The sequence below is a fragment of the Pangasianodon hypophthalmus genome, chromosome 8 (genome assembly GCF_027358585.1).
Source record: "Pangasianodon hypophthalmus isolate fPanHyp1 chromosome 8, fPanHyp1.pri, whole genome shotgun sequence".
NCBI classification, from domain to species: domain Eukaryota; kingdom Metazoa; phylum Chordata; class Actinopteri; order Siluriformes; family Pangasiidae; genus Pangasianodon; species Pangasianodon hypophthalmus.
In genome coordinates this window covers 4,667,442-4,953,427 of record NC_069717.1, presented here as the reverse complement: position 1 = coordinate 4,953,427, position 285,986 = coordinate 4,667,442, and the positions used below count along the sequence as shown (strand labels likewise).

Genomic DNA, 285,986 nt, shown 5'->3' with positions numbered 1-285,986 from the left:
TTGTTGTGTTCTGTCCCCTTGTTTACGTGATTTATGTACCTTCTGTGGACTCACTGTAGGCATTTATGTCATTTGAAATGTAGTCTGGCTTGTGTTGGTTTTTTATATGTTTTTGGTTTCTGTCGTTGTTCATATAAAAAATTAATAAAAATAATATTGCAGAAAAAAGAATACACGTGAGAAATCAGAGAGGTGTGTGTGTGTGAGAGAGAGAGAGAGAGAGAGAGTTGCCTGATTATTTCATCTCAGTGCAGCTTTCGACCCTATAAATCCAAAATTCGTCTAGATTGAGATTCCTACATCTATAGATCTGGTGTACGTGCTGCAGTTCAGGACCTGGGCATGCTGTGATTTTATGTTCTGAGAACAGAAAAGCGTTCACACTATTGTTGGGAGATTGCGAGGATGAATCCAGATGATGCTACAGACATCCATGGCCGGGAGCCAAGGGAGCAAAATTGGTCATGGTCTCTGTGTGGGAGGAGCATACTGTCTCTTCTCTGTCAATCACAGTGACACTAGCCAATCATGGGCATCTCTTAGCTCATGTATGTGGAAGAGGGTAGATAGTGCTTTCCTCTGAGTGTCTTACATTGCCTTGTTTATAGCAGTTATAACATACGTAAGTGATAACATGTACTAACTTTTATTTCATGGACAATCGATGACATAAATGTAATTAAAAATAAAAATGTAAAAAATAAATGTAATTTTCAATAAAGGTAATGATAAATGCATGAAAATGCAGCATGTCATTTTTTTGGGGATGACAAATTGATATGGTATAAGGCGAATAAAACACTTGGCAACTCCACTAAACGTTGAATAGGGTTTCTTATTTTATTTTTAAAATAATATTTTATTTTATTATTAAGTATGTACATGATGAAATGTTAACTGTTGAAAAAATCTCTAGTTTACAGCATGGTCAAAGAATGTAGACGTCCAATATATTATTATATTATTTTATATTATTAATAATTATAAAAATGCAGTACATAGATATGACCACTAGAGGGCATCAATGTTTAACATTAATCCTACACTACTACTGAAACCCATTCAAATGAGAGCAAGTAAATACACTATATTACCAAAAGTATTCGGTCACCCATCCAAATGATCAGAATCAGGTGTCCTAATCACTTGGCCTGGCCACAGGTGTATAAAATCAAGCACTTAGGCATGCAGACTGTTTTTACAAACATTTGTGAAAGAATGGGCCGCTCTCAGGAGCTCAGTGAATTCCAGCGTGGAACTGTCATAGGATGCCACCTGTGCAACAAATCCAGTCGTGAAACAGTTTGGAGCGGGCCCCTTCCTCTTCCAACATGACTGTGCACCAGTGCACAAAGCAAGGTCCATAAAGACATGGATGACAGAGTCTGGTGTGGATGAACTTGACTGGCCTGCACAGAGTCCTGACCTGAACCCGATAGAACACCTTTGGGATGAATTAGAGCGGAGACTGAGAGCCAGGCCTTCTCGACCAACATCAGTGTGTGACCTCACCAATGCGCTTTTGGAAGAATGGTCAAAAATTCCTATAAACACACTCCTCAACCTTGTGGACAGCCTTCCCAGAAGAGTTGAAGCTGTAATAGCTGCAAAAGGTGGACCGACATCATATTGAACCCTATGGGTTAGGGATGGGATGGCACTTAAGTTCATATGTGAGTCAAGGCAGGTGACCAAATACTTTTGGTAATATAGTGTAAATGTTATCTCTAAGCATGGCATATGTAACAAAAAAAAATTTTTTTTTAATTTAAAAAAATACAGAGGCTTTAGTAGCAAAATCTTGTCCAAATGACCAGTGTTTGCAGAATAAGCTGAACATTATAAAACATTTACTGAAGATGCAAGAATTAATATACAGTATTTCTATTAATATTAAATGTGGACATATTATTAAAGTATTTTATAGTGCTATAAAATAAAGAGCTGATGGAGAAATTTCTTGAAATATCAAGTTCAATAAAGAGCTTTAATTCTGATATAAGGGAAGAATCATAGAGAATGAACTGAGTAAATAACAGCTTATGTGTTTTTGCACATAACCTGACCTGACAATGGAAGTGTCTTCCAAAAAAAAGTGTCCTCGAAATGTGAAGAGAGGAAAAAATCAATTCAGAACTTCAGTTCGGGCTTTTAACACCAAATAGGAATGCATTTTAGATTACAGTAACTATGAAATTACTCAGTAAATAAATGAAGCATTCAGTTGGAAGATTCTGCACAATAGAAACTCCACATATTGTACACCACAAATATCACCACTAGAGGGCATCAATGTTTAACATAAACCCTCCACCAGTGCTCAAACACACAATTGAGAGCAAAAAAAACCTCTAGTCACAATCTGAATCTGGACCCAAATATGCAAAACTATGCTCTGAATGACAGCTGAGCTTTCTCCTCACACCACTGGCATGTTCTGGACTGCTGAGTTGAGCAATTACTGTCTTAAAGTTGTCCCTGCTGTCTAGTGTCCCTGACCTTTAGCACAGAAAGCATGACAGCAAGCGAACAGGCCTGCAGTGGCATGCGATACAGCTCTAGATTAGAGAAAGGGTTCTTGTCCTCATTCACCATTAAAACAAGGTTGCTTCAGTGGTTCTAGGGGTTCTGGAGTGCTATAATGTAGCACTTCAACTTCAGTAAAAGTTTCAGCATATTTTTGTGCTTGTTTTCTTGATTTCTCTTGTTCCCACTGAGTCAGAGTCTCACTGATGTCGAGGAACTAGTGGATGCAGATGGACGGAGAAATTTGTCCATTTTTATTGCTGAACTCCTACGCTAGTGCAGGATATCAGGATAGTGAAAAAAATACTGAAATAGTGGCTTACTTGACTGTGACTCAAAGCTGCATTTCAAAATAGTAGCACAAAAAATCCGCCTTCATAGTTAGAGTAACATTAATTCAAAATAAAAGAGGAGATTCTGAGTTTCTCTCACAACTCCATTTCTAAATCAAGGCACCCCACAGCCCCTGGTTTGGAAACCCCTGGGTTACTTAGTTTTCTGATTACTGGACGTTTCATGACTCTGGGCTCCAGAAAAAGATCAAATGGACCGTGATGCCACCTAACACTTCCTGCTCTGAGGTCCATCCCTAAAGAGCAGAATCAGCTGTCAATGCCACATGCAGTCACTGCAAACTTTAAGGCAGGGCGCTTTAAGTCTCACTTTAGAATGAGAGATGTATGAGAGATATGAGTTATCTTAGAGCAGGGTAAGCACTGTAGGACTGTGGTTCTCTAATTTGTGGTTTGTGATTGATCCAGGGTGGCCTGCAATTTTACAACTTTTTTTAATGACATAAGAGATCTTAATACTGACGTAGTTATTATAGTTTTTGTGGTTTTGTGCTTGACAGGTCACTTGAACCGAGTAGGCTGAGTGTGTGTTTCTTATAGGCGGTTGTAAATTTTCCTCCTAAATCTTTCATCAAAAGCGCAAAAAACTAAAAACAAGCAAAAAATAATGTAATAATTATTTGCAATTTTAACAAAACTAAGAAAATGCTATAAATATATGTTTTGATATTTTGAATTTTTTAATATGTGTAAGGGTTTTGTTTTTTTTTTTGTGGGAGAAAAGTTACAAATAGAAAGCTCGAATATCTCCAGTAATTAAATTTAACATGCCTAATATTTGAATAGTTGAATATATTCATAGAATTCATATGCGATGCACTTATAAGGTGATCTTTTGCATAAATCTCACTTTGAGGCATGAGGTTTTTGGAAAATAATTCATTTGTGCTTTATTCCTATTTTATATACTGGTATTTTGTGAAAAGGAATTTGTAAATTAAGCTCAGCTGTGTACTAGATTTTTTTTTTTTTAACAATAATAAGAACTTTCTATTAATACCCTCACAGCCAAAGATGAGACATTATAAAACATAACCACAAATTAGTCCAGTCTCTAAAAGAGAAAATTATGCAAGTTTAGAATTTAATTTACAAATACGTTTGATTGAAGAATTCATGAAAATATTTTACAAAAATTCATACATAAATATTGGCTGAGATTAACAGCTGCCCATAGAAGTCCATTATCAGTGGATTTTTAGCAAACAGATTTTCTTATCTTTTTGCTTTTACAACACTACAGATGCAGTACATAAGAATTAGGATGAAAAATGTTGGAGTGCTCCCTTACGCATTAGAGATACATTCATACATTTCTATTGACTACTGATAGATTTCTAGTAAAATAAATAAACTAGGGAGTTCAGTGAATATTCGCACACCTGACTAATGTAATTTACAGTCCAGCACCAAATACCAAAGAGAGTCTTACTATTCGGCTGATTAAAGAAGTTTAAACTCTCAGGATGAAGAACAGCCAGAATTAGGTTAAGCACATTATTTGTGAGCTTAACATGAGTGAAATCTTTTCCTACAGCTTAATCCTATATTCATCTCCCTGTGAGCGAAGTCTAGTTAATGTTACACTTTTTAAGAAATCGTCATGGGTTTGGATAGTGGCACAGTATATGCTAAGTCTTTTCAGCTAGTGGTCTAATCAGATTTTGACTGTGGTATTGTCGTGGGCGTCTGATGGACTGGATTGAGTATTTCAGAAACTGATGATCTCTTGGGATTTTTCATGCACAGCGGTCTCTAGGGTTAACATAGAATGGTACAAAAAACAAAAACATCCTGTGAGCAGCGGGTCTGCAAGTGGAAACATCACGTTGATAAGAGAAGTCAGAGGAGAATGACCAGGTTGGTTCGAGCTGACAGGAAGGCTACAGTAACTCAAATAACCACTCTTTACAACCGTAGTGAACAGAAAAGCATCTCAGAGTGCACATGTCAAACCCTGAGGTGGGTGGGCTACAATAGAAGAAGACTGGCTTCCACTTCCACTCGTGCCAGCCAAGAACAGGAAACTGAGGCTACAGTGGGCACTGGATCACCTAAACTGGACAGCTGAAGAATACCAGATGATGTTTTTCCAATCTTCAACTGTCCATTTTTGTTGACCCTGTACCCACTTTATCCTCAGATTCTTGTTCTTGGCTGATAAGAGTGGCATCCGATGTGTTCTTCTGCTGTTGCAGCTCATCTGCATCAAGATTCGACATGTTGCGTGTTCTGAGATGCTTTCCTGCTCACCATGTTTGTAAAGAGTAGTTGTTTGAGTTACTGTAGCTTTCCTCTAAGATCAAACTGATCTGGTTCGTTCTCCTCTGACTTTTCTCATTAGTAGTGTATTTCCACCTGCAGACCTGCCTCTCACTGGATGATTTATTTTTTATTTTTTTATTTTTTTTTGCACCATTCTGTGTAAAGTCTCGAGACTGCTGTGTGTGAAAATCCCAGACCAGCAGTTTCTGAAATACTCAACCCAGCCTGTCTGGTACCAATAACATGCCCAGGTCAAAGTCACTCAGATCACATTTTTCCCCATTGTGATGTTTGAACATTGACCTGTATCTGCATGATTTTATGCATTGCACTGCTGCCACATGACTGGCTGACTGGATAACCGCATAAATGTTCAGCTGTACAGGCATTAACTAATAAATTTAATGGTAATTGTAGTTGGATAATATTTTATATTACATTTACTGTTAAAAAAAAAAAAAAGTAAATCACAACCCTGTATAACCTTTGACCACAGCACTGCCAAATGCAGACACGGCCACACAACTGCTAACTGACCACTGCTGAAATAGAAAGTCATTTACATTATTTATGATGACATCTGCACCATGCAGACGTTATGTCTGTCGAACCAGCATAGATAATTTGATAAAGTGACGTCATAACTTGCACCTGAGCTGCAGAACAATGCCTGGTATTGTTTACCTAGTGCAGATATAATGTTACCTTTGCTCACCAATAAAATCGTCCTGCATTTTGCTGCCTTGCTTGGCAGGTCACGGAGAAGGACAACAGCCTGCATGTCATGTGACCTGCAACCAATTTTGTGTAAATGCCTGTCTGGCAATAAGCACAGCACTACATAATGCTCCTATGAAATCTCCTTGTATCTTAAGAGCTCCTTTGTAATTGCATCAATGTGCACTTTGAGAGAACGGGACTAGCTATTTCAGAAGTGCTAAAAAAAAGATAGCTAACCTTAGCGAGGCAGCTGCAATGTCACGAGGACTACTCAGGCCTAAACTTGGAGTCCAAAACGTGGAAGCACAAGCATAGGAGGCTCTCTGCTTGTATAAGGGCAAAGTGGCAGATTACATCAGGACTAGCATTCCAGACATGTAGCAGTGTAGCACGTGGCCTTCTAGGTGGCAAGTGGATTTTTAATGGAGTCACCCATAAGAGTGTAATACAGCTCCCTCACACTGACCAAGCTTGATCTGTGTCTGAGAAACACGTTGGAGTAGAATATGGCCTGCCCTGTGACCCTGTGAGTTTAAAAAATTAGCTTTTCAGGTTATTTAAGGTTGTTAGTTTAACCCTTATATCAAAAAGTCACTGATAAAACCTGGAGTAATAAATGTTTTAGCAAACAAAGCTGCTCGTTTCTATGTTTGAATTAGATTCTGCCTCACTTGTACGTTGCTTATTAGCGTATACGCCACTATAAAGCATCAATATAGCTAACTGTTAATTAAAACTAGTTGGGGACCAAATGAAATTATGTCATTTATAGCTGCTACAACAGGAACTAACTTGTTTCATGGACATTCAGTAATATTTAACGTAACTGTAAGTGGATAAAAAAGTGTATCTTTCATTCATAAACAACAAATTGCAATCGTTGGCCAATTGCTGTGGCATATGAGGAGCACGTCCCACTTTAAGATGTGCTGGAATAGCAAAATAATCAGTTAATCATTAGTGGTATAGGGTTTGCAAGGAAGAACTTCTAGCCAACTGTAGGTGGAGTTTGTCAGAATATGCGTGTGGAAACAAAAAGAGCTCTTATATGGTTGTAGTTCTTCAAAACCCATCAGGAAAAGGTTTCTCCACTATTTAAATGTTTGTAGAAAAAGTTCGCTCTAGAGATTAGTGCTTCACCACTGAAGAGTCGACTAGACATGTTTACACCAGATGTTTCTATAGTTGCATTTTTTATATATATATTTATTCATTTTGGACCTTATTTACAGAAAGATCACTGAGAGGTTTTTTTTTTTTTTGACGTACTGAGATAAAGTGTAGGGAAGATGGTGGAAGTGATCTTATAGTTCAGCAGCAGCAGAAAAAAAACAATGTATTATTTATAATTATGGCAGTAGCAGTAGAAAGAGAAGAGATATTAGATCCTAGTTTCCATGCTTCACTGGAAATTTATCTTAAAGGACTCAAAGCTGAACAGATTCCCAAACATCACTGTTTCATCATCATTAGCTTTGGAGCTTTAATTGTGCAAATCAACCCTCAACCCCTGGATACACATAATTCAGAAATCAGATCACTTCACACCTTCAAAGTGACATATGGAAGAATGAGTCAAGGCTCAGAGGTCAAACATGGACACATGCATTAGTTTTATTTTTTATCATAACCCGTAAATAAATACATCAAGTATGTTTCATCTAAGAAAAAAATCAGCAAGCACAAAAATGTGCTGATTTACCATTTTTGAGTTGATCAAATGAATATGATATTCATAGAAAGGACAGACTCAGTTTAGTTTAATAATAAGTTCTTTTTGGTATGTGAACACATTAGTATTTTTAATGATAGCTATGTTTTGGACTAGCTTGTTCCACGGTCGGGAATATTAAAGGTTTTTTGCTGACAGAAGCTATGGGAACCTTTTTCACCCAACCTCACACTTGCAAATTTGTAACCATTTGTACAATTCAATTCATACAAAAAGTTACAAAGGGTAAATTTGTACACATTTTTCCACAGATCAGGTTCTTTTTCTCTTCTCAAACCTTTATTTTGGGTTTTTGCGTGATATGTTGTCAAAGGCCAAGACACTCCAGTCATACATATTATGTTCTGTGATTACAGCTATCATGAAAAGACCCCTTTTCAACCCCCTTTTCCATATTCTGGACTCTGTAATAGCACCTGGTGCATTAGTCATTAGTGACAAGTTTTTTCCATTAAATTTTCTGGTAAGGCCAATATGTGAGGTTTCTGGTACTGAGACTCTGTGAGTTCATTACACTGCAAAATTGAAAAGATATGTTGAATAAAGGAAAGGTTATCTAATATTTCCCATTATGAGATTATAACAAATATAAGACCATTAATCCTGTTTCAATACATATGTACTCATTTTATTTGCTTCTTTTTAGAAATATACACTTGAAATAAGCATTCTGCCCATTGAATAAGCAAATTGTAAGCTTTAAAAAAAGCATTATATCTAGAAATAGGCTTAATAATCTTATATTTGGTTAAAAACAATTTAATATAGAGAAATATTAGTTGAATTTGCTTATATTCAAGATATTTTTATTTACTAACCTATCTTTTTTGCAGTGTATATGTTTAACAGTCTCCACTTTTCTTTACTTGGTTAAGTGAGAGCAGTGTTTTGGAGAACAAAATTGCATTACTTGAATAAAGATTTTTATACCTGAACTAATATTGTGTTAAAGTACACCTACTCAGAGTCACCATATGTTTAAGGTCATTGCATGTGTTATTCTGTATTTTATACTGTGTACAGTGTCTACTTTTGCTTATTTTCATGTGTTAGAGACAATTAAGAGAGATTAAGAAAGGGGAATCAATTGCTTGAGACCATCATTGTGATTGACAGCTTGTGTGTGTGTGTGTGTGTGTATGTAAGCTTTGTACAGAGAGATAAGATTTCAGTCTCTTGCTAACAATTTCTATCAATCATACTCTAGACTTCTTAACCTACTCATACACTTGTTCTTTATCACAGAATACCTACACATTTAGATTTGCTCTCTGCTGGAATATCTGTAGTTTTTTTCATATCTGTAGTTTTTCTTGGCCCGTACTGTATGGGTCCATTATGTATGAGTACATTTAGAGTGCAGTACGGCCAAATATATTTACTTTTTAAATTGAGGGTGCATTTAATTGAATATGGTTTTCATTACGCTATCTCACTGACCAGCTGTTGTGGTTCTCGCCATTAGAGACCTTATAAATCAGTGGCATGGTTACGTGTGATTCATGGTATTGCTTCATCGTGTCATTCATTTTTAGTGGCTTCAAATTTCGAATCCCGTCCAACTTCTGGGAACCCGTGGCTTTCCTTTTGAAATTCAATTCTAGATAAACAGAGCCAGTCATTTGAAAGTAATCCTAACTGGTTTAGGATTCATTTCTTTATTCCGTAAATTAAAGTCAATATAAAAATAGACAGGGCTGTGTTTGTTGTTATAGTTATACCAACTTTTATAAATGTCGTGTTTTTTTAATTAAGCATTATTCAATACTATGTGTACTACGTAAAATAAAGAAAAATATAGAAAGTTCAATCCAACATCATTGAAATGGCAAATGTCCAACACTGATTTAGAATTAAAATAGCATTTTTTTAAATTTTATATGCATCTCAGTCAATTTTAAGTCTTTAAACTCCCTGACCAAAGGAGTAAAAATTACCTTGTATGGTAAAAATATATAAATAAATAGAGTACAGTTACAGAAGTTGACAAGAAGGTCTTTTTATAGACTACAGTGATGCACTGCGTTGGAGTCAGTGATATGGGCCAAGTCGAACATGTACTTAGTGACTGTGTTGCACATGACCTGTGAGTCAGAGGCACACTAAAATGAATATTTATGGCTGACTGTGGCTCAGCGTGTCTGCAGGTCTGGTAACACAGTCACAGGATGCAAAGCATTTACTTAGTGTTAAGACTAATTAGTAGCGGTGGTACAGATCCGATACCTAGGATCCGTATCAGGCTGATATCAGCAATGAAATGGTGGATCGGATATAGAATTTTCAAATTTTTTTCTATTTTCTATAAAACTATTTTTGTTTTTTGGAACTGCAAATGTTTAATCTAAAGACACTCAAATGTATTTTTTAGGATTGATTTTTTTTATTATTATTATATTTGCAATATAAGTGATTTTTGTGTGAAAACTGTGGTTTTGTGTAAGTCATGTTACTAAACTATGTATTTTCCCCATATTTTTTTAAGTGCTTCAATAAAAAGAATCATTTTAAAGCTTAGTAGTTTTTCAAGAAAAGATATTGGATAGCTATCAATATCGGCTGATACTCAAGATTTCAGTATCAAAAAAGAGAAAGTGGTATAGTGATGGTTCTGCTAATTAGTGAGTTTTGACAGAAAAGTAATCCAGTAGTATACTAATTGCACGGCAGGTCAACACCCTGGTTTATTGACTGGTTGATTCTGTTATGCAGTGGTTCTCAACATGGGGTCCATGGACATGATTCATAACCAGAGTGTCCATGTTTTTGTTTTTGTTTGTTTTTTTTTTATTAATTTTGAAACAGTGGTGGAAATCATAACCTACCATTATCATTGAGCTTTTAGATTTATTAGTCTGTTGTACTAGTCATTTGAATTTAACGGGTTTAATCTACACTTCAATAACTCAAAAACAAGTAACCTGTAAATAATGTCAACTTGAATCTAATGTGTTCTTTTTGTGGAAATTTCATTGATAAAAGCTCTATAGCTCAAATAAATATCCAGAATATTATGGCATACATTTAAAAAAAGGGGGGGGGGGGGGGGGGGGGGGGGGGGGGGCACTTATATTTGAATAGTTAGAATGTGTTCATAAAATAAATCTGAAAGGGCCGGTGGAGTTTTCCACTGATGGATAGGATACATGGAAGATAGCACTCAACATACTGTATACATAAGAACAGAGTTTATTTAACATTTTTGGAAGGAGTCTCCGGTGCCAGTGCTTTGTAACAGTCAGGGGTAAAGCTGTAACTTTATTTTGAGACATGGGAAAGTCTTCAGGACAGAGGATTTTGCATTTTGTAGTGAGGGAACGACTGTTTATACAGTAGCTGCTATAATGTAAATGATAGCAGGAACTTACTTCCACAGCATTAAATGTACAGTAACTGTGTTTTTTTTTAAATTAATAAAAAAAAAGTAATCACAGGCAGATAGCTGTGGTGTAAGAGAGTACTGTTGTTTGAAAATGATCAACTTTGGGGTGATAACAGTAACTCTGCTTCACAGCACACCACCCCATCATTGATTACTTTACTAAAACAGCATGCCCCTTCATGTTTAATTCATTAACACTAGTTTGATGAACAGTGCCATACAGTGACTTAGAAAAAAATTTGCAAACCGCATAGCTTTAATCACATAATACTGCAAAATAAACAAAAAGACAACCTCAAATCAATATTTCATTTGCAAACCTAACCGGTTATGTCCTGTTTGTGTGTACGTGATTTCATCCACGTGATGAACAATGTGTAGTCATTGTGGAATGTGCTTTGGATTTCTTGCTACATGCCTTCCTTTTGTCCTTCCAGTTGCTGATACACAGTGAAATTTGGAAAAAGTATAATTTTCTTGGATTGTGTGTGCTAGAGAAAGTGAAAAAGACAGAATCCTTATTCTCAATCTTCAGTCTTCTCATCTGTTCATTTTCTAATGCTGATCAGATTTAGAGATCTAAAAGCAACACAACATATATACAAAATTGGAATAAAACGGTCAACACTACAGGTGTCATTCATTTTACGTGTTCAGATTAAGTCTTATAACAGTCAGATGAGATTGGATAAGACAGTGTACAATAGTGGAAAATACGACTGGTTGAGTTCTAACTGCTGAAGAGTATAGAAGTGAAAATCACATTGGATTAATGAAATTTATCACATTTTAATTAAGGTGTGTGTCATTGTGTATGGTCAATGTGTATGTGGTCACAGTGGCAGTGCATGTGTATAATAATCAGTATATAATAAAGGTCAGTATAAATTTCTGCACTTAATATTTACTTGTATGAAAAGACAGTGAATGACCTGCAAACCTGAGGTACCTGATATGTGTTATTTAAAACTTTTAAGAACTGAACTACAGCTCACTGGATATTTTTTTGTTTTTCTGACCATTCTGTGTAAACTCTAGAGACTGCTCTGTGTGAAAATCTCAGGAGATCAGCAGTTTATGAAATACTCAAACCATGATGTGGTCAAATTATTGTATTGGCTATGCCCAATGCTTGCTCTGATCGGTTTTCCCTTTTTTTCTCAGCTTCAAAATGGCTTGCTTTTCTCCCATAGACAGCTCTCTTTGATCTTCATATTGGTTTATCCTTTTTAACAACAATTGCAGTCTTCACAGATGAAACCCAGGCCTCAAATCAAGAGTAAACATTCAGAGCTATTCATTTTTTATACAGTCAATCTATCAGGGCAACAAGAAACACCTGTCAGTGAAATGTTCCAGTATTTTTGATCATTTGAAAAACGGGTGGGTTTAAACAAAAGGTGCCGTGTTCTAAGTTGTTTAATATTAAAAATATTAAATATCAGAAAATGAAAACTGAATCTCTGGTCTATCGTCTCATATTCATCTTTTGAGCTCAAAACCAGAAAGAACCCCTTGCTGTTCCAATACCTTTGGAGGGGAGTGTATATTTTTAACAATAAGTTTGTTTTTTGTGTACTTGGCACGGTGATTTTGTATAGTTGGCATAGTGACAGACAATACGTCTAGTCCTCAAAAGACTGTACTTGTAGTTTTCCACAAGGAACTCCCAAGTGTTGTTCATAGATCATTGTGTCATTGTATTGGAAAGAGCAGTGCATTAGTTTATGATTAACTGATCTTATGATGCTGTGTCCAGGATATGCATAAAGCCAAATAATTTGCAGTTTAACGCAGATTCTGTTGCACATGTATGCAAAATATATTAACTTTTAAATTAACAGCCTGAAGATTTGAATGAAAGACTATTAAATTAGTTGGAATCCATTAGATATGTTGTTAATCATATTATATAGTCAAGACACTTGAAAAACATGCCATTAGCTAGGTGTATGATTAACTCCTTAAGGAATAAAACATTTCTGAGCATGCTGTTATAGGAATATAGTGTTTTATTCCTCATATACCACAAAAATTTGCCAGTGAATACAATATTTCATTTATTACTGAACAACATGTTATACATTTTTATCCATTTATATTTACATTTACTGTTGTGGAACCTCGGTAAGAGGTTAGTTCCTGTTATCGCTAAGGGTTATATTTATTTGTAAAGTGTTGTAACCTGTTGATGTTTGTTTGTATCTGTTAATTATTGTTGTTGATCACTGAAGAGTTGCCACAGATACAAAAAGAATTTCCGAAAGGATAATAAACTAAACTAACTAATGTTATAGCAGCTATAAAGAGTTGTTCCCTCACCATCATCTCTTTTTTCTCTCTCGTGAAGTTACTGAGCAACCGGAAAGCATAAAGTCTTCTGTCCTGAAGACTTCTCTTTGTTGGAAAACTTATTGTTACAAACCTGAACCTCCTTCCATATATGTTAAATATCATACCATATCAATGATTAAATGGTTTTCTTTAATACATAGTACATTTTTTAAATCTGTTTGTTATTAGCCTGAAATGATGTAGCTCATCCAGCATACAGTTCCCTGTGAATGGACTGTTGCTATAGAAACAAATGAGTGCATTAATATAAACCTGTGGTTTGAATTAGTGGTACTGTCAGAGCTGCTGTTATAGAAAATTAATCAATTATGATCAGTTAGAATTAAGAATTGAAGAGCACTGTGATATAACCTTGTTTTATTGAATGATGCAGTGGTTACCTTGTTAACACTGATTCAATCACTCCAGCCCCAACATTAACAGAAAGATAACAGAAGACTGTGAAATGTTAACACCCTTCATGTTAGGCTGTGTTCAAGGGTGAAGAACGTGGGGGTCGGGGTTCCTTTAACTGCAACTGCAGCGCCATCTGCTAAAATAATAATAACAAAATGGTGAGTTTTGAGTTTATATGTCAGAGATAGTCTTTTTATATTTAATGTTTTATGTATGAGAGTCAAATGAAAACTTTATTTTTTTACTTCGCATTTTTTTATTGCAAATGGTGTCACAAATGCATATCACTATTTCATTTTTAATTAGCTTGTATGCCACCTTTGGCCTTTGTCACTCTGGAAAGTTTTTATCCTCTTAACAGGTTTTTGGATGCTCTCAATTATACATGTTCAAAGTTTTTATTTGACTCACCCTTTTATATTTTTTTCATATCGACATTTACCTATCACATTTGATGCTGGGATTTGTGGTTTATATGCAGTCACACAATGTTAAAGTCAACTAGTACAGTATCTGTGACTTGTCTAAACAAATCACAGTTTTGCAAGAGAGAATATCAGATGTTTTTTTTCCAAGAATCAAACTGAACTAAAATTACCAAAGTGATTCAGGTTCCACCAGTTCAGGCCAGGACTCACGTGCTGCTGGTACTGAACATGTACGCTCAAATACAGAGTGCCTGAAAGGGCCTTAAAGAATAAATATAAATAAATGAAAAAGAAAAAAAATTACATATTAAAAAGATTTTTGTCAAAAGGGAAAATTATCTTGTGCACATGCAATACTTTTCTGTTTTAACAAATAAATTGTAGCATGTGTGGGGTTTTTTTGGCAAAAGTTCACGTTGTTTTTTTTCTGAAAGAAAAGGACATGGCGTAATGTAAGTGCATGTGTACTATTTACTTTGTCGTTTTCTTTAAGAAAAAAAATCTCATGAAAAGGAAATTATTGCATGCGCATGAGATAATTTTGTTTTCTAGAATTTGTTTTTTGAAAGAAAAGGACATTGGGTAAAGTTTTGTGTAAAGTGTAAAGTTTTGTGTAAAGTATTGTGTAAAGTTTTTGGTAATTGTCACATACACATCGCTTATTGTCTCATGCATACCACTTACCATCTTGTGCACATCGCTTATTATCTCATGCATACCACTTACTATCTTGTTTTCTTTAAGATCTCTTGAAAACAGAAAATGATCACATGTGCGTGTTTCATTTTCATGCGATTTTTTTTTAAACGAGAAAGTAATTAAGATTTTTTTGTATCTGGTTGTTTTTGTTTGTTTATTTTCTAATTTTTTTTTGTTTGTTTGGTTGGTTGGGTTTTTTTTTTTGTTTGTTTGTTTGTTTGTTTTTTCAAAGATGCCTTTAGGGGCTCCGTAAGCATAAAGTAAAGTGTAAGGTTTTGTGTGAAGTATTGTGTAAAGTTTTTGGAAATTGTCACATACACACCACTTACTATCTCATGCACACCACTTACTATCTCATGCATACCACTTACTGTCTTGTTTTGTTTAAGGAAAAAATCTATTGAAAACAGAAAATGATCACGTGCGCCTTTCATGTGATTTTTTTTTCATGCAAGTAATTGAGATTTTTTTGTATCTATAGTTTTTTGTTTGTTTGTTTGTTTATTTGTTTGTTTGTTTGTTTGTTTGCTTGCAAAGCTCCGTACTCAAGTATAAGTTGCCGACATGAAAATCAAAATTCCAGCCCCCCAATGTAAGACGCTTTCCCGGGTGTTTGGCATCAATGCTGCAAAACTCGCGGTGTTTGTGCTCCATTTGGCCTTCCACAGTGATGTCTGCGTCCTCACGCGGGGAGGAGGAGGGAGGAGGAGGAGGGGGGATGCGGTGAAGGGGGGTGAACTCACAGTGACGTGCGCTACGACAGCAAACCCACTTAAAGCTGCGCGCGCCTGCGGACACGGCCAGAGACAGCAGGAGACAGAGCGAGGAGATCCAGCACCGCCTCTAGACACACACACAGCACCGTTACACCTGTTATTTCTGCAGTCGGACAGAATCTCAGAGGGGACGATGGTGTAGGCGAAGGCAGGTTTTTGTCCGCGTGCATTGCTGAATGTAATTCCTTTACACTGGCCGGTTGGTGAGCGCGCGAGCGGCGCCCGGTTTTTTCCGTCCCGACAGCCGCCTCCTCTTCGAGAGATACGTGCCGATGCGATTCTTCAGACTCACCTTCAAGTGTTTCGTGGATTGTTTTTGAAGGTGCCCTTTCAATTCGGTGATATTTTTTTCTTTCATTTTTCGCGCGATCCTCTTCCACATCTTATTTACGCTTATTTCTGCGGACGAATTTTTTGACAAACACCTCCCTAAGAAGCCTGACTGAGAAAAAAAAACGATTCAAAACAAGAAATATGGCTCTGTTTTAAATAATAACAATCCTGACTTGATATAAAAGCCAGCCTTTAGACAGAGAAAAGGCAGAGGAGCAGATCCTGTTAACCCTTTAACAGGTTTTAGCAGAGAGAAGAAGAACACAAGGACATTGTGGTGTCAATAAAGCAAACTGACTCGAGCCACTAATAAAAAGGAACAAAGAGATTTGGGATTATTTCCAATCCCAGAGGCACTGACTCATTTTATTATTATTTTTTTTTTCGGATTTTCCTTTTTTTTTTTTTTTGTCCCCGTCTCGTTAGGGCTCTGTGAGTGTGTGAGAGAGTGAGTGTGTGTGCGTGTGTGTTTAGGATGGAGAAGAGTGAGAAGAGCGCGCTCGGCGCGGACTGCTGTGTGGAGGACCTGGGGACGGACTGCTGCGGGGTGGCGATGGCGGAGGAGAAGAAAGGCCACCTCATTCCCAACGGGAACCACCAGGCCGCCAACGGCGCTCTGATCAGCGCCAGCGGCGAGAAGAAGCGCGTGCAGCCGGAGAGAGAGACATGGACCCGGCAGATGGACTTCATCATGTCCTGCGTGGGCTTCGCCGTCGGTCTGGGGAACGTGTGGCGCTTCCCTTACCTCTGCTACAAAAATGGTGGAGGTGAGTATTAAAAAAAAAAAAAAAAAAAAAATCAATACATTTCACTGAAGCGTAATATCCCAGCCTACGTCACGTCCTGTCAGGGGAATCCTCTTACGTGAGGTTCATTCATGCCTGAAGACAGTTTAGGACATGTGGTGTCTCCTCAGTCCTGCACCTTCAGTCCTTCTGTGCTTCTGTGCATTTCCAGTTTTAACCTCATGAAGGCCTGATGACTTGAGTCAGGTGTTTAGAGCAGAGAGATCTCCAGCTGCCCTTTTACTTCCACTTCACTTTCCAGCTGTCATTTAATCTGCTGTGCAAAACAGGTGTAAAGCCAACGTTTATGCAGAAAACCCAAGTCCAAGATTAAGCTGCTGGTGTTAGTGTTAGCTAGTGCGAGCATTCGTTTATCGTATCAGTTGATCTAAACCACACACAGCAACTTTCTAAGTAAAGGATGCATACCAAATGTGCGAGTGCACCAGCCCAGTGACGAGACATGATACAATACAGGGCTTCCCTTTCACAAAATCTAGACACATGACACATCCAAAGATGCCTTGAGAAAGCCGTTTCATTAACTGTGTAGATGAACAGTTCCCAATCGTGGTCCTGGACTACACCTTGGGCTTCACATGTTCCCTTCTCTAACACACCTGATCCAACTCCAGGGACCAGGGTAGAGCCTGTCACACCCTTTAGACTCCCAGAAAAAAAGGTACTAATGCCTAAAATGAGCCATTCCTTGTCACTGGGGTGGCATCTACAAGGGTGCACCTTTTGCACATGTATCTTTTACTTGGAAAGGTGTGTATAGATGTGTAAAGCTTTACTCGAAAAGTAATCACGGTCCAATTATGTACCTTCAGTCTTTTTTAAAGGTACGGTATATACCTGTTTCCAGATGAAATACACATATCATAGGTACAGATAAGGGTACCACAGCATCAAGGAAAGGTATCAATTAGTACCTTTTTTCACCATAGCCACATTCAGGTATAATATTTTGGCATAGTATTTCATACACTCCTAGAATAGGCTTTCTTTAAAGGTGGTGTGCATAGTTAAAAGATCTTACCTTCCTACTTGGGACCCACTTTGATAGGGAAACTCTGTGGTAAGAATTTACATACAGTACAACCTAGGTTTCCTAGAACGGCAAAACCTTAAGGGTTCTAGGCTTAACCTTTTATTTATTTGGACATGGTGCCAAAATTGGCCCAGTTCCAATTTGATCTAAAACACAATCAACAATTAAAAAAAAAAAAAAATATATATATATATATATATATATATATATATATATATATATATATCAGCCTAAAAATCTTCTCTTGACGTGTCATCTACTATAATTTATTACTATACTATACTATACTATACTATACATCTACGATAATTCAGTGCATAGTAACTGCATTGAAAAGTGAAACATCATCACAGAAATGTTGTATAATTACTAGAGTGAGGAATGTGAGTCAGGGCCTGCTGATGAGTTTAAGGTGTTAATGGCTGATCAGTAATTACATCAAAAAAAAATTGGCCAATCAGTTATTACATCAAGGCTGCTGATGTGTTTAAGGAGTTAATGACTAATCAATAATGCCATCAAGGCTTCACATTATGGATGAAATGATAACAAAAACATATTTGTGCGTAGTCTGTTGGGAATCAACAGTGCTAATCCTGTTATTCATGTAAGTCTGTTAGTTCGTAGCTAGATAAGCAGTATAAACATCGGCCTGTTAGGGGTTACAATAAAGGACATTATAGAAGCCAAAGGTTTTGTATGGAAATTTTTCACACAAAGCAGAGTTTTTAAAAGCACATCTAAAGATAATTTACTGTTTTAGACTTTCCTGAAAGACGCATCTATAAACCTGAACCTGAATAATAGACTTAATATATAAAGTTTCAAACGTATCAAATGTTTATTGGATAAAATTAGATTTTTTTGATATCTTATATTCATTGATTTTTTTTTTCCCCTCTGTGTAAAAATGGCATCCATATCATGTTCCTCATTGCCCGGTTTACTTTTACTTAATCAGTAGAGTTTTGTTTCGCTGTGTACATCCTAAAGGAGAGATGCGCATTAGCTACATCAGTTTATGCCACAATCCTGTCGAATTCTCAAATCTGATTTATTAGTTTCAAATGATAGGTTTATATTAATGCGCTCCTTCTAATTTGTTATTGTTTCTATAGTAACTCATTTACAGGGACTTGTATGGCAGATGCTCAACATAATCTATGGCTAATAATAAATGAATAAAAAACTTGTTATTTAACAAAAAAAAAAGACAACATATAATCGTTGATTCAGTGAAACCTTCTGTAAGTTGATGTTTATTTGATATTTATGGAAGGAGTCTCCAGTGTCAGCGTTTTGTAAGTTTTCTGCTACGGGAAAATCTTCAGGATGGGGGAGTTGACACGTTGCAGCTTCTCAGTAACATGACAAGCTGTGTTTCTGTTTTTGTCTTATTAACTTCAAGAGAGAGAAAAGAAAAAGTCTAGCGACTGTTTATAGCTGCTGTAACGTAAGTGATAACAGGAACTAACTTCGCTTTTTAATGTCATATAACAGTAAATGTAACTATAAGTGCTTAGAAAGAATGTGTCACTAAGTAATCTCATTCATTGAACGAATAAAAGATTTCAAGACATGCTGTAACAGGAAATACATGCTGTATTCAGCTTCAGGGTTGTAATAGTAACTCCTCATTGCTTATAGCCATATCACACAACCGTCGTGGCTGCTTTTCCTCTAACAGCATGCCCTTTCATGTTTTACTCCATACGCCTTACTCCTTTCAGATTTCGTACATAGGTTGTATGTTGACAGAGCCATTATGCTAATACTACACTATATTTCATTATAAATCTACTTTTCTTTAACTTAACAGGTGTTATCAGAGAGTATAGACTTGAAATATCAGATTAATGATAACAGCATTCTCCTCATGTGACCCAAATCCTTATCTATGAGTCACCGTCAAGAGAAAAAGGCTGAGTGAAAAGTCTTTAGGCAAACATTTCATCACGCACCTCCAGCAAAAACAACCTGTGTTCACTAGTTACCTGGAATGATGCCAGATCTCGCTAACCGCACAAATAGAATAGATTTTTATTGTCATTGTTTTGAACAACGAAAGACTGTTTAGCAGCTCACAAGGTTTTGGCATGACAGACAAATACAAATTTAAAAAAAAGAAAAATAGACAAGAAGAGAGGTATTCCAAAAGGTAATATATACAATGGTTAGGGCAAAATATTGTAGTGTACACTGGAGCAAATTAAACAAGAACAGCAGTGCAGAATACAGTATACATAGTGTTGTTGTATACTCTATGAATGTATATCAGGATATATGAATAATAAGCATAAGTGTAACAGTATAAGATTTGTTACACTTATAAAACATATGAGAGGTGTTTACACCTCTCTTATGAACCTACATAAGCCAATGCATCCATATATGAGATTTTGCGCTTAGCAAATAATAAATTTAGCATTAAAAGGATTTCAGTTTATATGTTTATATGAGATGCAAAAACCAAAGAATTGGCCTTGCTTTTCCAATACTTTCAGAGGAGATTCTACATTAGGAAATGTGTTTTAAACTTTTTCAAAAAAATCAGATGTTTTCTTTTACTGTTTAGTGAGCGATTAGCTTGTAGCTTTTTTCCCCTCACCATGGAATTAGATTATACTCCAGTCCTGGAGGGCCATAGCATTACAAAATTGAGCAGTCTCATTTGATTGAATTTATTAGCTAATTTGGTCTGTTAGAATAGGGAATTTGGTGTATCAGAAAAGGCAGACACAAATCTCTGTATCTCTGAGTCACTGTCACTGCAATTTCATCCTTTTAAAGCTAACAAAGATTCAAATGAGCATTAATGTGCGGCATGGCTTTAGTTAATCCTGTCATAATTTCAAGTTAAATGGCAAACAGTCTACCTGAAACATTTCTAATCCTGCTCATTTTGTTTGTCTCCCCTAACACACGCAGTCTAACCTCAGGAAATGCTTCTTAATTAGCTGTTGAGTTAAATCAGGCGTGTAAACAAGGAAAATATTAAAATGTACACTGCAGACGACCAGAATTGGGAATAGACCTTAACTAGAAGATGATGATGATAATGCCAAACTAAAGCCATGTGGTCACTGCTCTGATTTTCCTACACCACATTATTAGCCTGGGATATGATTTTCCTACTCACATATGTTTCTTTTGACTACCAAATTCATTCTGAGTGAAGGGACTTCGACGTCCATTATTAAAAGCTCAGCTCCAGTAACATGACTGACAGGAGTCAAAATATTGTTTTCCTGTATTTAATTTGTAACATTAATTCTAACTGCTCATAGTTTTGCTCCCTGATTTGATTATACTTCTTTACATAGACAACCTTGAAAAATGATAGCTTGACCCACTGGACATTTTTATAGCAAATGTCACAGTATCCTGTGCCGGCCTACTTATTAGACCTCTGTATACTCTGTTGGCGCTGTCCTGCGGCGAATGAAAGGTCAAGGCACCGAATGTTGTCCTAGTACTCAGGTTTCCATTCCTTTTAGCATGGAATGGGATGATTTGCTTTCGTTGCCTTCTGGCGCTTTGGATAGATGGGAAGTTATCTGACTTGGTTTGCCCCCTACAGTGGGCACAAAGGGCACAGAGAGCAAGCCGGTGGGAAAATAGCATGGAGAGCATCAATTCTCCCAAAACAATAAGTGATTCAACAGGGACCTGCCAGATAGAGAAAAGAGAGATGCTTGATAACGTGTACTGAGAATTGTCCGATTCGCTGAAATGTCTCTCCACAAATACTTGCTTTACCCCCAACGAGGAGTTCTAAGGTTACCACCGTGTGTTTGTACTGATTCACTTTGCCAAATTTGGTGCAGCTGTTTTTCAGGACACGTACATTCTGGACAGGCTTTTCAAAAGGTCTTGCCATCCCAAATGAAGTCTCCCATGTAGCCTCCTTAAAAGATTTTATTTCCATTTGTCCCTCTGCATGAACTCTTAAAGTTTCTCTGAATACTATAATAAAATAGACAGGGTTCTAAGTAGGCCCCCTATAGGCATCTACACTTTTAGAAAAAGAGGTTAAATGTTAAGAAAGCTTTTGGGTTCATGGTTTGATTTTATTTGGGTCCTTTGGTGTCCCTCTAAGGAAATCTGTAAAAGTTCTCCATAGTTCTATATAGTGTTCTCTATCAAAAAAGATACCAAACAGAACCCTTTAGGAAGCCATGCTTTAAAAAGGGTTAAATTTAGAACACAAAATTTAAAGAAGTTTTTTTTTTTGTTTGTTTCTCTGACATCTTTAAGTTTCTAGGTTAGACTCTAGATCAGAGAGTAACCGTATCAGACAGGGTTCTGAGTTGGTCCCTTTTAGGGATCTACACTTTTAAGGGGAAAAAAGGTTTACACTTTAAAAACCAGTAGAGGTTGTCAGGTTTGTACCCTTTGGGGAAACCCTTAAAGCAGGGGTATGCAAACTGATCCACAGAGGGCCAGTGTGGGTGCAGGTTTTCAGTGCAATCAAGCAGGAGCGTTAAAACTAGAACTCTCATAGCTTCAACGTAGAACCCTGCAACAGATTGTTTCCCTTTCACAAAAAGTACCAAATAAAACCTCTACTGAGAGCCCCTGAGCAACTTTTTTATAGAGTGTATCAATGCAAACAAAGCAAGGTAGAAATAACCTAAACACTGATCAGACTGTTCTGAGATCTGTGTGGGTGAGGTCTAATATTCTAATGAGCATACTAGATTGACAGCTTTCTGGCTAAGACTGCCAGGCTGCTTTGCCACTATGAGGAACAGAAAAAAGGGGCTTTTGTCATTTTTACAGATATGTATTAATGGTAGCTTTTTATTTATTTTTTTATTTTATTTATTGATTCACACATAGATATAGCGAGATACAGCTGCTGCTTTAAAATATTAAAATCCATTACATTACCTGGCCATAATCTTATATTCAGCAGGTATGTTCGTACCCTTATATACGCTATGGGGTCAGCACCGCTTCCTGCCCTCTGTAGGAGATCAAGCAGCCCAGGATGGATGTTAGGCCACATGCTGTTGGAGATGTTACTCTTCCATATAATCTGAAACCTAATATGTGCATCTAATTAATAAAAAGTACATTAGGGTCAGGAGAAGGGCCTGAAAATGCTGCCTTCTTCACCGCAAAGACATTAGAGTGCCTTGTCCAGCCAGCATCCTTATCATTACTTTGAAAACCAGACTTTATATCCGATATGCTTTAGTCATAAGTTTCATTACACATCAACCTGTCCCTATTCTGCGCTTACATAACACACCCATAAATCTCACAAACCTGCTGTTGAAAGTTCCATCTAGCTGCGAGGTCAGCTGTGAAATGCAGTCACCATCTCTCTACCCTTTAGCCTTGAGGAAGACTGTGTGCTCTTCATCCTGCGCATCAGTAAATTTACAATCTCTGCAGAGAAAACCATCTGACTGTCCCTAGATTAGCCGCATTTTGTTCAATACACACATACAGGGCTTACAGTCCACAACACACTAACTCCAGGCAGCTTGGAGCTTGTTTATTTTTATTTTTTATTTCTGTTTTGCAAACATGATAATGGATTATATTAATCTTTCCAGTACGTTGCTGTTGCTAGAGTAACAACTCGTTCACAGGAACTTGAATATGATAAACAGATTTTAAAAAAACATATTAGGAAATATACTGTATCGTTGATGTGAAATTTTCTGTGAGGAGATGTTTATATAGCATTTTTGGAAGGAGTCTCCAGTGTCAGCACTCTGTAACAGTCCGCAGTAAAGACGTAAGTTTACGTTTTCTGTTAACAATTGAGGCATTTCGGCTTTATGCTCCCTCCATAACCAGCTGCATTATGTATGTCTCATTAACTTGAAGGGAAAAGTGAGGGAACAGTGTTTTATAGCTGCTGTAGTATTTTATTACTATCTTATTTTATTACTATTTGATTCCTTACTTATGTAATGGCCAGTATCATGCTGTGTGATATTAGCATAAACAGTTTATCTGTAATTGTCAGTAATAGGCGTTAAGTCAACAGTTAAACTTCATCATGATTTGTCGTTTGCAGACAATAAAAACTCTTATGTAAGACTACTAATTTGCGATATTGTTTGTAGATACCGCTTTTTTCCTCATCATCAGTGATAAGATACGAAGCGACATGTTATTTAGGGAAAAGTTTACTCACATCAAGCTGAGAGATCAACACTTGTGTCACCTATTAACATGGTCAAAAGAGAGTTATTAAAAAAATTATTTACAGTACTAGCCTATATATAGTTAATAATAATATAGCTTAATTCTGCTTGAAAATTTAGTTGATTTAGTTGACTTCAGTGCAAATGGAAACTATCTTAGACATATTAAATACTGACTGGTAATATATAATAATTTTATCCAGATTTATGTTTCCAAATCCTGCTTATTGTTACAGCCCAGTGAGTTGCAGTGCTGATCAGATGGTCGTGGGTTCGAATCCCAGCACCACCAAACTGCCACTGCTGAGATTTGCCTTGAGCAAGGCCCTTACCCTCAACTGTTCCATTGTATAAATGAGAGGAATGTAAGTCAGCCTGGATAAGGGCGTCTGCCAAATGCTGTAAATGAGTAATATGTCCAGAGTACCTGAAATACACACTACCTTGTCAAACTTGTTTTCAATTTGATCCAGCACTACAAAAAATATGGGTTGCCAAAAAAATCCAAAATATGGACCTGCTGCATTTAAAGATAACGTACACTAGTTACACAGAGATGATTTTAGAGAAAACATTGCTGTGTCCTGTGCTATGGCCTAGCTATGTGTAGGACACTGTGAGCCACAGTGAGGTTAACTCAGGCACATTACCCCAAATGCCATCAGTTAGAATAGCATCTGTTAATCTTTTAATCCCTTTTCTGACTGGAGCTTGACTCAGGATGATTTAGGCATCAGGAAGGGAAGGGACTCAATTTTTGTAACCATTTATCTGTATACTACACTCTCAAACCTTAAAAAACTGTTAAAAACGTTTTCATTTTTAGCATGTGGGTCCAGTTAAACCCTGAAAACTTCCACGACTCAACAGCGGGTCCAGACTTAATTCCTCATGGATTAATAGAAATCTCTGTACTATTAGTGTCACTGTAGTTACTGAATCATTTATAGCCATTACTGAATAATATTTGAACTATAATATAAGCTTGAATTTTTTGAGGGCTTCAGGACAGCAAATTTTGTGTTACATTTTGTTTAAAGTAATTACACAATACGTATCTGGTATGTTTATTTGGCCTAAAGGGACACTGCATCCAAAATGTAAAATTCAACCATTGATACAGCTGTTGTAAACATAGTCGCACGTTCAGCGATGACACTTCAGGCACTGTAGTGAGAGATCCTGGTTTGAATACTGGGGAAACCTGCTCCTGATGACATATCTTGGATGTTTATACAAACTAATTCGTTTTACAAATACAACATTCAGGACGTTGTTCCACTGAAAGCCGAGGTGCTGCTCAAAGAGATGCTAAGCTGAACAAAGTCAGATCGCTAAATGCCCATTACGGGCAACTCTTCAGTTAGAACGTGATTGGTGTAGAGCTAATAGGTTTGTTAAAGAAATATAAATTAGGCATGTTAGTTAACTAGCAAGCTAACCCAGTTAAATTATTAGTTACCACACTGAATTTAGCTATCTGAGAAAAAATATTGGCTGGAAAGACAGAACAACTCAGAGCAGAATTATCCTTACAAAAGGATATCCCTATCCTTATCTTGTGAAAAAACAACCATCTTGTGTTTGCTTCTCCAGTTTGATAATACGCACAAAGTGACGTTTTAGAAAACAAATTCTCATTTGCATTTTAAAATCACTAAAGTTCTGCTCTGGGTTTTTTTCGGTGTTTTTCTTCCTGGAATGGCGCGTCACAGGGAGACGTCAGAGTCACGTGTCTCACTCAGAGGTCATGATCGATCGATCGCAGGAGGGATTCCCTATGCTTGAATTACGTATTAGTGTATTGCATTCTGGGTATTGTAGAGTTCAGGTGAAAACAGGAAAACAACATAAAATCATGAATTCTGCTAAAATATGGACAGTAAGCAAGACAGTCTCGTGCAACAGAATACTACGAACCATGACAAATAATATATTAAATTTTAGTTGTATGCCAGAATTTCCCTATAAATGTGCCTTAACAAGCTTTAAAAACCTAAATAAGTGAGTATCCTGGAATTATATAGAGCCTATCGAACTATTTTTACACAGAACCTGCTTTACTTAGTGTTAACTAGTGCTTGGCATATTGGTTGCTGGTATATTATTTGTTTCCATAATGAGATCATTGGTTTTTTTTGCCAGAATAGTGTACATATAATGTAGTTTTCTGATTTGCTATGAAACTATCAGGCATCTGTTATTAACTTTTGTAGCCTGCTTGATAACTAACAGTAGCTTTACATTTATTTACGTGCTGATTTTTACTTCCTTTATTCCTTTACTTCATTCCTTCAAAATGATTTCACACAATATACTGAGAGCGTACCTGTGACCAAGTGTTCATTTTAACTGTTGCTATTATTTTGGTTCAGTTACCCAGGAGTTACTGTCTTTATTTATCTACATGTTATTAAGGGCTATAAATTTCCTTACTGAGCAGATCAGGGACACACCTTTCTCAGGAATGCACTTTCCAGTGATCTTTGCCCCATATGCTATAGTTATATTTGTATGTGATACGTGCACAAAGGCACGCTTCTTTCAGTTGACACACCTTTCATGTGCACTAAACCACATGACTCTTGGGATCTTGTGCCAGCAACATGTTGACTTATCTCAATATAAAGACTAAAGACACTGATCTGAGGCTGCAAACTCCACCGCTTGTGGATGAGCGTAGTAGGGCATGCACATTAAATCGCATTGAAATTGTGCTTACATTTTGTCTTCCAGCAATATTTAGATTGCATCGACAGCAGTATTATTGATCTTACAGAAAAGTCCCATGTGGATGATCACAAGATTCACAAGGGATGTTGTAGACACAGTTCTCACATGTAGTGCATGTTTTTGGGTAAATGTATGTGTTTTTAGATTCACTGATGAAAACATGAATTTGAAAGAGTAGTTTTAAGAGTTACAAGGGCTAAATCACACTACAATGATGAAATCACTGTTTAGTTTATAGTGTGTGGTTGAAACTGTGCTGGAATTAATTAACTAAAAGCAGTTCCTGCTAAACTGTCTTTGAATAATCCGCTTGAATGATAATCCCACGAGAGATTTTTTCGATTCATTCTTTAGCCTCTAGACCGTCCAGAGAGGACCAGCTGTTGCGATCTGCAGCATGTATCCAAGCCAATAGATCACATATTTTGCCAAGGGACGAGTAATTACAAATCCCACCAGGACTCCCTGGACTGAACGTGTTGATTGAGTGCCAGTTTGCATGTGCTATAGGAGTGGGGATGGAGCCACAGTGGGTATTTATAGCCTCCTCTCGTCACCACAGTGCCTGCTGAGAATGGAGTCAGACTGCGTTTTCGCACCTGTTTCACAGCTTGTTCTCAGTCCTTGTGATTATCGGACCGGACACGGTTGATCTGGACTCGACGCTCTAGAAAAGCCTAAGCTGAGCACGGGCTCATCAGTTTTTTGGGTTTTTTCTTCTTTTTTTTGTGCTGATGCTATTTGTGTCATATATTACCTGAACGGCAGTTGCCACTTTAATTATAGACAAAGCTTAACGACACACAAGGAGTGCACCCTCCATGGGAAAGGTCACTCAGACGACACAGGTGACATCATGTAAAATTCATGGACTGCTTGTATCGCTCAGCGAGTCCCTCTCACTGAGGACACGATCATGTTCCTGCATACACTGCATGTCACAAAAAGCTATTAGCTAGTTCCTTAAAAATGCGAATATTATTTACAGATGGCTTCCTGCATGCGAGTTTGTCTCGTCTCCTTCTGTGTCATAAATGCATAAACGCTTAGCTTTAATGCCTTCGGTAAAATGACTGCGACAGAAGACGCCATTAGCAGCCAGATGGTCAGTGCTGTGGATCACCTTGGCGAGAGAGAGAGAGAGAGAGAGAGAGAGAACAGTTCACACACTTCTGTCCTCAATTTAGAATTTAGGGCTGAGAATCACTAGGGACCTTGTGAGTCGATTTAATTTTGATTCCAGATGCCGTGATCTTTACTGATTATTTATGCACCTGAACACATCGAGTTTTTAAAGTCTTGGACCTAAATTATGATTTTTTTTAGTCATTATTCATTTTCCATCCTTTTTTTTTTACACATTAAAAAGAGAATATTATATTTGCTACATTACATTTCAATTTTATTATTAATTCAATTAAAAAGTATATCATTTATTTTATTATGAACAAATTATAGTGTTTATTTTTCATGACAAATCTTTGGCCCTGTTGACATTTTTCAATAAAAAGAAACCCTTCAGCTTATTTAAAAGTGCACTGGTGCAGAATTGTTCATGAATCGATTATTTTTCCCCTCATTTTCGAATCCTGTCATTTTCCGAGCAGTCACGACGCAGCCTCCGCAGTGTGCAGACGTGTAAGTGAGAGAGAGAGAGAGAGAGAGAGAGAGACTCTGTGTGTGTGTCTTTTAGGTGTGTTAGCATAGGCCGGCAGTCACGTTTTCATACATCATCCACCGGCAGTTGTTTCATTGACAAGCTCTTTGTTTGGAAATCAGCCTCTCTCTCTCTCTCTCTCTCTCTCTCTCTGTCTGTCTCTCTCTCTCTCTCTCTCTCTCTCTCTCTCTGTCTCTCTTTGTGTGTGTGTGTGTCTCTCTCTCTCTCTGAGCCCACGGCTGCATATTTGCCTAGCTGCCTTTGCTCAGTGCAGCAGTCCTAACGTCACACACAGGGGTTCCCGACGTCACACTCTGTCATTATTATGACTGCGCAGCACGTTCACTGCTCTCAGCCTCCGTCTCGGCTGCTTATCAAAAGGGCTCTGTCCCAAACAAAAGCACTCGCTTTTCTGAAAGGCAAAGCCGCCTGCTCATTCACAACCTTCCCTGTTCTCGATAGTGCACATTATATTTGTTCCAGGCAGCCTTGATTCTGACTTTGTATTTAGCAAATATGCTGATGCTAATTCGCTGTAGTGCTCTGAGCACTGCACCAGCCATTTTGAAAAAGAAATGCATGTCTTTATGCAATAGGGAGCAATTTGCAGTTCTCATGAGTCTGCAGAGCCTGACTATGTTACACAAGGATTCCACTTGGCACAGTCCACTCTCTCTCTCTCTCTCTCTCTCTCTCTCTCTCTCTTGTTTTTTTCTCGTCTCAGCTCGTCTCAGCAAGACCTTCATTCAGTCCAGCTTATCATTTGTTCATCCGCTTCTATCACTGCAGCTGATTGGCCCATGACTGAAGCCCATCCCTTTTTCTCCCCATCTCATCCCTCTTTACCTCCCCTTGAATAAACAAATAAATAAATAAATAAATAAACAGGCTCAGCTTCAGCTGCTGCTGTCATTCTTGGCTGGAGGCGGTTTTTGCTGCTGCCTCGTCGCCTGGTTGTGATCTAGGAGACATTTAAGTTCCTGTTATCTTTTAAATTATATTGTTTCCCGACACTGGAGGCTCCTTCAGTAAATGTTAAATAAATGTCTCCGTACAAAAAGCATCCCCAGTTCAGTAATGTTTTTCTTTGTTAAATTACAACACGTTTTTAATCTGTTTGTTATACATCTTAGATTATGTGCCGCATCTGCCACACAAGTCCCTATGTAAGCTGTTACTATAGAAATGATAATGTATTAGAACCAGTGCATTAATATAAACATTGCAGCCAGAACTATTGTCCGAGATGCTGCTATAGGAAACTAATCAACACCTTCTGACCAATCAGATTCCAGCATTCAACAGTACAGTGGTATAATGTGATTTATTAAGAGTCTGTCAACTGAAATTATTCAAATCCTTCTATTTCTCTCTCTTTTTTCTCTCTTATCTGCACAGGAGTCTTTCTCATTCCCTACATGTTGTTTATATTCTTTGGTGGAATTCCTATCTTCTTCCTGGAAATTGCTCTGGGCCAGTTTATGAAGGCTGGAAGCATTGCTGTGTGGAACATCGCTCCACTCTTTAAAGGTAAGACCTCCATCTTAGCTTGCAGAACAAGGGGCCATCTCCTGAGATGATCAGAGGCCCAATTCTATCTGAACAGTTATCCAGTTTATGATTGAAAGTGATTGAAAACAAGATGATTTAAAGATGTTTGAAGTTATACATGATACTTAATATTTAACCTTTACATTTATATTTAATGTTGACCAGAGATCAGGTTCCCCTTTTAAGTCTTGTTTCTCTTGGTTTCTTGGTCTTTTTATATGTCACCCTCAAAAGCCATGCCTCTTTCATTAGAGCTAAAAACACAGGCCATGCCTCCTTCATCAGCCCTGAAAACACAGTCATGCCGCATACATTAGGATTAAAAACACAGGCAACACTTCCTTCATTAGAACTAAAAACACAGACAGTGCCTCCCTCATTAGTACTAAAAACACAGACCATGCCTCTTTCATTAGTACTAAAAACACAGACCATGCCTCTTTCATTAGTACTAAAAACACAGACCATGCCTCTTTCATTAGTACTAAAATCACAGGCCAGGCCACATACATTAGGATTAAAAACACAGGCAACACTTCCTTCATTATAACTAAAAACAAAGGTAACAGCTCCTTCATTAGTACTAAAACACAGACCACGTCGTATACATTAGGATTAAAAACACAGGCAACACCTCCTTCATTAGTCCTAAAAAAATACAGGCCATGCCTCCATTAGTACTAAAAACACAGGCTATGTTTCCTTCATTAGTGCTAAAAACAGAGGCCACATCTCCTTTATTAGTCCTAAAATCAAAGTCCACGCCTCCTTCATTAGGACTAAAAACACAGGCCACGCCTCCTTCATTAGTACTAAAATCAAAGTCCATGCCTCCTTCATTAGTGCTAAAAACACAGGCCACGTCTCCATTAGGATGGAAAATACAGGTCACGCCTTCCTCACTGGGAAAGACAGTCACAACACCACGACTCACACAAACCTGTAGTTGACTGGACATTAAAACCTATTTTTCCCAAGTACTTAATTTCTCCTTCTTGCGCTTTGTTAGCAAAGCTATCAGGATACATATTGTGTATTGCAAAAATATCTAGTATCATGATGTCATTTTTTTTTTTTTTTGCTGTATCACCCAGTCATACTAATATCTTTACAATACAGAGATGAGTGTCAGTTCAGTACAGTGTGACTTGCTATTTTGAATCATTGTGGCCATATTGTAAATGTCAAGACACATGCAGTCTGTCAAAACCTGATAGTAAAACGCCTCGCTGTTCTCTTTTTATACTGTGTGTCTTAGGACTCGGCTATGCTTCCACGGTTATAGTGTTCTTCTGCAACACCTACTACATCATGGTCCTGGCATGGGGTTTCTATTACCTCATTAAATCCTTCAACACCACACTGCCCTGGTCCACTTGCACAAACTACTGGAACACAGAGAGCTGCATCGAGACCTTCCGTCATGACGCCTGCAAGAACAGCACCAACAGCAACTACACCTTCATGAACAAGACCTGCGAGGAGTTAGAGAACGCCACCTCTCCTATCATTGAGTTTTGGGAGTAAGTTTATTCCTTTCAGTTTGTATTTTATGTCATGTTTGTAATGCATCAATGAAGATAGTCAGTGGTTTTATTTAAATGCACTGTGAGTCTTCCTCAGCCCCTTGCATGCTGCATCATGGCCTTGGGTGTATGTTGCAGACAAAATACATAAACTCATACATAAACTAACCAGACTGTGATTCAGCGTAATGGCGCTGCTAAATTCTAGAAAATACACCAAGTTTACGCAGCCGATTGATTATGGAGATGTTCCACCCTGACAAACTAGGACTCAGTTGTTAGCTCAATATCTCTATTTTCACAGGAAATAAACTCTTTTCCACTCAAATAACTGAAAAGTAATATACATGTGAAAGAGTGCTTGTGTGTTTCGGTTTGTCCCTCTGCATGAAAATGTCTATATAGAACCTAGTTTCCCTATCAGACAGGGTTCTAAGTACATCCCCTTGATGGAGCTACACTTCAGGGAGAAAAAAGAGATTAAATGTAGAACCTTTCATGGTTTTGTGGTTTGACCTTCTGAGAAAATCCATAAATGTTCTACATAGAACTCTACAAAAGAGAGTTTTCCTGTGAGAAAGGGTTCCATGGAGGTCCCCGTTAGGAAGCTACTCCTTAAAGGATACAGTTTAAAACCAGTAAGGATTCCTGGGTGGGAAAGCTACATTTAGGAAAGCTACACTTTCCAAAAAAAAAAAAAACAAAGAGGTTAAATCTAGAACTCTTATGAGTTCTGTGGTTTGTCCCTCTGAGTAAAGGTTCTATGAAGAACTCTACAACAGAGAGTTTTCCTGCCAGAGACAGTTCCAAGTAGGTCCCTTTTAGGAAGCTACACATTAAAAAGGGGATAAATTTAGAACCTTCAAATGTTTTTTTTAGATTTGTCCCTCTCAGCTAATCCTTTATAACTCAATACAGTTATCAGTTAGGATTCTGAGTAAATTCCCTTTAGAAAGCTATGATTAAAAAAAGGTTAAATCTAGAACCCTAAAACTCCTGTGTTAGAACCTACATCAGTTTCTCTTTCAAAACAGTTGCCAAGTAAAACCTCTACAGAGAGCAACATCCAGGTTTCATGATGTTGATGAGAATCAGTGTATTTCAGACACAAAGTTGGTCTCTGTACGTGTGAGCACGAAGCAGTGGTTGTTTTTAAAGGTGCAAGTGTTTGGCTTCTTAAAATAGCCAAAGACGAGTCACTGAACTGAAGACGAGTTTCTAAAATCAAGTTTCCTGGCAAATGTGTGAAAATGTTCCTCAAACAGAATAAACTAACAGCAAGAGCAACAGTGTAATAACACTTCTGTGTCTTCTGGATGGATGCCACCCAACGAGTTGGTTTAAAGAAAACGACTGCCTCCGTTTGTTTATGCCGTGATGATGAGTAGAAATTCCACAGCCAAATTAAGTAAGGGCAAATCAAATGAATCATGACAACTGCTTCCTTTTCCTGCAAAATGGATTTAGATGAACTAGATCAATTAGAAAGCTAACGTATGCAGTACTGTGGGTTCTAAGGAACCGGATATGAAAACTATTTTATGTTCTGTTCCAGAAGTGGGAAAAAAACACCCAGATACTGACACAAAGATATTTTTACTTGATTAAAACTTTGTGTGAAGGTTTTGGTAGGGCTAGGTAATATAACATCACAATACTCGTCACGATCACTGGTATCATAAGCACTTTTATAACCTGGACCGAAATCTAAACATGTAAAAATCTGAATGTTTTAAAATCTGAATGTTTAACTATCCCTCCTTTTCTATATTATATTTTATAGACATTAAAATCAAGTATCTTGAAATTTGTCAAATATGGCACTATTTTTTTTATTGGCTCCCTGCAGGTGAACATAAATATTGTAATGCATCAGTTTTTCCTCACCACTGTCGCCTCTGACTTACACATTAAGGATCTAAATCTTAAATCTACATTTCTGTACAGCGGCTGTCTGACATTCTCGGTTGTTAAAAGCGCTATACAAATAAAATTTATATGGAATTCAAGCCGCCCTGTGACGTAGCACGAGCTAAACTTGGAAAAGATGCAGTGGCTTCATGTGTCTGAGAGGAAGCATGTGTTAGCTCTTACACTCAGAAAAAAAGGCTACCATTCCTTGTCGCTGGGGTGGTACCATCAAGTGTACACATTTTGGATCTTTAATATGTATCTTTTACCTAGAAAGGTGGACACAGTACCTTTAAAGCATTGGGGTCCAATTATTTACCTTTGACCTTTAATTTCCAGGTGAAAGATACATATTGATGATATTAAAGATACATTTTTCTGAGAGTGCAGCAGCCGTGTTATAGGGGAATTGGGAACAGATGGTTTAAAAAAGTGTTTTGGCACTGATTTATGTCTTATATTTTCCCAGAAAGGGACTACACATGTGTGGACACTCCTTAACTTTTTATTTAGGATGTGTGAGTGTGTGAGTCTTGCATTGTTTCAGGCAGTGTTCTCCTTCCCTCACTCACTGCAGGAATAAGGTGCTGCGGATCTCCGAAGGCCTCGACAGTCCGGGCCAGATCAACTGGGAGATGACTCTGTGTCTGATGACTGTCTGGGTGTTGGTTTATTTCTGCGTATGGAAGGGAGTAAAGTCGACAGGAAAGGTACAGACCTCTATAAAGTCTGTCTCTCTCTCTCACACAGACACACACACAGACACACACACACACAGACACACACATGGCCTAGCAGGGCTGCTGATCCCTGCTGTAGTTATGACTCCAGGTAAAAGCCGAGCAGTCACGTGGAGACAGTGACAAGCTGATTAAAAGCAGCACTCACTGTGTCCTGCTCTCTCTTTCTCTCTTGAGCTCTCTCGCTTTCTTTTCTTTTCTTTGTCTATTTGCATTGTGCTGCAGGCACAGATCTGCATCTCAGACGATTCTGAACATATGACGTGAAAATCCTTCAACAGAAATGCAGAATAATGATCAAACCTCACTGAAACCATTATTTTTCCCACTCCACGGTATTACATTTAATAACGCACAGAATAAACGCGTTAATAAATCGTATAGCCTTTCACACACATCCCCAAACCAGAGCTCAATGTGACTTTCTCCTTTAGCCTTGATTTGCATAGCCCCTCCCACTGCTGGTTCTCCACATCATCACACTAGTGAGGCAGAGAGGTCGTTATGGCAACGTCTGCCAAAGGGGGAGTGGTTTTGCTCATATCAAGGCGTCCTGTCAGAGATCTGCAGCGTGGTTGGTCGGTTAGGGGAAGATTTTCTGCAGTGGGACGTGACCAGTCTCTCGTGCGCCTGGCCACAAGCCAGCATCTCTCTTCTGAGTGTGGGGGGTGAGATCACATGAATCCTCACCGTCAGAATGACTGGAGTTTATTTCTGGTGTCTCATGCAGCCACGCTCCCTCCCCCCCACGCATTTTACAACCACTTGCTTATGTTTCACATACCACCAGCTTAAAATCAGCCTCAACAAAGAAAACAGACAGAAAAAATTTCCAGTTAAGGAATGGAAATTGCCATTTAAAATCTTTCTAAAATAGGTGCCAACCTCCTTTTTTCTCCAATTTGTCATTTTAAATGAAGTAGTCTGAGCTCACAGAGCTCACTGGGCCTGTATTCCCATGCCATAAGCTAGTGTCCCAGTGAGCTAATTGGCTTTTTCCAGAATCTGATTAAATAATATGAGGGGCTGAACAAAGCAGCAGATTAGCCTACATCTCACAGATCAGGCGGGACAGTAAGTAGGGTTTATTTACTGTTTACCAAAGTTCTGAGGAGTATTTTTCATTCTTGTCACCCTGAAAGTATACTATATGGCCAAAAGTATGTGGACACCTGACCTTCACACCCATATGTGTTTCTTCCTCAAATGGCTGCCACAAAGTTGGAAGCACACAGTTGTATAGAATATCTTTGTATGCTGTAGCATTACAGTTTCCCTTCATGACAATGCCCCTGTGCACAAAGCAAGCTCCATGAAAACATGGTGTGTGAAGGTTGGAGTGGAAGAACTCGAGTGTCCTGCACAGAGCCCTAACCTCAAACCCACTGAACTCCTTTGGGATGAACTGGAACTCCGACTGCACCCCAGACCTCCTCACCCAACATCAGTGCCTGATCTCACTAATGCTCTTGTGGATGAATGAACACAAATCCCCACAGCCTCGCTCCAAAATCTAGTTGGAAAGCCTTCCCAGAAGAGTGGAGCTTATTATAACAGCAAAGTGGGACTAACTCTGGAATGGGAATGGGTGTGATGATCAGGTGTCCACAAACCTTTGGAAATATATTGTAAGAGGCATTATTTAGTTTTTGTGTATTTTGTGTCTTTTGTCATTAACTCAAACCCCAGTGTTGAGGCCTATGGTACTGCAGTGAACAAGAGTTATAATGCAGTAATGATTCCTAGGAATCCATTAACACAATGGGATGGGGCCATGAACAAAAGCTTCCCGCTTCCTGTCCAAATCTATTTACCCGCAGTTACAGGTCAGACATAGAGCAACCCAAATGAAGCCAACCTTATTCAAAGTAGAGAGGATGAGAATAAACTTTGTGAGGCGACATTAAAATGCGTGAAAGGGGAGAAAATTGCATTTAAAGATCCTGAGCATTTAGAACTTCAAATATGTTTAATAATAATAATACATATTTTTTATAAAAAATGGGAAAGTAACTTTTAAGAATCATAGAAATTGCTACATTCACATCATAGACTGTTTTAAGAGCCTGTTGTCTATTTTAAGAGCCTGTTGTCTGTTGTCATCGCTATGTGGTCTCAAGTAAGAATTATCTTAATGTCATTTAATATTACACCAACTTGACAAACGTTTATTTAAAATAAACTGACTCTTTATTTCCCCAACTTGCTGTTTGCTAGAATTCAGAGGAGCGACATCCGATGGGTTTTCCCAGACCGACAAATTCAAAGAAAATTAGGATTGGTCCTAATTGTGCATTTGAGCTGCTGTAATCAAAGTGTTTAATATGTAAAGCCTAGTTAAAGATGGTGGATTTTTATGCGGATCTCTGGTTGTGTAAGAACTGTAAAATCAAGCTATATCAGTGATAACTGTGGGTGAATAACTAAAAACGAATCTGAAACAGTAAAGCCTTCTTTTCCTTGCTTATGAACGACATCATTTTCACCTTCTGATACAAATACTGTATTTTCTGTTCAGTCTTTATTTGATTTTTTTTGTTCTGGTGAGCCTTTTTGAAGTTCTCTGTCTGATAGAAGAGACACATAATCACATCTCTGTTGATTCATTGTTCCACCTCTACACCAAGTGTCAGAATTCATTAGAAGGCAGCACGGCTCAAAGCCAGTCTCTGTACTATGATCACATGAAAAAGCAAGAACACAGGGCCGATATTACACAGGGACTTATTCACAGAAGGTGAGAGGGGACCTGGTGGGTTCAGTGTGTGAAGTGTCTGTCCTGAATAGCGTCCCTGTCTCCGGGCTACATTGTGCCATTATAGTTGAGTTCATCATCCCCGAGGGTCACTGAGAAATGCTCAACCCAGCCTGATCTTTCCGTGTCCAAGGACAGACACAGGGTGTGTGAATCATTTCACCATGGCCATGTGACGCCACATACCGAGATGTGTATTTGGAGCGAGAGCAGGAGGCAGTGAGGGGGCCGTTGCCTGGTGAGTTCATAAACAGAGTCGCCACAGCAGAACGTATTAGAGGAAGAAAAAAGAAAACATCATTCAGAATTTTGCCTGATGCATTGTATTGAAGGAATACAAGGCTCCTCCTCTATACTTTGTCTCAAAAGATGTTATGTCCTCGCGATGTGTGAGTGACCCGGTCATTACAGAAAAAGTAAAACGAACATGGATGTTTCACGGCCAAAGTATACCAATTCAACAGTATTGCCAGCTCTTTTCAGGGTAAATTCGTTGTCAGAAAGTCCCTAGAAGTCACCAGATGATGTCAGAAACTAATTTGCATATCAACACATCTTACATGAAGCAGGAAGATTTTCTAAAGACACTTTAGTATAGAATAGCATAAATTATAACTTATATCTTAAAGAAAGAAGTTCTTAGTCATAGCACCACAAACTAACTATTTACAAAATGGAGTCAAACCAACTATTTACTCACAAAATACTACAATCTTCTACAAAGAATGCAGACAAAATGAAGCAGTAGTGAGTGGTTGAGAAATAGACATGAAGGAAATGGTTACAGATAAAATAACTCACTTATTATACAGTATATAGTAAATATAGTATACATAGTAAATATCGTCAGAAGGTTTAAAACGAAGAAGAAAAGAATTACGCGGGTGGGACAAATGATGATCAGTGATTGGTCATTGGGAACACAGGCTCATACAAGGTGGTGAGTCGACTGAACCTGCTCTCAACTTGTATAATCAGCAGCTGGGAACTGGCAGTCGCTAATGTCTGCTCAGGAAGTCTCTAGATTTGTCACTTTTTAAATAATAGAGTCACTAAAGGGGTCTTAAAGGTCGCCACATCTAGCAACAAAGTCACTAAGCTGACAATACTGCTTATTAAATGCATTGCTAGCATATATTCATCTACAAAATTGCAGATAGTGATCTATATTTCTGAATTGCTATGTCTAGCCATAAGCCAAAGATTGCCATTGGCTTTTCATGAATGACTGGCCGGCGGATCAGAAACTGGAGTTTCTAAAACAGGTTCCATGTTGTTGTTATTGCTGTTCTTTTGGCTGCTCCCTTTGGGGGTCACCACAGTGGATCATTGGTCCGCATGTTTGATTTGGCACAAGTTTTACGCCGCATGCCCTAACTCACACAACCTCCCATTTTATCCGGGTTTGCTACCGGCACTGAGAGTACACTCCCAGTGGCTGAGTTGGTTCCCTACCCGGGAAACATACCCAGGCCGTGGTGCATAGTGAGGGCGCAGGATCCTTAGCCACTAGACCACCATGGACCCTAAAACATGTTCCATGTACTTGAAAAAAAAAGGACTAATATTCAGCATATCCCCTGCTTATAATATTCATAACTGTCACTTATGTGTGTTGCAGATTGTGTATTTCACTGCCATGTTCCCCTATGTTGTCCTGGTCATTCTCTTGGTGAGAGGTGTGACCCTTCCTGGGGCCTACGATGGTATCATGTACTATCTCAAGCCTGACTGGTCAAAGCTTAATGAAGCACAGGTGAGCACAGAAGGAATGGGTCTGTAAAAAATCTGCTTAGAAAGTCACTAATTTATCAAATCTAATCTATGCAATTTTTCAGTTTTTCCCAAATGTAGTCACTGCTATCCTGAAAAGATTTCTGAGAGGACTAAATGTTCATCTTCACTGCAAGAGCTTAGATACCCTGACAGAATTACTAATAGGATCTTTAAGTATTTATAAATGTTCATAATCTTCCCAGCTGTAGCTAGTCAGCTAGATAGCATGAGCTAACCTGACAGGATTACTAAGAGGATCAATGTGTTTATAAATGGTCATAGTCCTCACTGCTAATGATATGCATGTAGATAACAGTAGCTAACCTGACAGGATTACTAAGAGGATCAATGTGTTTATAAATGGTCATAGTCCTCACTGCTAATGATATGCATGTAGATAACAGTAGCTAACCTGACAGGATTACTAAGAGGATCAATGTGTTTATAAATGGTCATAGTCCTCACTGCTAATGATATGCATGTAGATAACAGTAGCTAACCTGACAGGATTACTAAGAGGATCAATGTGTTTATAAATGGTCATAGTCCTCACTGCTAATGATATTCATGTAGATAACAGTAGCTAACCTGACAGGATTACTAAGAGGATCAATGTGTTTATAAATGGTCATAGTCCTCACTGCTAATGATATTCATGTAGATAACAGTAGCTAACCTGACAGGATTACTAAGAGGATCAATAAGTGTTTATAAATGGTCATAGTCCTCACTGCTAATGAGATTCATGTAGATAACAGTAGCTAACCTGACAGGATTACTAAGAGGATCAATAAGTGTTTATAAATGGTCATAGTCCTCACTGCTAATGAGATTCATGTAGATAACAGTAGCTAACCTGACAGGATTACTAAGAGGATCTTTAAGTGTTTATAAATGTTCATAATCTTCACTGTACATAATCTATCTATATAACAAGCTAACCTGACAGGATTACTAATGATCATTAACAATGTTCGTAATTTTCACTGCTAAAGCTAGCTAGCCAGATAACATGAGCTAACCTGACAGGATTACTAAGAGGATCTTTAAGTATTTTATAAATGGCTGCTAATGCTAGCCAGCTAACAGCTGACAGGATATTTCAGAAAACAATGAGTAATGGAAGTCTGCGCCTACTCAGCAATGTTTGAAGGGAAATAGTGTTCATTTCTTAGTTTTGTTTTTTTTTTAAGTATGCCTTTAAATCAATTTCTAGGGTTACTCTAATTACCCTCAAAGAATAATACGCCTTAAAATGAACACTGCTTCCATATGAAGAGTGTGTTATTTGTAAAGCTGGGAATGTTCCAAGACCTAAACTGCGCCCCATTTAGCTTTCAGGTCTGTTGTGATTGGATTGATTTCAGTAAACTGAAATCTGGTAGGATTTTTACCATTGCTCTCATTAATTCTCATTACTTCTTCTCTTTCTCTCTCTCGTTCTCCCTCATTCTGTCCATCATTCAGGTCTGGATCGATGCCGGCACTCAAGTGTTCTTTTCTTACGCCATCGGACTCGGAGCCCTGACTGCTCTTGGCAGTTATAACCGATTCAACAACAACTGCTACCGGTAAATTTCCTCTTTTATTAGGACACTGCATTTTTTTCTCTTTCTATTTTTGTTGGGTCTGTGGCTGCCCAGTCTCTACTTATTTACTGCATGACTCCATTATCAGAATTTGGGTTTTAACAAACTACAAGCTTTAACAAACTGAAGGACTGTCAAGTAATGGTCATGAAGGTTAAAAAAATAGACATAATTTCGGAGAAGCTCAGTAAGTGTCACTCAATCACTCAATCACTTATTGCATATTAAACTGTTGCCTAAATTACTTCTAAATGTCATCATTTTAGACCTTAAAAATAGTGTAGACTAATTAATTGTGTAATATGTTCTTTTATAATGCCCAAGAAACTACTAATAATGGCGCATCTTGACCCCTTTGCTTTCATTATAAAAGTGACAAGATACATGTATTATGAGTAAAATTGGAAACACCACCTTGGCCTCTTGCCAAAATCATAATATTAGCCAACTGAGCCAGTCGGCTAGTTAACTGCTAGTTAATGTCACATTTGCCACAGGTAGACACAAGTGAGATTTCAGTATCTGGGTCTCAGATAACATTTTCATTTTCTCAACAATTTATACATGCCATTACAGCCAGTTTTTTAATGACTAGCATTAGGTAAATTAGCTATCTCACACATTAACTGCTAACAAACTAGCTCACATTTATCACAGGTAGACATGATTAAGTCTGGATTTATATTTTCATTGATTTATTTAACAGTAGCCAAAAAAACTATAATAACCAACATTTTTTCAGTATGACATTTGCGAAGTCAGCTAGCTAGCCTCGCATGCAGATTACATGGCTAACCTTTCAGATACAGTGTCATCCTGTGGTAATTTGCAAATTAGACAGGATTGAATCAACTTATTAATGAAATCGCAAATAATCAGAAACATCCATCCAAAAGGACGTAAATAATTAGAAATCATGTTTTTTGACTTTTGTTTGTCCCGTCGTCCTCAGGGATACGTTCGTGTTGGCACTGATAAACAGCGGCACCAGTTTCTTCGCTGGTTTTGTGGTTTTCTCCATTCTGGGCTTCATGGCTGCTGAGCAGGGTGTGGACATCTCAAAAGTGGCAGAGTCAGGTAAGACTCCAGCAACTGTTAGTGTTTTCAACGCATGCTTTTTAAGTGTGTATAGGCTTTACTCTGGAGTTTCTGGCTGCACTGTACAGTTTAATCCTGATCTGAATTAAGAATGAAACTGTTTAGAAGAATTTACTGGAATTGAGAACTGTTCGTGTATTGTATCAGGGAAAAGTTTATGGTAGTGTCCCTTCTGATGCATATGTGTAAAATTGTTAACTCATTTAGCTGAAGGAAAATCTGAGGCTGTGATTATTTGCACTGTGTTACCTATAAAAGTTATTTTCACCCTTCAGAAGGATAAAGTCAACTCTCTGGACATAGAAATATCTGAGTAATGATTTATAAGACCTGAGGTTGATAATGATATTCTTCGTGACACATTTACAGTTAAATATGTGATTATTCTTTAATTTTATTCAGAAAGTTCATTGTATTTGTGTGTAATGTGTTAAATGATTGACAGAATTATTGTACTGAGAGATCTGTGTACGTGTGTGTGTCTGAGTCTGTGCCTACGTGTGTTAATAAGTGAATGTGGATGAATCTGACTGAATCTGAGTTGTTTTAACCTATTTGAAAATGGAATATATTGCAAATCCAAAAATTTATTGAAATAATTGACCATTTTTGGGAAGATTTCACTTTCTAATACGTCAGTGGTGCGTGATATGGAATTTTATCATTTTGTTTTTTGAATGTATTATGTGTGTTTGTGTCTGAAAGTGACATTAGAAGTTTTCTGTGTGAATATATGAGAGAATCTAAATGTGTAAGGTGAATATGAAATTGTGTGTGTGTGTGTATGTGTGTGTGTGTATGTGTGTGTGTGTGTGTATGTGTGTGTTTGTGCTGTCTCATATGCGTAAGTGGAACTTTGTTTGTCTTTATGCAGTCAGGTCAGAGTATTTAGGAAATCCTGCACTCTGCACACATCCTAAACTGCATCCTGATTATAACCAGGAGTGTGTATTCGTCATCCATTTTAGGTGCCAGTATTCAGATACTCGTATGTATGCCCTTTATCCACATAACTTCAGTGAGAAAATAAAAATAGAAAAGCCACGTCTGGCAATGTTTGAATGCAGAGAACAGCACTGTCATGGTGTGCAAGTTAACGTGCATCTGGACTGAAAAAATGTCTCGTGGGCGGGTGGTTTTTATTCTCATGGGTAGGAGAGGACCATCAGATCCAAAACTCGTGGGACAAAAGAGCGATAACATCCTGTACTCCATTAAATGTATATAACTCTATTAAATGTCGTAAACTACAATGGACAATCAGGTTTGCAGAATTAAGCCTATTTTACACCAGAAGCATTTTTTTTCTCTTATAAACAAAGTTATAGCTGCTATAATCTAAGTGTTAACAGGAACTAACTTTTTCGAACTGATAAAAAAGTATAATGTCTTTCTTTAGTTGATAAAATTTTGGAATTGCTGCAGTATATGAGAGGAACGAAACACTTTGGGATGTGCCGTTTTTGGAAATTATTCAGCTTTGCAGTGGCAGTGCATCACACCACCATGTCACTGATTATTTTCCTACAACAGCTCACCCCCTTGTGTCCCTTACATAAACTAATTACAAAATGTAGGCTTTGGTGGAAGTGATCTTAAAATGTTCACTCACAATAGTAGAGTATAGTATAGAAATATGAAACCCTGCAATACATCCTATCATATATAATCTAGCTTTAGCAGGCTGTGTGCATGCTTAGGCATATTTACATTTTAGATGAAAAAATAAAATACCTGAGACACATATGACCTTCCATTTGCAAGGAGACTGTTTGAGGAGATCAACTCTGTTGGTTATGAACAAAAATACTGATATACAGTATAGCAATAGCAATAACGATTTGCCAAGTATTGCAATTGTCTTGCGTATCTCACCTTATTGCATTTTATTATTTCCGATTTTGTACTAAGTGAGTTTAATTTGTTTTAGGTCCTGTTTCATCATGATAATACTATATGATTACTCTATGAAATGATAGGAATTCACACCCCATGAATCTTTTACTTTGCTCTTTCAGTGCATGAAACACTTTAAGTGATAACAGGTTCCAAAGCCTCCATCTCGTCATTCATCAGAACAGACTAGAATAGCATTATAACATGTGGGAAAAGTAAAACCAGATGTTCACACCGAGTCCACGCTGGCACAGGATGGCACACGTGGTAACCTTTAAGCTCTACAGTGGATAAGAAGCTTTAGCTGAAGAGACTGAATCATACTGAGTTTTAGCGAGAAAGTCACTGATGCATTCATCTACATGGAAATGCCTCTTATCTGGCCCTTGATCACCAGTCTAGCAATTTTTTGCTAATCAAATCAGATGTGGCATGAGCTGATTTTAATTTGCCAATCAAATTGACTTGAACCAACGACATTAGAAACTGTCGTCTATTATCAATATATACTATTTTGCAGTAGATCCAGATCTTTTACGTACACATTCTGGGAAAAAAGATACAGTATGTGCAAAGTCAGAGAGCACCATTTGTTTTCAATCTAATGGCTTTTCTGTACTCACTGTGGATTATCTGATGGCAAAAGATTATGATGGGAAAATGTACAGTACATTAATTCCATTTTCAGTTAAACAGCCATTTATGCAGGTCAGTATTAAAGTTCAGTATTGCAAATAAAATATTTACAGATTTACAGTTTTTTCTGTTGAAGAACTTTGTGTGTGGTTTATGAACAATAACAGTAATGAACAATAATGATTGGAAAATGTACTTAGCAAAAAATCACACAGGTAATGATTATGATAATGATGCATTTTCCTGTCACTATTGTTTGCCACCAAATAATTACTGAATAAGTACTGAATGGCCATTTGACTGAAAGCAAAAACTGAAAGACTGAAAAAAAAGTGATCCCTGACTTTTTCATAGTGCTTAGATGTTGTGTGATTCTGCTCTGTGCTTAGATTGTACTCTGCCTCATGAGCTTTGGATAAAAGTGTTTGGAGAACGATTCAAATATAACTCCCTTATATTCCTGTTAGATCTTGAGCAAACATTTGGTGTGTTTCGGCGCTTTCAGTCCATCCTCCCTGCATGGTGTAAGAGCACTGAGTGTTCCAGATCGAGGTTCACGTCGCAGAGTGTTGAACAGTTCACGTGAATTTGTTGCGTCTAAGCAAAGGACAGCATGTTCTACATTCAATGCAGAGAGAGACAGAAAGATAGAGGAGGTTGTCTTGGTGTACGTGTCTGCTTGTACATGCCTACCGCTGCATGAAATCCAAGTCAATGTCATAGAATTGCCATTATTCGGCATTTCTTTGACATTGACTTGGATTTCATGAAGCTTTTGTCTGATTGGCTAAATGCAACACCAGAGCTCAGCTTTGAAATGAATAGCATGTATTGTGGCAAAGTAGCAAGTAAACACATACCATTAGAGAATAAGGGGATTAATATCCGAGTAAGCTTCATTTTTAAAGCACATTTAAAACAAGTCAAGTTGACCATAGTGCTGTACATCGATTAAAATGGTACAAGAAATAAAATAGCATAAACGACAAATAACACATAAAACAGTCAGACAAACAAATAGCCCCCCAAAAATGTACGTATCTATCTATCGACCTTGATCGAATGCCAGCATGCACAGGTTTGAAGATGAAATTTCGATTCCAAAATGGAGGCGTCTTGTCTGATAGCTGGGGGTAAGCCTTCGAGTCGAGGAGCATTTTGAATTTTAACCATGACGTTTTTCGGAGGAAGACCTCACAAAATGATCTTTCCACAATTGAAGGTAATAGTAAAAAAACTACTGATGGGCCAAAACGTTAAGAGATTTGAGGGATGTATCATTTGACACGTTATAATGTCACCATCATTCTAATGTTAGTCTCAGTGACACCCTGTGGAAAGCTGTGTGCTGTTGCAGTGCATTGTTATAACCAGACTGATTTTAGTGCATTATTTTGATTATTTATTCAGTGTGAGTGTATGTGTGTGCGTGTGTGTGTGTGTGTGTGTGTGTGTGTGTGTGTGTGTGTGAGACAGAGAACGTGTGGTGAGTTTGTGAAGCACTTCTGGGTGTGTGTGTAAGACCTTGTCTGTCCTTGTGGTGACTAACCTGAGTGTGACTGCAAGTCCTATATTAACATCCTGTGGAGCTGTTCTGTGTGAATGTGCTCGAGAGAGGAAAAATGTCATCATTGTGTAGACCTAAACGCATCCTACCTAAACGACAGGAGCTTTTTTTTTATTATTTTTCAAACAGACTTCTTCCAGATCTTTCCATTATACCTTTGATTCTTTAACCAAGTTATCCTTGATTGTCTTCAGGCCCGTTCTCTTTCTTGTTATTCATATCTATTCATTTTATATTATCTATATTTTGGCTTTAAGTATTAATTTAAGGATTATTTAACCAGGAGCTTTGCCTCTTGAGATGTGCACATCTCGATTTCAAGAGGGGTCCTGGAGCTGACTGCCGATGCAGGTAAACCTCTGATATCTAATGTCAGCATTTACACCTATTAATGTGTTAGGCCTAGCTACTGCTGTGGGGTGCACATTGGCCTAGCACAGCCAGCCACAGCCTTGGCATTAGCTTTAGCGTTAGAATAGCTTAGCCTAGCATAGCTAAATGCCAGCAGTAGAGCTGTCCTCTGATATAGGTCGTGGAAATCCAAACAAGAACACAAGTAGATAAAATTCCCAATGTAAGCATGCTAACTACTGTGTACTGGCAAGCTAGTCTAACCTCTCTAAACCCAAACACCATTTAAATAACAACACCTTAATGATATCTATTGCTAACCACTGAGCGAAACCCAGAAAGGAGGCATGTTGAGTTTCGATGTAAATAATGGTGATGTTTAATATTTTTAGGCTATAAATTTGTTCTAATATTGTGCCATTTGTAAATGTAGATCTTTTCTGTTAAGATTTGTCATCGAGTGAACCAAGTCAGAACAACAATATCTGAAAGAAATACATCAGAGGTTTTTAATGTAATCTCTATTTAATGCATCTGTAGGATATGTGTGATTACCATGGACAAGTATTTCAGTGTCTACTCTTTAGCCGTAGCATTATTATTTTTAAGACTCTGAGAGATAACTGAAAACTACAATTTTCTGCTTTTCAAATAAACCAGCAGTCAGATCAAAATTCGCCAATTGGAAATGCAAATTCACTGAAGGGGAAAGGACACGGGAAATGTGAAAAATGCACATTTGCTTCTTGTAACTTTATCGAGGTGAACTTGTGAATTTGTAAAACTCCATTTTGAAAACCAACAGAAAGAAAGAGGACGAGGCCGTGGTCTCTGGTTGGTAAAAGCACAAGGCAGAATGTGTAATTTATCATTTATGCTGTTGACATGGGGCTATCGTGTGCACCAACATATGAACTAGGGTTTTTATGGTAAAATTCTTTTTTTTCTGCCTGCTAGGATTTTCTTTTCCAACACTTGTGCAAAGCTTAAAGATTCAGTCCTTACAGGTTCTTTGTTTTTAGTCACTGCACCTTCAGCTGTGTGCATGTTTTGTAAGTCACTCTGGATAAGAGCGTCTGATGAAGGACTAAATGAGACAAATGTGAAAGAATGTTTTACCAAAGCTATTCTTATCTTATCCAACTCTAAAAGACTGGAACAATACAGTAAAATAAGTTCCAGTTACATACACTTTTCCTTAGGATTTGCTCTAACCATGTGTGGTTAGACCCAGAGAAGTACGTATGTTGGTAGCACCACAAATTATTCCCTCCAAAAAAAGAAGGAAAGGACGAATAACACAGAATTAGAGCCTCGGTCACAAATACACTATATGGCCAAAAGTATGTGGACACCTAACCATCACACCCATATATCCTTGAACATCCCATTCCAGATTATTCTCCCTTTTATAATAAGCTCCACTCTTCTGGGAAGGCTTTCCCCTGGATTTTGGAGCGAGGCTGTGGGGATTTGTGTTCATTCAGCCAGAAGAGTATTAGTGAGATCAGGCACTGATGTTGGGTGAGGAGGCCTGGCATGTAGTTGCTGTTCCAGTTCATCCCAAAGGTGATCAGTGGGGTTGAGGTCAGGGCTGAAGCGAAATTGTAACGCTACAGCATACAAAGACATTCTATACAATTGTGTGTTTCGAACTTTGCGCCAACAGTTTGGGGAAGAACCACATATGGGTGTGACGGTCAGGTGTCCACATACTATTGACCATATAGTGTATATTGACTAAAGAATTCATGAAAGCTCTTTGCGCAAACATTCATTTTCAAACAAATGCCCTCAACAAATGCCCTTAGACTTCCATTATAAGCGAGTTTCGAGTAAAAAAGTTGTCTGTTCTTTTCTCTGTGTAGGAAAATGTGCCGAAACTATTGTTCATGTTCATCACATATTCACTACAGATGTTGAAGATAGAGATTAGGTTGAAAAAAACAAAAATGCTCAAGTTTTGCTTTAACAAAATCTTCAGGAAAGCCATTTCTTTAGACTAATAACCACTGAATTTTAGTACAACTAAATAAAGATCGAGATCCTGTGCCATGAAATTGGTGAACAAGCATAGAAAAACCCATTTGTGTTCTACAAATTTAAACAAGTTGTATAAACTAAAAGTAACTGTGGACTTGGAGTAATCACTGGTAACTAACTAGTACAGTTATTCAGTTTTAATTGGCTCTGCTAAATTAAACCTATTTATACCACAGCACTGTTTTGGTCAGGTGTTGATTAATTTTCAGCTAGAATGTAAATCACGAGTTTATATTAATGCTATTATTTAAATATACAGTATTTTCATTTCCATAGTTACAGCAAATACACAGGCACTTGTATGGAGGACGCGTCACTCAATCTAAAACTAATAATAAACAGATTTAAAATCTGCAAGGAGACATTTATTTAACATTTATGGAAGGAGTCTCCAGTGTCAGTGCTTTGTAACGGTCAGTAAAGTATTCAGAACAGAGTACTTCATGATTTCTGCTTCTATGCAACAAGATAAGATGAATTTTTTTGTCTTATCTTCAAGAGCATGAAGAAAAATGAGAGGGAGTGGCTGTTTGTAGCTGCTATAATGTCAGTGATAACAGAAGCTAACTGCAAAAGTTGTACTTCATTAAACGTAACTAAAAACAGATAAAAAATATGACACTGTTTTGTTAATTAGTGAAAAAAGATTGAATTGTCAGCAAATTGCTGTGGTATAAGAGGAATAAAACACTTTGGGACGTGCTGTTTTTAGAAAATAATCAACTCCGAGGTAGTAACAGAGAAACCGCTTTGCATCATGCAACAAAACACCAACCTGTCGTTGATTATTTTCCTGTAACTGCACACACTGAAGTGTTTCGTTGCTTTCTAAAAGAGTTATGCTAAATTAAACACTGTTTAATACCCATGTGCTAACTCAAACGCATGTCAGCACCGTCCCTTTGCCAAAATCTAAACAAATCTATAGTAAAAACACTGTTGTGACTAATCTGTCTGAATGTGAATGTGAACACTGCTGTCGCTAGAGAAAACCAACTCAACCCAGAAAATTACACAAGAAGAATTCTTTCACACACACTTTCATCCAGATGCACCTTCATCTCTCTCTTCCTCTCAGTCTCTCTCCCTCTTGCTCTCTCTGTCTCTGTGAAGTTGGTGTTGTGTGTAAGTGTGCTGGTGTGTGTCGTGGCCTGCCCCTGGCCCATTGTGATGAATGTGTCTTATGCTGCTCTCCTGCTTGCAGGGCCGGGCCTGGCGTTCATCGCGTACCCCAAAGCCGTGTCGATGATGCCCGTGGCACCAGTCTGGGCCGCACTCTTCTTCTTCATGCTGCTGATGCTGGGGCTGGACAGTCAGGTCAGTCGTTCAGGGTCACATGGTGGGATTTAACCTAAAACTGGCACTTCATTAGCACCCTGGTGTTCTGTTCACAGTTTCACAGTTTGCCAGTCTTTTAGCAATCTTCAGGCTTAATAATATAACTGATGAGTTTAATCAGTGCGAGACAGTTCAGGGAAACTGCCAAACCACAGGCTACCAAACTTGGTCCTGGATTAACCCCTATCCTGCACAATTTAGTGCACGGGCTCCCAACCCTGGTCCCAGAGAACTACCTGCCCTTACATTTTAATGCACAGGTTCCCATATACCATATATTTTTTACCATAGACACAAACACTCACTGTCCATTTTAATACACCTGGACACTTGCTCAATCAGCCAATCATGTGGCAGCTAATAAGTGTTCCTAATAACATGGTTGGTCAGTGCATATACACTGTATATAGTAAAAGTTAGTCCATGGCTAAGGATAGTAAATAAGACATGAAAGGAATGAGACAGTGACTAAAATCTTTTTTTTTCTCTCTCTCTTATTTACAAAATTAGACTTTATATCATTTTAATAGTATCTGTACATGTGTCATTAATGGAAGTAAACCAGTTCCATAATGTTTGTTTCACTTTAAATAAAGACCATTACAAGACCATTAAGGGTTCATGCAGTACACCAGATTCACAGCGCTGGAATTTTTCAGCTGCGTTTAGGTTTGAATCTGTGGTTTTGTGTGTTTGATTTGCTTCAATTATGAACCCAATCATGCATCAAGTGCTTACATTTGCTCAATGAGCCAGTGATAGCACCAGCAGTCAGTCTGAATAGTGTGTAATTTAATGTGTTGTTTCTCCTCGTGCAGTTTGTTGGAGTGGAAGGCTTTATAACTGGCATCCTGGATCTGCTCCCTTCAAAGTTTAACAAGCGAGAAATCGCTGTGGCGATCTGCTGCATATTGTGCTTTGTTATAGATCTCTCCATGGTTACACAGGTAAGTGTGTTAACTGAAGCCAGTATTTGGGCCAACATTCATATTTAGCATGTAATGAACACTGGTATTGAGCTAGGAATCATTGTAGATCATCTTAGCGCAAATTATTACAATCATTTATGGAGCTTTTCAGTGTGCATTTCTTTACAGGGATAAAGCTGTGCAAGAGTTAGTCACAATTTTTGCAGAAGTTTTTTTTTTTAATTTTATTGCAGGCTGTTACAGTAGACCTCACTTTTTCATTTGTGTGTGTGTGTGTGTGTGTGTGTGTGTGTGTAGGGAGGGATGTACGTCTTCCAGCTTTTTGACTATTATTCAGCCAGTGGAATGACCCTGTTGTGGCAGGCATTCTGGGAATGCGTGGTTGTCGCCTGGGTTTATGGTAAGACTCACGAACACCACATAAACTATAACAACAGTTATACCACAGCACTGTTTAACACTCAACTCTTTTCACTCAATAATTTTTCTATAACAGTAGCTCTGACAGTAGTTCTGGCTGCTAAATTAAGATTTAAATTAAGCATTCGTTCCAATACGTTAACGTTTCTATAGTAACAGCTTAGACAGGGGCTCGTATGGCAGACGCTCCACATAAAGATGTTTAAAAACGTATTAAATTGTTGATATGGTGGGGTTTTCTTTGTGTAGATGTAACATTTTTGGAAGGGGTCTTTAGTGATGGAGGTAAGTTTTCAGGACAGAGAGCTTTGTTTCTTGGTAACATGACAAGCTGCATTTTTTGTCTTATTAAAATCAAGAGAGAGAAAAAGAGACTGTAATGAGGGATCGACTAACAGTTCTGTACAATATAACTGTAAATGGATAAAAAGTACAACCTATCATTTTTTACTTAATAAAAAAATCATAGTCAGTGGTAAGTTGCTGTGGTGTAAGAGGGATAAAAACACTTCAGGGTAGAAAATAATCCACTTCAGGGTGGGAGGAGTACTCTTCTTCACATCAGGCTGGCATCATGTTGATTATTTTCCTATAACAGCACACCTGTTTTATCTGTTACATAATTATCATGATCATAATAGCTGCCATCATACAATGTTAACAACAATTTGGATACTAAAGTAAAGGCTATATATGTTCATCTGAAGCCTGTGTATTAAAGTGTGTACGCTCTGTATGCGCAGGTGCTGATAAGTTTATGGATGACATTGCCCGTATGATCGGTTACCGGCCTTTCCCTTGGATGAAGTGGTGCTGGTCGTTTCTTACTCCATGTGTTTGCATGGTAAGAGAATCTGTTGTCTGCCTCTAAACCTACATAAATATTGCAGAATAGCTAGAAAACGTATTTTTCTTTTTAATAATTATGTAAATTATGTAAATTTTGAATAATAATTTTTTCATAATTACGCAATGCCGTAATTTTCCATAGTGCAGTTATTGTCTTGGATGCGCAATCCTCAGATTGTCTCGTGTATATTGTACACTGTAAAATTCATTCAGCAGCATAGGAGTTAATTCTGAAGATTATTCTGATCTATTCTCTTCTCATAAAGCTCGATTAAAAAATAAAGACTATGAAAATGTTTTGTTAGAACAGATTGTATGTGCTCCAGCAATTTTAAAGTATTTTTTTAAAGACTGGAATTCTAGTAATAACTCCAACTGTACATGAATTTAAGAATTTAGGACAGAGTCTCTTGTGTTTAGGCCAGTCCGGAGCCAAAACTCTTAGCCCGGACTGTTAGCACACCTGACCCTGCGTTAACACACCTGAACCTGCTCCTCGGGCTTGATCATTAGCAGAGGAGTTCAATCAGGTGTGTAAAGGACAGGGATAACACCCATAATGCTGTCTTGTTCAATTATTAATGCATGCTCATGTACAGAGTGTGCACAAAGATCACATCTTTCAGTCATTAATAGGCCATACACACACACGCACACACACACACACACACACACACACAAACACACACACAAACACACACACACATGGTACTGGTCCATGTGATGACTGAAACTGACTGGTGTTTGTATTCTCTCGCTCTCTCTCCACGTCTCAGGGAATATTCGTGTTCCACCTGGTGAACTACAAGCCTCTTACCTACAACAATGTGTACGTGTACCCGTGGTGGGGGGAGATGATCGGATGGTGGATGGCTCTCTCCTCCATGCTCTGCATCCCTCTTAGCGTTGTGTACAAGCTCATCATGGCCAAAGGATCCTTCAGACAGGTACGGCCCACGCAAAAGTTCTGCTTTTCGTGTACACAGCATTCTCTTTTTGATTAGAGCTAAATAAACTCTTACAGTACAGTAGACTCTAATGAACACGTCCAGATTTCCTTAAGTAGTTAAACGAGTACTTCACCAGTTTTCAGGCTAATCTTAATATATTGCATTTGTGCCATATTTATGATTATCATGGACAAGAATTTCAGCACCTATCCATGTTTTGTGAAAAGAACAGAAAACTTATCAACTCAGAACTTACTATAATGAAAGCCTAATGGCAGTCGTTGAGCTAAATGTTCAGTTATTATATAACTTAAATTCAAAACCACAACACTTAGAGGTCTTTATGCATCATCTGACCAACACAACCACTTGGTAACATATGACCAGTTTCATTTACAAAGACTTTTATATATATAGATGCAGTGAACAGAGATTAGGTTGAAACGTCACTGGAGTATTCCTTTAAGACTTTACAGTATGCATAATGCTATCGGAGCTGTAGTGCAGGCTACAAGTGAATGGACTTAAACATACAAGTCACATTACAAACCACTTTTCTTAGGTATTGTGTGATTCCACTGTTACACTCAGTAATGGAACAGCTGATAAAGCAAAAAAGAATAATAAAGCAATCCACAATGCGCCATGTGTTCCAGTGATTTTATGATGGCTAAGGGTGTTCTTAGGCACAGCGTGAAGCTATGACTATGATCACATCCTGTGTTCATTTAATTTCTTATTAATAACATTTGTCATAAATAGTTCTTCCCCCACGCAATCTAATCTGTTACCAGTAAGTTTTGGTTGCTAAGCAACGTAACAGACAAGAAGTAGGGCAGTCCTTGGACAGAACAGTGGCTTGAGTGTAATAGATTTATTGGCTTGAAATCTGGCTTTTTAAAGCAGAATTCAATTGTTGTAAAAATGTCATCATGTATCATGATAAAGATATATTTAGTCAAAGTCAAACCCTCGAACCAACAAATCCAAATTTACACTAATCCTCACTGACCCACCACTTTAACTGAGCCATTTGGATGAATTTTGCATTTGGGTCAGCAGTTTCCTACTGACTCAGTGCCATAAGAAGGAAAGTAGCGTGTTTAATTCTGATAAGTGGGCTAATGGCTTTCCATTGATTTGCACTGGAAATAGAACAGAATGGCATTTCAGGCCAGACACACAGAGTGATGCACAGGAAAGCATGTCAGGTAAATACTCTTAGTGAAAGCCGACTAGACAAGGTTTCCGAGTGGTGCAGCAGTCTAAAGTTTCTCCTTTTACATTCAGAGCAGTCAGCACCGTTAGCTCGCCTCAGGCGTGACAAGCTGGAGGTTACACGAGCAGCAGTTTGAAAAGATGGAGGAAGGAGGAATCTTTCATTAGCTCTGATCCTTCCAGATAAGGAATAGGAAAGAGCTAGGCTGAGGCCAGGAATTTGAATTGTGTACTGTAGGAGAAAATGGAGTACAAATTAAAAAAAACAAAACAACCTTTTTTTGACATTTTAAGTGTAAAGAATTCAAAAAGAGAGAACATCAGGCTGATTCTTTCCTAGACAGACTTGAGTACAGTGAGCTCCTGCTTGTTCTCTGTTCATTCCTGGTTTATTTATTGAGCATTGCCTGGAGATAAAGTAGAATTTATAGCTGAATAATAGCTTTTCCAGGAAAAATGCGCAGTGGGGAGGATAATAATTCAGGTACAGTTCTCAGAGTAACTAATCTCCATTTGTCAGCTCTGAAAAGTCATTTTAAACACCACCCCCAGACTCCCTGTTGTTAAATTTGAGACAAAACAGCAGAAATTACACCTAGGCAGCATCTCAGAGAGATTTCTGCCTTCTACGCGATGAAATATTCACAGATCTGAGACATGCAGTAAACTGTATGATGTATATTAGAGGTGTGCATTGGGGCTGGGACGCAGAACAAAAAAGTTGTGTGAGTTTTTTTACTTTCACACAGGCGAGAGAGCGAGTGGTCAGATATGAAGCTTGGGGGACAAATAAAGATGGCATTCATTAACATAAACGATGCATTTACACTACAGCATCCTTAGTAACTGCCTGGTCAAGGTTGCAATGGTTTAATTAGGCTATTAGTTTGTTTATATTTTGGGAAATAGCACCAAATAATTTGTAAGAAAATATTGCAGGCGTTTTTTCTTTGGTGACAGTGCTGGCATTTCTACTTCAGGGATTGTTAAAAAAAAAGCCACACCCACTTCTGGTTTAAATTCGAATACAAATATTTGGAGCACTAAACAGTTACCGAGACAGGGTGTACATACAAGTCAAGCGTCTGAGTTGTGTTTTTTCTTCTTGATCCGCAGCGCTGGGAGAATCTGACCAAACCCGTGTGGGCTGCGCATCATTTGGAGTACATGCCACCCGACGCAGACATCAGAAGCCTGTCGTCACTGTCCCCAGGCACCGAAGACAACAAGGTCATCATCTTCGAGAGCGGCATGTAGCCGTGAAGTCGGAGGATCCGAGCGGAAACCGAAGACAAGCTGATAATGATGCTGCCTATATTCCAATTCAGTTTTACACTTGTCCGAATGAAATGGTGTACTTTTATAAGAAGTACGTTTACAAGAAGTCGATGACTCGACAGAACTTCCGGGTTGAAATTGCTGCTCTTTCTATTTCACTCCTGCAGTTCTGTACATTTTAGCAGCACACTATTAGCTTGTCCTTGGTTCAGAAGGAGATGTGCAGCATGAGAGGGAGTCTAGCTTGGTGTAGCTCTTTCTTACCATCACCTCCTCAGGGCAGAATTCCCACAATCCTCCTCATTCAGCCTGGCACGGATAAAAGTTATGTTTGTGTTTGATATGGGGAGGATACGTACAGATATGTGTCAACTGGTCCATTTGAATCTACGCTCATTAACGCCCGTTTAGACGTAGACACAGCAATTGGGTCCACTGTATTTAAAACTAAGGGCCAAAATAGATGATCTATGATAACATTCTCCCTTCTTTAGTCTGTCATTATATAGTATTACTTATAATACAGTGTATTTGTGTATATTTAGGTCAGACCAATATAATACGAGAATAAGTGTTAGGTTAAATGTTAAAAAAGAAAAGAAATAGTTGTTCTTTTGTCTTTTTTATTTACTGACCACTGAGGTACGGAGTAACCAGATCGTATGTCGAACATTTCCTTTTATTGCACAGTCTACAGAGTTCGTTTTTTTTTTTAATTGAATGAGTGTCTGCAAAATGTCAGCACCTTTTTTTTTGTAAAACACAGCTCACTTTGTGTGCCAAACAGTATGCTTCCTTCATGTCTCTCAGACAGGAAGGACTCTTTGCCATAAAAAATCCAGATTTCATCTGCCTAGTTAAGTTGGATTTGTACTCGTTTTGTGCTTGAAGTAATGACTAATATTTGGTAAAGCAGATATGTGGTGATGACAAACTAAAAGCATCACTTCTATATTTTGCACATTTTTTTTTAAATATCAGATGTTTGTATATATAAGATTTTTGAACACTAAATTCAGAATTGGCTTCATTTTAAAGCAGAGACAATGAGAGTGTAATATAGCGATGCTGTAATGTTGAATGAACGCTATATTGTGCTCAGAGAATAAGTGATAACAGTGAGGATGAGGATTTAAAGGAGTACTTCAGCCTTTTCTTAACCTGAGCTTTTTGTACCATATCTGTAGTGTATGTGCTGTTACCATGGAGAAGAATTTCGACATATTTCCCTGTGCCGAGAAAACCCGATTAATCAAAATTCACTTACAGTTTACGTCTAAGGGCAGCTGTTGGGGCAGTCAGTAAAAGTTTAAAACACATATCTATATAGAACAAATTACTGTCAGGACACTCCAACAAGGATGAGAAGGACATGAAAGTTATTTAGTTGTGGAGTTTTATTCAATTTTGCCAAATTGAATAAAAGTTTTTGGTTTTTATTGTGTCTCTCTAAGAAAAGTGCAAATTTTACATAATTAAATCTTAATTAATAAATACCCTTGACTGCAAGTTCATGAAAGCACTCTATTAAAATACTAAAATGTTTTGCCCTTAGACTTCCATTATACAGCTTGTCTGTTTTTTCTCAGCAGAAAACGCAAAAAAAAGCAAAAGAAAAAAAGCAAAAAAATCTTATTCATGGTAATGACACGTAGAATACAGATGTGGTGGATTGGGACTGGATTGAAAAACGCTGGAGTATTCCTTAAATATCATAACCAAAATGCTTAAATCATAATATAAAGCTTTATACAGCATCACTGATTGGTTGGTATGGAGATATTTTTATATCTTGATCAATTGTTTGGGTTTAAGGGTGAATGAAGGGGCTTTTTGCCAACGTCGGGTAGGATAGGAGTGATAGAACACTCCTGTCATGTAATAGTAGCGAATAATGGATTGTTAGCATAAGGCCTGTGCGGAAGTGATGTACAGCCTGAGTTGACGGGTAACAGTTGCCAAACTTTGCCTTTTATTGTGTGTTTCAGCGTAAGAGCCCATTAATATCTAAGTGTATATCGCGTCAAACTGCACTGTGGGAATTCTGCCCTTCTTTCCTTACTCTAGTGTACCTTACTCTAAGCCTTTCTAACACCGTCGAAATCTAGAAACCATTAGAATGTAAAAAGTAGATGTTCAATTTTAATCTTAACTTTTGTTTTACATAATGTGAAAGAGTTCAGAGATTTATTTTGTGAAGGCTTTTATTTTGCTGATATACTTATATACATCTATATATATGTATATATATATATATATATATATAGAAGTATAAATATACATACTGAATATCTGTGAGGTATATTTTAAAAGTTTGCTGCAGGATGAATTTTTGATAAGATATGACTGTGGAAAGGGAGTTATTAATGATACGATTCAGTGGCGTTATAGAAAGAAACATTAAGACAGCACATTGTGTTGTCTATTATAAGTATCAAGCTCGTGTGTGTGCGTGCGTGCGTGTGTGTGTGTGTTATGTGTTAGATTTCAGTATTTTCGGCTGACCACCCAGGGACCAAACTCAACGGATATTAATCTGATTTCTAAGATTACCTTATAGAGACACAGGAGATACAGCTGAGTGCAAAAGTTTGTACACCCTTAGAACAAAATGAAGACTATAAGACAATGTTATTTATATGTTAGGTTTCATAGGTATTCCTTCATTACAAAAGTAACAAAAATATTCAAATAGTGTATGTTAAGATATTAATAAGGGCCAAAACCCCAAACCAATCCATTGAAATGTTTGTGAATGTAATATTCCTTGGTGAATTGTGTAACTGCCCTCAGCCTCCTTTTCCCCTATTTTTTCTGTTTACAGCATTTTGTCAAGTAGAGATACATTTTCCTTTTTCACTCAGAATTCACAGGGGATGTAAACTTTTGCACTTAACTGTACTACTTTGAGCAATGCATGCACTGCAATTAATCTGATCTAAGAGTCTGTCAGAGTGTCTCACACTCAGCTTCTGTGGCTTTTGTGCTCATTTCCCAAGACCTTTTAATCAAACTGAAACCAGCGAAGCTAATCACAGATCACAAGTGCAGCTCATTACGACACATTCAGAGCTAAGAGCCTGTCCACTTTTAAGCCAATATGTGAAAATAATGTATTTTAATGTATAAGACACCAGTGACCTTGGAATAATCGAATTAATCTGATTAATTCCTTGAAGCAGACAGCATGTGAAAGCACCTTCAAGGCAGTATTTTCCCAAGGACTTTTAACTTAGTGAGACCAAAACCAGCGAAACTGCCTGTATCGATCACAGCTCCAAAGTGCTCTGGGTCACATGTTTAAGGTATTAACCAGGTTGAAAAGTTTTTTCCCCCCATTTTTATTTACTGTACATACACTGAAGGACCACTTTATTAGGAACGGGAGTGGAACCCAATGTGGTTGTGCGTTCTGAGATGCTTTTCTGCTCACCGTGGCTGTAAAGAGGGGTTACAACTCTACAGACTGTTGTGCGTGAAAATCAGAGGAGATTAGCACTTTCTGAAATACTCAAACCAGCTCATCTACAACCTCTGTGCAACGGTCAAAGTCCCCATCACATATTTGCTCCATTCTGATGTTTGATGTGAACATTAACTGAACCTCTTGACCTGTAGCTACATGATTTTATGCATTGTGCTGCTGCCACATGATTGGCTGATTGGGTGAATGCGCAGGTGCTCCTAATAAAGTGGACAGCGAGTGTAGAGTCCTTTTATTCCAAATAGAAATTAATGAGATACTAGAAAAAAGCAACTTCTGGTAACTCTGAGTTGAGGATCTGATTCTTATTTCTCAAATTAAAACCAAAACTAGCGAAACTGCCTGTGATGATCACCGATCACAGGCGAAGCATCTGAAGAGTTTCCCTTTTCTGAGTTTCATGAATTCCTCTTCATCCAACAGCACCCTGGGATGGTCAGCTGATAAAATGTTGTTTAGTCATTGTATGTAGAAAAGTAAAGAAGAAACATGAACATTACCAAAAAAATAAATAAATAAAAAAGTTGTTCTTGACAGTAGCTTTGTCCCAAAGACTTGCTCACTGCAGATGAACTGGAGTTTGGTCTAGTTAATGTAGTACTGTTCATTAGAAAAGGGAAGATTTTAGAAAATATAGAAAAGTACATAAAGAGATGTTTTCTTTAATCAGCAAATTTTTTACATTAATGAATGAACTGATTAATAAATTAATTGATTAAAAAAAGAAACGTATCAATGAATTAATCTATATTTCTAAATGAACTTAAATAACTAACTTTTACTCTTCTATAAATTGAAAACTGTTAAATGTAAATCTATGATTAAAATCTATCAATCCAACATATGATCTGTATGTTTTACGAGTTAAATTAACCAGCAGTAACCAGGTTTTTTTTTTTTTTTAAATAAAAAAAACTTCCTAATGGAACAGAAATTTTTTTTTTTTTCAAATTGTGAACTCGTTTCATAGTGTATGATGAATTTTTGGCTAAAATGTTTTAAATCAAATCTAAATCAAGAATCATTAGTGAAAAGTTAATTTCTTGACTTAAAAGCGTATTAGAGCACATTATATTAGTGGTAGACAGAAACTCTACAGCTTTGGGTCAGGTTACTGTCTCGAAGGTTCTCTTATTAACATAGTTAACTTAGTGATTAACTCTTTCATCGTTGTGCTTCGTGACATGCTGTGAGCTGTAACCACAGTCTTCCATTCGTAAGCTGAAGTAGTAATAACATAACGACTCGTGCTGTAAAAGTCATTGCTCATGCAGGAGTTGATCACTGATCATTGATGATGTTGATGTATGAAGGGCTTCATGCTTTATACCACTGTGACTGTGTGCTGAAGATCCACTCACCCATATCAGAGCAACAACCGGCAATAAACGAACTAACTCCATGGCAACACACTCGCGTCCTGTCTTTCCTCCTGGCTCATCTGTGTATTAGTGAAGAACGTAGAAGGTAGCAACAGCACTACAGAGCTCTCTCATTCAATAATATTCAATTCAATAATAATCCCTCAGTACAGATTGAGTTTATAAACATAATCCAACTAGATACATATTAGGCTCGTTATTTAACTGCGTATTATAATAGTTTGACTATTTAATGATGCCATAGAGCTTTTTGTTCTGGAACTTTCCACTCCAAAACACATTTCTATCCATATCCATTATTTTCAAGTTGACATTATTTATAGCTCACTTTGTTTTTAAGACATTGAGGTTTAGATTACGCCAGTTTAAGTGATCAGTCAAAGAGGCTAATATGTTCCTTACACAGTATGTGCTTAATATTTGGAAAATTTTAATGTGAGTGATTACATTTATTAAATAAATGTGTGTTTGGATCATGAGACATTTTTTTTTTTTTTGTACACTGGAAAGTGTCCCAGGCTGTAAAACATTTAAAACCCCCTGTAAAAAATATCTACACTGACAGAAAAATATTCAAGCAAATTCAAAATAATTTTAGTACTTTTTTGAACCATAACTTTTGCTTGTATTTTTTTTTTAAATCTTTTATCTTTTTTTGTCTCTGTGTAGAACAGAACAACAGAAGGTTGTTCAGGAGAACCCCTTTAGGAAGCTAAGAACCCTCTACAAACGATGTCATAATATAAATGAAGTTCTACATCCTGTATATACAAAAAAGAATACACACCCCTGTTAAAATTTAAAAGGTTAAAGGTTAAAAGGTTTTTCTGAAAAACAAATAGAAATGTTTTAGGAAAGAAAAAAAAAGAAAAGCATTAGATGTACCATGGAACACCATGAAGGCCATCATCAACAAGTGGAGGAAATGGAGCACCACGGTGACATTTCCATGAACAGGATATTCCTCCAACGTTGATGAAAGGACAAGATAAAACCCTATCACGGAGGCTGCCAAGAGACCTACAGCAATGTTAAAGGAGCTGCAGGAATATCTGGCAAATACGGTCACTCCCTGCAAGTGACAACAATCTTCACTTGTATTCTTCACTTGTCTGGGCTGTGGGCTACGGTGGCTAGACGAAAACCCTTTCTCATGGAAAAAAAATCCAAGCCCACCTAAATTTTGCCAAAACCATGTGGCAAAATGTGTGTGTGATGGTCTGATGAGTCCAAGGTAGAACTTTTAGGGCATAATTATAAAAGACACTGTATATTTGGTGCTTATCACACAAAGAACACCATACTCAGGGTGAAGCATGGTGGTGGCAGCATCATGCTACGGGGCTGCTTCTCTCCAGCTGGGACTGGGGCTCTAGTCAAGATAGAGAGAATCATGAATAGCTCCAAATACCATTCTATTTTAGCACAAAACCTGCAGGCCTCTGTTAGACAGCTGAAGATGAAGAAAAAATTCACCTTCCAGCACGACAACACCTGAAAACAAAAATCCACACTTATGCAACCAGGTTCTTGCACTTTTTTTCCCCTTAAAATGTTTTTGCTTGACTTTTGTTGGTTGTTATATCACATTAAAGGTGGAAAAAGATCTGATATGATTTATCATGGTTTCATTTTTTACATCACAATAACCCGCAATTTTAACAGGGGTGTGTAAACTTTTTATATCCTTAGTAAAAGGCAGATTCTTGTTCCTCTATTTCTCAGTGTGTTTAAATGATTGAGGAGGCTTCGACTGGAGAACTGAGAAGAACTCTAGTATAAGCAGCCATGACAAATGTTTCATAAACACAGACACACATGCACACATACTCACACATACAAGAATGCTGAATTAATTTCCTTCACCACACAGATGTGTCTGGTGGTTGTGCATTGTACTCAGCCTGATGCAGTTTAAACTGGTTCTCCTGATAAAGGCTGTTTGTAAGAGGAAGGCAGCTGCCATATTAAGCTCAGGCAGTGGCCCCACTGTCACACAGTCTGTAAAGGCTATGTTTAGCTTTCTCACTCTGCTCTATTTCTGGACCACAGTGGATCTCTGGACAAACAGCTGAAACCCTGAGCTGATGTCGACTCCACCATCTCCACCATTCGAACAACACACTGTACGTGCTGTATGGTGCATACACACATTCACTGGCCATCTTGAGGATTTCTCCGAGTGCCAGATAGCAGAGACATCCAAGACAAATATGGCTGAGTGTAAGCACATAATGGCGTGTTGTGGCACTGTTAAGTGTATTGTGGGCCAAAAGTGTTTTGTCAGCTACTTTTATAAACTTTTTGAGCAGAAATTAGAATCTGGGCTAAAAATGTATAGCATATTCATTTTAAAACACGCAGTCCCATCCAGGCTGAGTGGCTGCGCTCTGGCACACGATCTGGCTGAGTTCCTCTCCAGCATTCCACAGCGATGTGTAAGCCAGATGAAGCGGGTAGGTGTGGGCCTTTACTTATTTGCTATCAGAGACGCACTGTGAAATCAATCATGGAGAGCAATGAGAGCTGAAAGAGAGAAGGCCACACATTTGTGGTGTGATTGTGCCAAAATATTTGCTGGCATTCGGTTTCATCACCAATGTGGCAGCTGTAGAGAGGGTTAGGTCTTCAGTACAGCAAGTGTTGAAAAACAATTAGAAGCTCAATTATGAGTGGTGGACTTTTAAAAAAAAATTGTTCAAGGGTTCTGCGGACAGTTCCTGGTTCTTGGCTTCTGGATCAATCAGTGAAATCAGTTTCAGTGAAAGGGAAACAATGTTATAAAGTCCTAAACAGATCTTCCCCTAGAGCAGGGATCCCCAAATCCGGCTCTGGACCAGATGTGGAGCCGTGCAATTTACAAAAACAAAAAACTCCTCTTTTGTTTTATTCATTTATTATTTATTATACATAAATGCAACTTCAAACAAACACATTTAAATCGTGCGCTATTCTGCTTAGCTTTTTCAGTACCATTACACAATGCACTAGCAGCAATAAAAATCTACAAATTTCTCAAAAATCTACCTCCGATAGTTCCTCGAAAACATAGAGTGACTCTGACTCAGTGGAACAACAGAAATCAAGAAAATGAACACGAAAATATGGTGAAATATTTACTGAATATGGATTTACAAGCGTGACAGTAAATAAAGAGAATCCAGACTGTCTAGGCTTGGGGGTTGCAGAAAATTTATAATGTACATTTGGCCAAATGCTTTGGGAACCGCTGTCTTAAAGGAACTAACCAAATATTTTTAGGGTTCTAGATTTAACCTTGTTAGAGCCAAAACGTCTCTGAACTTAATTGCTTGGCAGTGTGACAGTCCAGTCCAGTGAACACTGTTGGGAAAGTAAATGTCAGAGGGCAATCTTTAAAGCCTCTCTAAAAATACTCATAGAACCATCATGCTTGATGTATTTACTCTCTATATCACAGTAATATTACATTGTTAACATGAAGACGAGGGACACTCCTTGCCAATAAGGTGGATAGGAAGAGTTGAGTCAACCAGTCCTGCTTTGATTTCCAGTTACTGTGTGGTGGTCTGGGGATATCACGGTGGCTGAATAAGCCAAATAAGATGAAAAATATTAGGTTTCACCAAAATAATGTCTTCTGGAAGTATCATGTTAGGTAAGGAGACAGTCTAACAAAAGTGGTGGTGAAAACAGTCAGTCTGCATTAATGTGTTGATTTCCTCACCCAGTGAATGTCACTCTTTGATCAAGCTGATGGACAGGTGTGTGTCGTGAAATGGACACAAGCCAAATCAATTCAGTTTACACACTCGCACTACATAGGACATAACACAATGGCTACTCTACCCTATCCACTGCACAACATGACCAACAGGAAGTCATTTAGGATTCTTCCTGTGGCTCGGCTCGGCTCTGTTCCCTCAACTTTAGCTAATCTGGCTTTTAACTTTCCCCCCAGTACACTTCACAAATATTCATTTCAGTCAGGGTCTATGCTCAAGTGAAAGATGGATTAGTGAAGTATTAGCCAGAGTGCTGCCTTTAAATAGTCTATATTACAGAATCATATTAGGAGCTCATATTTAGCTGATCTGTTATTATAGATAAATCCATGTAGCTAATCTACAGTAAACCGAATCTCTTCTGTATCATCCTTATCATATTTTTCTCCTTACACCTTAACCAACATGGCTATTTTTATAATACAGCTGCCATGCAGTGCTCTACACACTGGCCTTGTCATATTTTAAGCAGAGGTCTGTCTCCGACTCAACTCATGCAAGCTAGAGACCCTTTACTGTATCACTACAGATGATGAAAATAAGCTACTAGAAACAGCCTTATGCTCAGTGAACAATATAGAATGTGTTTTAGGGTCCAACAGGTCAACAAATAAATACACTATGGCACGTTCTTTGTTGAAAGCTGACTCATGTTTGGACAGTTTATCGTTCCGTAGGGAAAAATTAATTTTCCATTTTAGACAGCATAAAGATCAGTGGCTTGGCTGAGGAATGGTCAGCACTTTGGGATGGTCCCTTCTTTCCTTCACTAGTGGAATAAAATCCAGCAAGGAAATTAATTCTCTTGAGCCTTTTATTTCATTTGCTCAACTAGCTGATCCAAAGTAACATACAATTGGGGGTTAAGACATCTTGCCCAAGGAGCCAAACGTGACAGCTTAGTGAAGCTGGGGTTTGAACTTATGATCTTACAACCAGGAGGCCAGTGCCTTAACCACTGAGCCATCACACATATGCAAGAGGACATGAACCAGGGCTTCCAAGTGGAACAACTGTCCAATGTTGTGCCCTATACCTGGGCTAACCAGGGCCAGGAGTGTAATTCAATTGACCCTGCTCTCTGGTTGACAAAATGGCATTTCTTCCTCAATCTCTATGTCGATTAGTAGGTTGGTAGCCAATCACTGGCACACTTTACCTCAGTAAAGGCTCTCCTCCAAAATCTGCTTGATGATGTTGATAAAACATCAAAATCATATGATGTTGTACAAGCAGTACTTCCTTAAATACATGTGGTTTTTTGAAGTACATATTATTTTCACCTTCCCTGATGGTATGTACGATAAGTGGAAACCTAGTTAAAGGAGTGAAAGAAACAATTTTTTAAAAAGTGTTCGAGAACCACGCTGAGAACCCAAGTTTAAGGCTTGAGATTAAATATCGCTTAAAAATTCACAATGTGGGATTTTTAAATGAGTAAACAATCCAGAATGCACAAACTACATGAAATAACCAGCAATAAAGAAACAACTTCTCCACAGTAGTCGAGAAATAGATGGCAAAATTATTATCCCGGGGATATTTACCAGCCCAAATATGGTCGTAAACTTTCAGCACATAAGAGTTGTTGCACTTTAGAGCACAGCAAGCACCAAGAATTCATTCTTCATAAAATCAACTGAACAAAGTTCTAATTTAGAGCAGCAAGGCATGCCGTGTTTTCAGCGCCGAATGCAATCAGAGTTTGGCTCGTTGTGTTGAGCAGATTGTTTCTTGGCTTCACTTGATAGTCTATTACACTTGGGGCAACACTAGTGGCACTGTCACCATTATAACCTCCTTTCTCACATAAGCACTGTGTTTGTATAAAGCTCTTTTTCATTCGAGTCCTTCGTCATTGCTTTTGGTCTTCCTGAGTTGGAAGCTGTGTCTCCCTGCTTACCGCTGTGACCTATGATGTCATCTTTTGAAATAATGGAGCCCTGAGCTCAGAGCAGGAAGATAAATCACAGATCAGATTTTGTGAAAAGTTCAGCTCAATCCAGGAACAATCTCCCCTTAGAGGAAGCCCTGCCACCATTTTAAGAGTTATTTCAATCATTCATAAGCTCAAGGCAAATCAATATGACTAGACCTGAGGGATTGGATTCTCAAACTAATTTGGACCACCATACTGACTCAGCATCTGTCTGTTCAAGTTATTAATACATTTAGAAAGAACAGTGTTGCTTCTTTCCTGTCTGTGGGTGTGACTGTAGAAGACTTTATAACTAGTAGTCCAAAGATTTGCCAAACAGAATATGTTTCTCAGCTACAGCAGTCACAGGTCTTAATTAGTAGTTTGACCAGCTTAGCATTACTGTTGAACATTTTTTAATGAAAAATAACATGCATAATAACATAACCACAGCAATTTGCCAACGATTACTTTTTTATTAATGTAAGACTGGCATATTGTACTTTTACCCATTTATAGTTGCATTTAATGTTGTGGAAGGTCCAGAAGATAAGTTATAGCTATATGTTTATAGCAGCTATGAACAGTCGCTCTCTCACCAGTCTCTTTTTCCCTCTCTCTTGAAGTTAATAAGAAAAAAAGACACAGCTTGTCATGTTACTGAGAAACCACTATCCTGAATACTTTCCTGTGCTGGAAAACAAAGTTAGAGCTTTACCTCAGTCTGTTACAAACCACTGACACTGGAGACTCATTCCATTAAACAGCCCTTACATTTCACCCTAAATGTAGCTGATTAGCCAGAACTTAGGGATACACACTGTAGTGTGCTAAATGCGTTTGCCTTCTTCAGACCATAAACTGGTGGGGTTTGTATTTCAACAATTCCCAAGTGGTGCAGATGCCACAAGGAATCCAAGAGAGTTTGACTGACATGCAGTTTGTATGAAGCTATTCACAGCTATAAGCTTTCCTCACATATTATCAATATTATCATCACAGCACTAAAACAAATCTAAGGAAAAATGCGCCTTAACTCCATTTTGGGGTAAGACATAAATCATGTAAATTTCATTTTTGGCCAAAACAATTTTTTGAGAAAATCTGTAACAGACAGGCAGTTCCAGTCCATTATACAAGTTTATTGCTTTGCCCTCACTCCTCTGATTCAAATTAGGAGCTTGATGATTCGCAGAGTTGGTTTAGTTAGCCACAATGTACGCGTGCACACAGACAAAAACACACACAGACACGCTAGCGCTGCCCATTCGTGACTCTGATACACGATGAATCTCAAATGAGATCAATTGCAGCACTGCCATTTGCGTAGTTTCGACGTAATCAAGCCTCACATTTGCACGATATTGAAACAGGACAAAAAGAGCGATTATTCTTAATGAAGACTTTAATAGATGCACTTTTTCAACTTTGGTGGAAGCACAGTGCCAAACATGTAAATTGGCGATACAGACGAAATGCGGCATGCTGGGAAATCAGAAGACAATCTAACCGCGTGCTACTAAATCAGCCAGAGTATTTTGTATGATTTCAAAAAAATAGCTAACATGTCCTAGTGCTACATTTTGAAAATGCAGAAACAAAAACAGAAAACAAAGCACTAGAATTAAACTGGTTTAAGTTGGAAACCCATGTATTCATTAACTAGTTTACAGACATCAGCGAGAAGTCATTCAATCAAATGGACACACACAACTAAAACCCAAAATGTCACCATAGAAACCTACTACCCCAAGAGTGACAAGTGACCATAACCAGCCACAAATATAGCCTCAAGTCTTTAAACATACAGGGACATTAAGTGCCTGGCACGGTGAGGTTAATGTTTCACCCGCAGCCATTCTTAGAAGAACCTGAACTGTGGTCTGGTGGTCATGGAGAAGATTAAATTCCTCGTACACTTCATGGAGTTAAACAGTCCATGAGGACAGAGCAATGAACTATTTAACCTTTACATATATACATCCCATAATCCTTGTGATCCCCTCAGCTCCACTTAAAGAGTAGCATCACTTTGCTATGATCTTATGAGACTAATGGAGCTAATGCAAAGGATTTCTTAACCCAAGAGAGGCATATTTTGGGTGAGAAAGACTTTCTAAGCCTCGACCCCTCTGACTGCCATTCCAAGTGCAAGTTCTCGTACATGCTTTTATATTTACAACGCCCGCCAGGGTGACGCAGCCGAGCATTGCTTTCGCCATCATTTAGAGTCATCCAGGCCAAACAACGGCTATTGATCTGCGACTCTAAATTGAAAGTAGGCAGTGGGAAAGTAAAACTGGGTGCCATTAAGAGGACGACGCTAAATGCTCTGTCTCTCCTACATCACAAACCTCTAGCAGTTAACGCTCTTGAAAAACCTCGACAGACGCGGCGATGTTTGGAAATGTGATCTGAGCCGCCTCTGTTGCTGCGATCGCAGCTCTGCCTGCTTCACAGACAGCAAGTGAAACCAGCATAGACTGGAATAAACTAGTCCACTGTGCATTTCTATTACTTCTCTGGAGGAGAGAGAGCCATCACTTCAGAGAGTACAATGGAGGTGATTATTTTCCTGCAGTGAAGGCTTGAGGAGGGTGAAAGAGAAACAAGAAAGAGGGGAAAAAATACAATGGTGGAATAAGTGAAAGTAAACAGATAAAGTCTTTAGTGCTTAGTGAAAGTGTATAATGTAACCACACCTAAACCAAACACCAAAATCCACAAACTCGCAACCGTTTAGTTACAACACAAGCACTCATTCAATTGTCTCCTTTTAAGGCAAAAATAACTAAAAGAGAAAACCTTGAAACAATTTCACATAACTGGAAAATATTTCTCGCCAAACAATCACAATTATATCATTTTACCATCTGAACAGGATTATCCACATAATAATCCACAAGAATTTCTTAGTCCATCTAATAAAATATTAAACATTATGAGAACCAGTTCGACCCCACCCTCCTGCTTTCCCATCAAACCACACACTCACTCAAAAATATGAAGATTTAACAAAGACAAAAAAAAAAAAAAAAAGGTTACATTCAGGAGAGAAAACCATCTGTAACTGTTTTACATACAAAAAAAAAAAAAAAAAAAAAAAATCAGAGAAAAAAAAAATACAGAATAAAAAGACAACGTGATGCATGACACACTGAACGCAGTGTTATTAGACAGAAAGCATACAGGATGGGATTGCTCCTAAATCCTCTACGGTACAATCCAGCAACAGGAAGTGATGCGTGGACCTGGCTTCAGGGAGGAAGAGGTGAGGCAGACAGGTGCGTGGGGTAAACTCCATCAGTCCGACTTCTTATCATGCTGCGAGTCAAACGTTGCCTGGAAATTACACACAACACACACACACAAAACAAGGAAAAGAGTGTGAAAGATGGCCGCTGGTCTCCAAAAATATTGAAAAATAATAATACATTTCAATAGTGAAAAGCCCTATGAGGAAAATTCACCTGAACAGCTCCTGAATTACGTAGCATCACAACTTCCCTTTCCAAGACATGAACATTATATAGAAGGACAAACACCCAATGGACTCGATTAGGAAAGCATTGTCAGAAGCATTGTGGATGACCACACGCACCCCTCACGCAAACTCTTCACCCTCCTGCCGTCTGGCAAAAGGTACCGAAGCATTCGGGCCCTCACGACCAGACTGTGTAAAAGTTTCCTTCCCCAAGCCATCAGACTCCTCAATACTCAGAGAATTGACTTGTGCTCATACTCAACTGAACACCACTCCACTCCCTTTGCAATTTTTGCACATTTCTTTCTTAAATTGCTGCTAAAACAATGTCAATGTACACAAAATGTACACAATACACTGTATTGACCACTTGCTCTCTTGCTGCCAACACTGTATTTATCATTAGTATACACATAGTGTCATAGTCTTTACATTTACTGCATTTTAGTATTGTATTATATCTTTTTTGCACGACTTGTTACATATGGCACTCTGTCCACTTTATCCACACTACAAGTGTGTACTAGTCGCCACTGCACTGTCTTTTACTGTGCCTATTGTCCTGTTTTGGGAAATTTGTACTTGACTTGCACTGTTTGCACTCATGCATTTATATAGTCTTGTGTAGGTGTATGTGGTCTCATGTAGTTTTGGGTTGTTTTATGTAGCGCCATGGTCCTGGAGGAACGTCGTTTCGTTTCACTGGGTAGTGTATCAGCTGTATATGCTTGAAATGACAATAAAAAGGCACTTGACTTGACTTGAGAAACACACTGATAATGTTTGTTTTGTCTATTCCTGCTGATGGTAAAAGCTTTACTGATATTGTGTGTGGTGTATGAGTGTGAAATAACACCCTACTCACTATTCTCTATGGCCAAGCGAGCACTGTTAACTGTACAGGAGCAATATGTCACAGACTATGCGAGTTCAGTTTTCAATAATTCAACAGATTTTCCTCGCTGATTCACTCTGGGTTAAAAAAAGCACTGTGGCGAATTGGGAAGGCCACAGCTGCACACTATTTGAGAAGGCAGGATTCAACAACACGGCTAGAGAAACATATATTACTACATAACAGCAGAATGGAAAAGTGGGGAAAAAAAAAAAAAAAAAAGCATGGAGCTTCAGTAAAATGAAAGTAAAATGTTTAATTAGCCATGTTTAATTTTTGTTTCATTTTCTACACACAGTTTTTGTTTCATTATATGCTGTTCATGCTGCAATTGAATTAACTCGGAAGCGGGAAGACGGAACTCATAACTCATTACGCACTTTCTGAGCTTGATGCGTTCAAGCTACAAAGTGGGGAAAAAACTTGCTAACTGATGAGTTATGTATATTTATTTCCTCAAAACAGCAAACTGTATAGTCGGTGATATAGATTCAACAAACTAACTTGTCTATGTTCATTAAAGCAAATAGTAGTATATGCAGCATATATATCATATAAATGAAAAAAGTGCTATTTTGTTTGTTGATTTTGTGGGGGCCATTTTGATTTGATGTCTTTGGCTGAATTCAGGGTTGAGGAGAGCACTCAGGATTTTCAAGTAGGAATTATGATTTTTCTTTCTGTGTGCATCATTACATCCCTAACAAATGGAACATTTTGAAGCATAAAAGCTGCTGGTCAGTTTGCTGGTCAGACTCTGAGGTCTGCTTTTCATGCACATCTATGCAAAACACAATAGTGCCACTCCTATTTTCCAGGATAGCAACTGTAGGGTCAAATCTGTGTGTGACTTCTTCAACAAGCATGAACACTGAGACACTTTCTTGGCCTGAAAATCACCCTATCTCAATCCCACAGAAAACTTTGGAACAGCAGGTGAAACACTGAAACAAACCCCATGAACTCTAGCTGAATTGCAACCAAGTCAGTGTGAGAGTGACTAAAACTGACGGGAAACTACCACAAGACACTGGTGAAATCTTCGCCAGACCAGACTGGAGCCGAGGCGGAACTAAGTATTAGGAAAGAAATGACACATACGACTATTTAAAAAAAAATGTATTTTTTTTTTATCCAACAAGCTTAGGTTTCTACAGGACATTCCTCTGACTATATGTGGAAAAATTTCATGATCTGCAAAAAGCAAATGCAAATACTGTTAAATAATGACAGGAATTTGTCAGGTTAAGTTACAAGTGAGTGACAGCTTAAGGGCAACGTTTTGTGTGTGCCATTATGTAAGTTAAAAAGTATACAAGACCTTTAGTGAATTTCCCCACTGTGGGATCAATAAAGTTTATCTTATCTTATCTTAAGAACTGGAAGTTTCTCCCCCCAAACACTGTAATGTTCTGTCCGTTATTTCTACAGACATTCAGCAACTATAATGCTCAATTAAGGGTCACTATGAAAGATTTAATAACGTCACAATGTACAAGGGAAAAAAAGTGATCCTCCCTCACAAATGCACTTTCATTTGCTTCCTTACTTACACACATCCTTTAGAAATGTGTAGCAAAACAGAAAAAAGTACTGTGTACCAGAAAGTCAGTCAATAGCATGTGGGCAGGTGGACCGAGTTCAAGGAAAAGCCATGTAATAAAAGGAAAGTTTACAGCAAGCTCTTGTCCACGTGGTTTGATATATGAAGCGCTTGTCATTACTCGCTAGTCAGGGATCATGGCCAGTTGGTACAACAATAGTGGCCTTCATAAAACAGCTCCAAACCAATGGCACTGACTAATAGCTGTAAACAAACGTACATTTTCCATGAAAAATATTTACACTCCTGCTTGCGTTTTAAAGAAATAATGAATTGGAAAGTCTTATTTACACAATATTCCACTTACTGCAAATGTACATGTATGTTTGTATCTCAAGTTTGCTTCTATAATTTTAGCACATGAGCAGGGAGACAAATTTAGCCAACGAGTAACAGGAGTCTATCTCCCCAAAATGTTTTCTCAAATCATATCCAGTTCTTCAGTGATGTTACACACACTTGCTGATGTGGTTTACGACAAAGTGTGACTTGCTCAAATTTATGAACATGAAACTTCATGTAGCATATGTGGTGATTTTTTTATTTTTTTAAAAAACGTATATATCTTTTCCATGATGTGAACTGTGTCTGTTCAAATGTTGGTTTATGCTCGCATGAGAAGCACCAGTTCCTAAGGACGTTTGTGCCTGGCACGAGACTTTCTTTATACTCTATCACATAGCAGACACATGAGCAATAGAGGAATCTTAATTAGCAACCCTTGCAGATTTGAACTCCCTTTTTCCCAGTGGATAGGTAAGAGAGAAAAATAACTATTATGGGATGTGGAAGACTATTTTTGGAAGACTATAATGATGAAGAATAACCTGTATCATATGATAAATAAGTCCACGTATGGTAAAGGGAAGAAGGAGGATTTATGTTAATCAAGTCTGTTTGTAACCATTCATGTATTTTACTCTGTTCTCTATATGATGAATAATTCATGTTTGTTTCCATGTATGTTCATGCAAAACTCAAGAACCTTTTGTAGCACTCTGAGGTGGACCCTCAGGTGCACATTTAAGTGTTGGTAGTGATAGTTCTTGAGGAGGTGAATTTCCACCACACTGAATACTGGAACTTTATGGTGGGGCGGCCATCTTGGATGATCAGACTTTTTTCTCCACTGGAAGTGTATAGCAGGACATCACACGAGAGATAAGAGAATGCAAGTTTATTTATATGTACTGTCTGCTATTTTGCAAAATTGTTTATGTAAAAATTACATACATTGGAACTTGTTGAGTAAAGCAAGGATTTTGGGGGATAGTGACTTCCAGTACTTGTTCGCTACATGAGTTTGTAGCAACACTGCAAAATTAATGCAAAAGCCGGTTCAGTAAACAGGTCTTGGCTGATGTAACTGTATTTGGGGCGAACAAATTGTGTAATTTAATACCCCCACCCCATCCAAACCATTACTTTAATGCACGCATGTTCGCATAATTTTGTTCGCCTCCGGCAGAAAAAAACCTCAGCCCCAACTGCTTCAAGCACAAAGGATCAAACGGTCTGCGTGATACTTGTGCTCTAACTCTCCATGTAATTTAGAATAATCATCTCCGGTCCCGGCACGGCCAGCGTACTTCATGTCACGATTACTGATCTGTGAAACTCAGCAGCTCCCTTCTTTTATACAGCACTCTTGGCACTGTGCCTCAGAGGAGTACAAGTCGCATCCGGAGAAAAATAATTGACGTGTGGTTTAACCTTCAAGAAATACAGTCGTGTATTTACAAGCACTATTACATGTCATGCTAGTCCTGTTACACAGGTCTGGTTTGAGGACGCCTCAGGCTGGCTTTTCTTCTCTTTCAGCTCGACATATTCAAGAGGCTGGTGACTAGCATGGCGTTTAGTGAGAGCTACACTGAGAACGATGCTAACTCCTGGAAAGACCAAGATATCGCTGTGCTCTTTCCATTGGCCCTCTGTAGTTGACTGCATCCAATTTAACACACTGTTTGTCTAAAAAGCCAAAAATGCAACACCTGAAGACCCTTATCAAACTGCAACACATTCCCACAGAGCTTCTAGCATGGATCTATGCATCAAAATACAAGGAAGACATGCATTAAGGCTCTTCTCGGTCCTAGCACTTAGGCGATGGCATGAACTTCCTCTGCCTGTTGGAACAGCTGAATCACTGGCCTAAATGACTTGCATATGAACATTCATAATTAATGTGAGTTAGAGAGGTTTCCAAGATATATTTTGTAATGAAATTCTGAGTTGACATTTTTGGTTTAAACTTCTGCTATTAACATTCTGACCTATTTTCACTTTGGTTAACGGTTTACCCACATTACCCACAATGCTGTTTGACTACCTGCTGATAGTGGTGGGGGATTTAGCCTTCGTTTCATCTCTGCCTGAGAGATTTGTTTCAGGGTGAGGTTTTCCTGTAAGTGACTCAGCTGAGTATTCTAACTCGTGCTACATTCTTGAGTCACACTGTTTTCTGTACTACCTCCCATACTAACTCCTCTCTAACAGGGTTAAGCTTTATGGTATTCCTAGATCATGGACTACTGGTACTAATACAAGGATGTTTCAGTACAAGTAGTCCATGATCTAGGAATATCATAAAGTAGACTGTCTGCTAAATGCCATGAATGTAAATAAAGCTGTAATAAGTATTATATGAAGCTGTTCAAGTGACGTGTCTTTTGCCAGGTGAAACAGAAGGCTTTTCTGAGTCCATACGTGGAACTGAAAGCAGCTCTAAGCAGACATGCCTTTAACGCTATGGATGGTTATGTGGGTGTGTCTTTGAGACGGAAGTATATATGGAGGTCTTGAATAAGAAAAATAAATTCATAGGTATTTATCAGTGCAAATATTTTGTTAGCCAGCTTTCTAATGTTACCAAACCTGACACGACTTAAGTCATGTACCTAAATGTTCATCATTATCACTGGTAAAGTTACCAAGACAGTTAATATACGCAAGATTTTGAGAGGATTTTCGTAAATAAAAATGTAAAGAAGAAATGTGAGTTGCGAGTTTCAGTAATGACAGAAAACATGTCTACCAGTACCACTCGAAACCATACCCAAGGGTGCACCGTCTGTAGACGGACCCTTCTTTATGAGTCTGGCTAGTTCATGTCAGAATTTTTGTTTTTACATTTTTCTGGCCTTGAAATTATTTCTACCTCCAGCTGGAACAGACCTATTCAATTCATTAAAGACAAACTCTGAGGCTTGTCTAGGGGGAAGCCAAAGGCTGATCAAAGTTTTTCCATGCAGGAACGATGACACTAAAAACAAACTGCTCCTTTAAAATCTACTCCTATGGATTTACAGAGAGCAAGACCGACTTATCTTATCACACAGCAAGACCATATTATCTTATCATAAAAATCATCTTCAGCTACATGGCTCTTCTTGGAACAATTGTGGATGATTAGAACATCTAAATAAATAAAAGGAAGATCGCAGGCTTTCATTTATGAGATTTATCTTTTGTTTATCGCAAAAGTGTGAGCAAGATAAAATGTAGCTCTGACTGACACCATGTATGCGTGTGTGTTCTCCCTGGTTTTATTGTACGTCACAAGGCCTCAGGGTCCTTTGGTGTTTGCACCACTAATAATTTTTTTCCTCTGATCACAGTGGAGTCTAATTTACTCTGAGCTGCAACTCATCACTGGATGCATGGATTTGCATGAAATTGAAAGGTGACAAGATTCTGAGGACGGCTGCAAATTCTGAAGTGTGGTCATCGATAGGGGTGGAGTTATGTTCAAATAGCTGTTTCTCAGGCTCTTTGTGTCCAGTTGAGCTCAAATGTGGTGTACCGTATTATTGTGCTAATCTGTAAGTGAAGTTTTTGTTCTGTGTAACTTGTCAAGAAATGGCCACTGGAGGCAATATTTGCAAAGAGTGCTTGCAGTTAACACACTAATGTTTCCAGTAATTAATGTAATTAATTTTTGTTCTAAAATCCACATTCCTCTATAAATGTTAATAACAGTTCTTCTCTTTTTTTCAATCAGGCTTTGGCAATACAATAACTGCATAGCATAATGCCAGTAAAGGTTATTGAAACGAAATGAATTGAGTCTGTTTGTGTGTGCGTGTGCGCGCGCGCGTGTGTGTGTGTGTGTGAACCTGTAATTTGGCGTGCTCCTCCAGCAGACGATCATATTCCACTGTCAGATTCTCCGCTTGCTTTTTCATCGCCTTCACATCACCATCTGACTTCTGAAGAGCTGCACAGGAACAAACACAGAAAAACAAACAAGTCAAAAAGAGAAGCTGTGTATTTATATCAAATTACAACACACAACCACCTCCACACACACACACGCACAGTGAGGCAGTGTGTCTATGTAACAGCACCTATCTTAAGAACAGGTAGTCCTCAATTTTCTGCCCTGTTCCAGTTCTGAACACACTGGAAACAGATCATAAACACCAGCAGGGACGTCTGAAAGGACTGGACTTGGTGTTCTAGTCTAGATTTAAACACTTAATGAAGAAATTAGGTTAGCTGATATGTAAAAACAACTACTTAAGATGGACCAATTACAAACCTGCGACAAGTTACGGCCCACAGGACATTACAGGCCACCTCTTTTTTTTTTATTTTTGTTTTTTATTTTCTTATTGGCCTTGAATTTGAAATTCACTGGAACTGGCAGGACTCCCAAGGGCGGGGGCAAATTTTGTAGCCAGGACGTCAAGAAAAACATGGCAGTGAACAAGGCGATCAGTCAGTGGCACTAGGAGTTCTAATGTTCGTGTGGGAGATGCAGTAGAGACAGACTTCAAAACTTAATCTATATATACATACTGCTTCTGCTAGACTGTACGCTGCTAGAATGTGTTTGCTCACGCGACAGGGTCACAGTGACTGGGCCTAAAAGCTATAGGCCTCAGTTATGAGGTGTCTCAGGTTTACTCCAACATCCCAACAGAGCTTGTGAAATAATTACAAGCAGGAGCTACATCCTGATGCCACCATAGTGGTGTTTACTTGAATAAGTTGTGCAACAGTCTTATTAAATTATGAAAACTGAGACTAAGTTCTAGGAACAGACTGAAAGTCCATAATATTCTATATCACATCTTTAGAATGGTACAAATGGTAATTCCTTTATCTGGCTGAACGGTCATGAGATAGTTAACTAAAATAATATTTATGTGATATATATTTAAAACGCATTTTATATTATTTTATATTCATCAGCACAAAGTATTGAGTATGCAGTTACAAGTGACCACATCAAGGACATAAGCAAGATTATCTTCAGCAAAGATTAAAAAAAACAAAAACCTGCAAACAGGACACAGCACAATGCGTTATTGTTAGAAACCAGACGCTGATTTTCTGTGTAAGAGTTACATTCAAAATATTCCCATAATGCACTCGCTCTTTTTGTGCCATTTTCCACACTAAACTAGAACTCAAGACAAGGGAAAAACAAAAAGTTCAAATCTAGCATTTTTGTGTATTATTTCTGTTTATAATGACTATAATAGCTCTGCTTGTTATCTTTAATCACGCTAGTACTCAATAGCCAGATCTGAATAAGCTTCAGGTCTTCATTTGTGCTCATCATAATCACGGTGTACTTCCACAAGAAACCAACACAAAAATCATGAAGAATGTGCCTTTTTTTTTTTTTTTTTTTTTTTTTAAAGGAATCTTTCCTTTATTATAGAAAAAAAGTACCTAGTTTTTGTGCATTTATAATACAGAAGTTTTTTAAAAATTCCAGTCAGTATTGAATATGCAACAAAGTGTTATTGTGTCATAAAACATAAGAGCCAATCAGGTCGCAATATACAAATGAAGACAGGCCATGCAGCAGTTTGGGGGCGTTTCTAATTTGCATATTTACAGACTCCTTTTCCTCATCTCTTTTTCTGTTAATTCATATCTTTTTTTTTTTTAATGGAACTGGCACGTTTATTATTCATTACAGATTGTCCGAACAATTGCAAATTATTAATCAATTAAAAAAATTATAACAATTTTGACAATGGTAGCTTAATGGTATAATCAGTAGTTTTGGTGAATGTTAGATTAAGATAGCAATTTTTTAACAAATACAGCACAGCCACTGCCTGTCTTTGCTGAGTGTATACCACCTTCCTTCATTAAATACATCTGCATCACACCTCTCATTACTGTGTGTGTGTGTGTGTGTGTGTGTTTCGTCATTCTTTCCTTTCAGCCCTGGGTGTAGATGTGCTTCAGCAAGCTGACTCATACCTTTCTTGGTGGCTTCGAGCTCATCCTTCAGCCTCCTGACCTCCTCCTTCAGGGCCTTGCTCTCCTCCTCTGCACTGCTCTTAGCCTTGCCTCCCGCCTCCGGGATCTCCACTCCCGCATCCCTCAGTTTCTGCGCACGCACACACACGCACACACACACATACAGACACAAAGACACAAAGAAACACACAGCTCAGTAGAGTCCGCTTCATACATGCTATTCCCAAATTAAAGCTTCTGCTTCATAATTAGCAATATGAGCATAACACAGTGACTGTTTTCCAGGACCTAGTGAATAAAATAAAACGAACCTGAAGGACACTGTGGCTTGGCATACCCTGCACACTAAAAGCTAAAACCCTCTGGACATGGAGAACAGAGCACTGTTTTAATCACTTCAAACAGAACAAGGCTGCTCTGTGTTGTGCTCTCAGGGAAGACTGGGAGTGTTGTATCAAATAAGTTTTGATGCTTTGAGAAGATAAGAGTCCATACACAGCCCAAATCCAGGCAACAAAAAGAAAAAAGAAGACACAGATTAATCAATGCTGAGAGTTATTGCGTGCCACTGCTGCTAACCATGATTCAGCAGCGTTTGGCATAACCCAGACGAGCTGCCCACAGTAATCTCAGGCACGATCCATTTCTGCCATTTACGACCAAATATGTAAAGCTTTTCAGAATTCTTGGTAGAAATAACTTTGCCATGAGGAGGCAATTGAGTTTTATTGCACAAACCTTGTACAAGAATGCACGGTCACGGAAGTTCATCGAGGGAAAGCAGTTATCTTATTCTTTCCTTATCAAAAGGACCTTCACTGAAGCGTCGGGCTTATGATTGTACTTGCTACTCTTCCAAAATGTTATACCTTCCTTCCATTAAAAAAAAAAAAAACATCGTTTTTAACATTATAATGTGAAATATTTCATAAGTATTTATTTATGGAACAGATGTAATCATTAGAAGAATGATTAGAACCTCATACTGGGATTGATCATATTAACTAATTGTACTAAGTGTGCAATATCGCCCTCTAGAGTGTGTAACTAGCACAACACACACCAGAGGAAAACGTCAGCATTTCAAGAGCATATTATATTAGACCTGGGAGATACATTTCACCCACACCATTTTATATATATTACCCCCGGTTTTTTCTTACAAATTCTCATAGGTTGTTCTGCCATAGCATTTTTTCAAGCTTCTGCTCATGCAATGTCACACAGCAGCATTAACTGCTGTCTTCTGTATAAGTGAGCTCACAGACATCGAAGAATGTCTAGGGTTGTGCTAGTCCATTGGGAAGAAAGTAATAATGCATTCATATTGCACTGGTGCAAAATGCTTTGCATCCGGCCCTCGCATTTATTTTCTACGGAGACAGGGGAAAATCCTGTGCAGAAAACTCTAGCAGCACTAAGCAGGCGAGGAGAGAAGATTACAGAGATTGACATCCCTCTGGTCCAAACCATCAGCGCCATGTTCAGCATCGTCCACCGTCTTAGATCCTTATATATTAACATTAAACAGAAGGTATTTTATACCAGTGTAGAATGTTAAGTGAGTTAAGTGACTCTTTGTGCTAATTTGTGGATGACTGTTGTAATGTTAACGTTTCCTTTTCCTTTTAGAAGTAGGAGTGACTGATCGGATAAGCCACTTAGATAACATGTGGCAGATGGTTATCTTAATTCAGCTGCAGGAAGACATTACAGCAAGTACAGAAAAAGAGATTGATTGTAAAGATTTTTCCAAATCCCTGCCTTTGTGTCTATGAATTGATAATACTGGAACCTCTTTTAAGCATGGATATTTTATCCCTTTAAGAAACTGATATCCTTCTCATAGTGAAAATGCTGAAGCCAGGCTTCACGTCACTTCTCTCTTTCATTTCTCAGTTTTTTTGTTTAACAAATCACAGTCACGGTCTGTTGCAGTGCAAGCAGGTGATGCTTGTTATCTGTATTTCTGTGGGTTTGTGATAAAGGTAGAAACATTTCAGGCATGGATATTTTGTTCTTAAGATGATAAAGACTCTGTTCAAAGTCGGCCTACACAACCTTACACACATCAAGAGTCCCTGAGCCGATGCACACTCAAGTACATCAGTATCCCTTGATGAAGGATGGTGAAACAGCGGCCGTGGTGGCAATTATACTAACCTACAAATTTACCTTCATAAAAAAGTGTAACTTCATAATGCAGAAGTGTTGATTACACTGCTCTGAATACGGTCTCCTTTCATTGCTATTGTGGCACATAGTACTACTCTTACTAAACTAATCATAACATTTTTAAACTGTTTAGATATCTCTAATGGGTTCTAGCACTCCTATTGCAGCTGAAGATCAACACTGATTTGCTTGTCAGTACAATCTGGACTCGGCTGCCTCATGGTTACTGTATTCTCTCACTATTTTTAGTAAATGCCTAGCGCTAATTGCAGAGGTAGTTAAATCTTATTCCCCTTCCATCATCCTGCAGTATGCAGATGACATTTTGATTGGATCAGCCACAAAAGGGCATCATTTTAAAGCACTGTGAATGCGCTTTGCTGAGCTATTCAATAGGGTGGTTTTCTAGTCAATGCTTGGAAAGCTCAAAATTGTTTCTCTGAAGTTGTTTTCAAAAAAGAGGGTCAGTGTTTGAGTGTGGAGCATTTCTGCTCTGTAACAATACTCAGAATAATAACGGGCTTGCTAAATGTTAACGGCATCTTCATCTCAACCTCAATATAAATATCTCAATGCCCATTTATCAAGTGCACTAGGTATAAGTTAGAAACTAAGTAAGCTTAGTAGATACGAAGATAATCCCAGAGCTGTGTCCTCTGCTTTGAAAGTGACTGTGAGCACATTACGGATTGTATAAATTAAGTAAGAACTCAACAAGCGGTATGTCATGTACAAGCTCTTACCAAGCTCACATCCACATATAGCATTTCAGGAATACAATGAACAGGTTAGTTTCATTGTAAAAGATTTCTGTTCCTGTGGAGCTGTTACGGGCTTTTACTCAGTGTGATTTACTCGGGAGCCAACTGCTGCATTTCTCATTCACACAGATCCACTTGAGAATCCTGAATGGTGTGTGCTGATTTCAGAGCCCAGAGAGGTGACAAGTCAGCAGTTAATCTATAATTAGCCAGCACTAATGGCTGGTGGTGTACAGGAATTTGAATTTGCTTGCAAACCAGATGCAAACGAATGGAAAAAGGATGGACGTAGGTCATGACCGGCTGCGTCAGGTCAGCATGATGGCCTCCAAACCTTCATCACTTTGTGGTAAATAAACTGTGCATATACGGCACATATCCAGGCCTCTTCCAATTGATTTATAAGTTAGACTGATAATGAAGACTTTTGGTCAGGAAAAAACACACACAAAAAAAAGATTACGAATAAAAAAATGAATCACAGACATTTACAATGCAGACGCTTCTACTTCCAGCTATTTAGTATGAGCACTTATGTGGGAATAGTGACAGTCATTTTGAGCAATGTTGTAATAGAGTACTTGCACTGGAAAACTGGTATTGGAAAATGAAATGAGTCAATGATTACCAAATATTTAAAGCTTGTGAAATTATTTTGCTAACTTAACAAATCCAGTTTAATTACAAAAACATAACATTTGGCCTTTTTTGGCAAACCCTAGGCAAATGACTGAATAAATTAAATAACCAGGCTTAAAGAATTAATTAATAATAATTTAAGCACGTCCAGCATGCCAGAGTGCACCTTCTATAAAATAAATACAAATACTCGCAGGTAATATAACAGACAAACAGACATATAACCTGTCCAAACAGACATACTGGATTTCATTAAATCCTGTAGGAAATGAGGTTTTCCGCTTTTTCTTCAATACGGAGACACCCCAGGAAACGCACGCTTTCATGTGACCTACTAGTGATCAAATACCAACTGTGCATCAATTTGTACAGCCCATGCCCTACAACATGCAGTTACAGTAAAGGTCAAATCAGATTGTATTAAGGTGTCTGTAGTACACATGGAAATTTAGTGTGGCTACCATGAGTGCATCGTGAAGACACTCCCATTTAAACATGGATCGCTTATCTCATGCGAACCCATCATAATTACTGCAGACGTCCTCTGGCAACATCAGTTAACAAACATGTCTGGAAATCTTATTCCATCCGAGTTTATTATAACATTATAAACATTAAGAGAGTCCTATTAGGCACCAAGCCGTAGATTTGCATCGTAAATGGCATCAATTTACAGATTCATGGCATCGATTTACAGACTTTAAACAGTAATTTAATTATTTAGATAATAATAATAATAATAATAATTCGATTAGTCAACTACTTGTGTTCACTGCTAGCTGAGAAGTTGTGTGTACAGGTCAGTGTGTGTATTCTTACCTCCTGAAGCTTCTCGTTCTCCTCCATGTACTTCCGGGCGGCGTCGCTCGCGCTCTCTGCTTGTTTCTGGAAGGCCAGGTTGGAGGCCATGAGTGTGGCCTGCTGGGAAAGAAGGCTGACCAAGCGTCGCAGCAACCTGAGATATAACGAAAATAAAACAGACAGACATGCTTACAAACTGAGATGTGTATGTACATCCCATGTATGTATACTAAAACTATATGAAAAAGGTAAATTTTTCCTCCAAATATGATCATGGCCACGTATTAAACTGATTTATTTCAGGATGGATGAAAAAGGGTAATAACGATTTAAAAGCAGAAAATAAAATGAAATGAGTGTCCACTAAATGCTGTAGATGTAAACATAACATGAGCAGTGTGCGAGTTCTACTTTCGCTTTTCATCAGGTCATCTTTGTGATTTAATAATATTTGTGACGTGCATGCACTGAAACATGAAACAGTTCCGCACTTGATACTCAGGCAGGCGGTAAACATGTGCACTGAACCCCTGTAATGTCACATGTCAGTGTGTATTTACATGCAAATTGAGAAAGAGGAGTAATACACCTAAAATTAGTCGTTAAGCAGTTTATAAAAGATGAGTGATGAGATAGGGGTTCAGGGTGAAGCTGAGGTTAGATTGCAGCATGCTTCGAGAACCAATCACGTCTCCGTGAACTTAAAATACACCCAACTTCCCATGGAGAGAAAGCCACTGTACTCAATAAACAACAGCGGAATATACAGCTGCAGCCTGGAAACAGAATGACTTTTGTTTAGCTACAACTTACTTAACCCTACTATGACCTTTGTCCCATCTAAACTAGGTCATTACACTCTTCCACGTACACTGTTCAAAGGGCAAACGTTCACTGCAGTCATGCATGACACACATGACACAGAATCAATGATCTTTGCATCTGGTAAAAACACGCCTCCAAAAAAAAAAAAAAAAAAAAAAAAAAAAAGATGTGCCGCAATCACCTGGGGAGAAACCACACTTAGCATATGCATTAACGCTGACCGCGCCACTCCCTAATGAATCAGAACTTGCATACGTGACGAACGTGAGTGCGGCGCTGCTCGACTCTCAGCTGCGCATGAGGTCATCAGCACAGGACCACGTGTGCATTCACTGCATTCATTCTGAGCGTCGCTCTCAGGTTGCAGTAGGTAATTTCCTAAAACACAAGGGACTCCACGTTGGGTGTCATGCTTCCAGCTGGCCCTGAACAGTGCACCATGGGCCAGGTTTACTTTAGTCTTTCAGCTCTACAGATCGCACAAACAGTTTACATTAATGCACTGTAAGTGCACATAGCTCAAGCTAAACTTGAACGCTGCAACACGAGCCAGGTTTCTGGAAACCCTTTTGCATTTACAGTTTGCGCAAACCTATTAACCTAACAGAAGCACATTCTCAAGGTGCAGCACGGTGCCCTCTTAAGTGAGCGCTCTCTCTAAAATCAGTTCTCGAATGTCAAAGTGCCTGAGCAGCTGTGCGCTCGGTTTCTGAGACGCCGAGCTTCCCTTTGCAACATGAGCACTGAGTTAGAGGTCACTGCGTTCATGCCAAATACACCAGCTAAATATAATACTCATCACCTGTTGTTTAATCACATGCTCTGTCCGAATAATCACACCGAATCTGACAGGCAGGAAAAGTAGTAGCACTAGTAGCTCTAGTAGCCAGATATTTATATCTTGTCATTCAGAGAAATATAGGATGGTGCCTGTAAGGAGAAAGCATGCACACTGGCATGTAGTTGTGTTCGGGGGGGGGGGGGGGTCGTTTGTGAACGGAAACTATCCGGGATCCCCCGTTCATCATGGCGTTCTTTCCACCATTCCTTTAAAATTAATATAGAGCCTACAAAAATACACACCATTCACACCACGTGACCTGTTACATAAACCCAACCCAGCCGGAATCAACACCACGCACTAGATTAGCATGAGGAATAAAAGTCACGTGGTAAAGATTCCCTGTAGTCCTTTCTGATTAAGAATGCCCGGAATGTTTGATCTGATTAACAGGCGGAGTAACTGAGGTCTCGGGGAAAAGCACAGATCATCACAGGGGCTGTGTGAAAGTCTGACACTGGCACAACAAACACAGTGTCTGAAATTATTATTATATTCATTCATCTCATACCACAACAATTTTCTGGGGAAAATCAGTCATTTTTCTGTGGGTGTGTGTGTGTAAAACTGACAGTGACACAGCGATAGAAATTGGAGACCAAGAGGAAGTACAAGTGAGGAGTACAGGGGAGAGACAGCGAGAGACAGAGGGACTGACAAAGATGACAAAGACACAGAGGGAGAGACACAGAGAGAAAAAAAGAGAGAAAGACAAAGTGAGAGAGAGACAAAGAGAAAGATTCAGACAGAAAGAAAGAGAGAGAGAGAGAGAAAGAGTGAGAGAAAGACAAGGAGACAGAGACAGAGACAGAAAAAACAAGACAGAGATGAAGTGAGAGAGATGAAGTGAAAGACAGAAAGAAAAAAAAGAAAGAGAAAGGAAAAGCAAGAAAGAGACAGAGATAAAAAGAGACAACGAGAGAGAGAGAGAGAGAGAGAGAGAGAGAGACGGAGAATCAGAGAGAGAGAGGTGGAGACACAGCAAGACAGACAGAGAGAGACACTCACAGGCAGAGAAGCAGGGCGAAGCCAGCGATGTACTCGTTCCTCTGCGCTCTGAACAGCTTCATGTGGATGTGCTCGATTGCCACGGGGTTGTTCGAGAGATCCAGCTTGTCGGTCACACTGTACTTCCGTACTTCTCTGAACGCATCTGTGAAACACACACAAAACACACACACACGCACAAAACACACACGCACAAAACACAATTTGATATGATGAGTGTACTACTCAGGAGATTCATTTAGCAGCTTTAATTAAAGAAAATCCTGTCTTTTTAAACGAGTCTATGGAGGTAGTGAGGAGTGAAATTAAGGCAGAGCCAATATACGGCTAGTGGCTGATTAAACACAGAAACACGTGTGTGAGATACAGTGTGTGTGAGGAGCTGCAATCTTGAACCTGATGTGAATTTTGTAGCACCACCAAACACTGGTTGAGCACAAACCGTTACATTCTTCACTATATAAAAGAGATCAGCCTATAGTGGTGAGATTGTTAACTTGAGTGTCAGTATCTGGCGATGACTATCACTCCTGCTCTAATATTAATTCATGATGAATATTCATACTCACCAACCAGAAGGAAGACGAGGATGCAGATGATCACAATGAAGGCTGTGTTCCCGTACGTCGTAATGGCGACCACCAGGCGAGATTTGAATATTTTGTGCCATCTAGAAAAGACAACACAATGCTGTTGAACTCAATAAATCAAGCTCACAATGACAATACAGTGACGAGACTCTACGGCGTATGTGCTCGTTCTAGAAAAAAACTGCCCACTATACTGAATAAATACAGAATGACATTTTAAAAAAATTAAGACACCCGCATTCATGTTGAATTGTGCTGGTGTGTACCATGGACATTATCTGTGCCAGTTTTGTTTTTGGGATATTAAAGCATTATGTAGGAGAGAGTGGATCGTGTGTCAAAAAAAAATATCAAACAGATTTCTATCTTTTTTGTCCAGCATAAATCAGTATAAATGAGCAACACTAACTTGGTGTGAATTTTGGTTTAGTTTAGAACTGAATGGGGTTTAGTTCTCCTGGATTTTAATACTTTAATAATAAAAAATGGATGTTAATTATCTGTGTTTAAAATATGATTTCAGATTCAGGCATAAACGAGGTTAAAGTCTCAAAGATTCACTTAGAAAACGCAACAGAACAAAATCCAACAATCTGATTAGAAAATCCTCAATCGGTTGCTCCATCGCAGGCATGACAGCCATGACAACAGGGTGAAAGGGGAGAGATTTCACAAGGCTGGACTGCGTTTCATTCCTGGTTATTACAACTTCCCCTCATGACTCAAAAGCCCACATGATCCAAGTGACAAGAGCGGCCACTTGCAGGACAGGGGAGGAAAGCAGGGTTAGAAATGAATCAATACACTCTCACGGCTTACGGGAAGCATGATGAGGAAATTTACACGATTTCTTTCTTTACAGAAACTCACTGATGTAGCGTATATTGTACTCAAGGCACTATTTTAACAAATAAACAAAGAACAACATTGATCCGAGATCTCGTTTATGGAAGGAGTCTCCAGTGTCAGCTCTCTCTGGAACAGTCAGACAGACAGGTTTTCAATAACGTGACAAGCGGTGTTTTTAGTAAATAAAAAAAAAAAAAAAGAAAACGAAAAGGAATGTAAGCAATAACAGAAACTGACTTTAAATGTAACTATAAACAGATAAAAAGTGTGACATGTTGTTTGCTAATAAACTAAAAATTTGTAATCGTTGTGCTATAAAATAACTGCTGTGGTATTAAAGGAATAACGTTCCACGATGGAGCAGCATGATGCGAACATGAAGTGGTTTATTGCACACCTGACTGTAGTTGCCATGGTTACTCAACAGATTTTACTGTTAGGATGTTTCTGCAAGTGGTTCACTATGAAATGGATCTTAAGGCTGGTTCATGTTTCGTCACAAGATTGTCAGAGATTCCCAAAATAGATTTCGGAACACCGGGAACGTTTAGGGTTTTTCAGAATTGTTGTAGGAGGTTCTTAGATATTTGCGATCTGTGAATCAATGCTGTAGACAGGAAATAGGAACAAGGGAAAGAAATGAGGAAGTGTGTGCGCCGGAGACAAAATGACAAAAACTGAGAGCAAACCACACAGACGTACCACTCCCATGCTGACGGGGCTGATACTGACCTGAAATACCAGATGATACTGGATTTGAAACACTGTCTAACCCGAACCATGCAGTGAATGTGTAACCATGGCAACAGTGAGGATACTGGATTAGTACTGACTATAAGCCAATACTCTGATATATCAGTACCATATTGTATTTTACAGGACTGAAACATGAGCTGGATTTCTCATTACCTTTTCTTTTTTTCTAATCATGATCTCTTATCTTTAGACTTTCATCAGAAAGGTCTGATCTTTGGCTTACATTATCTAAAAACCTCAAAGCACAAGAGCCTGAAGCAGGAGGCTGTATCTCACCGTTTGGGGGAGATGAATGGCACGCAGAGCAGCAAGACGAAGAACACCTCGGCGTACAGGAAAGACGCCACCGCCGTCCACTGCAGACTCATACTGCAGACCTAAAAAACAACCTGCTGGCACAAAATAATAATAAAAATCTTTCAGATTCAGGCCTGTGGGAAAACATTCAACCGTGAATTCTATTCAAATATATTAGTGTGGCAGCTTTAAACAATAGAAACATTGCCACAAAGCAGGTTTAGAGGAATCTGGATGTAGATTTAGATCGAGCCAGATGATGAGATGATACGAGGAAGAAATCTGGAAGAGCAGGAGACGAACCAGGCTCCAAATCAAAATCAGTGACACTGGATAGTAGATCCAGAGGACACAGATGTAGTGCTAAGTGTGTTTAAAGGGTGTTGACAGTGTGATCATCCTGGGATGAGCACAGCAGAGTGTTTGTGATTACAGCAGCAGGGAGAAATGTACAGCATCCAGGAGACATGGAGCAATGGAATTAGAGTAGAGAACATAAGCAGAGGGAATAAACATTAATCTGAGGCAAGACCTGTCCTGCAGGAACTCTAGTTTTGTCCACTATTACAGTTACAGTGTTGTCCACTATTCACATTTGTAGGTTATTTATTTATTTTGGCAAAGGCAACAACGCCACCTCGTGTCTGAGAGAAGAAACCCCTTTATAAATATAATAACGTGACGTCTTTCTTAAGACCTAACGTCAGCTCTCAGAGGCATGACTGGTGATTTAAAATGAAAGCATTTCATAAAGACAAACTGAAAGTGTAGCGTTATAGGCGAGAGATTATTCTAGAAAGTTCCAGTTACTACTGTATTTTGCCTGACTGACTGACTAATATGAGCTTATTCTTAGCTAAACTATGACTTTACAGCTGTAATGAAGAAGGAGTTATTCCTGTTAGGTGTTTTAGCTAAAATACAAGGGGAAATGTTTAATATTTTAACAAAAACACGCCCATAATTCATCTCAAATCTCTAAACAAGACGCCGAGAAGGCGCGAGCTAACGCTAACCTGTTAAAACTGAGTTATTAGCTGACTAGCCAGCTAATGTTACAGCACCACGCCTACTTTCTCCTCTCACACAAACACTTCGTGCTTTAGCGCCATTTTTCGACACTCAGCATGCACAATACTAACAAAGGAATACTCACGGACAATTTCCAAAAGAAACAAAAAAAACTGAGCCACAGAGGGAGATATGCGTGTACCAAAACTTCTGCTGTTTTCTGCGTTTCACTTCCGGTATGCGTGTCCAACTCCTTAGCGCCAACATACAACTTCCAGTCGAATGGAATTGTGGGAAAAAAATTTCCCCATAATACGATGAAGAGCTAAAAAACAAAAACAAAAAACAACCTCAGTATTTTAAATATTAAACAAATGTTGTCAGGACTAATTCAATCAATTAAGAGTTAAATGTATTGTTTTTGACACGACTAGAGAACACGACTCTAATCTTATTTCAATATTTTTAATTTTAAAATAAACCTTTATTTTGATACATTGCTTCCAAAAAACGGACACATTTGAATCACCTGGTAAACTTAAAACAAGTAGTGTTTCCCGCCTGTTACATAATTTATTATTTTTAAAATAATACTAATTCAAAAAGAAGTATCAGCATATTGCTAATAATAATAATAATAATAATAATAATAATAATAACAACAACAGCGATTTACTTCCGGTTTCCGGTTTAGCGCCCTAAACTAAGACACCATTTCGGGTGACACGCAATTGAAAACATTTCGGTATAAAGTATAAAGAATAGCAAAAAAAAATGTAAAACAAAGTACACATTAAATAAAAGTGTGCACGATTTATTTACTATATATATAAAATAACTTTTTCCTCAAAATATTTTTTAAAATTTTTACACATAATGAGGTCTCACTGCTTCCGGAAACCGCACAACAAATTTAAAGTCCCTGTGCTTAGACTATATGACCAATTTATTAGTATAATATTTATATGTTAAATTCTGGGAAAAATTTATATACACAAATCAAAGTACTTGAACGTGAAACCTAAGTTTTGTGTATTTCATAATGAGTTTCTTCCTTATACAAAAGCCCTTAATGTGATGAAAAATAAAAATGCAATAAAACTTTTTTTTTTTTAGCATAATAGAAAAACGATTTACAGAAAAGCCCTAGTCCCTTAAATGAATTCATTCATTTATTAATTCTTTTTTCTTTCGCTCTTGTCTGTTTTGATTTGTTCTTTTCTGCACCTGATCCTATTGTTCCAATATAAAGAATGTATTGTTGTTGCCATGTTGTTTGTACGTTGACAAATTGTTCAATAAAAAACTGAATTAAAAAAAAAAACTTTTACATATTTAAATCAATGTATAAAAAAAAACTCCAACAAAAATGATTTAACAAGTCTTAAGATTTCCTAAAAGTAACAGTGTATTACGGATGTTCTTTACCCTCCATGGCAGGCTTTCTTTCTTTTTTTTTTTTTTTTTTTAAACAGAGACCCTTTTAACTGACCCCCTCAGATTTCTTTTACAAACCACAAACCAACTTTTTTTTTTTAATTAGGCAGATTATTTACTAATGTAGTAATAGCTTGCCTTTGTACTGGAGCCAGAGTTTAATTTCTGCACTCAGATGCATGTTTGCACGAGTTTTAACTCAGCCTCTGTATGTTAGTACACACACAAATCAACGTCAGGCTCGGTGTATTACACACCGCAGGGTGAAATTCTCAGCTCCAGATCTTTATTAATCATGCATGCATGCATCCGAAGCTTTTTCTTCACATAAAAAAAGGTTTTAGAGCCATCTACTGGATAATCACAGAAAGGGATCTGAAAAAACTAATATTGAAGTGTATCATTTAATCTTTTCATGTAAATGAACACTATATATATTCAGACATCATGTAAGGCAGCTTAGTGTTATAAACATTAAGAACATCTTTAAATGATGGTTACAAAAACAAAAGCAAACAACATTAAAAAGATACAGTAAAAAGCTTGAAATGTGCTTCCCGAGATGAATATAAATAAAGTTGATGCATATCTCATGAATTCAGCTCCATAAAAAAAATAAAATAAAATACACATCTTCCCTTTTCCTCTGCTGATAACAATCCTAAAAGATCGTATTCATGTACTTTAAAACATTTCGTCCCACTCTGTACCTAATTCCACATTATTTTCACAGTCTTATGTCTTCACTATTAATATTAAAAGTGTATTTAAAAAGAGTAGAATTAAAGCTTCCATGATCAGGAGCTGAAACATCTGTGTAGAAGCAGAGAGGAAAAAAAAAAACCTCTGCTTTTTACATAGACGTCATTATAACATTAAAAATTAATACTTTTTTTAATTACACAAATTTTTCTTTAGACAGAAACGAGCATGAGAGAAAATGAAATGTTAAAAAGAAAAGGCAGCAATTTTGTTTTTCCCCCTCGGGGCAGAATTCAGACATAATGAAACTTTTTTTTTTTTTTATGAATTTCTGGGTTGTATCTTCTAACATCTAAAAAAAAAAAAATAGAGATATCTCCAATAAAAGTGTACAATGCCTTGCATAAGTATTCACACCTTTTCTCTTGAACTTTTCCACAGTCTGTAGTGTTACAATACACAATATTTTGTGTAGATTTGTGATACATAATCAAACTGGAAAAGGGGGGTGAATACTTATGCAAGTCACTGCCTGCATATATATATATATATATAAAAACGGCACAGTGGAATTTTAAAATAGCAAAAATACATTAAATGTTAGAGAACAATCATCCAGTACATTCTGTAGTGTTCCAGGAAGAACTAACTTCGTTATATTAAAAAAAATGTAAGAAATATTATCTGAAGTAGCACCCTAAGACTCATCAGGTTCATCAGGTTCCCATCCTCTTCTTTCTCCATGTTTTAGCTTCCTTTCTCCTTTTCTAGGCTCCTGGAGTAAAGAGGAACAAAGACAGATCACATCAACAAACAACGCTAAAACCCGATCACAGCAAATATTAATTCCATTATTAAGTATCAATTCCACACGAGAGCATCGGCGCCACGTCCGAAACGCTTCATCACTCTTCAGTAAAACTTACCATCTCTCCGAAAGTTGCACAAACCCAAAGTGTGCTTTCGCTTTAACGTATTTACATACCTGTGTCCAATCTGCTTCTTGTGAAACTCCTCAGCTGGCCCTCTTCAGCACGAATAACGAGTTCGACTAGACTTGTGTTACTTAATGGTTTAGTTTAGAATGTGGTTAAATAAACAGATCTGGCAACACCCAGATGACTAAACCCACCCCGGAGGATCTCGTTTCAGGGATTTAAACTCACAACCTGTCGGGAATCAGAGGCTTTTACTATTTAGCTGAATCCAGGATTCAATAAACACAAATATTGTGTTGTAATTTAAACTCAGTTTCCATGTTCCTTGCAAATGTGCTTCAATTTCACAACCAACTACAAGAATTAAGGGCTGGTACAAGATCAGGATCTGAAGTTTCGAACACATTTAAAGGTGTGGCATTAAATTAACACACAAAGGCGTGAGTATTTTGTAGCATTTATGAGATGATCTTTGAACCAGGCAGGCTCGTCCAGTCATTCTTCACACTTTACTGGATTAATGAGTGTGTTTTCATTTCTTTTCTTTTACACTAACAATGGAGACGCTCATGTTTAAGGCTCAGATCAGAAACCAGGATATGATCACGATCTGTTTATTATCAGCCTCAAGAAAGAGGCCACTAAAAGAAATAAAAGCCAACAAGGGGCTGTTTATCTTTACAGAGTATTTACAAAATGCCAGATACATGGTAGAGGAATTAAAAAAAAAAACAAAAAAAAAAACACAAAGTTGAACAGTTGTGTGTGAATCGTTTTCCACATAATCACAACCTCACTGGATGTAAAAAAGAAATCTGTACTTAGACATGCGGTTAATCCCACAGTTAATTCGAACACAAACCTCCAGCCGGATGCTACACTGATGAGGGAGCGAGACATTTTCAGCTCACTTCTGAAGAGGAAGCTAAAAAAATGTCTCACTTTTACAACCCCAGTGTTGAGAATACAGCACATGTGATCATGTTGGGACATGATAACACACAAAGCCCACACGTCTTCCTCGCAAACCTTCATAACCATCTTCCAGTGAGGCTAAGGAAAGATTTGTATGACGGTGAGAAGTGAAGACGTGCACACAGGGCCAGATTCACTAAGGCACACAGCGTTTTAGTAAAACATCTTCACCCTGTATATGGATCAAAGACGAGACGTCTTATAGCTGATTATTAATATGCATTAATTCATTCACGCGATATAATTTACTGTGGCTTCATTAAAGTGTTCAAAAATCTGAAAAAAAAAAATCTGAAGCAAAATTTATTGTCATTTAAGGGTAATGGATAACATTACAATTTTAATATTAAATATTAAAACAAAACAAAACAAACATTTTTAAGTACAAATTAATCTCTGTGGCATTTTATTCATTTGAGATTTTTTTTATTCATTGCCGTTTCCTCTTTGACTCATATACATTAAGGTCCAAAAAAATTGAGTTCTCAACTTTTTTTAATTTCATCTATTAGGAGAAATACAAACTTTTTATTTGTATGAAACTTCATACTCAAAAATCACTGAACTCTGAGACAAATCAGTTTATCACAAATCCTTCTAAGAAGTTGAAATATATCCATTTATCCATTTATTTATCCAATATCCATTTTTTTTGTTCAAACAGCAGGACGTGTGTTAAATTGTTGTTTACCTTATGCTCTATTATTCTGCTGTCCTCTTTATCCAGCTAAGAGCAAAAGTTTGTGCACTCCATGACTTTCAAAAAGCTGTACTTCACAAAACTAGAACTCCAACATATTTATTTAAAAAAAAAAAAAAAAAAGAATAAAGAGTGTATCCTGAAACAAAATGACAAAAATAAGGCAAAAAAAAAAAAAAGTTGTTTTGATCTCCAGACCTAATCTGAAGGTGGGAAGCTAGAAGAATATAACATCTGAGATGATCCAAAAGCTACTCCGAGGATTCGAAAGGCAGTTATAAAGGCAAACTTTGTAACTTATAACTATAATATAAATTTCGACGTATGTCTAAGTTAATCGGAAATATCAGAAAGGGGGGGCGCAAACTTTTAAACTGATATCACATAATATACAGGAACATCTGTGAAACCCAAACACACGGAATGCTTCGTTGGTACAAATCAAATTTCTGTACGATATTGTCTCAAGGGTGCGCAAACTTTTGCCCTCAACTGTACACTACAGCACTGTTGAATTCTCCAATCTGATTGGTCAGAAGGTGTTGATTCATTTTGTAAAACAGGAGCTGGTGAAGTTTTCTCTTAGTTAGGTGTTTAATTAACATTTATGGAAGGAGTCTCCAGTGTCAGCTTTGCACTGACAGCTGCATCGCACCACCACGTCCAAACTGCTGATTAATTTCCTAACTAACTAATCAATAAATACACACATTTTGGAATATTTATAGAAACTGTATTTGTTTTTCCTAAATGATGAAATTAACGAGTTGTTGATGTCAGACTCGATATTTCGGACCACGTCGTAATCACACAGTGGCTAATGGCCTCAGTAAAGCAGACCCTCACAGTCAGAGTATGGCTTTAGTGAATCCTCTCTTCCCTGAAAATCCACACTCTCTCTCTCTCTCTCTCTCTCTCTCTCTCTCTCTCTCTCTCACACACACACACTTTAGCTGCCTGAGGTTGCTGACTCTTTTTTTTTTTTTTTTTTTTTTTATTTAAATGTTGCTGTTGTTGGTCTAAGACCCCAAACGGATACAATGACTGATTTAAAAACAAACTCAGACCTGTTTAATTCCAGTGAATTTACCTCGACAATCAATGAACTGATATAAACTGATCCGTGGCTGTTAGGTACAGCTTTAACAGCCTCAGAGAAAAAGAAAGAATAAAATAAATCATTTCACAACAAGGAAATTAGCATTCTTAAATAAAAAATAGGGAAAAAATTTCAGATGTATAAAAAGCAGCTTCATGTCCCAGATAAGTCTCTATAATATAATATAAGTCTAGATATATTACTATGCTGTAAACCCCAACAAAAAGGCAATAAATCCTTTTAAATCATAACCAAACCACACACACATTTTGTCCAACACCCAAACCCTTCACCATTACGTCACTAAAACGTGTGCTTATGTGCTCAAAAAAAGAAAATAAAAAAAACAGAAAAAAAAAAAACATTCATCTGTTAAACCTGCTCAAACGTCTTGTTTTGTTCTGAAAGAACGTGAGAACAGATTTGGCATGTTTGTATCAAATATTTGCACAAAAAACCCTTTTTTTTTTTTTACATTATGTAACATCACGGAAACATCGACTCATTTTTTTCTGAGCAGGAAAGAAAGAAAAATAAGGAGAATAAAGTCATTATATTATTTACACGTGTCAGCGTTTTGACATTGGTAGTTACTGTACAGTCACAAGTGCATTGAGAAAGGCACAGCATTAGCCATTTGTTAGCACTGGTGAAGCAAATATGAACACACACACTCACAGGCTCACACACTCTCACAGAGGATTGGTGTGGTTTTCTGAGATAGGACCCACTGAGTTCATCAATGCTTATTAAAAGAGATTTACTTTTCGTGAAAAGCTGATAAAAAGATTCTTCGCTTTTGACAGTCAAAAATTTTGGAACCCTTTGTGTCTCAAGTTTTATGAAATTGTAATCACTTTTAGTACCAGGGACAAATGCTGCATTTGACTAAAGCTTGTAATTCCGACCTGGTAAAAAAAACAAAACAAAACAAAACAAAAAAAAACCCTCAACTCGTAACCTCAGGACGGTTCTCCTCAACCCCGAGTTCAGCAAGTGACTTCAAATCAGCATGGCCGCTCACAGCACGAACAGTACACAAAGTAGCACTTCGTTACTTTAAATAAACTGTGTTGCATATACAAATATTCACTTTAGATCAAATCAATATACAGACATATACAATTTGCTGTTTTGAGGAGGTAAATCTAAATCACTCATCACAGTTAGCTGGCTAGATAACAAAAGGTGAACTTGGAGGCGTTCATGCTTTTTCCCATCTTGTAGCTCAAAAACGAAGTAATTCTGAGTTCCCACTTCCGAGTTAAGTCGAATGCAGCACAAGCAAAGAGGTACAGGATGGCAATTATGTTAAGAAAAAAAGAAAAAAAAAAAAAAAAACACTATTGTTTCCATAGTAACAGCTCATTCACAATGGACTTGTCTGGCAGATGCTCCCAATTTACGCCTTACGATAAGCAGATTAAAAACAAGTGCTGTTATTGAACAAAAAAGTTGATATGGCGAAGCTTTCTGTACGCGTTTATTTAACATTAACGAAAGAAGGCTTCAGTCAGGCAAGCTTTCTGGCAGAGCAGTTTGTGGTTTTCCTTAGCAGCTTTTTTTCTTCTCTTCATAACTTCATGAGACGGGGGAAAAAAGTGAGACCAGTGAGGAAACGACTGTTTATAGCTGCTATAACGTAAGCGATAACTGGGATCACAGACATTAAATTAAACACAACTATAAATGAATAATTGTAATTTATGGAATCATAAGTGTTGGAAATTTGCTGAGGTGTAAGAGGAATAAAACACTTTAGGATGTGCTGTCACTGGAAAGTAATCAATATCACATCGTTCCGGCGTGGTTTATTGGCTTACACATCATCTGCCTCGAACGAAGTCTATATAGAAAAGACTCGAAGAGCTTGTATTAATTGTGAGAAGAGACTCCTCGTGACTTCACTTAGATGTAGATGCAGTTTATTCAATTCACTTCTATTGCCTACTTTTTAAATAACGTCATCACTCGATCATGAGGAAATAAGAGTTCAAAAACTCTTGACTGTCAGTCTATCAGTTAGTCTGTCGAAACCTTGATGTTGTGATGTGGAACAGATTGCAGTTACAAGAATGTGCTGTTTAAAAAAAAAAAAAAATTATACCGTAAAAGCTGCTGTGAGGTTCATGAGTAGATTGTACTGTCTCATGTGCATTCTACAGTTATTACAGATTCAACTGATTCCCGGCATTCCCAGCATTCCAGTGCAACAGCAAGTTTGATACTAGTGATTAGTATTATAGTGAAGCGTACTGTAGGTGCACAGGCTGAGCGTCTGGAGATTACAGTGAAACATCACACTACTCTGATCTCCATCCTAGTTTCATCTGCTTTCAGTCAACTCCCACAGTGTTACGCTAATAATATTTCTTCGTGCGGTTCACGTTACTGAGAGCTTTGCAGAGTTTAATGCTTCCGGATCATTCTCGAGCCCTTAATACGCAGAACCGGGTGTGTTAACATGAAAGACGACAATACGCACTTTGTTCAGACCAGCAGCTCAAATCTGAGGAGAGCGAGGAAGATTTTCTGCAGTGTGAAGGCCAAAATATTTTTTATTACTCCTGAAATTTGAAATTTTGAAGTGAAATTTTGAATTTTGAAGTGAAAATAACAAGAGGTAAGAGAGAAGTGCAAATGTATATATATTTGCATTTTCATGTATGTATGCAGACTTAAAAACTACATTTGGATGTTTGTGCACTGTCTGTGTCGTTACTATGACAACCAGTGGATATGTGAGTGCATTTGTCTATAATTCAAATAGAAAAGTCAGATTTGGTCTCCTGAGAGGCGCAACAGAAAAGCGCTCTCACTATCAATGGGAAACTGTGAGTTCGAATCCTGACGATGGCCAGGTGACAAAGAAGCAAAACTGGCTGTGCTTCGTGGGTGGGAAGGAGGGATGGCAATCAGGGGGTTACTAGCCATTCATAAGCATCTGCGAGCTCAGGAGAAGAGGGCAGATAGCGCTTTCCTTACGCTGCCCTGTGACACAGCAGTCTGAAAAGATGCGGCTAGCTGGCTTCACGTGTCTTGAAGGAAACATTTGTTAGCCTTCACCTTTATAGGTTGGAAGCTGACCAAATTGGGAGAAAAATCCAAAAATATTTGCTGCTGTCTGAACACAGCTACAATACATGGCCAAAGGTTTGTGGACACCTGACCAATCACACCCGTATGTGCTTGTTGAACATCTCATTCCAGATTATAATAAGCTCCACTCTTCTGGGAAGCTTTCCACTAGATTTTGGAGCATGGCTTTGGGGATGTGTGCTCATTCAGCAACAAGAGCATTAGTGAGATCAGGTACTGATGGTGGGTGAGGAGGTCTGGGGTGCAGTCGGTGTTCCAGTTCATCCCAAAGGTGTTCAGTGGGGTTGAGGTCAGGGCTCTGTGCAGGACACACCATGTCTTCATGGAGCTCGCTTTGTGCACAGGGGCTATTGTCATGCTGGAACAGGTTTGAGCCTCTTAGCCCCAGTGAAGAGAAACTGTAATACTACAGCATACAAAGACATTCTATACAATTGTGTGTTTCCAACTTTGTGGCAACAGTTTGGGGAAGAACCACATATGGGTGTGACAGTCAGGTGTCCACAAACATTTGGCCATATAGTGTATTTCTGTTCGGTAGTGCTCTGGGATTAAATATGAAATAAACATCATTAGCCCATAATTTAACTTTTTAAGGCAAACTAACATCGTCTTATGTATGTATGAAGTAGGGGTTCCACTGATATACTGTTTGGACGATAAAATCAGTCAATATTACGGTTCTACAAATCAGTATCAGTGGCTATCCTGCTGACAGAGCACTGACAATGTCTCTCTGAATGTTACAGAAAGCTGAATTAATGTACGAAATGCTGTAGGAAACTAATCACTGGCAGGAAGTTGTGCGTCTCTGCGCATACAGTTCATACGTAGACTGTGTTTATGCTCCATCAGTGGATTGCTCAGCCAGGATTTAAACTTTTCGGCAGCTGAATCACCTGGGAGACAACTTGTTAAAACGCTATATAGAGAGATATTATCATTTATCACAATTTATAATACCAGCATTGGGCTGTGTTCACAAGGAATTTCTGTATTCATGAACAAATGCATTCACTTCACATTTTTCACGAGCAACTATTTGTACTGAATAGTTATTTTTTCCTAAACTATAATTTCTTTCTTTAACTATTTCATTATTACTATTTTATCTATGTTAACTATGTTTTTACTTTTTATTTTAATGGTTATTATTTATTTTTAGAATTTCTATTACATTATTTTTCCCATTTCCTCCTTCTTCTTGTATGCTGGTGTTTTGCCTTTTTATCGTCATGACGTATATAAAACGCATGTATGAAATGTATGAAACGTCATAAATAAATGATTATTACGCTCATTATATGCATTGCTGGTACGCAGTAGGTGTGTTTGTCGGTGCAGATGGATATTAAGTGAAACCTGTGCTACCTGCACACAAACATGGACAGCTTGAAGAGCCGAGACTCGCCATTAGCTGCCCTTCGAGATGTTTAACGCTGGATCACAGAGCTTGGAATGTGAGCTGACAAGCCGGAATTAGTTTCTGCTTCATCTTCCTCAAAACTGACATGAAAGGCTGAAGCCTGGCCAAGACCGGCTCGTCTCCTATTGGCTGATGTGCGTATAAGTCAGCGTATATTCTGTCAAAAATTCAGAAGTACATTGGTGAACTTTTTTTAAACAGACGACGGATAATAATTCCTAAATCATGCTGTGGTGAGAATTATCCTTCAATGCGTCATTCACATTTTTTTTTTTCTTCAGATACAAAAAAATACTTTCGTATCAGTCAGGCTTCCATATAGATTAGAATAACTTCATTAGAGTAATACCGTGTTTCAGGGTATTACAGCATAGAAATGTTAATAAATGTAAACTTCCCAGGAAGTGTGTAAACTAATGACATTCTCTGTAATGCTACTACAAACGGCACATAGTGGAACTGCTACATCTGCACTGAAAATCGCTCACCGTGTTAATGAACATGCACTTAGTTTTACTAAAAACTTCAATGTTAAATGTAAGCAACATGCACATTTATGTATGTATGTATGTATGTATGTATTTATTTTGTGAAGACTCTCGGCCAAAAGAACTCCAAATCAGCGTCCTTGGACTATTTAATACGTGTTGCATGTGTGTTTACCACAGGAAAGAATTTTGTCATTTGTGCGTGTACTGAGAAGAAAGAGAGCTCATTAACTTCAAACTCATTTATGATAGCAGTTGGGCAGTTGATGAATTCTACCAATTAACGATAAACATATGCGACTATGTAACGCGAGATAGAAAGAGTCCCCAAAGCTGTTCTTCTGGAGTTTTCCTACAGTTTTGTGTCTGTCAGATCCGCCCAACACCACTGGCAACATATAAACAACTCTGACTCTGTAAAAGTGCAACCTCTGAGTTTAATTTACAAATACTGCTGAGCGAAAAGTTCATGAAAGCGTCTTACAAAAATACGTTTCCTGTAAAATGCGTACTAATGGATTTCAGGAACCGAACCAATCACTAGTAAAATACTGTAGCAGAACCAAATAATGCTGCTGCTCAGTGACTTTATGTAAATTATTTAGCTGAAGGCAGCTCATTGGACCAGCGTATAGCTACAGGGAGAGAAGTCAAGGAGAAGTTTAATGACAAATGAACAGAGAACCACATTTTTAACGCGCAAAATGGATGTGTATCAGTAGGAGCGGTGAAGCAGGTGGGACAAACGAAAGTAATGTGAAGCGCCACTGCAAAACAAAACATAACCACTTCAGATGGTCTTATTTATAGCCATAAACTAGAAGGTAACTTGTCATTGTTGTCAAAAGTAAGGAATTCTATACAGCTGGATCTTTACAACTTTTACTTGTGATGAATTTCAACAACTGCCCTTAGACTTCAATTATAAGTTAGTTTCGAGTAAACAGATTTTCTGTTCTTTTCTCACTACAAGAAAATGTTGAAAAACATGTTGAGTTAAGTGTAGAATGGTGTTTAAGGCATACAGGGGAAACAGCAAACCTGGACGTAATAATACACCACCTCTAGGTTTTGTGCTTTACACGGATAATCTGACAATTACAAGTAGCATAAAAAATTTAGCCCAGAGTGTCAAAACCCAGCCCTGATGTGGCCGAGCCTTTTCTTGGCTCCTGACGCTACTGCGGTGTTTTATTGCAAACACACCTGATCTTGTTAATCACGATTTTTGTGAGGATTTGCAAATTATAGCCTGTTGTGTATGATCAGATTTCATAGATTAGATTTAATGGAGTATGAGTCAGCAAATACTAAAGCGCTCGCACTATGACTGTGCACACACAGACGCCCCAGTGCAACACGTGAGAAAGAGAGAGCAGATGCTACCAAAAGAAGAAAGAAAGAAAATCAACCCCAAAGCAGCAGAAAGAAGAAAGAAGAGGATTAGATGTCCGAGTTAAAGAGGGATTACTGGAAAAGAAAGTCATGAAGGGTGAGGGAGAGAAAATGTTGCCAGCAAAGGTTCATTTCACCAGCACTGACTTTGGAAGGAACCCGTCCGTCTGCGAGGAAGAGGAGGAGGAAGAGGAAGGGAAGGAGCCGGCGCCGGAGGGCGGAGCCGCAGGTTTGGGTAGACTGTACATGTAGACGGCGCCGATGACGAGGCCAGCGCCGAGCGTGAACAGAATGTCCACGTGGAAGCCGAAGAGGTAGACAGACGTGACCGTGGACACCACGATGGAGAAGGAGGTGGCGAAGCCCTTGAGGATGTTATCGGCGTATTTGACCACCACGGCCACCAGCAGGCCGCCGAACGCCTGGTTAAAAATCACGCCCCATACCATGGGCGTGTAGCCGAACAGGAAGCCGTTCTCGGCGATCTGCGCGCCGTCGTTCCACCACAGGCCGAGCAGGCCCAGGAGCGTCCCGAAGAGCCCCAGCTGCACGTTGCGAAGCCACAGTGAGGCGCTGCTGCCCTTCAAGATCTTCTCAAAGTAAACACCTGCGAAGCCCGACGACAGACACGACACCACCACAGCCAGCAGGCCTTTCACATAGCTCTGAGAGGCGGCCGAGACGATGGTCTCCTTCTTCTTGCTGCCGTCTTGCTCCACCTGGACGATGGCCACACCGGTGAACAAGAGGAGCAGAGAGATCCACTGGACGCGCGACAGACTCTTCCTCAGCATGAGCACAGAGAAGAGCGCTGTCGTTAAAATCTTCAGCTGATATGTTACCTACAGACAGAGAGAGAGAGAGAGAGAGAGAGAGAAAGAGAGAGAGAAAGAGAGAGAGAACACGAGTGGAGAGGGGTAAAGCACAAACGAGAACAACTTTGTCGGTTTTCTTTGGTTTGTATCACAATGTAGCTTGGAAAAAATTTAATAATTCTAACATTTAAATTATCATCATCATTATTATTATTATAAAAATGTGGAAATGTGGACTGATGCATATATCCATAGCCATGAAACACCCTGATTATTGCTGGTGCATGCAGGGCTGTAAGGAATAATACACTGGGGGGGGTGTGCTGTTATCAAAAAAAACAAAACAAAGATCAAAGATGCAGTGGTGTGATGTGGCTCGATCCGAAGTGCAGTTACTGTTAGCACTCCGAAGTTGATTATTTTCCTCTAACAGTACATCCCGAAGTGTTTTATTTCTACAACAAAATGACACAGATGGTTTTACCCATTTATAGTGGAATGTCTGCTAAACAAGTTAATTCCTGATAACACTTACATTACATAAAAGCTGCTATAAACAGTTGCTTCCTCACTTCCTCTTTTTTTCTCCATTTTGAAGTTAATAAGAAAAAAAAAAAAAAAACACAGCTTGCCATGTTAGCAAGACAAAGAAAAAAAAAAAGCTATCCTGAAGACCTTTGTGACTGTTACAAAGTGCAGACACTGAAGACTCCTTCCAAAAATGCTAACATCTCCTCCCAGAAAAATACACCATATCAGCAATTACTGTGTTTAACAACGCGTTCGTTTAGCATTTTTGAAAGGATTTTCAACACATTGTTACAGCCAGAGGTAAAAATAAATAAATACATACATAAATAAATAAATAAAAGAGAGATTAGTAAAGAAACAACTGTTGACAGCTGTTATAACGTTCCATAATGTTTTAATGTAACTTCTGTAACCGGTAACAGCAAAATCACACCACCTCTTCACTGATTAATTTCTTATAACAGCATGTCCTCTCATGTTTTTTAATGACATATTCAGCTTTGCACGTACTATATGATGAGATCTGTGAAGAATGGTAACTGACTATTAAATATAATTTAAAAACACAATGCACCATGAAATAAGAATGTCAGTTCTAAAGTGTGACACTCCTAACAGACTCAGAAAGAGAGAGAAGGTGAAGCAGAAAGCCAGTGGCTGCTTACCTGGAACGTAGCGGCTGGTAAATTAGAGATGGCCACATACTGCAGGTTGTTCTGTAGTGTGTAGATAAGTGACGGAACCGCCAGCTTCAGCGTGTCCCAATACTGCACCACGATAGAGTCATACAGCAAGGCCACAAAGTCCCTGATATTTCCTGCACAGAAAGAGACGGAGGATTCAGCACCAAATCCAAAACTGAATCCACAGTTTCACCCTGTTACATCAGTTTAGAGAATTTCAGCCAGGGGCACGCAGGAGGCACTGAAAATCCGCCACGGCCCTTTCAAAGGCAGGCAAGCGTCATTTAAGGTTAAAAAGTTATCAACGTTCGTGTGAGGATCTGCTGGTAAAATAAGAGGGCAGCAGGTGTGACTGGAAGATTTCTGCCCCACTTTTTTAAGAGCGAGGCTTACTTCGACCTCAACCTGGTGCTTCGCCATTCATTCCTTCATAACTGCGCATACCATAAACAGCGTAAAACCAGCTTCAGTCTAGCTCAGTGATAATGAAGAGAGAGGTGCTTGAGATATTCTGTAGAGTTCTTCCGCCTGCCTAATGCACAACGATCCCATCGAGGGCTGAAGTCCAGACCGCCACTGGCAAATCCAAAACCAGGACTAGCCATGATCACGTCAAGATCAAGACCGAGGTCTATTAAAATACGTGGTGGAAAAAAAAGACCAAGGTTTTATTTCAATTTCATATATGCAAGACAAAATTTTCTTGAGAATGAACGAGGAATCCTGCAGAATAGTTCTAGACAACAGAATTAGACATTACACTATATGAGCTTGTTGGACATCCTATTCCAAAACCATTAGATATTAATATGGGGTTGCTCTCCCTTTGAGGTAATAACAGCATCTATTCTTCTGGGAAGGCTTTCTACAAGATTTTGGAGTGTGTCTGTGGGAATTTTTGCCCATTCAATCAAAAGAGCATTTGTGAGGTCAGGCACTGATGTTGGATGAGAAAACCTGGCTCGCAGACGACTTTCCTTGCTTTGTGTACAGGGCTACAGTCATGCTGGAACAGGAAAAGGGCCTTTCCCAAACTGCTGTCACAATGCTGGATGTCTAAAATATCTTTGTATGCTGTAGCATTAACAATAACCTTAACAGTTACCCTTCACTGGAACTAAGAGGCACAAACCCTGAAAAACAGCTCCAGACCATTATTCCTCCTCCATCAAATGCTGCTCCTGTGCATTCTGGTCGGTAGAGTTCTCCTGGAATCCTCCAAACCCAGTTTCGTCCATCAAACTGACAGACAGTGAGGCATGATTCATCACTCCAGAGAACACGTTTCCACTGCGGCGTACTACACCCCTCCAGCTGACGCTTGGCATTGCACATAGTGATATCAGGCTTGTGAGCAGCTGATCAGCCACAGAAACCATTTCATGAAGCTCCTGACGCACAGTTCTAGTGCTCGTGCTGCTTCCAGAGGCAGTTTGGTGCTCTGTAGTGACTGATGCAACAAACGACTTTTACATGCTACGCACTTTGTGTCATCTACAGCTTCGTTGCTGAGCTGTTGTTACTCCTAGATACTTTACACAGTTGTACTTACTAGCATTTACTACAAAACAAAAAAGCGTTGTGTCTCACCAAGCCATTGTTAAATAAGTTCTTAAATAATTAGTTGAACCAATCATGCTAGTCTACTAGTTGGCTTCATTTGTGCATTGCTCCAATGATTAGGCTGTCTTTTCCAGAAAAAGAACTTACTTCTTGTCAAACATTGTGCTTGTGAAAATAAAAGAAACACAAACTATATTTTTACAAACTCTGAGTCGAGACCAAGACCATATTTAGCGAGATCAATGCCCAAGTACAAGTACAAGTCCAAATCAACACAGAAAAGGTCACTAGACCAGACTAGACTCCTATAATCCTATTTCCGACCTTTTCAAGATTTTTTTTTAATTACTAAACTTTTCAGAATGTCTATTTTTTTTTTGTCTATGATGGTCTTCAACTGGCAAAACATGAAACGTGGTGTGCATTGGTGCACTGGATAACATTAACTCAGTTATTTTATGTTGGGGGGGGGGGGGGGGGGGGGGGGACCTTTCCTCCTCCATTACAGCAGTAACTTCCTAGTTTAGCTAATAATCAGCTCAAACAGCCAAAATGAACCAAATTGCAAAAGCACATTGCAGAAGTAACTGGAACTATCTACAACAATCTCGGGTTACAAGGATGACATTACACTTAAAGTGCGTCCAGACTGCACTTTATAAAATGTTTTTAAAGAAAACTTAAACTCATGAGTCATGACTGTGACAGCTGACATTAAGTCAATGTGTCACATTTTTATTTACTACACATTGTCCTATTTATTTTGTATTTATCATTGCCATATTTTCGGTACGCACTATATTCACTCTTATGCTTTCATTAGTTTTCAGTAAGCGTTTTATCCTGGTCAGGGCTGTGGTGGACCTGGAGCCAATCCCAGGGACACTGGGCATGAGGAGGGAATATATCCTGGATGGGAAGCCAATCCATTAGGGAACAACACACACTCATACACACATTCACACACATACACACACAGGGGCAATTCAGCACAGCCAGCATAGTCCACCTACTGGCATGTTTTTTGGAAAACTAAAGAAAAGAGAATGCCGAAAAACAATAGATTAAGATTATTAATATCAGTATGCCAACAAATATCCCTACTTTCCCCAGAACACGTCTGGACTTTTCCAGCGATCCACAAGAACTACGATGAGGACGTACCTCTCTTCTGGAACAGGATGATGATGAGGCAGGTGAAGACCTTCAGGACCTCTGCCATGACCACGGCGGACGTGGCGAAGAAGCGGTCTCCTGGCAACGTCCGCACGTAACGGATGCTGAGGATGAGCGAGGCATTCTGGATCACTAAAACGGTCAAACTGATGTACTTCAACTTCCTGTTAACTGCAGAGGGACAAACATAACAGGTGATAAGAATGACTGAACTGTAACTGATCAAATTTAAGGATATCACAACCTGGATCGTAACTTCATAACAACTAAACTGAAGTCTAAACACACACACACACACACACACACACAGATAGACATGGTGTAAGTGTTGATGGAGCACTGTGGCCACAACACTATAGATTAAACCTCCAAGCAACCGAAGCCTAAACACATAAGAATAAGACTTTTGGGACAATCAGAACACAAATAAAGACAGCACAATAAAGTACTATGACTTTGGTACCTGGATTAAGTAAGCAATAAAACACTTGGGACGGTGCTCTTATAGAAATTCCCCCACTGCGGGACAAATAAAGGAATATCTTACTCTTACTCTTACTCTTAAAAATAATCAACGATGGAGTGGTGTGATGTGACGAAGCAGAGTTACTTGTACCACCCCAAAAGTCGATTTTGTTCCTGTAACAGCAAATCCTGAAGCGTTTTATTTCTTTTAGACAACAGCAATTTGCCAATATTAAAAATTTTTAAGAATGACATGTCTAATCTTTCTCCGTTTTCAGTTACATTCAACGCTGTGGAACATTACTTATCACTTACATTTATAACTCACATTTACCTCTGACTGTTACAATGCGCTGACACTGAAGACTCCTTCCAAAGTTAAATAAACATCTCCTTACAGAAACCTTCATCATACCAATGATTATATGTTTTTTGGTGCTAAATTCTTAAGTAAAAAAAAATTAGACATGGCAGATCATGTGGTTATATGGAAATAATCCAATCCCTGGATTATTCCCACAACACGAAGCAGAGTGACATTACCACTCAGAAGTGGAATATTTTTGTATAAAAGCACAGTCTGGAGTGTGTTATACCACTCTCAACGATTACGATGTTAAATTTAATAATGAACAAAACCTGGCGCATTTTCATGGCTTATAGTTGATTCAACGTTGGGGAACACCTGAGAGACGAGCTAGTTCCTGTTATCACTGACGTTACAGCCACAATAAACAGTCATTCTCTCATCAGCCCCTCTCTCTCAAAAAAAAAAAAAAAAACACAGCTTGTCATTTTACAGAGAAAGATTAAAGTCCTCTGCCATGAAGACTTTCTTGTGAAAATACGCACTAATATAAACCTGTGAGTTACCTTGTAGGCGGAACTTTAAAAAAAAAAAAAAAAAAAGAATCAACATCTTGATTGGAGTATTAAACTGTGTTGTGATATTATACAAATATCACTACGCCAAGTTCAAAGTCTTTAAAAAAAATATATATATATATTTACATAACACCTAACAACAGTCTCAATGAAAGCGTCAATCCCTAGCCGTTGAATAATCCTAACTCGGCTGGAATAAAGAGCAGTGCATCACCGAAAAGGATGTTTGCTCACTCCACCCTGGCAAAACACACACCCACACACACACACACACGCACGCCAACAATCAGTGCCTTTATACACTCTGAGCAGTCAAGCACTCCACCCAGCGCATTCACACACAGTTCCTTGTCCTCTGCAAAAGCAACTGTACGGTGGAGAAATACAGCAAAAAATAACACCATGATGCTTCAGGATATTTTTATGATATGTAGTTTTGCTATAAAACCTACTGCCTGACTGTAGCGATGCATTAACCAGCCTGATGAAAAGCCACGATTACAATAATATTAGTTTACATTTATAACAAATTCATTAGATTACAGGGAAAAGGAGAAAATGTGAGTAACCGTAAACTAGAGAAGAGTAAATGTAGACAGTGCTCTCGAAAAAGCAAAAGCAAATTATAATGATATGAACGATAAATCAGATAACTACCCAAGCTTAGTTTATTACTGTTTCATTGTTACAAACCTGCACCCACATTTCTTAAGGGAGGAGTAAAGAACACAAAAAGGAATATAATTTCCAGTTATAGTGCATCAGGACTATAAAAAAAAAAAAAAAAAAATCGCAGGAGAAGGCGTTTTTACTTTTTTATAGACAGATATGAAGCTTGTGGAAAACTATATCACAGGGTGGCGTAACACACTTGGAGGAAAGCGAGACCCGTCCTCTTCCTCATATGCAAACTCACAGACGCCCCACGATTGCCTAGTGTCGCTGTGATTGACAGCTGGAGAGAGATTAATGCCATCCAGAGAGCACAGCTGATTTTTCTCTTTTTTGATTCCTGACCACGGATGGCTGTGGCATCATCAGGATTGGAACTAGGACACTTCTATCCTGAACTCGTCACCTACGAATCAAAAATCGTTTGCTTTGTGTTTAATAACTGGAAACATTATTTATTACACTAACAGCATTACAGTTTCCAGGTTCTAGTAAAACTGCACCTGACATTATGTATAGTTAAGTATACTAGCGTAAGAGTATCAATCGATACTGATCAGAATCGACGTCTCTCACACCATGGTTGTGTGTTATCTGATTGGTGAAGCCAGTGTTACACTGTGTGTGATTACAGCAGTCTTTTAACATTATTACTTCTCACACTGTACAAAATGTTTCAAATTAAATTCTCTAACAGGCTGTGCCATAACTGTGACACTCCATGATGAAGATCCTCAAACGAAAAGCCGGCGATTAAAGAAAATCACTACGTTCTGTTTACGTCATCAATCAGCGTGGACGGGGCTCGAGTAGCAAACATGAAATATTCCTCAAACCGAGCTTACTGTCCATTAGAATGTTTTGTTGAGATACCTGTGTCTGTCCCGTGAGTCTGGCATCATCCTAAGTGGCATTGTTCTCCTGTTGGTTGCATGCAAGGAATTCTTTTAGGATGTGCAACATTTGAGAGCAAAATCAGGCCAAAAAGCTGAATTTATTGTGAAGATTTTAACTAATTTTCAGATACCAGGTATGGACTGTACAATTCCCACTGGAACTAACAGCACACACTGAACACATGAAACTTTCAAAAGTCTACAGGAAGTGTCCAGGACAAGTCAAGATATACTAACTATGCTGTCATCATCTCTCTCTCACACTCTCTCACTCACTCACACACACACACACACACACACACACACACCTGGTCCCTACAGGTAACCTGATCCTCAAGGTGCACTAATTAACAGCAAGAGTTTATTATCTTTCACATTATACTATGTATTTCAAACAAACAATAAGTGCTTCTTATTTCAGGAGAAGAAGGTGCTTGAATCACCCTGTCGTTAACACTGTCAAGGGAAAGTGAACTAGCATTAAAGGCAGTCTGACCTGCTTTACTTGATTCTTCTCGAAAGCCACAGGATGTCTATGGTGTGAAAAATCCGCATTTATAACGTAATAAATCTGTATTTTATTTGAATTCATAAGTGAGGTTTTGTGGTTGAGTTGGATCAAACGAAAACTGAAATGTGTTCCATGGCATGAATTTGCATTTCTACATTTTCAGAGCATGTTGCATTCCCTCATTTTAAAATTAAGAAATATATATATATATATATATATATATATATATACATAGAGAGAGAGAGAGTCATTTTTTTTATTATTTCTTACTAGTATTTATTTATTTAAAAAAAAAACACAAAGGTTTAAGTCAGCACAAGAGTATTACATGGCTGAGAAATCCGGTTGGTCTCTTGAGCCTGTTTGTGTTTAGACGTGCCTCTTGTCAGTCATTTTATACACAATTCCCTTCTCAGTTTGAAATCAGCAAGAGCCCAGCACAGCCAGTTAATTCCCCTCTAAGCCAAAAAAAAAATCACTCTGCACTTTGGAAGAAAAAAAAAAATTTATATAATAAAACCAGAAAAAAAAACACTTGCTCAATTCTGACAAATCTTGCCTAATGCACCTTTAATGCACCTTTAAAATATAAATGAATGAATGAATGAATGAATGAAGTACAGTGTGCTTCTCCAGAATGCTTGTTTTTTTTTCCCTCCATCATTTCATTAAGACTAATATTAGCACTGAACCTGTATGACACGGATGTGTACCAGGAATTCTTGGGCAGATTAAAGATACGGATCTCTTTACAAACAGAAATAAAGTGACGGCAAAAGAGGACGACGTGGTGCTCGGGGAAAGAAAAAAAAAATGGCAGGATTTTTTTTCAGGAGCAATTTAAGAATATTTTTAATTAGTTTCTGCACATGTTGATGGTATTTTTAACCATATCTTTCACATTTACAAACATCACGCGAATGCTTGATTTCTAGACTTTGGGTTATGGAACAAGTACAAGGAATAAAACAGAAGTTAATATTTTAAAAGTAACCTACAGAAAAGAAAGACAAACCCCAAAACAAAGAGATGTTTCCTTGGGTGTTTTGGAAATGCAGTGTTTTGACCATTTTGTATCTGAATGGAAAGAAATTCATTTGAAATCTTCTGTCACCAAATCTGAGTTTTCTACACTTGATTAGTTTAAAGTTGAACCTGAACCCTTGCACACACACACATTTCAAGCCCTGGGACACAACTACAGATGCAGTTTAGCTCCAAAACTTCACTTACTCACAGAAAAGCTTTAAATGTACTATTTATAAATGTTACATTCAGGCTGTAGTGCCATTTCTCATGCTTTAGGAAAGTAACAAGGCTGGATGAGAAACACAGACACTGAGCTGCTAATAACTGAAGGTCAGTAGTTGTATTTTCAGCAGGAAATAAGCCATTACCGTCAGTCTGTCTGCGGGAAGGCGTCTTGTCTTCACCTGCCGAGTCTGGACCCTTGTTACCTGCTGCCATGTTGGCACTGACGTCTAAATCCCCGGACTGACACTGACACAGCTACCAGCTACCAGCTAACAGCGCCTAATGGGGCTTTCTCCAGGCTAACCGTTAGCCACAAGCTAACTAAATTAATCCCGACAGTTTCATTTCATAATGAAAAGTTCTCCAAATGCTAAATACTCCGTGACATTTCCCAAAAAAACACGCATACACATACACACACGATCTAAGACGTAAAGTAAAGTAGCCCACTGGCGCTTCAGGCGAAAGCGTCGACGTCTACAGGAACGTCTTTCTTCTTCGTTGGTGTTTATTAGAGGAAGGTTTGGCCAAACAACTTTATGATGCATTACCGCCACCAAGCGGCCTGGAGGAAAACACGGCTACAGAGGTTTCTTTCTTCTTCGTTGGCGATTATTACATAGAGATTTGGCGAAACAACTTTAGGATGCATTACCGCCACCAAGCGGAATGGAGGGAGAACACGTCATTAAACCTGCAGTATATGGCACATTATGAGGGGGGAAAAAAGGAAAGGGGTACTAAGGAGGTACTAAACTGTACTTGGGGTACCTGGGGTGGTACATCTTTTGTACTTTTAATGTGTATCTTTTACCTATAAAATGCATATAGTGTAGCTTACAAGCTTTACAAACTAATTACAGCACATTTAAAGAGAGAGAGAGAGAGAGAGAGAGAAAGAGATTAGAGAGTTTTTATTGTCATTCTAGCCATATACAAGTACACAGTAGAACAAAATAGCATTCTCCAAGGCCTCGGGGACAGCAGCGTACACAATCGACAACATGTAGTGCAAAAAATTGCGGGAGACAAAGTGCACAATAGATAACACAACAAATAACACAATAAATACAATAAAGTGGACAGAACAATAAATACACGTAATGGGACAATAACACAGTGCCTTAAATACAACACACACAGCAAAATGGTGGAGTGGGTGGTGTGTGGTTAGTAGGGCATAATCACCGCTAGCATCATAAAAGTCCCTGAGTTTTAAAATAAAGTGACAGTGATGTAACTGGTAAGAAATATTCGTTCCTTTGCAGTAATGAGAGGAAACAAGATAAGGAGACGGGATGGTTAATGATGACTAGTGTGTGATGGCGTTGTGGCTGTTAATTCTGAGGTAAGTGAGAAGCAGTTACGTACCTTCAATCGGCTTAGAGATAAGAGCCTTTATTTATCTCATGTACATTACAGTGAATTTATTTTCTTCACATGTACCAGCTTGTTAGAAATTTGAGGTCAGAGCACAGGGTACAGCACGCCTGGAGCAGATAGGGTTAAGGGCCTTGCTCAAGGGCCCAACAGGGGCAGATTGGGGGTGCTGGGGCATGAACCTCCAACCTTCTGATCAGTAACCCAGAGTCTTAACCACTGGAGCACTATATCTACCTTTCCCGGTGAAAGATATAAGAATACAAAAGCTGTACCCTTGAGGGTATCACCCCAGTGACAAGGAAGGGTACAGTTCATTCATTCATTCATTCTTTCATTCATTCATCTTTAGTAAGTGCTTTATCCTGGTCAAGGTCACAGTGGATCTGGAGTCTATTGCAGGAACACAAAGCGGTATGATGCAGTACATCACGGGGCTTAGTTTAGTCTAGCCAATCCACTTACTAGTATCTTTTCTGGAGGTTGGAGGAAACCAGGGAACATGGAAGAAACCCACACTGATACGGTGAGAAGAGTAACTTAAGCTCAGGATGGAATCTCATCTACTGATCAATTTAGTGAAGTAATAAGGAAGCTGGCAAAGATGATCTTCCTGATTGCTGACCGTAGCCTGGGTTTCGGCTCTGCTAGCTGGTCAGACTCAGCTGGGTTCTTCAGATTGGAATTTTGCTATCCACTTTGACCGAAATGTAATGGGTTGGTTCATTCGATTCACAGAGATTTCTAGGGTTTCAGTGCATACAGTAGTAGTGTATATTGGGCTGGATGTGAAAAATAATTATTCTTAAGCTGGACTACAGGCTCAGTATAAAGTAACACAGAATACAAACATGGCAACTGAACCAACTGGTGAACGAATCATTTAAGTGAACCGACTCAAATGACTCGACACTGAATAGACTCAGAATTGCATCTCTTGCTTAATGAACACTAGGTGGAAGCAGTGCTCATCATTTGGATGGTGTCTCTCAATTCATGTTTTGATAGATTTGAAGATAATCCATCATTCACTAGAGTGAATATTTATAGCAGTCTGTGATTAGACACAAAACAATGTGATCAGATATGTGTGTGAGGAAGTGCATTAGTGTTTTGGCACTGATCACAGTCTCACTCCAATGTGTTTGAAATTAACTGCAATTCCCAAAACCACTGTGGCATAAAGATCATTGTTTATCATTGTTAAATGATTGGACTCTAAAATGAAATGATTGGACTCTAAAATGAAATGATTGGACACTAAACTGAAATGACTGGACACTGAAATGATTGGACTCTAAACTGAAATGATTGGATGCTAAACTGAAATAATTGGACTCTGAAAAAGAAATGATTGGATGCTAAACTGGAATGATTGGACTCCGAAATGAAATGATTGGATGCTAAACTGGAATGATTGGACTCCGAAATGAAATGATTGGATGCTAAACTGGAATGACTGGATGCTAAACTTAAATAATTGGACTCTGAACTGGAACGATTGGACTCTAAACTGAAATGTTTAGACTCTAAACTGTAATGATTGGACTCTAAACTGAAATGATTGGACTCTAAAGCGAGCATCACACTGAACACTCTCTCTACAGGTTATGATTTTGTTATTATTATTATTATTATTATTAGTTTATTAGTCAGGGACTGGGACAGTACCTGCTGCTAAACATTATCAGCAAAGCTGTAAATGAACCAGGGTTAGTCCAAAGGGCTTATTTTCACAGGCTGCCCCAGGCCAGATGTTAAAATGCCCCCTGGTGTCTAACAAAATAACACACACTATAAAGACACACATCTAACAAGGCACATCAGTAACAAAACAGTAACACAAGACAGCATGTGTGGCTGTTACGACGTTAATAACATGGTAATAGAGATGAACCAAGAAAGCACAAAGCGCTTATAAAGCATTTAACAAAATAAAAATGATAGCTGCAAGCTGCTAGGACGGAGGTGATGAAGGTAAAACAACATGCCCAGGTTTTCTTGAAGGTTTTAAGTGTAAAATATTCCACTGATCCCTCAGTACTGATTTATTTTATGAATATGTTATCATTTGTATAGTAACAGCTCATTCACAGGGATGTGTAGGACAGATGCTGCATGTAAATCTAAAGCTAATAATGAACAGAGAAACAAACAAAAAAGTATAATGGTTGATATGGTGAAGCTTCTGCAGGGAGATGTTTATTTAACATTTATGGAAGGAGTCTCCAGTGTCAGTAAGTTTTCCACCACAGGAAAGTCTTTTGGACAGGAGTCTGATGTTTCTTTTTTATTTGTCTTAATACTCTTGACGCACATTTCATTTCATATATTAACTTTAAGTGAAAAAAGAGAGAGGAGTATGAGGGAACGACTGTTTATAGCTGCTATAACGTGAGTGATGAAAGGAACGGACTTGTCTGGTGGTCATTCCACTTTAAAAGTAACTATAAACAGATAAGCACGATGTGTCACTCTTTAATCAATTAAAACTTGTACTTGTTGGCAAATTGCTGTGGTGTAAGAGAATAAAACACTTTAGGCTGCACTTCATCGTGGACTATTTTCCTATAACAGCGTAACCCCTATGTGTTTTATTCCTTGCATATTTCTCCTTGTTTCATTTCTGGATCAAACAAGACACAGACAGACATGAATTATTAGAGTGTGTTTTTTAATTTAACTTAAATATAGTCTTGTGACTGCTGCCACAAAATAACAAAGTTCAATACACAAGTATTTACAGAAAAGTTGCTGTGCAAACCCAAGCAAACTAGCAAGGATTTCATTTTCAATGTTTAAAACACAAGTTTTCTCTTTATAAAAAACAAAACAAACAAAAAAGCCAAATTCAAATTAAATAGTACAACTAATACATTCATTTTTTTGCACTAGATAAGGTCCCATTTTAACATTCAAATCTGACATTTGGTCCTGTAGGTTAAACAAGGATACAATTAGTCATTTAAAAAAAAAAAAAACAAACAAAACAAAAACCTAGTGCTATTTAGATCTCTTTGGCTTTAACAGAAATGACCTTTTTTTCTTTCTAAGTAAACAGACACACTGTTTTTGAGTCAGAAAAACATTCATGCTCTGTTTTCTGACCAAGTGTTTAATCACATGACCAGTTCAGCACCTCTAGTTTGACTGCTTACATTCTTGAATGTTGTTATGACTTTAGAGCACTTTACAAAACAGAGATACCGAAAGTAAAAGGCACATGGGTTAAAAAAAAAAAAAAATTCCCAGAAGGACATTTAGTGAACGTTGTTGTTGTTGTTGTTCTTTTTAAATGCAAACAGGAATCACAGGAATGTTTCCTGGATTAAAACACATTCACGTCACCGATAGTCGCTGTTGTATCTGCACTCCCAGCAGGACATGACACAAAAACCTCCTCTTAAAACGAGGGAACAATAATATATACAAAGAGCCTGTAGAACCAGGCAGGAACATGTTCTCAGTCAACGATGGCTGTAAGTCCTTTAGCGTGAACGGGAACAGAGCTGATTCTGAAACTTCATTGCTTGAGTCCAGAATATAAATACCTATAACATGTCCGAGTTAATAAATAGGTAAATAAATAAACCAAGCAGAGCACCGGATGTGTGTAGAAGTGTAGATTTGAGATGCACACATGGGCTGGATTTGCAGCAGAACAGGGCACAGGGCACGGGACAGCGGTCATGGGATGAGACAATGCCGGAGAACTTTTCCGTAAAAGAAAAATAACGTGATAAATAAAGTTGTGTTGAGAAGCCAGTGTAAAAGTGTGATGTAATCCAGTGTATGATCAAACAGCAGGTGTGAAGTTTCAACAGCCATCAGCCATCAGTTAGTCCGTGGTTAAAATTAAAGGCTCGGCGCGATGTTGCTGTCGTCCTGCAGGTCTCCGATGTCTTCCGAGCTCTCCATCATCCAGGGATGTAGCAAAATCTGCTCTAAGCTTGGACGCTCTTCAGGGCGGTATGCGAGGCACCAGCGAATGAGAGACTGGCATTCTGCAACAGAATGAAAAAGAAAAAATGAGCAATTGTTTTATTTTACAAACCAGAATGAGTCATTTCTCATTTAGAAACGTTCATCCTGTTATCAGATGTTTGAAAGGCGAAACACTTTCTATAGTCGTACGGCTGTTACTCTACTAGAAATTCAGGACACACAGGAACTCACCTTTAGAGACACGCTTAGTGAAACTGGGTGTAGCCTGGGCAATGTCTCTGTCTCTCTCAAAGGGAATGTCTCCACACACCATGTCAAACAGCAGGACTCCCAGAGACCAGACGGTGAGAGGAAGTGCTTCGTAACGCTGATGCAGGATCCACTCAGGTGGGCTGTAAACTCTGGTTCCTGACAGGAAATAAAGACGTGGGCGATTAGGAAAACATCCTAACATACAACGGTGAATATGAGCAGTCTGTTCGATTAATTATTGCTGTGAGCTTTGGCCCAGGAGCTCTGTTCCTGATTTCTATGTTATCTGTAGCGGTTAATCCAGTTCTCCACTTGTCTTACCTTCGAAGTCTGTGTAGGCCGCGTCCTTCAGCAGAGCGCCAGATCCAAAGTCGATGATCTTGACATCTCCGGTACGAGTGTCCACTAGAATGTTCTCGTCCTTGATGTCTCGATGGACGATTCCCCTCGAGTGGCAAAACTGAACCGCTTCAACCACCTGCTTCAAAAACCTGGCAAAGAGACGCAATTTCTTCAGTTTTACAGATTTCAATTTAATGAGAAGTTAATCTCGTCGAATGGTGAGTTATAGTTTTTTGGCTGTACCTTCGTGCGATTGGTTCATCTATAGCACCACGCTCGGTGATGAAGTCGAATAGATCCTGGCACGGCTGCGGTCTCTCGAACACGATAAAGAACCCCTGACCAGGCACCTCAAACCAGTCGAGCATGCGGATGATGCCAGAGTGGCCTGAACCTCCGAGCCGCATCAGGAGCGCCACCTCCATGGGGACCGGGCTTGATTCACCAGGCTAAAACACACACAAGACAGGAGGATAAGCTTATAGTCTGAATGCTGGTTATAAACTCAAAGTATGAAAGTATGAATTTGTCTTAGTTACATGACCAAGATGAAGACATTAATAACTAATAGTAACAGGTGCTCTGAGTTTGTGGAGTTCATCTGACACATCACTAAATTCTGGCCATGTGACAAAAAAAAAAAATCCAAATATTAAGAATACAATGTTCCAGTTTAATCAAGTTCTTCCTGTTAAACATCATGTCGTGGTTTTTTTTTAAAGCAGGGGAAATACTTTCGCTTCCGGTTCCTGTATGGACTGTTTTGAAAAATCCATGAACGTCACTAGGCACTACGTCATCACGTAGCAACCAGTAGAGGGCGCACGGATACCTGTACGTTTAAATTCTGATCCCTATTTACTTCTAACTACAACTAAAAAAACAAACATGGTGTTTGTAAACAATATATATATATATATATATATATATATATATATATATATATATATATATAGTTTAAAAACATGTTTTTTTAATATATAAAAATGTACACACACACACACATATATATGTGTGTGTATATGTGCGTGTGTGTATATATATCTATATATAAAATTTATTTTTGAATAAATGTGCAGTTAATTAAAAGCTATGGAGTTATTATGGACTTGTTATGATTTGTTATGACTAATGAGTTATGAGTTGTTTGGACTCACCAGTCCTGCCCACTGCTGCACTCTGTCATGGCACACTTGTTTGATAGCGACCTGAAATATAATACAAATATAATTTGTCATAACACAGATACATTAAAATATCCTTTAAACACAATTCAGATCTCCTTCTGTAACACTGGCATCATGAAGAGGAAGCCATGTAGCCTCGGGTTCAGCGCGTGCACACACACACACACACACACACAGCACCGCGATTAAACAGGAATAAATCCACTTTACTGATGTGAGCCAGCTCTCTGCTTCTCATTTAATCCTCTACATTTACTCTGAGGCACTTCAGTCGCCTTTTTAGATGCCTTTTTCTTTAAAAAACTGTAAAAAAGTTCAGAAATTACCTGTAAACCATCAGAGATTCGCTGTCCTGCAAAGACCGAGCCGAACCCGCCGCTTCCCAGCAGAGCTCCTAACCGGTACTGCTTCTCCAAACCCTCCCGAGCTCCAGCTGCACCAAACCGGCAGAGAAATGACACATGAATGACACATTTTACTCCCACAACTACTACTAACTACTACTTTTATTACTACTACTATTATTACTATTATTATTATTATTGTTTAAAGCACCATAATACATAATTAGTAGCAAATTAGCTAACTGACAAATGACCCTCCGACGAATAAAACTTGCTATTTACAATCAGTTTTTAATTAAAAAATTAAATGAACAATAAATTACCAACTCGTGTCATGTTACTTTACTCATTTTTTGTCTTCTTTATTAAAGAAATACGTCTAAAATATGACTAAAGCTCATATTCTTACCGGATTTTCCTCTCACATCTTCTGTTTGGTCGCGACGCGAATCAACTACGCGTTTGTCCAACATCTTTTCACCAAATAAAAAAATGTCAAATATCCACAAAATGAGCGAAGAGTTAGACAGCAAAGCAGATGAATCCGCTATAAAGCCCTCAGCACTGCATATCCATGTTTTAAATAAGTTTAAGCTTCTTGTTGTTGCTGTTGTTGCTGTTATACGCTACTTACTCAGCACAGCTGCTGTGCTTGTGTGTCTCTACTCAGGCTTTGTTGATGTTTTAAGTTTGTGTTTACGTTTAGGGCCACGCCCACTCCACACGCTCTGACCAATGACGTCCAACTGTCGTCCAGTGTTTTGACTTGAACACCAATCACGCGCAGGCATTTTTTTTAAACATTTGAATATTAATGAGGACTTGGTTTTTCTCAGAAAACGGTGGAAGAATCGCGCGCGCGCGCTCCAGCAACGTTTCAAGTAGATTTTTCGCGCGAGGAGAGTGAAAGACACGTACTACCGTACTACGTAGTGTGCGAGAATAGTGCGCTCCGTTAGCGCCATGGCAACCCGTGCGTTCTATTTGTCCATACTTCGTAGTTCGGTAGTAGGCATGGCTTTGGACGTAGCCGCGGTCTGTGTGGGGTTTAATTCCCGCGCAAAAGACTTCCGTTGAGCATCTAGGCTACTTAAAAAGGGTAGAAGTGAGTTTGAGGAGTTTGAGCAAGGGCGTGTGTCTCATTTTAAAGTTCAAAAACTGATCTGTTGGGATTATAACGGATTATAACGTCTGTAAAGGTTAACACTGCAGTGTTACTGGGTGCTGAGGTATTCAGTGTTCAAAAGTATATGCACACATTGCATGTTTACTGATGAAGAGCTTCCCTTTTTGGTTTAATTCATGAACACTGGCTTCACAGGGCACAGCAGGACACAAAGTGTACTTCCAATTCCTCATCACCACTTTCCTCTTCCCTGTAGTCCACCTTGTACCTGCTCTTTTGCACACTGAGATCTTCTTTTCTACTGTTATTATGTTATTCAAGTCCATTTACTCATTTATGTCCTGCGAAAAAGAGCACTTTCAGTTAATGGCTGCATTTTTGCACCACAGCTCCTCCAACACCCTAAAATTCAAAATTAAAAGCCACTTAACCATCTGAAGAACCCCTGAGAAGCATTTTCTACTAGTGTACACTCGAAGCTTTTTGAAATGATCAGCTTTACTTCTTCTGTAGGAGGAAAAAAAAGCCCACAGAAAGCTGCTGAACACTCCTGCTTTCATATAGTAGATGCTTTATACATGATAAAAGTATGACCTGAGCCTGTGACTGCTTTGTTTTATTTGCTGCAGACATCCCTGTTGTGCATGCCTACCTGCTAAACCTGTGCCCAATGACCTAATGCATGCATTGACAACATGCAACTGGTATTCATTCTACAAATGTATTTACAGATGTAATATAAGTGCATGTATTGTGAGAAAGTTTTTCCCCACATGCAGAGAGAGAGAGAGAGAGAGAGAGAGAGAGAGAGAGAGAGAGAGAGAAGCCACACCACAAAGATAAGGCCATTTTTCTTCAGAAACTTCTCCTTTTTTATTCCAAGAAAAAAAAGAGCTTTTTTTTCCCATTCCAAACAAGAAAATAAAATACAACAAGCTTATATTAATCAGGTATTAAGATGATAGTGTGACATTTTTATAGATTTTTTTTTTTCCTCATGTTTTTTTTCTATGAGATCAGTTATGTTGGTTTAAACATGCACCTAATAAAGAAGTCCAATCTTGGCATTAGTGGCAAAAGAAAGTAAGGTAATGGTGAGGGGAAGTCTTACAGTGACGGTCATTATTACTGATAGATGATAGTGATCAGGACATGAGGGGAGAGTGAGAGGGAAATGGGATTTCTATGATGATGGACAAGATGACGTTTGATTGATCCCCGGGTTTGTGCCTTCTCCTGTACTGCGAGAGGGCTTCGGAGCGCCTTCGTCCCTTTATCAACTGCTGTCTGGAGACGGTTCCCTATGCATGGCGTTCTTCTTCATGCTGTCGAGGTACTCCTGTTGTGATACGGCCAGGACCGAGGCCAAAATCTCGTCATCCTCCCAATCTGTCAGACCTTTCACAAAAGAAAAAAAGACAAAAACAAATTAACAATAATGAAGAACTGATGGCAGCAACAAAAAATTTGACACATCTTGCGGGTTTACAGCCATCCCACACAAAACCATTATTTCCGTTATTAGCTAGCTTCTTGTGTAGTTTCCTGCTAAGATCCAGAGCTGGGTGAAGTCACAAAACAAGTTCATATGAGGTAAATCTGTTATCATTAATCATTTTCCTTTTCACACCACTTCGCTTTTTCCACCCACATACACCCACCTGCACCTAAAAATCACACTCAACATTGAAAACAATTATTTCATCCTTTCAGTGAAGTTCATTTGAGTTCTCAGGCTGGTCAAACTGTGAAAACTGTTTGATACCGAGTTCTAACGTAGGACAGACAAGGATTACTGTATCATAAAATTTAAGATCCAATCAGGTTCCAGTATGCAAATGACGTCCATGGGACAGACACTGGACGAAAAGGGAAAAGCGAGAATGTATATTAGAATTGGTGTCATTCGCATATTCATAAAATGTGTACAAATTTAAGAGCTTCTGTGCCTTTTCGTGAGTTTTGCCACATCAAACAATTAATTATGCAATTTAGAATAAGTTTTGGTGACTATCGGGAAGAACGTGAGCCATGAACCTCACCCAAGTAATAAAACGAATCCAACCCAATTGACCCCATCAGCATTATGGAAATTTGATCCTGCTAACTGATCCCTATTTATTGATTAGCTGGAACAGCATTTGTGAATGAAGCGTAGTATTAATCCCCCAGTCCCTGCCCTTCATGCTTGGTTATTTGTTTTTACCAAAAGCCGTTGGCGACATGTCCTGCATGATGGCACGGTAGCCCAGCGCGGGGTACAGAGACACCAGAGACGATGAGGTGGGTCTGTCTGCTCCAACACAGGCTTGGTTACTGGGCCCTGCACAATACAACATGAACACCACATCACACACATACACACACACCTGATTAGGCTTCCTTCATCATGCATTTCCTGGTCACATTTTACATCTGTGACCTCAGAGGGCCTTGTTTGTTACCTTTGCAGGTAAATAAGGTGTGCTAAAGCACTGGAAAACACTGGGGATATACAGCGGGACTGGGAAACCCTACTCAAGCATTTACGTGCCATTTACATCTGTTTTGCACAACAAATAACTAGTTCTTCACTCGCTGTACTTGTGGGTCCACCTTCACACAGTTTACTTAATGCGTCAAGAGCCAAAACATGTCACCGTGTTTCAGAAAGAAAAACATTAACGTGAAATTGCCTGAGTACATGGAGTGAAGAACACACAGAGCAGTGTACAAGCTGATCCACAGGGGCAGCAGCAGAACTGGATGTGTGTGATGGTGGTGAAATGGAGCGTGGCATACCAGGAGCGCAAGGCGAGGGAGGTTTGGACAGCGCGAGAGCCGCTCCAGCCGGGGAGGGAGGCTTGGGCGCTGGGTCCGAGTGGGCCGGGTCTGGGTTCTCGGGGGAGGGGGCGGAGCTCCGGTGCCGTGGGGACCGTGCGCTCCACTCCTCCAGTCCGCTGGAGGCTGCAGCAGTGGCAGAGCTACATGTGGCGCTGGCCTTACGCGGCTGAGGCAGAGACAGAAAGGAAGAGAGAATTTTATACAGTGCTTTACAGAAATCGAGACACTGATTTAAATACGACATTGATGAGGGCATTTCAGACTCAACATGGAAACTATCATGAGTATGAGTATGATAAGTACGAGCATAATCAGAGTCCTGGGATAATCACAGGCCAGTCTTTATGATTACAGCAACCGAATCTACATCTTTATTACCTTGAAAACAATCTTTCATTATAGATCAGTGTTTAAATTCCTGCCCCAAATTTTTTTAGTTAACACCACTTCTTAAACAGATGTTTGTACTTTCGCTTTCAAGCCATTTATATGAAGACATAGCGTTTCTCTGAAGCCAGACACCTCATCGGCGGCCAAAGTGAGAAAAGATAGACGTAAAACCACCTTGTGATGTCTGCACGAACCCTGCAATGAACTCTGCACCCATTATTGAAAACTCAGGCTTTATGTGAAATGGCATGTAGTATTACGAAAGGCAGAAAACAAAATACAGGCAACTGAGTGTTTTGCACCGATCACATTAACGAGCTCACTTTACAAAGCATTATCCAAAACCTCAAGGAAAAACTGAATCATTTCCAAAGTGATTATAACTGACTAGAATGTGGCCGGAAGGGCAGCCAGAGGCTTGTTGCATGACTTGTCCTGATTCTTCATTCTCAAGAGGTTTTGGCTGACAGGAATGTGTTTTTTAGGATGGCCCGAGGCTCACTCTTTGTTTCTGCCTCCCCTGCTCACCTGCCGTGCCTGTTTCTCCTGATCCCGGAGCCACTGCAGGTACGACTCGCGGGCCACCTGCTCCTCGATTGCCTCATTGGTAGCCTCCCAATCAGTGGCCCTCTTTTTATCCTCCAGCATCTGCTGCTCGATCCACGACTCCTCCGATGTCTTGATAGCGTTCTTCATCAGAGACTGGTCCGCGTACTGTCCAGAGGGAGACCGAGAGTGAACAAACTGAGTAAACTATGAAAGTACTGTTAGTATTTTCTTAAAGCACCTCTGAAACAGAGCTGGGTGATGTGATAATATAATATCGATAGAGTGATAAACTACATCATGATACACTTTTTTTTGAGATATCGCAAGTATTGTGATATCTTTTTTAATAAATCTTTTTAAAATAAAAAAATATTGTTTTAAAATCACAACCTCTCGTGATGCATATTGTGTATCATAGAAAAGTCTGGAAATATTGCGATATGATATTTTGGTCGTATCGCCCATCCCTACTCTAAACTTAAATATGGGATTTTGAAATAGTTAACGTCTCGTGAAAGTCTGATTCCAGTCACGCAGATTGGTATTTGGGTCATTTTTGTTAATACAGCATTAAAGTCACACTTTTCCATTTAAAATAAAGACGTATTCAGCCAACGTGGGGTAATGTGGCCTATCGTGAAGTTTAGATACTGTTAAAAATACTACAAAGTTGACTTCTTATAACAGCAGTCTCTGAAGTACTTTATTCCTCTTATACCACAACATTGTGTCAACAATGCCATTTTTTTATTTATTAAGAATGATTATTCATACTGTTTATCTGCTTGTAGTTACATTTAAACCAGTTAGCTCCTGTCATCAGTTACATTACAACAGCTACATATTCAGTTGCTCCATTTCCAACCTCTGCTTTCTCTTTCTTGAAGTTCATAAAACAAAACACGCCACTGAGAAAGCGCAAAGTGCAAAGTCCTCCGGCCTGATCTTGTAAAACTTGAAGGAACAGCTTTACCTTTGACTGTTACAAAGCGCTGACACTGGTGACTCCTTCTAAAAATACTACATAAAACATTTCCTCATAGAAACGTCAGCATGTCAATGATTTCACAGGTTTCTTAATCTGTTTATGTGGAGCATCTGCCATACAATCCCTGGGAATTAGCTGGTGTTACTAGTTAATACTATACTGCGGTTTGTAATCGAGCTGGAACTACTGTCAGAGCTGCTGTTATAGAAAATCAATTAGCACCTTCTGACCAATCAGATTTGAGAATTTAGCTGCACTGCGGTGGTAGAATTATTTTTAATGGTTCAAAATGATGTTATAGGATACTTTAACAGTTACATCAATAAAGCTTTTTTTGAATTAAACTGATTTTTAAATAAGAAAAGCACAAGATGGTCATATGTATGCACATGACTGATAAAAAAAACAGAATGCACATGACTTTGAGTAATAATGAGGAATATGAATAATTTGTCTCAAGAGCACTAAGAAGAACACTGTGCAGGTCGCAGTTAAAATGCATCATATAGTTAAGGCCGTTGTAACAGACATACACAGAGTTCGATATAATGTTTACTACTCAAACTTTCCTTAAGACATCAGTGACAACATCAAGAGCACGGGTTTGATCCTGCGCCCTGATTACAGCAATGCACTTTCGGTCACTCTTCCTTGTCTGGGAGAGCGTCTCGAATGCTAGACAGCATGTGGTTAGCTCCTGTGCAGAGCGACTGCGCGTTCTGTCCGCACGCCAACTGTGCCGTGGCATGTCCACACGCCATTCTGTCTCCAAGCAGCCAAGCCAGCTGTTATACAAAACCTGGCTGACCCTGACAGAGCCATACACACACGCTCGCACACACACACAGCCGTGGCTGAACTCGCTGCTACTGAAAGCCTAACACAAGCACATGTAAATAATCACTCTTACTACAGGTAATGTTTCTTAGCATGTATAATACCGCCTGGATCAAATGACACAGCAGACAAAAGATCACAAGCTGTACACGTGATGTAAATGTGATTAGTCACTGGGTCACAGTGCGTCTTCCTGTTTAACATTAAAAGACAAACGACAAAAAAAAAACTGTATTTAAGCTAAGCCAAGTGTCTAAATGTATCTGAACACTCGGCTCTCTGATCTGTTCTTGCTTATGAGCAAAGAAGTGAGTAATTCAGAAATCAAGTCATTGCCTTCATTTCCTTATATTTACATAACCACATTACAAGAAGGCCTTTTTGGGATAAATGACGTGCGTTTCACTGAGATACTGTTGATCTTCTTAGAAGCTTTAAAACATGGATTACGCATTTACTTACAAGTAATTTCTTTTTGTGCACATTAAATACAAAAAAAGATCATTTAAAAAACACCACCACCACACCCCTAAAGAATATTATACCACAAAGCTATTGGATTTTCATTTCTGTTTCATCTTTAACTAACGACAGCTCGGACAATAGTTCATGCTGCAAGACAAACCATAGGTTTATAATAACGTGCACATTCTAACACTTTATTGATTCTATACAACCTTATACTGTGTTCGACTAAAGCTCGTAACTTGTCATTTCCAACCTCGAAAGAAAACGCCCCCTCAACTTGGAATTCCTACTTGGGAATTCGAGATGGTCTCCTTACCCACGAGCTCAGCAAGTGACGTCAAATTCAAATGGCTGTTCACAGCAACAGCAGTAAACAAAGTAGCACTTCTTACCTTTAAATAAATTTCATTTTAAATCATACACAAGTAAAATTCCCTTAATTGACTATTTGCAGTCAGCAAATCAGCATAAAACTTGATTCTTTTATTATTATAACTATAACTTAGTCATGTGATTGTAAACGTTATGCGTATTAGAGTCGTCTCCTAAATGCATCTCCGAAATGTAAATAACTATAAAAACCAAAAAGCAGGACTGAAAGGGTGCTACACGTCTTTAAGATGACAGCCTGAGGGGAATTCTGCTGTTATCATTAGGCACTTGGTGCACAAATAAAACAGTACGCTGCTAATAACGATCCCTGAGTAAGCCACGGACGTGTGGAATGTCCCCCAACACCCACTCACACTGCGGTGGGTGTTGTGGAAGTGAAGCTCTGTGGGACGCAGTCCTGAGCAGGCTCTGATAAGCTCAGACTATCACCTACTTCTGACTTCTCTGCCAGAGAGCGCAGGTCGACTCCGGCTCCGACCTGCTCGGGGGCCAACGCAGTGACCTGATTTAACACAGTGGAACATAGTCTCTGAGCTCAGTCTCAAATAACTTAAGCAGATAACATCATCTTTCTTTCAAAAATGTAGTATTTATTAATTCATTTTTAGATTTTAAGACTTTCTTGAATAGAGCTAAAAATAAATAAATAAATAAATAAATAAATAATTTATAAATTTTACATATACACATACTATTCAAATTTTCACAGATTAAATGTGGCCCAAAAAAAAAAAAAAAAAAAAAATCTACATTTAATTGTTTAAGATTTAATGTATTACTTTTTGACGTAACACAACTGCACACTGAAACGCTCAAAACATGTTTTTGCTAAAAAATTTCTTGTTTAAAATCAAGCCTTACTAAAAAAAAAAAAAAAAAAAAAAAAAGGTTCTGAATAAACACTTGATCTAGAGCACAATCTTGCTTTTTTAACTCAAAATTTTGAATTAAAATTTCCTTTTTTAAATTCCAAATTAAATAAAATAAGTGAACAGAACGAGTCCTAAACATGATACTACATGCTCATATTGGATTCACTCTTTCTTTCTGCGAATAAATTTCATCTGTTGATTAAGTAAGTGTAAATGTAAAACTGAGCGAGAAGAAAACACTAGTGTGTAAACGAATAAAAACTTAAAATTTACAATAAAATTCTGTATATTATGAGATTATGAGATAAGATAACGTTGCGTGTAGCACTACAGCTAACGTTCACTCTGTCAATATTAGTATAAAGATCAGACGCTACTATTCAGATACTAAATATGGTACGTAATTAAAAATCCGAATGCGACTATAAAATATTTGCATCCATTTTTGACTGCAGTGTTTTGAACTTTAGCATCTAGCTTGTTATAAAAATTCAACGTACCAAATCGTTTTGCTTTTTTCGTGCTAATTTATGAAAATTTGAACCTGTAAAACCATACACCGCGGTGTCACGCCGTCTCAAGCAGCAGGACAGCTATAAGGTGCACCGTATCCCATGATGCATGGATCCCATAACACACATTGTGCACGTAGGAACCGTGTCTCACAGAAGTAGAATAAGAGATCAGAGAGCGTGCACGAGTACACGTAGTCCAGGGTGGGTTTAAATCAATTATTTAGATAGGACATGCTTGGGTCCGATTCGTTGCTTTCTCCAATTGAGTATCAAAGTACTAGAGTGTGAAGTTTAGTTTAAAACACTGATCACGTGTGATTCCTGATTACATAATAAGGTCTTTGGACTTTTTTTGCACTTTTTCCTTTAAATAATTCACGAAATACACTAAAGAACCAAGTACAACATGAGCAAAGCTCAGATTTCAAGAATAAAAGGAAAAAAATCTAATAAATGATCCCAAAAAATATGTCCAGAATTCAGATTATGATGCCGTTTGTCTCTCTGTTGCACAAGATTCGATCTCAACCAGAGAGACTGTTGTGGTGAAATTAAACTAACACTCTGATTTAGGTAGATCTGATTCTGCTCTGATCTCTGTGGATTAACATCTCTTCCATAACCTTAAGATTTCCACGACATTTTCCATCGTCTCATTCCCGGTTAGTCTATAAACTCCCGGGTTTTTCAGGATGCATGGGTTAACCTGTTTGGTTTTACATAAAATCAAGACCAAAAACACGTTGTATAACCTGCTAAGGAGATTATTTTATTGATCTCTGAGATGAACCGAGATTAAATCACGAGGAAGTGAGTGGGTCGGCTTTTCGTTCGCCCACAGCTGTGAGAAACAGATCTGCATCTCCGCTGCTTAGTTCAAAACAACCAAAACAAGAAGCTTGCCCTCGGCCCAAAATCCTGTTTTCAGTCATATGTACAGTGAGTGAGTGAAAGTGAAGCATCAGTGGCATCTAGCCATACTGTTTAACCTACATCTCATGAGTAAAAAGATTGAAGGTGGGTTGTTAATAGGGTTAGGATTTATTTATTTGACTAAACATTTGTATCATTTTAACATCATGGTTTCTAAATTCATTAAAATTGAGCTAGGCTTCAAGTTTATATTTATTCATGTCTTGGAGTTATTAGCCAGCTATTTAAGGTTAGAATTGTAATTAATTAAAAATGTAACTTTAAATCAGTGTAATGTCATGTTCAAAAAAAAAAAAAATAAAAAATCTGATCCCCCGACTTCACGCCTGCATATGCATCACATGCCTGCAAGGCCAGTGTGATGTGTTTGGTCTGCTGTTATCTTTGTTCCTCATTCACCTACAGAATGATTTGTCAATTGTCTGACGTGTTTATATTTCATCAAGTGAGCTGGAATCCAACCCTTATATAGCTTATAAGTTAAAGGTTAAAGCCTGAGATATACTTCTGTCCAAACAGGACTCGGAGTGCTGGAAAGGCAGATTAAAGCCCAGATGAAATCTTCTCCAAATTTGGTCTTTTGCCAATTTCCACCCACTAGCCTGTGCTACCCATAACATGACGGCTACCAACCAGTGAGAGTGAAGTCCATGTGCTTCTACTGAAACATGTGAATCTGCTGCTCATGCTGCATCACAGGGCAGTGGAACACAAACACTGGAAAGAGCTATCTGCCTTCTTCCTCATACATGAGCTCAGAGACGCTTACAATTTCCTAGTGTCACTGTGATTGACAGGTGAGGCAGTAATGCCATCCCTCCTACCCAGAGAGCACGGCCAATTATGCTCTCTGGATTCCTGAGCACCAACTGCCTCTTGTTAAACAGGTCAATCTGTAACCTAATTGCTTGCGGTAAGTTCTTTTAAACTGTAATATCAAGACAAGTCTGAGATGAGTCATACAAACATATGACGAAGATCTAAAAATTGATTCTGTATGCTCTTTTTCTGTATGATGGAGCTGCTGCAAAGAGGGCAAAATCCTCAGACATCTCGGTTGAAGCACGGCCATTTAGTTTGATTAAAACTGAGATCCCTGCTGTATTCATCTAACTCGGAATTTCCAACTCCGACTTGGAAAAAAACAAAGAAATGTCCCCTTAAGTTGGAATTCCTAATTATAAACTCAGGAAGGTGTCTCTGTCCCCAGCACATGATGTCACATCAACATGGCCGCTCACACTGTCAACAGTATATAAAGGATTACTTTACTACTTTAAATGAGTTTATAGTAGTATTTACTTCAATCAACATAGACACATTAGTTAAACCTGTTAATTAATTGGTTAAATCCATAACACTGACTGTTCACTTCACTGTTTTGAGAAACATTATAAAATCATGATCACTGATGGGAGCCGGCTAACTTGCTGCTAACAAAACATACACTTTCATGAAGGTGTCCATGTTTTTTCCCCCCACTCTGTAGCTTAAACATCATGTAATTCCGAGTTAATTCGACTTCCGAGTTAATTCGAATGTGGCATATGCACTTACTCCCGGTTTAAAGGCAGGAAGGCCGAGCCCCACTCCGATCGTGGCTTTATTAGGGTTCACCACTGAATTGTAGTGAATGTTCCGATGGTAACTGACTCTGATTGGTTCGTCATTGTTTTGGTGGATCCCGTGGAACGTGTTGATTGGTTCTGAAAAACAGGCAGAAAAAAAAAAAACACTCTTAAATTGGAAAAAAAAAGTAAAAAAAAAAAAAAAAAAGTGGTATCTTATTATTAGTAACTGGAGATCACAAAAATTGGAGACACCCAAAAGGGAAAACGGAAAAAACCAATCTATTTACAGAGTAAACGTCAAGCCTAGGTGCAAAGTAGTCTAGAGATAGAGATCAGTAACTCTCAGCATACCTGCAGCAGATAAGGATCAGAAACATGGTTATTTTTGTGTCATTAGCGCGGCGATATGAAAGAGCCACGGCACAGGCTTTTCTGTTTTTATCTTCTCTTACACTGAAAATATAATAGATAACCATATATATCCAGTATATATTCAATAGCTAAACTGATCTCTCAACACACGGTATAAGGCCAAAAGTTTGTGGACACCTGACCGTCACACCCATATGTGGTTCTTCCCCAAACTCTTGCCACAAAATTGGAAGCACACACACAAAAAAAAAAATCCCAAAAAACACCAGAACATCTTTGTGGCAACATTTTAGGGAAGAACCACATATGGGTGTGATGGTCAGGTGTGCACAGACTTTTGGCTATACAGTCTATATGGCCAAATTGCAACAAAGTTGGAAGCACAAAGTTGTATAGAATGTCTTTGTATGCTGTAGCATTACAGTTTCCCTTCACTGGAACTAAGAGGCCCAAACCTGTTCCAGCATGACGATGCCCCTGTGCACAAACCGAGCTCCATGAAGACATGGTGTGTGAAGGTTGGAGTGGAAGAACTCGAGCGTCCTGCACAGAGCCCTGACCTCCTTTGGGATGAACTGGAACACCGACTGCACCCCAGACCTCCTCACCCAACATCAGTACCTGATCTCACTAATGCTCTTGTTGCTGAATAATCAAAAATCCCCACAGCCTCGCTCCAAAATCTAGTGGAAAGCCTTCCCAGAAGAGTGGAGCTTATTATAACAGCAAAAAGGGGGGGAATAAATCTGGAATGAGATGTTCAGCAAGCACATATGGATGGTCAGGTGTCCAGATACTTTCGGCCACATAGTGTACCTTCATCACCGATATTCACTGTGTGAGGAAACGGCACATAGCTGGCAAGGTTTTAGTCTCTTTACCACCATGTTTGTTAAACTCGCTCCTTATATAACATGATCTTTGCAGGAAGATAGCCATGGCAAGATTAAAAAGTAAATAAAACCATTTCGATGTAATTTTAGTAAAATACAGGCCATGTACGGTTTCATATGGAAACCTACTGAAGTATATTTTAGGCAGACAAAGCCAATTTTGGCCCACACCCCCTGTTTCGTCATTTCTTCTTTATTTTGCCAGAGTTCACAGCAACATCCTCTAGTCATTGCTATATATAAAACTAATGTTACCCTAACAGTCAGTTTGTCATTTACATGATTGCTATGGTGCCTTTGAGACCTATTCAATACAAAGATAGATGTCATGATGATGTTTTGCATGTTTATGACCGACGTGGCAACCCAGGCTTTTTATTTTATAAGTCATGCTCGAGGTAGGTTAAGCTGAACTGGTAGCCATGAGCAATGGTGTCGTTTAAGTAGTAAATCTTGTGCTAAGATCAGACTGCAGAGGCTAACTGCTAACATCAAGGTCGACTCCGTGTGGAAAACTGAACTGGCGCCCAAACAAAATAAACCAAACCACTTTATACCTTCATCACAGAAGTGCCCTCACCTGTGCCGTTCTGGTACACCTCCACCGGCCGGTTGTACATCTCCGCCATGGCCTGCATCTCAATGTGGTTCCCGTGACAGTTGTTTTTTCTTTTCCTGTTGATGTATGTGGTGAAGTCTTCTGTCACGTAGTTTGAGAAGTAGTCTGCGTTCTTCATCTGAGGATTAAAAAAAAAGTATTTAAAAAAAAGTTCAGAAATTTTGTAAGCTTCTGTATTGTGGATCCAATGGTTGGCAAGAACTCACCAAGTAGTCCATGCAGTGTTTGCGAACGACTTCGTGCATATCTTGGTCTCCGTAAACTTGATCAGCTGTGAAAAAACACATACAAAACAATAATGTTCAATAGAAAGCCCAATTTTTCGCTGGGAAAACGTGTGAGGCGTGTTAAGTACAGACTTAAGAGGGACCAGAGAAATGTTATCAATACACTTTCCATCTAGCAAGATTCAGGGTTCTTTGGTTTGTGCATCTGGAGAACCCTTAAAGTGCTGATTCTGCACTTCAGTGCATTTCCTTTTGAAACAGGAAGTCAAGGATAGAGCAAGTGGAAGGGTGTAACAGAAAGACCCAAACTTAAATTTGAACTAGACTGCATTACTTGTATGGTAAAGCTAAGGTAACTGACGGTTTGGCATCGTACAACAGTACAAACTCTTCCTCTGAGATTAGCTTATTGTCTTTAGTTGATAGTTTCTTAGCCAACCAAGGCTGTCCATTCCACCGTAGCGTTAACGGTGTTGATTAGTGACTTTGGTTTCCGTGACTATTGCTTGAACACAGATTATGTTCCTGCTGCCGTAGCCGTCCCTACCGCTGTCACTACTTAATGTCCCTAATTAGCTTTATATTAAACAGCATGTCTCAGCACACAGAACATCATGGTTAGCGCAGCCTGTACCGGTTGTACCGATGTTTGACCAAAGATGAAGATTTTAGAGGGGGACGAAATGCAGACATACTCATATAATATCATACTCCACCTTTTCATAGTAACATGCAGGAAGCTATAACCACAACCACACAGATGCCCCAGGTTTGGTGCCAACCTGCTGCTACTGTAAAGCGATTTGTCTCAACCAGTCTGCTTACAAAGGGAGGGACAAACGTGTTGTAGAGGGCATCTGATTGGATGCAAATTGGACAAATTTTTTTTCTGGAAATGATCATTTCTGAATAAGCAGAAAATCTACAAAACACAATTTTGTAGACTTGTACTAAAAGCTCTAAAACACCAAATTAATTTCATAGGGACTTGCAAGGATTTGCAGATCCCTATTGGAGAGCGTTCCAACTCCAAGTAGAAGCCATTTAGGAAGCCAACTCTTAATTATTCAAAGAAGCCTTGAGCCCAGAGAGTACAAGTCCACATTAAGTGCTCATTAGGGATAAAAGGGCAAAAAAAAAAAAGAAAACCTAAATAAAGCTAAGACACAAAGGGGAAGAACTCTGGACACAAAACAGGAACAATCCATTCAATTCATATAAGCATAATAACAACAGCAATTACCAGATATTAATCTCAACACCTTTATTTCTGTCTCTTGCACCAGTGCATGGCTGCATGGTCGTGCAGCTCGTTACACGGGTGTCAGTTTCGGTGGGCTTCATCTCTGCACGTCTCATTGGTGCATGAGTTAAAAAAAAGAAAAAAAAAAAAGAAGCAAACTGAAGCACAGATGTAAACAAACGGGCATGAAGGTTCCTCACTGAAGCTGCACCTCTTCCTCCCCGATGCGGCCATATGCAAATGACTTGGGGATCATTCCGGCAAGTCACATGACCCACGACCGCAGACATTCTCAGAATCACTTAGTCAATTTCCTCTTTCGCGGTATCAGCCTACTTTTGTTGTGACACACTGAGGCAGCGGATGCTGAACTCAACTCCACCTCCAAAAAAGGCGCACAAGAAATAGCGAATCTTCAAACTGCATATCGGAGCCTGACGTGCGTTTGTGGGGTTTCCATTTATTTATGGAAAAAAAAAAAAATCTGATTTTCATGCATTTTTGTGTGATATGTGGTATTTGTCATACCAGCTAAGGGCTCCAGAAGTTTAAAAATATCGCTCAGTCATGCGTGTGAACAATAAAACCCAACGGATATACAATTTTAAAGCTTTCTGTAAAAATACACACACTAACCAGCCATGCTGCAAATGTTATTTAGTTTAAAAAAAAAAAAAAAAAAAAAAAAAAAAAGCTAATGAATGTTAATCAATGTTAAACAAAATATACATCTTCCAGAATTATTGGCACCCATCGTTTTCACAAAATTAGCAGAACTATTGCACAAATGAACATTTATGTTCTAACAGAATAATTCTCATTCAGATGACTTTTTTTTGAAGAATACTATTTTCTCACAAAAATATATCTGCCAAATGTTTTTCAAAGGCTAAAAGATATTTAAAATAAAAGCAAAAAATTGTCATTCTTGAAAAAAATTTTCCACAGGAACTTTTCTTCTTTTTTTTAATCCAAGATTGGGTAAAAATACATGGTCACTGAGTTCTTTATTAGGAACACCTGTACAACTGTAACTGCTGATCTCCTGGGATTTTCACACACAGCAGTCTCTAGAGTTTACACAGAATGGCAGAAAAAAAACAAAAAAAACCATCCAGTGAGCATCAGTTCTGTTTGAGGAAACGCCTTGTTGATGAGAGAAGTCTGGTTTGCGCTGTCAGGAAGGCTAAGGTAACTCAAATAGCCACTCTTTACAACCGTGTTGAGCAGAAAAGCATCCCAGAACACACAACACATCAAAACCACAAGGTGGACGGGCTACAAGAGCAGAAGACCACATCAGGTTCCACTCCTGGCAGTCAAGAACCAGAATCTGACAGTATAGCGGCCACGGGAGCACCCGAACTAGAAGAAGACCAGGTGACACTTTTTCCAAAACACTCATCCTTAAAACGTTGCACGTATTGTGCATCAGACAGTAGAAAAGTTCCTCCAATCTCCATGTGAGCACGCTCATCATACCGCAAAACCACCGCTAGTTTTTATTCTGCTCCGAACATGAATGGAGACAATATTCTGCTGACAGAACCAAAACATTTATAAAATTCTCATGCCTCTAATGTCACATGACTTTCAGACCTCAATATGGAAGAAAACCAAATAAATAAAAGGCGACATCTCTCTCTGTGTTTTTTTAAAAACCTGCTTTGCCAAGTTTCATTGTGAGCACAGAGAAATTAGAACAAGGAAACAAAACACTGTTTCTCTATTTAAAAGTTAATAATAAATGAACGAGGCTGTGTCGTGGTCACGCAGTTGAAACAATGGGCTTTTATGAAGGCAAATTGGGGAAAAAACTAAACAACAGTTCTTTTTTTCCATATCAAACCATGTCACTGAGTCACACAACAACCCATGATAGTGTAATAACTTTTACATTAAATCTATGTTAAGGTCAGGGTTAAGAAGACAACAACCAGTTAGCAAAGATAACTGTATATGATAACAGTAAAACAGAGGTAGTATCATAGTTTCAGTAAGGAAGAAAACACTGTGGAGTGTGCGGTTATAGAAAACTAATCAACAACAAGGTGGTGTGATGAAGCGGAGTTACAGTTTTCACCCTGAAGTAGATTATTTACCGAGAACAGCACATCATGAAGTGTTTTATTGCTCTTATAGCACAGCAGTTTTCCAACAATTAGAAGGTTTTATTAATTAAGAAACACTTTGTACGTCTTATCCGTTTATAGTTACGTTTAATGTTGCAGAATGACTGCAAAATAAGTTTTATTACTTACATTATAGCAACTATAAACAGCCATTTCCTTACCAGCCTCTCTTTTTCTATTTCATAGGTATTAATGAGAAGAAGAAAAAGAAAAAAAAAGAAAAAAGAAAAAAAAAGCAAACTGATAATAAACAGAGAAAACAGAAAGCATAAACTCCTCCATCCTGAAGGCTTGTTGTAACTTAAAGTTAGAGTGTTACCTCTGACTGGTACAAAGCATTGTGGAGACATTTATTTAGCATTTTTGGAAGGAGTCTCCAGTGTCAATCAACAACTAATTAGTTTTTTTTAATCCGTTTTGCTGGCACGTTCACTGTACAAGTCTCTGTGTAGGTTTTTACGGTAGAAACTATTAGAAGGACGACATTAATATAAAGCTGTGAATCGAATTACTGCTGATCTGGAAAACTGATCAACACTTTATGACCACCTGAGAATGGAACATTTAATATTTAACTAATATAAATTTCTGCTCGAAGGCAACTAAAGATCAGAATTTCTGAACACTTGTTGATCTGGTTTCAAGCACGTCAGGGGAGAAAATTCAGGAAATTCATCACCAGCCCAAAAGAAAGACGCGATGTGACAGGTGTGTGACTACGTGAGAAACGAAACTCTGGGCATTAGAGAGAGCAGATGGCGCGCAGGTAGTGTCATCAGCGCTGTGACGTAGAGCAGCGTGGAATTTCTGACTTCTTTCACTTCCCAGTCAGGTCTGGAGCCGGGTATTTACACCTCTCCACCCATTGTTTCCATTCATAACGCTGAGGTGCGTGTGTGTGTGTGTGTGGATCGCTCAATCGCTGGAGCTCGAACTGAGCAGCGGCTGCGATCTGGTTAAGGCAGGGACACCCCCCATCCCTCCCCTCCCTGCACAGCGGGACATTTACATGAATCTGACTCATCTGTGATCATAAACACCTGCCTTTGTTCTTTCCCAATTTCGACCTCAATTTGAATGGCAAATCACGAACCCGGAGAGTCTCATGAGGTTAGAGATGCCGTGAGGTGCCCAAGGCTTCGCTCATTAGGGGGAACCACGACAGGAGCTCAGACAGAACTCTGCTGCTTTTAAACGCCGCTGATCAAAACTCCACACAGCTTAGTGAAACAGGAAGAAAATCCAGACACCGTTTGTTAGCACATAACAAAATTTTTGTGATGCGTGTGTGTGTGTGTGTGTGTGTGTGTGTGTGTGTGTGTGAGTGTGTGCATGCACGTGGGAGTGTGTGTGTGTGGGTGAATATGTCCTGGTAAAATTTCCCCAAATGGGTCATACTACAAAGATCAAAGATGGCAGAGCGAGCATCACTCTCTCTCTCTCTCTCTCATGTTAAGATGCTCTTATTATTGCTCTTCCACTGTTTTGTGCATATTCTGTCTTTATAATCAACATGTCATCTTCAACAACATTGAGATTTATTTTGTAATGAAATTGAGTTGACTTTTTTCCCGCCAGAATTTCTGAAAATTCTTCCTCCACCATGTCTTTTGACTTGTGCTGGTGCAGTGGGATTGAGCCGCTTCACCTCTACCTAAAGAGAGTGATGCAGCGGTGCTTTAATCCTTTATTCATTCCAGCTCTCTCGCCTCCTCACCTGTAAACTCTGCTCAAACAGATCAGCTTCCAAAGCTTCAACGCCATCGCGCCCGTCACCTCGTAAACCACTAACCCTGCTCTCACTTGGCACAAGTGCATCAACGTCTCCACTAGCTCTGCTTCAGATCTCTCATTAGCACGACGTTGAACTTTGCTGAGAAATGGCGGAGTTTTGTTTTCAGGAGCTTCCAGTGAAACCTGACCGTTATCTTTGAGACTGCTGAAATATTAATAAATGTGCTAGCCATAATAATTTCCCCTGTGACATTAAAGCAGCACCGCTAACTTCTCAGAACCGAGCAACAAATTAGCACCAGAATCACTAAACACTAAAGAAATGTTTCATTATAAGCATATTTATTTATCCTGCAGCAATAATTTACGCAATTCAGTACATGCATAATAACTCTGTTTCCTTACACAACTAGCACAACGCCCAAGAAACAACTACGATGACCTTTTACTAACACGGGTGACCAATGATGAGAAAGCTGAACTAAAAGAGGAAGAAAACGCGCTGTGTGACACGTTTACACAGAAACGCACACACAAGCAGATAGGCTTCATTGGAAGGAAAGCGAAGAGGCCAAGTCCGATTTAGCAGAAACAGGAACCACAAGTGCGCGTTCATTGATGAGGGCCAGAGATAGCATCGCGCTGCTAACCACCGAGCACCCTTCTAAGAAAGGGGCGGGCGCTGGCGCAGGGCGCTGGGCTGTGTCACACGGGCCCACCCCTTCAGACCTGCGCGTCTACGATAAGCTTTATCCCTTCAGAACATGGGCCCCAGCCACGTCACAGCGCGCTAAAAGTCTGATTTTGACAAGAATACGGGGCTGATCTGTACACCCCATGTGACATTCAAATGCTCATTCAGGTGTTGGAGTGTCAGAAAAGAGGTCATGCTGAAATACTACGGAAAAGAGATAAGAATTCGGAGAAGTCTTCGCCACGTGGGATTAGAAGAAATCACTTTACATTTGCGTCTCGCTACTGCAAGCCACATTTTCAGCAAATTATTTACAGTGTAATCTATTATAACAGCATGTTCCACTACAATCACCAATATGATGATACAGCTTTAATTATTTTATACCACGACGCTGTGACAATAATTCCTGCTCTAATTCAATTCACAGGTTTATATTAATGCATTCGTTATAACAAGTTAGCGTTTCTGTAGTAACAACTCATTCATGGAGACTTGTATAGCAGATGATCTGATCATAAATGTTTAAATTAAAAAAAAAAAAAAAAAAAAAAAAAAAAAAAAAGGGGGTGTAATTGTTGATATGGTGAAGTTTTCCACAAGCAGATATTTATTTAGCATTTATTTATTTAGCATTTATTTATTTATGGAAGGAGACTCCAGTTTCAGTCAGAAGTAAAGCTGTAACTTTTCCAACATGGGAAAATCTTCAGGATGGAAAAGTTTGTGCTTTTTTTTTTGCCTCCTGTAATTTCAAGAAAGAGAGAGAAACAGGAACTACTTGCTTTGTAGACGTTCCAGAACATTAAACGTAACTATAAATGGATAAACATGTACGATGAGTCGTCCTTTAATGAATAAAAAACTAAACAGTTGGCAAATTGCTGAGGCATTAAAAAAAAAAAAAAAAATACAAACATAAATAAACTGTATGAAAGAAGAAAAATTAATAAATAAATGAACAAATGAAAAAGCTAAATGAAACAGAAAAACAAATATGAAAATGAGGAAAAGAAAACAGAGAAGAAGACCAAAAACAAACAAATAAATAATAGCAAAAAAAAAAAAAAAAAAAAAAAAATTACAAAGAAAGAATTACAAAGAATTGAAGAAGAAAATTAAATTAAAAATTTAGCAAAAAAGAAAAAAGAAAAATTGTCACCCAGATGAGGACAGGTTCCCTTTTGAATCTGGTTCCTCTCAAGGTTTCTTGCTCATGTCGTCTCAGGGAGTTTTTTCTCACCACCGTCGCCTCTGCATTGCTCATTAGGGGTAATTTCACATATTTACAGTTTATTCTGATTTAATTTATTTTGAATGTATTTATTTCTGTAAAGCTGCTTTGTGACAATGTCCATTGTTAAAAGCGCTATACAAATAAAATTGAACTGAATTTAAAAAAAAAGAAAAGAAAAGAAAAACAAAGAAAAGAAATAAACAAACAAACAAATAACAAGAAAAGAATGAAAATAAAGTGAAAAAAAACCAATGGAAAAAAAACAAAAGAAGAACTAAAAAACAAGAAAAAAACCAAGAAGAAAATCAAGAGACAAAAAAAATTAAAAAGAATAAAAAAAATTAAAAAAGCTGTAAATTAAATTTAAAAAAAAAAAAAACAAGAAGAAAACAAAACAAAACAACAAAAAAAAGAAGTAATAAAAGAGGAGACACAAAGAAAGAGTGAGAGAGAAAAAAGAAAATTAGCAGCTTCAGGGTGCTAACTGTACTTCAGAGTTGATTGTTGCCCTACAACAGCATGCCACGCTGTGTTTTACTCCTTACACAACACAAACATTTTAAATACTTCACTAACAACAAGCCGTAATGCCTTTAAATATCCATAAACACGCTTTTCCTGGCCTCAAATCCCGTAATCATGGATTTATTATTTCCCCCCAGTGTAAACGGATTACACCACTTTAGCTGTTCTCATAACAAACTCCTCAAATATAGAAACAAATTTACAGAAAATCGTCACGCAAACCTTATCTGACCAAACACTTATGATCATTTCTTTCAGTGGCTTGGAAAGTGTAGCGGTGTGGATTTATTGTCGTCTCGGATTGGGGTTTGAAGAATAAAACACTCCATCATGACCAACATGACTGAACCCCAGTACAGCTCTGTTCCCCTGCTAACTAATCCCCATTATTGTCAGCTCTCATGCTGAAGCAATTGTGTGAGACTTTACTCTGAGTACAGGATGTGCGTGTTACATCAGTATGGAAGTTTCTGTCTGTGTGTTTCAATCAGTAGATCTGCTCTTCAGGTCAGAGGTCACTCTCTCTTACACACACACACAGCCACAGTCAGGTTCCAACGATCTCCAGTAACGCCTGACCGGACTGTTCCACCTCAGACTGGACAGAGCAGGAGGTAAGCAGCACAAACACCCCCCAATACACACACAACAAAAGCCCATCAATTCCTCACACACACACACACACGACACGGAGAGCTCGGAGCGCCTGCCGCGGAGACGCAGATTCCTTACATGGTCTGTCTCGATGGAGTGAGCTATCACATGTTAAACCTATAAATGGATATTTTTCTTCTCTCACATAAAAATCTGAGAGATGTTCCTCTCCGGCAGCTGTGTCTAAAACAGCTCCTTTTTTTTTTTTTTTTTTTTTTTTTTTTTAAGAACAAGCTCCATTAGCAGTTTGATTTTTAATTTGTAAAATTCTACAAATATCAAGAGAATGGAAATAATGCTAAAGGGGGGGAAAACAGAGAAAAAGAAGTAAAAGAAAATTGAGAAGAAAACAATGGACTAAAAAGAAAAAAAACTAAAACAAAAGAGTAGAAGAACTGAAACATAAATAAAAATAAATGAACCATAAAAAACTTCAATCATAACAAAGAAGAAAATGAAGAAGAAAAGTTCATAAGAAAGCCAAAAAAGTGTTATAAAAAAAAAAAGAAAAGGAATAGGAAAAACAAGAAACTCAAAGAAATCAAACAAACAAATAAGTGAAACTAAAAAAAGAAAACAGAGTAAAGGGTCAAAATGGGGAAAAAAAGGGAAAAAACAAGAAGTTAAGAAAGAAAAAAAACTAGGGAAAAAAACAGAAAAGTGAAAATGAAGAAGAAAAGAAAAATCAAAGAAAACAAAGGAAAGAACAAGACAAGAAGAAAAAGAAAAAAAAACCAACAAAACAATGAAAGCGAAACAAAAAAGAAAAAATGAAAAATTATTAAAAAAAAAAAAACAAGAAAAAAGAACAACAAAAAAAAGAGTAAAGAAGCAAGCAAAAAAAGAGAAATTATTAAAAAAAAAAAAAAAAACAAGAAAAAAAGAACAAAACAAAACAAAACAAAACAAAAAAAGAGTAAAGAAGCAAGCAAAAAAAAGAGGGGAAAAAAAGAGACAGAAAACTAAGGAAATGAAAGAAGTAATAAAGTACCCAGCATGTGTTCAGTGGTATAAAGGTTAATTGCTGTGTGCTGATGATGTGATGAAATCAGAGGGAAAAGATTCACTACTCGATCACCAGTCCAGCTCGAGCACACAGCGAGAGGCCAAGTGCTCTGATCTCTCAGGAGAGTTTGGCTGCTGGGGTCATCCCTCACTGCCCACTGCATCTCTCTCTCTCTCTCACTCACACACACACACACACACACACACACAGTCCACGAGGCTGTAAATAATCACACACGCAGTCTGGACGTGATGCCCAGTCACCCTTTCACCCTGGCTTCAGCTCGCTGCAGTATTCGCTTTAGCTTTATTCCTCATCTGTGTGGATTTGCACGGATTTGTGTCTTTCATTAGTGAAAACGTGGTTGTGACACAACAACGTCCTACTGTTGAAAACATCACCTATTATAACTACCTCTGAAAGAAGGAACAGGTTTCCCTTTGAGTCTGAGTAACTTTAATGTTACTTCCTCATGCCATATAGATCGTTTCCTCTTTAGCTCACCTTCACCAATTAAGGGTTCCTGTAAATCAGCACCGCCTACTGAAAAAGAAACCACTATTCATGATAATAACAATAATAACAGACACCTCACAGCGGCTTCTTGCTAAACTAGGTAGACAGATCAGTCTTAATTGACTCAGGCCACTGTCTAGGTAAAAAGTCAAACCTTTATTTCGTACGTTCATCACTGGGCTTTCCCAACAACGAGTAGAAATAATAATGTGTAAAAGTTCAAAAGACCAGACTGAAGAGGGCAAAGGGAACAGACTTCTATATCACAATCCCTGTCTGCGCTGAAAAGAACACAGAAAACTCCCTGTGCGTTTTTTTTTTTTAAATATAAAGTCACTGTGTTATATTCTCTAAAGACGTCAATACTCGTCTGCCTTGCGGTTCCCCCCCCCTACATTGTGTCATGACTTTTGCACAGCTGAAATAACCACAAATGATTGCATTATGATCGCCTTTTCTTCATGTAGCCCTTGGCATATACACTATATATACACACGCCAAAAGTATGTGGACACCACGTGTAATTACCGAGTTCACCCACTGCTAACAGGCGCCGTGTAATCTCCACAGACACACACTGGCAGTAGAATGAGTCGTACTGAAGAGTTCAGTGACTTAAAACTCGGCACTGTCGTAGGATGCCACCTTGGAGACAAGTTCTTCCTGAAATTTCTGCCTTGTGAGATCTGCCCCGATCAACTGTATTGTGAAATGGAAGCGTCTAGGAGCAACGACAGCTCAGCCATGAAGCTGTAGATCACGCAAGTGAAACTGGGTTTGGAGGAATCCAGGAGAACTCTACCGACCAGAATGTACAGTAGCAGCGTTTGATGGAGGAGGGATAATGGTCTGGAGACGTTTTTCAGGGTTTGTGCCTCTTAGTTCCAGTGAAGGGTAATGGTAATGTTAAAGCTATAACATACTAGCGTTTGGGGAAGGCCTTTTCCTGTTCCAGCCTGACTGTACACAAAATGAGGTTCATAAAGACATGGTTTGATGAGATTGGTGTGGAGGAACTTGAGCGTCCTGCACAGAGTCCTGATCTCAACCCCTCTGAACACCTTCGGGATGAACTGGAACGTTGATTGCAAGCCAGGTCTCCTCGTCCAGCATTAGTGCCTGACCTCAGTAATGCTCCTGTTGGTGGAATGAACACAAATCTCCATGGCCACGCTCCAAAATCTTGTAGAAAGCCTTCCCAGAAGAGTGGAGGCAACACCATATTGATGTCCATGGTTTTGGGCAGCAATCCATGGGATGGGATGTCCAACAAGCTCATATACATGTAGATGTGATGGTCAGGTGTCCACATACTTTTGGCCATATATTGTATCATATATTATTTATATAGTGTTTCTACGTCATAGAAATGAGAATTGTGATAGGATCGCCGAATGAGTTTCTGCACACGTTCTCCCTGTGGCCTTGTGGGTTTCTTCAGGGTTCTCCGGTTTCCTCCCACCTGCCAAAAACGTGCCAGTGTGTGGACTGGCGAGTGCAAATGACTCCTCGGTGTGAATGTGTGCGGGGAGCCCTGTGACAGACTGGCGTCCCATCCAGGGTATATTTCCTGGGACAGACTCCAGATCCACCATGACCCTGACCAGGATAAAGTGCTCCTGACGATGAACGAATGATTAAATCAATGTTCTATCCAGAGCAACAAATAGCCAGGTAGTAAATATTTTAAGTATTGTTACACTGCTGTTTTGCTAGCTTGCTTTAGTGAAAATGAAATACTGAGAGATACAGTGGATGCATAGATCTTTAGAGATTTCTCTCAACATTTTCAGCCGGAATATGTTTGATTTGCAACCAAAACTGGCCAAATGTCTAATTTCCAGAGGAAAGACACCTTGTGTGTGGTCGATCGGGTGGTTTTGCATACATGCTGTAGCAAGCACCTTTGTTTGTGTAGCCATACAGCACTAGCATGGTGCTACCAGGGAAACCATGGCAACCAGAAAGGCTGACTAGAGACTCGAGTAATTATGAGTGATATTAAGGGAAAAAAAAAAAAGTTTCACACACACACACACACACCAGTGCAGGTGGAAAGGCAGCATGAGGATAAAATGTGCTGTATTCTTACACACACGCTCTCTTCACGTTATTTATCATTTCTCATCATTCTTCCATTCTCTTCAATGACTCTGGGCTGCAGTTGTTTAAGACACTTGTCTCAACTTGTCTCCACTTACAAACGTCTTGACAATTACCCAACGAGTGCAATCAATTCGTCAGAGCAAAGAACACGGTGAAGACTAAACTGTGCTCGCGTGGCCACTAATTCCACCCTTATCTCGTACATGGCACAAAATGTACTGTACGTATCACACAAGAGAACCTGTTATCAAACACACTTCGTCATGCGCCGCCTTGCGTGTACAGATCAATACGGTGATGTGTGCGCCTGCGGAATTTCAGGGACGACATCTGACTCCAGCATGTCTTCATACTTTGCTCTGTGCATACCTGCGCCACTCGTGTCTCATTTCCCCAAAAGAAACATCTACGCTAGGGGTAAATCTCGATGACCCTCTCTGTACCCGCATCTGTTTCATGCTCCAAATATCTGTACCCGTATCTAAATCTGAAGTGGGTGTGGCCTAAACCCTTTGTGTGAATTCTGGCTCTGACGGTTCCTCCACCTCAGCTACATCACTCCAGTATATAATTAGTATCGACTAGAGATGTGTGCGGAACTGTTTTTAATCTCGCTCATGTAGTAATGCTGCGTTTGCGGTGCCTTGTGAGCAGTAATTTGCAAGTTAAGTAATAACATCATGCTGGTGCTAGCATGAAAAACATAATGGACGTATAATGACAGATTAATATGAATTTGTGTCGGACCTTAGTAACTGCCAGGGTCAGGATAACAGTGGTTTAAACCTGGCGACTAGTTTGTTTATATTTTGTGAGATAAAATCAACTAAATTCGTTAGAAAATCCCACGAGCAGGTATTGGGTTACATCCCTGTTCCACAGTAAGCCAGATTAAAATTTGATTGGTAGTGAACTGCATTAAATACAGGCATAAATGGGCTTAAATGCATCTTGTTCCAGTTACTCAGACATCCTGAAAGTTTCTCAGACTGACACGGGTCACGTAACATTTGTAACGTGAGCGCTAATTTGTCCCACCAACCTGATGAGAGTCACCAAAACCCAAAAATGTCATCCACGTCATCAAATGACTAACCGAGCCACAGCAGATAGTATGTAAAAAAGACAAGTAGCTTGTTAGTGATTCCACAGAATTGCAAAGGCTAAATACCTCAAGTTATACCTCAGCGCTGTTGAATTCTCGATCTAACTGGTCAGAAGGTGTTGATTAATTCTCTATAACAGCAGCTCTGACGGTAGCTACGGTTCTAATACAGGAACTTGTATGGTGGACACTGCACATAATCAAAGTCTAATAAACAGATAAAAATGTGTTAAACAAAGAAATTCATAGAATCATTGATACTGTGAGGTTTCCTGTAATGATTATTTAACATTTTTGGAAGGAGTCTCCAGTGCCAGAGGTAAAGCTGGATGTTTTCCAACATTGGAAAGTCTTCAGGACAGATTATCCTGCGTTTCGTCTCAAGAGAAAGTGAGGGAACGACTGTTTACAGTTGCTATAACGTAAGTGATAACAGGAACCAACTTGTTTCGTGGATGTTCCACAACATTTAATGGAACTAAAAGTGGATAAAAGGTATGACGTGTCATTGTTTAAGAAATGCAAAAAATTTTTTAACTTGTACTGCTGTGGCACAAGAGAAATTAAACACTTAAATAGCCCTTGAATCTTTTTTTTTAACAGCACGCCCATATATTTGATTTAAATATTAATATTATATATTATAATGTTTATAATGTTACGATACTGCAACAAACTATCATTTACAAATTTTTAAGTGTAAAGGTGATCACATTAAAACTATCCATCAGATATAATCTAGGTAAAAAGAGAAAATGAGGTGCTTTACTACGTACCTTTTGCCTAATAGCATCAAAGGAGTGAACTACGTCATTCACGAAGACTTGCATTTGAGTAGGAAAATGTCCGACGTAAACAGCTAGCAGTCTCGGCTGTTCGCTTGCGATCAGATCACTCGAGACTGGTGTTAAAAACAGGTCTTTGGTTCAGTAACTGCTTTATTCACATATTAACTTCGCTTCACTGCACCAGAATGTTCCGAACTCTTTCTTTCCGACTAGAGAGTTCAGAGGGTTTTACAAATCGACTTTCTAAAATCAGCAACTTTGATGTTACACACAAGTGAGAGAGATATTTATAGCGATAAAACCTTCTCTCTTAACCCTAACACTGTAAACGTCTTAAATATGAAAGAATTTTCCAAAACAAAGTTATTTATAAGTGTAAGCTTGAGCAATAAATATTTAATTATAGATATCTACAACCTGAGCTTTATGTAACAAACTATTCCGACTGATGATGTAACGTCTTTACTTTTCTAGCTAGTTAGTAAGCTTATGGTTGTGCAGCAAATGTTTTTAATCCGTCTAATAATGTGACTTCACGTTGTTGCGCTCAGATGAAAATCATGCATATTTACGCATATTTGAGCTCCTGTGCTAAAATCTGGTGCTCCCCTTGTTCAGCAACTTGTAGGTGTGATGTAGGGGTTCTGTGGCTCCGAGTTGTGAGGGGAAGTAAACAAGGGGATTTTATGAAGTCGATTGAAACGAGTCACTTAATATTTTCAGATTCGGAACTTCCTACTTCCCACCTCAATTGTTGAAGGTTGAAAAAGAAAAAAAAAAAAGGACTCTTACTGTAAGCAAGCACGTGTTTGATTTCTGTGTGGAAGAAAACACTTTCAAACAACTTAATTAAAAAAAAAATCATCAATATACACTTAGGATTTATAATAATTCTTTACTGAAAAATGATGAAAGCGTGAATCGAAAGCATTAAATTAACCCGAGCTTTTGTTAAATCCTGTATTTGGAGATATTAAAACAATAAAACCAAACAAACACTTTCTAGCTACTCTTTCTTTTTCCTACGAGCATGGCGACCTCTGAGATGAAATAACGGCACAGAATTCCAACTCTGAGAAGTGTGGGCGCTTGAAAAACTCTGAATTTCCGAGTGGGAATTATGAATTAGAGGGCAGTTTAAATTTGACTTCTACATAGAGTTCGGAGACTTCCCACTTCCCCCAACAAACGAGTCACCGCTGGAATGAAGCAGTAGGAGAGAAACCCCAGCCACCTCCTCCTCACCGCTTCTGCCCTCAGCTTACACCAGGTCACGGCATCTGCCCTCGCGTCAAAACAGTGGAGGCAGACTGAGTGGAATGTCTGTTGTGGAATGCCGTTTGCATATGACGGAAATTTTCATATGCAGGACAACACACCCAAGTCTGGAGTGGGTGTGTGTGTGTGTGTGTGGGTGCGCATGAGTGAGACGGTCTCTAGTCGGGTCAACCCACAAGCTCCTGTCTACTGTCACTCGGCATTCCTGTCATACCTGAGGTCCAGGTCAGTGGAGCGCAAACACGACTGTATGAGATTCTCAGAAGGAAATAAACACATTGCTGATTTAATCTGAGAGAGAGAAAAAAAAAAAAGGTCACTTCAACTTCCGTGACTTGAAGTTGAACAGACGTTCCTGGAAAAAAAGCATCAAATTTTTACCTTTATTACCAGAGATTAGAAACCGTATAAGGAAGAAAAATTAAATTTTCACTGAACGTAACCGAAAACAAACAAAATCTCTCTACATAGCTCCGGAGTGAAAATGTTATTTTAAAAAGAGTTTCATCGGTTTTTCCGTTCCAGAGTGATTTCAGAAAATAAAGCCCAAATATTTCCCCAATACGCCTACATTCCTGTCCAGAATTCATCACATCCTACACATCTGGCTATAGGAAGATATGACGATAGATACTCGCTCTAGCCGGGTTTTTGAACATCTGTGTAGAAAGTGTTTTTTTTTTTTTCCCCCACAATTGCAAGCAATAAATCACACTGCAAAGTAGAAAGACGCTCTGAAAATGTCATCAGTAAATACACACTTCTGGTTAAATGCAGTATTTGGTTTTATTCCATAAGCAGATTAAGCCATCATATGTAAAGAATGTTATTAACACATTCTTCTATTTCATTCAAGCAGGAATGTTAAAATATCATTTCTGTTCAGAATGAGCCAAAAGGATAAAGTTGTTTCTAATTCCTCTTTAGTTCTGAAAACGACAGGCCTTCCGCTCCGTGTTTGCTGCGTTCATTTGCATTTTGTTTCTAAATGAATACTTGAAAACAACGAAACAGTGTTTTTTTTTTTTAAATATAGAAAATACTGACTCATATAGAAAAATTAAATAATCATGAGTTTAAAAATATTTTGAAAAAACTCTCGGCCGTATATTTCAGTGCAAACAGAAATGAAATGTATGCTAGTGTACATGCTCTTTTCTCTGGTTAAGATACTTCAGATACCTTATTCTGTTTTTTTTTATATATATCATAAAAACAACATAATTTGAATCACACACATTTGATATTCTTGACTACAATAAAATTCTTTCCATTTTTTCAGCCTCCATGTCATCATCTTTTACAGTCCTCCCCTAACTATTGAAAAATAATAATAAAAATAATAAAAATAAATAAATAAATAATAATAATAACAACCCATATCATGGAGTAACAGTGATCTGTAATCTTCCCTGTAATTCCTGAAACACATCCGCACCACTCAAGTTTGTTCATTAATTTAAGGCCCCGAAAAAGGAATCTGTAATGATGAGAAACAAGCAAAGGAGGAACACGAGCGCTTCTTTCTGTAATATATAGTAACGAAAACAGTAGTATGTATATTGTTTTAAAGCCAAACATCTTGTTTTTCTGTTTCACAATGAAAACGAATGAACGAAAGATACACGAACTAGAATCACTGATTCATTCAGTCACTTCTGTTCTGTTGACTCAAGTTCTTGTCTTTTAAACATTTTTAAAACTTTGCCCGCTGTCGTCTGTACCCAGAATATGAGCGCTCTTCTTTGTTTTGATGATGCTCTGATAGCGCAGGAACATCGTGGACATTTTAAAAGTCCGTATCTGATTACAAGCCCAACTGATTAGACTTATGACTCTTTCACTGCAGCACATAGCTATTCCACAGCATGGTAAAAGTGAGACATTCTCTGCGTGAGGAAATCACACCTGGCTAGCGAGATTTTAGACTCTATCACCTCTGTCTGTTAAACTAACTAGTTCCTTACAAAACAATCTTTGTACGAAGATAGCCGAGGCCAAAAGTTACAGAGAAACCTAAATAAATCTAAAGTAGAGATGTCAAAGTATGCTGTATATTGATAGATATAATATATCAATATATACTGTATATACACAAGCCAAAGTATATTACGGGTGGAAACCCCCAATATTCACGTAACTATTTTATATGTGTGCATGTCTGTGTACACATAGTGTATGTGTGTGTGCATACTATATGTCTGCTGTTTCCAAGAATTCAACCTCAGCAACTTCTGAAAGCTTTTTCCAGAAAGCTACAAAAATTCAGACAAATAAATAATAAAAGTAGTGACCAAGAACTAGTATCACTTCAGACTCTCAGAACATTTCAATCCTGTTTACAAAACCTCCATCAGAAACAGAACATCTGACTGCTTACAATGAAGAACAGCTTGTGATGGACGGACAGACACACACACACACACACACACACACACACACACACACACACACACACACACACACACACACACAGAGAGAGAGAGAACCGGATGTTTTCATGCCATTGTGCTGAGTCCTGCTGAGAAGCTTAGAAGCTTTTGAACAGAATGCCCGGCTGGCAGAGCCTGTTCCTACTCACTGTTCCATTACCGAAGAACGTGAAAGTGTTTAATTACACTGAAAAAAATCCCCAAAACAAACAAGTGTGGTGTTGCTTCCTTAAAGACGTTGATCACGCATTATATGTGGATTAAGTTCTTTTCTGTAACTTTAGCCCTAAGAGGAAGACTGTCTGACTTCTATCTGCTGTCACACCATGCGCATGGTAGGATTGATCGGATGTAGTTGCGCGGCTAGAATTGCTCGAAAGATACTTAAATTCATGAGCGGATCAGCCTGATGGGCCCCGCGTGCTGCTCGGGTTCGCTACGTGGCTGAATAGCGGGCGAAGGTAAACGAGTTCAGGACACGGTGTTGGAAAACGCGTGTTAACGGGAAGTTGGAGGGATAAAAGACATCCAATTACAGCGCCGATAACTAGGACACATCTGAAAGGCATTTTAATGCATCAGGTAACTGATGACTATCTGATCCCGGCTGATTAGGAACAGGTGCTTGGACATGGGGTGCAAATGAAATCCACAAGCAGGCGGTCTGGATGGGTCGAATTCACAAAAAATTTAAGAACTTCATTTGTGCTACAGTGTTACATTTCGTCTTACATTCACTTGTCGGTAATTTCTACTAATCCAATCCAGAAAAAAGGGTGACTGAAGAGGATGGGAGAAAGAAAGAAAAAGGGGAGAAGGGAAAAAAAAAAAAAAAAAAAAGGAGGTTCTGTTCCATTTTGAGAAGCGGTTCATCAGGTCATCTCACTTATACAACCCTGACTGTGTCATTCAGTGACTCGACAACAAATCATTGTTGAGCAGTGCTTCAAATATCTTTAAAATTGGGCGTGGCCTAAACCATAAGTGTTTTTTTGTTTTTTTTTTTAAATAAAAACCCTACCACTATAACCCCAGAAACACTGAAAAAAATTTTTTTAATCAGCCTTGCATAATTGATATTTTTGTTTGTATCTACTTACCAATTGAGTAAAAAAAAAAGAAAAAGAAAAGGATGATCGGGTAAATAATCTGCCTCGTCACGTTTATTACCCCAACGACTGTATTTCACGCGAACGTCGATGGCGTGTTAAGGATGGGTGACGGAGATCAAATCTAGGGGGCGTGTCCTTCTGTCACTCTGTGTAATCACGTGATACACGAGTGTCACTGATAGGTGGCTTGAATCTACACACTGGGCTAGAGAGAAATCAGCCTCAGCCACGCTTCTCGCTTCTTCATACCGTTCTGCGTATCTTTATTCCGACCATTGGTGGTGCGATTGATTCCACAAAAATTCAAAATAATCGGACTTTTGTTAAGAGCAAATAATCTGATGGCAAAAACTAAACCGTGTATTGATGATGTTTTATATTTGAAAGACATAAAGCCCTGTTAGCACATTCATAGCCGAGCCCAAGCTAAATAAAAGGAAAAAAAAAAAACAACACAAACAGAAAGAAAGCAGATCCAACCATGCACAGCTGAAAGGAGAGTGCTGGGAGCGAGGGCTGGTCTCCAGCACCTGACACCGTTTCCCACGTCTCAGAAACGCGAGTTCACATTCCACCAGTCACCCCATTTACATAATAGTGTGCCTTGAGCTTTCATATTTACAGTGTGTGGAAGCAGTTGATGGCAACTGAACAACCTTAAACTGTCTTCATGATGAAAGTTTTCTGCAAATGAGGTCTGTTTCTTATAGAGTGCTTACAGTTTCTTAAAAAAAAGACCAAGAGATGATGCTTGTTTTCACACCTGAGCCTGCTCTCGAGCCGAATAAACCAGCACTGAAACCGCAAACGGGCTTCTCAGTGTAACAACAAAACTGAAACCGCACATAGGCTTTCTCACTATCTCACACTCTCTCTCTCTCTCTCTCACACACACACACACACACTCACAGCAGGTGTAGATGCGGGTGCGAGTGTGTGTTCGTGTGTGTGTGATGAAAAGTAGGGGTCTGCAGAATGAAATGACTATCCACTACCCTGCTGAGAAACCTGAGGTCCGAGAAGGAATGACCCGCCAACGGAAAGCAGGCCGGCGTCATTGTTTCCAATGTTCTTTAAACAAACACATTATTCTGAGTGCAACTGTGGAAAAAAAAAGTCCTCGTAATCACAATTAAAGCTTTTATTTATTAGAGTTGCCCAGTACGGCAGGTTAGGTCGAGGCATCCTGATGCAAGTGACCTAAATGTCACCTCGCTCTTAAAGCGACATGCAAATAGCCGTGTACACAATCAACCGCTGCCGCTGTCAGAGCCAGCCATTCACACGGCATTACGTAATGAACTCGGGATGGAGTCAGGATGGAGAAAGCCATACGATTCTTAAAAGGATTCTGCATGGATGCACTACTTCTAGTTTTACATGCAGTCGAGTGCAAAGGTTTGCATCTCCCATGCATTTTAAGTTACTTCTTCACAAAATATATATACATACGTATAAATCCAACACATCTGACAAAACCAACAGAAACCTGTTATGCCATCATGTCATCTAGACCCGATTTGAGCCTATATACATCACGCCGTCAGAGATTTAGATTCAGAAACTATTAAACAAGAAGAATTTTGGACGGCATGAACACATTACAACTGAGAATTGGCAGTTCTAAAGGCAAAGGGTGTGTTGGAGGATAATTATCTTACATTCAGAAAGAAAGAGGCAAATTTTCTTAACTGATAATATTAGTACTTTTTTTTTTTTTTTTTTTTTTTAGTATTAATAAAATTTGTTACTCATACTGAAATAATGTCGGTTAGCTCAAACACACCAAATGTTTGAGAAAAATTAGCTGCATTAGCTGCTCTTCTTTATTTGGTCCTACAGGTACGCAAACTTTGGCACTCAAACATTCATGATGAAAAACTATAAAAGAATCAAGTATACATAAAGCACTATAAATACCTACACTATAGATGAACACTATAGCACTAAAAAGCATTATATAATAAGCACTATATATAAATAAACACTAGATTAAGTACTCTAAAAACTATAGATTCATAAACACTGTCGATATACACTGTACATGACGCATTATAAACATACACACTGTACATTAAGCCTTGTGGATTTTTTCCATTGCTACAGAATATAGACAATCGTAATATTGCTTCATAAGAAACTGAAATGATTAGAGACAGTTAGAGACAGTTAAAGTCAATTTATAATCACATCATGGCACCCTAAATCTGAATCTGATCAAAATGATGAAATCTCCCCATTTATAAGAACACATTTTTAATTTATAATCAAACATAATCTCACTCTAAGTATCGTAAGTGGAAGCTGGTGCAGAATTCTGGTCTACGTTTGGTCTACGAAGCTATCGGTCACGTTCCAAAAACCTGTTGCCTTGTTCTGTTCTCTGTTCCTTCTCCAAGTTTGGCAAGAACATTTTCAGCCACTACGCTCCGCAGAGCTGGAATTCTAAAAGGAGGTTTAATCTATTTGCTCATTTTTAAGATCTACATCCAAGATCTTAAAACAAACATTTTTAAAGCTGATTAAATTGTTGTTCTGTCAGTCTCTCTTTTTTTAAAGAGGCTCGTTCTTTTTTTAATGAGGCTCACCTGAATAAATAAAGGACAAATTAATATGGGGGGGAAGCAACTCACGTTCAGATTCTGTCTTTGAAAACAAAGACTCACGTATGCGAATATATCTGTGTACTAGTTCCTTCCCGATAGCTGATGGGTTAGCTCTTAGCTACAACAAATTTAAAGCCACTATAATGCTACAATAAAATATGGGTAAATGTAAATAGTGATACTGTTACATTTATAATAAACAAGAGCAAATAAAAAAAGCACAAAACAAATCTACATTATTTGTAGATGCACAAAATTAGAAACACTGAACCGACCAGAACCCATAGCCCCGCCCTCTTGTTTTCTATTGGCTCACAAAACTGAGGCCCACAAATTCACAGGTCACCCGGATCACGTCCGTACAAAACAAAAGAAATAGCTTCCAGCAGGCTTGGGGCGACTGACGATAATATCGGGAACAGCAGATAGATTCCAACTAACATGATAGCTATCAAGTTGTGCGATTTAAAAGTCTGTCTACAGCTTAAAGATCAACAAAAAATAGACAGTGATTTATGCCATAATATGCGTTTCCTTTTCACCCATTTCAGGAGGCAGCTTCCGGTAATTTTTCCGCCGTAATGATGTAACGTACGAGAAGTGCGTAACATATGTCTGGCCACGCCCCTTCGAGCTCCTTTTAGTAGGAGGAGAAAAGTGTCAGACTGTATGCTTAGTCATACAAAAACAACTGTGAAGATAATAAAATGTCTATTAATCGAAACAAACACCTAAGTAACCTAAGTAACGTTCTCCCAAAACTGTGACTCTTATCGTAACAAAAAAAAAAAAAAAAAAAAAAAACAAAACTAATGGTAGATGTTGCGGTCTCGCTGTACTCTCGAATGCAGTCAGTGCTACCGGAAAGCTACAGTGAAGACAAACAGCCTCCTCATCACCAGAGTTCCACCAGTATTTATTTATTCTGCATTACGGATCATAATAAATCTAATCTAGAAAGCAAATTCGGATGGATAGATAGCTGATACTAGCTAGGACTCGTTATGCTTTCGTTGCATGAGATGTGTTTCCCCCCCCCCACCAGCACAAAAAGTGCTCCAGTCAGCACTTTTCTGAAAAGGTGAAGGCCTTAACCCTGAGATTTTAAAACAGCTGCCTTCGTTTAAAATATAAGAAAAAGCGCAAATACATAATTTGATAAGGGTTAATTTGACCTCCTGAAAGTTTACAGGTCTATATTTGCTGTAATTTTCCTGTGATGATTATGAATAGGTATTTAAAGCACAGCTATCAGACTACATGGGCTATCGAGTGTTTAAAAAAAAAAAAACCCAAAAAAAAAAAAAACCACCACTCTCACACACACACTCACAACCGCAAGGCCTGTGGTGAGTAATGCTGGTAAGTGAGACCCTTATGCACGCTACTGTTACCAGCAATGAGGAATATAAAAATGTCCATTTTACGCTCTGCGTGCTTTGAAGGGAACTATGTAACGACAGAAGGAAGAAGAAAAGCAGGAGCTCGGACTGAGACTGGTGGGTCGGACACCTGCGGCGTGGGAATGTGACACTGCTGTCCCTGCTGGGAATTTCAGCGCTGAGCTGAACAGCGAACAGAGCGCTGACATGTAGGTCAATGCCAGTAACCTCAGCTAACACAGGCAGGGAGGAGCTGAGGTCAGTAAAAACTAGACCGACAGAACAAACGTGAGGTTCAGAACTGGGACGCAAGTCACACAGAGACATGTGCAGTTGAGTGCATAAGTATTAAGCTCAAAGAGCAAAAAAAAAAAAAAAGGAAGGGGGGGGTGGCAGCTTGGTGAGGGAACACCTGTTCAGGAACTAATTTGTGTCATGGACATTTCACAACTTTAACCTTATGCAACCACAAATGGATAAAAAAAATACAACTTGTTCATTAATATACAAAACATTGCAATCAATGGCAAACCTCTGCAGCATACATAAAACAAAATACTTCAGGCTGTTATAGCAAAATAATCAACTTTGTGATGGTAACCCATCAAAGCACCTCGTCGTTGATTACTTTTCTAGAACAGCACGACTCGAAGTGTGTTATTCCTTATTACACCAGACACTATTCAACCATTTTTTGCTAATAACAAACAAACATCTATGAAATCCAACATGATAAGTGCTAAAATACACTTCGTCACCCAATTCCAAACCCGGTTTATCCGAAGGGTGTACAAACTTTTGCACTCTGTTTATAAAGAATGAGGAAGGACGTGACGGAGATGGGGATGAATGTAGATAAGGAAGGCGTGAAATACAGAGAACACAATTATTAATACAATTCATTTTCCATGACACAGATTGGCAGCTGGGGGAAAATGCTCTGGGTAAAACAGAGAGTGTGTAGTAGAGAGTTTCGCACAAACAAAAAAAACCCCTGCACCTTAAATTTATCAGGCCACTCATATCTGAAAAATGGGCTGTTCAGAACTGATGAGGTCTCTTACCACATGTTTGTAGCTTAATATGGAAAACACGGCCAGGGGAAAAACTCAGTTATTGATTTAGCAATAATGTTTCATGACATCACACCAAACTGCTGAACCTGGAAATCCATCCAAAGTCATTTGATTGAGTTCAACAAAGAACAGTTTGTTATTTTAGAAAGATAGATTTCATTTCAGTCATCTGGGGTTTTTTTTTTTTTTCTGGGCTGATGGTGAAGCTGAGTGTACTTCTGATAAACAGTACCTGCGTTTCTCACAGGATTTTACAGCAGGATTCATGTGAAAGTGACTCGAACTGCCCCGCACATGAAGCTTACGAGCGCCCTCGAGTGTGTGCAAGCGGTAATGCGGCAGCTAGCTGAGGAATTTAAGAATATTACTGATCACCAGCTGGCAGAAGTGACGTCCCTTCAAGACGACAGAAAGTCATATGTTGGAATATGTACGTGATAGAACAAAGCTGGCACGTAATATACTGTATTTTAATGGTGCTTATTTTCTGACGCTCATGACAAGGTCCTGCACAGGAGATCTTTCTTTCGGGAGATGAATTAAGCAGAGACGGAGGTGAAGAGGAAGGGAAGAGTCATGTAGGCAGTGAAGTGATCATACACACACATGATGAACAGGTTACAGAAGAGTTACATACCGACAGCTCTGAAGAGGCACGCACCGTCTTCCTTCATTTTTTTAATCACAAATCCTTTCTTTTCTCTAAGTGCTTTCTCGAACCAGTGCTCCTGCTGCACAGAGAGAGAGAGAGAGAGAGAGAGAGAGAGAGAGAGAGAGAGAGAGAGAGAGAGAAAGGGCCAGAAATACAGGCAGAGACAAAGTGAGACAGAGAGAGGGAGATAGAGTGAGAGAAAGAGAGAGACACAGAGAGAGACAGAGAAAGGAAGACAGAGGAAAAGAGAGACAGAGAGAGAGTGATACAGAGACAAACAAACAGAAAGACAGAGAGGCAAAGAGTGAGAAAGAGAAAAAATGAGAGACAAATAAAAGTGTGTGAGTGAGAAAGAAGAGAAGAGAAACAGAGAAAGAGAGATTGCAAGAGTGAGTGAGAAAGACAGACAGAGAGAGGGGTAGAGAGAGAGAGAAGGGGGCAAATAGAGACAGAAAGACAGAGACAGTAAAAGAAAAACAGAGAACGAGACAAGAAAAAGAAGAAGAAAGATATTACATTTCAATAGAGAACCTCATATAAAATTATATTCACTCTGGGCCGGGGTGTGTTAACTTTTTACTCCCTACTAAATTCAAATAAAATACTAAGAAATAAAATACATGATGCACTTTTTTTTTTTTTTTTGGGCCCAAATATGAGTGAACACTGATTTACTGACATGACTGTCCATTTGTCAAACTCATCCAGAGAGAAGTCACTTATTAGCAAAGCAGATATTATAAACTCTCAACACACAAAGCACCTGAAACAATCTTCATTCACACAGAGAAAGCAAAGAGTCTAGCGCCCTCTAGTGCACTACAGTGGGTTTAGCAGTATAGCATCATTTCAAACAGATGGTTTAAAGTTGAACTGTGGGATGAAAGCATTGCAGGAGGGAACAGGTGAAGGGGTGAGATGGAAAAGACCACAAAAATAAATATTTAAATGACTGTATAAGGTGTACCTTTACATGTTGTGCAGGAAGTCTGCACTTAAACATCACAATACACTGCAACGTACTTGGAAAAAGTGCAGTCTTTTTTTTTTTTTTTTTTTTAATGAGAAAAATCAGGACGAGACAATGGACGTTTGTTCAGGTGTGGTGAACGCTGCGATATTACCTGACACACTCTCTAAGTCCCGCCCCCTTCTCCCAGTTTACACGAGTAACATTTTGACCAAGGCTGAGTGAAAAAGATGAATTAGGAGTGCAATGCAGTGTTAAATCCAACACTTTATAAACATAAATTACGCAGAAATGAAAATCTGGTCAGAAGGACACAAGTCCTCCAAAAACTCTATCTGATATCTGAACGATTTCCACTGATGCTGAGAAGTCTAAGAAACCTTTATATCCGCCAAACAATATATTATTCACACCCGACATAGAAGAAAAAAGTCATGTCAGGGTTTGTAACATAAACCTACAAAAAGGCGTTACTAGGGCTTAGTGATCGGACAAAATCTTATCACAATAGGGATAATTTCATATCTTGAAATGATGTGTGTGTGTGTGTGTGTGTGTATATATATATATATATATATATATATATATATATATATATATATATATATATATATATATATATATATATATATATATATTAAAACCCTCTATTCAACTTCAAGTTTCAGGAACGCAGACGGCAGAAGTATTTTTCTTTGTAGGTTCCTCAACCTTTAGTCAGGCTGATGCCTGTTCTGTGTCGGAGTGTTTCGGGGAGTTTCGCTCTGTGTCACGCTCCCCTGTGCGTGCCTTGGTTTTTGTTACAGCGCACCTCTAGCAGCTCCTAGCTCCGACCTTAGTGACGTAAACTGGCTGCTGAAAAGTGGCTTTTGAGACATGGGTGATATAGTAAAATATCTCTCAATATGTGGCAGACGTTGGAGTTCCAACCCTAGACGAGGAAGAAGAATTAATTCCCAGAAAAGGAGCATCCTCTGTAATATGGAAGTGGTTCGGGTACAGAAGATCAGATGTGAGTCAGACGGCTCTTGAGACTGTATGCTGATGTGACTTGTGCCCAAAAAGATAGTGTTACTATTTTCATATCATCATTAACATCGTTACTGCAAAAAAATACCATAAAATATCGAACTCCATACGGGCACGGGAAGGACCACGTGGAACTCCATAGAGGCACGGGAAGGACCACGTGGAACTCCATAGAGGCACGGGAAGGACCACGTGGAACTCCATAGAGGCACGGGAAGGACCACGTGGAACTCCATAGAGGCACGGGAAGGACCACGTGGAACTCCATAGAGACAGTAACCTGAGCTAACATGGGACCTTGGAGCTGTGTATATATATATGTGTGTGTATATATATATATATATATATATATGTGTGTGTATATATATATATATATATATATATATCAGGGCCAGACGAATATTTGTTCAGGATAAATGTAACCAGTAAAACGTTATCAGTGTGATCTAGCGGAACAAAGAGACAGAAACGTGATGCTCGGAAATTCCCGACGCAGTGCTGCTCAGTGTTGTTTGATGGCAAGCGATGGTGAAATACAGCCCTGGAACTGTATATGTAAAAATCACAAAAATAAACAGATAAAGGTTTAACTAATTTACACAGATATTGCATTAACTGAAAGAGGAAAAACGTCACAGTACACGAACGCTCAGTGCCCCAGCGTTTATCTCACTTTCGTTATGAATGAGAAAACATGCGAGCTTAGATCAACTCTGTGCAGCGCAGTGAACATGGTGAAGAGGTTTAGGCATAAAGACGTGCTAAGCACAGGAAAATCACATACTTTATAAAAATCACAGACTTTATAGCCCAGCACAGGTGAATTCTCGAATGTGAACGCGTTGATGAATTTTCTGGAACAGCAGCTTTGACAGTAGTTCTGGCTCTGACATAAATCACAGGTTTATATTAATGCACTTGTTCTCATGTTATTGTTGCTATAGTAACCGTTCACACACAGGAACTTGTGTGGCGGATGCGGCACACATCTACAGCTAAAAATAAACAGATTTTTTTTTTAAAAAGTGTTGTTTATATGTAATCTTTGATATGGTGAAGTTTTCTGTTAGGAGACGTTTATGGAGCATGTCTGTGTGTCCACACTGTAACTGTCAGTAAGTTTCCGCTCCAGGAAACGGAGTCCAGCGTGGAAGCATTTCACCAAAAACAGCGAGCGTCGCTGGTGCTGTGATGCTACGAAAAAGTCGGACAATGTTAGTACAATGTTATTTAGATGAAACACCTGAACGTGAAAACACAAACCAGCAGGTATGTAGATTTGTAGGTCAGAACTTTTCATCTCAAGGTTTTGCCGATTAACTAAAGCTACAGAGCGGTGAGTCCAAATAGCGTTACCAACTCTAGACTAGCTCTAGACTTACGCCACCTAGTGCCATTTTGACACAAACCACCTGTGATGTCATTTCATTTGAGCAGATGTGTAAAACAACTGCTTTAGGTGAAGCCCATCTGAGGCAGTTTTGTGTTTGTGGGGGTTGCACCCTGAAGAAGGCATTTCTGCCGAAACGCGCGGGTCTGCAGCCCATTATTGCCTTTTTTTTAAAAAAAAACATTTCTGATATGAAATAGCCATTTAAATAAGGGCTTTTTAACCATCTAAACTGGAAGCGTGCCTTGGATTACCTTTTTTAGATTACATTTTCCCCACCACAGAGCACCTCGAACATACTCCACAGAACTTCTGAGCACACCTGATTTGTTTTTTTTTTTAATTTCTTGTTCCCACCTCTTTCCTGAGTAAAGTAGCTAAAGCACGATCAAAAAGATGCTAGAATTTGCTGGATGATGTCACCGATTAATTTGCATATTAATTATTCATCATAACCACTGTCATATTAAATTACAAATTAGGGTACATGGAGAAGGAAGCTTTTTTTTCTTTACACTTAGAATACAATAGAATAGAGTTTTATCCAAATAAAAAAAATAATAGATGACAATTTATTTCTTAAATAATTTATTTTATTAAATTACTAATTTTAAATAAAGAAGTCACCTTTGGCCATGACACCACAAACTAAACTTTTACACATTTGCAAAACACTCTCTGTCAAGAACGCAGACAATAAGAAGCAGTGACAGTGAGTAGCTGTGAAAGGTGATTAGTTATGAAGGAAAGGAAATGGTTACTCGCTTGTATTACTTGGAAATATCTCCAAGAAGAGAGTTTAAAATGAAGTACAAAGAGGTGTGAAGGCGGGACAAACGGTGGTGATCAGTGATTGGTCGCTGGGAAACAGTGGTGATCAGTGATTGGCTGCAAGTGCAACACAGTCAGCATTTCACACTGATGGTGAGTCGAGTGAACCTGCGCTCTCAGCTCGTTTATCTGCAGCTGTAATGTGAGCTGGAGAGCCGTATCGAGTTTAGGACTGTCAATAATGTTTTTGTCGATTTGCCACTCTGTTTTTTTTTTAAAAAAGCTGCTAAAGGGGCCCAAAAACTAGCCAAAAGTCAAACAGTCCAAACAGTCTATATAGACAATTTCAGTCAAATGAGTTCTCAGTAAAGGAATGTATGAGGAGAAGATATGCATTCTGTATTTTCTATATACACTCTATGGGCAAAAGTTTGTGCACATCTGACCACCACACCTATATGTGCTTGTTGAACATCTCATTTCAGATTTATTCCCCCTTTGCTATTATTATAAACTCCACTCTTCTGGGAAGGCTTTCCACTGGATTTTGGAGCGTGGCTGTGGGGATTTGTGTTCATTCAGCGACAAGAGCATTAGTGAGATCAGGTACTGATGGTGGGTGAGGAGGTCTGGGATGCAGTCGGTGTTCTAGTTCATCCCAAAGGAGTTCAGTGGGGTTGAGGTCAGGGCTCTGTGCAGGACACTCGAGTTCTTCCACTCCAACCTTGACACACAAACCATGTTTTCATGGAGCTCGCTTTGTGCACAGGGGCACTGCCATGCTGGAACAGGTTTGGGCTTTTTAGTTCCAGTGAAGGGAAATTGTAATGCTACAGCATACAAAGACATTCTAGACAACTTTGTGGCAACAGTTTGAAGAAGATGCACATATGCATGTGATGGTCAGGCATCCATAAACTTTTGGCCACAGGCCTCATGTTTGTCACTGATTAAGTGATAAGCCTTTGTTAACATTAGTAACAATCGATCAAGGAAATTCCTTTGATTTTGCAGCCTGGTAACCAAGTTTCAATTACTAAATTACGCAACTCAATTTAAACATCTAAAAAAAATTTAATAAATAAAATTTATTTTTTTAAAAAATGATTGATCGGCAAAAGCTATTGTACACCTACAAGGTGGACCGACAGCGTCGCAGTGTCTAATAAAGCAGCCAGTACGTTAACGTCCTGCTGCTGCATGTGATACACTCGTATCAGCGCCACACACACAAAACAACAAGCAACTCTTCATCTTCTACGCATGTGTGTAACACAAACCATCTTCATCATTTCAGTGACGAAGCAACAAAGCATCATTTGAACCGCAATTTCCTACATTCTTTGGAAATTAGGTATGACAAAATAAAGCGACAAATCCAAAAATATTTTTTCTTGAATGATTCCTCAGACCAATCGTACGGCACGTCTAGTGTGAATTTTTCTTCAGTTCCCTGCTTTTACTGTTTGGCACAGAAAAATGGAAGAAAGACTCAGGACCGTGGTTTTGTGTTGTCCAACTTCTCATTAAGTGTGTCTAGAGACATCATGAAGAAAAATTAAGCTTGGAATAAAGTAGTAGAGATCGAAGCTAGTAGAAAGCACAGCACGTGACAATCAAAACAACCACTTTTCACACTGATTAGCACTTTAGTATTTAATTTGGTTTAGCTACTTAACGTCTACCGTTTATCAGTGCACGCCCACAAGCAATAACAGTAGTGGTTGCCACACACACACACACACACACACACACACACACACACACACACACACACACACACACACACACACACACACGCGCGACAAACTACAAGCAACTTCTATCTTGCTGGTGTGAACACAGCATGACGGCTGGGCTGAGAATGAAACACCACCCAAATATCATCGAGTAGCTCTTTACTCCATTGCTCTTTACTACAGTGAGGAAGTGTATACAAAGTGAACAGGTTTTATCTCAGTGCTTCTGAAATCAGGGGCTGTGAAGCCACGCAAAGGTCTGCGTTTTTGTTTTAAATTTAGTTACAGTGGTGGAAATCACAATCCGCTACTAATGAAAGCGATATTTATTATTGAGTTCCAATAGCTGTGAGTCTGTTTGAATGGGTTTAACAGAAACCTCAGCAGCACAAAACAATCCAGTTTAGACATAACAGACTTGGACCGAGTGTCTTCTGTTCAGGAATAAAAAACAGCGGCTCGAATAAATAACGAGAGTTTTATTGAACACATTTGAATGATGAGTCGCCTGATTTCTGAATCACACACACACACACACAGGAAGTAAAAAAAAACAACACACACGTGTGTGTGTGTATATCTTTTTTTTTTTCCCTGGGTGTGTGTTTATGTATGTATGTATGTATGTATATATGTATATATGTATATATATATATATATATATATATATATATATATATATATATATATATATATATATGTGTGTGTGTGTGTGTGTCTTTTTTTTTTTTAACTTCCTGGGTGTGTGTGTATGTATGTATATATGTGTGTGTATATGTGTGTGTCTTTTTTTTTTTTTTTATATATATTTCCTGGGTGTGTGTGCATGTATGTAAGTATATATGTGTGTATCCACACATCCAGAAAGTAAACAATAAGACACACAGGTGTGTGAGTGTGTATGTATGTATATCATATATATAATATGTGTCTGCATGTCTTATTGTTTACTTTCTGGATGTGTGTGTGTGTGTGTGTGTGTGTGTATAACCATGTTGTTTGAGTTAAAGGGAGAAGTGAGGCATTAACTCTGACTCTGATGGCTACCGGATGAAGTGACAGGAGGTCCATAACAATGACCCCAGACTTTATTAAGTGTCTTAAATTATTTAAAAACGAACTTGCTAGCTAAATGACAATCTGATAAATTTTATTTAAACCCCATAAACAAGTCTGTTATGTAGAAATATCGTGTAATATTACAAAGCAATGTTTCTTGCTAGCTATAAACACAATGCTAGCTCATTCAAATTCGAGTTCAGCAGTGCTATGCTAAATCTCTTATTGTTTACTTTTAAAAAATATTTAGAATGTAATTGTCGACATTAAATGCTAACACTTTGTTGAAGTTATCTTTAAAAAATGACTTTAAACGTCCACAGCGGTATCTGAGTGGTTGTTGACGTTCATAGCTATTTAACTATAATTATTTAGCTAGCTAACTAGCTAGTTAGCTACATGTGTATACCTGTTCAACCGTCGCCGGATCCTCCGACTGCAGTCTGGAAGCATTCTCATACTCATCCTCGCTGTTATAACCGGCGCCTTCCTCGGGATCCGAGCTCGGACCGACTCCACCGCCTCCAGACACGCCGGGTCCGGTCCCTCCGCCCGCTACTCCGCCGGTGCAAGTCGCCTGACGCCGCCTCTTGCTGAGCCCCGGGCCGGAGCAGCAACTCCCAATCCCGATTCCACCAGCACCGCCGCATCCTACACCGCCCGCGAGCTCTCCGCGAACCCCGGAGATCCCGCTTCCGTCTCCCGGCCCGGCCGGGGAACCCGAACCTACCGGCGGAGGCGAGGCCTGCTGCGGCCGGGAGCTCGGCTCATTCCGCCTGTCCTCCCTGGACGAAGGCGGAGCGGTCTGATACGACCACGGCGGCGGAGAAGCTCTGGGCCTGGCGCCCGTCCGCACGGCGTGGGAATGCGGGTGTGGATGCGGATGTGGGTGCGGGTCGGATCCGCTCCGTCGGTCGGGTTCGTCGGTGTGATCGGAAACGCCAACGGACGAGCTCGGCTTCTTCTTGGGCAGAATCGTCATGTTGGCTAGCTAGCTGTCTATTTAAAGCAGATTGGGGTCGGGGGGAAGGGGAGGGGGAAGAGTCCTCCGTTTAAACGTTTTGCGTTCGATCGAGAGTCAACGTGACCGTCTTCTTTGTCCGCGTGCGCGTCCTTGAACGTTTTACTGAAAAGCTGAATGGCTTTTTAACGTTAAAAGGCGACGCTGTTGGAAACAAAAACAAAGCCACCGCTTCCCGTCCGCCGTCCGTTCTCCACTTTCCACAAAACATCAACACACGAGTGACGGCATGTACACGTCACTTCCTTTTTGCAGCCGTTTTTCTTCTTCTTAGTGTCCTAGGCAACGTCCACAATTTAATACTTGCGTACTAAATAGTATGCGCTGTCAAATTAGACCACAACCACGGGTCGCGTTTTCTTTAGTCTTCATTCAAAAACCTATACTACCGCACTAACTAGTATGCAAGAGCAGAAACTGGCTACCTCCTTAATAGCATACTACCGCACTAAATAGTATGCAAGAGCATATCCGACTACGTCGTTAATCGCATACTACCGCACTAAATAGTATGCAAGAGCAGAACTCGGCTACGTCTTTAATCACATACTACCGCACTAAATAGTATGCAAGAGCAGAACTCGGCTACGTCTTTAATCACATACTACCGCACTAAATAGTATGCAAGAGCAGAACTCGGCTACGTCTTTAATCACATACTACCGCACTAAATAGTATGCAAGTCCATGACCTGGCTTTGTTCTTATTCTCATTAGTCCCATACTAACGCACTAGATAGTATAGATTTTGGACGTAGACGTTTTGTGATAATACAGTAATTCCTCACACTAATTATTATTATTGTTGTTGTTATGATGATGATGATAATGATGATGGTGATTGTTGTTGTGATGACGTTGATGATGAAGATTGTTGTTGTTATGATTATTATGATTATGATGATGATGATTATTATTGTTGTTGTTATGATGATGATGATTATTGTTGTGATTATTATTATTATTATTATTATTATTAGCAGTAGTAGTAGTAGTAGTAGTAGTAGTAATTTATTTTTTTTACTTTTCTGTGATTAATACTGACCCTGCTGTACACTTTTCATTTTCTATCTTTCTTTTTTCAACTAATCCTTTCTGTATATTCTATATCTTTTTGCCACTTTCATTTTTCCATTTTTCTTTGTGTTTATATCCTCTTTTTGTATCTCTTTATATCTGTTATTGTTGTTGATGTTGTTATGGTGATGATGATTGTTGTTTTGATGATGTCAATGATGATGATGATGACGATGATGATGATGATGATGATTATTATTATTATTATTATTATTATTAGTGGCAGCAGTAGTAGTACTCATTTATTTTTCCACTTTTCTGTGATTAATACTGACCCTGCTGTACACTTTCCATTTTCTATCTTCCTTTTTTCAACTAATCCCTTCTGTATATTCTATATCTTTTTGCCACTTTCATTTTTCCATTTTTCTTCATGTTTATATCCTCTTTTTGTATCTCTTTATATCTGTTATTTTCTTTTTATGTCATTTTGTTTTTCCTAACTCATTCTTCCTTCTCTTATTTTTCTCAAACACCATCCTTTTCTCTCTCCTTTCTTTCATTGTTACTTTCTCTCAGTCTCACTTTCTCACTTACTTTTCTTTGTCTTTTTGTTTATCCATCCCTCCTGATCACAGAGTTCAGTTTCCTAGAACCATAGAGTTAAATGTCTTTTGACATTGAAGTAAAACTGATAACAGATCAGAAGTTTTTCAGAGCAGACATGGACAAGAAATTTAAAAAAAACTATATACTGAAAGCTATGGTTATATATTTTCATGTACTTAAATGAAATCCACATTTAATTAAAAAAACAAACAAACAGTGGTGGTCATTGTATGAGCTGGCATTCATTTAAAGGTCCATGACCTTGTTAAGTGGTACAGTTTGTTGTAAAGAAACACTCCTGTCTTCATCTTGTAAAAAAAAAAAAAAAAAACTGTCCTGATGTGCGAAATCACACGTACATGATGTGTGACAGTGTAAAGTGATGGGGAAAAAAATACTGAAACTACTATTTATGAGGGAAAAAAAACAGTTAGATGAAGGAAAAACCTCTTTTAGGAAGAAAAAAAAAAAAAAGAATTACTCTCAATGACTTGAAGATTGGAAAAAGTGTGACCTTTAGCAATGTTTTTCTCATTTTCGTCTGTCCAGGTATTGATCCAGTGATGCTGTACCCACTGTTCCTTCAGACTCCTGTCCTTGGCTGAAAAGAGTGAAACTGAGTGGGACCTTCTGCTGTTGTAGCCCACCTGCCTCAAGGTTCGACATATTGTGCGTTCTGAGATGCTTTTCTGCTCACCGTGTTTGTAAAGACTGGTTATTTGAGTTGCCGTAGCCTTCTCGTCAGCTCGAACCTGACTGAATCTGGCCGTTCTCCTCTGAACTCTCTCATCAACAGCGCATTTCCACCTGCGGAACTGATGCTCACTGGACGTTTTTTGTGTTTCACCCCATTCTGTGTAAACTCTAGAGACTGTTGTGTGTGAAAATTCCAGGAGATCAGCAGTTTATTAAATACTCAAACCAGCCCAACCAACAACCACGCCAAGGTCAAAAATCCCTGAGAAAATCACATTTTCCCCCAGTCTGATGTTTGATATGAACATTACCTGAAGCTCTTGTCTTGTATCTGCATGATTTTATGCATTGTGCTGCGGCTGGTGAGATTATATACATAAAGTACACAACATTTCTAGAGACAAAGTTTCTATTATTATTATTATTATTAAATATATTTATTTTCTTCAATTTCAGTTCTTCAGTGAATACATCCTGACCTTTCCCTTTTCACTTTTGCTCTTTTTCTCACATTTCTCTTTATTTCTTTCTGATCCTTCCCTTTTTTTCTTTTTTTTTTTTTTTCCCCCTCTTCTATAATGTAATGCAGTTTCTCTAGAAACCTTTACTACATGTACAATAATTATAACAGTCACAAGTACACTGCACTTGCTCCCTGGAATCTTAGATTAGAAAAGAAGAAGATTTTTTTAAAAAATTTATTTGCTTTAAACCGAAGATTTTTAAAGAAAAAAAAAAAAACCTCATTATGTAAAACATTCTCATGAGAATGAACGTTGTATGAGGAAAGTCATTTCTTCAGGTTCTTGGGTGGAGAATGTAAATGTGCAATATTTATTTTTAACAATCATTTTTGCCAACACTTCACACATTTTCCACATCGACATCCTCGCAACCGACATCTCATGTCACAAAACAAGACAATTCAACAATAATGACACAACAGCAATTCTGTGATATTGGTGTTTATTTCTTTCCAGTGTTTCTGCTTACACTCATTGTTCTTCTACTGAGCACAGACCAATACGCTTTAACAGTGTAAAATTAATCCTGACCTAGCTGGAAATATAACAATAGTCTCAGTCTATTACAAAATACCCTGCTAGTTACTGATAGAAAGCAAATATTCTAGCGTCTCACCAGGTTCTCCTGCCACCAGAGGGCACGTGGGGAGAGCAATAAACATCAGCCGTCATTAGGAATGATCGAAGAGGACAAAGTCAGCGGGGACCACAGCAAAAAAAACCATCTTGTTGCCAGAACACACTCCTTCAAATGTCTGATTTTACATATTTCTTTAAATAAAAAAGAGAATCCTGATAATAATGCACACATTTTTGATAATATTCAGAGTAAAAACAAACAAATAAATATATTTATATATAAATAAAATTAGACAAATATTTAAAAATGTCATTTGGGTTTATCTGATGATGTCTCATCTTTGGTTCAAATAATAATTTATTATTATAATAATAATTTCAAAATTAAAACAGAGTGTATACATCCCTGCGTAACCAGACTGATTTATTTTGGCTTAATTTTCTCACGATTATTTTTCTTTAAAATTACAACACAACAAATATGATGTATAGATTTCATAATTGTTGATATCAATCGTATAGGACATAAAAAATTTCAAACACTTAGGACACCCATGATCAGAGACTGAAGGAGACAGTTCATTTTATTCACACACAATCATATATATATATATATATATATATTTATTATACACTTTCCTTTGTAGTGTGAAGTATTTATTTATTGCTGTAGAGGCTAATCAAATTACGCTGTGCGATAAAATAAAAATCAAACAAGTAAATACTCGTTCCATTCTTTATACGTCGACACAATTCTGTTATCACATGTGTTAAAAGGGAAAGAATATTGAATGTGGCAATATAATCAGCAGTGAAATTACACAGGCTCTCATTAATGAAAATGCCAACCACATAATAAGGTGCGAAACACTGCGGCGCTCTAATAGTGCTGTTTTGTCTCTGTACTGGATTTGAAAAGAAACACTGATTAAGAGACTTCTTTGGAAATCACATTTGTTTCAAGCATTTATCCACATTTTCTGGGAATCGTAACTGTTTAGACAGCTGGGGCGTTTTTTCTGTTTATTCGTGTATCAGTAAATCACTAATTCATGCACAAGAATAATAAACAAGTGGTACAGACTTGATTCAAGATGTGACAGTTGAATCTGGTGCTTCTGGTGTCGGTTGTCTCATGCCATAAGGAACAAAAACGACGTCTCATATCAAGGTAATCATAAAGCTAAAACCACTAGATGTCACTACATGTGTGAAAATCGATTGTCGAATCGACTACATTTTCAATTGTGGAGGAAAAACTATTGAACTGTTGAAGAAATCGAGTCACGGATGTAGGCGTAGATAATGTGTCATAACCTGAAGAGGATTTAACACAAGATATAAATCACTGAAAAATCTCAAAAACACAAAGGTCCAGCTACTGTTAACCTTCTTAAGTTAACTTCTGGCATAAAGTCTAGCATTTTTAGTTTATAGTATGGTAAGTACCTATTATTTAATCGCAAAATTGGACAAATCAGTAGCCTGGGCTCCTAGGACCAGCAGATTTCATGTTCAGGTCATCAGATTTTTATTCATAGTCACCTGGTGGACAAGTAGACTTAACAACTAGAAAAAAGACAAAAAAAAAAATCCTTATTGACTTTAACAAAACAAAAGGTTTCATTGGTATGTAGCTCTGTATAATTGCAATGCGCTTCAAGGTGATGCTACACACCTCAGTGATCGAACTGCGCTCTAAATCCCCCCACCACCTGCTGCACTACACACACCAGCCACGGCTCTAGCGAGCTAGCTAACGTTTTGTCTAGCTTCTGACTTTTTGTCGAGAGCTCAAACACGATGTTCCACACTACAAAACTATTAGAATAGAGTGTAGTACTCGTATACATGTTCATTTCCTTTCCCCGTATTCATAACTAGCTCGTCATAAGTTAATATATAATATTAGCTATCACTTTTTAGCCTAGTCAGTTTCCGGGACTTGTGACTGCTCAGTTAAATGGAGCATTTACGTGCCTGGTGGTTGAGCCAGCTAATGAACGACTATTTTTCCATCCTTGAATAGGTACTTAAATTACAAATAATTACATACTTTTGTAACTTTTGTGTGAAGGCTACCAGCTTTGTACAGCAATAGTGTCCAAGTAATAATTATTCAGAATTTAACAGTTAATAATGTAGTACTTCCAAGTAATATCTGGTGTTTACATCATATAAGTACATAAGAAACTACACACTTATAGCTACTTAGCTACAAATGTACCATCTCTGACTGAAAAGAGAAAATTAATGTAGGTAACAACTGTGTAATAATTCTTATATTATTATACAATTATTCAACTTTCCTTTAAAATTTAATGATTATTGATAATGTCATGAATTACATCATATGAATTACTACATACGTATATTTCCAAATAAAGTAGCATTAATAGTAAGAACTACATACATAGCCATTAAAGCCTGAATAATTATTGTACATTGTAAAGTTATTGCAACAGTTGAAATTGTAAGTTCTGCTGTACAAACGCAGCAGTTTTCACACAAGTTACTTTACGATCCAATAGGCAAGATTCATTACTTTGTATCTACCTGTTAAATTACGAGTGTAAAATAACGTGCTACCAAAATGTTTTAAGAGAAAGCACGCAATGCTTCGTGTGAAACAGGGCTGGGAAAGGAGTCAGTTTTGCCATTTAGGTAGTACCTTTATTTCAGCCTGCAACGATTCCAGTTCTTTACTGAGTGTCTTGATTCCTCAGTCCTTCTCGTTTAGCATTTTAGGAAAACTATAAAATAATAAAACAGATGTAGAAACAGAATAGAATCAGACATAAAAAAATTATAGACATATAAAAATGATAAAATGAAGATTAACTAAAATACTTAAATATTTTAACAAAAAGTAAACAAATGAATAAATAAATAAGATTAGCTAGTTAATGCGGTCTACAAACATCAACTTGAAAAAAACGCAAAACAGGAAGTGATGTGCAGATAATGGTTTAGTTCTGCTGTGCTTCTTCTATACAGTTTTCAGGGCCAAAAAGTGGAATATTCTTAATCGGCCATGTTAAACTCTAAACTAATCTCTATTGAATTGGGAGTGTACGGAGTTGAAAGTGTTTCATAGACCAAAAAAATAGCAAATTTGGTGATTATTTACATTGAGTGGCAAAAACAGCAGATGATGGTGTCGGAAACGGGGAGAGTGCCATGTATAAAAAAGCTGCGCCTTTGCACTTTAAGCTGATTTTAAATGCTGGAGTACAGAGCCAAAACAACAGAAATGTGTCACCAGTCAATTATTTAGACCTTAGCTGTTTTTTCTATATGTGACAGAAGAGATTTGTAGGTGTCTTCTAACATAAATTACACCAGGCGTCTGAATGACACCTCACTCATCTCGTACCAAGTGAAAAAAAAAGTGTATCAGTAACAGTAAAAATATCTACATTCAGAAATACACAGTTCAAAAGTGTGATCCAAAAGTAAAAAGTGAATACATATAGCTGTGTTGTTGCTGTAGCAATTATTAATTATGCTTGACAGCTAATTAGTTGCAGGTATCAGCGATTTTCACAACAACTGGCAGATAGAATTTGTGAATTCAGTGCAGGTGATAAACATTGGAATGGATACAGGAGATGTGTGCTTTCCACCTTCTCACATCTTTGCATTTTAAGATGGTGAGAAAAATGAAGGTACTTTCTAAGCACTAACTGAAACAGCATGCAAGAACACCATGCAAGAAATCCAAAATATGCAACCTTGACTCTATCAACAGCCTGTGCAGTGACGACAAGGTTTTGGTTCAGACTCGTGACCGATATTAATGTTTCTATGATTAGTAAATTATACAAATAATTAATAGATCTGCATGCTTAATGTTAAACTGTTCACCGAAACTTAATGCGAGATTATTGCAGGGGGGTGTTTGGCTGGGCACTTTTAAAAATTCATCTACTCTGTATATAACCACTTCACAACCGTACCCGAATAAGTTGAGAGTTGTTCCGGCTATGGAGGGTTATACAATCTAAAAATACATCTTTCACAATGACATCTTAGTAAGTAACTACGTACAATTATCGACTATGTACAGCACCATACATACTTTATTTAAAGTGTCTTTTTGTCTTTCTATGCATCCTGTACTGAACTACCACATGTATGTCTTTGAGGTGTCTATCTGTGAGCTTTGAGGGTCAACAGACCCTTCTTTCTCTTTCTCAGTTTCATTCTCCCACAGGTTGATGAGAGGTGGGTAGAGCTCGTTGAGGGGAATCGAGGTGGCGTGTTGCATGTACTTCTTCAACGAGTGATGGCAGGACTTCTGCTTTATACGTCTTCCCATGTAAAACACCAGCAGCGCCATGATACAGATGGCAAACATGGAGCCCATCACCGCCGCCAAGGCAACGTTGCTCGGTTGGGCGACTATCTCCACAGCAAAGCTGGCTTCTTTGGTGGTGATATTGATGCAGGACTGCTGAGTTTGCTGCTCTGTCGATGCCATGGTCAGGCAGACTTGGTATTCTGTTGAGGGTAACAGGTGCGTGAGGTTGTATTCTTGAACGTCCACTGGGACCTTTGCCGTATAGCTAATGTGAGGGTTGTTGATTCTCATAGTGGCACTGAGCCACTTGGGTTGTGACATCTCGTGGCTGGAGACACGGGTAGTTGGGTAAACTTTCCACTCCAATACTACAGATTGTGCATGGATGACTTTTGCAAGGATAACAAGGGCTCCAGTGGTGTTCCTTCCCCCTTGCTGGTTGGCTTTCTGCCGGTCATCATGCCAGTTACTCTTGTCTACATACACAGAGACACTTCGGGTATCTGCACCATCTGTATTCCACGCCACACATGTATACAAGCCAGCGTCCTCTGGTTCAACATGGAGGATCTCCAGAGCACCTTCGTCCTGCAACCTGTGCTTCTTCGTGCCACTGTTCCCCTCAGTCAGCGCTGGTGATACCACTTCTGAGGTGACTTTGTCACCTGTGGGGGTTACCCAGTAGAACTGAGGGACAGGGTCACCCACAGCACGACAGTTAAGCGTCAGGGGCTGACCGGCTGTGACGTTGATCTTGGGAGGGAAACTATTCACAGATATGACCGGCAGGCAGGTGTTACTTGCCATGTCCCAGTTATTTGACACCACTTCCTGGAGAGAGTGCCCTACCAGGTTTGGAGGGGAGGCACACATAGTGATCTTGGATTCCAGAAGCTTGAGACTTGACTGGTTACCAAAGATTGGTCCCCAGACCGAGAGGCAATCACACCTGAGGGGGTTACTATGGAGGCTGACCTCATCCAGGTTGGGGAAGGAAGCTAAAACCTCATGGGGAAGGAGGGTGAGGTCATTGTTGTGGAACAGCAGAGTGCGCAAGCTAGCCATGCCGCGGAAAGCCTCGCGGTCGATATAGGATAGACGAGGGTTGTTGTAGACCTCCAACTTGGCCATCTGCGGGAGGTTGGAAAATGCTTTTCTTCCCACAGCCACAAGCTCCTCCATGTTGTTCATACTGAGCTCCTCCAAGTGGGCAAAGTCCTGGAAATCACCTGCCTGCACATAAACAATAGGATTCTTATTGAGGTCGAGGAACTTCAGGTTTGGTAGAGCGCGCAGTGCATCTCTGGGCACTTCTGTCAGTTTATTATCAAAAAATGAGAGACTCTCTAGATATTCCAGTCCTTGGAAAGCTCCGGAAGGTATTTCCCTGAGGCCCATGCCAGCTAGTACCAAACTGTGCAATTTAGAAAGAGGGCGAAAGTTCATATCTTCCAATCCAAGTATAGGGTTCTCACCTATCATGAGGATCTCCAGGTTTGGAAGGGACTCAAACCATTGACTATCAATAGCCACCAATTTGTTTGAATTTAGATGGAGCCTAAGCAGGTTTCCTAAACCAGAAAAGGCATGTGGGCCAATTGAGGAGATCTGGTTGTGGTTTATATAAAGCTCCTCCAAGCTGACTAAATCTTTCAGGCACAAATCAGGCAGTTCTTTAATTTGATTCTCCTCCAGGTAAAGGGTGACCAGCTGGGTTAAGTTGCCCAGTCCAACATCTTGGATTTGTGTAAAGTGGTTCTGAGAGAGGTCCAACTCAGTGAGGTTGACAAGAGTCCGCAGTTCTGTAGTCACCATGGAGATGTTGTTGCTCTGGAGAAGCAGCACCTGAGTGTCAGAAGATATGTTTCTTGGGATGGTGCTTAGATGGAGTTCATTACAGTCCACAGTCTTCGCCTGATGGTACACAGACTGAGGGGTGTACCACGGCCGTGTTTCACAAACACACTGCGCTGGGCAGAATGACGATGCCAGGGAACAGCGACATGCAATCAGAATGAGGCAGATGGAGAGCAGTGGAGTGGAAATGGCAGTACTCTTCATGCTGAAGATCTGTAGGGAGATCTCGAGTGCTGGTCACACTCACTTGCTGATGCTTAAAAAAGCAGACTTCTACCAGATTGAAGAAAGGCGTTGGCTCATTCAGTCCTGCAAAACAGAAATCAAAGAAAGAAATATGTTATCTGTAAGAAAGTAATCTACGCTCTTAAATAGTTGTATTGCATATATTCTATTTATTTTGTGCCCTGTCAAGTAAACTCCTGGAAAAAGGGTTCCTCAAGGATTATTTGAATAGGTCCTGAACAAGGATAAAGCACATAAAGCATTAAGACGAATTAATCAATGCAGCAAACCAATTTCCAATACGTTCAGCATGGCCGTTCTTTGTCCCTCTTCATATCTGACCTCACAAGACCAGCACAAGAGTAAAAACTGTCGCTCCTGCACCTTTTTGGTTGGGTCAATCAGGATCCCGGTCCGGATGCACACATCTACCATCATCTGAATTGGCAAATTGTTTAGGAGTTTCCCATTTAAACTTGCTCTTTAAGTCATTACTTTTTAAAAAATTTTTTTAATTGTATAAATAATTACCTATCCCCATAGGCATTCACTATAAGCCATTTTAAAATAAAATTATGTTCTCATGACCCGGTTTTAGTTGGTCAGTTTTTGACGTGTCCGAACTGTCATCAGACGACATTTTAAAACTTGGCGTCATAGGATCAAGTGTTTAGAATCTTCATCATACAAACTTTTTGTTCATAAATTATGCAACCCGTGCGCAAAGGGCTTTAAAGTGATAATGTATTATTTAGTTGTCTTTCATCTTGGTCAAACTCAGAGCAACCGTTTGTTGAGTGTACCACATTGTGGCCGATGTATGCAAAAAAGCACCTGCCAAGCTCACAGAGGGGAGAAGATAAAAGCAATCATGCATCAAAGAACAAACTCTCTGGGTAGTCCATCTCAATACTTCCACGGAATGAAAGAAAGCCTTTAAAAACTGCGTGATCTTGTAAAGGCTGAGCCTACGGCCTCTTTGAGGGCCTTTAGCAATAGAACTATGAATAAAGAGTGAGCACCAATGTTATAAAAATGATTCAGAGTGCTTTTACTTTAAATTTCCACAACACAATATAACCTCAGTGCAGGGGATAGCACAAAAGCTCAAAATTGCGTTTAAACTTGAAACAATTTATACACTTAAGCACATATTTATCAGGATATGCTTTCCCTGATTAAATGTCAATGCAAATTGCTATAACAGGCCAAAACTGTTCCTAAATCTTAAATCAGTGGATTACTACATTACCCATAAACAATACTTTCTTATCAAAGAAATGATGGTGGAATTGAATTGGTGGGCTTGAATTATATTGGCATCAAATGTGCACATAAACACATGTTCCCAACTGACACCTCTGTACTAATGAGATGATCCGAGCTGACAGAAAGTGAGAGGAGGGAGCTGGAGGCTGAAAAACAGAAGCCGCTAACAGAAGCCACTCCCAGCTCTTCAGCCAAAACCCTACATGGGTTGTTTTCCCTAAACCAAAACACCTGATTTAACGCATGAAGGGCTTTATAATTACCTGCTGAGCTGAATCAGAGACTAAGCATTCAGTACAGTCCTTTCAGGTGTGGTGGTGAAGAACGCTCAAAATTACAACCACAGTGTTAAAGTGCTGTTAAACTGAAACTGATAAAAAGCATTTGAAATGTCTATGTCTTTGAGCAAGGCATTTTTATCGCCAGCTTGTCCAGTTAGCTACTACATGAGCTTATTAAAACCGTCAATGACAGAAGGATGACTGTAACTTCCATGCAATCAATCATATTTCCCCGTGGAGCTCCCCTCAGAGTCAGAGCTGCAGAGAACCAGGCTGCCAACGCCTAACTGGCTTCATTTTAGCAAATCATATTCAAGAGCAGAAGCTGACGAGCGAAAACCTGACATATTCCACATAGGCATGTAAAACAGGCTGCCTGTTCAGAACGGCAGCTCCTTTAATGTGTCCCTTATGGTGGAAACCCTTCACTTCAACAGCACTGCGCTGGTTTGAACAAAGGCGGAACATGGACTTGACGCTCTGGAAGTGGCAGAGATGAAAATGAAAACAAGTCTGGAATAATTTCAATCCCTCTGTACGATGCTCCCTCGACCCTGCCCTGCTACGTACTTTGATTCTTCTCAAGCACTGTGCACAAATTGACTCTCCAGGGGGCTTTGTCAGGATACAGAAAGAGAGAGAGACTGGCCAGAGGGAGTGCATTATAATGTTCAAGAGTGGGCAACAAAGGAAGGAGGTACCCTCTTTTCCCACCTGATGCTATGAAGCAGGTGAAAGTGACCCAGATACATCTAAAAATGGATTTTCAAAGCCATGTCTGTGTCTTTCTGGCTGCCCCTTGAGCTTTCTGTTTAGGCTGTGGACGTTTGTGAGCAACTTTGGCTTTTAGAGCACTTTTATTCGTCTTAAAGTAAGAATCTCTTTATCTTCTGGTCCCTGGTCCACCGCCACCACCACCAACACCAACAAGTCTCAGAGGCAGGAAGGCATCGATTCAAGTCCAGATTAAACATCTGTATAGAATGGTGCCTTCAAAGATTCAACTTTGCTTTATCTGACTTATTCTGAAGGCAGGACACATCCATCACTGTCCAACACATCCTATAATCTTGTACACCATCTTAATTGGTAAAAATAGAAGAACTAACAAACTTTTAGTGAACGTTTGTGCAGGGTATCTTGGTAACGTTATCACATATGTTGGCTTCTATGGCACATACATTGAATTTCGACCTCCTCAGACATTAGAAAGTATAGGCATCAAGGCATCAGGGCAGCAGTTTTCCATATCTCCAGATTTCCAAAATCCCAGATCTTAGAGAGAGAAGAACGGAGCTGTTACAGGACATTACACACTGACCTGGCATGAAGGTTTGTAAAAGCTCAGATCTTTGAATGTCTATCAGTAAATGAAAGCGATTGTGTTCTTCCACTGATCCCTGGGTGGAAGCTGCCTAAATTGGCAGCATTTTTGAGCAGCTCTTGTGTTCTAGAGAAAAAGTCATTCTTAAACCCCAAATGTACAGTTTTGCATTGAGTCGTGACTAAGGTGGGACCGGAAAATTGGAGATGAAACTAAGTCCACCCTTTTTGTACAGAAATAACACTTAAGCTGTTTAAGCTAGCGATACTAAGATGATGAGAATGAGGAAAGGCCACAGAAGCCCAACTGCAAATTTAGACTGCAAGCAAAAGTTCATGTTAAGTTCAACTTTGGTGATCTTTGATGCATGAATTTGGATTGTCAAGCAACAACACAACTGCTTTGGCTGTGTAGACTTCTGCGTATTGCAATGCAGAAGAAATGGGGGAAGAGCTATCTCTGGTATCTGGTTCAGAGCAGAAGGAAGGATATTAAAGAGAAAAGGTTGGGGGTACATCCTATTATTGCCTGAGGAAGGCGTTTGAATGCCAACCTGTCAAGTTTACAATACAAAACACAGAAGTTAAATGCATATTATGTAATCAGTTTTGGATGTTCCACATTGCAATACCGAGGACCTTCCCTTCAGTACAGATAAAGCAGCTGTGCTATGTCTGATATCAAATTCCTATCTCAGTGTTTTTCCAAATTCCACTGAAATGATTGTAATTTTGTTTGTAAATTTGTCTGACAAAAAGCTAGTGTGAGTTCTTCCTTTATTCAGAAGACACCATCTTCTAAAGTACCATAATTTGAAGCTAGCATGTCATAGTTCCATACTGAATCTAGAGCTAAGCTCAAAAGCTGACCTGCTTTTCTGTTCCTATTTATAGACAGAATTGTTTGGTATCCATATTGTCTCTGGGCCTGAGATCTAACCCGTGACATATGGTTTTGCCTGGGTTCAACTGGAGCCATATTGGCTTTTTCTTCACTTGTTGTGAGAATTGTGTAGCCATTTTGGCTCTAGGCTACCTTTGTCAGTGGCTCAGCTGAAGCCTATCCTGCCCTGGATGTGTGATGTTCTCCGGCACGCCTGTCTGATCCCATTAGCAAATGGTGCACTAGTTCAGGACCGTCCCCTCTCGACCCTTCCGCACAGCAGGAATTGGGGCCACCTTGCCTGGTGCCATGGCAACCTGACAGGAAGTAGGAAAAGGGATGGACCCTTAGGACTGCTTTCTGGTCATGTGTAAAGTGGGAAGGTTCCTACCATTCAATGAAATGCACCAAGAGACGAGGGGGTAAAACAAAAAAAAAAAAAAAAAAAAGAAAAAGAAGCTTAAATATAACCGCCTCATCAAAAAGAAAACGAGAAAACACACCAAGCAAGAAAAAATAACATGTTTCCTCCATCATGTTCTTGGAATCCCACTGCACAACACTTTTTTTTTTTTCTAACACTACCTTTTTGAGCTCACAAAGAGCTTCAGATGATCTGAGTCAGGTGACAGGGCAGGGAAAACACTCCAGGAACAGTGAGATTGAAAACCATGTGCGATCATTAGAAAATGGGAGAGACACTATGTGACAAAAGCGTTAAAAAACCCCTCTTAACTCCAGATAAGTACATTCTGAAAAAAAGTATCCTCAGGGTACTTGTACTGTAAGCCTTAAAACTTTATTCTAAACATGAATTAAAGATACAGCACTGGATCTTAAAGTCTAATTGTGTATTAAATCATTTGTAAAGCAAGAGTGGGCGATATGACAAAAAAATCATGTCACCCACTCTTCCTTTGAATGTGTAGGTTTGCTAACAAACTGCCAGAAAAACAGTAATGTCGAATTAATAATAAAATAATATGAAAAACTGAGTTCAAATATACTTTTAAAGTCTACAAAAATAATTACTTATAATTTAAAAGGCAAAAAAAAAAAAAACCACTGATAATTTAAAAAAAAAATAATAATAAATTCTAATAAAAAAATTTCAATATTTGACAATTTTTAAGATTCAATACAAAACTTTGCTTCCAATCAGAGTTTCTAAATGTTATTTAAAAAAAAATAATAATTCAAAAGAAAAAGATACCAACAATATCTTTTATACTAACAATAAGTGTATCATGGCAGAGTGTATTATAATAATAATAATGTTATAATTTCATACTGCTCAGCCATATCGCAATGATACATTAATTTAATAATTGGGTCCCCAAGCAAACGAGAAATCTGAACTAATCTGAACATTACTTTCCTGGCATTGTTTTGTGATTAGATTTCACCGCATGGATTCACAAACAGCTTCTTAGAAATGTACTCCAATTAACCCACAGGGCAATGGTGTGTAATATAAAAGACACTCGCAGAATGGTGTCAGCTCATATAACCAGGTTTTAAAAGAGGCAAGCTTTTAAAGAGCAGATTATTACAGTACGTTTCCTAACACAGCGCTTCTTAATATGACACTGCGTTAAGCTAATGTTAGAAAATGTGGACACACTGATCGGTGCAAGGCAAGGCATCTTTACAAGCAGCAATGAGACCTGATGAATAGTGTGGTTTGAGCAAAATGGAGACAAATAATGAAAGAGCAGAAAAATCTTGACTCTAATCAAGTAACTGGACTAACCATATACACTAATGTTTTATCATAAATAAATAAATCTGATGTCCTCATCTGCTATAAATTTTATAAACCCTATTTGGACGGGATTTATTTTACACAGGGAGGTACAGTAATGTAATTATTACCAGAGTATCTCTGTTTGTGAGGTAAAACTCTAATTTTTAAAATTCTGGCTAACTAGATCGACTTCAGAAAAGCACCTCTGTACAGCTATAAGCAAAATATACTTAATTGTTGCTTTCTTTGCGTAGGAATCATCAGTGCTCAGACTACTGAAGTGCTCTCAAACATGACAGTCATGTCACTGGTCCGTGCTCGTGAATAAATTTACGTGTGCGCAATTCACAGCACCTTGCACACATTTTTAATGACCATGCTCACTGACACTGCTCTGTGGGTTCGCACTCTCCATTTAAGATACTGCTTAAATGCCATAAGATGTTTTACTGGGTTACTTGTGTTGTAGGAAGATGCTGTAGTTCCTTCTCTTGATATTTTCACTTGATATATTCATAGTTTGCAGTTTGCTTTGCTTGCCATCATTAGTCGTGAAATACGTCCAGATCACGGTCATTTTGTGTTATCTGTTCATTACTGCGTCAACGGACACTAGGTTTACTTCACATAGTATCATATGATATCAGATTTTGGTATCTGAACGACTTTTAATAAATATGAATACAAGAAAATGAGCATTGTATCTGACCGATATTCAACACCAGCATCAGTACTGATGCATCCCGAGGCTAGTTGTGCTGTTATTTTTAGCATTTGGTCAATATGTCTAAGGGGAAGTCCTAATGTGATTCAATGATTTATAAACTTGAAGTGAAAGAAAAGACTTCTTTAAAGTGCAATAAAAACCATTTGTTCCTAAATAAATATCTCTGATCATTTTTCCATTGTTGCACATCTAATAAAAACTGTTCAACAGAAAACACAGGCTTCCATCCAAGCCTGCATATAAGCTCCAAACCTCCTAAAGTCATGCTCGGTTGCAGCATCGCAGTGCCAGACAACGTAATGCTGAATGACAGACGTATCCTAATCCCCATGACCCAGTCCCATATTAACAACAGAGCCCTAAGCTCCACGCTAGCATGTCTATGTAATTCCTGTACAGTCCTTTTCCCTTGAAGCCTTCGTATGGCATATTTCAGTAATATCAGGCAATACTCAACACTGGTCCTGACACTGTGTTTATATCCTCATTACTACAGCTGCAATATTTAACCAAGCTGCCAGCACTGACTCACAGATCAAAATGATTCACACCGCGCACATGGTTTTCATACTGAGACAGCCAATTTTACTAAAACACAAGCAAACAAAACAAAACACAACAAGTCAAAGAGTGAGAGAACAGAGGGTGAAAAAGCATAATTAGGTAACAGAGCAGAAGGACTAAAAACAAAAACAGTGAAAAATCAAGAAAACACACAAGAACACAACAACAAGGAAACAAGACGTAGTAATGTGTTCACCTCCTACAGTGGACGCAGGCTCACAGACATTGGATCACTGAAGTTTAGAGAAGGACCCAATCTTCAGCTGTGCAGTTTAGGTGCTCCTTTACCTACTGTAGTCTCAGATTCTTGTTCTCGGCTGACAGGAGTGGAAACCAGTGTGCTCGCCTGCAGTTGTAGCCCATCCACCTCAAGGTTTGACAAAGCTCTGAGATGCTTTTCTGCTCATCACGGTTGTAAAGAGTGGTCATTTGTGTTACCATAGCCTTCCTGTCAGCTCAAACCAGTCTGATCATTCTCCTCAGACCGCTCTCCTCAACAAGGCCTTCCCGCCCACAGACCTGACACCCAGTGGGTGTTTTTTGTTTTCCTCACCATTCTGTGTAATCTTTAGAGTCGACTGTGTATAAAAGTCCCAGGAGATAATCAACTTCAGCCCGTCTGGCACCAACATCATCACTAAGATCATACATTTTCCATATTCCATTGTTTGATGTGAACCTTAACTAAAGCTCTCGACCTGCATCTGCATGATGTAATGCATTTTCACCCAGGAAATAGAGATAAACCCTAAAGATTATTATTAGGTCACAGGTTCGCATCTCTTTTAAAAACAAAAAGGTAGGCAGGAAACGTAGGGATCGTATAAAAATACAAAATTTATTCACAATGAATTCAACAAGATAAAAAAATTGCTTAAAAATAATTACAATAATAAAAGTGCCACTCCTAGCAGCTCACTCTCAAATAACAGTCCAATAAACTAAGACAGACCAACCTACAGGAGTGAGGTTACCCACAGGAGTGATCACCAGCCCTGTTTATCCAAGAGACACACTTCCACACCCCCCACCGTTCACTCACATCACACACACCCCCCACCCCACCCCACCGTGCACTCACGTCACACCACACCCCTCCCACCCCACCGTGCACTCACGTCACACACACCCCCCACCCCACCCCACCGTGCACTCACGTCACGTCACACACACCCACCCCACCGTGCACTCACGTCACGTCACACCACACCCCCACCCCACCCCACCGTGCACTCACGTCACACCACACCCCTCCCACCCCACCGTGCACTCACGTCACACCCCACCCCCCCACCCCACCCCACCCCACCGTGCACTCACGTCACACCCCCCACCCCACCCCACCCCACCCCACCGTGCACTCACGTCACACCCCCCCACCCCACCCCACCCCACCCCACCGTGCACTCACGTCACACCCCCCACCCCACCCCACCCCACCCCACCGTGCACTCACGTCACACCCCCCACCCCACCCCACCCCACCCCACCGTGCACTCACGTCACACCCCACCCCCCCACCCCACCCCACCGTGCACTCACGTCACACCCCACCCCCCACCCCACCCCACCCCACCGTGCACTCACGTCACACCCCACCCCACCGTGCACTCACGTCACACCCCACCCCACCGTGCACTCACGTCACACCCCACCGTGCACTCACGTCACACCCCACCCCACCGTGCACTCACGTCACACCCCACCGTGCACTCACGTCACACCCCACCCACCCCACCCCACCGTGCACTCACGTCACACCCCACCCACCCCACCCCACCCCCACCGTGCACTCACGTCACACCACACCCCCCCCACCCCACCCCACCCCACCGTGCACTCACGTCACACCACACCCCCCCCACCCCACCCCACCCCGCACTCACGTCACACCACACCCCCCCCCACCCCACCCCACCCCGCACTCACGTCACACCACACCCCCACCCCACCCCACCGTGCACTCACGTCACACCACACCCCCACCCCACCCCACCGTGCACTCACGTCACACCACACCCCCACCCCACCCCACCGTGCACTCACGTCACACCACACCCCCACCCCACCCCACCCCACCGTGCACTCACGTCACACCACACCCCCACCCCACCCCACCCCACCGTGCACTCACGTCACACACCACACCCCCACCCCACCCCACCGTGCACTCACGTCACACACCACACCCCCACCCCACCCCACCGTGCACTCACGTCACACACCACACCCCCACCCCACCCCACCGTGCACTCACGTCACACACCACACCCCCCACCCCACCCCACCGTGCACTCACGTCACACACCACACCCCCACCCCACCCCACCGTGCACTCACGTCACACACCACACCCCCACCCCACCCCACCGTGCACTCACGTCACACACCACACCCCCACCCCACCCCACCGTGCACTCACGTCACACACCACACCCCCACCCCACCCCACCGTGCACTCACGTCACACACCACACCCCCCACCCCACCCCACCGTGCACTCACGTCACACACCCCCCACCCCACCCCACCGTGCACTCACGTCACACACCCCCCACCCCACCGTGCACTCACGTCACACCCCACACACTTCAAAAAAGTGTCCCACGCCAAACGCTGACCCAGCCACCACCACCCGTGGAACCCCAGCCCCTGAAACAAAATAGATAAATCTTATAACAAATGAAATTACAATATACAAATATTCAAATAAAGAAAGAAGAACAAACTCAATTCAAACTACGAGGAAAACAGGAGTCGTAAGGAGCGGCCGCGTAGTCTGTACTCCAGCTCCTATAATCAAATAGACGATCCTCCGCCCTGAGATAAAACAAAAAAAAATTAAATAAACCAAAAGTAAAAAAAAAAGAGAAACCAGACAGCAGCAGCGATCCCCTTTTATTAGTTGCGAGGTAACAGCGTTCTTGCAGCGCGGTAACAATAATCTCCCAGAACGGAAGGGAGAATCCTGCGGCAAATACGAAGAACAAAACAGTGTTACTAATTACATGATCACTCACTAAAACACCCCACTCGTAACCACATGCAAGACACTTACCAACGAGGACAAATGTGCTTTATGATCCGTTCACAGGCCAGGATACACAGCCTTCATATAACCCGCTGCTAAACTAAAGTACAGGGAACTGCACATTACTCAAACCGACCGCCAAACTGTCAAGCCCCGAGCAAAGCTAGATCCGTTTACTACAAAACAGCTTTAACTCACATGCCTGAAAGGAGAACAGTCATCAACACCACTATCTGAAGCAACCGAAGGAGACACGCACAGATGAAAAGACAAGCTAGGGTGCAACAAACGAATCATTAATGCCACAGGAACAGTAATTGGAAGCGTCAGCGAACTGCTACATGCTAACAGCACTTACCTGAAACCATCGCCAATAAACAGAAAGGGGCGGATCCGGACGTGACGCATCACACGCTGCAACCAACCCGCTCTAAAATAGGAAGCACTCGTCACTAATTGGTGGTCACAAGTGTCAATCACCACCCCTTACCTCATTCATACTGTCACACTCTGCTGCCACGTGATTGGCTGACTTACAATGCATTTTTAGTTAGGAAAAAAAAATCTTACCCCAGACATTAGAATGTCTAATACTGATGCCAATTCCCATTACAGCAGAGCAGGCACAACATTTCCAGAAACTTTCATCAGACTCCAGTTTCTACACTGGATTCATTTTCCTAATGTTTATTGCATCATATATGTGGGTCCTGTCATCATTATTGTATGGCTCTGGGTAATAATCATCAGTAAAAATAGATCATGACTATAGGCTATAAAGAGTTCGATATCAAATGACCTCAGTCTAATGACTATGCCATGTTTTCACGATTTGTTAAATGACAAATGGCCAAAAGTGACAATAAAACATAGATTCTGTACGTGTGTGTGTGTGTGTGTGTCAGTGCACTATGCTGCGCCTCAAGGCCTCTATGTTAAATGACAAAGCTACTGAATAAAAGCGAGACAGAGCAGCTCTTCCTTGCGTTAAGTGCTGATCAGTGGGGCAGATCCCGGGCAGCCCACTCCTTAATAAAAAGTTGCAGCACTCAGTCCAGTGAGCAGACAAAGTGCTCTGAGAGGCTCGGAGTTTAATTTAAGAGAGATGATCGACCCAGATGTTCACAAGACCAGCGCAGTATAAAGGTTCATTTCATCATACCGTCAATGAAAATACCCAGGTTGTGTGGAATTATCATGTTTTTTTCTCTCAAATACAATTTGAAATCTTTTTTTAGGTTTGGGTTGTTTTTTTTTTTTTTTCCGCTTCACTGAAGATATCACCGGAACAATACAACTTATTATACACAGCACATTCTGACCTAAACACAGACCATGTTATTTTATATTTATCTTTGAAATGGATCTCATACAATACATTGAATTAATAGTTGAAAAATACTCTAGAATACTCCAAAAGTCCAGAAAAATAAAACTATTACAAAAAGAATGAACACAAATGAAAATGCTAGTGTGGCCAAAACAATTCTTTTTCCCAAAATTACCCTTGTTATTCAGGTCATAAGCTACAACTTACACTCAAATAAATGAGGTTGATATATCTCTCACACAAATCAGTGTCCATGAAATAAGCAAAACCCTAGCATGTCTACTAAATTTTCTGTTTTCAAGACACATTATTCCTTCTGTGAAGCTGTGAAGCTGTGATTTCTTTCTCCATCTTGATGGACAGGATGTTACAGGATCAGGTGCAATTTCTTGCAATAGTCATGTGACATGACACACACACACACACACACACACGCAGATCTGTGCAAAGAAAACTGATTTCCAGGTTTTACTGTGTACATTTTCCGCTTGTAATATAGACAGTATGAGAAATACTTTATTTCTCTTCATTACTCTGAGTATATTTTAGCAGTGCAAATACATTCTATGTGCTTTATGAACAATGTGATGCGTAATACAAATTTACAATTCTTATGTCCAAATACCATACAGTATATCCAGTATATCTCCCAAGCCTGTCACTGATAGCGCTCTGTCTCTGAGCTGTTGTACTTCATGGTAAGGGTCTGTTATGGTTTATAATATTAACATTTAAATATTAATATTTAAAATGACTGCATGTTGAAATATATCTGTTCTTATCAGGTTAGCATTTTAACCAAAAATTCACGAACCATAGAAGCTTACTGTCCTGTTGTTGCTCTATGAATTGGATAGAAACTAGGTGTGTAAAGCAGTGCCACAAACTCTATTTGTATTTGTTTAATGCTCCTAATATCTGTATCTGTATCCGGATAAATGCCACATTCGACTTACCTCAAAAGTGGGAGGCTGGTCGTCATTTTCGACCTCATTGCATTCGAACTATAAAGCGGGAAAAAAAACACGGAAGCCTCCATGTTTATCTTTTGCTGCAACAAGCTAAATGGTAAGAAGTGCTGCTTTGTTTACTTCTGATGCTGTGAGCAGCCATGTTGAGTTGATGTCACTTGCTGAACTTGGAGGAACTCAGAGTTAAGGAGACCATCGCGAGTTCCTGAGAAGGAATTCTGACTTGAGGGAGTGTTTTCTATGTTTTTTCCTGGTTGGTGGTCAGGAATTACAGGTTACGACCTCTAATTGAATACAGCATTAGATCCAAAGTGGGTGTGACCCACACAGGAAGGGTTTGGGTTTCCTTTTTCTAAAGTTATTATTAAACATTAGCCCTGCCACTACGCTCCTGGAAACACTGAAAAAAAAAAAAAACAGGTGGAAATGCTAGCACTGTCAGCTTGGTGTGTAAATTCTGGCTCTGAAAGTTCCTCAACCTCAGCTATATCACTCAAGTCCATAACGCACAGGGCTGTTTTGGGAATCTCGCGCACGTAGTTAGTAGTTGTGTTTGTACCTGCCTACGATGTTTTCTCTCAAATTTAGTTGGCTGTATGTCCCAAAATATAAACAAACTCATTTACACCACTGTGAGCCTGACCTGGCAGTTCTGACTGAAGCATGTCTTAGTTTCTCCCACAAACTTACCCCTTGCACCTGCATCCAAATGAAAACCTCACACTCAATGAATTGCTTTGTTGGATCTTGTGGGATCTTAGTTCCAACGCACGACTCTAATCTCAACCCGAGATACCTTTCTGGCGAAACTTTGTGGCTTTGTGGTTTTTCTTCCAAAAATCTGTATTTGTATCTGTTTTATTTGGTTACCTCCCTAATCGAAACCCATTCCTAAATAGAAAACGTATAGATAATAGCGTGTACTCAATTATACGCAATAAAAACATGTTGCTGTTGCTTTACATAATAATATCGATTTAGTCCATGATGAGTTTCATGTTGAACAACAATCCTAGACCACCTCGTGCTAATGCCTCGTGCTCTCATTCTGCTCTGAAGCGCTGCGAAAGGCAATCAGCCTCACAGCAAAATCAATGGGTGTGTTTACATACGCACTTACAAGGCTACCATTATCTGAGTTCTGTAGTTACCAGCCTCGGCCCATTATTCAGTTATTCATACTGAAGCATATTATTCAGCGATGACTCTGAATTATTCAGTAACTACAGTGTAACTAATAAGAAAAGACCGAAGCCACTGACAGCTCCTTGGAGTTTAAGGGGTTAAACTGGTAACGTAAATCACAAACTACATTATTTTAGATCAGATTGAAGCTGTTATTTGATTTCAAGAAATCCAATCCTGGATTTTAGCCCAATAATTGAGTTATTTAGTGCATGTACAATGTCTGATATCTGTTGTTATTTTTACATCTGTTGTAGAGCACAAACATAACCAGCCCCCAGACGCAGTGGAAGGCAACAGAGCAGAGATTTTCCTCCTGAAGCAAAGCCTCAGATAAATTTGCTATTTTTTGAGCCAGTGAAGTTGAAAAAAAGGCGGCTGTAATTTAGTATTTTCTCTCACATCCTTGTGTTTCAGTGAGTTTATTAGCTGCAAAGCAACTGCTGAGCTGTAAAATAAGAATGCCTTTTATTTTGTAATTATTGAGTGACTGATGTAGATTTGCTGGAAGGTGAGAACGGCTGTATCGTTCTTCCTCAGACTTCTTCTTTTTCTTCTCCTAATGCTTTTCAAGAATGAATTCAGACGGAATCTCTAAGTTTTAGACTCTGTTTCAACTGTTTCAGATAAATGTACAATTGTTTTAATATGTAAGTTTAAAGTTAAATATTTTCCCTGACACTGACAGAATGACTCTCATTTTGAATTCCAGCTGCCACCTGGTGAGGTCACATCTGGGCTTCAAAACTGACCAATCAGCAGCTTAGTTTTAAACACACACACACACACACACACACACACACACACACAATAGTACAGGTGCACACTGTAGGGTCACCTCATTCATTTCTCTTCATCAGTTTCTCCTCTTTCTTTCTTTCTGTTTGCTTATTTCACATCACCATTCATTTTTTTCTTTCCTTCTGTTTTTCTGTTTTTGTCTTTTTTCCTGTATTTCTTCCTCATTGTGCTTCTCTCTCTTTCTCTCTCTCTCCCTCCCCCTCCCTTATCTCTTTCTGCTTTTCTAACATTATTTCTCTTTGCCACACCCTTTCTTTCTTTCGTTCTTTCTTTCCATTTTAATTTCTTGTCACATTATCTCATTATTTCTTTCCATCTTTTCTCTCTCTTTCCTTTCATTCTCCCTCTTTCTCATCCTTTTTTTTTTTCACTTTTTCTGCTTTTCATACGTCATCTCTTTCTCTTTACCCCACCCTTTCTTTCTTTGTTTCTTTCATTGTTTCCTTTCCCATCTACCTGGTTATGTCACATTATCTATTTCCTCCATTTCTTCCTTCCTCCATACTTCTCTTTTTCTGCTTTTCTCACATGATCTCTTTCTCTTCACTTTTTTTCTTTTTTCTTTTTTTCTTTCCATCTTTCTTGCTGTATCATGTCTTTTCCTTCGTTTCTTTCTTGCGTCCCTCCATCCTTCCACTCACTGTGTGTTTCCTTCAGGAAATGTGAATCTAGTTTATTATTTACAGTATTCAGTGTCTCACTGCTGTAAATTAATAGTGAAAATTTACATGCGCAACCTCGTAAATTAAGAGTAAATTCGACAGCCTTGAGTCAGAGAATTTATTGCTATTTCACCGCTGTGGTGTAAAACCTGAGGATGACTACAGGAGTGTGTTTGGGTGTATATAGCGATCACTGCAGCAGGGCTGATCTCTGCTTTCCGAACACACTCTTTCCTTCTCATCTGCTATGCTCCGGCACAGCCTCTCATATTTGCAAATGCATTGGAGGTGATGAAAAATGTATGCGTAACTTATTAATAATTGAGTCAGGTCTACAGTCGGGTCTTTAATTTTCAGCCCCGACTTCTTTTTTGGTGGCACATGAATGAGGAGGATGGAGCAGCTGTTAATTGGTGCAGAGAGCTAAATCTGGAGTGTCACACTTTGTCAACACCTCGCCAACATCCTCCACACCCCTGACCCACCCTTTTTCACACTTTCACACATACACACACGACGACTGACAAGTGTTCTCTTTCCCTTCTGTTCTGAAGCATGTATCACTTCTCCTGAACATGTTATACACTTCAGCATGGTTCAGCCATATTTATGATTCATTTCTATAACATCTCCACTGAAGCTGCCTTCATCTGGACTTGACTTTTTTCAGTTAACAGTACTTCCGAACCTCGAGACTGACATCATTTCTCTCAGATTTCTTCCAAAACTAATACACGTGGACACACAATCTCACTGTCTCACATCTTTTCCCTTCCAGCTGAAGTGAACCAATGAGATTTCACTTAATTCAATTCCAAACTGAGTCTGAACGCATGCCAGAGGTGATTATGAGACAGAAAAGCTATGGGCAGTGTCCTCGCGCTCTGATACCCATCAGCCTCTACAGCTGTGTTTTGGAGTGAGCGTGATGGTCGGAACTGCTGCTGACAAAAAAAAAAAAAAAAATCCAGCCCAAGCATTTAAAAATATTTTTTTTCCACTTATTTCTCAGAGCTAGCTAATAAATATAAAATAAATACTTTGAGTACATATGATATTTTGATAGAAATGAAAAAAAAGCTTATTAAAACCTAAAAACAGCTGGACAGTAACAAGTCTATGAGCAAGAAACAGTTTTAACAGTTGCTTCTCACCCACAAGAGACAAACCTGAAGCTAGAAAAATACTCTAGACAGTGTAGACAGTGTTTGACTGAGTTAACAAAAAATACGACATCTAACAACCAGATATCTTAGTAGCAGCTCAAAAAGAGGTTTAGCACCATCCGCTACTGCACAAGTCACTCCTGATAAACTGATAAACGCTGCGATGGACAGAAGCACATCTATGTTTTCCTTTATCTCTAATTCTCACTCAAATGTTCTCTCCCTTCCTGCTTCTTCACTCTTTCCCACTCTTCCTGTCTATCGCCTGTGCCCTGCGGAACTAGCAAATCATTTCTGATTGGACTGATAGAGAAGGAGTGCAAAAAGATAGAGAGACAGAAGGAAGATAGAAATGGAAAGAGAGATAAAGCAACATGGTGTGGGAGAGACGGCAGAGAGATACAGGAGATGGAAGTAAAAAGCTTGTCTCAGGGGAGATGAGTCTTGTTCAAGGACACAACCGGAGCTCTTTCATGATTGTAGAGATATAAAAGCGGCTACTCTCTTTTTTTGCTCTCTCTCCCCCTCTCTCTCTCTCTTTCTCTCTCTCTCTCTCCGCCCACAGCAGCACTTGAATTGAATGGCGGACTCTCTGAAGTTCATTTAGCCCATCCTCTCCAATCGAGCCTCTCCGTAATGAAGCTCTTCAGCGTATTACTGCGAGTACTGACAACATCCTCCACGCCACTCAAACCAAGCGTGAAGCAGCCGGACGTCTAAGTAACTCACTCGAGGCAGGTCATTTCACACTGAATCATCACGGACGTTACACAAGGCTCTTAGCAACCCGAACAGCATTAGCGAGTCAATATTGGCCTGTGCCCTTCATAAACACTTCCACTGGGGAATTAATGTAGTTTAAAGCGTGAGCTACTTCTATCTCTATGAGGCACTGCATGGAGTTTCAAAAGAGGCCTGCAGCTCTGTGTGTGTGTGTGTGTGTGTGTGTTCAAAGGTTTCCCTACTTGAGTATAAAGAAATAAGTGAAGTGACATATGTGCAGTTCTGACACCAGAAATTATATTTGTGCACAAGCCAAGGTGCAAAAAAATGTGACATCACAACTAGGGTCATTACAGTCACATGGTCTCATGGTTAGTCATGGTGTATGATTGGATGGTTACCGTGCTGTTGACTTTTTCAAAATACCAATTAAAATGCGTTTCTGTCTATTGCGTTCTACCCATTTTGTATCCGTTTTGTGTCTGGATGTGACGCCCCAAAAAATTTAGGTTGGATTTCACAACCTCCTCCCTCTGGACTCGCCCTATAATCACACGACAGCAGCCTCGGTTTGTCTGCACAGGGGGTGCGACTGCACTAGAAACCCTTTTGCTGTGTAATCCTTTACTGTTGTAAACATGTTACTTTGCTACCTCTGGTGCCACTCCTAGCATCTTCATAACTTTACAACAAACAACGACTATCAAATGCATAGAAAAACATGGCATTGCTGACAGAACTAATTGAAACAACTGTCTATTTTTACCTGAGCAGCACTGCGCACTAACTTTCAGCTTTCGACAACATGATAAATACTGACAGTGTAAGAGATTTTCTGGAAAACACACACATACACACATTCTTTTGGCTTATACATCTGATCTACGCAGACATTCCACCAGTTTCGGTGCTTGGGCCCCTTTTTTCTATACACCTGTTCTCCTGGTGATGTAATATCGCCACATAGTTTCTCTTACCACTGTTATGTTGATGACACCCAAGTCATCCTCTTCAGGTTGATACATGATGACATGATATCATCATGTCTGCCAGACATCTCATTACGGATGGCAGCTTGTCACCTAAATCTGAATCGCAGAAAGACTGAGCTGCTTTATACTGCAGGAAATGCATGACCAGGCCTTGATCTCCATTCTGTCCCCTTTGAGAACTCACTGATCAGACCTTCTGAAAGGTGTTTGATGGTCAGTTATTGTTCTATGAACACACTGCAAAACTCTGTCTTGTAGTTTGTTCCTGTACAACATCAGGAGGATTCTACCATTTTCCTCTAATGGAGGCCCTTCAAGTGATCGACCGAGACTTGACTGCTGCATTAAGTCCGAATAATGCAAGTTATGCCACTGCTGAGTTCCCCCTACTGGCTTCCTGTAGCTGTCCATGTTCATTTTAAAACACTGATGCTTGCCTACAAAGATGAAAATGCACTAGCCCCCCCACACCTAATGGTAATGGTCAACTTCTGTTCAAGACACAAGTATGGCTCGGCTTGACTGAACCCCCTTCAAGGTACAAAGAAGACTCTTCTTGTGGCTCCAAGGTGGTGAAACAATCTTCCCCTTACTGTCTTAATATTTTGAGACTTGCTTACTTAAATGTTGTGTATTTTCTTATAAGTGGTGCCTTTAGCTTGTTGGTATCTTTAGACTGATGCGTCTTGGCACTAGCATTCAAATTTGGTGAACAAATCATAAATTCATTATCTAACTCAAATGTACTTGCCCAGTCCTGTGTCATGATTGCCAGGAAATCTTAATGACCAGGCTAAAAAATGGTAGCTAGCATAAAACCTGTGGGCTCCTGATTTTGAACAAGTCATCTGTCATCTATGTATGCTAATTAATCCACCTAGTAAAAACCATGTTACTGTAAGCCAGATCGCTCCATGGACAAGGTGTGTAGCGCAGCAGGTGGTGGGACTCGAAGCGGTCAGACCACAATGAGCTACAAACCATACGAATAAAGCGAAGCCCGGTAATGAATAAAAAACAAATAAAAAACTGTCCCAGGTGCCCAAGCTACAGATTTGCTCCCCCGCTACAGAATTGTTTTTGTAAGTTGCTCGTAATAAGAGGGCCTGCCAAGTAGCATAAACATAAATGTAATTCTAACAAAGTACAATTAATCATCGAAATTATTTTCGCTCTGGGGAAGTGTGGGGAAATAAGAGAGATGTTTCTCCTAATCGTGTAGCTATGGCGTAATGAACTGCCAAGCTAGCATTCTATCAAGAGGCCACCAAGAGTACTACTACGCTACACTACCAGGATAAAAAATACCAAACTATACTTTTCTATACTTACTGATAGGGTGGTACTATTAAGGGTACCATTAATTAAATCTTTTACCTGAGAAAGTGATCCCTTTATTTTTTATCTTTTAGAGTAGTGATCCATAAGGTCTAATTATATACCTTCAATTATTTTTAAAGGATTACAGGTAAAAGATATCTACTGTTCTAAAGATACAAAACAAGTCCCCTTCATGGTACCACATTAGCAACAAGGAAAAGTAGAGTTTGGTACCTTTATTTCTAAGAGCGTAGTGCTGGTATTACATCACTGCTAAGACTATGTGTGTATCTATGTGTGTAGGTGTAGAATTGTCTCAAATGTATCAACCAGCTTTTTCTTTTTTTTTAGAAGCAGCCACACCTCACCAAACCCAAGTCTCACAAAATGCAAGTATGTACCTAATGCGTTTGTGGTATGTGTGTGTGTGTGTGTGTGTGTGTGTGTGTGTGCAAATCTGATTATTACTGACTGACTCTCCTCGGTGCAGTTTCTCGCTCACTCAGATTCCAACCACATTAAGTTTTGCAGTAATCCACCTCATATTTATCATCTCTGCTGTAGCACTGGCCTGATTTCATTCACTGCAGGTTTGAGGTGTGCATGTATTTGTCAGGAACACAGATTACAAGCACACAAACATCAGAAAGCAGCATTTCAGCATTGGAGTGACATGACAGGAGGAAGCCACAGGAGAATTTAAAGAAATATGAAAATGCATCTCACACACACACACACACACACACACACACACACACACACACACCCATACACAGAGTGCAGACTGAAATGGGTCGTGTGTATATTGCACCTGAATTCTGATTACTTAAAAATATTTTCTAGTATTTATAAGCATTTGAATTTTGATGATCATTTCATTTTATACCAGAAGAGATGGGACAAACGTTAGCAGCACTCCTACAAAGTGCACTCATATCACACAATATGGAAGGTGAAAACTGTGTCACTTTCTTAAGCAAAGAAAATCCTGATTTATTGTATACACTCACTACACAGAGTGTAAAATAATGGTGTTGTAGAATCCTGAGTGCACTTTATACCTATATTTGAGATTCAGCCAGCTGTGGCCAGAGGTCTAAGAGAGCAAAACTGGCCGTGCTCTCTGGGTGGGAGGGACAGTATACTCTCTCTCTCTTGTCAATCACAGTGACACAAACCAATCGTGGGTGTCTGTGAGCTCATGTCTGTGGAAAAGGCCGGATAGCACTTTCCTCTGGATGTGTCACGTTGCCCGGTGACGCAGCATGAACAGCAGCTCGGAAAGATCCGTTTGGCTGGCTTCACATGTTTCAAAGGAAGCACGTGTTAGCCTTCACCTTCCCCGATGGGTAGCTGCTGTGTGACAGGAGAGAGCAAGCTGGTGGGTGGGAATTGGCAGATGAACAACTTGGGGAGAAAATGGGGGAAAACCCTCCAGTTAGTTCCATTTAGAATTTAATGACTTACATGTAATCTAAACTTTTGGATACATTCTACATACACATTATACACAATATCTGATTTTTTTTAAATACATGAAAAGATTATTTATTTATAAAGATTGAGTTATTCAGAGCCTTTTTTCCTTCATCAAGTGATACGAACAAAATTAGCCTGAAAGTTTAGACTTCACGTTACAAAACTAAAAGTAGATTATAAACAAATCCATCCATCCATTCTCTGTATGGCTTGTCCTACAGAGGGTCGCGGGGAAACCTGGAGCCTATCCCAGGGGGACTTGGGGCACAGGGTGGGGGACACCCTGGATGGGGTAACAGTGCACTGCAGGGCACAATCGCACACACACTCACACACCATGGACAATTTAGAGATGCCTACAACACATATCTTTGGACTGGGGAGGAAAACAGAGTACCCGGAGGAAACCCCGTAAGCACAGGGAGAAGATGCAAGCTCCGCACACACAGGGTAGAGCAAATCAAATAGGTTTTTCCTGTCAAATATGTAAAAGAAAAATTTTAATTGTAATAGTTTTTAAATAGTTACATTCATTCTAAATGCTGTAACGTGTATGTATGAAAGCAGCCATGCTCATAGACAAAAGTATTGTTCCAATGATTAACTTCAGCTCAGCCAGCCAGCGTCGTTTGCTAGGCAGTGTTAGTTTGTTAGCTAGCAAGCTGTGCTAGTCCGCTTGCTTTTTTGCTATTAATCTGAGACTACAGATAACCATAAAATAATATCATGATAACACTGATAAAGTGTGTGTGATGTATTAGGCGACATGATCAGGACTGACGTTCGTTATCTCTGTCTGAATGGCACAGGTTCTCCTGCGATCTGTTGGTTTAGCGTTAGCGTTATTCTCTCTGCTGCTCTCAGTTTGGACCTGAGCCGAGCTGCAGTTCTGTTAAACACTCAACCCAAAAAGCATTCTGCATGCAAGTTGCGATTTTTAAGCACTTTGGAAGTCAAACAGCTAGATCTAATTAATGATAAATGATGTAAATGAGGCATTTAATGGTTTAAGACAAAAAGGGAACATGGCTAATGGGTTGTAAATTCTGGCATAAACATCCTAATACGCTGTACAAGCCTTCAGGGTGAGTCAGAGAAAGCTAACGTAACTACAATTTAATTTGTTTTAAACAGCTGTATATTTAAGAGCCCAGGAGTGTGTAAGAGGACAGGGGTGAGGCATTTACTACACTGCCTTTTTTTTTTTTTTAAACAAGTTTTCTTGCATATTACCAGGACCATTTCTTAAAATAATTTCACATTTGTGCCATCTATGTCCTCTGTGTACTACTTTGCCTCAGTGGTGTAGCTAGAAATTAGTACATGATGTGTGCATGCACTTTAGGTGGATGACAGACATTAGGTAACAAGCAGCCTTTAATCAGTTTCCACCTCTTCTCGTTCTTTTTTCCCCCCACTGAATTTTTCTGCGTCTTCAAAGCACACACTGTACTATAGGGCTGAACACAAAATTGTATTAAAATCACATTAAAAACTTTACAATTTGGTTAAAAAAAAACCAGCTTCAGCTCTGTAGCATTTGCATAAAACAGAGCAGCCTTATTCCTCCTTATTCACTATGACCAATCAGCACAGATGTACCACATGACCTGACGTACCTGAAGCTTGGCGAGTCTACGGGAGAAACAACATCAGAAAATGAGTGAATTTTAAAATGACTCAAACACCGTCTTGTAGTAAGAAGTAACAAATTTGTCCTGGATGTTTAATATTACATACTGAATATTAAATTGCCCATTACTCAATTAATGAATGAGGCGAGTGAGTCATGGCTGTATGCTCCGTCTCACTCCGAACTCGCCAGTGAGCTTTATGCATATGCATAGAGTGCATTTATCAACTCTGATTTTCTCCTACGAGTGGCGTATGAGTCGCTACGGTCCAAAGATCAGAAACAACCGACTAATTATTTAACCAGCTGTTAATATTTCTGCTTTCCTTTAACCTTTGGGAGGACACAGTGCTTACTGCACCCTAATATGATTAAAGTTTTATGTTATATAGCAGTTATTTGTGCTCAGGTTTTGACTTAGTACGAAAGGAAAGTAGGGCAGGGAAGTCGAGCCACTATGCTCTGCTACAGTGATGTAAGAACGGAATAAAGTGAAAGAAAACTGGTCAAAGATTTGAGTGACAATCATGATCTCCAAACAAGAAAACTGTGATTCCCATTTAATCAAGAACCATGTAGCACTACTGTACAGAAGCCATCGATTTTTTGCTAACATTCTATTACCATTTTACTCCTAGCTAGTTACTAGCTTCTTTCAGTTGGGATTATTTCATGGGCATTATGCAACACCTTGTGCTTACTGATTAATGATTATTAATTCATTGTCCTTTTACAGATATCATTTTAGCAACTATAGCAAGCTACGTAAGTGTATTTATACAGATTAAGGAAAATAAACAAATATATATGATCACGTAGCACATTGTGTTTGCGGCCTCGACAAACTCTTTGGGCAGCTTTTCAGCTACGAGCTGCAGTGTCCTCGCCTGTTTGAGTCTGGCATCTTCATTTTCTCTTGATATATTTAACCCTGAGGTGACCCTGAGGTGACCCTGAGGTGAGTTACATGATGTATTTGTACATGGTTTCATCAGTGTGTTTCCACAAACCTGCATGTTCCTGAATATGAAAAGACTGTCTGTTGTCCGTACATGCTAATTAATCTAGTTATTAAAAACCGTTAAGCCAGATTGCGCCTTGACCGATGTGTGTAGTGCAGCAGGTGCCAAGATTCAGCAGGGGTTCGAACCCACATTTGGACTTCAGTACCATGAATGTCCTCTAACATTTATTTACTAACTGACATATAAAGCCCAGATATAGAAGCTGTTCAATATTAGTCTTAATGAACAATCACAGTCTTGACATTTCAAGCTTGTGCACTTTAAACACACAGAACAGCTAGAATAATTTTGTGTAAATTCACTACTCACAGTAAAGTAGAGGACTGATCTGGGTGGGAGGATAATCACATAGTCAGAGATGCATTAACTCAAAGTTCTAATCTAACAATGTCAAAATGCAAACGCTATTAAATGATTTTAAATGATTAAATTATTAGATTGCACATGAAATTTCATTCACAGCTTCATATTCAGGAAGTGTGTAGGTTGATGTCCTTTAGTCCAATCCGTTCTGATTATTAATCAGGCTATATTTCACTACTACATTAGTGAAAGAGTCTCTAAGAGAAAGACTACAAATGTACTCTAGTTACACACACAGCCTCTTCACAAAGGTCACATTGAATCCCATCCATTTGCTGTAACTCACAGAGCCAAAACTGATAGGTCTGATCGCTCAGAGGCCCATGTTACTGTCATATACTCCGGGTTTCAGTGTTTCTATTCAGCGCAGCCTACAAAAATAGTGTTCTGGTGCTTTTTGTCAGGATGCCTGCAATGTTTTGTGAAATCTAGACACATGGTGATCTGTAACAACTTCAATTCAAGTAATAGTGGCCTCTTTTAATCAATTTCTTTGATTAAATAAAAAAAATAAGATATTGATTAACATGATCATTATAAACATGATGTTAATTCCTCTAAAATATTAAATATTGATATGAATATAATTCATCATCATGCAAATAATGTTACACACACAATGGTGCGTTCGTATTTCTCTGGAAGATACGGGAATCTTACACCAGCGATCGATTACAAAAGGGATCTCCAGCCGATCTAGAGCTCTCTTCAGATATTACACTATAAACGGCTCGGACATGATGATAGCTGTTATCTCATCTATACGCACTGATAGGGGAAAATATGGACACAAGTTATGACCCTGATTTTGTTGGTAGACAAATAAGTATAAAGCAATATATATATACACACACACAGTATATATATATATACAGTATGTATGTATATGTATATATAAAAGTCTTTCTGTGTGTAGTGTATAAAACTAGCCTGGAACAATGTGACTCACGTTACAACATAACAGCATTTTAAACATTACAACCCCTCAACAGCCTTTTTAAAGACATAATTCATCCCTAAAGACTCTTTAAGAAATGAAACATAGCTCTTCTGTGTCTCTCTTAAACCTTTTGCAGCCAGGGACACCTTTACTGTCAAATAACTTCCACGGATCACCTTGGATTCATTTCATAAACATTATTTAAATGCCTGCAATGATATTTAGGCTATTTATTGAAAGCCAATAAAGCTTTTTATTCCTAAATGTTTGACCTACTGAACACATTTTAGTCTATTACTGGATTGAAACATATATACAATATTTATGAACCTTATTTTTTGTTAATTATTGAGGTTTGGATTAACAAACAGGATAATAATTATAACAATAAATACACTCTCACTCTTTCTTCTCACTGGGGTGATACCGTCTAGAGTACACATTTTTGTATATTTAGTGTGTCTCTATTACATGTACAATGTAGTGTACAGCTCGACATGATTTAAGGTACATAATTGGACCTTAAGGACCACTCTTGTGTCTGTAATTAGCTTTTAGACAAATGCTTTAAAGGTAAACTACATGCATATTTCCAGGAAAGACACACACACACACACTGAAGCTTGATAGTACCACACTATCAACAAAGAAATGTACAGGTTAGTACTTTTTTTAAAAAGTGTATAATAACCAATACAGTGTATAACTTGATAATGAGAATGTTGGTTTGTGATTTCTACCACTGTAACGAAATAAATAAAAATCAGACCCCACTTTGAGAAGCAGTGCAGTACAGAACCTTTAATTCCACCTTTAATTTTAAGAGCTTAAGTGCTATTATGATAAGAACCTGTTATTACAGAATGTTATTCTCAAATTAAAAGATAAGATAAGATAAGATAAGATAAGATAAGATAAGATAAACTTCTGCTAATCCCTCAGAGGGAAATTAAAGTGTTACCTCAGCATGACAGCCAGAATATAACCTGGGAGAAGGTTGATAAATCAATAGAAATAGAAATATTACTGCGATCTTGATTAACCAGGACCATCTCGACACTAATAAACTGATCCTGCTGCAATCTGAGCAACTGTTTCCATCGCAACCTTCCCGTAAACCAAACAATCCTCTGATGGGACCTCAAGTGCTCAAGAGGCTCCATTTTTTATTTTGATGAAGTGGGTCAGATGGATAAAACCATGGCTAGCCTATTTATTAAAGAAATCTACAATTCACAATAAAGTGTGTGCTGTTTGCTTTGGTTATTTGCATGTAAGTCATATCAGATGCATATTATTGTTAGGATTTAAAAAAAAAAAAAAAAACTGTCCAGTGGTGCTGATGCTGGTGCTGATGCTGAGAACTCAAAACTGCGCGCGACCAGATCCGACTATACTGAATCTATTTATAGATGGTTTTATTATAGGTTATAGGATGTGCAGCTAAGAGATTGCTTAGGTCCAAACTTTCAGTGTGTGTGTATATGGTGTGTGTGTGTGTGTGTGTGTGTGTGTGATTGCGTATATGGAAATGAGCAGAGATAATAAAAGTGCCACCCTTACCTCCAGCCGACGCCGGATGCGAGCGCGAGCGCGGTGTGTTCCTCTCTCTACAGTCCGTGCGTTAAAGGAAATGCTGGTGCAGCGTGCGTTTGTTTGTTTATTTGTTTATTTATTTATTTATGTCGTATTATACTTTTCCGTCCTCTCAGATCTCTCTCACCTCGAGCACCACGGCACCAGCACAAACCCGATGTGAAATCTCCGGCTCTTCCCTGCACGTCTTTCCTTCAGCCGTATTTGAAGCGCCCTACGCGCCTCTAAAGCCCCGCCCCCTCTCGCCATTTAGTGGTACTCATTAACCAATCACCTCCCTGAACTGGTTTGCCTCGTCCAATCACATTTCAGGAGGCGGGCATGGTTTTATCTCAGAGCGATGATGTAATGGTCCTGATCTCAGGTCGGGTGCTCCTGCGGCAAAAACACACACCCACACACACATATACACACACACACACACACACACACACACAGATTCCCTCATCAGTAGGTCATACACCAGCAATAACCCTTTTATTTATGATTCCTAAAAGATAATGACATCAGCACTGATGGGAAAACTAAACATTAGCATCTTTGCCCAAACATACTGTCATGATGGCATTGATTCAGAAGCAGTATATTCTATTACACTGTCAGAAATAAAGCTACCAAACTGTGTTACCATTAAAAGGATATGTTCTGTGTCTTTAGTCCACATCTTCCACCTTTACAGTAGTGTGCATTTAAAAGTAGTTTAAGCTACAGAACTGTGCCTTAAGGACCACTGATGCACCTTTCACTCACTTCTCAGGGCTGCTGTAAATCTGGAGTCTATCCAGGGCAATACTGGGCCCGAGGCAGGAATACACCTTAGATGGGATGCCAGTTCATTGCAGTATACACATGCATACACACATTTCAATTGATCTTAGTCAGTCCGCCTACTGACATGTTTTTGTGAGGTGGGAGGAAACCAGAGAACCCAGAGGAACCCCACATGGACACCTGGAGAACAACAACCCGAGCTCAGGATTGAAATGGGGACTCTGGGGGGACAATGAGGCACTGATGTACCTTAAAAGCTTTACTTTAAATGTTAATGAAAAGTACACCACATGCACCCTCCCGGGCAAAAGATACACACTAAAGAAACTAAGGGTACTTTTCTCATAGGTTCGGTCTCAAATGCTTCCCTAAGCTCTATACAAGTGCACTACGTAGGATGAATAATGTTTCCTACAGCCTGTGTAGTAGGCTATATATGTATGAGGTTATGACTTTTGAGCTAATGTTACAGTAATAAAGAATAAAATCATTAGCAATCTACATCTAATCTACTCAGGTCTTGTTTTTCATCCTCTTAGTTTAAAAACTTTTCAGATGTGTTATTTACTTACAGAAATAAGAAGTACTTTTCCTTGTCACTGGGGTGGTACCATCAAGGGTACTTCCTTTATATATTTTGTATGTATTTTTCACCTGGAAACGTGAATATAGTGTAGCTTTAAAATAATTTAAGATACATAGCGAGATCTTAAGGACCACTGATGTACCCTTGATGGTACCACGCCAGTGAAAAGTACAGTTTCATAGGTTTATTTCTGAAAGTGTACAATATTCTTTACCTTCTAATGCCTAAATAGCTACATTTCTAAAGTGTGTGCTGTGAACATCCTCATTCATATTATTTTAACAATAATAATAATTATTTATTTATTTATTTATTTAATAATCTGCCTTTAATCATGCCACATCAAAGGTTTATCATATTAATTTTAATTTAAGTCTAATGCAAGACATATCATAAACATAAAATGTCTTGCCTTAGGGAAAACAAGATTACTGGAGACTACTGGAAATCATAAATGTTTTGTAGATAGTCCTTTTTATACCACAGCGCTGCCCTCCATTCTTATTGCTCAGAATGTGTTGATTAATTTTCTATAACAGCAGCTCTGACATTTGTTCTAATACATTATCATTTCTATAGTAACAGCTTAGGAACTCGTACAGCGATACTCTACACAATCCAAGCCTAATAATTAACCGAAACTTCAGAATAAAACTAGCACTGTCTGGTTTCTTGGTAACACACTGTGTGGAGAAGAGAAAAAAAAAGAAGCTGGTGACGGATCGACTCTTTATATCTGTTATAACGTAAGGTACTTTTCATGGATGTTCCATAAAAATAAACATAACTATCAACTATCATATTTAATGAATAAAACTTGTGAACAAATTGCCGAGGTATAAGAAGAATAATGTGCTCCACTTGACATTCAAGGCTCATTACACCACCCTGTTGTTGATTATTTTCTAGAACAGACCACACCACCAAGTGTTTTATTGCTTACTTAATCCCATAAGCCAAACTCGGATCAATTAATATTCTTATTATCAATATAATATTAAGATGTGTTGGGATTATTACCCAGACAAATACAATTTTTCCACTGTGTCAGACACGGTGTATATTTGTCCTCCTGGTGTGTAGCACAAAGCTGGATTAATGGGTTAGTGAGGTGATTAACTCAGCTTATGGTCATAATCATCTGTAGATCTATTCTTCAGTGTTTAACAATTAGTTTGAAATGAATAATTATCTTCCTTATATACTTCTTGTTAAATTTAGATTCACATATATAACCCAGGAACGAAATAAATCAGTTGCCATCACTTTTCAAGGACCAGAGAAGCAGCATTTGTCACTGTAACTCCGTGAAGTTCTTTAAAAGCTTGGCTTTTAAACCAGAAATTCTCAGCTCTAGTTCTGGAGACCCCAGTGCCCTGCGGAGTTGGAACATTTCCCTACTGCAAACACACCTGATCCCACTGATCCGCTAATGATCAAGCCCATAATGAGATGAATCAGATGTGAGTCAGATGTGGGAGAAGGGAAAACTTCAAACTGTGCAGAGCAGCGGGTGAGATTCTCTGCCTTTAATTATCTCAGCATATTAGGGAAAAAAAGAATAAAGCAGCAATTAAAGTGTGAAGCAAAAAAAACAAAAAAAAAAGAGCTTACATCTTATACCACTATTCTCTAGCAGGATATACAGGGAAATAATTCTGTGTACCAGTGGCACAAAAGGCTGAGGTTCTGTACATCTATGCCATAAACTCACAAATCTCACAATTATAAATAAGATTAAACACCATCATGTTCCAGTGAAGTCTGTTTGCCAATCACAGCCCACTGAAAGCATGTCATTAATCCCTATATGAAGATTAGAGGAGCTCTGAGTGGGTGTATGCTTAATACCAAAAATGAGAATGTGTGTGTCTCGGAGTCCAGCAGGAAGAAGGGAGTCACTGGTATTAATAAATGTAAATAAATCTCAATCTAACATCACACAGCCTGACAGCATTGTTAAGTAAACCTCGGTTGAATTCTCATATCTGATTGGTCAGAAGGTGTTGATTCATTTTCTATAACAGCAGCTCTGACAATAATTCAAATGTCAGGTTTACGTATATTAAAGCGCTCATTCTAATACATTATCGTTTCTATAGTAACAGCTCGTTCGGAGGGACTTGCGTTTTATTTAACAAAGAATAACGTATAATCGTTGACATGGTGAAGTTTTTTGTAAATAGATGTTTATTTAACATTTAAGGAAGGAGTCTCCAGTGTGAGTGCTTTGTAACAGACAGAGGTGAAGCTGTAACTTTACGTTTTCCTCCAGCCTTCAGAACGGAGGACTGTGCAGTTTCTCTGTAACATGGCGGAAAAAAAAGGTGTATATATCTAAATGTAACTATAAAAGGATAAAAAGTATGCCTAAAAAATGTAAACGTTTTCAAATCACTGTGGTATAAGAGGAATAAAACACTTCATGTCATGCTGTTAATGGAAAACAATCAACTTCAGGGTGGTAATAGATACTGTACTTTGCGTCAGGCTGCATCACATCACTTCATCTTTGATTTTTCTTTTTTTTTTTAATAACAGCACATCCCCAAGTGTTTTATTCCTTACGTAATGTTCATTAAAGTTACAGTTCTGAGACAGACACAGAAGCAGCACCACAAAAAATGAAACCTCAACCACCATGTTGGTTTTGTCTATTATCTGTTAAAAGCCCCGCCCTTGTCTTCTGTGGTGCATGATGGGACAAGTTCATCCAAAAAGTGTCCGCTTCATTCATCCACCATATAGAGTCCATCATCTGGATCTTTTCAGTGTATTATACAGTGTCTGACAGATATGTACACCCAAAAATAATGCTGAATAGTGCAGGAGTATGTGACTGGAGACAGAAGAGTGGCTGTCGGAGCCGGGACAAGGTGTTCAGCAACGCAGACAGGGTTCATTACACTCCATAATTATGTAACAAAAAGCGATCATCTTAATTAAGAACAGCATGAAAAATTTCCTCCCACACAGAGACCTGTGGATATCATCCTGCCTCTCACACTCCATCATACACAGTCACGTGTCTTCAAATTGAGGCTGAAATCCAGACAAATATAAATTCCTGTGCCTAGAGAGCAGATCAGGATAACCTCTCAAACAGCTCCGTCTGCATTTCCCTGTGCATTTTTAAAAATAAAGAACCTTTCGATTGATGGAGATTTAAATCATTTTTGTTCTTAGCATATAGAACTAACAAACTGCAACATAAATGCCACCATTATGTGGATCTTTGTGAAGGAAAATAATTATTCTGTTCATTTTAACAACAACAAAAAATGGTTAAAGAATCATGTACTGAGGGTTTCTTTAAAAAGAGGTTCTGTGATGTATTGTACAAGTGAGGCTAATAAAAACATTTTTTTTACATTGTTTATTGCGAATTGATGTCGTGAAAGTGTATCATTTTTCTACATAATCACCATTTCATTCAATCCAAGTGTTCAGTGTTTAAAAATCTCACGACGCTGTTGGATATAACCATCAACTAGCATCCATGTTGTTATGGTTATTATTTAGTTATCATTGTTGTAAGTCTGACTGACTGGTTACTTGAAATGAAAGGGGTTCATCTAAAACTGAATAACTATAAAACATAAAAATATTGTGATGTTAAGTGATGTCAGTATGATAGACAGCATGGAAAGTCCAGAAATAAAAGCTCTAATGGCTCGAATACATTAGATTTATCATCGTATTTGTCCTGTTCTTAAAATTAAGTCTTGTGAAATTTTGGGATCATAAGGAAAGAAAATGTATTTACTCTGGAATGGGTTCCTGGCTCCAAAAAATGTTATTACTTAATTAATAATAATAATAATAATAATAATAATAATAATCTTTAAAGGACCTAATTTGGCATCTTTATCTTTAAAACTGTACACACAGGGTAACCTTCCATCAGCATGACGTGACTTGTCTTTCTGTTGTCGTTGAGGTTACTGAGATGTAATGGATCAGATGCATTGATCCAGCCTAAGGGAAGAAGCATTGAGTCAGCAGAGCAGCATAGATGATGACGATGATGACGATGATGATGATGTGTTCATCCACTTAACTAAATCCTCAGCTTCCTCTCATTTCCATGCAGCAAATAAATAAAGGCTTATATTTTTCCAAGCATATCAGAATGCTCATGTAGGATCAGATCCTTTCTGTAAACATAGAATATAATCATTACAATATAAAATACATAATCTGATCATTTGAACCCTGATCCAATGACAGTTAATAAACCACAGTTATATGAGCTCATTGTGAGTGCACAGACGATGACGTGTTCATGAGATCAGCTTAGGCCTTGCGTTTAATCTCTACCTTAAATAAGGGTCAAAGATTTAAAAAAAAAAAAAAAAAAAAAGAGTTTGTATTATCAAACGATAAGAGTGGGATTGAATGTTAAAATAAAAAAACAAAATCTTATTGGCTCAAATGTACAGTTGAGTAGATACGTTTGCGCAACCGTGGAACAAAATGAACACTACAAATAACTTTAACTTATATGAGACATTTAAGACATGCTCTGTCCATTAGTGTGTGTTCAGATAGGAATAGTGAAAAAAAATTAAAATATTTCTTCAAAACTTTGTATTTGCCTTTCTGTATGTGATAGAAATATTCTCTTGTAAAGCGTGGGAATATGAATTATACTGTGTGGCATACACTCCCTTCTTCAAATCAGGTCTGGAGGGTTATGGCAAATTTCATTTTTTAAAAATATTTTTTGGGTTTGGGTTATTGTCTTTTTGAAAACATTTCAATTTTAACATTTTGGCATTCTGTTTTAATTTGTAAATAGATGCATTTTCATTTATTTTCCCTTTTTTTAAAAAAAAAAAAATGAGGGTGCAAAGTTTTGCCTTCATTCATTTATTCATCTTCAGTAAGCACTTTATGCTGGTCAGGGTAAGGGTGGATCCACAGTCAGGAACAGGAACACACTCTGGATTGGACACCAGTCCATCACAGGGTACCATGCACACACACATTCACTTCCACCTACGCACAGTTTAGCCACAGTGTATCCAATTCACACACTGGCATGTTTTTGGGAGATGGGAGGAAACCAGACAACCCTGAGAAATCCCACACCGAGCTCAGGATCCAGAACCAGGGACTCTGGAGTTGCGAAGTGGCAACATTACACCCTCTACCAGTTTCATTTTTGGAATTCTATTTTAAATTGCAAAATATATGCTTTTAATTTTCCATTCACAATCCATGGGGGTGCAAACTTTTAAGTTCATGTATTTAAAATGAATGAAAATTACTCAATTGAAAATACACTTCCTTGCAGGAATATTTCAGAGATAAACAGCAAATGAATTTAACAGCAAAATATAACCACAAAATATACTTTTATAATGGCACGGCTATCCGTGGCCAGGAGACCAAGAGAGCAGAATTGGCCATGATTTCTGTGTGGGAAGGACAATATTACTCTCTCTCTCTCTCTCTCCTGTCAATCACAACAACACTAACCAACTGTGGGCGTCTGTGAGCTCATGTATGTGGAAGAGGGCAGATAGCGCTTTCCTCCATGTGAATTACGCTGCCTTGTGATGATGCATGGGCAGCAGTTCAAAAAGATGTGGTTGGCTTTACTTGTCTCAGAGGAAGCATGTGTTAGGTTTCGCCCTCCCCGCTGGCAGCTGTTGATAAGTTGTGTGATAAGGAAAAGCTCACTGGTGGGTGGAAATTGGCCAAGATTAAATTAGGGAGAAAATGGGAGAAAAATCATTTTTGTACATTGTGATTTTTTTGGGTTATGTACAGCCAAACTACTTCATAATTACTGCTGTTATGAAAATCTCTTTTTTGTCTTTGACATATAAATAATTAGGACTCTCGCAGGTTGGTCTGAGTTATAGTGAGAGCTCACATCTTGGAGTGTAATACACATCACAGTCTACGGAGCTATTATAAATATAAAGACATTTTACTGCTTAAACATACTGTATGCTGTTGGATACTCTTTATATTACTGCACTGTGTCACTAAAGCTAAATGAAAACGCCATAAAAAATACACACCACCATCACCAAATCTTGTCTGCTAGTGTGTTTGAACATGCTGTAGTAATTCAGGGGAGAAGAGATAAGCAGAACGAGAGAGGGACAGAGAAACGAGCAGAGAAATGCTCGCTGTGGTTATGAGGCGCCGCCGAAGCCATAACTCCTAATGAGTGTCACTGCGCCATGGGCCGTCTGCTCCCGCCAGCTCGTTAGGGCGTGACATTGATAAAATAGGTCATTGGGATTCAGCACAAGGTAAAGGACAATGCAGTGGTGGAGCGACACAGGAAAAAGAAAAAAGGAAGAAGGAAAAGAGAAAAAGGAAGATGGAGAAAGAGGCAGGACCCTGATTCACTCCGAGTGCTATGCAGAGCTCTACTCTATTTTGAGGCCTAGGTTCAATTATGAATATTTCAACATGAGTTACAGCATGCAAGGAAAAAGACTGGCTCAGCACATCCCCTCTGAGATTTCTTTCTCTCTCTCTGGCTCTCTTGCTCTCGCTCTCTCTTTTCTCTTCTCTTCTCTGAGAAGGTCAGGGACTATCCACAGCACACCTTCTGTTTCACCTCGCAGAAACCATACGCCCAACTTAAAGGAGATTGGCATTAATTAACTCTGCAATCATAGGCTTTTCTGTGACCTGTTCAAAAGCAAGAGTCCAATTATGGCAGGAGAGACAGACGTGCTCGTTAGAGAAGGTTTTAAACCATATGGACTTTACAGAGAAAGCACTGCTGCTTTGACCTCAATCCTTAACATAAGGGGCCACTCCTGTACCTTGTTAGATTCTGACTATTTTCATTAGTTAGGTTTGTTTGAACAAACGTGAATCCTTCAAAAGTACTCGACTGAGCATCAAACAAATCCTGGTTCAGTTCGTCTGACAAGAAAGCAAGTAGGAAAAATTAGCAAAAGACTGTGGCCGCTAATATTGGCTTGAAGAAAAAAAATAAAAGCAGAAAAGCAGAAAAGTGTCTTTCTCCATAGAAAACAGTGCATTTGTTCATTTAACAATTTAAAAATGTTGCGATTCGACAGATATAAGCCAATATTCCTTTGATTTGCTGGCCTTTCTAGATGTTGTACAATGTTGGTGCAGAGAGCTCACTGCCCCATTTAGCTTCATAGAACATTATTATTATTCATATTGCCCCTAGTGGTCAAAAATGAGAACTGCAATTAACACTAAGAGAGGCCCACTGGGGCAAGAATCATGCTGCCCCATGCTCACTCTACGAACATTTTCAGTGGGGGAGGAGAGGACAGGACAGCTAATGGAGGTTGTCAGGGTCACCATTTTATGCCAAATTGCTCTAATTTAAAAATAATCCACAGCTAATAATCAGAATTCTGAATAATCGGAAACAGATTTCTGCAAACAAAGGCAAAGTGTAAGTGCAGACAGTGTGTCTATGATGTACAGAACCATTTATATTGCAAGATATATTGCAAAAACTGGGTTTATGGGGGATTGTGGAGTGGAAAATGTCTGTACATGAGAAATACGTGTGCACCACAGCGACCTTGTTTCCCAAGCAAAGGCTGAGAAAAAGAGGAAAAGAGGTCTGTCTTTTCCAATGCCCAAATTTTCGGGTGAGTTTCAGGAATTTTGTGTGGTTTTTGAGATGTATCTGGGCTGTAAATTTGGCTGAAACCTGGCAACCCGGGTTAATGACATTAGCTCGTCTCTGTGGGCCTCATACACCTGCTGTGTGGAACGCAAGTGTACAAAGATACGTCTAAATCTGCACAATACGATGAGTGTGTACTCGACTCTCAACTGCCTATTATATGGTTAATCTAAAACTTCACTAGATAGTAGCATAAGTTGAGTGTGATATTTTCTCGACTTCATTTTGTTTGAGGCTATGACATTATTAATGTTGTCCTGCTCCATCAAAATCTATAGTCACGAGCTGCTTCTTTTAACTAGTACCAACTATTGTATTTTAAAATGAGTGAGGCAGAGAAATCAATTAAATCACACCATTGTGATTACAGCTACCTAAACATGAAGATGAGTGATAATATCTATCTTGGTAATGACGCATAAAGACATACTGGAGTCACTGGCATTGCAACATGGATATACCATTGTAATCTTAAACAACTTTTGACAGTCTGTTTTCCACTAAATAATTAACTGGAGGCTAATTAAATACGACATTCCACAACATAATAACTCATGAATTAAGTTACACAATTCATAGCCACAATGTATTTAATATTTGGACTTGAAATATTAATTCATGACTACATCTTAAAAAATAACCACAGTGTTGCCTCAGAGGATCTGTAATTAATGTTGTAATTAATGTAATTAATGTTGTTATGTACAATATTAGCACTATTGGCTCATTTTGCTTGAATACCATTGCCAGTGAATCCAACGATAAAAAGATACAGTGTCACTAAGATGTAAATTTTGTAAGCAAACTATACATGGAAATGGCTTCAGTGTACAAATACGTAAATGCAAACCCCAGATCCAAACAGGTACACCACACTTTGAGACACAATATTGAAATCTGGGATAGGAACTGGCCTCAGGCTGTGGCAGAGGCAGCATATGTTGCTGTGTCTTATATGCAACTAAGGAGAAGCAGCTTAAGCTCTCACAGGTGGTGCCGTAAACAGAGAGCTAATAGGCAGGTAATGAGCCATGTGCAGGATCATCATCAGCCAGCCAGCAGGTTAACAGCAATTAAAACCAAACTGCATCACACCGTCCGTTCAGCTAAATTACAGATCAGTGACCTGTGAATGCACCGATATCTACTGTGCCACCTGCATCCCAATCAGCAGCGTGCCCACTGCGCTGCCTCTCACAAACCCTCCATCAGTCTATTACTATCACACCATCACACTATCAGCACGTCCCACAAGTGGCAGACGGGTTACTGCGATAATAAAAAGCTAATTAAAAAGTGACACAAAGATATGTGTTTAACCTGCACTTAGTATCCAGCGTGTTAGTATCCCAGAGGTTGTTTCACCCTGTATGGCTACAATCAGCATTATTTGAGCTGTTTATGACAAGTTTGTGACTATTTTTAGGCTTTTGCAAAATGATTATGAAGTTAATGATGTCTGTAAACGTCATTAAAACTCAAAATTCAGCTAAAGAATTGTCGAATACCCTTGCATGTTCATCCAGGAGTTACTATTAATATGTTTATATAGCAGCGCTATTGAATTCTCCATTCTGATTGGTCAGAAGGTGTTGATTCATTTTCTATAACAGCAGCTCAGGACAGTAGTTCCGGCTGTAAGGCAAATTACAGGGTTATATTAATGCACTCGTTCTAATAGGTTATTATTTCGATAGTAACAACTCATTCACAGGGACTAGCATGGAGTACTCCCCACATGACGTAAGACTAATACTAAACTATTAGGATTATTATTTTTAGTATTAATTAACTTTATATAAGTTGTTAAAGAGTGTTGTTTTCTGGAAGGAAATGTTTATTGTTTATCTTTTAGTAGCTGCTATAGCATAAGTGAGAACAGGAACTTCCGCAACATTAAATGTAACTATAGGTCTCTCGAGTGGCGCAACAGAAAAGTGTTAGCCCTTTCGCTCAGAGATCGGAGAGAAACAAGATGCCACAGTCATGCATCCCCGGGAGCCAAGAGAGCTCTCGGTGAAGGAGGAGCATACTTTCTTTCCGCTGTCAATCAAAGCAACACTAGCTAATTGTAGGCGTATGTCAGCTCATGTATGCGGAAGAGGGCAGATAGCGCTTTCTTCTTCGTAATTTCTGTGGAATAAGAGGAATTAAACACTTTACTGTTATTGGAAAATAATCAACTTCATAGTGGTGATAGTATCTATGGTTACGCCTCACTAAGAATAAAGAAGATGCGATTGTTTTGAAAACACTGTTCATTTGTAGCACTAACAGTAGTATTAAATTACATTCATTTTAACTGTAATGATTTTCTTTTTAAAATTAGCTAATGGTTACAATTTCCCGTGTTACTCAAACTGGATATCTTTATTGTGAAGAAAAGCAGAAAATCAACCTGGGCTACATTTTCAACCAGCCGTTGTTTTAGGTCTAACTATGATCTGCACATAGCCTGCTAATAAATCTTAGATTATGTTCTACACATACATGGCTAATATATTTTTTTCTGGTTAAATGGGAATTGTTTGCATGCTCCATCTCTCCTGGGACAAACTGTATACATATTAGAAATGCAGAACAGTACCTCATTTCCAACAGAGCAGAATTAGAAAAACATAGGAGACAGAGGTGGAATATTTATCACCAGTTATAAGCATGAGAATGTGATAAACAGCACACGGAATAAACAATATCTGTAAATATATGTAAATTAGGAAAAGCGCCTGTGCACATCTTACAGAACTGAAACCTAATAGAGGAGCAGCATTTAATCTTTCAGGGAGGACTAGAAGTTTGGGGTATGGTGCTGGCTTTCTCAGTGATGTGCTGCATAAACATCTCTCTCTCTCTCTCTCTCTCTCTCTCTCTATCAACTGCAACATTCTCCACAAACACGACAGACGCAGTCTTTCATCATCCTGCTTCACACTCACACACACACCCTTGTCAACTTCCAGCCTAGTGGAATAAAAGGCGAGTTTGCTGAAGTGTCGTGGGCTTTTGTTAATCAGAGCGTTGTATTAAAGTCTCACTGTGGCGCTGCTTTAATTAAAATCTCACTGTCTCACGCCCCGGAGGCAAGCAGCTCCCGAGGACGGATCGCACCAAACGGAGATTCCTTCAAGGAGGTGCATTTGCAGTGTCTCTTCTATTCTGCTATTTATAGGGCACAGAAGGAGGCTGGCTATTTTATCTAGTTAAATTTAGATGATGTCTGTTATGGCACTGAATGATGACATGCTCACAGCTGCCATTTGCTATTACATCATTAATTTAGTAGACAGTCCATTTGCTGGGGTTGGGTTTGGGATTTTATCTTTCTCGGAGAATTATAGATAGACTTTTTATTTCAAAACTTGTTTTTTTTTTTAATAACAGTCATAAACCAGTAACCAATTTGGGGTAAGATCCCATTTTCTGTATCATTTCTGATACAATGCCAATATCAGAGCTCTGAATATCGACCAATACCAAGGACTGATCTTTATTAACCAAGTCTGTTGCCATGACATCATGGGCGTTATGACGGTTTACTTCAGGGATATTACAGTTATTATGGGATACTGTACATTTGTATATAAGAGCTGCTTCTGTAATCATAAAGACTGTCCTGTACTAATCCCTGGACTCCTTCACAATATGGCCGTACTGTTTGTCTTTACTCTTCTATACATGTATACTGGAATGATTTATCCCACTATCCGGTGTCACCCAAAAGACGTTGTCTCTGGAAGTTTTTCGTAACCGTCACCACTTGTTTGCTCATAAGGGATCTAAATCTACCTCTGGATTTCTGTACAGCTGTTGTGTGACATTGTCTGTTGTTAAAAGTGTTATACAAATACAATAAAACTGAAGTGAACTAAACATTTAACGTGCTAATATTTGCATACATAGCCACACTAGTGTTAACTAAAATGGAATGCTAACTAGCAGGAACTACGCAACTACGTAGCATGCTAAATAATGGACATTGGATTAGCCTTATTTGAGCTGATAAAGTATTGGAACGACCCCTGAAGATGGCAACAAGGATTCTCCATGTGGAAAGGTGCAATGTTGGATGTCCAAGTTGAGCTGCTGAACAGTCACACTCACTTCACTCAAGTCCACTTGGGGATGAACGAGAGGTTTTTTTTTTTTTGTTTTTTTTTTGTAGAATTGTAGGATCTCACACATACTTAAGAAACAGCAACAACATAAAGAACAAAATAGCATTTTATTTATTTTTTTTATATATATATTTGCTCCATATTTCTTTAGAAAACATGATTAATATCTATAACACACACATAAACCAAGTAGAATGTGCAGATTAAAAATAATCTCGTCTCTTTCCAGTAAATATAATATCATATTTGGACAGTTCTGAAAAATAAAGGCCCCTTGGTCCCTTTTTATAAATAAACTCCCAGAGAGAAGGTCTCATCTGGGAAAGGGAGGCCAAGAAATAGATCTGAAATCCACGTCCCACACTCAGTCAGGACTAGAACTACAGAAAATTCAGACACTTGCTTTTTTTTTTTTAAACACAAAGACATCCCAGCACATTATTCAATACTAAACCATATAATAGCGGAACAGTTTAAAGAGAAAAATCAACTTCAGAGACACACCTGACTACAGCAGAAAGTACTGGATGCTTCAGGAACTTTTAAAAGACAATTCTTTTTTTTTTTTTTTTTTTTTTTTTTTTTTTATAAAAGTCTTTAACAGTTTTGAGCCACCCACAATTCGATTCTGATACCTCAGAAAAAAACCTTTAAAACGCCAAGCAATATCCAAAAGCAAAGACGTTTACGCTTATCCTCGCCTAAGAACATCGATCAGCAGTAACTTCTCACAACAAATGGCAAAATTTGAGTTCATATGAATCTTTGCTGGTATTTAAATTGGATACGAACAACCTGACTCTTTCATTTCCACAAAAAAACGGTCCCAGACCTGCAGGACTGCCTGTTTCAACGTTTACATCAATTGTTCAATAAATGGCTTTTTGTAAGTATATGTGTGTGTGTGTGTGTGTGTGTGTGTGTGTGTGTGTATGTGTATAGAACACGTGCGCCCACTTGCATAAAAGTTGAAATTACTACAACATTAAGCGCATGCTGGTAACAACTTTGCACAATTAAAACTTGCACAAGTACAATTTCAGCACAATTTTGGTTCAGGTAAAATAAAATAAAAAAATGGGGAAAATCATCCTATAATAGATTAACATTCTTTTTTTTTTTTTTTTTTTTTTTTTAAAGATGTACAATTCAAACCATACAATCAGATTAGAAAATTCTTCTATCTCTTTTGAAAAAACAATAACTGATATAATCATGGAACTTGAACCTAATAATAACAGTAAAGTGCTGATTTGATGTTTCATCAGTAAAGACCATCCCAGTTTTTTTAACTCAATATTAAGGCCTGGTTCCTTTAACGTGGTGCTCAAGGGTACAACAATAAGTACTTAAACAGTCATCATAGCTTCAAGATGTACAGCATTGATTGCATTAGTTTTAGCTACAGGATCTCCGACCTTGCCCATGGAGAAACATCTTCAATGAAGAGTTGAGCTCCAACCCTAATTCACCACCACCTGCTCTGCTGATGTATAATCAGTCATGATCATTTACTTCATTTGGCTGATGCTTTTATCCAATCATTTACAACTGAGACAAGATACAACTGATTTAAGTGTCTTTGATTTGAACTCACAACCTTCCAATCCGTAGCCCAATGTCTAAACCACGGAGTTCCCACTACCCTCATTGTGTGATCGTTCCTCTTTAGCAGCTTCTGTATTTGCCTCTGAACTTTGTATAGCTGGAAGAGCTGGAAGTGGATCAGCTCACTCGGCTGGAAAAAATGTGATCAGCTCACTCAGCTGAACAAAATGTGATCAGATCGAACAGCTAGACAAACTCTGATCAGATCGAACAGCTGGACAAACTCTGATGAGATCGAACAGCTGGACAAACTCTGATGAGATCGAACAGCTAGACAAACTCTGATCAGATCGAACAGCTGGACAAACTCTGATCAGATCGAACAGCTGGACAAACTCTGATCAGATCGAACAGCTGGACAAACTCTGATGAGATCGAACAGCTGGACAAACTCTGATCAGATCGAACAGCTAGACAAACTCTGATCAGATCGAACAGCTGGACAAACTCTGATCAGATCGAACAGCTGGACAAACTCTGATCAGATCGAACAGCTAGACAAACTCTGATCAGATCGAACAGCTGGACAAACTCTGATCAGATCGAACAGCTGGACAAACTCTGATCAGATCGAACAGCTAGACAAACTCTGATCAGATCGAACAGCTGGACAAACTCTGATCAGATCGAACAGCTGGACAAACTCTGATGAGATCGAACAGCTGGACAAACTCTGATCAGATCGAACAGCTGGACAAACTCTGATGAGATCGAACAGCTAGACAAACTCTGATGAGATCGAACAGCTAGACAAACTCTGATGAGATCGAACAGCTAGACAAACTCTGATCAGATCGAACAGCTAGACAAACTCTGATGAGATCGAACAGCTAGACAAACTCTGATGAGATCGAACAGCTAGACAAACTCTGATGAGATCGAACAGCTAGACAAACTCTGATGAGATCGAACAGCTAGACAAACTCTGATCAGATCGAACAGCTAGACAAACTCTGATCAGATCGAACAGCTAGACAAACTCTGATCAGATCGAACAGCTGGACAAACTCTGATCAGATCGAACAGCTGGACAAACTCTGATCAGATCGAACAGCTAGACAAACTCTGATCAGATCGAACAGCTGGACAAACTCTGATGAGATCGAACAGCTGGACAAACTCTGATGAGATCGAACAGCTGGACAAACTCTGATCAGATCGAACAGCTAGACAAACTCTGATCAGATCGAACAGCTGGACAAACTCTGATCAGATCGAACAGCTGGACAAACTCTGATGAGATCGAACAGCTGGACAAACTCTGATCAGATCGAACAGCTAGACAAACTCTGATCAGATCGAACAGCTAGACAAACTCTGATGAGATCGAACAGCTAGACAAACTCTGATCAGATCGAACAGCTAGACAAACTCTGATGAGATCGAACAGCTAGACAAACTCTGATCAGATCGAACAGCTAGACAAACTCTGATCAGATCGAACAGCTAGACAAACTCTGATGAGATCGAACAGCTAGACAAACTCTGATCAGATCGAACAGCTAGACAAACTCTGATGAGATCGAACAGCTGGACAAAGACTGAGCAGCTAAACTGGCTGAACAAATTCTGAGCAGCTTCATCAGCTGGAGGTAATTTCATCGAATCAAAGTCTGAGCAGCTAAATTGGCTGGACGAAATCCGATCAGCTCAATCAGCTGGATAAAGTTTGGTCAGCTCAACTGTATGTATGATCAGCTGGACAAAATTTTAACAGCTCAAACAGATGGGCAAAGTTTGGTCAGCTGAACTGGGTGGACAAAGCTTTACCAATACAATAACGCTGAAAAAATCTGATCAGCTCGATCAGCTGGATGAAATCTGATCAGCTCAATCAGCTGGATGACATCTGATCTGATCAGCTGGACGAAGCTTAATCAGCTAAATCGACTGGACAAAGTTTAATCAGGTTGAATGACATCTGATCAGCTCAGTCAGCTGGATGTTTGATCAGCTTCAACAGCTGGATTATGTTTGATCAGCCTGAACAACTGGATGATGCGTGATCAGCCTGAACAGCTGGATAAACTGAGGTGATGAGCTTGATAAATCCAACAAGGTGTTTGATTAGCTGGAGCAGATGTAAATGATTAGGGTTGGAACTGAAGTCTTCAGAAATGTTGATCTTATGAGAACACATAGAGGCAGCTGGTTTAACACAAGCAACAGCAGTCGAAGTTGGCATTTACAAAGCTATAGCTGAATTTACAATTAGTCCTGAACAGCTCTGGTAACCTTTCCCAAGAAAATCTCACTGCTCTCTTTTTTTTCTTTTTTTTTTTTTTTTTAGAAACTAACTCCAGCCACCTAGAAGTTTCCTAATTAGGCCAAACGAATGCAAAACCCAGATGCTTCTATCACCTTCTGAAAAACTTTTCAAGAAAAGTTACAATCAGAAGCAAAATCATGCATAAGATATTTGTCAAATGGTGGAGATCTGACATGTACAGTCTTAACAGATTTATATATAAAAACAGGATAAATATAGTAAGCGATCATTATGACTTACACCACAATGGTAAGAAGTATGGCTTTTCTTCTTTACACCAAAGCGAATGATGAAAAGGCTAATTTTGGAGTATTGAGTACGCAGCATGTTGTCAGTGTATTGATCGGTGTTAATGGGTTCCATGTCTACTGATGGTTAAAGTGGCAGAACAACTCTTTGGAGAGCAGTCAAGTGTAAAAAGCTTAAGCGATTTAAAAACGAATGCAGTATTTTACAGACATGTGCAGAAACTAATCAGCATTAAAGCAAGTCCAGTCCTCTTCCTGGAATTCACATTCATTAATACCATAACGCATGACTTTGTGTAAATATACTGCACATCCTGCGTTCTGTCTGTCCTTCTTAAAATACTAAATGCATCACTCACCATCAGTCAGGACAAAAATAGTAATGATCACAGTGGCAAATCAAATATTGCAATCGTATTACTTGCCCGAATTACCTGTTATACACAAATGAACGAAGCGCCTCGATGGTGAAAAAGAAAAAAAAAAAAAATTATTATTTGTGTGAAATGGCTTTTATCACTCATCCTCATCAGTAAGAGTCTGGTAAAGGTATCAGTGTACACTTAAAGAACTACTTAAAAAATAAAAATAAATAATTAAAAATAAAAAAAAAAAAGGCAAAAAAAGCCAAAAGCTCGCTCATTATGGTTACCATTAATTTTCAGTCCAGAATAAAACAAAATACTCAAGATTCAACCCCAATTCAATGAACAATTTGAGTTTAGACTTAAGTGTAGAAACGAGATCCAGTCAGTTTTATAATCACATGCATAACCGTCTAATCCTGAAATCCGAATGTGATGTCATGCAAACCGAGGTGTGAATTCCCAACCTGCATCCAAGACATGGCTTCAGTACAAATCTGCTAGTGAGGTGTGTTGTGTTGTGTTGTGTTTCAGAAATGACATTTCTAACCCAGGACCATAAAACACAAACAGAAAAACACAGATATTCCAGAGGAGGTCAAAATCAACAGCACTTCCTCAACCCCTTATTCAAACAGTCAGAATTGTTACCATTAAATTACAAATACATGAAATCAAACACAGAGTTGTAAAAGAAAGCAAAATGATCATCAAACACACAAAGTGAAATAAGATGAAAAAAGAAGTTCTTGGTCTAATGCAAGGCTACTCACTTAGCGACCTGCTAATTAACTCAAGAGTCAGATTTGGCACTTGAGTATATTTTTACTGGCTTTTGATAGGTTTACACATCAGCTTTGGCCCAGGTTTTCTACATTGTTAACAAATTTATTTGACGTAGAAGCAGAAAATTAGCATGATGATTTTAAACCATCAATAACGCAACATAGCTAGCTGGATACTTATGAGCCTGACTTTACTGCTGTTATTAAACGAAAAAAAAAAAAAAATCATCAAACGCAGCACGTGCACACAGATGTGTGTTAATATGAATCATATGAATCACTGTGTGCATTTAAGAACGCCATTTAAACACGAAATTGGGTTTGTGTGTCTCGATAGGGTACTCAGCACTCCTACTGATACAGTGCACTTGTGCTTCAGTTCTCTAACTTCTTTGCACTTACAAAGGTGATTAAAATAGATTACTGAAAAATATATACATGGCGTGCCGTAACTCACACCTTAAGTACTGATTTATTTTCCGGACTGTAAGACACATACTGTGTGATAAATACTGTGAAAAAAACCTACGTATGTTTCTTCATTGAATAAGCGACGTTTTAACATTTCATTTGAACAAATTTCATTTGAACAATGGACTGTGCTGTGTTTTAGGGGAAATAAGGCAAATCTGTGATTTTGTTTAGTGTCTAAACTTCTATTTTGACATCAGAATTTCCAAAATGTTTCCTGTTTACGCAGGAAATAAGTGCCTCTAAATGTTCAGCTATGAGTTTAATGGTCGATCTACAATAACGGTCACCAAACTTTAACTATGTTTAATTTATAAATCACAAAATAAATCATCCTTATTCAATTCTGTACATTTCGCAACTTGAATTGTTCATGAAACAAACTGTGCATCTAAGCTTCTGACTTTCTCGCACATCCAGTTTGTACATTTCATTGCGGGAGGTTTAACAGTTTTTACTAAACTCAAAGTCACAACTCAAAGCTTTCTGCCCCTTCAGCTTTCCGAATCTGTCCACTTGGTCCACGTGCCTCAAAATGCTACAGCAGTGACGTGTTTCAGTCAATAGCTTTGTGATATAATCATTGCTTTGGCAGTGTAACCACTGATTTATACACGCAGCATGAAAGCTGTGATTCGTAAATCTGAATTTATAGCAGAGCACTGATCAAATCTGATTTGTCGTAGAGTTGTTGATTAATATTCAGCAGCTCTGATAGTAGTTCAGGCTGTAATTCAAACCACAGGTTTATATTAATGTGCTCGCTCTAATACGTTCTTTTTTTCTACAGTAAGACTCATCCAGAGAGACTTGTATGGCAGACAATGTACATAAACGAAGGCTAATAATAAACATATAAAACAATGTGTTATTTAACAGAGACAAACGTACAATCACTGATATTATGAAGGTTTGTGTAACGATATGTTTATTTAACATTAATGGAAGGAGTCTCCGGTGCAAGTGCTATGTAAAGATCAGTAAGTTTTCCATTACGGGACAGTTCTCAGGACGGAGTTTACGATTAGTGGTTTCTCGAGGAAAAAAAAAAAAAGAGAGAGACTGGTGAAAGAACTACTGTTAATAACTGGTAGTATGTAAGTGATAACAGGAACCAACTTGTCTCACAGACATTTCACAACATTAAGCGTAACTATAAATGGAGAGAAAGTATGAGTTTTTGTTCTTAATTAAAAAGTGCAATTGTTGATAAATCGCTGAGCGATAAAACACGTCAGGACATGCTGTTGTAGAAAAGTAAGAGTTATCTGCTTGGGGTCGAGCCACAAAGCACCGCTATTCCTTACATCATCCTGTAAATTACGATGTCATTGTTGCATTTCTTTATGATTCCGTCTGACAGAAATATCGCTGCATACACTTAGCAGCATTATAGTGTCTTACAGTCCGGGGAAAAAAAAACAAAAAAACTTTACCTGGTTTTACACGATGTAATTAAGTATTCGAAAAATGGGCTTGTGTGTGTAATCTGTGCGTTTGCACTAAGTGCGTTATGATTGCATGACACCTTCTCAAATAAGGAAAGGGAACAGCTTTTTCAATGAGCTGCAATTAAATCCAGAATGTCATTGTGCTTTTGTATGAAACAAAAAAAAAAAAAAACCGGCATCACACTTACTTGTCTGTCTCCACTTTCATGCTGAAAAAAGAAAAATAACACAGTTCACAGCTTGGAGGTGAGAATTGAGTTTCGTTTTAAAAATACTCAACTTTTCCCAATGAATCTGATTAAACACGCAGCAAAGAAATGTGGAGAGACACCCAACTCCGTTGAGGCAAGAAAAAAAATAAGAAGAGAGAATAACATTTATATCTTTGTAGAATAATGAAGAAAATCATTGTCAGTTATTATGTAACTCCAGTCACTGAGGATAGGCAGAGAGAGCTGATGTTTTGGTAGTGTGATGAATCCTGTAGCCCTTTTATGTGACAAATTTAGCAACAGACAGAGACAAAGCGAGAAACTCAGATTGAGAGAGAGAGAGAGAGAGAGAGAGAGAGAGATGTGCAGCACATACAGAGATGCTCATTAAATTCAGTACAAATTGCTGGTCTTTGGTCTCCTCTGGCATTTTTTTTTTTTTTCCCCTAATACCAACAACTGAAAAGGTTATTGAACATAAAAACTACAAACATTTCTACACAACACAGCTGACGAGAAAAAAGACCAACAAAAAACAAAAAAACATGAACGTTCAAAATGGAATGGGAGTAAATGATGAGAGGGAAAGAAACGACGTCGTAGCAAAAAGGAACATCGATACATTCTGCGTCATGACGAGGAGTTGATAATCGGCGGATCATGCGCTGTCTTCCCATTTCCCGTTTCCGCTTCTATAATTCCTACAGATGGCCTTTTCATTCCACGAGAATTAAATGCCTCTTTAGCAAAATAAATTCCATGTAGTCAGTCATGAAGAAAATCCACATTTTTTAAAATGTGTTTTCGGTTTTAATCTTAAAAAAAAAAAAAAAAAAAAACAGAAAAAAAGTCATGCTTTGCAAGTTCAGAAGTGGAAAAGAAGGAAGTGTGTCTTCACTGCCATCTGGCTGTCTTCTGATATATTTCAGCTTTACGTCTTTATTAACAAAATAAGAAATGAAGTCTGGAGAAACAAAGTCTGCTTCGTGATGCGTCGTCTCACAACAGGTGAGGAAAGAAGAGAGACCTCAAAAGGTGTATATTCCAAACATTTTAGCGAACTCCTTGAAAAAGAAACTAAAATATGCACCAAAATATCTACTCTGTTGAGACGACAAAAATAAATAACATACAGAACGGTAAGGATATGAAAGAATCAAGGGGAAGAAATGAACTTGAGTGGAACTTGGTCTATAAAATGGCACCTTTTAGTCTGAGGCTGAAAGATAGAGGTTCCCGTTTCAGCCAATCACACAGCCAGCCTGAGGGTGTAATCCAATCCTGCTCGCCTGCCATTGGACCAGACGCTCAGCTGACCACCAATCAGGACTCGCTGTGCAGAGTGCTGGCTGTGTGTTACCTGTCGTCTCGAGGGCCAGGGAGGGCCGGGACGTCTACGGTTTCTGAGGGCCCGGGGACAGGACGACAGGAGTAGACAGTCCGTCCACGCTCAGCGCTGGGATGTGGATCTGATTACTCCCGTTAGAGGGGAACTGTTACAACAACAAGGACAAATTAACTGCTGTAGTTCACTGTGATGTGATCGTGACTGTGCTGCACACACTTCACAGCGAGAACTCGCACAATCGCTGACACAATCAATGATACGCACATTAACAAGTATCACTCAAACTCTGTTTTTATCAATAGTTTGTGTTATTGTTTGTTTCTTCCAAGTGTAATTCCAGCCTGGGTGTTAGAAAGATGCTATATAAATTAAACATCATATTATTATTATTACTATTATTATTATTATTATTATTATAAGTAGCAGTAGTATTAATTTATTACTGAATAAATTGTCTGAGGAGTGAGAACATTCTTTTCATTTTAGATATGATTTTTATGATTTTAAACCCGTCTGATGTTTCTTAACAAACAGTGAAATAAGACCAAAAAAAAATGTATTCAGTAATACTACTGCTAATAATAATAATAATAATAATAATAATAATAATAACATGATGTTTAATTTATATAGCGTCTTTCTTACACCCAGGCTGGAAGTACACTTGGAAGAAACAAACAATAACACAGACTAATGATAAAAGCAGAGTTTGAGAGACACTTGTTAATGTGTGTATCAGTGATTGTGTCAGTGATTGTGCGAGTTCTCACTGTGAAGTTTCGCATTTTTTTTTTTGCAAAACAATGTGGAAACGTTTTTATTTACTTTTTAATCTCATCTTGGTTAGCATCCTGCAGAGACCATGATGGTTAAGGAGCAAGCTGCACAAATGCAGAGGTAAAAGCTAGAGATGGCACGATACCACTTTTCCTTTCTGACACTGATACCGAAACTCTGCGTATCAGCCGATATCCGATATTTTTCCTTCAACCTGATTTTATTTATTAATGTATTTATTTATTTATTTATTTTAAACTGAAGCACTTAGAGGAACAAAAACACAGTTAAAAACTCTGGTTATATAAAAACACAGCTTTCACACAAAAATTACAATAATAAATATAATAAATTGTCTTTATATGTAAACATTTACAATTCCAAAAACAAATCCAATTCCAATCTTTTCAATTTGTTGATCCAGGATTGGATCAAATTTATTCTTTTTTTTCTTCACTATCTGCCCCACCAATTTTTTTGCTGGATTTTCCTGGGAACTGGATCGGTGCCATCTCTAGTAAAAACAGTCAGTCTGAATAAAGATGCCTAAAATCTTGCTAGCTAAGTGTGATTTCCTCACACAGAGAAGGCTGGATGGCTGGAAGCTGTCAGAATACCTATTCTGTCCAGTTTATAATCAGACATCGGCTGGCCGTGATGCTCCTGTGCCATACTCCCAATGAAATCTTTAAATCTTTCATTTTTATGGGTAGCCAGACTTTAACCTGGTTGAGATACGTGTAGAAGAGAAACACACCCATTCTGCAGATTTCAGAATTACATATAGTAGAAAAGATGCAGTCAAACCTTGTGAAGGGTTTTCCCAGCCCACTACACACGAGCTATGAGGTGTTACCCCAGATAGCGATAAGAGAGAATTCTAAATTAAAGAAATTTGCTGCATCACTACTTCATGTATGTGGACTACATGTAAGGAATAACACACAACAGACCGTGTGTTTATGCGAAAATAATCCGTGTCTGGCCTGGAGTGTGTTATCCTGCTTATACCACCGCTATTTACCACCGATTTTATAATGTTTAATTTATTTAATAAATTACATTTATTTATTTATTTTAACAACGTGTCATGCATTTCAGTGGTTTATAGTTAGATTTAATGCTTTGGAACATTCGTGAAACAAGTTAGCTGCGATAAACAGTCGTTTCCTAACCCGCATCTCTCTCTCTCTCCCTCTCTCTGTCCCTCTCTCTGTCCCTCTCTCTGTCCCTCTCTCTGTCCCTCTCTCTGTCCCTCTCTCTGTCCCTCTCTCTGTCTCGCAAAAAATGCAGCTTGTCATTTTACGGAGAAACTGGAAAGTGTAAACTCCTCCGTCATGAAGACTTTCCCATGCTGGGAAACATTACAAAGCATCCGGACGGTTACAAAGCGCTCACACCCAAGACTTCTTCCATAAATAAATGTCGCTTAATGAAAAACTTCACTACTGTAAATCAATGATTATTTGTTTTTTTCTTGTTTATGTAGACTGTCCACTTTACAAGTCCCTGTATATAAGCGGTTACTATAGAAACAATTACGTATTAAAATGAGCGCTTAATTAATATAAATCTTTCCTGTTACAGCTGGAACTACTGTCCGAGTCGTGCAGTCGTACAAAAACAATGTTCTGACCAATCAGATTCGAGAATTTAACTGTGCTGGGGTATAAGTATAGGAAAGAGCTGGTCATTTTATCATTTAGCATAAAAAGAGAGCAAAAAAGTAGCAAAATGTCCCCCTGCAAACAACCGCTTTTCATCCCTTCAGGTTGGAACGAAACTGCAAATGGCTGCCGTGGATGATCCCTCTTTCTGAAGCACAGTTCATTCGTTTAGTAATGATTGCAGCTTACATTTTTCAACAATTTCAATAAAGATGTCAATAATTCCTCTCAATATATTGATTAAACTTTTTTTTAATTCGCTTCCAGCCAATGGTTTTGATAATTACTACTTACATCACTGACACCAGTACTTTTTAAATCCTGATCCAGTGCGCGTAACCCACACGGGTTAGCCAGGAAAATGTGCAGTTTAAAGAAATCCCTGGCTCAGGACAGGATCACGCTGATCTACACCACATCTGCTGCGCGTTTTGATTTGCTGAAGTATCATTTGGAGCCAGCAGAGGGAGCAGCGTCCTTCTTTAAAAGCCATTTCCAGTGCAAAACTAAAACCTTAGAGATTTATACGACTACTCAAGCCTGAGTATAAAGTTTGCACAAGAAAATAACACAAGAAGTGAGTCCAAGGTGAGACAGAGCTATTTAAATACCTAACAAATCTCGAGTCAGTTCATGTCATTACATATTACTCAGAAATGAAAACTAGTATTCTTGCATGACTGGAGGAGGAAAAATAGATATTTGTGTGTCCTGGTCTGCAGGCTTGCGGTGACTGGTGCAGTGTTTCAGGCAGATCTTCAGCTCAGTAATAAAGCAGGAAGCTGAGAGGCAGCAGATGGTTCGATGTGACCGTGCTGTGAAGCTGGAAAAAGTGTGAAAGCGGAAGGCAGGAGGGGAATTCTCACCTGGAAGGAGAGCTTGGCAGGACTGCGCGGGGCGATGGGACTCAGCGTGCTCCAGAAGTGGATGGTGGATGGGAGGGGACTCGGCGTCAACAACACCGGAGTCTGGGAGAGAAATGAAAATAAACAGAGTTGACACAGACAAACATTTTCTAGCACTTTCAGAGTGAATAATCAATCCGACACTTTTTCTCCTCTATAGAGCAAATCTACTCTACATTTGAGCTCAATGTACATCTTGTTGCTTTGACATAAACGAGAGATTATAGAAAAGGCAGGAGCTACATTTCTAACTGGAAAGAGATAAATAACGTTCATGTTCACAAGTGTTTTATTTTAAGGCTCCAGTGTTATAATGTCTGTCACACAGAAATGGTTTGGTTTCTACCAAATATTACAGAGTCCGATTACAACAACAACAACAAAACCTTGCAGTTGTTTTGGTGGAAATCAGGCACATTACACGCAGAAACAGAAACATGGCATTTTAAGACTGTAAATATCGATACTAATCCTGAATAAAGGATTATTGGGGGAGGAATAACATGAAGATCCGCATACATAATGGCAGGGAGTGAGCATGAACGATAAATGGTGTCTGTGTGCTGTGCAGTCGATTAAAGGTCAGTAAAAATATAAATGAGAAATATAAAGTCAGCTGATAGAAACTCTACTGTTAAAACTGTGCTATTAAATCTCAAACACTCACGTCACTCACGTACAGTATGCTTACAGTTTAATATTGATACTGTATTTGCCTTGTGGATATTACTGGTTTTATAGACACGCACGCGCATACACAGAGAGAGAGAGAGAGAGATACATACACAGAGACACACACACACACAGAGAGAGAGAGAGAGAGAGAGAGAGAGAGATACATACACAGAGACACACACAGAGAGAGGGAGAGAGAGAGAGAGAGAGAGATACATACACAGAGACACACACACACAGAGAGAGAGAGAGAGAGAGAGATACATACACAATGAGACAAACACACACACAGAGAGAGAGAGAGAGAGAGAGAGAGAGAGAGAGATACATACACAATGAGACAAACACACAGAGAGAGAGAAAGAGAGACAGACACATACACTGAGAGACACAGAGACACAGAAAGAGAGAGAGAGCCAGACAAAAAGAAAGACACACAAGAGGAGATACACAGACCCACACACACAGGCAGACACAGAGAAACACAGAGTGACACATTCAGAGACACACACACTCAGAGACACACACACCCACACGCAGAGACATACCCATACGCACACAGAGAGACACACAGAGAGACACACAGAGAGACACACCCACTCAGACACACACCCACTCAGACACACACCCACTCAGACACACACCCACTCAGACACACACCCACTCAGACACACACCCACTCAGACACACACCCACTCAGACACACACCCACTCAGACACACACCCACTCAGACACACACTCACTCAGACACACACTCACTCAGACACACACTCACTCAGACACACACTCACAGGTCCCAGACTAAACAGGCTTGATACCATGGGCATGTTGTACGGAGTTCTCCTAATTTACTGCCCACTCAGACTATTTTCAGAAATCCACCTCCTTCTACAGCAATCTTGGTTTAAACAGAAATAGAGCTGCACATATTTTTGATGAATAACTCCTTGGCTGTGTGCCGTGTCAGCGCCGCCCCCGGTGTTCTTTCCCTGGGTCTGCCTCGTGGGTGGCTGCTGTAACTGTGAACTCGTACGTCACTGAAGGAGAACCGGCGCGCTGCAGAGGATTACAGCGAAACTGCTGCTCGAAATATTCACCGCAACTCAGAGTGAGCATTGCACTGCCTGCGCAATAACAATAATACTGAAATAATAATTACTGCTCATTTCTTTAACACCAACATATAGCCAATTTAGGCGCTTTTATAAATACTTTAGAAAATAACTAAAAAACTAACGTTTGTGCAGATCATTAAAACACAAGATCTGAGCTGAGCTCAAGATTTAATGTGCCATTAACAAGTCATTAAAAACAAAATGCCAGCCAATTAACCAATTATAATTAATCCTGATAATTAATGTCCATTATGTTTAATTAATCGAGGAATTTGTGATAATGATTCATGTATGATTAATTAACACCAGCCTGAAGCAACATATGACTTTAATTTCAAGATATTATTTCAAATCTTACACATCAATGCAATAGTCAACTACATATGACTTTAAAAATAGGGTGAGAAAAGCCGTTTGGAAAACTGATTTCCAGTCCGGAACGCTCATTTGTGTTTTTGTTGTGCCTCCTGTCAGTCATTTTATAGACACGCGACTCTACAGGCCACTGTAGATGGTGGGGGCGGAGCTTCGTGAATATGGGTCGAAATGGGGGCTGGCTCAAGGGGTAAAAGAGAAATAATTCAAATGTCGAATCCACCTACTTTACCTGTTAGAGACCTAATCTTAACTAATGTACCTTTAAATATAATAAATTAAATAAACTCAAATCTACTTCAACACTAAATTCCTATAATGTAGGTAAGAAACTAAACCATTAGGGACATCCTGTTATAGAAAAATAATCATTAACTTCATAAAAAAAAAACATGTAATTGTTATTTTTAAAACATTTATTGAAAAGACGTATCATGACGTAATTTATCACATATGGCCTAGCCCTAGTACAAATATCTTTAACCAAAATGTTTGAAGTGACACTATATGTTCAGAAACACAATGTTTGATAAAGATATCATTGTGCTGTGTACGTGTGTGTTTCTTCTGTATCAGGACAGGATAAGACCAGCATGCCTCAGACGACGTTTTCCCAAAATACTCGACCTTGCCTTTAATCTCCCCCCAGGAATCTGACCCCACGTCCTATCACACAGAGCTTTGTGGCTTCAGATGGCACCCGTCTGATCTTTCCATTGAAGTCCAAACAGCAAACCTTTATCTAACCAGCCGCTTCTGTAAAGTCTGTTTACAAATCCAAGCTGACAAAAAAAAAAAAAAAATGGAATCCCATTTTTATGAGCTGTGTTTTCTTTGCTAAAATAAACCCCAGTGTGAACCTCGCTGTGTGCACGTGAATGTGAGTGTGAATACTCACCAAGGCGTGAGAGGTGATGACGGTGGGTGTGAGGGTGTTTGTGGTGCTGCCTGGGGCCAGCAGGCTGTTCACCGCTGCGCTGACTTTATCCAGAGAGAGGCCAGGGGGAAGCGGCGAGGGAGACGAGGGAAGCTCTAGCACGCGTGGCTTCTTGGATTTGGGCGGCTGCACTTCCTGAGTGGAGGCTGGTTGCGTTGCTGCGGCGGTGCTCGTGTCCTCCACTGAGACACAACAATAAGAAGGGAGATAAATAATGGTGATCATAACAACCATATAACTGGACTGAAACTGAGCTGTCATGTACCAGGTGGCTGAGACTCATCACTCTGCTCTGATTCTAACACTGGCTGTACCACGGGCTCGGGGCAGGAAGGTGGAGAGGTATCGACAGGCACCGGAGCCTCCGTAACCACTGGAGTGGACACAGGGATCGTCTAGGACAGAAGTGCAAGTTGATTGTTTAACAGTGCAAGTTTTACTACGCACAAAGACACTGGAATATTCTGCTTTAATCCTCACCTCGGCTTCAGGTTTGACGTCCAGGTCCACGATGTCCAGCAGGTCTTCTCCAGAAGTGATGTTCGGTTCTTTGGATTCCCCTACAGGTGGAGGCTTTATGACCACAAACACAGGGTGACCCTGCTGAGAGCTGACCACGCAGTCGCTACCGGCTACCTGGATCAGCGAAGTCAGCGAGCTGGGGTCGGACACACTCGTCAGGAAGATCTGAGGGGGATCATTGAGTCCCTGGTTCTTCTGCGGCTGCCCGTTCTGCGAAAAATCACAGACGTATTAAGTATCATGGAAAAAGAGTGATGCGTTCTGATTCTGAAAAGGTCGTCAGTCATCCATGCACACTAATTAGTCCAGCCAAATCCTCCATTTTGGTTTTTCAAAAGTCAATAAAGAATTTTTTTCTTGTTTTGGTTGTTAAACCTACTTGTTCCCTGGGTAACTACAAATAAAAAAAAATTTATATCCCAGACACTAAATGTGCTGGTCCTGATTCTGGATCAGAACGCTTAACGTCAAAGGTTTGCTAAACAGAGGTCTTTTCTAAAATAATGCCTATAAAATGGGATTAAAATATACAACTGTAAACCCAATTAAAGCCTTAATTCACATACTGAGTGCTGATCAGACCTATCCTGATTATTTTTAGCTTGGAAAAATCAAGAAGTAGGCACAAGGAGCATGATTATTTGGCTCCAGATGAAGCTTAAGGTCAGTCTGGGCAAGCAGGAGTGTATCAAACAAAACACAGAACAAACTCTGAAAAGATTCAGAGAACAGGCAATGAAAAGTAAATACAACAGGCATGTGAGAAGCAGCAGCATGAAAAACAAAAAGGTCTTTTTTTTCCCCTCTTTTCTTTGTGTTTGGCACAAGGAGCATCTGCAAGCTGTGGCACCATCACCTACTCACAGGTATGGACTTGTTTTTTGGTGCCAGTTTTGCTTCAGTTCAGCAGCAAGTCACAAACTGGGTGTAATGCCGCAACAAAATCACCAAAAAAATCACTATCAGTCATAATGTCGTTCAAGTCGTGCAGTGTATTCAAGGCATAACAGGTCCTGGCCCAACACAGCATGACAATAAGACTGACACACGCTCACACACACACACACACACACACACACACACACACACACACACACACACACACACACACACTGACTGGTACAACAATACTGTGCCTGCCAAATTAGCTGATAACAGCAGGCACAATAAACATGTTTACTCTGTGGGACTAAATTATAACGCGAGTAAACAAGGCCTAATAAAGCATTGCTTGAAATTAAAATGTAATTTTTTTTACAGCATATTTTCTGAGGCTGTTCATCGGCGTCTGAAACAAAGCACAACTAATCACCCAATTTAGCAGCAATAAATAATCCACAAAAGAACTATCAAGTCCCAGCTAAATACTACAGATAGAATACTATATATAAGACAAAAGGATATGATTAGGCATGGAATGATTTTAAATTGCCCAATCTGTTAGCTTAAGCATGTACGATTTGTAGACTAACACAACACTACAATAAAAAATATCATACAGTAAATACTATAAATATTAAATGTACCTATTCTATCAAGGCTGCGATCTTCCAAATGGAACAAGACGCAGTGACAAAATTTTAATTATATGACAGAGAGAAGATTAAATGACGAGGTTTTTAAAATGATGTGAGCTGAAGTCAAGGTGTTTAACCCACCGTAGGGGGCGCAGCAGAGGCGGAGGGCGTCTGTGGGCTGAGGGCGGGAGTGGCACAGGGTGAAGGTTGTGTCACTATCACCTGCAGACCGCTGCTGTCCGCTGTAGACGGAGTGACCACTGCAGCCTGCTGGGCTTCTGGCTGACATACCCGCATCTTGAAAACATAAACAAACAGTAAAGACACAAAAAAACAAGCAAACGAAAGCACAGATTTCAATCAGGTCAGCACATTTAGAAACACTGCCAGAGTTCATTTTCATATAATTCTTTATTTAGACATTAATCTACTACAGTTCAAACAGTCTTTAATCATTTAGTTACACGACAAAAATGAGGAACAGAAAAATCACTGATGCATGGAGTAATATATCCTTCTGTGTTTAGGTTCCCATGCAAGCCATGCAGCCTGGAAACATTTAGAATTGTGCAATAAAAGCAGAAGCTTCTTCGCAATCTATTGGCAATATTTTGTTCTGAAAATCTGATTATATCATGGTGTTTTTTTTCCTGCTGAAAAAAAATGGCTCAAGGAAGTGTGGAGAGTCCACCTTCAAATGACCACCTTCAAGATTCTGAAACCAGAAAAGTGTACAAAAGACATGCAAAACAGATGCTCTGCGGTTGATGGGCAGAGAATCTGACAGGCAAAAAAGTTTTCCACCAAAAGTACACTCAAATGGCTCATGGAAGTGTGTATACAAGGAAGTTCAGAGAGACAAACAATTTCAGGATTCTGAAACTTGTGTACAAACTGATGCGCCGTAGCTGATGGGCAGAGCATCTGACAGGCCAAAAAAAAAAAATTCACAAAAAGTACACTCAAATGGCTCATGGAAGTGTGTAGTGTCAATCAGATTCAAAATTCTGAAACTCGTGACCAGAAAAGTGTACAAAATATGTACAAATTGACGCTCCACAGATGATGAGCAGAGGATCTGACAGGGAAAAAAAGAATTTGTTTTACAGTACAGTACACTCTGTGCTCACCTCTTGCAGCGGTCGCTCAGTGCTGCTCAGTTTGGGCGTGTTCTCCGCAGGCAGCTCCGTTTTCACAGCTTTGCTGGAGCTCTTGCAGGGCGTCTGCAGGGACTGGATGGTGAAGGTGGAGTAAAGCCCTGACTTCATGTAGTCGTTGCGGGAGCTGCGCTGCACTGAGCTAGGAGACGAGCGCTGAGGCTGCAGGCTCTTGGACAGGGAGGCCACGGCGGCACTGGCGCCCCCTGCTGCTTTGGATTGGACAGACGCCTCCACTTTCTCGCCGCTGATGAGCCGCTGGGCATCCTCAGGGCTTCTGAGGCCGTCGGCAGAGTTGGGGTCAGGAAAAGTCACAAACTTGTAGACGAACTTCTGACCGCTTACTTTCTTTATTATGTTCTGTTGAGAAAGACCAGGCCAAGTACTAAAATGAATCATGTTACAACATATTCCTTTCTCAGAACAGTTATGCTATACTGTTAAGTTAGTATTCTTGGGAAGTGGGAGTATACTATGGGAAGTGGTAGCTCAGTGATTACGACGTTAGACCTTCTGCTTGGAAGGTTGTGAGTTCAAATCACAGCACTGCCAAGCTGCCACTGCTGGGCCCTTGACCAAGGCCCTTAACCCTCAACTGCTCAGTTGTATAAATTGCCGTCGGCCAAATGCTGTAAATGTAAAAATGGAGTATTCCAAATGCTGATCTTAAAGTTATTACGTTAGTAAACAAATGTCAAGTGTTTATAAGAACAAGGGCCCCCCCTCTTTATTTCCTCTCTTTCCCATACTTAAATCTACATGCATGTAGAGCATGAGAATACACTACAATAAATATTTTAACAATGCCTTGATAATTAGGGGGGAAAATAAAGTTTACAAGCTTGCTTCATTACCCAGAGTTTGTTTATGTCCTGCTTAGTGCTTATAAATGAACCCTGTTTTTATGCAGATTAATTCAGCAGCAGCCACTGCTTCACTAAACACCAGTTCATTTTTAAATACAGCGCTAGATCAAACCTGCGCTGTTTGTTTAACTGAACATGTGGTAAGCCCTGCCTCCTCTATATTTCCACTCACATTCATCTGACTGGCTTGCTCTGACTGGCTGCTAGCAGCCAAACCAAAACAAAGTGAGGGAGACTGTATGCACTCAAAACGAGTTAATTATTAGCAACACAAGTGCAATAAATGCATCAATAATACAAGTTCAGAAATAACGTCAACAACAACATCCAGAATAAATATGCAACACCTCTTTCACGCTCACCTTGTCGTAGTAGTAGCGTAGTGCGCGGCTCAGCTTGTCGTAGTTCATGTTGGTTTTGTTCTTGCGCAGCCCCCAGAGGCGCGCCACCTCCTCGGCATCCAGCAGCTTAAACTCGCCGTCGTTGGACGTCCAGGAGATCAGGTGCCGCTGGTTCTGGTCATCCAGGAGATGCAGCAGAAACTGCCACAGCGTGATGGATGGGTCCATGGCTGCACAAGAACATAAGAAACAACACAGGGAAATATATAAATAATGTAAAAATCTATACTTTAAACAAACAACAAGAAACTACTAATACATAATCTTTACCACATATTAAAGACTGTATTTCTTCATATGTTACACCCTAAAACATCAAAACTTGACACTCATGCTAAGGGACAGCGTTTGGCCTTTAGGAGTGACTCAGTCACCGCAGCACCGATTTGTACCAGTTTAGCTCCATTACACCATGACTAGGCTTATGTAGTCTGCCTGAAACTAATATCATTAGCCTTCAGCTAAAATAAAGCTACAAGGGTATAATTAGATCTGAATTGAGATTATAAGACAAAAAAAAATCTTTTGTGTTAAACTGATATTGGGATCAAGGAGACATTAGAATCACAGGTGACCGTTCCTGTGGGAAGTTTGAAAACCTTAAAGGTGAAGTTTGTATTGTTTAAAAATGTCTCTGAACCTGTAATAATAATAATAATAATAATAATAATAATAATAATAATATATTTTTAAACTTATTTTAGAGACTCTGAGCAGGACACTGCTGTCATTCAATTAACTTGACTAGATTCTATGTTTCAAACATTTACTTTAAATGTTCTGACCCAGAAATTAGCTCCACCTCCAGCTTAAAAAAAAAAAAAAAACCCACACACACACAAGAGACACGTGTAATTTAAAGCAAAGGGTGGGGCCAATTGGGGGAGGTGTTTTCATATTATTTCATAGCTCATTATTTCATAGCTCTGGGCTTTCAAAATCACAAATTGATTCTTTAATCTACCTAAATACATACTAAAATTACCTGAGCTTGATAAGGGGGAATCATGTACCCAGGGGTGGACAAAGTTCCAGACAATTAGTATTTTTTATTTATTTATTTTTTAATTACTCGGAGTTGCCCAGTGGGCAAGAAGGTTAGCAGAATAGAACACACCATTAAACATTAAAAATGTGGAGGTTTTCATCTGTCCACAATCTGGGTACATTTCTGTTCCACGGTCAATCGCAGTGACCTTCTATTCTGATATCACGAGCACATGACCAGCTCTTGGCTTCACAACTCCGTGTACGAGGGCGAGTGAGGCCGAGTCAGAGATAAGAGTGCTATTATAAAGAGCTGAACATGTGAAATTCTGCTGTACAGCGGCAGAGCATTTGTTTGTGACGTAGGAGAACTACGTAGATTCGATCCCAGTTCACCACAAAGCTCAAACATATGATCAGTGAACTGCCAAGCACCATCAGTTTGCTAACCAACAGTCAAAAAAGTGGCAGCGCATTAATTTAAAAATAAATAAAAAATTAAAAAAAAAAATAATAATAATCATTTTTACCTGCAAAAATAAATTACTCAAAAGCAAAATCGTTATAAAATAATATAATAATAATATTTATAATAAAAATTATATATATACACACACACACATTATTAATATTATAATAATATTAAAATATAATATTCCAATATACATTTTAATATCAATTTTTAAAAAAAAATACAATTGTAAAAGGTTCAGTATCAATCAAATCAGCTGCTCTACTAACCGGTGTTTGTAACTGCTATTAAAAAAAATTTTTTTTTTAAAAGATTAGAAAAAGATATTACGATACCCGTGATATCTCAAAAGAAGTGTACTGTCATGTAATTTATCACAATCTCGATATTATATCTTCATATCACCCAGACTTATTGATTTTCATCAAGTTTGTTCTTACTGACTGAAAGCAGTAGGGACATGAACACAAAGCAAACTGCCCTAATTCAGCCAGTTTAAGTTAGTAAGTAGGAAATAAAACGCTCTGGTGTGTGCTGTTATGGAAAACTAAACAATGACGCAGTGGAGGGAGGAGGTACCGTTTTTCACCATGAAATTGAATATTTTTTAATAACAGAAATTTTCCATTAAAATAATTTTTTATTCATTAAAGAATAAATTATATTTTTTATCTGTTTATAGATGCATTAAATGTTGTAGAATCTCTGTGACACAAGATTATCAGAAAAAAACAATAATAATAATTTTAAAAAAAAATGCAAATGACGTGTGAACTGGTTATTTAGATTTTTATTTTCATAATTTCTCTAAAAAAAAATTAAATAAATAAAATAAATGGAAGATTTGTTTCCAATTGCGATACTTAAAATACTGATAAATAGATAAAATACTATTTTAAATACTTAAAATAGATCAAATACAGAACTGGATTCTGAGAACAGATAAAGCCCAGTCCTTGTTAGCAGGAGAACCACAGACAGGAGGCTGAGAGATGAGAATGTGTGTCACGAGTTTGGCAAGAGCGTTCTGAGGCTGCAAATTAACCTTATTTCCATTCACCCTTTCCTCCATGTAATTACGGAACTCGTATTGAACACCTTAGAAACCATCACCATGGTAAATGCAACAGTAACTATGGAATAAAGAGAGCGTGTGAAATCTCCTGCGCCACATCAGCGGCGGCTGAAATGACTGGAAACATGATTACGGCGAGTGCTGCAACACTGGAGGAACACTAATTTAACACTCATTACTATTAATCCTATGGGCTATGGGCTGTTAGATGAACACGGGACCTACAACAAAGAGCTCAGACACTGCAGCACTACTTTTAGCAGTTTTATTTCATTTAAGTCACAGTTTATTAGCAATATAAATTTGGTTTCATCACAGAAAGGTCCACAGCGTCTCCCTTTATTCCTTTAGTTCTTTTTCTCTGGCTACCAGCAACTAGAGATGTGCATCCGGATCAAAGAAGAAAGTCACAGACACGAGCGTTTAGGTTTTTGGCTTTTTTTTTTTTAACCTAATGAAGCTAAAATATGAAGATCGTGGGACAAAGAAATGCCACATTTATTAACACGAGTGTTTATATAGTGCTTGACACATTTACATTAGTAACTCTGTAAACCTTGTGAGGGTCATGGTGGTTTAATTGTTAATTCACTTATATTTTGACAAATATCATAGACAGGTTCAAACAATAAAATCTGCAGGAGTGGGCAGGATTAGACAAACCTCCTATGGGAGTGGGAATGATGGGGGGAAAAAAAAAAAAAAAAAAAAAAAAAACACCACCACACATTCCCAGTATGTGCACACCTCTACCAGCAACCAATCAGAGCAAGCCTAGGGACAAGAAGGTGTGGGTAAGTATGCAGATAGAGAGGTAGAGAGGAGAGAGGAAGGTAGAGAGGAGGTTTTTATGGCCCCTTAGTGCACATGCAGTCCTTCTCCAAATCCACACTGCGTACTTGAAGAAGGACATCAAGAAGCAGACTGACGGTCATTCTGAAGACTGTACTGCAGTCCGCAATGTTGCCTGCTGTCACGTTCAGTGTGGTTCTTTCACAATGCTAATTTTCCCAACATTGTCACACAGCCATTACTCACTCTGGTGCATCTGTGTGGATGTGATGCAATGACCACTGAAACATTAGGACCGTTACACACCTATTACTCAGTTTCCTGAGTCCGAGCACGATTTACACTTTTGGTTGATTCGCTACTTGGTTTGTTTAGTTTCGCGCTGCACATAATTAAACAAAAAAAAATTGTTTGAGGAGCATGTAGGACTGAAAAGTACTTGTAAAAACGAGTTTCATTCATTGAACAGAAATACAGAGATGGAAAAAGAAAAACAAACCTTTACCAAAGTGTGTACAAATCATGACAGTCATATATGTCAAATCATACACATATATAATGAGATCTTTATATAAATAACTAGTTAAAAACATTCTGTGTATTGTATCCAGTTTTTATTTCCTCTTTTTTTCCTCTATTGGTCTAAATCTTTAGAACACAATACAATTCTTCAGCACTACAGCTCTGTCCTTTGGTTCAGTCTGAAGTTCAGAATCCAGAATACACTGCATGTTTGTTTTTGGTTCACTTCCTGCACTCGGGTCGAGTCAGAGTCGAATCGCTTTCTCACTGCAATCAAACAACGCTAGAGATCACTCGGAAGCAGAGCAAGACCATTTCGCCCTGACACCTCACACAGATTGTGATTGCCGTGCTCACACCTGGCTGACAAACACACTGGGGAGGAAAACACACCAGCGTTCATTCGAACAGACTAAACACTACATACAAGAAAGCACCTTCACCCTACAACCAGACTTCTAAACATTCACTAAGGTCTGGTATGTTTCTTCAGAAAATGTGGCCAAGAGCTGCCTACTTGCACAGAAAGGGGAAATTTGACTGACAGGACACATGGCCAGTCACAGATAGTTTCCCATAAACCATCAGGAAAACACACAAGAGTACCTCATGTACAACAAACAAACTTAATAACATTTAAAGTTAGGATTCTGTGAACTCTGCAGTGATGATATCTTTCCCTGTATTATGATGTTCACAGTTTCTTGTTTTCCTGCTGGAAACCAAAGCACGGCAAAGTAAAGACAGCCAACCAGACTGCAACCTTCCAGATCCTGAAGCTCGTGGCCAGAGAAGTGTACGAAACATATCAGATGCTCTATAGTCCCATGGGTGGCCCATGTGAGGCTACTGAAACGTAAACTTTTCCCAATTAGGGATTTTATGACAAAAAATATATCACAAGACTGGTAGACATTTCTACAATATAACACAGCCATCATGATATATATACATTTTGATGATTTTATGTGACATTTTGATTTTTATGTAATGTCTACAAAATATATTTAATAGAAATAGGACTATTTATTTATTATGTATAAAAATTAGGGCTGCACAATATATCGAAATTATCGAAATATGAAAATATCACAAATGTAAACATCGCAATAAGCTAATTACAAGAGCTTGCGATAACTGAATGATTTTAATACTTCAAAAAGTTACGAAAAGTCAAAGTTTTACAATGATGCAGATAGCAGAGCATGCTTTCCTTTCCTCAAAAGAACATGAAACATATTAGTTTTTATTACATTTGGTTTATGTCATATATATATATATATATATATATATATATATATATATATATATACATACACACACACACACACACACATATATATATATATATATATATATATATATATATATATATATATATATATATATATATATATATATATATATGTATATATATATATATATCAAGTTATCGCATAGTACATTTTTCTTTGAAATCGTGCAGCCCTAAAAAAAAAAAAAAATAATGTACTAAAAATGCGGGAAAATAAATTCAGTAAAAAGGTTGATTATTTTACATTTTAAATGTAATATAATTTTAAATAGTCAGTACAAAATTTTAACCTGAAATAAGCTGCTGCCAGAATTTGTAAGTTATTAAAAAATTATTTTAAAAACATTTTATGCAAAAATATCATGGTGCATGATATCTCAAATTATGTCACAATACACTTGTCTATGACAATATCAATATCATATCATATCACACAGCCCTTTTACACTGGTGAAATTAGCTACTGGTACGCAGTAGCACATTATCAAACAATATAAATGAAACTCGGATATTAAATTTCGTACGTGGTTATGCAGTTTTTTTTTTTCCCCCACATTTTTTTTTATTTCACATACTCAATGTCAAGTTATATTAATCTCTAAAGACATTTTAATACTCAACATTAATGCACTGCTGGCCCTCTCTGATTGCTGAATGTAACCGAGCAGGTCATGTTAAGGACACGGCACTATTTTTAAACCGAAACTCCAAAGTAAACTAAAGATTTTTGGGTTTATTGCAGAAAGTAATGTTTTTGCAGCTTTTAAAAGACACCGGATTAGGGCCAGTTTGGAACAGTGGAAGGTCAAATGTAATGCCTGTTCAACACAAACTGCCAGTTCACTGACTTCATGACCTGTAGTGGTTGTATTATTAGGCCTAATTGGATTGGTTGAGGCCCGTCTGCTGTGCTCGAGTGCCACGTACACTTACAACTCAGCTCAAACCATTACACTACTATAAAGACGTTCACTTGTTTACACAATCCAGAGCGAATTAATAGAAATTTCAGGAAGCACTTCTTAACAGATGAAATTCTTATCTGCATAAACATCCAAAGATATGAAATTAAATTGACATACTCTTAGGACTAAATTAAGAAAACAAAAAAATCTAATTTGCAGCAACAATTTATACCAACAAAACACCAAATAATAACAGATCAAATGTCTGCATCTCTCTTTCTGAATGTAATACACACACACACACAAACACACACAGAAGTGAAGAGAGACAGTCAGACTGCAACCTTAAAGATCCTGAAGCTCGTGGCCAGAAAAGTGTACAAAGACTTACTGTGACACTATCTCACTGTGACAAAAACCTGTGAGCCAGTGAACAGTTCACAGTGAACTTATAGATAGTTTGTGAAATACAAACATCCAGGGATTTGAAAGGAAATGCTCAAAGAGAGCATGGTAAAATAGTAATAATACAGAAGAAACAAAATAATACCAGATCTAAAGTCTCTTTCTGAATGTAATACACAGTTTTTAATAACATGAATATCTGCTGTTTATCTTTACAGCCTCTTGCTTTAACCCTCTGGGCAGCTTTTGGATCTTGCAAGATGTTAGACAGTTTGTAAGTAAAAGCACCAACACTGGTTTCCTGATAAACAGATTATTCTGAGATTTGTATTGAACTGAGAAATGTTTTTACACTGTAATATTAATTTTTCATATTACAATAGTTGCCTATTTGGTTTGTACATTTTATTCCTCAATTTAACACCGCTAGTACACTATTACGAGTTCTCACTCTAAAATACGCAAAAAGAGTGGTCTTTTTTCCCCCAATAAAATGGGAGATTAGCTAATATAATAATCTGGAATGATCTGCTCAGGTGTTTTGCTCTCTCCTATAGTAACTAATACTGCCTGGAAGCTCCGCCCCTTTTCCCTTGCGTTCTGTCACGGTAAATAGAGAATATTCTGATTAATATGAAATAAAATAAATTAATAAAACCTATCAGTGTATGTTTGATGAAGCTACCGTTAGACATTTATACATTTAACATCATATATTTATTATATAAATTATATAAATATATGCCACTGAAATATTTCAGAGGAAAAGAGAAAAAAAGGACAAACTTTTTATGACCTAAAGGAAGTGTCACATGTAACACTTTACAAATAATGTTAATGATAATTAGAAAGTGATATATATATATATATCCATTTTTATGATGGAAGGATAGATTTACAAAGAAAGAAAGATTTATTTTTGTATGGATAAAAGAATATTATATTGTATATATAATCATTATCCCAAGGCTATTACAGTCTAATGAATACAAGCAAATGGACACAAACACCTACACACATACACACAAACACACACCTGTTTGAGCAGAAGGGAAGGAGGATGAATAAAAGAGCAGACAGAGAGAGGGGCGGCGGAGGAAGGGCTAGTATAAATCTGTTTTCACTTGTCAGGCATGATCGCCTCAGGAGGATGGAGAGAGGCCTGTGATCTTTAATAGCCAATTATCTTCAGTTCTCCGGCGGCGAGGCCTGGCACGATTTATAACACCTGAGAGCGAGCAAGCTGAGCGGTCAGACACATGCAGAATTAATGTTAGCATAAAATCAGGGACTGCCCCAAAAAAAAAAAAAAAAAAACCAGTACTACAGCCGCTTCAGAATGATCTCACAGTTTACTAATGGAGGGATGGAGGGAACAGGTACATGTTTATTCTTTCCACTGCAATAGCGCCAGATGTGTAGGAATGAAAGCTTTTCGATAATAAAAATGAGCTCATCAGTTGCAGCACCTAACAAAGAACCTTTAGATTTATTGTATTTTTATAAGAGACGGCTCTGAAACCTCAGACATTATATAAATATAGGACACTTAAATTAATGAGAGCAAGAATACATTTGATACTGTTTATATTTTCATCATCTACACCATTAAATCATTATATAAAAAAAAAAACCTTGGTATTTCCAAGTGAGACAAGAGTTTCAAATCAAGATAGCTACAAATGAGAGACTTTTTTTAAATAGCTATTATTTTTCTAGCTATTTTAACTCACTGGAATAATTTAAATGTTGCACAGTCATTACAGTTTCAAATACGTATTGTGAAGTACTGACAATCGTCATATTAGGTCATACTGCACTGTGAATTTATTCTCTAAGAATGACTGAATTCTCGTTTCTGATTGCTGTTAATTTGCCCTAACAGCAGCTCTGACAGAATACGGCACATCACAGATTTTTTATGAATGCAATCTTTTAATACGTTATCGTTTCTCTAGTAAAAGAAATTCAGAGAATTTTTAAGTGAGATGCTCCATATTAAAAGAGACGCTCCTTATTAACAGATACAAAATTTGCTCATATGGCGAAGTTTTCTGTGAGGAGATGTTTATTTTTGCATCTACGGAAGGAGTCTCCAGTGTCAGCACTTTGTAAGTCGTAGGAGTTTGCGCTTTGCGGTTTCTCTGTAACGAGCATCATTTTTGCGTTATTAACTTTAAGAGAGAGAAAAAGGAGAGGTGGATGAAGGAGCTACTATAGTTGTTGTAATGTAGGTTACTTGTTTTGTGGATATTACGCAATATTAAACATAACTGTAAACATCTAAAAAGTACGAAAGGTCATTGTTTAATAAACAACAAAATTGCTGCTGTGGTATAAGAAGAAGAAAACACTTCGGGATGTGCTGTTATAGGAAAAGAATCAACTTCTGGGTGACTCCACTTTGCACCACACCACCTGGTCGCTCATTATTTTCCTATAACTACACACTCCATCTTGTGTTATTCCTTACGCATCATTCCTCCACTAGTGCTAGTGCTACAGTGAGAAATGCTTAGTCACTCAGTAACTCACTTAGCATGAAGACATGAACGTGCTCTTATTCGACACAGCCGATACATCTTATCTACACCTCGCCTTTAAACGACACCTTTAAATCTCAACTCCACAGAGGCAGAAAGCTCACATCAACATTTCTGAACAATGCTCACACCAAATGAAGAAAAATCCATCACCCACACGTGCGCCAAGGTCCCTTTGGATCATCTGGCCTGTCAGAGTTAATACCTGAAGTGACGGCACTTTCATAAGCATGCAGAGAGCGAAGACGATGGAGGGGCTTTAAACGCTGACACGGGCATAATAAAGCACTGCAGCATTACTGATGGGCAAAATCGGGCTTTATTAGATATGCGAGCGGGTCTAAATCCTGCACATGCATACAGTACATTGTAATTATAATTTCAGTTGGACCACTTGCTATACCATGTAAGCTGGCAGATACTCCATTCTTAAAATGAAATGAGTTTTACAGACTGCACATGCACGAATGCATGTACTAATATAAAAATTCTCACACCATGATAATTGACTAACTTTACAATCCTAATATCGTATCGAATTGACAATTCTTGCCTGGCTCTTTTGTTCCTGAAGGAGCATCTGACAATTCTGTCCAGGAAAAAAGAGCCAGGCAGGAGTAGTCAATTCGATACGATATTAGGTTAATACTGTAAAGCTCGTCAATTATCACGAAGCGAGAAGTTTAAATAAATACATGCATTGTCCAAAATAAGGATCCGTAAAAGACAGCTGTCCTCCTACTGTCTCATGAATACGTCAGGAGAGCGAATGCTGATGTCTGATGTCAACCTACAAGGCAGTGATCGACCAAAAAAAAGAAAAAAGCATACTGCACTTTTATACATTGCAGTCACTGTAGGACGGTGGATTAAAGCAAACTGGTGAACCTAAGATGGGTCATAACTAATGAGTGGCATGCATCATCATGATTTAGTGGGTCTCAAAATCTCAAAATGGGGTGTAGGGAATTAATTAAAAAATAAAAAATAAAAAAATAAATAGCCAAAGTATTACTGTATATATTCACACAACATGCCTATTGCTTTTTAAATAATTAAACAATAATTTAAATAATTTTTTTCTAAGTTTTTAATTTGTTTGTGCATGAGTGTGTGTGTTTTTTTCCCCCAGATTGAAAAAAAAAAAAAAAAAAAAAAAACTCAGCTCAAGTTTCACACAATAATTAAGAAGGTATGATAATACAATAACAGCTCGAGGTTCCATGGTTCGATCTCGAGCTCGAGTTACTGTCACTGTCACGTTCTTGGTGTCTTTCCGGGTTCTCCGGTTTCCTTCCTCCGAGCAAAAACATGCCAGTAAGTGGAACGTCTTAGGTTAAACTGCCTCTAGGAGTGAATGAGTGGACTGGTGTGCTTTCCAGGGTGTATTCCCTGCTCACGCACAGTATTCCCGGGACAGACTCCGGATCTGCTGCAACCCTCAGCAGGATAAAGCGCTTACAGAAGACGTAGGAATGAAAATAGAACAAAAAGCAAAACAAATTTATCTTACGCATCCAATCTGAGAAACATTAAAGCTGGTCAGTGTTACAGCACTACTTTCGACACACGTAATACTTCTTTTAGAAAAGCTTTTTTGTGATGAAATTTATTTCGATGTCAGCACATAATGAAATATCATGAAATATTCGAGTGTTCATTTGCATTCTGCAGTCTTCTGTAACATCAGGTCCATGTTATTAGACGTCATAAGCACAGAGATGGAGTACTACTAGCACAAGTGCGCTTCCTCACATTCCCATCCTGTCTGTTCTTGCTTTACTAAGCAGTTCTAGATAAAAAATTTAAGCCACTAAAACCCCTGCAGCCGTGCCATATTTTTCAACAGTATTCCCTAAGATTTGTGAAGACTCTCGGAGTGGACAGACCTGATGTTCTGGTTTACAGACGCACTCAGGGGTGAACACGCTGAAGCATGTTACACATCAGAGAATACAACGAAAACAAAAATAAACTGTGAATTCGACACTTTTTTCTAAGAAAGTTTGAGTCACAAAATATCACACTGATATATAAACACTCACGGGACACGTTTTTAGCTATATCACACTCAAATGTGGACCAAAACAACCGGTCTGAGAAGGTGGTCTCAATCTGGTCCCAAGGGAACTCGACTCTGAATCGACACGACTGCAGGAAGTCAACCAAACACGCCGTGTTTTGAGTCGCAGCCTTTTTTTTTTTCTTCTTTTTTTCCCTAGAGTTGCTGAACTGAACCGTGAGGCGTAAACTGAGAAAGAAATGTTCTGGAAACTTGACCCGACAAACAAAAAGAGGAAATTAAAACATTTCGTGTGTCGTTTAAGTAATTATTTACATGATGTAGATGATAATCACATCATTTTCTAAACGCTGACTCGGTGTTCTCCATGCTTGGCTAATTTTTGTGATTCCTATGTGTACTTTGTGAGAGTTTGTTTTCTTTTTCTGTCACTGTATAAGAGTTTCACGAGGATGGTTTCAGCCCTACACGCCCCTCAGACCACCTGTTTTTGCTTTTTGATTTGTTTAGAAAAGAGAAAACGAACCAAAAGTATAAATTCCGCTCTATTCAGACCGTTAGCATCCTTCAGCACTGGCCACTTTATTAGGCACACCTACCTTGTTGATGTACAGTTAAACCTATTTTTTTTTTTTTTTTTTAATTTTTAAAAATGCACAAATCAGGGCTCCTTAGGTCACATGTTTTTCCGTTGTTTGCTCCTATTTTATTAAAAATGTGAGCTGAAGCCCATTTGGAGTCCATATAGCCTACAACTCTGACTTAATATTACTTATTTGATAATAAAAAAAAAAAGTTTATTTTGATTTATAAGCTTTCTCTGCTCCACAGATAAATGATTCCCTCTCAGCAAAGCTTTTTATATATAGCGAGTGAGCAAGTTTGGAAATGTTGGCTAAAGCAGACACCATACTTGCGGAGGCGCAGCTATACTTGTTTAACGCTTGTGATGGTTTCTCAAGGTTGTGGCACAACTAACACAACTAACAGCCAAAGACTGGCTGTTGTCGTGAGCACAAAAAGACAAAAAGCTTTATAAGATCATTGCAAGAGTCTAGTCAGACAGCAGATTTCGCATTCTTCCACTTCAGGACTATTTGCTGATGTTAATGTACAGATTAACGCTTTTTCTGCTGAAAAAAAAAATCCAGCTACCAGCTATCTAAAGAAACATCATGCTGGTAAGTGCTAGTAGATGGAAAGCATTTATTTTAGAGTCAACACTACTAATGAAGTTGTTTCATGAAAATCAGCAAGCCAATTAAGAATATCAAACATTTATTAATCAATTTCATCAGGCAATAAGGAAAATGGAAAACAGTCTATCAGCTGACGAAGCCACCAGCCTGATGTGTGTTTTCGTCAGCTGAACGCTGGTCAGATCGAGCTGGACTGAGTCAGCCTCAAAGTTTTCAGATTGAAATCTGATGACAACTTCTGAATTTATCAAGAAGCGATTATCAGATTTAAGTGGAAACATGTCACGTTGTTGCCTCACAGCTCGTATTTTGATCTTGAACTTGCGTGGCACGTTCTCTGTGTCTGTCTGGGTTTTCTACGGGTTCTCCGGTTTCCTTCCGCCTCTCAAAAACGTGCCGGGGAGACACCCTGGAGACTCGTGTGTGTTACCCTGCGATGATCTGGTGCCTCAACCAGCTTTCCTGGAACAGTCTCCACACCCACCACTTTCAGAAGATGAATAAATCATGTAAAACATCTTCACATGTCTGTCACAGAGCAACGCTGAAGCACTCTGAATGCATGTCCAACAGGTAGCTAAAGGGGATTTTGGCATAAAAGCAACCAGCGTGTGCATGCAAACCAATCAGGAAGCATGCACTACAAACCAGAACTCATTCATCACCTCTTTTTCTCTTGCAAAGCACTGATGCGCAATGCACATCAAATAAAAATCAGTATGCATTGAGCAAGGTGTGAACTTGAAGCCTTGTTTTCTTCCTTCGCGTGCTAGCTAAGAATATCAGCACTGCTTAATGACACAAGTCCACATGGATTCATGATTATAGTCATATATTAAAGTCTGGGTGGCTCTTTTACTTGTAGAGAGAGTACAGAGTGCACACACATACACATACACCTACACACACACACACACACACAAAAAGAAATATGAATAAACAAGAGGGAAATAACTCACCACTTATGAGAGGGTTGGAATCCATGTTTGCGTTGATCCTGTTTGATTTCAGCCCACAAAATCAAACCAAGTCCACATTTCTGCGTCTAAACGAAGCCAAAAACGAGCGCGATTTTGTTGGAGGATTATGTAAGAGTGCTGCCATGATGCTAACACATCCAGGCACCTCTTCCTCCATGTTAGCCGCCGCAATGTTGTTAGCTATAGCAAGCTAGCTGCTTATCAACACTCCCCACTGCTAAGGCACTCACTCACTCCCTCACTCTCTCTCACTCACTCCCTCACTCTCTCTCTCTCTCTCCCTCTCTCTCTCACTCTCAGGGTGCTTTAATTTTCGCCTGGTGTTGGATTCAACAGAAAAAATGAGGAGGATAGAAATCTCTCCAACACCTGGACTAGGAATATGACAAGTGAAGAAGCTAAAAAATGGGAGTTAGTTACGCTAAAATGGTTAGCTAAATGGTTAGCGACCCTCTTCTTCTTCTTCTTCTTCTTCTTCTACTACTCCGTTGGTGCTGAAGTAATTTTTAGTTTCATCCAAGTCCCAAATACAATAAAAATTTCCTCTCGTTTCCCACCATGGCTAAAAAAAAACTACAATAAAATGAAACCTCACCTCTAAAGCTCTCTAAAGTTTACCCAACGTGCCTGGTCTTTATTAGCAAAACCTCTATTTTTTTTTTCACTTTGCTTTGCTTCCGGTTCTGTATTCCAGCGCGCTCACATTAACTTCGACATTTCACTTTTCTCTCTCTCTCTCTCTCTCTCTCTGTCTGTCTGCTCAGAGGAGTCCCTGTGGGGCGCCTGCGTCACGTGACGTCAGTGAAAGAAGAAAAAAAAAAAGGCGAGTGAAAAGATGAAAAGCAGAAGGATGACAATAATGTATTATGCATGTGACAATCATGAGAGGACAACAACAACAACAAAAAAAAAAAGAAAAGAAACCCTAAACCTAGCACTGACAGAACAGGACTCCTGCACCCAGGGAGCAGCTGCATGGGGTGCCAATACTTTTGCACCCCTGACAGGTTAACTGTTTGTAGATTATATTCACTACCTACTATTTATTCACTAACCAGCATTATCATATACACTATATGGCCAAAAGTTTGTGGACACCTGACCATCACATGCATATGTGCTGTTTTGAACATCTCATCCCACTTTTTTTGCTGTTATAATAAGCTCCACTCTTCTGGGAAGCTTTCCACTAGATTTTGGAGTGTAGCTGTGAGGATTTGTGTTCATTCAGCTACAAGAGCATTAGTGAGATCAGGCACTGATGTTGGGTGAGGAGGTCTGGGGTTCAGTCGGTGTTCCAGTTCATCCCAAAGGTGATCAGTGGGGTTGAGGTCAGGGCTCTGTGCAGAACACTCGAGTTCTTCCACTCCAACCTTCACACACCATGTCTTCATGGAGCTCGCTTTGTGCACAGGGGCATTGTCATGCTGGAACAGGTTTGAGCCTCTTAGTTCCAGTGAAGGGAAACTGTAAAGCTACAGCATACGAATACATTCTGTACAATTGTGTGCTTCAAACTTTGTGGCAGATATTTTGGGGAAGAACCACATATGGGTGAAATAGTCAGGTGTCCACATGGTTCTATAATGTGTCAACTAATATCTAACATTTAACAGAGTGGAAAGTATGTGGTTCACTTGGTGTCCTCAACATAATCCTCAGCATTATGTTGCCAGCTTTGTTGCCTCACTTCCTGGTTTGGTTGGAGAAAAGTAAGGGCTCACAAAATTCCCAACAGTTACAAATTCGAGTTTGTGTGAACAGATTTTCTCAATGTGAAATCTTTCATTGTGGCTTTACCAAACCAGGAGCTTCTGCTCATCATGGTGCTTTGTCTGATGAGATCATTCTGCACGTCGTCGGGCTTTGTCCAAAGAGAGGCTTCTGCCCATTCTAGGGATTTTGTCCAACAAGAGGCTTCTGCCCATCATGGGGCTTTGTCTGATGAGATCATTCTGCCCGTCATGGGGATTTTGTCCAACAAGAGGCTTCTGCCCACCATGGAGCTTTGTCCAACTAAAGGTTTCTGTCCACCATGGAGCTTTGTCCAACCTGGGGCTTATGCCCATCAACAGGGCTTTACCCAGCCACGGTCTTACAGCAAAATAATCAATGGCAGGTTGGTGTGATGCAGCCTTACACTAAGTGATTACAATTTTTTATTTATTAACAATTAACAGGTTGTGCTTTTTAACCATTTACAGTTACATTTAATGTTGTGTAATTCTACGAGAAATGAGTCTCTCTCGAAATTCACTGAATCAGTAAAATTCACATTCATTGCTCTTCAGAAAGCACTCTAGCCTAGTCAGGGTTGTGGTGGATCCGGAGTCTATCCCGGGAACACCGAGACCACGTTTTGCGGTCTTACCTGACAAGCTGCATTTAAGAGAAGTTGAAAATGTGTAAACGTTATTTTTGACCCATTTTATTTTTACTAACGTAGAAATCCAGCTTATTCATCTGCATTTGCACGCTTGCTGCATGCATGTACGCATACAGAAGGTCATGCTAAATGTGTGATGCACGCTTGTTGTCCATTTGGATCAATGCGTCTTTGTAAGAAAGAAATATTAATCTATTTCAGGAAGCAGGTCTTACACTGCTGCCACTATTCAACATCTAGTTTCCATGGCAACCGAATACTAGTGTGACAGCGTATCCGTCACAGTGATGCTGAAGGAGCCGAGCTAGAACGCCTCATTCTCTTCCTCATGGTGCAGAAGCAAAAGTTCAGCATATGAATATTTATTAAGCTGGTACAGTTAATCATTTACCGATTATCAACAACAAGAAATGAACTGATTGGTTCTTAATCAAGTGTATAAACTGTGGGTAGAAATTTTTTGGTGCCTTGTAATTGATGTCCGCTTCACATTTTCAAGGAAGATGAAAGTTGGAAGATTGGAAGAACGTGGAATGTGGAATTTCCCAAGATTACGAGGGTCCCGCTGATGGATTTGCAATTTCAAAATCCTCCATAAATAAAGTCAGGATGCACGTTCACCTTCTTTTTTTAGAAACCAGTCTTGTGTTATTTTGGCGGCAGGTTTGTCATCATTTTCTTGTCTTCTCCCCAGATTCAGTTTCCCACTTCTGTACCTCACTGTGGATGTGCATCTAGGGATCATACACACAACCCTTCTTTCTCCAAAGATGACAAGCTGAATTATTGCCAAAAGGTTCTACATTTGTTTTGTTGTAAGAGAGTTCTGATTTGCCTCAATGTGGTTCTTGCTGCTTTCAGGTCATCATACAACTCTTTTCCACTGACTGCTAGCTTGTCTTGCACTGACAGTGATGTTTACATTTATGTTATTTTTATACAACAGTTGAGGGCTGAGGGCCTTACTCAGGGGCCCAGCAGTAGCAGTGCAGGGACTTGAACTCATGAACTTCTACTCAGTAGGCTAGCACCTTAACCACTGAGCTACCACTGCCCTAGGTATTTAAGATGTTTAAGGTATTCGTTATGTTTTCCATTTTAATGTTCTTTAATAATGTTGTGCCTGAGAACATTAGAAGAAGAAGAAGAAGAAGAAGCCTTTATTTGTCACATATACATTACAGCACAGTGAAACTCTTTTCTTCATACGTCCCAGCTTAGGAAGCAACCCTGGAGCAGATAGGGTTAAGGGCCTTGCTCAAGGGCCCACCAGTGGCAGTGCTGGAGTTTGAACCCCCAGCCATCTGATCATTAACCCAGAGCCTTAACAGTTGAGCCACCACTGCCCTAAAAAAAAAAAAAAAAAAACACTTAGCAGAGGATGGTTTCGATCCATCGACCTCTGGGTTATGGGCCCAGCACGCTTCCGCTGCGCCACTCTGCTGCTCAGGCTAGGTCTTCCTAAACCCTTTACCATGATTGCTACCTGTTGCATGAAATCTTCCCAACCCATTGGCAACATCTTTTTTAACAAAACCAGGTGCACAAGAATTTTTTGAAGCATTTATATCTAACACCTGGTTTATTTTTATGCATAAAGTAAAGCGGTCACTCGAAAAGAGCTGCAGGACGACCTGAAAGCAGCAGGAACTGCAAATCAGGACTCTTTTATACATATCTTTGATTATTCTTATGAATAAATACTTTTTTTTTGTTCATATTTATAAGAACAAAGTGAAAACACATTACGAAGTGGATATATGCACTGGAAATATTTTTTAAAAATGCTTATTTCCACTCACTGCATTAAAGCTCTCAATCACACTGTTGTTTTGTGTCTTTTTTTTTTCATAAACAGGTGAAACACATGCTGAACACTGGGCGTTGTACTCTCCCTTTCTCCCTTTTGTGTGATTTTCGCATGACCGTAGTTGACGCAAACGTAACATAGATGATGTATTCATTGGACAGACACTTTTATTCAAGGTGACTCACAATACAAGCATATAACACTCCATGCTTGATTCTCTTCTGGGATTTACATGAGAAGTAAGAAGGTGTTGAGTATGGTCTGTACGCACAGATGAAACGCACGATGCCTAATAATCTGGTGACTACATCAAGAGTCCACATCATTACCAAAGCTTATGAGTCATATATTTTTGCAAAAAGCAATTAGTCACCATCTCAGGCAGGCATCTTCACAGTCACTAAAAGATCATTACTGTAGTCACAGCTAGTCAAAATAAGCTGCACTTTATTGAATCCATTTTGTAACATAACAGTAAAACCTGTTAAAAAAAAAGTGCCATTGACATACATATCACTTTACAGTACAAAGCCCAAACACGCTGGAGCCGTGTGTTGCGTATTAGAAGGCAGAAAGGATGTCAATGCGCCGCTGTGAGGTACTTAAAACACCTCCCGTCTCGTCGTCTCAGGAAGATCTTTCAGACCCTGTAGCTCCCTTACGCCCTGCGGGGAAAAGGACGTTTTACTCATAACATTCGTCAGAGGTAATAAACAAGCTTCATCCAAACTGAAGTGAAAAGATCTACCTCCAAAACCACGCGAATGTGTGCTTTGATCTTTGCTGCATCTTTGGTAAGAACCTCACTGTACCTGCGGCAAACAAATTTAAAAAAAAAAAACAAACAAACAAAAAAAAAAACCACGAATGATTCACATGGATGAGAATAAATATCACTGATGAAGAAGAAAGAAGATCTTACTCTGTAAGCTGGCTGGTTTTCTTCTCTATGAAGGTCAGTGCTTCCGAAAGAGTCAATTCGAGAAAAAATCCATATCCAACAGCAACGAAGATTTTGGAAGTATCAGGCCTGAAATGGGAGGAAATCCAAAATCAGTGAGATGTTCTTACTAGTGATTTCTATTACTGGATTATCCCTGTGGTTTTAGTTGCAATTTAGCGGTGAGTGAAAAGATTATGTATCTTACACCCTGTTACATGACCTGTTAACATACACCCGTGTCCTGGGAAACATTCTGTCATACCCAGTGGAGTAAAGTTCAAGCAATATGACGATATGATTTAGTTATGGATTTATAGTTTGTGATAAAGCACTGCTATGAGATATCACAGGCATTGTGATATCTTTTCTTCACATTGTTGTGTTTTTTTTTTTTTTTTTTTTTAAGAAACAAAACTCTGGAAGCATGTTTTGTGTTAATTTTTATAGATTTCTTTTTTTCATTTTCAGCTTTAAATATTTTTAAGATCTTTATACCTGTACTTTATACTGTTAATACATTCGCACTGACACTTTTCACATTTACTCAAAAGGTATACTATACTATACTATACTCTATATTCAATACTATATTTTATCATTTTTTACTGAATATTTTTATGTTTATCGTTTAGTTTTAATATTCTGAATACTCTTGCTTGCTTTGGATTGCTGCTGTAAGCTTTGAATTTTCCTCTGGGATTAATAAAGTGATCTATCTATCTATCTATCTATCAGCCTTGGTGAACTCTTGAATTAAATTTAAAATTAAAATTAAATGAATTAAATTTTTTTTAATAGCAAACCTACACATCATAATGCATCATAGAAATGTCTTCAGGTATTGTGTGATTAGATATTTTTCTCTCTGCTTGCTCCCTTATATTATTTTCCACTCAAACAAAATCAGTATCAGGGATCAGCTGAGTTTTCACACAAAACAATAAAACACAGACAATATTTTAAAGGAATTAAAATATCTTTTTATTCCTGAATTTGTGTTTATAGCCGGGTCCATCGATCAACTTGAAACCTTACAGCAAGCGGTTATAATAAATGTCAGAGGAATTCATTTACAGTGAAGATGAGGTGTGTATATAGTATTGTGTGCACAGCTTTTTTTTGTCGAGAAAACACTCACTCTTGGTCAATTTACACAGATTCCATAACACCGTCTGATTCCATCCAAACTATAGTTAAGAGGTGGACAAGAAACATCACTTACACATGAGCCTGAACGTAGAAATTACAGCCGAGATCAACATCCGTCTTCAGTTCTTTGCTGCCAGTTTCCTGAAAGAGGTGAAGATATCGGTTACTGGTTTGAAGGTAATCGGAGGAGAAATGGGAATAGAGTAAAAGAGTAATATATAATGTACCTGTATACTTTTAATTGTATTCTTCAGTTGAAGGTATTGTGCTATTTTTTCATACACGCCATCTCTCTGCTCCAAAACCTTCCTAAAAAAATAAAAAGAAAAGAAAAATGATGTACAGGAAGAAAAGTTTAAGACACATGCACATTCACTGAAGCTGAAAAAGCACATGGTACTGTATACTTACTGTAAATCTCGCTTCAGGACATCATTGATAAAGGATTCATACTGCAGGACTTTTTCACTAATGTTAGGCTTTCCAGAGGTCATTGTGTGAAGTGAATAATCACAGATCACTGAGCAGAAGAAGAAGAAGCTGCTGATGATGAAGATCTCTGTTACAGTAACAGTAGACGTCTGTACTAATGTGAGACTCTCATTACTGATGATTATTAGCAAAGTAGCAACAGTCCAGAAGATTTAGGGGAATATTTAGCACTGATTATTTTCTCCTTATTCTTTCTAAGTCACAGCCTTACAGCTTTTAAACCAAAAGCAACCCTAAATATTGATAAAGCAGTGAGTCAAGCGCATGCCATATAGGAATTCGGACTTGTTGACAAGACACCGGAAATACCTTGCCAATCACCCGGAAGTAAATACAACGCTTCTACTAGATTGTCAATATTTTAATACTACGCTACGTCCTTCGCTTTCTTTTCTTTTCTCTCTTTTTTTTTTTTTTTTTTAAACACACTTTCATAACAACGGCCGACGCTAATTAGGGTGCTTAAATATGCGCTGCATTTTCAACAGTTAATAAATAGCAAGTAAGTTAGCGACAACTAGCTGGCTAGCTATCTGTTTAGCGTAGATCCGGGAGTCGACTCCAAAAACGCGATTCTCCGATTCCGGGCATTGGAAATTAATACTGCACTGTTTATTTCTTTTACAAGACCTCCTTTTCTGTTACCTATTTAAGTTTTGGAATCGAGAGAAGTGGGTATGGAATCGACTCTGTAGATTCCATCATTAGACTCAGAATCAGAAAGCTAGTTGTTTATTTAGCGTAGATCCGGGAGTCGATTCCAAAAAACAATCCTCCGATTCCCGGCATTGTAAATCGAGATTCAACTCGAACGCTTTGGAAACAAATTGAAATATATCTAAAAAAAAATAATTAATTAATCTTCAATAACCTTGCTGGCTTACCATAAAGCCGTCGTGTGACGTATTTTAAGTTTTGTGTGGAATCGATTTTTGGATTCTTAGAATCGACTCCGTAAATTTCTATCATTTGACTCAGAGTCGACTCCTACGTTTCTGGAACCGAACAGCATTACCCACGCGTGCGCACTATTTTGGCGCATGCGCACATTACTCACAGCGCAGCACAGCACGCGCAATGGCTGAGTTACAAATAGTCTCCTGCAGCATATATAGGTGCACTATGTAGGGGATACTATAACGGTTACAACAACCTATGTAGTGCGCTAGTTTTTCAAAAGGGACCCATTTGGGATTCATCCAGCCAAACTGTAAGGTGAAGTTACAGTAGCTAGCAGTGGTTAAATTTAAAGCACGTTTCCTTCGGTGCTGAAACGTCAGAAATTGTTTGTTAAAACGTGGAATATATGGCAAATTCTTTTAAAAAGCCATGAGTTAGGAAGTTAAAAAAGTATTTATGGTAGTTATCTAACTTAGCTAACACAGTCCCCGGGGTTTATTTTTAACTTTGTTGGTTAAACTACGACAGGAAGTTGGTAGACAGCTAGCACATGCGCGTGCCAGTTCATTAGCTCGTCTGTGCTATAAATTAAATAAAAAAAAGTGTAAAGTTGACTAACATGGCAGGACCCGAGCTGCTGTTGGACTCCAGTATCCGTGTGTGGGTCGTGTTGCCGATTGTCTTCATCACATTTTTAGTTGGAGTTTTGCGGCATTATGTCACCAAGCTCATCCAGAGTGACAAGAAGGTGGAGCTGGAACAGGTGTCTGACAGGTGAGACTCAGGAACTACAGGAGCTACACTGCTCACTACACTGCTAACAGCACCGCTTTTCAGGGGAAAGTAGCTAATGCGCGTGCGAAAAGTCGCCGCGTGACGTCACAAGACAGTCAGTAGGACTTTATTTATGTAGCACTTTTCTATACGGAAGGCTACAAACTGCTTCACAGTAAGCTCTTTAAACCAAATCTAGAGGGAAAAAAACCCCACCACAAAATAACAAGACCCCCAACAACAGACAGAGACAATAAAATACCAAGGAATATACACGAAAAAACCCAACTAACCTGATTTACATAGTCACTGAATCATGATTAATGGCATATCAAAATGTTACATAAAGAAGGAAGATTTTCTGAAGACGCTTTGAGTAAAATAAACTAGAACGGTACTTATTTCTTACAGAAAGACTTTCTCTTTGGTGATTGCACCACAAACTGTTGACGTATTTATAAAATACCATTTTTTAAAAATTTTTATCAATAACACAAAAAGACAAAATGAAGCAGTGATAGTGAGTAAGCAGGACACTGACATGAAGGAGACTGTTACGGATGAAATAACCTGCTTTTATTACTGTAAACTTCACCAAGAATGAGGAAGGAATTACCCTGGTGTGATTGGTCATTGGAAATAAACCAGTGTGATCAGTGATTGGTCATTGGGAAAGATGGCGATCAGTGATTGGTTGTTGGGAGAAGTGGTGACCAGTGATTGGTTGTTGGGAACGATGGCAACCAGTGATTGGTCGTTGGGAAAGATGGTGATCAGTGATTGGTTGTTGGGAACAGTGGCGATCAGTGATTGGTTGTTGGGAACAATGGGGACCAGTGATTGGTCATTGGGAACAGTGGCGATCAGTGATTGGTCATTGGGAACAGTGGCAATCAGTGATTGGTTGTTGGGAACAATGGCGATCAGCGATTTTTCGTTGGGGACAGTGGCGATCAGTGATTGGTCGTTGGGGACAGTGGCGATCAGTGATTGGTCGTTGGGGACAGTGGCGATCAGTGATTGGTCGTTGGGGACAGTGGCGATCAGTGATTGGTCGTTGGGAACAATGGCGATCAATGATTGGTCGTTGGAAATGGGGATCATACATCATCTTACATACACCATTTTCGTACATCGTGTTCGCAGGAGAATGGGTGTCGCACATTTATGATGTCACTCTCCCGCTGCATTTGTTTTCAGGTAGAAATGTCCTGCAAATCCTACTTCATGTACCTGTATGGGATATTTCAACATTTCGATCTCGTAGTCTGCTAACAAAACTTATAAATGAGCGAGAAATGACACCACAAAAGAAGCTATGAAAAGCAGCTAGATGTTGACACTCAGTCACCTCGCAGGCAGCAGGGGACTCAAAAATTACTAACTGCTTCTTTAAATCGAACATTTAGTTAATGGATACATACATAACCAAATAATTAAGTTAATGGCAAAATGTGGTAACATCATGTTTATTTAGTGTGATTATACTCTTCCTACTGTTCCTTTTCTGTGTAATTTCTCACAATAACAGTATTAGTGTTACAGTTGTTTTGTTAAGTCCCTTTGTTTCTATGTTTGCAGCCAAGTATTATTGCGCAGCCGCATACTGAGGGAGAACGGCAGGTACCTCCCCAAACAGGTATCAATCTCCAAACCTTTATTCAAGGCCGAATAAAATGTCAGCACCTGAATTTTACATTATAATTTCTCAAAGAAAGTGCATGATCCTTCACACTGCCCTTGATTATAAAAAAACAGTAGCAGGTCATTTTTCATTCCTACCACTATAGGGAAGGATTGTGGCTGGATAGGGTTGAGATTTGGCGTTGATTTTTGTCTCATTGCAGTCATTCGCCATGCGTAAACACTATTTTAACAACGCTGAAACTGGATTCTTCAAGAAGGTCAAGAGAAAAGTGGTTCCTAAAAACCCCATAACTGGTAAGGAGTGAACATCTGCTTAACCACAGAGTAGCTTTGCGTTGAAATCGGCTGCTAATGTGTCTTTAAAAAAAAAAATTTTTTTTTTATAAAGATACCAGCATGATGACCGACATGATGAAAGGAAATCTCACCAACGTCCTGCCAATGATATTAATCGGTGGATGGATCAACTGGGCTTTCTCTGGATTTGTCACTAGTGAGTACAGCAGACCAGAACTGATCCATGGTTCAGGGTTCAGGGTTCATGAAAAGGGTTTAAAATGTTTAACATTTCTGCAATGCATCTTTCTCCACAATATTCCAGATTAGCCCTGAATCTGTCTACTGATGCATTTCAGCCTGAAAGAATCCCCCTGGTGGGCTCTGCTGCTACTACAGTCAATATTTTTGTAAACTGTAGAATAATTGCTAAAATGTTATTACACTACAGCGCTGTCGAATCAAATCTGATTGGTCAAAAGGTGTTGATTAATTTTCTATAACAGCAGCTCTAACAGAAGCACGAGCTGCAATTCAAATCACAGGTTAATATTAACACACTCATTCTAATATGTCATCGTTTCCATAGTAACAGCTCATTCACAGGGATTTGTATGGAGGATGCTTCACATAATATAAAGCTAATAATAAACAGACTGAAATAATGTGTTGTCGTAATTGTTGATATGGTGAAGTTTTCTGTAAGGAGATGTTCAGTTAACATTTATGGAAGGAGTCTCCAGTGTCAGTGCTTTCCAGTGACACGGGAGTTTATGCTTTCCGGTTTCTCAGTAACATCTAAAGCTGCCATTTTTCGTCTTATTAACTTCACGTGAGAGAACGAAGTAGAGGCTGATGAGGGAACGACTGTTTATAGCTGCTATAATGTAAGTGATGGAAGGAACTAACTTGTTTTCATAACAATTAATGAATAAAATTTGCAATCTGTTGTTCTGTATTTAATAAATATTGCAGTTGTTGAGGAATGAAACACTTTGGTATGTGCTTTTACAGGAAAAATATAAACTTTGATTCGCGTCGAGACCCGTTATTGATTCTTTTCCTATAACAGTATGTCACGTTGTGTTTTATTATGTACATCACCATAATTACATTTTGTGAGCAGCAGGAGCTGGTTGAGAATTTCTGCTGTAGACTATCGAGTGTCTAAACTGTGTATGTAGTGTGACTGAAGCTTACACGAAACATTGTGCTTAAAAGAAAAAAGAATCCAATTTTCATTCGATTGTGGAATAATGGTCAAACTTAACTATTTTTCTGTCCTACAGCTAAGGTTCCCTTTCCACTGACTCTGAGGTTTAAACCCATGCTGCAGAGGGGAATTGAACTGGTGTCACTGGATGCATCCTGGTGCGTTATTGAAACCGCCTCGCTTGATTTGGTTTGATTTCACTTCTTCTTTATTTGTCAGAAGAACAGTAATCCAAATGTCCGACATGCTGATGTAGAAAAAACTAACTGGTGTTTGTGCATAAATCAGGCTTTACTGAACTTAGCTTTAAACATAGTCTGAATCTGTATGTGACTGTCCTGCAGGGTGAGTTCAGCCTCGTGGTACTTCCTCAACGTGTTTGGCCTGCGGAGCATGTACTCTCTCATACTCGGACAGGACAACGGTAAGCTCGTTCAAGTCACAATGACCATCACAAATGACCGATTATACATATAAGACCAGTAAGGTGTATATTAGTCTGATTAATTCTAAAGATCAACAATTACCATTTGTTCACGCTACTTTTGAATGTAAGCTCAGAGTTTTCGATTTGAGACGCAGCTCATGACAACCGTCACAATGACGACATAAAGTTCATAGAGCTTGTCAGTATGTTTAACATCACTGTGCATAAAATCACTAAACATTAAACTTGGAAAGCAGATGGATAGGGATGTATTCCGTCTAGTGAATGTCACTTTTAATCCTCCAGATGTACATAAAGCATGTATATGAGTGTGCGAATATTGCAGTTCGCATTGCTGCTGCTTCTGCATGCGCATGCAAAGTCACGCGTCAAGTATAACCCGGCCCGTACATAGGGAATGAACAGTCACCTGTCACGTTGTCACTTGCTAGTCTGAACGCAGGGTTAATCTTGATCATTAATAGTAATCGCTCAATTATTCAACATAAGACATGCATGATGGTTACTACAGTCTGAGCAGCTGTCCATGAACTGAATAGCTCTTGTGTTTGCAGCCGCTGATCAGTCGAGAATTATGCAGGAACAGATGACTGGAGCGGCGATGGCCATGCCACCGGACCCCAACAAGGCCTTCAAGGTGAGAAGTGCATCACGTGTAGTGGTCTGGGAAAAACTGTCGACTGTCACTGTGGTTGAATTTCCACAAACACCCAAGAAAGATGATAAATCTTCAGAGCCAATTTCATAAACAGAAGTGTTTAACTGTTATGACTCTGCCACCATGGGAGCGTCCAGGACAGGGGAGTTTGTGCTTTATGGTTTCTCTGTAGTTGTGTGTTTTGGTTAAAGGTAACAGGAACTAACTTGTTTTGTGGACTTTCCACAACATTAAATGTTACTTTAAACTGTTTTAAAGTATGAAGTGTCATTGTTTTATATATGAAAAATTGTAATTGTTGGCAAATTGCTGAGGAGTAATACACCAGGATGTGTTGTTATTGGAAAATAATCAACTCTGGGTTGTTAAGAGTAATTCCACTTTTTCTGCAGTGTCAGGCTGCAGCACACCTCCCAGTCGTTGATTATTTTCCTACAGCAGCACACCCAAAAGTGTTTTATTCCTTACATCACATTCAGTGCTGGGTTTGATCGATGGATATGGTTGCATTCCAATTTGCACATATTTATAGATGCTTGCATACTTTGAAGGTAAAAGTGCAAAAATGATTGTGGATCATTTTTTAAATCAGTTACTTAGGCATTTAAAAACATCATTATTTAACTTCTTCAGTGGTTTAAAATTACACATTCAGCAGTGCTGATTTTATTTTTATTTTTTATTTTTTGGGGTATGTGCTGGTCTAATTACATCCCAATACAAATTAAATGTAATACCAGACTAAAAAGCAAAGTGAAACTCTGTAAGTGAGACTCTGTATGTGTATAGGTGTGAGCTAGAGTGCCACAAATAAGATGATTGATATTTAAGATTTTCCTTCTCTTCTGAAATTCATATTTTCCCTCTTAAACCACTGAAGTTGCTTAAAAATTCACATTTCCCTCTTAAAGCACTGACACCTTTGCTTTAATTGCTGGGTTTCAGAGTGAATGGGAGGCTTTGGAGATCGTCGAACACAAGTGGGCTCTGGAGAACGTTGAAGAGGAACTCATATCCCGAGACCTGAATTTTCGAGGACTCTTCAGCCAGAACCGACCAGGAAAAATATTCTGATTGGAGTTACAGCACTGTGTTATAAATGTACACTGATTGATGGTAGTTAATGCACTGTTATGAACACAAACCTCACTAGATAACTTAATTATGTTACTAATTATTCTTTCTATACTGGATAATAGTGGATGATTCGACTCATTCAGATGAATCATTAAGCGTAAACAAACTGCCTTTAAAAGTGTTTCAGCATCTGAGAGTGGGAGGAGAAGTGGCTCGTACTTGAAGGGGAACTTTTTCATCGATTGCCTGTAAATGTGATGCCAAAAACTAAGACAGAAGTAAATATGAGATCTTTGGTGTGGTCTCGTGTACGTTGGTTTGATATAGATCAGTGCGTCTTAAGTTGTTTTTTTTTTGTGTACAATGGTGTATTATACCTCAGCTTCCATGTTGCCTTAATTAATTTAAATATTTTAGTTATTTCAGGTATTTTTCTGTATTTCAGTTACTATTTTTTGTTTTCATGCTCTCCTCTTAAAACAACAATGTAACAATTGTTCTCTAATGGAAAATTGAATGTAATGAAACTAATGAAATTGAATAAAATAGGCTGAATCTCCTGTAAATGAACTTAATAAACACTGCACAGCCCCCTTTGGTGATGTGGAAATGAATTGGTGCCTGTTTTCTGAATCTGAGTAAGTGAAGAGGCACAGCAGGCACATTTGGTTCACCACATGCATATTTCCTGTGCTGATTAAAATGGATATGAATCACAGCTTCATTACAGGGGAAAAATGACAGTTTTTAGTCACACATTATTGTGTTTTAAGTCTGCATTAACTAAGAGAAACAAGCAAAGTTTAAACAGTCTTTATTTATAGTCTGTTTGAATATAGAAAAGTTTCTGACAGTAAAACAGATTTCACATAAGATGTGCTGTGTGAATCACAGGGACTGAACCAGCATGCAGTTTACAAGCGCAATGCATCAGCCTGAGGTTTCAGACTTAAAGAACAGCAGAATGGTTTCAGAGACAGTTTCATGATACTGCATTTTCCTTTAATTGGCCGGTTTTAAAACCAGACGTAATACCTTAAATATGTGTGCAATGCTTAAATGAATAATTTACAGGGATAGTTCATCGGGAAAAAGAAAAGATCTGATTTATGATTCATCCCGTTTACCCGAAACGTACTCGGATCAGCTGAGACATTTTTGGTGTCTGATGTTTGCTATCAATACAAGGCTCATGTAGCTAACAATTTCACCCAAGATCTTAAAGATTTTGATAAAGTATTATGGTTTAAATTTGTTTCAAAGCCGAATGTAAACTAATGCTGTGCATAAATTTATTCTGGAATCAAAATGTACTTTATAAAGCATAGTTTTTACTTATAACAAGTTTTTTTTTTTCATTTAAAGTTGTTTTCTTTAAAATTAGGAGACAAATGAAGAACTCATGACGCTGGTTGAAAAATTGAAAAGTGTGTAAAGCTTCATCAGGAATATCATTAAGAATTTAAAATTTCTTTAATAATTTTCTTGGTCACTGCATAATTTCATGTGTGTTATTCCTTATTATACTGTACCACAGATCTAAGCTTTAATAATAAACCAATAAAAAAATGTGGTGTTATTTAACAAAGAAAAACGTATAATCATTGATATGAAGTTTTCAGCAAGGAGATGTTTATTTAACATTTTTGGAAGGAGTCTCCAGTGCCAAGCGCTTTGTAACACTCAGAGGTAAAACTGGAACTTTGTAATGCTGCATTTTGTAGTTTCTCTGAAAACGAGCTGCATTTATTTTTCTTATTAACTTCAAGAGAAAGTAATGGGAACGACTGTTTATCCTGTGTTGTATCGCAGACATTCCACAACATTAAATGTAACTATAAACGGATAAAATGTACAATGTCCAGGACCAGGAAATCATTTTTAAAAAAAATCATGGCTTGACGTATTCATTCAACATGTAAATACGAAAGACAGAGTGATGTGAAAAATGCAGTGATGTTGATTAAAGTACAAATACGTTCGCTGTAGAAGCAGATTCAAAAATTTCAACAAGTAATTTTGAAATCCAAAAATCTTAACAGTGTGTAGTTAAGGGACATGCTGAAGGTTTTGCTGTAATGTAGCTTCTTTATAAAAACCCCTGATTATACGTCACAAGTACATGAGGTGATGAAAGTCAAATTCGTACAGTGCACAAATATAAAATTTCACTAATATACAGTTCTCATTTATTCATATCAAAATTGAAGTATACAATTATATATTCCATCTCTTAAAGTAAAATAAAAGCTCACCCTGTCCCTGCATTCAATCTGCAATAATCAAAGATATTTATTACAATACAAAAATACTGTACAGATGCATTTTAAAAATCATTAAGAGCTCTATCCAGAAAGCACTTTTACAAAAAAAACACAACCAAACAACATTCTCATCGCTCCAAGGAGTTCAATAGAAATTGCACACAAATGATGAAAAGTCAATAATATTTATATCCTGTTAAATCTGTCTGTGCTTAAAATACAACGTCTTGCTGAAAAATAGATCTCTTCTCTGTTTGTGTCCTGCAACAGAGCGTCTTTTCCAAAACGATCAAAGATAACGAGAACAGGAGGAAAAAAAAAAAAAAACACAGTTATGGAAGATCGAAGCTTCGACGACGTGAATCAGTCACTCGGCAGTTAAGAAAAATAAATAGATCACGAGTGAGACTATGCAAAGTTGTTTTCTTACATTCGCCTAAAAAATACTTTACGAATTTTCACAGAACTTTTATTGCAACAGTTTCTGACATATATCCCTGATATCACCGAGAGAAAAAGAAACGTTCAGGTGAAAATGCTAACGTGGCTAACGGTGAATAAAACGACAACACAGCCGTGATGTCACGCGCAACGCTGACTGAACTCTACGTTTTATTCATTATTAGCAAAGGTAGCTTTTTGGTTGAAATTAAAAAAAAAAAAAAAAGTTTCCTGGAAAAACTGACCCAAGATCCACAGTTCTGATGATCCATCAGTCTGTCTGGTCTTTTTGGTCCCTCTTTTTTTTTTGTTTAAACTGAAAATTAATCTCAGATGGCGCTCTACTTAAAACACACTGCAAAGGCTGCATCATTCTTCCCTATACCCTATATAGTGCACATAAGCAAAGACAAACACAGAGCCGAAATTTTAAAACACACAAACTGGCCCTAAATTACGTATAAATCAGGGAAGGGCAGATTTAAAGGAAATCTACAGCCTTTTAACTCCAACATTAGCGAATGAACACTAATTAGCATGCTACACAGTTCCACAGTAACGCCTGTTCACTGCCATGTTAGCATGAATGTGTGAAGCGCTTTCGATCGCCTGTGTCTGCGAAATCAACCCAGAGAAAAAGCACGGAGGTTACAGAGACACAGTCTGTAGCTAAAATCGTTATAAAGCCTCTCTAAATTGAGGACAAAGTCATTTTTGGTGGACAGGAATTAAGAGTAATTACATATTCAGTATGAACTGAGTGCCAGCTTTTCTGCAGACACAAATTAAGCCCAGCATTTGATGTTTTCCCTCAAAACATTTGGCCTGACACTATAAGTCAAATTAAACGTAGGCCTAATGTGTTTTAACTTTAGCTACAGCTCATAAAATATTAGTAATGGAGGGCTAAGTGGCACTTGTCTAGTAGCTTTTGTTCATTGTTATTAGCCATACTAGCATGATAACCTGTGTGATGTACTCAGTCTCCATCTGCAAAATCAAAACCATGCCAAAGCAAAAGCACTGAGGTTACAGATACACAGTCTGAAGCCAAAAGCTTTTAAAAAGATGTCCAGGGTCATTTTGGTTGCACAGAATTTAAAGGATGTCATAAATAAATCCTATTTCCTGCTAAACCCAATTTACACCTTGAAAAGATTTACAGTGTCACTCAGTTTAAAACGAGGCTTGATATGTGTCTGAAGCTAGGCATTCGTTTTAGCTTTATAGATAAACCCTTAGGTCCAAAGAGTGTGTAGTTAAATGATTAATTTGTAAAAAGAGGGTACAACTAGACATGTCTTTTCATCCAAGTCTGAAGCATAGCTTTGGAGAAGAATCTAAGGTGATGCTGGTATCTTTAAAACGTCTGGCTCCAGTACTCCAGTAGCATTTAGCTGGAAAGGAATCAAAAGCCACTAAATGCTGAAACCTAATACACTAAACACAGATTAAATAGATACTCCAGAGTTTTTTTTTTTTTTTTTTAAAAACTAATTTCTACTCACTGCATCTGTAACGCATGTGTGATTACTACAAACAATTTCAAAATGTTCCCTTGTTTACGACATGTTGACCCAAAACTCACTTGTAATGGAAGTCTAAGGGCAGTTGTTGTGGCATCAAGAAACATTTATGAGAAACACTGTTTCTGTAAAGCGCTTTTATGGATTACTTTGTCAAAGGTGTCGGTAAAATAAAAGTGTTGTTAGTAAAAAGGTCGCAGTGCCTCAGTTTCCACCTAATGGTGCACAGAGATTGCAAAACCTTCCGGAAAGTGTAAACCATCCGAGCAGCTTTTTACTATATTGCTCCAGTGTTTAAAGGTGGATAAATCTCCACAAGAACAGCTTCGATAAGACGTTCAGTCATGCGTCTCGTTTTAAATCCTTTATTCTTAGAGTCTAACCGCCGCGGTTTCTATCGTCTCGTATTTTACAGTTCAACAACTGCCCTTAGACTTCGGTTATAAGTCAGGTTGAGGTAAACCAGTTTACAGCTAGTACAGCGAGAGGTGTTGCAATGATTGTTTCTTAATAATCGTTCATACACTTCAAATGTGATAAATTTAAGAGTTTAGGTTGAAAAGTCTGGAGTACTCCTTTAATGTAATGAAAATTGAAGTTTTAGTACAATCAGGTAAAACGAGGACATCTATGTGTCTAAATATTGTGTGCTAAAAGGTATAAAGTGAGAGTGCAGCTCTTTTACCTGTGACAGCTCTACATATTTATGAACAAAAGGTGTAAATCATGCATGAGGGGAAAAAAAGCAGCGTATCGCGCTCTGAAATTCAGAAGAAGCAGCAAGTGACGCAAAGTTCACAAACGCTTGGCTGCACTCCAGAGCAACGCAGATTCTCAAGCCAGCATCAAACTGAAGCACATATCTGAAATTGCCTCGACTAGACGAACTTGTTCCTGCAGCTTCTCGTGAAGGAATAACTACAGCCTTTACCCATGATGCCTCTGCACCAGCCTGAGACACTAGCCTCTGCCTCTCACTTCCTGTCCTGGGTAATGAAAAGGCAGAAGATTCAAGTTTTTTTTTCTTTGCACAAAAAAAAAAAAAAAAAGGAATTAAAAACATTCCCTCATTAACCTGAGAGGAGGAGAGAACGGAGATATATTGAGGGAGTTGGAAGGATGGAATGCAAGAAAGAAAGAAAGGAGGAAAACAAATAAACAAACAAATAAACAGAGCTGTGTCAGTCTATCTCCATGGCCCCGCCCGGTCCGTCGTGATTGGTGGAAGCGACGTGATTGTCAGGCGGGGCGAGGGTGGGGTGCCGGATCTTGTCTTGGCGCTGGTAGAACAGAAGGTAGGCAGCGTTGGTCTGAAAGCAGAAACACAGACAGATTGATTGACTGGTTGAATTTAGTGTGTGTTTATGTATTCTCTTTGATCCATTTCCTGCCACTGATCCTCAGAGGAAAAGGTCAAACGGTTCCCTCACCAGCCTGTTTTTTTTTACTTTCATTTGAAGTTAATAAGACGAAAAAAAAAGTGCTGCTTGTTGCTGAGAAACTGCAATGCATAAAGCCCTCCATCCTGAAGACTCTGCTGTGTCGGAAGACTTTTTATTTTCCGTAGTGTCTGGTACAAAGATCTGACACTGGAGACTCCTTTCAAAAATTCTTAATAAGCGTCTCATGACAGAAAACCATATCAATGACTACACACGTTTTTTTTTTTTTCATTTATGTGGAGCGTCCATCATACACGTCCCTGTGTAAACTGTTGTAATAGAAATGATAACGTATTAGAACGAGCGCATTGATATATAAACATGATTTGTCTTACAGCCAATCAAAATCAAGAATTCAAAAGTGTTTTTTTTTTTTTTTTTTTTATCTCTTGCATTATGCACATACAGTTGAATGGAAATGTAGATATTAACAGAAAATAAATTAAATAGAAAATAGGACTGATGGGAAATTGCATATTGTCAGACTTGTGTGTAGATCTCTGAAGTCACTCTTACCACAATTTGTTCTTCTTTTGCGTAGGTCACCTTACTGTCGTCAAAATAATACCACTGGCCGTTGTCCTTGTTCCGAGCGTAGCTGGTATCTGCAGGGAAGGAGTGAATTGACAGGAAGTGTTAGATTTTAAAACAGTCTGTTTTTTGTGAATAATCAGTCATCTGAAACTTACTTATGAACACATCAAGAACCCGGTAAAGATTTTCCATAAAGCACCAGCTCAATCAAACATCAGTGAAGAACTGAATTGTGTCTGAATGCTACTAACATCGGCATTTGGCGTGATGTGATGACATGCTAAATAAAAACAGCGGAGTCTCTCTGCCAGACTGCTGCCATATTAGCCCTAACCGGTTGAATAATATATAATTATATTATAAATAATGCATATACAGTACTGTCTATAGAAGTCTTAGGCACCCTTTTTTTTTTAGTACAAACTTTGTTATAGATTTTTATTTTATGACTTCTACATTATTAATTCTGTACAAAAACATTTTAGATTCCAAACATTAGTTTTCCAGCACAAAAGGAAATGTTACAGAAAATGTTTGTATGTCAGTAAAGAAAGCAGCATCCTACATAAGAGACACTTTTCAGACAAAAAAACGTAATGAAGGCTGCTGGGTTTCACTGCAGAAATAAGAAGCGAGTCGACAGTCAAAGTCTCCAGAAGAACTGTGGCTGCTTCTGCAAGATGCTCAGTAACACTTACAGCTCAGTTCCTTATAAAACTGCACACACTGAACCTGAGATACTATTTTTTTTTTTTTAAGTAAACGGTCATCACACCAAATATTGACTTTGTTTCATTTATTACTGTTTACTGCTTTTTATAGTATTTTTTAAAATGGAGAAAGATTTAATTTCATTATTTTTGAAGGCATCTTTGCTCTACAGCATTTCTTTGCATGTGCCTAAGACTTTTGCACAGTACTGTATATTACACAGAGAGAGAGAAGCGTACAATGTCCGTCTCTGAGCCCGCCGTAGTGGTTAGACACGCCGATGAGGTCGTATCTGCTGGGAGGCTCTGAGTCTCTCCCTGTCTTCCTCAAGAGGCAGTCGGAGAAGTCCAGCTTTCTGCAAAATAGGATGAAATGCAAGGTCAAGACGGATTAAATTTTACTTCATGATGACTCATCATTTCTATAACCTGGGATTGCATTGATATGTCATAAACAACACTAGCAAAATAGTGGTGCCACATTTAAAAGGCTGTGAATTCAGCAATTCTTTAAAATTCTATGTTTGCAAAAATAAGCTATTTAAAAAGGAACAAGGGAGGGAAAAAATAATATTGGCAAATAACAGACTAATATCAGGTACTTGATACTACACCTGCTTTCATTATTATTATTATTTATTTTTATTAATTTAATAATGTGATGCTACTGTTTATTTACAGGCTTTATTCATATATTCGTATGTATTCGATGAAAATACACATGTTAAATGTACTATGCATGCTGTTTATACACTACACTGTTACACACTATTTTTACACTTAGCCTAGTCCATCTCTTTTGGTTTTAAAGCAATGTAAACTGTAAACTGTAGTTCCCAGATATACCTAACGTTAACCTCAGTTATCAGTTATAAACAACATTTATAAAAGGAAACCAAACTAATGCTTCGAACATAAACTCAGTTTTAAACATTTCTTATGTTCATCAGAGAAGAGCAAAATTTTAAGCATGTTTATTGGGTACATAATGTTTCATGTTGCAGAGAATTTTAAGAATATTCCACACTTAACTCAAATTTGAAATTAAAAAGAGCACAGGCAAAACCAACCGGAGAGGGAAGTCGACGATGGTGTCCAGCTTCTCACGGGAGTACTTGGTGTAGGAGAAGCGTTTCAGGTGGATGATGAGAACCTCAGGAAGAGACCACAGATCCAGCTTCTTAGTGGCGAGCTGGTGCTTCTTACACGTTGGACAGTACCTAAAGAACATCAGTGTACTAAGTTTATCACTCTGCCAAAACAGGTGTACCAGGTTCAGGACATATTACTGACATACTTTTTAGTGAAGTAGTCTGTGGTATGTGTAAGCAGTCAACAAACTAGCCTAGCTACCATTTGTTGTATGCAATGTCGTGAATCAGATGCTCTATTCAGCCTATTTGTTGAAGAAATACAGCCAGCTACAGCTACTTCTCAACTAAACAGCCCCCCCACAGGCATCCAAAGCCATTTCTCAAGGGTTAATCAGACGAATCAGCGCTAGCGAGTGATGACTGCTGCTAACAGTGTGCAAAAAATACAGCTGCCGTTCAGTCAGAGATGCTTAATAGTAACAGACATGCAACACTCTGGTGTGTCAGGGTCCTTACACTACCTTCCGAGTATGTAATAAACATTGTTGGCCTGCTTCATTCTCTCTGAATAGGAGGACTGACAGGTCAGTGTGTGTAACAGTATACCATAATGAGCCTGAAATGGTTAGACAGTGAAAGTTATGCTACACTGGTACAGAAAATGATCTCATAAAAGACATTCAGATGGTTTGAGTCTCTTGAAGTATAATACAAGACTTTTAAAAAAAACGTCCTTATATATGAAGTTGTTTAATTTCCTGTAACAGCAGCTCTGACTGTAGTTGCAGCTGGATTATATATTATATATATACACACATTATCTGGATTATACATTATATATACATCATCATTTCTATAGTAACAACTTACACAGCGGATGCTCCACATAATCTAAGCCTAATAATAAACAGATTAAGAAAACAAGTTGTAAGAAAAATGTCTAAGCGCTGATAAGGTGAAGTTTTCTGTTAGGAAATATTTATGTAACATTTATGGAAGGAGTCTCCAGTGTCAGACCTTTGTACCAGTCAGTACATTTTCTGACACGGGAAAGTCTTTAGGACAGAGGAGTTTGCACTTTCTGGTTTCTCTATAATATGACTTATTACCTTCAAGACGGAGAAAAAAAAGAGAGAGTGGCAAAAAAATAGTCTATAGTATATGTTTCTATAAGGGATAACAGTTTTGTGGAGGTTCCACAACCGTAAAATTAACTGTAAATGGTTGAACAGCTCAAAATTGTAATCGTTGTATGTGGTGTAAGTGGAAAAACACAATTTGAGCCATGTCGCTATAGGAAAATACATCCACCTCGCTTTGCATAAATAATCTGTCATGGACTGTTTTCCTGTAACAGCTCGGCCCATCATGTTATTCCTTACATATCTGCTCTGGCACTGTGAAGCTGTATAAAAACCATGATATTGAGTTCAGTTATATTCCACTGCTTGTGATGGTTTAAGCTCTAGTGTGTGTAATGTGGGTTACCAGGGATTTTCTTCCTCGAGTGTCTCCACAGTGGTGAAGAGTTCGATACACTCCTGCAGATGCACTGTGGTCTGCTGCTGTGGGATGTCCATGCTCTTGTCCTTGACATATTTCTGTATGGGGAAAAAACAGAAACTCCTGAAACAGTTCTCCTGAAAACTACTAGTTCTACTAATTCTCAACACTGCAACACCCAGCGTTCACACTAACAACCAAAAGATAAGGACTGATCCACTGGAGCCAATCATTTAAATTTGGAGCTTAACCACACCATGCCTAATTTGCACATAATCCAAAAAAAAAAAAAAAAAAATTCATATTTGTCCATGCAACCAGAATCGCAGCTCTGTATCACACCCCTAGATTGAACACGATCACTTTGTCACTTGCTGTAACAAATATATAATGTTCAATGACAGGATTTCATTATGAACTTTTAAATGATGAAGGTTTAGTACTGAAATGTTGTAAATGTATATCGGACTGTATACGAACTTACCTCTGCCTCGGTGTCATCGTAATATTTCTTTTTCATGTCAGGGTCCCAGTCAATGGCCACATACAGCTGATCTGTGAAGCGATGAAATGTAACATCACAACATTATAATCTTAAGATATTTAACAGGTTCTCACTCACATACACACACACACACACACATATTCTCATTCTTTACATTATCCAAATGCCCAAGGCATTTCATATATACAAGGCATTTTTGTGGAAAAAAATCTCCTGTCAATCACAGTGACATTAGCCAACTGCCAGTGTCTGTGAGTTCATGTATGTGGAAGAAGGCGGATAGCGCTTTCCTCTGAGTGTGTTACGCTGCCTTGTGACGCAATAGGAGCAACAGCTGTTTGTTCCAATTCTTTCTGAATATGCAGTGTAAAATCCCCATATAGCAGAATTGTTCTTTAAATGGTTATGTACACCAAATATTACCAAGTACCAAATACTAATACTTATTAGCAAGCGAAATGTCCGAATAGCCCGGGCTCGCTAAAACGCACAGTGAACCAGGTTGGCATTTTTAAGGTGAAATATCCTGAACATGACTCACTGTTGAAGGAAAGTGTGCTGTTTCCGTCCCCAATGCCTCGATCTGTGGTGCCGTTGGAGTTCACAGCCTGTATAGTGAAGAGCGGCTTCTTTCTTTTCTCAGCACAACACCGTCTACTCGTCTTCTTCGCCTGAGCAACGGGCTCACCACACTCTCCGTCATCCTCTTCTCCATCCTCATCCTCTTTCCCAGAAGTTTCTGCTGCAGCAGCCTGTTCCCCGTCTCCTGCATCTTGGGAGTTGTTGTCCGTGCTGCCGCATGCTGATTGGCCCTCCTCTGTGCTGCTGCCCCTGTCGGCTTCGCTGTTCGACTCCTCATCCTCCACTTTCTCCTCTCCTTCGCTGCTGGGGCTCGCTTCTGACTGGGTGCTGTTCTGCTGAGGAGGCTCTCCTGTCTTGGATGGCCCTGCCTCCTCAGACTGTTCCTCAGCCTCATCTGTATGGAAATGAAAAAAAAAGGGATGACCAAACATATATAGGGAAAAATAATACCGGTGGTGCTGCATTACTCTCCAGATCGCTAGAAAATTTAAAGACTTTACCACCACTCAGTCCATTGGTCTGATTTTTGTATATCTCATCTTCTTCGTCATTCTCTTCGCTACCGTTTTCCTCTTCCTCTTCCTCCTCCACTTCCTCTGTCGAGTCTGGCTGATGCACATATCGTCTGTAAAGGGACATCAGACTATTTTAGCTTTTGAGAAATATCCAACTGTACCGTTAGCATTATTATGAAGTTGCTAAACATCAAAAAGTGATATGTGAAAACATGTTATATTGTTGTCTATACGACTGAGACGAGGATGTTGCCGTTTTTTCTGTGGTTTTATCTTAACAAAGCAATACAAAATTGCACTGTCCAGTGAGAAACATTAATCTGAAAGCAAGATCTGAATAAATGGTTGACACCTATGTTACAATCTGCTATGAGGCTCTTAAAAAATTATTCAGACCTTCTTTAAAGCAGACAAACCTTTTAAACTTAGAGTAGCTAATTTTAAGCTATAAATTAATCTATGAGACAGGTCTAGTTCATTTCAAGGTTTCTTCCTCATGATGTCTCAAAGTTTTTCTTTGTCACTGTTACCTCTGGCTTCTTCAACGGAAATCCAGATTGCTATAAAGCTGCTTTGTGAGAATATCTATTATTAAAATGTTTGACCAACTTGTTAAATGTCTTCTACTTGTTTTTGTACTGATGGCTGAACAAAATGAGACAACATTGTGTTTGTCTCCAGTAGGGAACTTGATTTAAAGTAGCTTTAGGAAATGCAGATAAACAATCCAATTTTAGATTTACAATCCAAAGCTGTCTGTTATAAATGACTTAATTCTGCATTAATTGGACTCAAGACCAATATTATATTATGTTATATTATATTATATTATATTATATTATATTATATTATATTATATATACACACACACACACACACACACATATATATATATATATATATATATATATAGACACACACATACACACACATCTGTTATCAAGCGTAAGATAAAATAAGTCCTAAAAATAAAAATTAAGTTTGGTAAAAGAAGGCCCTAGCTGACAGTACTGTGCTATGGCTTTCAGTTTTTACTAGGCTTTCAATCATGCTTGAGCAGAAGTACTCACATGAGGCGCTGGAGAAAGAGCTGGTAAAGGGCGTCTCTGGTGCACTGTGCACGAGGCACAGCCATTAGCAGCGGGTGGCCGAACAGTGACGTGCTGTAGTTGTTTCCCCCTGAGCTGTAGTCTCTGTAGTTGGAGCGTTCCCGCATGTACACAGCCAGCAGCACCTCCTCCTCATCCTGATCCACAGTGCCGGTGCTGTTCAGCTCGTACCTGCACAAACACACCACACACAGCACATAAAATACACGTAGGCCTAAAAAACAGGGAGCTTACTGACTCAACCAGCCATCACCATAAATGCTAATATTATTAGTTCTATTAGATCAAACACTATTGCTTGTTGTTTTTTACTCACTGATTATTTTTATTTCAGATTTAGTGAACCGTTAGATTTATGCAGAAATTCAGTCATGACTAACAAACCTACTTTGCATCAGTAAACAGTAAATGAGACGAAGACATGCTTAATTTTGAACAGCACTTGTGCTGGTCAATAAAACACCATTTATGGCAATTAACTGCTGTACACACAACTGCAAGCAACAATTTAACTGTATGTAATACAAAAATTATATGAGCCCAGTAGTAGTGAACAGCATATTATAACTGATTAAGCAAACAGTCTGACATTTACACTGTAAAAAAAAAAAAGCAAAGACATTGTACAGATCATACTCAAGCTATTTAAAGCCTACGACTGAAACAACTCATGAATTATTTTCTGTGGCTCAAAGCAACACAGTGTGGTGAAGTTAAAAACTGTTTGTCAAATGTGTGAGTGCCATTTCTGTTTTAGAGACTTTAGCACAAGTATCCTTGATTGGATAGCCTATTGTTTAAATTATATACACACTGTTTTTCTTCATATTTACCCACTTTTCAAACCTAATTTATGTTGAATTTCTTTTGTTTTGAGATATATATAAAGCTGCACAGCCGGCGCATTCTCTCGCCTGCGTATGGCACAGAGACTTGAATATATTATACTGAAAGTGAAAACTGTTGGCTCAGGCTCAATGCATTCTGTTTCACGAATAATATACAGAAAGATTTGATTGCTGAACATGAAAAAGGGTTATTCTCAAACGAGCTCAACCAGGCAATGATGTTATATTAGTGACAGACTTACACAATGGGAAATCTCGCTGTGAGCTTTTAAAGCTCGGGTTAATTTCTTTCCTGCTTAATTGTTAAATCTTTGACTTTAGCGCGATATGCAAATTGTAGACTTTAAAGAGGAATGTCTTAGCCTAACAATACTAGTATTTGTCTGATTAATATTTGAGTAGGTGTTAAATTATATGCAAATGTAGTAGGAAATGGAGTAATACATATCAGTACAAGTCAGTTATACTGAAGATTACTCAGAAGAACTCAACATTACTGTCATGATCAACCTAGATGTCAAAATCTGGAAACAGATGAACCCATGCTTACACAAAGATGTCATCTCTGTCCAGTATAAGGCTGAGAGACTCATCAGCGTGATAAATCTTGTAGAAGCGATGGTTGAATACATCTGCCACTACCATCTGATAAAGGAGAGGGAAAAATTGCATTGACATTTACTTTGGTTCATCACACACACACACACACACACACACACACACACACAATGTTAAATTGTGCTGAGGTCAGATGGAAAATTATGAACACAAAAAAAATAACCTAATCTCACAAATCTTCAGCAAGGCAGAAGCTGAAAATATGTTTCAGAATAACAACATTGAACAATACAGCTTTAGCTCAAACTCAGCTGAGGGAATTTTACTGTGTTTAACAAGCAGAGCTGTGAACACAAACACCAACACACAGTGACGTTAACATCATCAGAAACCTGTTATAGAAATTGCTGGATTTCCCTGTAATATACCATTCAGTATATCGTATATTTCTTACACAATATATAGAAAATGTGATTGAAACTATGATGGTCAGAGTTTAACAAAACATGTTACAAGGAAATGGTTGTATTTGTATCTAGAGGCTCTGCCTCTCACCTTTTCTGCTGAGATAGCGGTGGCTTGAGACAGAGCAGTGCATATGTCCATCACTCGGCCAGCTTTGGGCACAACCACTCTGTACTGCAGACAGTGAGAGAGAGAGAGAGAGAGAGAGGGAGAGATTGGGGGGGTCGGCAGGGGGACAGAGAGTGAGACAGTACGAGATATAGAGAGACAGAGAGAGAGAGAGAGAGAGAGAGAGAGAGGGACAGAGAAGAGAGAGAGTGAGAGAGAGAAAGAGAGAGGAGAGAGTGAGACAGCAAGAGAAAGATAGCAGGACAGAGAAAAGAGAGAGCAAGAGCGATAGAGGGACAGAGAGAGAGGGGGGACAGAGAGTGAGACAGTAAGAGACACAGAGGGACATAGAACAGAGAGACAGAGAAAGGCGGGCAGGGGGGAACAGAGATTGAGACAGTAAGAGAGAAACAGAGGGACATAGAAGAGAGAGACAGAGAAAGAGGGAAGAGTGTGGGGGTGAGTGAGAGAGAGAGAGAGAGAGAGAGAGAGAGAGAGAGAGAGAGAGAGGGACATTTTGTTTTATTATTATAATTTTATAATAACAGGACTCTTTGTTCAGGTCCAAAGTAGCAAAAGCAGCGTATAATTGACCACACTGCCTCAGGTGGATTACACCTTTGGTTCTTAATTTACAGAACATTTCAAGAAACTAATATTATTCCTAAATATTCAGAAATGCCTAAATTATTATTATTAACATTTAAGACTGTCTCATATATTAATATTAGAAAACAGATGGCTAACGAGTAAGTACACTATCACCTGAGTTATCATTTCTGAATAAAAAAAAAAAACAGCTGTTTAAATGAACTGAGAAGATTCATTACAGGATGTTTACCTGCACAGGTTTGGCCAGCGGGTCGAGGGAAACAAAGAACACCTCCATGACCCTCTCCTTGCTGACTGGCAGGGGAACACTCAAGTAGCAGAAAGGGTCAAAGGTCACAGACACCTTTTTGCACTCAGGGCAGACCAGTGTGGATTTAAAGAGGCCGTGAAACGTGTCCACGATCACAGAGTCGTTCCGTCGCCTGTGGTTACACCATGCCTCATCTGCCACTTCCTGTACAGGCGAGAGAGAGACAGATCCACCACTTTTCGTCTCTGTTAATTTTCCCTCAAACAATATCACAGCAGATACAGAGCTGCACGTCATGCTGTATTGTGCATTTTAGGAAGAGGTTTAGGAAAAGGAAGAGGTTTATGTCAAATGCTATTATTAGGTAAAGTAAAGGAAGTCTATCTCATTCAAAATCTTTTTTGTTCTTCATATACATGGTTCAAATAGCATTGCTGAGTTATGACAATTCAATGCATTTAACCCTTTAGGAGGCAGGACCTAGGGGGCTACCAGCCTGCACTTAAGAGAAAAAATTATTTTGAGTATCCAAGATGGCTGCCTCCGTAATCTTACAGAATTTAACTACATGCTAAAGTTTCATATTTGCATAAACTACATTAAGTTACACTGTGTCTTAAACCATCAGCAAGTCATATATTTATGGAATATTTTGCGGGAGATAGACTTCTATTTCTTGTTAGCTTGTTGGGTGAAAAATGGAAAGTGGAACATTAAAATGTATGCTTAACATACTGCACTGATGTTGATCATTTATTGGTCCATATTGTATTGCAGGTTCTGTGATGACATTAGAAATATACTACTCCATAAAGTGCGAAGTCCCCATCATTCTATCATTGTGTCATTACACATGAAGTATTACACATTTTAAACTGCCATTAATCAGCACTACAGGTTTGTGGTTTGTGTATGCAACCTCATATGAACTGATACATGTGCGGATGTGCTTGTGTTAAGTCAGTACCTGGTCTGGTCTGCCGTCTGCGTCCTTGAGCTCAATGTACTCTTTGTTCTTGACGCGGTTCAGGTCCTCATGCAGGCCGTCCAGCAAGAAGGACAGAAGCTCCTGGGAGTCGTGCTGCTGGTAACCCAGGAACTGGGATGCAAAATGGCCCACCTTGGTCTGCACACACACACACACACACACACACACACACACACACACACACACACACACACACACGTTATAGGCAGAATAAAAAAGGCCACATACTACACTGCAACAACTGGAATGCTAAAATTTCTCCAAAACGATTTGAGAGACTGATAAACTCTTACAGAAAACGTTCACTTCAAGTTATTGTTGCTAAAGGTGGTTCTACATGGTACTGAATTAAAGAGTGTACTTAATTTTCCCACGTGGTTCCTGAACAATGGTTTACTTTTTGAGCAAAAATGACTAATATTGAAATCTGTTGTGTTGTCACCTGAGGTTATTTGTTTGTAGAAGTTAGTTGCTATTTAGGCCCTGATAAATAAAAACCCAGAACTCTAAGAGGGTGTACTTTCTTTTTCCTATGACTGTGTATGTATATCTTGTATCCCAAGGCATTCTATTAGCTATACAGTTAATATTACGCATTAATATTGTATGACATGATTCTACTTTTAGTAGAAGTGCCACTCTGAATAACAGTTGATTATTTTCCAATATCAGCACATCTTTAAGTGTTTTATTCCTCTTATAAGACAGCAATCTACCTATGATTAGAATGTTTCAGAAATTAATAAAAACAAGTTAGTTCCTGGTACGCTATAATAGCAATTCTAATAGCAAAAAAATTGCTGCTTGTTGTAGAGAAACCGCAGCCTCATCTATCCTGAAGACTTTCCTTGTGGTGGACCTCAGACTGACAGCTCTGACACTGGAGACTCCTTCCATAAATGTTAAATAAGATTTGAGAATTCAACAGCGCTGTGGTATAATTAGAATTAAACTTTCTTTAAACATAACAAGCCACAAAAATGTAAATCTCTTCAGCATATTTTAAAAATTCTTTGAGACTTATAACTATACACAGAGCTGCCAGTTTATAAGGTATACCTAACAGCCAATATACAGGAAATTCACTATGTGTTTTTATTTAAACATTTGTTCTCATAGTTTAGAAATTCACAATTAAAAAAAAAAAAAACATTTATTGTTCGATATGCTTAATTATGTATGAGCTTTCCTCACTTTAAAAACACGTGGCACTACAGAATAGTGTCTCCCTGACCACATCTGCTTGATGACGTCGGCGTAGGCCTCTGCGATCTCACCCTTCATGCCCAGAGGGTTAGTGAAGTTCAGCTCGTCTAGGTACAGGTTTCTCAGGAAGTACTCCGTCAGCGGGGGTGTGTTGCTCAGACACTGAGATCGTAGAAAAGCACAGTAGAAGATCACGTTATTAGAAGGTATTAGAATGTCTGACAACAAAACCAATCAATATTGCCTTTTGGTTAAATCTTGTGTATATACTAAATGTATAAAGTTTTAAATCCAACAAAATGTATAAAATCACAGTTAATTTCGGATGAATATTAGATTTCCATGCTTAGTATCAGATTCAACCCAAATAAAAACAATGATCAGAGCGAAAAGGAAATAGACTACACTGATATTATTAGCCCGGGTAAATCTAAATTCTTAATCCTTAACTATTCAATGCAGTCTGCTCACGTTAGCGTGATAATCCTGTTTATAATAAAATAAGTGTATGATGTAGAAGATGATCATAAACCTGTAGAGCAGAGTTCATGAAGCAGGTGTTGCCCAAGTTAGTGAGACCACACACTCCAGGCTGCCCTCGGTACATGTCCTGCTCCTCCATAGAGTTCCTCCTTGAAGCACACGACCAAAGATTAAAGGAATAGTTCACAGAAGATTTACTTTTACACAAATTACTCCATCTTTGGCACCTGATGTTTGTTTTAGTTTTACACTGGAGGGACAAGGATAAATATGCCTGTGTTTTCCATGTTCCGCAGGAATAATATCCCAAGTGACCAGATTTGTCATAATACAGGTTGGAAAAAGCTAGAGAGCTTACTGATGGATTTCAGCCTACTGTATCGACGTCACAAATTACAAGAGTTACAAAGCACAAGAGTGATGCTCCAGCAAAACTATATACAGTGCACGAGAACAGTGCATGAGAATATACAGTGTATTGAGAACCACCGTGGTGGCGTTTGATCTGGAATGTGGTACAGTGTAAAATAGCTTGTAGCCATGAAGCATATTCCATAGTTTGGGTCCGAGCGCAGGTTCACTCACATGATCTGAGGTCTGGAGCTGGGCCATGTGCCATCTGCATTCCTCATCTCCATGATCACTGTCTGCAGAACGAGCAGAGCATGTTATAACACACACACATACCCACCCACACACACACACAACAAACCACACACTCACACCACATCAGAGTTTCCTAGATGACAGCCAAATCTCTCCATATTACTAGACAGACAAAATCCTTACAGACAATCCTGAATCTGAAACTAGTTGAAAAATGCTTAAAATGGTATTTAATATAAAAACAATAGGTGTGTACCTATCTCTTTTAGGTTTGACAACTCCAGCCTTTCTTAGAATCATCAGAGCAGGGAAGAATCAAAGTTCTTATAGCTGAAACAGGTCAAATCTTAAGCTCTGTATCTGACAAAATACCCCTTATATAGTGCACTAAATGGCCAATCGGTAGTGATCTATTAATTGCTGTCGAGTTGTAGTTTGGCTGTTTTGCAAAATTATTCATCTAGAGTCATCTAGCTGAAGCTAAAGATGTACCAGTTAACATATTATGTCTCTTTTGTTTCTCGCTCTTGAAGTTCATTTAAAAAAAAAGAAGAAGAAGAAAAACTTGAGAAACCGCATATTACTGAGTCACCTATCCTGAAGAATTTTCCTTGTCTGAAAACTTGAAGGTACAGCTTCACCTCTGACTGTTACAAAAGCACTGACACTGGAGACTCCTTCCATAAATGTTAACATCCCCTCACAGAAACATTCACCATGTTAACAATTACACAGGTTAATTAGATTCATTCATAATCATCTCAGCGGAAGGTCCTCATAAGGCTAGTAAGACAAAAGTGTGTGTGTGTGTGTGTGAGATTACCATGCCCGTGTTCAGACAAGCATCCAGCACAGTCATGTGGAGGTTTCGTAGCCTCTCGCAGTTGTTATCAGAGCTTTTCATCCACAGCCGTGGTTCAGCGTCCTCCGCTACCTCAAACTCCCTCTGTATAACCTTCTGAATGCTGACTGTCCACACACACACACACACACACACACACACACAAATGTCTATAACACAACAAGGTCACCCTCAATTGTTCCCAGAAGGCCTGAGCCTGACCTAAGAGGCTTCTCGGCCAATTCTGCGGAACTTAACGAGCTGCTAAATATAAATGTGTTATTCGTAAATATTCTGCTTGGCAGAAACAAGCCATTCATCCCACACTGCTCTGACTCCAGTCTCCCTAATTTATATGAAAACTCATTAAAACCTGTTACTCACGTATGGTGTCTGCTCGGCTGAACTGGGCCGTTACCATGCTGTCCATGTCACTGTGCAGACACAGGAAGATTTCCACAGGATAGATCTCAACTTTCAGTGTACTGGGAAGATCGATGACCTGGAGGAAACAAATAATGTTCAGAATTCAAAAAACAAGCCAATGAGTGAGACAATGGTCAGGAAACAAAACTGAACCCTGTTTATCAAATCCAAGCAGCATGTAGAGTGGAAACTGGGATCAATTACACAGCAAGGACAAAAAGTAATGCGGAAATATTCCAGTTTTAATGTCAGAAATGCATAACCGCATTAACTGGGGAAATGTTGTATGTGAGGAATAAAACACTTGTATGCGTGCTGTTGTATGAAGATAATGAACGAAGGGGTGGTGTGATGAAGCCTGACGTGAACCGGAGTTACTGTTACCACTCTGAAGTTAATTATTTTCCATATCAGCATGTCCCCAAGTGTTTTATTACTCTTACACCGCAGCAATTAAAAAAATAAAAATAAATTTAACAAAGAACAACATACTGGATCATTTTATCCAGTTATAGTTACAGTTAATGTTATCCGCAAAAAAAAAAAAGTTACTTGCGTCACTTACATAATAACTACGTTTATGTATATAGCTATAAACAGTCATCCCCTCACTTCTCTTTTTTCTCTCTCAATGTTAAAAAGATTTAAAAAAAAAAAAAAAAAAAAACATGTTTCTTGTCATATTGGATACAGAAATTGGGAAGTGCAGAAAGTCCTCTGTGCTGAAGATTTCCCTCTGTCTGAAAACTTAAAGTTACAGCTTAGCCTCTAACTGTTACAAAGTGCCGACACTGGAGACTCCTTCCACAAATCCTAAGCAAACACCTCCTTTTTCACCATATCAACAGTCTGTTTATGTGGAGCGTCCATCACACAAGTCCCTGTGTAAGCTGTTACTACAGAAATGATAACGAATTAGAATGAGTGAATTACTATAACCCTATGATTCGCCTTGTAGCTGGAACTTTCAGAGCTGCTGTTTAAAGAAAATTAATCAACACCAACAAATTCTGACCAATCAGAATCGAGAATTCAGATGGATCTTTCTCATGTTTTGCCCATTCTTGGATCTTTCTTGTGTTTTGGCCAAAATAAAGCCACTTGGCTTTTTTCAAAAATATTTGCACATTTTAGCCTTTTCTCTGCTCCGACGCACCTGATCAAACGAATCCGCTTTTTAACAGCCCTTCCTGAGTGTGAGTTGAGTCACATTTGTGTATTCAAATTATTGTATATCAAAATAGCTTAATTGATCTGTGGTGAGATATTGTAGGGAAATTTGAGATTGCACAATGCATTTCCTATTTCCTAAAGAACTGCATCATAACAAATCAACGCAAGATTGAAAATTTACACTAGGAGTGTACAATATTTAAAAAAATCTCCAATCGTCTACTTGTTACTCTGAAGCTGGTCAGTGTTGTATGTACTGTGCACTGACGACACTCACGATATTCCCAGAAAAGCACAAGTATAATTTAGCACAATCATTTTATTTATTTATTATACGACCCACCCTTTTTTTTTTATACCTGTGATTCTCACATATCCATGAATTTCTAAAGATACTGTTATACACACACAGGGTTAACATCAGTAAAGCTCACATCAGCCTTCCATATCTGAAAAAAAGGGTTCAGTGCATACCTTCTTTATAGAAAATTAGCAATATATTTGAAATAAAATAACCAGCATTGTGAACAAATTTTCATTTCAGTTTTACTTTGTACCTTTCTTTCAAGAGCAGGCTGGTCATCCACCATGCCGTACCATGACAGCAGTTTACGCCAGGCTTCTGCTGGGACCAGGATGAAGTCCTCGCTTTCTACCAGCCTCTCTTTCAGCCTGTACGAGTCCAAATCTGCACATAACACACACACACACACACACACAACTTACAACTTTCTCCAAACAGAAAGAATGCGTACAAGAGGTCTAGTCTAAAAATCTAGCCATTTATTCATTTTTACTCAAAAGCCACAAAGTTCCAAAACTATTTTCTTGGTTTCTGAATCCATAAGACTGAGTTCTGAGTTATTTAAATCATTTAAAAGTATATTGAAAACTTTAAGGCTCTTAAAAAAAAAAAAAATTCAGAGAAAAAGAGAAACTTGAGGCAACCAAGCTGTAACTAAGTGCAGATACAGTGTTTCATCCAATATTTGGAGAACAAATATAAATCTTTATATAACTTTATATTATATATTATATATAACTTTATATTACCAAAAAGATAAGATGGAAATGCTCACACTACAAATGTTCGTACACATTCGTAGTCCATGTATTTAGATGTGCTGAAATATGTTTCAGTTTCCTTATCAAATCTAGCAATCCCTTACAATTCCTGATTTTAGGGCTCACCATCAAACAGGTCTGTATTATCGATCTTTCCAGGAAATGACGGGGAGTTCTGATCGCCGCTCTTCACGTACTCGTTCCACAACCCGAACCATCTTCTGCCCACCAGATACCTGCAGAACAGAGCCATGATCATGAAAGACTCAATGGAATTCACATCCACGACAATTACACATTAAAACTACATGACTGGTGGTCAGTCCTGTCAGTGTAATGGATCTGTCTTGTCCAGTAGTAAAGGGTGTTAAAGGAATATCCCAGTAATTAACACATTTCACTGTACTGAGAAAAGAAAGAAACGCATGTTTCCTCTAAACACACTCATCATGGAAGTCTAAGGGCAGCTGCTGAGGCATCACAAAACATTTATTCATGGATCTGGCAAGCAAAGATTTTTATAAATTAAGCTCTGAACCTGTATAAATCATCCTTCGTGGTTAATAATTAAGATAATTAAGAAAAGAAAAGCATGAGCAACCGGAACTGCTTTTGGATGTTACCACTGGATAAAACTACTGATACCACAGTGCTGTTGAATTCTCGAATCTGATTGGTCAGAAGGGGTTGATTAATTTTCTAGAACAGCAGCTATGTCACTGGACTGCAATTCAAGTGATGAGTGTATATTAATGTGCTCAGCCACATAACCTAAGGCTAATTAACAATAAATGCATTTATAATAGTGTTGTCCTTTTACAAAGAAAAACATGTGATCACTGAATATTTAACGTTTACGGAAGGAGTCTCCAGTGTCAGTGCTTTGTAACAGTAAAGCCTTTCGCACCGCTTTAGTTCCAGAACTAAATTTACAGGACTAAAGTACTGGGTGATTTTGCGCGAACTATTTCCCAGTACCGCTTAAAGGGTTGCATTCGCACCGACAGTGAGCACTAGGAAGTGACGTAAGCCGGTTGACAGCGACGTCATTTGTGCGCGGCGTTCAAAAACGGAAACAAAGAACAACAACGTAAACAACCGGAGGATGGAGGACGCTGTGATCGGAGCTGTGTTTTTGTCGTGTCTCGCGTCCATCTATCACCATTCTCCATACTTGCGAAGTAAGTTGACACTACAGTATGTTTACAAAGCGTTTTAAATCTTGTCGGGTGAGGGAGTTTTCGTACACGTTTGGCCAATCAACGTCTACTTACGTCACGGATAGTACCAGTTGTGCTGGTTAGACCCTGCTCCGGAGTAGGAGCTAATTTGGTTCTCGAAAAAGGCAGTCCGGTACTAAAAATCGCACCCAGTTCCGGAGGTGTGAAAATGCCAAAAAGTGGGTCGTTCCACAATTAGGTCAGGTACTATGAAAAGCTTCCCGCGGTGCGAAAGGCCCTGGTCAGCACGTTTTCTGCCACATGAAAGTCTTCAGGGGTTTAAGCTTTCTGGTTACTCAGTAACAAGACAAGCTGCATTTTTTTTGTTTGTTTTCTTTTATTAACTTCACGAAAGAGAAGACAAGCGAGGCTGGTCAGGAAACGACTGTTTACAGTCACTATAATGTAACTGATATCAGAAACTAACTTGTTCTGCAGCCGTTCCACAACACTTAAATGTAACTATAAACTTCATTTCTTACATAATAAAAGTTTTGGTAAACATTCTCTCCTGTCTGTATCATCCTAAACTCTTTATTCTAAGAGTGTAAAATAAATAAATCAATGTTTATCGGCTGCCCCAACACCTTCCCTTAGACTGTCATACAAGTCAGTTTTGAGTAAACCAGGATTCTGTGTTTTTTATTTCTCAGTAATTGTGTTGTAATAATCACACAAAAGCTACAAAGACACTGGATAGTGACTGGGTTGAAAAACACTGTGGAGTCTTCTTTTAAAAGATAAATACACACAGTTCTTATTGCACAGCTTGGCTCCAGTGTTGCCAGATTGGGTAATTTCTGTTCACAAATATGTTTACTGTGATTATATGCACAGAGAAGAATGTTTGCTGTGATTAGACGCACACTAGAGAAGAAAACGCCTTTAAGCAGATGTAGCAAACACAGGTCATGATTTGGGTGTGTTTTGAAAGCTGTATCATGCAAATCCATTGCATCACCATGAAACTACAAAATAACTTCACACCCAATAATTCATCAAAACTGACAACTTGTTTCTTCCTGTAAAGTATGTGTTTTATTTGAAGCGGTGTTTCTTTCTTGGAACCGACTAATTAGGTTCTACTGGAGACTTTTAAAACAATCTGGCAACACTTTCTTGCATTTTTGCACCACGGTATCAGTACAAAAACGAAACTACTCCAGGATCCACGTCAGAGGGGAGGCACACCTTGGCCTGAAACACAAAAGTGAAACTTTGGAAAAAACCCTGCTGTGAAACTATAATGCAATTATCCTTCCACACACTACAACACCAGCCGAGGGCCAAATCTGAAAAGCTTGTTTAAATCCACGCAAAGCTGACTAGACTGCTCATTTATCAGGACTTTTCATAAAGAAGGCATTAAGGACATTATGTCTAAAAGGAAACATTATTTCAGCCTATGTAGTGCACTTCCATAGAGCTTAGGAATATATTTGGGACTAAACCCAAGAGAAAGTGAATCCTCATTTCTACTCTTTTTTGTAGAAGTATTTACATCCTCACTCAAAGAAATAAAGGTACAAACTGTCCCTTCCTTCCTTGCTCCTGAATGAGTACCTGTGGTACCAGTACCGGTAGTTCCCTTTGGATGCATTTTTCACCTGTGATGCACCTTTAATTGCCCTTTAAAGTAAAGATTTTTTTTTAAGTATGTATCAAGTATAAAGAATTATTTTTAAATTAGTTTATGTACTAAAAGTACAAAAGATGCACCCTTGATGCTGCCACACTTCAACACGATAAAGTATCTCTACCTTTGATTTTATTCTCTGTTACTGTACTATTAGCTCAGAAGCAATAATCTCATACATATAATATATGGTCTACTACAGTGCTCCTTCAACTTCCAAGGACCCCCTCAGTATGGATTTATTTCATGAATATTATTAAAAATTTTAAATAATAATTTTTGGAGTGATAGCGCTTTCTGTTCCTGAATGTTCCACTGACAGTACACATTAGGGCTTTTCACGCCTCCCTTGACCCCGGGTTATCATCGTTCTAAACCCCACTTTTAACCCTGGGTAGAGAAATGTTTCACACTTGTAATTTAGAAGCAGAGTTAGCTCCGCTTTTTGCCCGGGGTTATGAAATCAGTGTTAGAATGTTACTGGCTAGATGCTTAGCCACAGACACTCAATCAGAAAGTGAACAGTGCCTGTATTTTCTTGAATTGATGCAAAAGCATGAGACAAGCGGTTATTTAAACCGGCTGCATGCTGTATTTATCAAATCATGGCTGCTGACACTGTAAATATGCAAATAAGCACGTTAACCCAGGGTTTAGGAATGTACAGTGTGAAAAATCAGATTAGGAATACCCAGGATTACTTGTTAACCTTGTTAAGCAATGTGAAACGTGAAACAAGATAACAAAGGATTCTGTTTACCCAGGGTTTAGAATGACCCAGGATTAACCATTTCAAGTGTGAAAAGCACTATTAGGTCTGAGGTGACTTTAGTGCTTGGACCCCTAAATATAGGAACTTTGGAAATGTGGGTTCCACTACTATACCAAAATAAAATAAATTAAAAAAAATAATAATAATAAAATCACCGACCCCTTGAGGATCCCTGGACCCCACTTTGAGAACCACTGGTCTTCTACACAGGCTGTGTAGTATGCACTATGTAGTGTGCTTCTATAGGGTTTAGGAAAACATTTGGGACTGAACCCATGAGAAAGTGAAACCTCATTCCTACCTTAGACTGTATAATCCTTTATAGCCTACAATTTCAGAAGTGAAGGTAGTAAACTGCACTTTTCCTGGTTGTTGGAGTGGTACATATTTTGTACCTTGAGTAATTATTTTTAAAGTTACACTGTATTAATGTTGTAAAGTGAAATATATGTTACTGAAGGCACAAGGGATGCGCCGTGACGTCACAGTTTATTTCTGAGAGTGGATTTAGAAAGTGGACAACTAATTTAGGCTAAAACCATAAAAGAAATTCATACTATCCCCTTAAACCCTAAACAGCAGCAAAGTGAAGGAAAGTGAGCACGTGAACCTAAATGTTTTTATGTTTAGATGCTGCTGTCGAGTGCTAATATCTTACCTGAATAAAAGTCGTGTCAAAGTTAGGACTTTTTGGCAACTTTTTCAACGCAGTTCTCATAAAAACAAAGAGAAATTTCAGCATTCAGCTTATACGAAAATGAAACTAACATTAAGTTATATAATAAAGTGTTTTAGTACACAAATAAACGAGCAGAAAGTTCATTTAGGACTAAAACCTCTGACAGAACGAAAGAAGTTGTTAGCATGCTAGCTAGCTAACTATTTTTCATACCTAAAGTATATTTCACAAAAATAAATTAAAACTTCTAAATTAAATCAATAAACCTGATTAATAAGTGGTAAACCGATAACAGTCACGGTGTATAGAGTGAATTAGCTGTTAGATTTGGGCTGAATTCCTGTATGCTACGTGTATAAGAGCATACTACGTTCCCCTACTAAAAAGTATATAAAATTAGTACGCAGCGCTGTAGCTACGCATACTACTTAGTACGCTAGTATGCGGTGCTGAGGCGGTAGTGGCAGCCTTACCAGCAGTCCCCGAGCCGGAGCTCCTGGTTCTGGATTAAACTCTCGATTTCTCGCCGCTGTGTTTCTAACCCAGGAGGCTCTGCGGCCGCCGCGGTGCTGCTAGTAGCCATAACCATAAGTCATAAATATTTGAAAAAGCTCCTAGAGTCACCCGCTGCATAGAAACACCGGACTGGTATATGCCGGAAGCAGGAAGTAAATTTGGATGACGACTTCCTCATTCGGGAGGGTGGGGGGCGTGGCGGGGAGGGTTTGGGTGAGAGTGGGTGTGGCTTGTTTTCTTTTTATGTTTGGGTTGTTAGGGGCCCAAGCACTGTACACATTTTAATGATGTAATTAATTGCTCAACTCTAATATTTCATTGTCAAGCTATTCATAGATATGAAATTTTAGCCTCCCTGATATCTGATATCACCTCCATCCATCACTGCTCACGCTCCTCTGGCTTCACGCACAGGTTCAAGTTCAAGTGGAGTGTATTGTCATTTCAGCCATATACAAGTAAATAGTGAAACGAAACAATGTTTCTCCAGGACCAAGGTGCTACATAATTTATACATAAAGTGCACAAGTGCAAACAGACAGTACAAGACAGTACAATGACTACTGGGACAGACAATGGGCACAGTAAGTCCCAGTGCAGCACCGACCAGTACACAGTTCTGTTTAAAGTGAACCTAG

The 285,986-nt window shown here is 38.8% G+C and overlaps 10 protein-coding genes and 1 non-coding gene across 25 annotated transcripts; 2 read left to right on the top strand and 9 right to left on the bottom strand.

Annotated features, from left to right (window-relative positions):
- The first annotated feature begins 15,635 nt into the window (after positions 1-15,635).
- slc6a8 (solute carrier family 6 member 8) lies at positions 15,636-59,674 on the top strand. 3 transcript variants are annotated; one of them, XM_053235918.1, is made up of 14 exons: positions 16,607-16,732; positions 24,208-24,336; positions 29,760-29,891; positions 31,171-31,435; positions 33,927-34,059; positions 38,466-38,600; positions 40,088-40,191; positions 41,162-41,286; positions 49,005-49,117; positions 49,957-50,085; positions 50,365-50,467; positions 51,231-51,331; positions 52,113-52,283; positions 54,621-59,674. In XM_053235918.1, exons 3-14 carry the CDS (start codon positions 29,780-29,782, stop codon positions 54,759-54,761), a joined length of 1,632 nt encoding a protein of 543 aa, XP_053091893.1. In that variant the 5' UTR covers positions 16,607-16,732; positions 24,208-24,336; positions 29,760-29,779; the 3' UTR covers positions 54,762-59,674. The 3 variants fall into 3 exon arrangements, with proteins under 3 accessions (XP_026783969.2, XP_026783968.2, XP_053091893.1); XM_026928168.3 differs by lacking the exons at positions 24,208-24,336; positions 54,621-59,674 and adding an exon at positions 51,757-51,866 and having other exon boundaries at positions 15,636-16,732; positions 52,113-52,265; XM_026928167.3 differs by lacking the exon at positions 24,208-24,336 and having other exon boundaries at positions 15,642-16,732.
- Positions 59,675-66,717: 7,043 nt separating this feature from the next.
- Positions 66,718-88,388, bottom strand: bcap31 (B cell receptor associated protein 31). Of its 3 annotated transcripts, none has more exons than XM_026928516.3 (8): positions 88,239-88,388; positions 87,062-87,174; positions 85,160-85,260; positions 84,591-84,735; positions 81,935-82,070; positions 77,541-77,670; positions 75,431-75,531; positions 66,718-68,672 (listed from the first exon to the last, which is right to left on the bottom strand). In XM_026928516.3, the coding sequence occupies exons 2-8, from the start codon at positions 87,151-87,153 to the stop codon at positions 68,634-68,636; spliced, it is 744 nt and encodes a 247-aa protein (XP_026784317.1). In that variant the 5' UTR covers positions 87,154-87,174; positions 88,239-88,388; the 3' UTR covers positions 66,718-68,633. The 3 variants fall into 3 exon arrangements, with proteins under 3 accessions (XP_026784317.1, XP_026784318.1, XP_034162345.1); XM_026928517.3 differs by having other exon boundaries at positions 87,062-87,177; positions 88,239-88,381; XM_034306454.2 differs by having other exon boundaries at positions 88,296-88,314.
- A 517-nt stretch (positions 88,389-88,905) lies between these two features.
- slc35a2 (solute carrier family 35 member 2) lies at positions 88,906-110,312 on the bottom strand. The gene is made up of 5 exons (XM_026928012.3): positions 109,947-110,312; positions 105,109-105,291; positions 102,364-102,515; positions 100,500-101,194; positions 88,906-91,007 (listed from the first exon to the last, which is right to left on the bottom strand). Exons 1-5 carry the CDS (start codon positions 110,014-110,016, stop codon positions 90,980-90,982), a joined length of 1,128 nt encoding a protein of 375 aa, XP_026783813.1. The 5' UTR covers positions 110,017-110,312; the 3' UTR covers positions 88,906-90,979.
- A 3,528-nt stretch (positions 110,313-113,840) lies between these two features.
- Positions 113,841-117,927, bottom strand: pim2 (Pim-2 proto-oncogene, serine/threonine kinase). The gene is made up of 7 exons (XM_026928014.3): positions 117,663-117,927; positions 117,236-117,342; positions 116,880-116,930; positions 115,966-116,171; positions 115,702-115,871; positions 115,360-115,536; positions 113,841-115,187 (listed from the first exon to the last, which is right to left on the bottom strand). Exons 1-7 carry the CDS (start codon positions 117,724-117,726, stop codon positions 115,039-115,041), a joined length of 924 nt encoding a protein of 307 aa, XP_026783815.1. The 5' UTR covers positions 117,727-117,927; the 3' UTR covers positions 113,841-115,038.
- A 1,300-nt stretch (positions 117,928-119,227) lies between these two features.
- On the bottom strand, positions 119,228-163,322 carry otud5a (OTU deubiquitinase 5a). 3 transcript variants are annotated; one of them, XM_026928273.3, is made up of 9 exons: positions 162,475-163,322; positions 155,093-155,186; positions 130,809-130,873; positions 130,564-130,720; positions 128,705-128,853; positions 122,121-122,306; positions 121,161-121,368; positions 120,586-120,702; positions 119,228-119,777 (listed from the first exon to the last, which is right to left on the bottom strand). In XM_026928273.3, exons 1-9 carry the CDS (start codon positions 163,045-163,047, stop codon positions 119,656-119,658), a joined length of 1,671 nt encoding a protein of 556 aa, XP_026784074.1. In that variant the 5' UTR covers positions 163,048-163,322; the 3' UTR covers positions 119,228-119,655. The 3 variants fall into 3 exon arrangements, with proteins under 3 accessions (XP_026784074.1, XP_026784075.1, XP_053092045.1); XM_026928274.3 differs by having other exon boundaries at positions 155,093-155,183; XM_053236070.1 differs by lacking the exons at positions 155,093-155,186; positions 162,475-163,322 and adding an exon at positions 132,092-132,328.
- Positions 163,323-166,356: 3,034 nt separating this feature from the next.
- Positions 166,357-199,118, bottom strand: si:ch211-180f4.1 (uncharacterized protein LOC100144405 homolog). 5 transcript variants are annotated; one of them, XR_008302166.1, is made up of 3 exons: positions 183,079-183,289; positions 169,182-172,979; positions 166,357-168,079 (listed from the first exon to the last, which is right to left on the bottom strand). XR_008302166.1 is itself a non-coding variant. In XM_026928178.3 (3 exons), exon 3 carries the CDS (start codon positions 172,872-172,874, stop codon positions 170,637-170,639), a length of 2,238 nt encoding a protein of 745 aa, XP_026783979.3. In that variant the 5' UTR covers positions 172,875-172,979; positions 176,805-176,968; positions 179,886-180,715; the 3' UTR covers positions 166,357-170,636. The 5 variants fall into 5 exon arrangements, 4 of the variants coding, with proteins under 4 accessions (XP_026783979.3, XP_026783980.3, XP_026783981.3 ...); XM_026928178.3 differs by lacking the exon at positions 183,079-183,289 and adding exons at positions 176,805-176,968; positions 179,886-180,715 and having other exon boundaries at positions 166,357-172,979; XM_026928179.3 differs by lacking the exon at positions 183,079-183,289 and adding an exon at positions 198,874-199,118 and having other exon boundaries at positions 166,357-172,979.
- A 12,999-nt stretch (positions 199,119-212,117) lies between these two features.
- On the bottom strand, positions 212,118-245,651 carry elk1 (ETS transcription factor ELK1). 3 transcript variants are annotated; one of them, XM_026927951.3, is made up of 10 exons: positions 245,494-245,651; positions 244,878-244,963; positions 231,663-231,871; positions 230,408-230,794; positions 229,419-229,574; positions 227,719-227,970; positions 227,504-227,633; positions 227,200-227,420; positions 224,097-224,198; positions 212,118-220,931 (listed from the first exon to the last, which is right to left on the bottom strand). In XM_026927951.3, the coding sequence occupies exons 2-10, from the start codon at positions 244,900-244,902 to the stop codon at positions 220,833-220,835; spliced, it is 1,581 nt and encodes a 526-aa protein (XP_026783752.3). In that variant the 5' UTR covers positions 244,903-244,963; positions 245,494-245,651; the 3' UTR covers positions 212,118-220,832. The 3 variants fall into 3 exon arrangements, with proteins under 3 accessions (XP_026783752.3, XP_034162556.2, XP_053092222.1); XM_034306665.2 differs by having other exon boundaries at positions 244,878-245,651; XM_053236247.1 differs by lacking the exons at positions 212,118-220,931; positions 224,097-224,198 and adding an exon at positions 225,438-227,083 and having other exon boundaries at positions 244,878-245,651.
- A 3,005-nt stretch (positions 245,652-248,656) lies between these two features.
- On the bottom strand, positions 248,657-248,728 carry trnam-cau (transfer RNA methionine (anticodon CAU)). Its single transcript has one exon. It is a non-coding gene; the product is annotated as a tRNA-Met (tRNA).
- A 515-nt stretch (positions 248,729-249,243) lies between these two features.
- uxt (ubiquitously-expressed, prefoldin-like chaperone) lies at positions 249,244-253,337 on the bottom strand. 3 transcript variants are annotated; one of them, XM_026927924.3, is made up of 7 exons: positions 253,198-253,337; positions 251,598-251,706; positions 251,414-251,495; positions 251,260-251,327; positions 250,017-250,124; positions 249,843-249,906; positions 249,244-249,759 (listed from the first exon to the last, which is right to left on the bottom strand). In XM_026927924.3, the coding sequence occupies exons 2-7, from the start codon at positions 251,678-251,680 to the stop codon at positions 249,697-249,699; spliced, it is 468 nt and encodes a 155-aa protein (XP_026783725.1). In that variant the 5' UTR covers positions 251,681-251,706; positions 253,198-253,337; the 3' UTR covers positions 249,244-249,696. The 3 variants fall into 3 exon arrangements, with proteins under 3 accessions (XP_026783725.1, XP_026783724.1, XP_026783726.1); XM_026927923.3 differs by lacking the exon at positions 253,198-253,337 and adding an exon at positions 252,563-252,696; XM_026927925.3 differs by lacking the exon at positions 253,198-253,337 and adding an exon at positions 252,324-252,430.
- On the top strand, positions 253,193-259,285 carry zgc:86609 (TMCO1/EMC3 family protein). The gene is made up of 8 exons (XM_026927922.3): positions 253,193-253,352; positions 254,934-254,991; positions 255,200-255,293; positions 255,388-255,492; positions 256,565-256,646; positions 256,833-256,912; positions 257,491-257,573; positions 258,540-259,285. The coding sequence occupies exons 1-8, from the start codon at positions 253,198-253,200 to the stop codon at positions 258,666-258,668; spliced, it is 786 nt and encodes a 261-aa protein (XP_026783723.1). The 5' UTR covers positions 253,193-253,197; the 3' UTR covers positions 258,669-259,285.
- A 996-nt stretch (positions 259,286-260,281) lies between these two features.
- Positions 260,282-285,485, bottom strand: usp11 (ubiquitin specific peptidase 11). The gene is made up of 21 exons (XM_026927919.3): positions 285,306-285,485; positions 280,652-280,761; positions 280,018-280,148; positions 278,246-278,363; positions 277,844-277,989; positions 277,000-277,061; positions 276,464-276,563; positions 275,920-276,093; positions 274,705-274,863; positions 273,717-273,941; positions 272,858-272,941; positions 272,295-272,389; positions 270,858-271,067; positions 269,773-269,897; positions 269,232-269,666; positions 268,670-268,740; positions 268,171-268,283; positions 266,659-266,808; positions 265,829-265,944; positions 264,861-264,949; positions 260,282-264,212 (listed from the first exon to the last, which is right to left on the bottom strand). The coding sequence occupies exons 1-21, from the start codon at positions 285,419-285,421 to the stop codon at positions 264,084-264,086; spliced, it is 2,958 nt and encodes a 985-aa protein (XP_026783720.3). The 5' UTR covers positions 285,422-285,485; the 3' UTR covers positions 260,282-264,083.
- Between the last annotated feature and the right edge of the window lie 501 nt (positions 285,486-285,986).

What these genes read in the sequence shown, in the direction of transcription:
- bcap31 (XM_026928516.3), bottom strand. Translation starts at nt 87,153, where the DNA reads ATGAGTCTGCAGTGGACGGCGGTGGCGTCTTTCCTGTACGCCGAGGTG. An exon ending in GCTCGAAGCCACCAAGAAAG is followed by an intron (nt 75,532 to 77,540) that starts GTATGAGTCAGC and finishes GTTCCTGTGCAG; the next exon opens with CTCTTCAGAAGTCAGATGGT. An exon ending in AGGAGCACGCCAAATTACAG is followed by an intron (nt 68,673 to 75,430) that starts GTTCACACACAC and finishes TGTAATTTCCAG; the next exon opens with GCAACGTTTGACTCGCAGCA.
- usp11 (XM_026927919.3), bottom strand. Translation starts at nt 285,421, where the DNA reads ATGGTTATGGCTACTAGCAGCACCGCGGCGGCCGCAGAGCCTCCTGGG. An exon ending in CTCCGGCTCGGGGACTGCTG is followed by an intron (nt 280,762 to 285,305) that starts GTAAGGCTGCCA and finishes TCTGTTCTGCAG; the next exon opens with GTATCTGGTGGGCAGAAGAT. An exon ending in CAGACGGCAGACCAGACCAG is followed by an intron (nt 273,942 to 274,704) that starts GTACTGACTTAA and finishes TCGCCTGTACAG; the next exon opens with GAAGTGGCAGATGAGGCATG.
- zgc:86609 (XM_026927922.3), top strand. Translation starts at nt 253,198, where the DNA reads ATGGCAGGACCCGAGCTGCTGTTGGACTCCAGTATCCGTGTGTGGGTC. An exon ending in GCAGGTACCTCCCCAAACAG is followed by an intron (nt 254,992 to 255,199) that starts GTATCAATCTCC and finishes GTCTCATTGCAG; the next exon opens with TCATTCGCCATGCGTAAACA. An exon ending in CATACTCGGACAGGACAACG is followed by an intron (nt 256,913 to 257,490) that starts GTAAGCTCGTTC and finishes TTGTGTTTGCAG; the next exon opens with CCGCTGATCAGTCGAGAATT.
- si:ch211-180f4.1 (XM_026928179.3), bottom strand. Translation starts at nt 172,874, where the DNA reads ATGAAGAGTACTGCCATTTCCACTCCACTGCTCTCCATCTGCCTCATT.
- slc6a8 (XM_026928167.3), top strand. Translation starts at nt 16,441, where the DNA reads ATGGAGAAGAGTGAGAAGAGCGCGCTCGGCGCGGACTGCTGTGTGGAG. An exon ending in GAGTAAAGTCGACAGGAAAG is followed by an intron (nt 34,060 to 38,465) that starts GTACAGACCTCT and finishes TGTGTGTTGCAG; the next exon opens with ATTGTGTATTTCACTGCCAT. An exon ending in GGTTGTCGCCTGGGTTTATG is followed by an intron (nt 50,468 to 51,230) that starts GTAAGACTCACG and finishes CTGTATGCGCAG; the next exon opens with GTGCTGATAAGTTTATGGAT.
- uxt (XM_026927923.3), bottom strand. Translation starts at nt 252,647, where the DNA reads ATGATAGAAATTTACGGAGTCGATTCTAAGAATCCAAAAATCGATTCC. An exon ending in CGTCACACGACGGCTTTATG is followed by an intron (nt 251,707 to 252,562) that starts GTAAGCCAGCAA and finishes TCTTCTGCTCAG; the next exon opens with TGATCTGTGATTATTCACTT. An exon ending in ACATTCGCGTGGTTTTGGAG is followed by an intron (nt 249,760 to 249,842) that starts GTAGATCTTTTC and finishes TTTTCCCCGCAG; the next exon opens with GGCGTAAGGGAGCTACAGGG.
- otud5a (XM_026928273.3), bottom strand. Translation starts at nt 163,047, where the DNA reads ATGACGATTCTGCCCAAGAAGAAGCCGAGCTCGTCCGTTGGCGTTTCC. An exon ending in TTCCTGCCTTTAAACCGGGA is followed by an intron (nt 122,307 to 128,704) that starts GTAAGTGCATAT and finishes CCCTCTGGACAG; the next exon opens with TACGCGGACCAGTCTCTGAT. An exon ending in AGGAGAAACAGGCACGGCAG is followed by an intron (nt 121,369 to 122,120) that starts GTGAGCAGGGGA and finishes TCTCTGCCTCAG; the next exon opens with CCGCGTAAGGCCAGCGCCAC.
- slc35a2 (XM_026928012.3), bottom strand. Translation starts at nt 110,016, where the DNA reads ATGGCAGCAGGTAACAAGGGTCCAGACTCGGCAGGTGAAGACAAGACG. An exon ending in TACCAGCCGCTACGTTCCAG is followed by an intron (nt 101,195 to 102,363) that starts GTAAGCAGCCAC and finishes CTCTGTCTGTAG; the next exon opens with GTAACATATCAGCTGAAGAT. An exon ending in ACGGACGGGTTCCTTCCAAA is followed by an intron (nt 91,008 to 100,499) that starts GTCAGTGCTGGT and finishes TCTTTACTCCAG; the next exon opens with GAGCCTAGAAAAGGAGAAAG.
- elk1 (XM_034306665.2), bottom strand. Translation starts at nt 244,902, where the DNA reads ATGGATTCCAACCCTCTCATAAGTG. An exon ending in TTCCAACCCTCTCATAAGTG is followed by an intron (nt 231,872 to 244,877) that starts GTGAGTTATTTC and finishes GTTCTTGTGCAG; the next exon opens with CCATGGACCCATCCATCACG. An exon ending in TACGCTACTACTACGACAAG is followed by an intron (nt 230,795 to 231,662) that starts GTGAGCGTGAAA and finishes CTTTCTCAACAG; the next exon opens with AACATAATAAAGAAAGTAAG.
- pim2 (XM_026928014.3), bottom strand. Translation starts at nt 117,726, where the DNA reads ATGTTGGACAAACGCGTAGTTGATTCGCGTCGCGACCAAACAGAAGAT. An exon ending in GAATCTCTGATGGTTTACAG is followed by an intron (nt 116,931 to 117,235) that starts GTAATTTCTGAA and finishes ATTATATTTCAG; the next exon opens with GTCGCTATCAAACAAGTGTG. An exon ending in GATGAACCAATCGCACGAAG is followed by an intron (nt 115,872 to 115,965) that starts GTACAGCCAAAA and finishes TCTCTTTGCCAG; the next exon opens with GTTTTTGAAGCAGGTGGTTG.